A 242,511-nucleotide genomic window follows, 5' to 3' on the forward strand; every position below is an offset into this window, starting at 1 on the left:
GCACTGTACCTCCCCTGCCCCAGACGGCGCAGAAGCTGCTGTGGCTATTCTGCGCATAGCACAAGTCCCGTTTCCAGTTCCGCCCAAACCTGACTTCATTTTCAGTCCACAGGACAGACAAACGTCACTAGAGACGGTGTTTGGCTCCCAGGTGCGTTTTCCAGTCAGCGCTCAGCCCGGAATTGCAGGCGGGGTTTGAAACGCAGAGGGGCTGACAGAAAGCACAAAAAAGCTTCAGAGGGCCCACTGTTCCTCTGCTCCAGTATCTAGTGCCGAGAACTTGCCAGAGTTACCGTCTTTTCCCACCTCCATGCAAGATTCACTCTTGTTCCTAACACAATCTGTTATTCAGTACAAATGGAGTGAGTAGGTCTTCCTGTTTCCCAAGTACTCCTGTGCACTTTCCTTAGCACTCTTATTTCCAGCATAACTGCCCTTCCCAAGATTTTCAAGGATAATGCCTTATTGATTGTATGTCATATAAAAAACGCAGCAGACAGTTGTTTAAACTCAGCCTCTACTTCAAGCTCTTTCTGAAAAAAAAAAAAAAAAATGCACATTATGCACTTACTGTACATTGCAACCTTGGCACTTTTGCTTTATCCTGGCTTCCCTCATGCTCTTCAATAGTACTTCACTACCAAAAATGCTGTTGCTAGCACTGGTCTATTTGTGAGCACAGGCATAGTGTGTTTTTGCCAAGCAGTCACAGAAATTATTTGGCAATACCCATCCACTTCCAGTTGCATAAGCAACCACCTACCCAAAGGACCTGTGTGAAAGCAGACCCAAGTGTGCAACCACACTTAACTCACAGGAAGCTTCAAACCTGGGTGAATTGCATTGGCATAGCTTTCTTTTCTTTCAATCACCCATTGCACCACAGCAATAGAAACTGTAGAATTGAAGAGCTGTACTGTGGGGACTGAATATAGATCTAACTAATACAATTCTTTTGTTTGTTTTTGTAAAAGAAGAGGAAGCGACAGTTTTCTGGTGGTGTAGTTTTACTAGAAAGTAAAAATAAAAGCCATTAGCCAGCACATGGTAACTAACACAGATCAAACATTAATGAGAGCCCCTGATATCCTGGCACTCAGCTCATCATGAGGTGGAGTCTTCAATCTCCCATCTGAAGCCAGGCACAACAGACATTGCTGGGGATTTACCAGCTGAACTGATTGAGTGGTTGCTTCACAGATCCTGGTCCTCTAAGAGCATTCTCAGAGTGTTTACCATTTAATGATCCTCAATTAGACAAGCCCCTGGATACAGGAAACTAAGGACCTAACATACATCTTCTAATTCTGATGCTAATTTTAAGGAGAGATGCCCTTGGCATTTCCTACCCAGAATTTTTTGGTCACACACACGCACTGGACATGTGTTACTTGCTCATGTAAAATTCAAACTTTGTTTACTGGATAAATATTTTAACAGTAAAATGCTACTGATTGGAAAATGTCTGTTTTGTATTTCTTTCCATGTTTCATGGTCTTGAATGTCTTTCTCTTTTCCAGTTCCCTAAAGCACTGGATTCTTATTCAAATACTGTTCAGCTGCAAAGAGTGCTTCTCTATGGGCATGGAGGAATTTATTTATAGCCACTTGAAAACCTTAACTGATGCACAATCATGCTACAGTCCAATCAATGCATTCTACAGCAACACAGATCCATTTAGTGCTGCAGAATTTTTCTTTCACTTATTCAAGACTTAGCATAGAAATGATAAATTACTTCCCTCAACCATGTCAAGACTACATAAATAAATAGCTATAAAAAGAAATGTTGGCTTCACTCTGTATAACCAACAGTTGAACAAGTGCAGAGTTACTCTAAGACTATTACATAATTTTTAGTTCACACAGCACAAATGCTGCAATTGGATTTCAATTTTCTCTTGAAACCAAAATTAATTGCTGAAGCCAGTAGATTTTCTTTCATTTCTTCCAAACTGCAGACATTACACCCCTGCAAGAGAGGAGCCCCATTCACATCTACACAGGAAAGGTACCAGTCTTTTCACTTGAGTGAAAAGGCAGGGCTACCTTCGGTGCTGGTGTGTTAAACATGGAAAGAAATTACAATAAATCACACACAGGCAAGGTAAATGTCTTTATTTATTATATCCAACTGTTAGGTCACTTGAGAAATGCAGAATTTTCCCTCTGAAGACTGAGATGGACTGTACCTCTCCATTTTATGGCAACAATCCAATGGCCCTTATGACTCAAACTGCTTTTATATGTTTGCAGCCCTCTCACAAGTCCTGCTTTTCCCTTAAAACAAAATTCTCATCTGAAACTGTATTTCTATTGGGACACCTGAACTTTCCTCAAGATGAGAAAATGGTATTATTTTGATTTGAAATGTAAAAAATTAAGCCCTGCTGTTGTAAAGCCTAATTCACAAGAGAGCACAGTAATCTAGCACCAGGAAACAAGCCTTTCTCTCCTGCAGGGATAAAAAAGCTTTCCCAGACCCCCTTTGAGAGCACACAAGTGTTTGACTGAAGTCTCAGATCAGAGCTCCCTCCCTTTTCCCTGAGGGAGTAAACACTGGGACATGATGCCAGAGCCTGTTCAGTTTGCTCTTTGGGGACAGAAGAATTGGCATGTCTTTGTGACTTAGTGGGAGAGTCACAGTGGGAATATTAATACAGTCAACAGACAGATAAACAGACAAACTGTACCATTTGTGAGCTCATTATTTCCATTATCTTACACATGAGCATTAGCGTATCTATAGAAAACCCCAAAACTATTGCACAATAACAGCAGGTTTTTATTGCTTTTCAGGAACAACCCTAGCCCCAGGCACATTTCTGCTGGCTTCTTGCTTAGAGGAAAGTCTACCATGCCACAGTGTGCACACACACACACAAACATATAAAGACATAACCCAGAGACATTCTAGCCCGTGGCATCACCAAAAATAAGTGAACATTTCACTGCACAGTCCCCTAAGCAGGGTTGACAAAGGACAGCTGCTACCCGTGGAAACTTGGAAATACAAAAAAGTGAGAGTGGATCATTGAAATTTCTTTAAGACAGTCTGACAGGAACAGACCCAAGTTTAGTATCAAGATGGTGTTGACGAAATTTACACTTTCATTTTTAAACCAAATCCCTTGCATAACTACTAGTTACAAACAAACCTGCACAGATAAGAACACGGTAGACTTGCAAGATAAGCTGCAAAACTGGAAAACCCATTAAGTTCTGCCTAGCAGTAGCTCAAATACTGCTCAGGTACTTACCTTGCATGTGTTCCTTTAGCAGTGGGTCACATTTGATATAAGAATCCCTCTGAAATAACTCTCTGAAAATTAGCTTAAGTGCCTTGAGCAAGCAAGACCCTTCTTCAAGAGATGATACCATTTAATCCTACAGCAGTACAGGTTCATCAATGCGAGCTTCTGCACCACCCCCCCTCCCCGGTTCTCCACTAGTGCATTCCTTGAGAAAGGGCTGTACATTCACATTAGAATTAAAATTACAATTAGAAATATAAGTGGCAGTGCTTGGCACACTGGATTGTGGATGCAAACTGACTAGCACTGTCAGTTAATTATCCTACATTATTCTACAGTAAAACCTTCATACCTTCTCTCTGTGAGTTCCCACAGGCAGCTCCTCACAACACTGACTTCTCTCTTCCTTCTGCAGGACCACCTAACCCCTCCTCCTCATAGCATGGCCAGCAAATTCCAATTAACTCTAGACCAGCTAACCCACTCTTTTATAACACCCATCCTTATTGGACATAGCTGTGATCTATTAAGGGCAAGGCTGATTCCACTCTTTGGTCATTAATACAGCTGCGAGATTGCTTGTAGTACTATCTGTTCTCTTACAATCCATTCTCCCACATACAAGTACTGGGGAAAAGGCAGATTTATCGTTCTTAAAAGGCAGTAAATGTAAAGCTTGAATTCTACAAACACAGCAGCCCAAAAAGTGCCTTTCAATGTATTGAATTGATCTGAATCCCTGCCCTTTTTAAAAAAAAACATCAAATTTTGTTCCTATTTAACACGAAACTGGCAAATGGTTTCATGAGGCTATATCTTCATAAGACTCTACTATATTGCAGCTTACACACCACAAAAAAATTATACCAGCTTTGTGAAATGGAAATGGAATGAAGTGATCAGGGGCTGCATATTTACTGCTTGGCTGTTCCTTTCACTGCTTTGCACTTCAGAGGTAGAATAAAAAGGCAATCACAGCAAATGATAGCTTCAGAGTGGAGTCTGATTATAATCAGCTTTACAACTGGAGATCAGAACCAACTGGTATTTTCTAGACTAGACTTGGAACTGAACTAAAAAGAAATACAAGACTTAACTGCTTCCAAACCAGCCAGGGAAGCTGCAAGCTTTTACTGTATTTCATAGTAGAGTACAGAACAAAGGACAAGTAATAATTTTTAAAATGCTTTTTCCTCAAAGCAAACAAACTTTGGAGTAAGAAAGGGATGCTGAGCAACCTGACAAAGGAAAAGTGAGATGCAGCCAGTCTGATCTGAAGTGCACATAGCAGATTGCCTTGTGCTGAACCTGCCTACAAGTACAATTCAGCAGCTCGCTGAACACATCCTAAGGTGCTTGGATTTTCTTTAACATTGAGTACAGCTACTAGGTTTCAGCATCTCAACACAATTTTAATCCATGTAAAAGTAGCACCCTGCACATAACTAGCACTCCTTATTCCAATTACTTTGAGCAAACACTGCTTCTTTTTGGCCTCCTAAAAGGATGTGTTTCAAGGCTGTTGGACAGGGCAAATTCAGCATCTGCTTCCATGAGAGCTGGTAATATTTTATGATAGTCAGGATAATCAAAAATAGTTTTATTTACATTTCCATATTAAAATTCAATACAAATTATGAAATATGAGCAAACATTTAATTTGTACTATAGCTAAGATAATGCATTGCTTTTCCCCCCAGATTCTTAAGTTATTTATTGGAAGCTCTAAGACAAAATCCTACTAAACAATAGAAACTAGTCAAAGGTGCAGAGGTAAAAAAATAAAGTGCATTTATAAGATGTCCTTAGTTACCTTCACTGGACAAGGCCAAATCACTGTTGAGGCACCCAGTGTTCCTACTTGACCCCATCTCAACTCCACACAGAGGACAGATTCTCCAGTCCTCTGTTACACTCACAGGACATCGGCTCTCCCTGCAGCTTGTGCATTTGAGCAAGGCAATGAACAGCAGCAGTCCAGCATTTTTCAGAGGATCATTTCTGAACAAAACACAACAGATCCTTTCTGTAAAAGAAGAGGAAGCAATCTATCTTTTCATCTTCGGCTGAGTCTTTCCTGAAGCCATCCCAGACTCCCACATAGCCAGGACTCTGGCATATTGCTGGTGCTAGAGATGGTTATAGCTCCTCAGATCACTTGAGGATTTTTCAGACTAACAGATTAATGTTAACAAGGCTTGAAAAATTCCTGCAGTTGTTCCCTTTACAGTAAGTCAGATTTGGCCTGTAAGTTTTCAGCTCTCTTTTCTTCCCCTTTAGGAATGTGTGGTTGGCAGGTTGGAGTTGAGAGGTAGAGAATCAGTCAGTTACTAGACAGCCAAAGACTTCGTGGACAAAATCCAGTTTGACAAGCATTAGTTTGCACTTTCTCCTATCAAATTAGTGCACTGAAACACTAACTACCATGTTTCTTTAAACAAAACTGTCTTATAAGCAAGTATTAGAACAGATCAAAATTAATTTCTTTACAATGAAAATCCACTTGAATGAAAATAATAAACAACAAAAATATCCAACTCAAAATGATTCCCAGTGGAGAAACTATGACATAAAAAATCTTCTCACTTAAACAACTCAAACATGGTAGAGAAGCTTTGCTAAAGATGAAATTTTTGTTTTAGTTAAAATCTGCTGGTTTTCTATATATTCAACACAGCTTTATCTGGAGAGTGTTAAGACTCCCGTGGAAAATAAAGTTTTAAGAAAGGCAAACCATACAGTTATGATTGGGACAAGTCTATTTATCTAAACATTGCCAGTGCAGTATTTTCTGCAACAGTCTTGCAACTTTTGGTTCATATGGAATGGCAGTAGGCAGCTCCTTGCAGAAGATTTGCACCATGTGGCTGGGCCTGTTCTTAGAACGTGACTTCACAAACAATCCTGCCTTCACAAACTTGTGTATCATCTCCTTCAAAACTTGGGTTGTCACCGTGTGAAAGAACAGTCACAGTGGAGAGCTGGGATTCATCACTTGTAGGATGCATGTTGTGATCTGTCCAGAAGAAAAGCAAGTCAAGTTAAAAAGTGCCACAGCCAAGCGTTACCACCTTAAAGCAAGCGACACAAACTTGATTTGCACAAGCTCAGCAGCTCAACTGCACTTTTCCTACAGAGATGGAAATACAAGGCCATGCTCCAACTACGTCTCTCCTGATACCCCTTGTTAGTTTGGGATGCCATTCTTGTCACTGCCTGTCCTTTCCAGAGATGGCCTGCTCAGCTCAGTAGCACTAAGAAGGATGAAGTTGTGTGCTTAAGCCACAAAAGGCTACAAAATCCAACTAGGAGGATATTAGCAGGTCTTGTATCTCTAGGCTGCTGAAGGCAGGCATCAAGAGCAATTCCTAGAGACCAGGCTCAGGATAAACTGGAGGGGGGGGGGGGGGGCAGGGGGGCATGCTGATTTGGAGAAGAAGGCTTTCTTCCTACAGACTAACATTGTTTGGCTGACGTCCCTTCCCACTCCGAGTGAGAATACATGAGAATGACCCATGTAACTAACCCAGCATGCCTTGAGTTGCTTAGAGGGATGCAATTTCAAATTCTGATGTTTAACTAATAGGAAGTGTCCTCTTCTCTACTGGGGTGCTTCAACAGGGCACTCCCAAACAGACACCACTTGCTGTAGCAACACGTCCTGCAGGAGACAGGCAGCAAATCCCAACTTTCCCCATCAGCTAGGGAAATAAAGTATCCCCTTTCTAAGGTCATACCACAATTCAGGGGATAGTTACTTTCATTTTTTTTACCTGCAACATTTTCATTTTTAACAGCAACATTGAGAGTGTTGGTTAAGCTGAGCGCTAAAAAGACATTTTCAATTTGTTTGGTCTTTTTCAAAAAGATAAAGTATTTGGGAAATCAGATATTCTTTCCAAATTAACATACTCTAAAAGTGTTCAAGGATGGCTCAGCCTTGGCAAATCTGAAATTCAACTGAAGTACATGTCTTCTCTATCTTGAATCTAAGAGCAAGACTGACTCCCCAAAAGTTTTCAGAAAGTAACTACTTAAAGCAGATAGATCTAGTAGCAAAGCAACACTCACTCATCCAAATGAAATCTCCAAAGAGACAAAGGGATAAGGGACATCTCTGGAAAAATCTCTCTGCTCTTGAAGTAGTAAGCCTCTGACTTTGAACAATTCTTTCATAGACTTTGGCTTTTAATTCATGTTAAGGATGTGTTTAATTTGAAAACAAAGACCAAGTGTCAGAGCTAAGGGCTAAAACAAAAGATAACCCTGAAAAACAAAGTATTCAAGCCCTGTGAAATGCTATGAAGGCAACTCACTCTAATTCACAGCCTAAACAGCCAAACACAAATGATCTAGGCAAGGCAGATTAAACAGTAGACATACTTTCTAATGGTGTGTGTGCCTCCTGAGCAGATTCATCTGGTCCCTGCACAGAATCATATCCAGATGATGCTGTTTCACTAAGATTGTCCTCTTCATTAACTATAGTGACAGTGGATAGAGGTCTTTGACCACTGGATCCTGGGGCTTGCACAGGCTCAGACCGTGGTTCTACATCCATCTTTGTGAAAAAAAAAAAAAAAAAAAAAAAGAGAGAAAATTATTAAATTACAGCTTGGCAGAAGGGTGCATCTTTCTTGGAGAACAATGCCTGCAAGGACTGAGTCTGGAGCACTTTTACACAGAGGGAAAAACATAAAATGGAATAAAAGCTCTGCTGTTAACCTCCAGCATCAGAGGTGAAAAACAGTTACTGCCTAATTGAGTGGGAAGTTCTGACACAGGTTCTGAAAAGACTCTTCCTTCCATTCAGTGTAGATCTGCCTCCCACAGGCAAACTCCAGCTTACGTTTTAACTGGTCCAGGCAGCTTCAGGGACTGGCAACATCATCTTCTTCTGGCACTTGCAACTATGAGCAATTACAGAACACACCAGAAACTCCTGATGTGTCCTAGGAAATCATGCAGTTCCAGAAGTCTTGTACATGCTAAAACATTCACTTTTCAAGGGCTTCAGGTACTGAGCAACTGAAGAGAAGCTGGTTTCAGGGACATTATGAGTTGTCCTAGCCTGCCTGAAGATTTGAGAAACACCCTTAGCTCTAAGCACAAGAGTTAAGAGAGATTCTTCCATCCATGGGTCAGCTTTGGCTGACATTCTGCCCAAGCCTTTAGGTAATACCAACTCACATCAGGTCAGCTGCAGGCTTCCCTAAAGGGACACTGCAATTATTCCTACAGCATCTGGCCACAGACATGGCAACCTGTGCTTATCATCTGCACTCTAGAGGCAGCATGAAAAAGCTCAAGATGTGGTCACAACACCAGTGTAACAGTGTAACTGTCAGGCTGCTGGCTTACCTCAACACCCAGCACTTTGAGGATGTCACATTTGCACAGAGGACACGTCCCATGTTCCAGAAGCCAGGGGTCAATACAAGTCTTGTGGAAAACATGGCTGGTGGAATAAGGCAGCCAACAGGTTAGGTTTCATATCAGGAAGATTGCTCATGTGCCAGCTTATGAAGGACCCTTTTGTAACACCAAGAATTTTTTCCTTCTAGATTGGATGACCTTATTTTGCCACAAGTTTCAGCTGAAAGTTACAGATGGTTAATCTTTCAACCTGTAGCTGGTTTTTGCTTATTAGTATCCCAATACAACTTGCTAGAATTCAGCATTATCATTTTTGCTACACCTAAACAGTCTAAAGCTGTTTTTCCAAAACGGTGTACAATACATTCCCAGCTGATAATTTAAATGATATTGACAACTCAGCCTTCACTTTAAGGTTAACTTCTGTCATGTAGATGCAGGTGACTAAATGGCATTTGTTTCTGTTGTAATTACATAGGCAAATCATCTGACATAGTTATGTCCTCAAGATAAACTGTACTCCCACCCATTTATTGTGTCTGTGCAATCACTGTGTATCCCAAGTGGATACTGGGCAGGCTGTACACTCAAGAAAGTAAATATAGCTCAGCCATCATAGATGCAAATGTGTGCTTCTATTAAGACACTCAATTCCACAATGGGTTTAAATTAGGCCACAGATTTAGGAGGATGACTTGAAATCCTGTAATCTGCCTGTTCCCTCAGCCTGAATAGGCAAACAAGCACTGTTCAGTATCAATCAACCCTATTATGAGGTAAGTGCAGAGATTGCCACATCCAGTGCTAAGCAGCCCACACTCCAGTAGGATCCAAGGATTCTCCAATTCATCTCCAATTCAGCTCACTGAATCAGCACTTCCTTCCAGCTGCACCAATGTCATGTTTAGAATAAAACCTGAAACTTTCTTGATGCCTGACTATTTTAAGTCCTTGAACTTAATACTGGACTTGTGAACCTCTGCAACTAAAAATGCCTTTAGTGTGACTCTCTGAACAAGAATGCCCTCGGCAAATACACCCCAGGGACTCAGATACCACCAATGTGATTCATGGGAGTATTCCTTTGATTTGGTCTTTCATAGATACAGTTCAATGCTTTCAACAAGTAGGGTCTTAGTGTTGAGGTCAACCACCAAAAGCAAGCATGTTCATCAGTTTATAACTCACAAGAGGGAGAATTTAGTATGGTTGATACTAGCAGATATCACCACTCATGAAGATTAACAAGTCCATGTAGTCATTTCAAGCTAGCTTGCCTCTGAGAGCTACAGAGCCATAGAGGAAGGAAACATCACAAATGTACATAAAAGCAGTCTCAGAGCAAGAGCAGCAAATTTGTATTTAAAGAACACAATCAAAAGATGTTACTCCACTCTTACCCAAATAAGTCATGCTTTGTTTGCAGGTTCATACCAAGATTAGTAGGGTTTATAGGGAAATAGTAAGAAGTCAGGTCTGCTATCATGCAAAGTATCTGGAGCCTGTCTACAAGTTTCTCTACTCATAGCACTTAGTCCATTAATAAACAAAACTACCCACAAGCATAAACATGACATATAATGGATAAAAAATGGATAATGGATAATCATTAACATACATGCCTGAAAGGTTATTAATTTTTGGGGTTCTTTAAACAACTATTAAGCATTAGATCAAAGGAGTTGGTTGATAACACCTTAGCAGACCAACTTTGTATTACCAAAACAGCTTAGAGGTCCTACTGCTTGGGAGCAGAGAAAGCCTTTGCAAAACTGTAATCTGGTGCCCAGGTAACTCCAGCTGAGATTTGCCAGTGTTAGACAGCACTGCTCAGCACACAACAGCAGCTACCCATTTTTCTATTCTTCAGAACTTCATTTTCCTACATCAAAATGTTTTCAAGTGCTTTCTGTAATCCTCCCTAAGTAGGTTATGACACCTCTTCCTTTGCACAATTTGGGCAGTTCATGTGACAGCCCTCTGATTTAGAAGCTTGGCCAGAGCAGTCCCAGACAGCAGGCACAGGGGGAAACCCCACAAAAGTTTCCTTAAGCCCTGAGGCAGCTTCATTGTTCACCTTAGGAGCAATCACGTTAATGCCTTAGTGTTTCACTACTGGGCTTCCACAGCAGCACAGCAGTGAGATACAACAGGAGAGAATTCTAGAAAAATAAACTCTTTTTTTGGTGTCTGTTTCAGAGGATGCATACAAGAATAGAAATGCTTTCTTCTAAACTACAGAAGTCAGCATCGTTTAACAAATTTAGCAGAAACACAACCCTCTTAGTAAATATTAATTTAAAGGACAAGAAATGGGCAACGTTTTGCCAATTCCCTGCAAGTTAGTGATAACATTGTTATACAGCAGCAAAGGAAAAAATCTAGAAAGTCCTAGTATCTCACTGAGGGACACTGTGGTCTGCCAAGTTATGTGTGTGGATCCACATAGAGGGAAAGTGATGAACACAGGCCACTGGGGCACACTACAAATGTGTAATCACACTTTCTGGTGTTCAAAATACTGCTTTGATAGGATTCTCACTGTACAACAACTTGATGGAAGTTTGTTAACAAACATGGCAGAATTTTGGATAAAGGAGGAGTCTGGAAGACAACTTACTTGCAAGTCAGAACACGCATGACATCATTTGGCTTGTACTGCTCAAAGCACACAACACAGGAATCTCCATCTGGACCAGTTTCCTGAAACAGTGAAATGAATTTACAGCTTTAACAGACTTTGAAAGCTTCCTCTGAACTCCAGTCAGATTTACTGCAAATAAAGGGGCCTAGCTAGAGTGATTCATGATGCTCCCAAATATAATCTTATATAAACACACTTCAAGGATTAGGCACAGTCAAGCTGACACCTCAAAAGAAGCATTGAAAGTTTAAACCCGTGGTTCAAAATTCCAGTTGAAACTGTTATTGGACTACTGGAGGCACTAGTGTAGAGGTTTAAAAACCTCCAGTTTTAGTTACAAGAAGAGCCAGGGAAGCTGATTAGAACTAGTTTATGTTTAAGCATCCATGCCAGCAAATTAGGTCCTTTCATATCAGCAAGACTACGAGCAAGCAGCTAACAAAATAAACTGATTTATATGAATAAAAAGTCTTGAGGCCTGGAAGAGGACCTGGTCTGAAAGAGGAACTGTCTCTGCTACCAAGAGTTACAGGCTCAGAGAGACTTCTGCATCCTGCTCCATTATTAGGGAACTCCCTGGGTTACATGCAAAGGCTGTGCTGTAATGCAGGGGAGATCACAGGGTCAGTCCTACCTTGTCCCCTTCCTTCAGGGTGCGCAATTTCATCTGTTCAATGGCCTTCTTAGCCTTGGCCCTCAGCTGCCGCTGTGACACAAAGCAGCCCTGGTCAGACACAGCCATTTTTCTATTCACTTAATAATACTTACCCAGGTGCCTACTTGTAGCACACTACAAGCAGACAACAGTTTTAAAACCCAGATGCTATCAAAACAAGCCAAGTAAGCCCACTTAGCACCAATACACCCTGAACTACTCCTCTGCTTCCACTGCTTTACAGCTTGCCTGGCAACTGTTGCTGTCCAGCTGTTACTGCAGTACCTGGAATTAGCCCAGGAGCCAACCTGTGTTTAAAGGTCACAGGTTGGTGCTGTTCCACTGACTCAAAGAATAGGACTGTCCTCTCCCTACCCCGTGCACTTCAGGCAGCTCTGGCAATGCCATCCCCAATAGAACACTTACCTCAGGGACAGACTAGACTCAAGTTTTGCAGCTAACCAAAACTCTTTCCAATTCTACTGCTCTGTGCAGGAGTCCCGCACTGCTGGCTTTCCAGCATTCCATCTCCTTAGCCATTTTAGCTCAGTTACATGAAACTTTTCCAAGTGCAGTACTGATGGCACAAGTACAGAAGGACAAGTGGGAGGAGGGTTATTGCTGACACCTAACAATCTTGTAAGGACTGGCCATTCAAGTCTGTGTAAGATCTCTTGTGCTGAAGCAGTTAATAGCAAACAAGTTGATTTATACGTCTCACTGGGACCCTGTCAAATAGTCCTGGCACAAACTGAGCTATTTTTGTATTAGCATTGTTTTTGTGCCTTAAGATAAGAGTATCCACGTCCATGCTTTAAGAGTAAGAAGAAAGAGACAGGTACAATCCAAAGGTGAGGGATGCAGACATGAAGATTTGTTTAGAAACAAGAGCTACTGAAGTTTTCTTGGAAGTTTGTGAGGTTCTGCTAAGACATCTGTGGACATGATTTTCTGAACTTGAGAGAATTTTCAGACTCTCAGATGCTGACTGTTCCAAAGGGAAAGACTTAGGAACCTTTTCTTGCTCAAGGATTTTTTGTGTAAATAAGGAATTACTTTCCCAAAACAAGACACAGATGTTCTGAGCGTATTGTCTCTCTTATCCCACCAATGGGATGACAGAGGTGTTGTTCCTTCTATTAGTCAGGGTGACCTGATCAGAGAAGATTATAAAAGTGTTGAAAAGACCCTAAATTAAAGGCTTTTTGCCTCATGAAAGTGGCTGCGGTGTGGATAATTATCTGGGGAACCCTCAACACATCGTGTCCCCCAGTGGCAGACATCAATATATGTTTCTGTATGTCACTTACAGGTTAACTTTGAAATGATGTTTCCCTTTTCAAGGTTTGAGACTGAAGCCACAAAGCAGCAGCCACATACTGCTGTTTACTGAGGTCCCCAAAAGTCTGAGCAGCAAACACGGTAACATCAACAGAGCAGAAATGCCGTACTAGAATTTCTTCTCATACATGGCCAGAACTGTTACCACTACTTGTTGTTAACTGAAAACTAAACTTTCTAGGAATGTACTCCCTCATACTATATCTCATCTACACATCTAATGTCAGTCCAAGCATGTTAGACAGGACCCAACTGGCGGCACTGTTAATAATTTACTTGAAATAATATTTTAAGTTTTGCATGGGCATCAGTTTAATTGCTCCTCATTAAAAGCATCAATGGCAAAGTCACCTTTAACACTGATTTTGGCAAGTACAGCAGAACACTCCTCCAGGGGATGGAGAAAGGTTGCAGAAGTAGCTTTATGTTGAATAGTCTACCAGGATACTCAAGCTTGGAGTGTCAAAGCATTTTGTGAAGCCAAATTTTTCAAGTGAATGTGAAATGTGAATTATGTTAGAACTAAAAAAGCCCCAACACAGAAAAAGGTAGAAAAAATAGCTAAGTTGAAGAAATAGAATCAAGATATTACAAAACAGGTCAGATCCCAGCTCCTATCCAGGCTCTGGCTGAATGTTGAAGTAGTGAGGTACCTAAATGGGAAAATTAGGTTTGGAGTCACTCAGTCCTAAGTCTTCCTTGTTCAAAGCTGCCAATTTTACCTCCAGCCCTTTCTGCATAAGGGTGCCTTCCTGGCACCCTGTGAGCACAGTCACAGCAATACAGACCAGACAGCTCTGAGGAGGTTTGGAACTCCTGCTTTTCTCCTGTAAGCTAAGGAAGTTCTTCCCCACAGGTAGCTACTGCCATTGAAACAGTTTTGAACTGTTGAAAGTTGAGCAATTGTTAAATGTTGGCTCCAAAACCATTAATTTGGTCATTTCTTAGCTGCAACATCTAATCTTTATGAAATCAAAGGAAGCAAAGACTTGAGATAAAATTAGAAACCAGGTCAAAAGATAACATCATGGGTCATCTTGCTCTATTAAGAAAGGTTACTATATTGAGAATTGAATTTGTCATTACTCCACTGACTAGAAAGGCAGAAAGCCACCTACCACACTTGTCTCAATTTTCTACCTTCTTGCTCACAAACCTTCTAATGCAGGAAGAGACTGCAGAGGTGGAGACGAATTTCAAGCCCAGAAGAAAAGATGGATTAAAGAAGGAACTAGCAGGTTGCACAGTGTAGCTTCCTCATGAGGAAAGAACTACTCTGGTTTAAGTGTTAGGTAAGGACAGTTGTGCTACTAAACTTCTCTTTTCACTTGGACCAGAAGCTGACATGACTGGCTTTTCTCAATAGTCACTAAAGTCCAGGCAATTTGGGTTTTCAAATGGCTGAACGGAGACAGAAAAGCCACCAAGATGTACCATACAAGCCAAGAAGTTGTTTGACTAATATGCAGTACTTCATGGAAACAAAGTACTTAAAACTCTCAAACTTTGGATCTACACTGCAAATCCAATCAGCAGCTAAGAGGTCACATAGTAGGATCACCTTTTATTAGTTCACCTGAACTTACAAGCGTTTTCTTTGTTATTCTTTACTTACCTAATCACTGTGAGGTCAGTCTGAGATGCCAGGGTATAAAAACAATTGAAAACAATTCTGGATTGCCTTTGAGTTTCACTTTGACAGAATAGTATATTTTTTTACACCCTGGCAGCAGAAAAGCTTTCTTCTGTTCTCTACAAAGCACTTCTTGGGGCTCCTTGATTTCAGTTCTGCTGAAATCATGTGGAATTGGCATGTCATTTATCCATGTTATTTTTTCAATCTTCAGTAAGCTCCTTGTGCACATGGAACCCAAGACTGCTAGCCAGGCAAACTGGATTTTCCCAGTACCAGCTATCACTGAGGCATTAATAACAGCTGCAGTTTCTTGAAAGCCTGATAGCTTACAATTGCACTGTTAAGTACCTTCAAAGTAGGAAGCATTTCAATTTGATTTAATGAACAGAGCACAAGGCATCCAGGTTTTCCTGACCAGACTTAGTTAGCATTGTTAAACAGAGCTGTGAGACTAAGGTATATGGCAGGGTATTGAAAGAGGGAATTTATCAGCAGGAGACTGCATCGCTGCCCACAAATGTCAGCAAGAGAACAGCATCAGGTTACAGAGACAACTGCACATTTCATCCAGGAGTGCAATGCTACATCTCGCAGGCAGATGACAGCTTCCAATACTTCCAACCCTAACTGAGTCTGTCACTGTAATTCTCAGAAAGCTTTCAGTCAGAAAGCAGCTTTCAACAGGCAGCAGCCTCCCAACCTGCAACTAAAGTCATGCCTCATTCTGCAGACATGCTTCCAGCCGTGTCTCCTGTTACAGCAAGCACATAGGCAGTGTTGTGTGGGAAAGATGAGGGTCAGCTAAAAGCAGTTTAACTCTCTCACAGCCCTCACTACATCACCACTACAGCTACACTGCAGTTCAGGGAATATTTGTTGGAAACACTTTTAGCTGAGCATGATCAACTTTTCCCCACAGAGTTTATTTTTGGCTGTTCTTTAGGAAAGTTTTAAGCTGTGCAAAGATGTATCCCTTAGCGTTTTAAAGATTAAATAAACAAATACAGTAATTTTGGTACTTAACCAAAACTTACAAACATCAAAATCCACACCATGGGGGTATAAAAAACCAACAGCACAAACTCACCTGCTCCCTGGACTGGGCCCTTGCGATAATGAGTCTCCGAGCAGAATAAGAGACATAGCAACCCACAGTTGCTGCTGCCACAACAAAAAATGACACAGAGATGAAGAGGATGGTGAAGATATTCACGGAAAGACTGTGCTTTTTTCCCACTTCAATGACCATGGTGACTTTCATGCCACTCTGAATGCGGTGCAGGATTTCCATGCCTTTCAGGTTGCCAATCATAATTGCAACGATCTTTTCAGCACCTGCAAAGAAGGGGAATCCATGCTCAGTTCCCAGGTGTTGTATCAGAGGATGTCTGATACACAGTTCCCAGGTGTCTTGGATGTCCTGCTTCAAGTGTTAAAGAAATGGCTGTGGGAAGTTTCTAAATAGTATTTATAGATTCAATACGAACTGATGGAACAAGTGTCGTCACTATGTGTTTGTCCAACTGAAAGTATGTCCCATTACCTATGAGCAGCATAAGTGAACCATGTTTAGAATTCATTCATTTCCACAGCATTCCTCACTCCAATACAGGACACAGACTATCCTATTTTAGACACAACACTTTGGCAATTTATATTTTAACATGACTTTGAACTACATGAAGTTAAAAATAAATCCTCTACAGAATAAGGTCACTGGGGATTGTGATATCTGTATAGGGATTGCTTCTTGTAATCGATCCAACTCCCTCCCTGCTCCACTGCTACTTCTTAAAACCTCTTCTAAATTTGACAGTACTTTTGTGTACTTCTCCAGACACTGAGCAATCAAAGACAATCACTTCTGTATTTTCAACAGCAGCAAATGACTGAGGGAAACTGCATTGTGAATTCTAAGTGTTTTTGCGAGTTTCTACTGCAGATTCAGAGGGAAGCAAATATGAAGGAAGGTGTGCTCCACTTTTAAACAGTTAGGGGCAAGATGCCAAATGCCATCCTGATTTTAACAATGGGTTTTATTGGCTTAGTTGAACACCACACCAAGTCAAAGGAACCAAGGTGTTTATGGTAGGAAAAAATTTCAAGCAACTTCAGTCACCAAGCACAGACCGCAGCAAACTGGTTTCCCCTCAGTGACATGCAAGGGCATGAGGACACTTGATACTGTTTGTAGAAACATTAGAAAGTCCCAATATAACAGAGAGGCTCTTAAGAGGGGAAAAAAATTAAGAGAGAAAGAGTGACGAGTAAATTGTCACTGCTCTCTCTATAAATACAAGAAAAGCAGATTTGAGACCAGCTAATCAGAAGTCTCACTGCATTAAACCATCACCTGCACAACATTCATAATAGACACTGCATGGGGGAAGAATAAAGACTGTTACAAAGTGCTATTTTTAGCTAACCCCTGGCCAAACACTCTTTAATGGGAAGACCAATTGTTTTTCCCTCTGCTGAGTTACTCGAGTTATTTCCCTCTACTGAAAGTCATTCAATTTTCAGCTACCAAAAACCCTAAGAATTTGTTTTAAACCACAAAGGCTGTGTTTTTAGTTTTATTAGTTTTTCAGCTTGTTCACATAATGCCTGTTACCCAACACAGCAAGCCACTTTCCTCAGTGGGACAAAACTCATCTTTTATTCAGAAAGCTCCTTGTAAAGACAAGGACATCACAAAGAAAAGAGAAAAAAAAAAGTCTCCCAGACTGCAACTACTCTTTAGGATGAACCATGGCTTGTATATCATATACAAAATAAGCTGGAGTCAGGTGTTAGCAGCAAGCAAAGAAGTCAGAAGCTGATGCTTTCATAAGCATGGAAGAAAGTGTGGAAGAACAGGCTGCAACAATGAGAAAATAAAAAGCCTGGCAAAATAAAGAGCAAAAAAGGTTGCTCTACCCTATTCCCCTGTATTTCTGCATGTCTCACAGTAAATATAGCTTGTGCTTATGCACAAGGCACAGCATAGCAATTCCTATTAATGAAATGTCACCATCAGCCTGCAAAACCATTCCAGCTACTAAGCCATCCATTGTGAACAAGTTTTACCCTTGAACAAAAAAACGTATTCCATTTAAGTTTCAGACTGCATAGTTCACAAGGATGTCATCAGACAACAGCTTTACTCCTCACTGACACTCCTGAACCCCAGAAATTTCTGTTGCAATTTCATCTCTGCTTTAGATGAACACATGTGAGTAGCCAGTTGGTGGCTTTGACACTGGCACAAGGGCAGAAGTGAGTGGCCATTTCTATCAGCACATGTTTGCAATAACTTCCATGCTTCTATAACAAAAGCAAGAGGATCACCCCGACCCAATACTTCCTGAGCTGCTACTTGGGTACCCATTATGACAGGTACTGAAACACATTATGGTGGCCTTGGAACCACCAGCCTAAACAGAGGCTCCTAATAGGGTTTGGCCATCATGTGGGAAACAAGGGGGGACATCTGCAGAGGTATCTCAAGCACAGCAGCTGCTCTCAGCTGTCAGCTTTTTCCCCACCAAGTCTCCAGTAAAGCAGAGGGAAGTCAGTTAGTTGTGCACAGTAAAAACCTCAGGGAAACCAAAGTTCTTCGCCCAGGTGTCAGCTTTTGTGGTTCAACTAAAGCTTCTGAAACAGTTTTTCAGGGACACTTAAAGGTGAAATTAATCTGCTGCCTGTTTAGCTGATAATGGGCTCATTGCTAAACAGAGGCAAGACCTGTTCAGTTAAACATTTCCCAGCCTCTTTCCTTCCCCATCTCCTGTGAAACGGGAGAGGGAATATTATTCAACTCTTTAGGACACCACAACCTGCCTCTTTGGGCACCTCTCAAATTGTAAGGCAGCAGCTGGTCAAAATCTAAAGGAAATGGGTTGATGAAGCACACGAACCCCAGTGGTTTGTTGGAGCAGGGAAGAGCTAGGGCACAGCATATTGGTCCATGACTAGGATCAAAATTTCACCTTCCTGGATCAGTTTGACTTAGATGTAGAGTTGAGTTGCACTATTTATAGCAGCATCAATACCTATATAAAAATCTGTCCTGCAAAGACTTCACTCATTCTGCCAGTACACTTCTACTCCTAAACATAAAGTTACAGCTTTGACAATTCAGTAGAGAAATGAGATATGCAAGGGGAGCATAGAGCAGGGAGCATTAACTTTTGCCTTTTCACATTCATTTAAGGTGATTACTGTAATCCAGTGCTACATTTTTGCGTGCTACTGATAAATCTATCCTGAACCAAGCAAGCTGTAGAGCCTGGAGAACACTTGCCCCACAATATTTAGATTGCAATGGTACCTAATTTGTGCCTTAAAAAAGCTGACTTTTAGTAATAAAATCACAATCTATTAATGCATTAAAACACATCAAGGCAAGGTACAGATCTCAAAGCCAAACAAATCCACCGACCAAAGCCAACTCAAGAAGTTCAAGTCACTTCCTCTACCCTCACTCAAAACTAATTTCTCAGCTCATTCAGACATTGCAACCATTTTGCATTGTTTAAACCAAACAAATTCAGCTTCAATTAAGTCATGAAAGACCCCTTTATTTTGGTTTAAAGGCCTCAGTGTAACTTTAGCCAAATTCCATAGATCTTTCTTTTCTTAGACAGCAAGAGCCAAACCTCTCTAATGTCTCTATCACCATTTACCAAGAACAGGATATAAAACTGATGGACCCTTTTTCTCTTTGGGAACAGACTGAGCTACAACACAGTTTAGTGAAAATATGTGAGGAAGGCATAGTTTTGAGGCCATTTTTAAGAAAGAAGGTATAAAACATGCTAAGTAGGCAAGTTGTTTCAGAACAAGGAAAAAGCTAGCATGCCACACACAGCCTCCAACATTTTGGATGCCATTACATTTTTCCCCCCCAGCTTTCTCAAAGTCTGAAGTTTTGCCTCATCTTTAATAAGACTGAAATTAAGTGCCCACAGTTTTACCAGTATTCCTTCACTCTGTCCAGAGAGCACCATGTCCAACCAGTGCCTCTGCTATGGCACAGCCACACTGCTTATCCCTGGGATCAGCACAGCTCACCCCAGCATGCCCAGCACTCCACTTGGGAATACCCCCACCCCATCCTTGCTCCTGGTGGGATCACCAATCCATTTCAACAACCCCAGCTGGCCACCACATAAGCAACCAGCTCAGAAAAAGCAGAATGGAAAAACTTACTTTTGATTTTCAATGCTTCATATATTTAAAAAATAAAAAAATAAAAAAAGGAACATGCAGACTTCAGAGTTTGAATTCTCAAAGAATGGACAGGTTCTCCTTAACCACAGCAGAAATGCTATTGATAGGCTCTTTCAGGAGATGAAACACAACTCTAGTTGTATCTAGTTGTTTCTTGGTGTCTGGATCATTGTTTTTATCTGTAAGACTTGGAGCCCAGACGAGTAATAGTTGTGCCTTATACCTAGTCAAAGGACCTAGAGGTATTCCCCTGTAACCCCTCTAGCCCCACCATCAGCAAAAAAGGCATTAGGAGATCAAGCAATCTCCAGTTCTTTAACACAAAAGACACTGTCAGTTCACACTCCAACCATTTTGTATCAGTTTAGCACACATAGCTCCTCAGGCATGTAAACAGAGTATCTGATAGCCTGTCTTTCATGTTTAGAGAAAAAACTACAATGCCTTGAACATTGCTTATCTCACTGTAATTTAATAGTAAGAAATGGGATTTCTGGTGGTTATCAAACAGGCTGGTACAAGCTTACTCTCATCTGTTACTCTAGGAGGAAAAGTAAACTAACAGTGGACACAGACCAAGCTGATATTACCTACCTTACATAATTCACCTCAGATGACAGGCTAGCACTGCACATAAAAGCCATCAAGTGTCAGCAACACACCCCACTCTAGGGACACGAGGGCTCTCCCTGGTCTCAGACACTATGAAACCAGACCCTGCAGGCCAGCTCTGTTCTTATCCATGGTACAGTGTGGATAAAAAAATAAAGTACTGATTACTGTCATCCATATGCACAAGGCAAAATCTCATCAGGAATGTGCCCATCCCCACAATCATCCTCCATCCCAGACACTGTCAGAGAAAACACCTTTATTGCCCTGTGATAAGCTCTCCCAATTGCAAGAGGGAAAGGTGAGTGAGGTCATAGTTCAGGAGCAATAGAAGCCTGGGTAAATTGTAGGCTTGTTCCTTCTTCCCCTGCTTTGTATGTTCTCCACCCCAAACATTACCTGGCACCAAGATAAAGGAATAAAACACATTCAGGTTATTTTGCAGTAACTTAAAGATACAGCTCCGTATGATCTAAACTGTTTGACTGAACTGCCTTTTCCCTCACGCTATTACCTACGCTTAATTAAATCTACTTTCATCTTGTTTTACTTGACATATGGAACTATGTCTGATCTCCTCATTCTAAACACACAAGCCTTTTGGCATACAGAGGCAAGCAGTCACACAAAACCATGGAACGGCTGGGGTGGCAAAGTACTTCTAGAGATCATCTAGTTCAACCTCCCTGCTAAAGCAGGTTCACCCAGAGCAGGTTGCAGAGGATCACATCCAAACAGGTTTTGAATATCTCCAGTAAGGGAGACTCCTCAACCTCTCTGGGCAGTCTGTTCCAGTGTTCAATCACACTCACACTTAAGAAATGTGTCCTCCAGTTCCGATGGAACTTTCTCTGCTTCTGTTTGCACCCACTGTCCCTGGGCCTGCTCTGGACACCACTGAAAAGAGTCTGGCCCCATCCTCCTGACACCCACCCTTAACATATTTGCACGCCCTGATGAGGTCCCCTCTCAGTTTTCTCACCTCCAGCCTAAATAGGCCCAGCTCTTGACCTTTGGTTGTATGACAGATGCTCCAGTCCCTCATCATCTTCACAGGCTTTCTCTGGACTCACTTCAGGTGTTCCATGTCTGTCTTGAATCAAGGAGTCCAGAACTGCACAAAGGACTCCAGACGAGGCCTCACCAGGGCAAAATAAGAACGGCAGGACCACCTCCCTTACCTCTTCCTAATGCACATCAGGATCCCATTGGCCTTCTTGGCCACAAGAACACACTGCTGGTCAAGGACAGGAGTCCACCAGGATGTGTGAAGTCTTCTCCATAGAGCTACTTTTCAATAATCAGGCCCGGCCTGTATGGCTGGCCAGGGTTATTCCTCTTCAGGTGCAGACACTTGCTGAACTTCATAAGGTTCCTCTTTGCCCAGCTCTCCAGCCTGTCCCAGCGTCTCTGAATGGCACCACAGCCTTCATGTGCATCAACCACTCCTTCCCAGTCTGCATAACTGGCTCAGAACACATGCTATCCCTTCATACACACCAGGGATGGTAAGGCGAACAAGTCAGCAAGACACAAAGAAGGAAGATTTCCACACTAGGAAGTGTGGGGAAAATTTTTTACCAAGCAAGCTAGGTGTATAAAGGGGCAAATCAAGACCAAATGTAGTTTTACATTCCACAAGTTTCCATCAGTCCCCAGGGAATACTGGGGGTGGAAGCCAACCTGCACTCTATTTAGCTTAAATAGTGTTATTATTTGTCAAGTGAATCCAACAGTTACCAACCCTTTTTTCCCCCCCTCCTCCCTTCTGAGCTTTAAAGTTTTACCTAAATGCTCCTGTCCCCTAAACCTCAGAACATTTGTAACATGAAATCATCCTCTAAAACAGCCAGGATAGCAACACTTTTCAAGGGCACAGAAATGAATGAGATCTATCTTCAGCTATCTTCGCATGGTGTTTGGTCAGTGGCACCTGCAAGATTAAATTACCACCTTTCAATCTAGCAAACAACATCTAAAACCTCCTGGAGAAACAGCAAGCAAAATTCCTAATGAAAATTCTTCATTGAGTTTACTCAACAGTTTTCAGCAGTTTTGATTTAGTAATACATTGCTCACCCTCTCTGAAGGAGCTCACCACTAATATCCCTTGCTCACCACATGCTGGTAGCAGCTAAGTGTTCACTGGGAACAAGTGTGTTTGAGAAAGCTAATGGCAAAATGATATAAGTGGGGACAATCTCAACCAAAAAGCATCTGTCTGTGAAAAGATGACAGGTCACATTGGACACAGTGGAGAACTGTGCTGAGCTGACTGCTGTGTGCTCACCAGCACACTCAAGCCTGGAGGCAAACAAGCACTGTCATTGTTTTAAGTGACATGATGTCCCTCACAATGAAGCCTTTGCTACCACAGCTGTCACTTAGGATTTTAATCCATCCTTTCACATTTCAGCAGCCCAGTAAACCCAAAGTGCAAGGGCACTTCACAGACCTATACCAGGCTATCTAAGGGATGATGCCTACCCTACAGTTTTCCATGGCACAGAGATACCTAAGCTATATCATAAAGAGCAACGGCAGGGATCAGAAGCTGTCAATAGCATCAATTAGTCTCACCCAGTTCCTCAATGCCACTCCTGCTTGCTCATAGACTGTGTACTTCGGAGAGCCCCAGTTAATGTCACACCCCACCATCCCCTGAGGGTGGGAGATCAGAGTCATCAACGGGACCCACCTGCTACAGTTGCTTATCTGAATGCCACTACAGCTGTGACATTCATTTACTCCAAACCAGGGAGCCAGGAAAACCAAACTGAGTTTGAGCACATAAAGACAAAGTTGCAGCACATACACATCAAAAAAATTATTCTCAGATGCAAAGAGCTACAAACTCCAGACACTACAGACTGCAAATACCATTCAAGCACAGTGGATGCATGCAAGGTCCTTCTCAAAAAGGAACTGTAGGAAAGGCTTCATGATCTGCAGAGGCTCATCTGGCCAGGGCCAAGGAACATGAGAGAGGAAGTGTCATTAATTACATCCTCCAGCCTCATTCCTCTCCTCAGATGTCCTCAGCGCAAGTCTTCATTCACTGCAAAGAGAGGTGTACTATTAGTTTACATAAGGCTTACAAAGTCTCAGCACAGCCTGCCTTGGGATTACAATTTTGACTCAATCTTTAACGGTTTTACAGCTCACACCAGCCTTTTAATACCTTGGCAAAGTTTTAGCTTGTTTCTGAAGATCATACCTCACAAAAAGCAGTGGAGCAAATCTAGACACTCCTGCCATACACTGTTTCCTCCAAGCATATGGAGGTAAGGCTTCACCTCAGTGAAACTCCAGCAGAATAAGTAGCAGTGCTACATATTTAACCTTCCCTTCCCCTTTCACCCACTGATTCAAGTTTACAATTGAACCAGACCTTGTTAGCCTGAGACATGCTGTTAGTGCTTGAGCCAGAATCATTTAGCTGTGTTCCCCCAGAACAAGCCCTCTGCAGATCAGGTGATGTGCTTCTCAAGTCTAGAGTTAAACCACAAGAGAGAAACCAAAGAAAATTGTCACAGTTGATTTCTGATCTGCAAAGAATCTTTTTTCACCAGCTGCAAGGAAATACTGAACACCAAAGAACGCTTCCCATGGGCACCACCATGCCGTTAAACCAAAGCCACCTCATAGCCTGGTTCTACCTTAAGGCAAGGTCCACCTTTAATAGACACGAATTCTTGCCCTGTACTTTTTCCCTACATGCTGCTGGTTTTCTCCAATCAAATGTCTTTTTCAGAAGGTCAATAGAGATTACAGAGAGGTGCAATTATGAGCACACAGAACTGTACTTTGAAACCTGACACAGAGCGGTACCATCTTAAAATGTGCATAGTTAAAACTCAAGTTGGCTAATTGATATGGGTTTGTGCTTATAAACCACTAAGCAAATTTTACTTTAGACTCCATTAAATTCTTGACATTCTACATGTTAGATGATTAGGCAGAATTTGATCATATCTGATTTGGTTATTCACTGCATTTTGTTATTTTAATTGCCAAAGTGGTTTGCTTTAGTTGGGTTATTTTTGTTGTTTCATTTTTTTTTAAAGTTGGCACACCAAAAGGTTACATGGAACACTGATGCAATAAAGAATTCATTAGACTAAACCTGATGATTATGAGAAAAAGTCTCTGGAAGTAGGATGACTAGGACAAACCCCTAGAAATACAGACCCATTTAAGTTTCTAAACAAGAAAGTTGCTTAAAAAGCCAGGTTTGAACTCCCCACTAAAAGACATACTACACTTTTAGATAAGCTTCTGTTAATAACTGTGTTTTGTTGCTAACAAAGTTCTTTGAAGAAAAGTGTATTGTGCCATACACTTTATCAAAACCCACCCACAGAGATCTTCCCTCTCTGCTAGGCTCCATGCCCCACAGGTGAGAGAAGAGTATTCGGTACTACTGGCTTAATTCCCCCTCACCCCATCAAAGCCATCTCCTGCTACTTCCCACTGCCTCAGCCTGGAGGAAGTGTTTGGCCTTGTCTGGTTTCACTTGATAGCATCTGGTCCCAGTCAGAGCAGAAATAAAGCCAAATAGGAAAATCAGATTGCAATGTCACCATTATCACAGCTACAGCCATTACAGACATGGTGGGAGTTGTAGTTGCACAAAGCCCATTCTTCAATGAGCACAGCCACCTTCCCCACTGGCTCCAGGAGAGTTAGAGCACCCAGTGCCAATCAATGAGGCCAGGAGAGAGAAACCATCCCAAAGCACAGTTCAGCAAAGGGCAGTATGACCAGCTCTTACCTCCTAAGTTTAAGGGGTAGTGCTGTAGGCTGAACTTATCAGCATTACAGAGGGAATATACTGCACCTGGCAAACGGAATGAGGCTGACGACTTGTCGCTTGCTCCATCTTGGCCGTGCAATGTTCAAAGCCTGCAACGTTTGTCGAGTTTGACCAGAAAGCACTGGCCCCCAGCAGGGGCAGAAGGCAGGGTTGGCCCAAGCACAGTGTGTCACCAAAGCCCCGTAAGCAGAAGGAAGAGCATCGCCGTGGGAAGAGCCAAGAACAGGGACTTGCAGACAGACACAATGACAGAAGAACTCAAGTCCAGAGAAGAAAAAAGGGAGGGTGGAACAGGAAAGAAAGTGAGAGACTAAAGTAAGGACAAGCAATAAAAACAACAGCAACAACAAGAGTAGCCCAAGCTTAGTTTAGTAATTGTGCTATGACATGGCAAGGAGGAGTCAGGCAGATTAAATAAGTGGTTTGACAGAAGCTGTCTTCTCCAAGGAGTCCCTGTCCTATTTGTCCACAGTTCAGCTGGAAAATTTCAACATGCCCTTGAGTATCCATCCCATCATGCAGGATAATCAGGACAGCTAGAGCCATTCTGAAGTAAATGCCTCAACAGAAAGCTTAAGGACAGCATAGGAAAGCAAGGAGCTCCTCTTGGAGTAAATCCTGCCCATGGCTCATTTTGAAAGGCAGCTCCCAGCAAGGTTAAGATGCTTTAAGTCTCCCAGCAGCCAGGATGGATGAGGGGCAGGAGCATTTGGTCCTTCCCCTCAAGAAAAGGTTCAGCAGTGACTGACCCAGGCCAGCAGTACCAAGGGAGCTCCTCCAAGAGCTGCAGAATTAGGCAAACACACAGGAAACAGGGCTCAGGGCAGGGACATTCTGTCAGTTCAGCAGAAGGAACTTGTCCAGCAACAGCCAGATCTCAATAGCATTTGTCAGCTGATGATTTGATTACATAAGAAAGCCTTGCCTCAGAAAGGCCAGAGCCTATCCAGATTGTCTGTTTTGAATCCTTAAAACAGTCCTACAGCTCTTTAAGATTGCAAGCTCACTAAGATAGCAAACCTCCAGAGGCAGCTACTGTTCCCTTGTCTCACCAGAACTGCCTCCACTGCTAACAGAAATCCTCTCCACCCCTTTGAAGAGGGTTGCTGCAGGGATATAATTATTTTTCAAACCACTCAGAGCTATAAGATGCAGTATTCATTTTCATTGTTCAATTTCTCTCCAGAAGATAGGGGCTTACCAAAGCAGTGCCACTTCACAGAATTCCAACACACCCAGGAGGGTGCATGTCTGTCCAACGGCTGGAGAGAGCCATCAAAGCCACTCACCCTGTCACACACAGGGCACCTGCTTGGCACCAGAAGGCATTTACACAGCCTAGGTCTGTTTCTCAGGTAACATTAGCCTAAAACACAGCCAAATCTCATTCTTCATTTGAAAGATGGGCAGGTCAGGAAAAACCTTCCACTAAGTAGGAGACTTTCTATAGCAAGAGAAGAGGTGCTCTTCATCAGCCTGTGCAAACTGGAAAACAACCTTTAAAGACCTCCAGCTACTTGCATTAGAAGCAGCATTTTGATGCTGAAAAGTTTCCTACAGAATAGTCTCGTACCTTGCTTATGTCTGAGCTGGTTAGTGTGCAGGGCATAGAGGGAAAAACAGCGTCTGAGCATGAAAACTCAGCCTACTTTACATCCCAAATCAACTCCGCCGTTTCAATAGGCATTATAAACCGCAGCAACCAGAACCTCTGGCGACTACAGGCTCAGACAAGAAACCCAAACCAATTGGAGACCATCAGCCCCGCACACCTAACACAGCGCTCGGCAAGCGCCCACTCGTCCTCAGCGCCAGCAGCAGCCGCAGGTTTCGGACACGGTTACTTATTAATCAGAGAAAAAACATCATCAGCGCCCGAAACAGCACTGGCCAGTCCGGGCAGAAACCCCTGTGGTGCGGGAGAGGTAGTGACATTCTCGGCTGTTACCGAAAAGCCGCGCCGCAGATGTGCGGCTGGGGCTGCGGCTGGGCCGTGCCCTGTTCCCGCACTCCCGACGGAAAGGAGGGAGGGAAGGGGCCGCTCCCAGCGCGGGGACCCCTCTCTTTGGGAGCCTCGCCCCGTTCCCCGGCGCTCACCGTGGTGGGACATGGGCAGCACCTCGTTGCCGGTGCCGCGGTAGTTGTAGATGACGGCGGCGGCGGCGCCGCGCTCGGCGGCCAGGCGGATCTTGTCGGCGAAAGAGCAGCCGCCGCCGCGCTGGATGAGGGCGAGCCAGCCCGGGGAGCCGCCGGCCGGCGGGGCCCCGCTGAAGTTGGTGTGTGCGCTGCAGGCATTGAAGGTGTCGGGGCTGTCGGGCAGCACTAGAAGCCCCTCGGCCGACTGCAGGGGCGAGTCCAACCCGTACAGGCCGCTCTCCCCCGCCTCCCAGCCGCTCCGGTTACGGTTCCCGCCGTTCTCCCATGACACGTTCAGCCATGCGGTCCACGCCGCTGCTGCCGCTGCCACCGCCGCCCCGCGGAGACCTGGCGGCGGGACGGCGCAAAGTAACGCAGCCAGCGCCAGCAGCGCAGCCCCAGACAGCATCTCTACACAGCCCAGCCCAGCCGCCCCACCGCCTAATGCCGCCGCGGCTGTCGGGGGAGGAGCGGGGCCGCCTACATCGCGGCACGCCCCCAGCATCGCGCGGGACCGCGCACCGCAGCACCGCCCGCCGCCGCGGGAACCCCGCCGGGAGTGAACCCCCGCCGCTGCCCGGGGAGCGTACGCCGTGCGCTGCAGCCCGCCAGTGCTGTGGGGGGGGCGCATCCGGGCGTCCCCCTCGCTATATTCTCTCCGGGCGCAGTGCGCCCCCAAGCCACGTTTCTCCGGAGGATATGCGGAGGGCCACCCGCCCGTACCACCTGTCAAAAGCGATGACTCCTCCTGACATCACCTCTCGGGGTGATGGGTGATCCCCCGCGGGCGACCCAGGAAGGGTGGCTCACCTCCTCCATCACTCCCCCAGCCCGCCCCAGTACACACAGTGGATAGAGCACGGGACTCCTGGAAGATGCCGATCTCCCGACATTCCACAGCAGCCCAGACACATGGCGGCACCTGCACAAGGTGCTCAGGCAAGAGCCAGCCTGCTTCCAATGGCTGAATTCATGTTTGCTGCATGCAGCATTTGCAGCACGGCGTCAGTCCTGACTGAAGTTGTCTGTTGGGGGTTGGGTTTCTTTCTTTAGTACTTAAGGAATTTTTTCCCATGAGTTGCTAGGAAACTAACTATTGGGTACTTACGTAAAACAAAAGAAGTGGCCAAACTCAGGGGAGAGGGGATACCTGGAGATCTGAGAGGCAAAAGATGGGGACGGGGAGCAGCTAGGGCTCTTGCTCTCGGTTTCCGAGGAGGACGGTCAATCTGTTGCTTACTTCGAGGAGAATTCACTGTGACCGCCAGAGTCCAGTTCTGTACTCCCTCGTTCTTTCTGTGAGCCTTTGCTCGTAATACAAGCCAGTGGACTGCCTGCCACTGTCCCGCTCCCGCTGCTTCTTCAGCACTGCTCCGAGCTTTCGCTGCGCTGTAGCCCCGCACCTCCTGCCTGCCGAGACGTCCCGCGTCTGTGGTTTCAGCCACAGCCCCGGAGCTTCTGATACGTCTCATCTACCACCCCGGGATTTTTGCTCATTCCTGCTGGCCCAGCTTGTTGCTTCCGTAAGCCCTGCTAAGGCACTGGGATCGACTGCCCCAGGGGGTTGGTGAAATAAAGCCTCTCCCCCACCCCTTCCCGTCTCGGACAAAGTGGCCATTACCACATGGTACCCGAGCCCGCGACACAGCGCCCCCTGCAGCCGCGGCGGAACTACCGTCCCCGCCCCGCCCGCAGGGAGCAGCAGCGCCCCTGCCGGCCGTGCCCGGAACTGCAGCGAGGGGAGAGCGCCTGCGGCCGGAAGAGTCACTGGCTCCTGCTTCTGCTCGCTGCTTATGCCAGAGGGGTTTGTCTGCTCTATTATACATACTAGTAAAGAACTGTTATTCCTGTTCCCATATCTTTGCCTGAGAGCCCCTTAATTTCAAAATTATAATAATTCAGAGGGAGGGCACTTACATTTTCCATTCCAAGGGAGGGTCCCGCCTTCCCTAGCAGACACCTGTCTTTCAAACCAAGACATTGTCTTACAAAATACTGGGTTAGCACTGTTCCCTCACTGGACACAGGCCATTGCTGCCCTGATCATTTGACAGATGCTACAAACCTCCCATTTACCAGCAACCCCTTTTTCTATATATTAGTTGTGTTTGCATCATTAGTTATTATTTGGTATTATTGGTCTATAGATCAAAAAGTCCTGTTTCTCCAGGGCCCCTGCAGTTATTTTTTGGGGCAGTCAGTTTGTATGCACCAGCCCCTTGCTCCAGCACTTACACACTTTTGCCAAGTTGTCTTACATCAGGCAGTGCGATCAGAGTGCTGGCAGAGTCATTGCAAACACGAGTGTGACATGCTGTAGAGCCCTGCCAGGGAATTTGCAGAAACAAAGGAAAATAACATGAGAAAGAACATTTCCAGCTCCTCTTCCCCAGAGTGCCACTCTTTTGACTTTTTGATTGAGGAGAAGCTCAACCAGCCTTGCTTGGTTTGGCAGGGAAGCCAGTTGCAAGAGGCCAGCAGTCCCTGTGCATCCTGGCCTGGTCAGCGACTCTGGGCCAATGAGGAGTGGGTCAGGTGGCTGGGAATCCCCAGGAGAGCTGATAAGTTTTAAAACCCACCTGCCAGATGTACCACTATTTGAAGCCACATATCTCACCCTGAGAACTTTCTGGCTCTCAGAATAAGGAAAATTCAGGGAAAAAAAATAAATAAATCTGTCTTTCAATCTGCAAGGCACACACCTAATGCTGCAGACACCTGTAGGCTCATTTGTGTCCTCTCACCTCGAAAAATACAGATGTCTTCAAAACAAACACTAAGGGTTGCTCTGCATCACTATCTAAATTAATTTGCAACTTGTACAGCTAAAAAACAGGACTAGCTTCAGACACTCAGCCCTTTGCCTGTACTGTACCAAGTACAGAACATAATAGCAGGGTCTTGCTGACTAAGCACTGAAGTCAAGACTCAAATTGCATAACACATTATTTTTCTAATTGAATCTCATTATCAGAACAACAATCACTCACAAACACCCCTGATTCTTCAGAGCCTGGCTTTGCTGCCCCATACCAAACTTCAGAGAAAAAAATGATTGGGTGCCTGCACCCTTTCACTCATCTTGATGTGCCATCAGGAGGGTGCTGTTGTGTTGCCTTTGCCTTGTGAATTGTAGATCACGGCTGCTGTTGCACCTCTTCTGGCTGCCTCCAGAATTTTTTCAGCAAAACTGCAATTGCCTCTTTCAATCAGGGCTATCCACGGTGCTTTCATGACAGAGAAGTCAGTATTTCTGTCGCAGGCATAAAGATCAGAAGATACTGGAATGCCCACCATCCCCTGAGCACTAAGGCAAGGAGAATTAAAGGCATACAGGCTACATTCACAGCGCTCAAACACAGTCCTGTTGCTGGTGCTGTTGAAGTAGAATAAACTGACAGAGGCCTTCACAGAAATTGCCTCTGTAGTGTGGAACGAAATTAAAAAATCCATCAGGAGGAAGAGAAACCGGAACTTCTCAACTCGCTTCATTGCTCCTTTCCAGCAGCAGGAAACTGAGATTTCCATAGGTATTTTCCACTGCCTGTGACCACAGTGAGAGGACAGAATGCTGCCAAGTCCCAGTGGGAATCTGACACCAGCCAGGTGAGCTCCCGCAGTGTCGGGAGCTCAGCGGACATGGTGCCAGGTCCAGCGCCCTGGAGATGCCCACTGATTGTAGGGCAGCAATGCAGGCGGAATGTCCTGCAGTCAAAACTTCCTGCTGCTGCCACACAACACCTATCATTCTCCCCCTCCTCCCAGCACGGCACAAATTCCACCTCGCGTGATGCTTCCCCAGAGAATGCTCAGGCACCCTGCTCCTGTTTCCACCTGAGTGTAACTGCAGAGGAACAGGTCATCTTTCATGCAGTTACATAAGCCCATGGTTCTCACTTCATGATGAATCTGTGATGCAAATGGCCTTGTTAAGAAGGTCAAAAGCAAAGGGAATGTATTAGTAATTAATAGAAAAAAATACCCTTCTTCAGGCAAGTTTAACCAAGTCATTTCCTGCATTTCTCCTTTTCAAATTCTTTCAGCTGCTTACTTGGAGAAGTCCAGCTTCTTCTGGTACTTTGACTGAAGTGGTTGTACTCTTGATTGATGCACCAATGCATGAGATGTGGAGTCATCTACACTGAACTCGGAAACAAACTGCTTCTGTCAGAACATTTTCACATTCCACATTATTTGCAAGATGTCCACCAAGAGATTGGAATAATTATCACACAACTCTCCACTTCTGGCTGCAGGCACTGAAGATTGTATTCCCTAAAAATTCCTGGTTTCCCTTCATGTTTTCTTAGCATAGAACAGTAACAATTAAAACCTTATCCATGGCACAACTCTATAGCCCACCAGGAAAATAAAGAACAAGTTGTCAAATTCTCAAAACCTTTGTCCTAGTTTGCTGCAAGAGTCATGCTGCACACACAGTATGGAAAACCAAGAGAAGCTGCAGTTGGGGGCACATCTTGTGACAGGAGCTTGACCTAGTTCTCCAGGAAAGGGTCTTGAAAAAAGCAAACATCACTGTGGAAAATTTTGGAAAAGCCAAACAGTTTTCCAGACATGAAATGAAAATAGAAAGAAACAATCCAAGATGTCACATCTACTGTTAATTCCCCTCCATATATGCTCCCCTTTTTTGTGTTATGCTAGTTCTACATCACAGTAATTCCAAATTGATCTTACCTCAAAGACCTAGGACTTAGCAAGTTTTATACACTCTACAGTATCATTAGCTACATGCAGTTTACCTTCTCCCTATTTTGCTTTGAAAGCAATGCTAGAGACACCAAAAAGCTGCAAATTAAAGATTTGAGAGCACAGTGCTTTGGTCAGCTATGGGTTCTAGAGACAGGGAGTGTGCTCCCATAGTATCTCCCCCTCAGCAGTGACAATACACAGCAGCAACAAAAGGAATTCCTAGGACACTGTACAGTGGTCAAGACTCCATGTCTTGGCTTAATATGGCAAAGTTCACCTGTTTTGACAGACTCAGGATCCAAACTAGTTGGCTTTTCTACCTGTGTCAATGAACAGCAGGAGAAATAAAGCAGCTAGCAGTTTCTTTGCAGAGAGGGCCTTTGCCTGTCTGCCTTCTCCCTGCCAATCCAGCACTTTCAGCCTGGAGCAGAGCGGTGGGACCACAAACTAAATGCAGCAGTTCACAAATTGAAGCATAAATTAGGATGGTGGTGCCTCCATAGATTTATCAGAGTAGCACAATTCCAAGTTCATTACAAGCATTGGATATTGTCCACCAACACACTGTAGGAGTAATCTCTCCTTCCCAGCTTTTACCATGAATATTTCAAATAACTTTTGAGCAAAATAAAACTAAATCCTTTAATGTCTTAAGCAGATTATCTATATTCCGCACCATCCTGATATTTCTTTCAGAGTTAGGATGTCCTGAGGCGTAGGATGGATGTTCAGTGCTACACATTTTAAATTAACTAAGCAGTGCAATGTGGTAAAAGCCTTTGCTGCATTTGTGTGAGATCTGCCCAGGGAGAGGCCCACTCACAAATCAACTTATTTTCTTTAAGTACCTGCTGTCCTGCTCCTACCTGTGCACCAGTCTGGGAAGGTCCAGCACTTGGCTCTGCTTTCCTGCCATGCCACGAGCACAAAAGGCATCTTGCACACCAGCACAGACTAAAGCTTGGGCATTTTCAAAGAAGTGAAAGAAAAGTACTTTTTAATGTAATTTATTGTCTGCGCCCTCTGTTTATTTCACTGGGCACCACTGAAAGAAGTCTATTTCCATCATATTTACCCTCCCTGGCCCCCTAGGAGATTTGTATGCATGGATGAGAACCCCTCAAGCCCTCTCCAGCTGGTCCCCATCCCCCAGTCCTCCCAAGCTCTCCAGCTGGTGCTGGGCTGTGTGCTCCACCCTTCCAGACCTTGCACTCCCTGCAACCACACCTTTCACTGCATCAAAGACGTGAAGACACATGGGTGATTCTCTTGGGAAATAAATGGACGAATTTAAGTTACACTATGAGAACACTGACTTCATGGAAGCATCTGGATGACTGTTAGCCAGGCCACTGACTTCACAAGAAATAAAGAAAAAGGGAAGTACATGGCACCTGCTTTTACATGGATGTTCTTGGAAATTAATTTGTTTTCACATGCAGGTCGCACAGACTCTTCAGAGCTTGAACAAACAGTCCAGATCTTTCTATAGGAAATAGACAAGTTGATGCAAAATGTGCTCTAAAACATAAATTACTCTGAAGATCACATAAACAGTATTTTAGAGAGGTAAGATGGGGAACCTGACCAAAATTTTATATCAGCTTTCAAACCAAAAGATGAACTCAAACTCCTGCATCAGGCATTCAGCCCAAAAGTTTAAAATAAATATTACATCAAGTTAATAAGAGCCTACCTCAAAATGCTTCCGAGATAACAAAAGTTAGACTTGGAGGCTACAGAATATCCTGGAAACAAGTTGGAAGGAAAGGCAGATCCACAAACATTTCTTTCAGGTATTGTTAGGCTTGCAAATTATTCATGTTTTACAGGCAAACTGAGGTATCAGCCTGTCCCTGCTGGACGAGCCCTGCCGGAGCACTGCTCTTCCCGAGCCATGGTGGCTGTAACCAGAAGAGCGTTCCCTTCCACCGCCGCTGAGCGAATCCCGGGGAGAAAATCCTGCAGAACACATCTGGCATTTCAGCTGAGCTGCTGTGTTGGACTGGCACCCAAAGGGCAGCAAGAACAGAGGATTAATTCCATTGTTTTAATCCATTCGTAGCTTCCGATTCCCCGGTGCCGGGAGGGAGCGGCGGCGCTGCCGGGGGCACAGCGCCCCCTGGCGGGCCCGCGCGCTGCAAGGAACGCACCAACTCGGCTCTGTTCCCAAAACTGCTCCGTGCCTGCGGCTCCACCTCGGCTTTAAGGAACGGGGCTGGGAAACTGTTAGTACAGGCGCATATTCCATTTCCTCTCCAGAGAAAATCAAGTGCTGCAATTACGGAAAAGAGATGTTTTTCCCCTAGCACGAGCTCAGTCTCTGCACCATTGGATCAATCTAACTCCACACAAGCAGGACACAAAACACCTGCAGAAAAATCTTCCCGATGACAGCAGTGATAGGACAAAGCGGGTGGCTTCACACCGAGAGAGGACAGGCGTAGATTATATATTGGGAAGAAATTCCTCCCTGTAAGGGTGGTGAGCCACTGGAACAGGTAACCCCAAGAAGCTGTGTCTGCCCTATCCCTGGAAGTGTTCCAGGCCAGGTTGGATGAGGCTCTGAGTAATCTGGGGAAGTGGAAGGTGCTGCTGCCCATGGCAGGAGGGTTGGATCAAGATGATCTCTAAGATCTCTTCCAACCCAAACCATTCTATGACAATTCAATGATGACTATGATAATGGCAATGACAATGATGACAATGCTTTCCACCTGATTTGTTAATCACAAAGGAATGGGAAAGTTGTTACTAATATCTTGACCTCTAAAATTTTCCATAGTAAAAGCTATTAATAGATCATTTTTATCTTATGGGTGTGTGTGTAACAACAAAGGTAAAACTGATAGCAGGTAAAAGGACTTGTGATAGAGGACGAGGAAGGAGTCATCATTAGGGGAGTTTTTTCTCTTTATTCCCTCTCAGCAACTTTAAATTACCTGATTTCCTGCACACCTGGACATTGCCCAGAACAAATTACTTCATTGTTTTAAGGCTAAGAAGGTGTGTTATGATGTGAAAACACACATAGTATTGTCCTTTTGTATCAGAAAAATAAGGTGGGCTGGAAAGTTCTGTTGATTTTATGGTAAAGTCAGCAGGAAGGGAGGAGGATGGAGGGAAACTGTGATCAAGGCCTGAAGGCCTAACACACAGCCAAGGTGCTACAATCTCTGTAGCCCGCACAGTAACAGAGAATACAGATAATGGCCCAAGAGGCCAGGTCTGGCCCCAAACAAGAGTCATCTGATAACCCTGGAGGCTGTGGCTCCTGCTTTCATCAGGAGCCCTCGGACTGCTGTCAGCTGCAGCACAGATTTTTCTCTTACTGCTCTGCAAACAAGGCATCTTCACATGCAAAGATCTCCTACACAAATGGCAGAGAGGATTAACCACCAAGTCTCCTCAGACCTCTCTGGGAGTTGCCACCATAACAGATTCCAGCTAAACAGAAGACTTTCTTCCTCAGCCCTGTGAACAACTCTGCTGTTTCTACATTCCCAAGTACTCTTTGGCTCTTAACACTATGCTGCTGAGAGATCACCCCTCTCCCAGGTTTTCCCAGTTTTACCTAAAGGACAAAACAACTCCACACTTTGCCCTGAAGAATAGAGACAGGATGCTTCTGCTATGCTGATTTGATGAAAAACATCTCACTGAAGTATTTTGTCCTCACTGTGTATAACACAGGTGACTACTGCCCTGATTAATAAACCCTCTGCCACCAAATAAATCATACTACCCACTAAGGTCTTACAACACAACTATGGGAAACAGTTCTATAAAAATCACAATTTGTCTTTGAGAAAACTAAATTAATTAAGAAAGATGGGATTTCATATCTCACAAAATACACTCTCTCAGGCGATATATCTATTGCTTTCAAAATTTAAAATATCCTTCTATTTCTGGAAAAAAACCCAAAAGTGGAAAGTCAATGTCTGTTATCTTCTCTGTGGAGTCTAGTCTAACTGAATGTCGTGGTTTTAAAGCAGTAACTAAAAAATTACTTATTTCTTGCTGTGAGATATGGATTAGAACAAGAGCAAAACAGGCTTAAAACTTAAAAGGAAATAAAGTTTATTAACAAAACTACAAAAATAAGAACACCAATATAAACTTCTAGAAAACCCCTTTATCTCCTACTACTCATCATTCTTTTGTTTATATGACAACATACAGACAAAAAACTTTGGAACTTTGGTGTTTAAAACAGTCTCAGTTCTTGCCTTGTCTTTTCATCAGCCTTTGTAGAGAAACAGAAGTCTTCTTCTGCTAATCTATGGAGTTTCTCACGAGAAAACTATTTCTGTTAAAGCCTTCTATTTTTCTGACGCCAGCTGCCCGGAAATCCTGTCATCAGTTCACTCCTCCCATTTCACATCACTCTGAGGTGTGTATGGGCCATGAGTCTAGGGATGCCATTTTAAGGATGAGTTACTCAAAGGCAAAAGTTCTCTTCATCTGTCTCTGTGAGCTTTTCTAGAAAAACAGTTTTCTCATTGCCCTCAAGGCCTCAGATCTTCACTTCACTCTGTTCCAGCACTTCACTGTATCACAATTACTTTACTTTTTACTCAAAATCCACACCTTGAACACTCCATTCTTCCCAATATACTGTGTCATGAATTAAAGGAGTTTTTTCAGGACACTATTGTCCATCTCCATAGCTTTAACAGAAAAATATTTCAGCTTAATTAAAGCATCTCCTTATTCTCTACCCCTTCTGAAGTTTAACTCTTTTCTTTACTGTCTCTGATAGTTTATAAAGTCTCTTTACATGTTGATAACTCTCTTTTTCTTTCTCCAGAAAAAAGGATTAATCTGCAAGTCTCATCTGGGTAATGAAAAGGTTAAAATCTTGCCCAGGCTTTGTAGATGGTTCTGTGATCTCTGCTGGAGCAGCAGCTGGAGTTGTCTGTGATGGAAGATTCTTCATGGCTGCTCTGGAGAGTGTGGTCACTGTCTCAGCACGCCGCAGGTCAAGAGCTTTTTCCTTTCTTTACTCGTCAGTCTCTGGTGAATTCAGTCACAGCAAAAACTGCAGCTGAGCCAGGGACCGGCCTGGCCCGGCCAGAGCCCGGGGCAAGCCCCCACAGGCCCCATCTCCCGGCCGGGAGCCGCTGGGCCCAGCCCAGCCCCTGCCCGGGCCGCATGGGCTGGGCAGGGAACGGGAGGCCTGGAGCTCTGTTACCTTTCACAGCCAGGAAACAAAGAGAGACAAGAGTGATCTGACTTTACATCTTAAGGAGGTGTTTACAAGTTGACTTCACTTTTTAATGGTTAAACTGCTGTCAATTCTTAGAAATGACTGATAATTGGTCAGGAGAAAAGACTCCCATCAGTCACCAGCAGCTTCACTTCCTTAGCTCCCAAAGCTATCTTAAAGGTAAAGCCACCCCATGACAATTCTTTAAACAATAATTACATCTAATCACATCTAACAATTATATCATTTTTCATATACTGACTACACAGGTGTAGTTTCACATGATCTTAGGAAGCGCAAGGCCTAACATTTCCCAGGGCCTACTTTTAACACTTTTCCCAGGGCTTGCCAAGCCTAACTGTCTTTCTAACTCCCCAAATTTTCTATGATTTTAAAATCTTCTACTATCATTCCCCCCTTTGAAAGCATTTTCACTTCACTATAAGTACAAATGTTTTTACTTGATACATTCCTTTGTTTCTGAATTTATACTTGATGTTCTTTAAATCCTTGATTGATGTAAGTGTTGTCCTGGATGCTGTCACGAACTGAAGAACCAGAAGATGGTGGGTGTGGATCTCGTGTCAGTGCTTTTATTCCAGGACATTTTCCTCTGTATTTCTCCCTTTAAGATGCTGTAAATTAATCAAATTGCTAAGAATATAATTAGTAAGATTATCACACTCTCAATGATAGATTTAATCCATTGTCTTGGTTCTAGAAGACAGGTGTCTGCTAGGGAGAGCAGGAGCCTCCCTTGGGATGAAAGAATGTAGACCCCCTCCCTCCGAATTATTATAAATTTGAAATCAAGGGGCTTTCAGGCTGAGATCTGGGGATAGGAATAACAGTTCTTTACTAGTATAACCAGGTAAACAAACAAACAATAACTACAGCAATAACAAGAAAACAGAACCAGGGACCCCGGGACAGCTTTCTTGGCTGAGATGGGATGGAGGAGAGGCTTTGCTTCACAAACCCCTCGGGCTGTCAGTCCCGGTGCTCCTGCAGGGCTCTGAGGAACACTCAGCTGGAACAGCAGGGATGAGCAGAGATCCTGGGCCGGTGGCTGAGGTGGATCAGCAGCTCCATGGCAGTGCCTGGCACTGCCACACGTCCCGGCAGGACAGGGGGTGCGAGGCCACCAATGAAGAAGGAAGAAGGAGAAGCAGCAGCAGCTCCGTCTGGGTGATGGCGAGATTCCCTTCTCTCCACCACAGCAGCTCCGCGACCCAGCAAACGAATGTCTTTCCCCGAAACTGAAGAAAGCCGGCCAAAAACTGTCCCCACCCTCCTTTCCTGCCCCCTTCCCCCCCTGGGCCCGGCCACTCTTTGTCCTTTATCGAGCACCCACTAAATACCCACAGTTAGGTTGTCTCCGCAGCTAATGGGTAAAAATTCCACGGGCAGGCCAGAACAAGAAAAAACAAACAAACAAACAAAAAAAGACACGTAACCCTCAACACCATCCCATTCAGTCCTTAATACAAACACCTAACTGGCTAGTGAGCTGGGTGGTGCTGAGACCCTGACCAATCAGTTCTTCAGGTGTGGGAATTTTGTCTCTGTCCTGGGGTGACTTTAAGATACTGGTATCCCCAGTTGCCTGGTTTATGTTATATATTAAGTTTTGCACCTTTAAGACTGGCTCTGAGAGCAAAGGGGGGGGAAGAAGAAGCATGCAGTTTGTGTTGAAAGAAAACATCAGTCGCCCACATCCCGCTCCTGGACTGCGGTGTCTGCAGCATGGACAGACAGACAGCAAGACAGAGCTTCTCTCTGGCTTTTAGTTAGTTTTAGCTAGCTGAGGCAGAAGAGTTCCCTGGACTTTTTTTTTTTCCCATTTTTCTTGGATCTGTGCAAACCTGCTCTGGACTGAACACCCAGCCAAACCCCGGGAGCTCACGCCTTTGGCCCACCGGGGCCTGGGCCCCGGCACTTTCCAGCGCCGAAAGGACTGATAAGAACCTGAGCGAGCCGAGCTACACCACATGAAAAGGACTTTTTTCTTCCTGGATTTGCCATCCCATCGAACAGTGAGAGGTTTTATTGTTTAATATTATTCGATTTCTGTTAAATAAACAGTTTTTTCCACTTGTCTCCAAAGAAATCTCTTCTTTCCCGAACCAGTTGGGGGAAGGGGTTGTTTGGATTTTGCTTTCCTGGGGGACCCCCATTAGAGGTTCTCTCCCAAATTTGCCCTAAACTAGGATGGACTCTCCTTTAAAGTAGGTGTCCATAATAAATTTTGGCTGTTTGTTGCATGACCTTTGGTGAGTCCTGTCATTTGCCTGTCTCCAAACTGTGACTGTTATGCCTGTATCACTGCGGAGGAGTCACCAGATGGGAACACGCAGCTCTTGTACTGGAGCTGAGCTGGTCTGCCCAGCACTGGTGGCCATCATACAAGCTGGTTTTGCTTGTTTTGGTTCGCTGACAGCTGGGGCCCTGGGCAGAACACTAACAGCCTGGTCTCACCCTCAGGGAAGAAGGAGCCCCTGGAGAAGCTGTACCAGGTGAGCTGCTGCTGCTGGAGACAGTGATGACAACATCAAGGATGACAACTTCTTCCTTGACCTGGCCACTGGCAAGCTGAAGATGATTGACTTCGATTCTGGCAGCTTCTTCAAAGCCAGGCTCCACAGCAAATTTGCAGATGAGTCCAGAGTCACAAGGATGTTCCTAGATTTGGGCATTGCACAGCTTAGCCGGGAACCAAAGGTTCCCCGCTTTGCTGAGGCAGATGCAGATGCAACTAATTCTTCAGTTGGCTGCCAAGCTGCTTTTTCCCAGTCCTGGAGGGATAGGCTGGGGTGGTTACAAAATGGGAACAAGTTCCTGGCCCTGCCAACAGCCCCCCCCACCCACCATGCCCTGGCCTGGGGCTGGGGCAGCCAGCCCAACACAAACAAAACCCCATGGTGGGAGCCGAGGTGGGACTTCAGAACCTGTGCACAGACTGCTTTGCTTTGCAGGCAAGGAAGGGCTTAGGCTGCTCCACTCCCCTTGTTTGCTTTGGATCATCATTAGTTTAGGGAGGCAGTGCAGGGGGGAAAGGAGAAAGCATGGGTTTCCCTTACCCATGGGTGGGTTTTTCCCTAGCATGTAGGGGTTGGGGCCTTCCTCAAGCCCCTGACAGAGATTAGGTTTTTTACCTTTTTTTCTTGTTTCTCCTTTCTGTCTATAATCTATTTTCAATAATTTGTTGTTTGTTTTTCTAAAGGAAGTGTTCTTGGTGGTGTCCAGCGTGGTTCGGAAAGTGCTTGGGACCAGCTGTGGCATTGATGGGATATGCCCTTGGAGAAGGCTGAGGACATCGTTTGGGACCAGCTTTTCTTCCAGCAGTGGATGGTGTGAAGTGGGTCCCCATCTTCTTGGCATGGTGGGATAAGAGCTTTTGGGAGATGGCAGCAAGCACAGGACCATCCTGCTCTGGGCAGCTGCTGAGGAGGTGGATCTGCCATGGCAGGCTGCAGGCTGGGCACACGTCCTGCCCTCCTGCCAAAGGCAGCAATGATAGGCAGGTTTGGGCACCACTGAGCACAGCCAGCATGCTCTGGACACCATGGGTAGCTGGGACAAGGGGAAAAGGAGCCTACAACTGATGGGCACAAGACAAAGCTAAAAGCACAACTACACTGATGAAGACTTTCTGATGCTGCACATCCTACAGGAAAAGCTGCTGTCACACAATCCATTGGAATTTACAACTTTTATTTGCAATACTTTAGGTCCAAGTTTCAAACTGCAATATTTTTACACTCAAGACACAGTCATGCACAATCCATATTTCAATTTCCTATTGCTTCAACCACAATTCAAAATAACTTAATATTGGAAACAAAACCCAGATTCTTTAAAAAAAAGGATGCTGAGGTCAATAAGATGGATCCATGCCATCAGCACATTTACAAAGTAAATAACTTAGTTCTCTTTTTAAAAAGATCAGTTACCTCTTAATCCAAAGTTACAGATTTTTCACTACACATTTGTTTATTGTTTTTCTCTTTAATATTTTTTTCTGTTTTTTCCTTTATTTTCTTTTTTTTTTTAAACAGATAAACACGTCCTAAAAAAGGAATGTACAGCAAAATGAGATACATTTCTGATAAACAATGAAAATGTAGGCTCCTCCTCTGTTTACTTTTGTCTGGATACCCTGAAGGAAAAAATCTATCACACACCAGCATAGGTGTAAACTGGTTGCTTTTAACTAAACTGGAGTTTAGCACTGGTGACATCCTGATCCAGTCAAGAGTTGAAGAATTCTTTTGCAGATCTCGAATCATGTGTTTGCAGGCACAGCACCTGCAATGCTGATGCACTAGTGCATGAGAGTAACTCTGTTAACATTCCCCCACAGAATGTGGGCTCTGCCCAAGAAGGAGGTGCTATGGTCCTTTGCTCCTCATTCCCCTGTGGAGCAGCTCCCTTCCCACTGGCTGACCTGTTAAAGGCAGAACCCAGCAGCTCCTCTCACTGAAGGGCTAAGGCTTTCCCCCTTGCTGTGCTACAGATGCATTTATTAGCATTAACATAGGGATACACAGAGGGACCAAAATCAGTTGCCTTTCTACAGCTAAGCGTAAAGGTGAAAAATTTCAAGAGCCAAGGATGGAATAGACTGACAGGCTGCCTGTTTGCTGTGCTGACCCACTTGTGACCAGCACAGTTTTTTGTGAGGCAGAGTGAGAAAAAGGAGCAGCTCCCTCCCATGCAGGCAGCCAAGGGAACCATCCAGCCCTGGGACTTGGGGCACTGTCAGCACCTGCTGCTTCAGTGACCAGTTCAGCTGTCATTGAAAGCAACAACCAAATTCTCACTGACTCCAGAAGGAGCAGCAACAGTGCTTGAATTTGATCCCTAAGCCTGGGGCAGGGATGGACACACACAGTGTGACACAGCAAACAGACCTTTCAAAACAACTTCCTCCCATTATTCCCTCCCATTTGCAGTGGTGTCACACCAGTCTGAGGCATCTGGGAGCCCATAATGCATCTGACTTCAGATGGCAGGCCCTGGGCTCCTGGAGATTTTGCAAGGAATGGAGGTGGAGATTCCCTCCCCATATCGAGTTTCCAGATAAAAAGTCTGCTGTGACCAGGCAGCTCAAAGGACAGAGAAATGAGGGTCTCGACCACTTTATCTGGGCCAGTTACACAGTCTTGGGTAGGAGCCCCTGAGCACATGGGGAGCAAAGGGCACAAACAAAGAAAGATGGACAAAACTAGTCAAGTGCAGAGACTGGAAAGGGCAAGACCTGGGAGAAGTAACACATTGCTTCATTTCATTCTTTAGAAAAGCTCTTTCATGTTTCAAACACCTGAGAGACATGAAGGGCAGAAAGGAGGTTACATATAAACAATACTTGTGTTTTCACACACTCACCCTCTCAGTGTTCTAGAAGAAATAGGATGAAATATATTCTCTCTGAGTTGTATCATTTGGCATGAGCAGCTCAGCACTAGGAGCTAAAGGAGCCGAAGCCTTAGGCCACAAGAGCTGACCAAGAGAAAACTTCTGGATGAAACTAAAGTAGCTAACATGGACCTAGCTGAATCCAGCAGATAGAGTTACAGAACTGTAGAATACTTTATGTTGGAAAAGACCTCTGGATACCATGGTCAGGACCTGTTTTAGTGGCTGGCATCCATAAACATGTAACACCAAGGAGTTGTAATTCAAAGGTGTGTGCACATGTGTCTGACAGCTCTTCTGACCTGCATTCATGGCTGCCAACTCAGGCCACAGTGCCTAACCATGCTCCTTTTGGCTCCATACCTAAGTTGGGCAAGGCAAAGCATTGCTCACAAGCCTCCAGCAGCTGTGAACATTGTGCCACCCAACAGAGCAGAAGGTACCTTACACACAGGTGCTGAAGTTGATGTGTGATCTGCTTGAAAACTGTGCAGGGCAAAGCCACTGTGATCACAGGCTGTTAAATAAATTAGCAGTTTCCAATATAATCAACTTTAACTAATGATATCGCTCCCAGCTTCCTCAGTCAAGGTCAGATTCTTGCAGAACTCAAGTGCTTGCCTAATGGAATTGCTAAGCAGCAAGAACAAGTTTTTCAGGCTTGTGCCCACGTGGCAGCCCAAAGGGCACCCATATAGAGCATATGGACATCCTTCCTCTTTACTATAAGACCTTTTTTTCTTTTGAGATAACTCTTGTAACCAAAGGTACATGCAACTGTTGGTAGGCTCTAGCCAGTGATGGTTTGCAGGCACAATGCACACCTAGGATTATGTCAATCAGCTCTAAACTGCATCCAAAGAGAGATGGATGAGTGAGATTCTGCAAGTTTCAGTGAGAAAAATAAAATTACCCTGACAGTTCAAGGCCAGACGTGAGCAAAGAGAAGTTTTAAAGATCCCTGAAGTGCAAATCACACTCAAAATAAGCTTGGATGGTTTCTCTTGAAAGACAGGTTATCCTTTGTCTGCTTCCTGAAAATTTGGGACAAAATTGGAAATACTTACCTGGTATGGGGAGAGGAGAGGGGGGAAATAAAAGGAAATAAACACTTCTATTTATAGGTCTTCATCAACCCATCATTAAGTTGCTGCATATCTGGGCATGAATGAATGATCCAAGAGGAAACAAGAACACGAGGAAGGTGTATGGAGCACTGACTTGGTAGCACTTAGCAAGGCAAAGCTGGCACTAGAATGCATGTCCTGGGTGTCAAGCAAAGAAACATTGGCCTTTAATGGCAGATGTCACAGGGCTCTCTCTGGCTCTTTGCTCACTTGATTTGCTCAGGACTGGACCAAGAAATACAAATATTTACATGCTCAGTGTGAGGAATAGTCAGTAGCCACACCAAGGATTATATACTGGAAATAACTGCTGTATGGACAATAGAGTATGGTGACATTTCCTATAACTAAAGGACAGGAGACAGGTACTTCCCTTCTCATGGTGACTGGAATGTGCTTAATTTTTGGTGGCAGGACATAGGGAAGGACTGACTCAAAGTGCAGCCACCAGCCTCAAAGAAACTCAGCACAAACCCTTGAGTTCTTCTGTGTGTAGTGGAGTGGCCAAAGATGAAGAATAAATACACATACATTTACAAAAGCACAGGACACAAGAAGTGAGAATGTAACCCCAGCCCAAGTTTGGGATCCAACCCTGAGAGCACTGTAAGATCCATCCTGTGCAGGTTCCCAGGAGTGCATGCAGGAGCTGTATGGAATTTCACATAGGTATGTTTATATTTTTTTTTTCTTTTTTCTTAAATAAATAAACTTTTCTGTGCTTCTCAAACTTCCCTGACTTTACTGCTACCACGCGTCTGTCCCGAAACACATTTAAACCACAGTGAGCTACTGGCTCATTTTCACATGTCTTCATTGCAGGGATGTGAATCATAGTCAAGTTCCTAGATAGGGTATTTCACTATTTAATTTAAAAATTAAGACAATTAACCAATCCTTTAAAACCTTGGAATAAAAGTGTCTGAAATGTTTAGTTTTCATTTTGCAATAGAAACAGACTATTTCTAATACTTCAAAAATATGTATAACTAATTGCTTGATCTGACGATAGCAGTTAGAAAACTCGAGGTTGCTCCAGAGATTTTACAGTATTTGTCTCTTTCCTTTCAGCAAGGGCAATGCTAATATGCTTAATGTCAATCTTAATATACTCTGTGAGCCTGAAAATAATCTACAAGACTTGACTCCCTCAGGACTGGGTTTTTGTGGGTTTATGTTGTTGGTTTTTTCAAAAGTACCTGTGTCTTTTCTACATTTAATATACAAGCTGGGCGGATACAAACACAGCTCCCATCTTTCAGTATTAGTGAGTGTAAATCAGCACCAGAGACTGTCCCAAGCAGGGAGCCACAGGGATACTGGAGGTATGTTCCCTGCATGTCATACAGTCTCCACTGAGCAAGTCTAGTCCATGCTGAAATCAGCCACTGGCAGAGATTATGTCTACTGAATCTTGTCTGCTTCCCAGCAATTTGTTTTAAAAGAAAAATCTCAAACCCAAAGATTTGCTGATGGAAAGAAAAAGGAATATTATATTTAATAAAATAAAAAGTAAGGCCTCTTAGGATAGTGTCTGTCTTTAACAAGTCAGTGCCAACAATATTCTGTATCCTGAGGCATACGCTGATCAGAGGAAAAAGCTACCATTTGATTTCCTTATTTTTCATACCTGCTGTCTTCTGGAAAGTTGTGGTGGTGGAGGTTTTTTTTAAGTACATATGCTGAAATACTTATAGGTAAAGGAAATAATTAGGGAATTCACCCCCTTACCCAATCAAATAGACAAGTTTGTTGAAAGAAGTATTTAGACTGTATGTCCAGCAAACACCATTACAAAGTGCTTTCCTTTAAAAGGATGACTGTTCTTTTGTGGATATGAAAAAATAAAAGATATACTGGAAACAGAAACTGTCACTCACTTCTTCACTTCTTACAGGAATACAAACATGTTTCATCTTGAATGCTTTACACATTGAGGGCAGCCCAAATTACTCTTTTGCAAGGAAGCTTCTCCTACAGACACAGATCTTGAGCTGAGAGACAAAAATAGGACCTCATAAAGCCTTCTAAACAGAACAGAATTGTTCAGGTTGGAAAAAACTTCTGAGCTCCTCGAGTCCAACCATCAACCCAGCACTGCCAAATCCAGCACTGAACCCGTCCCCAACTGCCTCATCTACAAATCTTTTAAATACCTTCAGAGATGGTGACTACAGCACTGCCCTGCACAGCCTGTTCCAATGCTTGACCATCCTTCTGGTGATTCTTCCTATATCCAATCTAAACTTCCCTTGGCGCAACTTGCAGCTATTTCCTCTTGTCCCAATGCTTGTTATTTGGGAGAAGAGACTGATTCCTCCATTGCTCTAATCTCTTTCAGGCAGTTGTATACTGCTGGCTCATGTTCAGCTGCTCTCAAACAACACTCCCAGGTCTTTTCCCACCAGGCATTTTCCAGCCACTCTTTTCCAAGCCTGGAGCTACAGGGGGTTGTGACCCAAGTGCAGGACCTGACACTTTACCTTGTTGAACCTCATCCAACTGGCCTTGGAGCAGCAATCCAGCCTGTCCAGATCCCTCTGCAGAGCCTTCCTGTCCTCCAGCAGATCAACACTCCCACCTAGCCTGGTGTTACCTAAGAATGCCCTTGATCCCCTCGTCTAGATCACTGATACAGATATTGAACACAACTGGCTCCAGTACCCAGCCCTGGTGCACCACAACTGACAGCCCCAGCTGGATGTGACTCCATTCCCCATGACTCTCTGGGCCCAGTCATCCATCCAGTTTTTTTACCCAGAGAACAGTGTACCCATCCAAGCCATGAGCAGCCAATTTCTCCAGGAGAAAGCTGTGGGAAACACTGACACAGGCTTTACTAAGTTCCAAGTAGACACATCCATAGCCTTTCCCACCATGCCCTAGGCAGGTTATGCTGTTTTAAAAGGAGATCAGGCTGGTCAGGCAGCACCTGCCTATCACAAACCCACACTAGCTGGGCCTGATCCGGTGGTTGCTCTGTATGTGCCATGTGATGGCACTCCAGATGATCTGCTTCATGACTTTTCCCATCACTGAGGTCAGGGTGACAGACCTGTAGTTCCCAAGATCATCCTTCCAGGTCTTTGTGTAGATCAGTCATATTTGCTGCAGTCCAATAACCTGGGATCTCCCCCTTAGCTAGGACCGCTGATAAATGATGGAAAGGGGCTCAGTGAGTTTAGACACTCCTGCCCCTATTCACCTCCTGCTGCAGCTCAGGCCCAAAGCAGAGGAGCTCCTCTCCCTGGGCACATGTCCCACAGCTGTACTCACGCTGCTGCCACCAGGACTGGCCTAAGAGCAGGGCACAGCCTGCAGCTGCACGAACTGCCTGGCTAGCAGCACGATCCCACCAGAGCTCTACCTGGGCCGCTGCATGGGTTGTGGTGGGTGCAGAGCTTAGAGAAGCCATGGCTTTCTGTTGGGTGGACACCATTGCTCTCTGGTCAAGCTGGCACCTTCCTGCACACCCTTCTGCACCATCTGCTGTGCTATGGCCTATTTGCCTGTTCTGGCCGCTTCCACTCCCCAGGGGCTTCTTTTATAGGGGCAAAGCTTGGGAGCCATTGGTGCAGGACCTGTCAACCACTGTCACTCCAGCTGTGGGCTCCTGGCAGCTCCCTCAGCTCCTCCTGATGTTCCCCCAGTTCAGGAAACCGGAGCTGCTCGCCTTGACGTATTATTTGGCCATCTGAAAAATCAGACCTGTTGTGCTCCCCAGGAAATGAAGAGAAGTTAATTTCTACTTAGCTGTGGTAACTCAAGGAGGGTTGCCTCTCCCTGTTGCCTCTGCCAAGGACACTGTGATGGCCAGTGTGAGCGAAGGTAGAAGTAAGGACACTAGCCACACAAAGACTGCAACTAAACAGGATGCAAAAATCAGACATGCTCCTGGCCTGATTCAAGAACAGCCCCAAGCATCCTTCATTACTGCTGGCCAGACATGAAGGCAGTGAGTGGCTTAAAGGCTATTTAACCCTTTGCAGGACCAGGCCAACATGAAGATCTATAGCAGAAAGCTGTTTTACTTGTGGGGATCTTTTGCTTAGTGGGTGCATGTTGCTTCAGCTGCTGTTTTGAAGGTCTTGCATTAGTTGTACTCTAAAATACAGCAACAAGTATGCCAATAAAATGCTTTTGCTGAGTGAAGCCACACTGTCTTTCAGAAATGAATAAATAAAACACAAATTGCATACTGAAAGTATTCTGCTCCATTCCAAATCTGCTGACTTGTCAAGCACAATCCTCAGGAACATCCCCAACATCAGGCAAATCTTTTGCAGCAACTCAAGAGCTTCATTGCGCAGTGCTTGCCATATGTAAGACAGCAGAAAGCAGGCTGGCCTGGTGCCTCCAACTAATTCTGCAATCCACCTGCATTTCACACTTTTGTTCTTGCTCAGTGCACAACTCCAGGTTTTAAGGCGCTTTCTTCCAGAGCTGGCTGCTGCATTGGCTTCTGCAGATCTGAACTGCAGGTTGTTCCTCACATCAGCTTTGGTTCCCAGGGCAGAACTCCTGTGCCTAAAGGATGCTCACCTGTGCAGGAGCCTGCAGAGCAGCCTGGTCCCCTCCCCCTCTGCCAAGAAGTCCACAGACACTATGAACTTTTCCCAGGAGCTACAAGACAGATGGGAGAAGAACAGGCACTCAGAAGTGACACCACCGCTCTGCTCTGTTTGCCTTTCTCTACTCCTGCAGAGACTCAGGATGGCAAATCCCACCAGGCTGTGCATTTCTCAGCTTGGACACAATTTCCCTGGAGAACAGTCCCCACCCAGTTTGGCTCAGAGATGGGAGGATTAGTCCTGTCCCAGGAAGAGGTACCCACAGCCAGGCTGCTGCCACTTGTCGCTACCAGTGCCTCCTTCCAGTCTGGCTCTGCCAATGCTCAGGCTGCCTTGGGCTCTGCCAGGGCTCTGCTGGGGCTCAAGCCTGGGCACAGGTGGGCCCACTCTCCCCTCAAATTGCTCTGACAGCTTTGCATCAGACAAACCTTTTCCGAGCACACTGACTGATTTTTCTGCTGTTTCAGCTGAATAAGACTCTCACCTGGGCAAAGAGATTGCAGTTAGGGGTACAAATCCAATTGGCAAGGACCGAATCATTACACAGTCCCAGCTGAACACCTGTATCTCCATGGGATGTTTTGTCTGTCCCACTCTTCATTCCTTTTTGGTTGGAAATGCAATTGCACTTTCTTCCTCATGTAGAAGTACCACAGCCGGGCAAAAACTGGCAAATGGGCCATATTCAAAAGGCAGTCTGGAGCTGATGAATGAAGAATTGCCCTTCTCCAATTCCCAACCATACCAGAAACCCCATAAACACAACTTTACATCTTTAAGAAAGAACTGACAATTTAAAAGTGAATGTACAGATTATTCACAGGGTGAGAAGGAAGGCAATCTTCCAGCTGAATTTGCTTTACCTTGGAAATGATTGAGGCAGCAAAGCATTTTCTGTCATTACCTCTCTGTCCTTAGCCCCAATTCATCTTAAAAATAAATTAAGGAGCTGGAAAGCAGGAAGAAGACAAATGATAATTTTTTACTCCTTGAGGAACTGGGGTGATCCTACCACCGTGACTGTGACTGTTGGTTTGTTCATCCATCCATCTGTCCTGCAGCATGAGAGTTGAGGTTTTACAGAGTTTGTGTTCTCAGTCCTGCTCCGAGATGGCAGGGCAGAAAGCCGACCTGCAGTGCTAGCGGCTGCTGTTTTTAATTGCTTCCTTCGCTGCAATGATCAGAGGAGTCAGGCTTGAGAGCGGCTTGGCTAATTTTAAAAATGGATGCTGCCCAAACAAAAAAACCAAGAAAGGTACCATTACTTTCCAAACTCAGTTCCTCACAGGCTCAACCAGGATTCCACTCTTTACCAGAAATACTCAGAAATAGGACTGAGGGGGCCATCTGCACTTCCACCAAGAAGTCCAGGACATTGCTATCACAGGCAAACATGGCCTATATGCCTATCAATCTATTTTTCCCAGTGTCTTCACCTTGCTGGGATTTTTGCCCTGCCAGTGCTCTGAAAATGCTGCTTGCTGCCCCAGAGCTTTGTTCCTTTCAGGAAACTCAAAAGACTCACTTAGGTTCCTCCTTTCTAAAGACACAAACCGTGTTAATTGTCAAAAAATATGCATGTAAGTAATTTCTTAGGAAATTCAAATACCTCTAAGAAATGTTCAACCCAGTAGGATTTAGGTTTCTGTATTTTCTCAAGATCTGTACTGAGGTACAGGTTTTCAGCAGCAAGTCAAGAGCAAGGAGACAAGTGGCAGAGTGCTGATGGACTCAGCTCTGGCTTGCAGGGAGAGCAGTGTCTACCTTTCTATCCCCTGGCCCTCCTGTGCTGGCTGGTACCTTCCTTCCCAGCAGGGACAGTCAAGTGGCATGTTCTGCAGCTCCCTCTCCCATAACACCTGGCAGCAAACCTCAAGCAGCTTGACTGTGCCAGGAAGCAAACAGGGTTGGGACAAGTCCTGTTCAACTGTCCCTGTTTGGGTGGCAGAAACCTCTAAAAATGGGGCTTAGTAGCAGAAACCTCTAAGAGAGGAGCAGAGCAGGAAGGACAAGCTGGGGCCCCTCTGGGGCCCACAGCGTCCTCCTTCCCACAGCCAAATCTCTGACATCTTGGCCGGAACTGCTTTTACTGGGTTCCTCCCCCATCAACACCATTTCAGGCCTCTATACCTGGTATCATTCTACTTCAGTTCTTTTGTCAAGAGTTAAAACTGAATTTACTCTCAAAAGTACAAAACAGGGCCACAGAAATGACCAGGAGATGGAGCATCTCTCCTCTCAGGAAAGGCTGAGAAAGCTGGGCTTGTTCAGCCTGGAGAAGGGCAGGCCCTGAGGAGACCTCACCTTGCAACTCTTCAATATTTCAAGGAGAGTTGTAAGAAAGTTGGAGACACATTTTTTAGCAGGGCCTTTTCCAATAGATCAAGAGGGACTGGTTTTAAACCCAAAGATGATCAATTTAGATCTGATCTAATTAAGAAATTGTTTACGAGGAGAGTGGTGAAACACTGGTACAGATTGCTCAGGGATGATGTAGGTGGAAATCCATCCCTGGAAATATTCAAGGTCAGATGGAGCTCTGAGTGACATGACCCAGTTTAAGAGATCCCAGCTCAGTCAGACTAGATGACCTTTAAAGGTCTCTTCCAACCCAAACCATTATAGGATTTTACTTAGTTTTTGTTTAAAAGCACCAAGACTGGAGATTAATATGTGGGGAGGCCACCTGATGTCTTTATCTGACAAGAGGATTGATCCCTTGCATATCTATTTCACCTGAAGTTTCTTGATATCTTACCTGCAGAAGTTCCTTGGCAGATCCTCGCCTGTCCACATCCATCTCCAGGCAGCAGTTAAGAAAGTCTCGGAACACAGCTGAGAGTCGCTCTGGGTTCTGCAGCTCTGGTGTCCCGTTTGTAGCTATCAGATACAATGCCTGGAGACAAAGAAAAAAGAAGACAGTTTCATTCATACCCAGAAATACTCACAGAGACCCAATTTTTAAGCTCCAATCTCCACTGGCAGTTTCTTCCCTGGCAGAGGGTTGGATATAACAACAACAACAACACCACAAAAAAATCCACAAACCCAAAAATCACAGCTATTCCAATATCAAAATGATCTTGCTTTGACAGCTGATTTCATTGGCTGACTTAGTCAGAACTACATCAGCACATTTTACTTCTCCAAGTACTGACACATTTTAAAGAGTCAGTGTGGTCTAAATATATTATTTCAAAGGATTATTACATCAAATGCATCTCTGCAGTGCTCACTGGTCCTTAAAATATGTCTTCCATAAAACAAAATTCATCAATTTTTTTTCTCTATTCTTGATAAAAATGGTTACTGGATTAAAAAAAAAAAAATCCATCAGCTTATTCCATGGATAAAAAAACAAGAAACATTTGGAGTCTCAAGTTCAACAGACATGTCAAGTTGCATGCACAAATATATTATGATGAAAAGACATAATTGGGCAGACAGGACTCACCTTCAACTATCTTTCAGCAGTCTATAAATTCCAAATCAGCTTCACTTATATGGTAAAACTTTTAATCGTCTCATCAGAAAAAGGAGTAATTCCATCCCTATGGTAACCCTCCACTAATTTTAATACTTAAATAAATGCATTAATGATATCCCCCTCCCAGAAACTGCAAGTCAGGAAAGGTTTTGGCAGCTGGAATGCTGAAGGCTTGGTGACATGGAGAAAGTGGCTTGGGCTATGAAAGAAATATATTCAGTATATATTACAAGAAGTCCAACAACTAGTGTGCAGTATCAGCTCAAATTTTTTTGCTGTAAAAAACAGTCTTGCTTTATAAGCTTTTCTGTTTAAAGGCAGCTGAGACCTCTTACACAAATCTCAAGAATATCTGACTGTGAATTTGGTCAGAAACAGGAAATCCAGTTATCTTTCTAACAGCTGACATAAGGCTTCTTGAGGAGCTCTAATAAACATTAGACTAAGGAAGCAAATTTTCAGCATCCAGATCAATAATGCTAATTATTATCACCTGCTTTTGCTGCCTCATACAAGGCAACTGCATTTTTTGCAAGTGAAATATGGTTTCACAGGAATCAGAAACAAAACTGTGATCTGTAAAGGTTGCTGCTGATACAACACAGTTGTAGTGACAGAGGCTTAATGCCACCCTGCCAGCTACAGTGCACTCTGCTTATTCAGCACCACTGTGAATTGAAACCTGTTTCTTTCTTATCCACCCTCACAAGGTGACACAGTACGCAACACTCCACATGTGTGCCATGGAACCAAAAACCCCAGGGAACCTATCAAACCAAAGGAAGTCTTCCAAGAAAACTCAGGAACCTATTTCAAGAAGAGTGAAAGACTTATATAATTGAAAGAGTGAAATTTGTATAATTGATGTATCCTTTTCTCAAGCAGCTGGCAGGTACGTCCTGACCCTTCTGTAATTTCTTCTGTCAGTCTGCAATACATAGTCTGGGTGCCACAAACCAGAGAAAGCACAACCTTACAGCATGGACAAAGCTAAAGATCATGTTCTATTTTAATTCTAGACTTAACAAAAAATATGCATGTATACGTATAGGTAAAAATTAATTATCTTATAAACTTCTGCAGGAATTAAATGTGCAGCATATTGTTTTAGTTGTCCGTCATGAGGTTTTATCCTGGTATACATTCCTCCACTACTACACACTCATTTGGTGTAAGAACTGGCCATTTCATTTTAAGACATTAGGATAAAACTGAAAACTTCAAAGTACACTAGTTTACTAAGATTATCTGTGCTAAAAGATACTTTTAGAAATGTGTTTGCTAATAAATAATTATGGCATTACTAGAAGCAGTGATCCTTCCTGGAAGGTTCAGGTAATCAATCAGCACTGGCCTGAGACTGAAGAGAGTTTTGTGCCTGCAGGTATAGCAGCTCCAATGCTTATCATAAAAATTCCCCAGCTGGAGAAGCGTAGCACTTGAAAGTTTTGTCATTCAGAGATACAGCTCAAAGAGAGTTCAAAAATGGCATGAGAAATTTCAAGCACTGCTGAAGGCCAAAGTGGAAAGTTTCTGCACAGGTACATGCCACCGCCTCTGAGGTTTTCACAGTGATGCAATCAAAGCTACAGCAGATGCTGATGTGCTGTAGGAACAGTTTTAGAAGTGGGCCTTTGTAGAACTAGTTAGAGCTGATGTGAATGGGATTTTATCTCATGGAGGACTAAATATGGCACAGATTAGAAAGACAGCAGTATCTGATATTTCACCCTACCCTGAGAGGATTTTCATTAAGGTAAGGAGGCTCTCCTTCCACCATTTCTATTGCCATGATCCCAAGTGACCAGATGTCCACTTTGGGGCCATATGCTTTTCTTGTTACAACTTCTGGTGCCATCCAGTAAGGAGTCCCCACCATTGTGCTCCGTTTACTCTGCTCAGGGGTGATCTGAGCACAGAAGCCAAAATCAGCTGAGGAGAAAAACAAATACTGTTAAAGCCAGCTTGAATAACAAAATCAAGCAAAAGAACCCCCATTTTAAGCCTGAGAATTCACTGTGGAATCTAGCAGGAAAAGCAGCCATCCTGTGTTTCCTCAGGGCTGTAGCCAAGGTAATATGGAATTGGCCACTTAAAGAAACCCTCAAGTTTCATCCACTCGCTTTTACTTAATCACTTGAAACTTTAGACTGTAACTCCCTCCACTCTGGAAGGGTCATACACAAAGCAAAGCTATTCTTGACACCCTGTTTCTCTCTAGACCTCTCTGCACACAGCTGTGCCCTCACAGCAGGGGTCCAGGCACTCCCACCAGCACCGCTTTTGGAGAACTGACCATCACTCAAAAGCAATCCCACACCCCACCATCCAGGAATGCTGCACTTGACTAAGAATACGTACTCAATTTAACAGATCCATCCATCCCAAGAAGAATATTGTCACTTTTGATGTCTCTGTGGATCACTTGGTTGGAATGAAGGAAATCCAGGGCTTGTAGGCACTGATAAGAGAAAAAAGAAATGTAAGGGTAAAAATTCATGACATGATTTTATGACACAAGAAAGGAATGGCTCTACGAGGTTTCCCTTCTAGGGGCATGGTGAGGAATGGCAGAACACGTTGCAGACGAGAAGAGCTTGGCGCTCCAACACTGTTAAAGTCATGTCTTTCTAGGGGAAGGCACATACCAACTTTTGAAAGGTAAACATCAATTATTGCTACAGACTGTACCCTGCAAATGCAGACAGAATGACTGCTGCTGCAGTGGATCTGCTCTTTCTTTTCCATATAATAACAACACCACAGAAACAGAAACATCACCTTGTCTGTGCAAACAGAAGCACAAGTGGGATCCCTCACCTCCCGACAGACAGCAGCTATCTGTCCTTCATCCATACATGTCTCGGTGACAACATCGGTTAAAGAGCCTCCAGCCAAGTATTCCATCACCACCCACAGTTCATCACCAACAAGGTAGCTGAAAGGAGAAAACAATGCTGTGGAGATGAATGTGCATACCTAAACTAATGAATAACTATAACATAAAACTGATTCTTGTATCCAGGTCATTTTAAATGAAGACAGAATAAAATGAAAAGGACATTCCTTCTAGGCTATATAGTTCTCGGAATCTGCACAGTATACATGAGAAAGACATATCCATGAAAAAGGACTTAGGTGACAAGCAAGTGAAGAATGCACTTTAGTAAGATAACCAAGCAAAGGTAAATCTGGAGCCAGGACACATTCCACCAGCTGGTTCATCATCTTAACTCATGAATTCCACCATTAACACCAGGAACGAGGCAACATAACTTCCAAAGTTATCCATGGGAGGAGGGTATGCACCACTGAGGACAGAAGTTGGTCAAATGTTTGGAAAATCTTGCAGAATATACATTCAGAAACAGGAAAGACCATTAAAAAACTGTCAAATTAGCTGTTTCTGGGAACAAGAACTTACTCTTCCTGGCATCCTCAGCAATGGAAAATAGTGGAAACAGGCCAAAGGAAAGAATTTCTAGGACGGTTTGTCAGCACTTTGCATAAGACACAGAAAATCTAATCAACTTTAAAAAAAACAAACCTCCAAAACAACAACACAGCTTGGAACATGGAGCTGACAGACTTATTTTAGGAAGATACGGCTGATCCTGGTTTTTGAAAACAGACTTCAAACTATGTATGCCAGAAAAGACTAATGCAGAGCCAATGCAATCTCTTCCCATCCACTGGAGAAGAGTAGAGAAACAACAAAGAGCTCCATGTTCTGCAGTGATCAAAGGGTTTTTTTAGCCTTTGGCCTGCAGTGTGTAAACAAACATTCACATGATAATACCAGAACAACTCACCTGTCTAAATAGTTAACAATATTAGGATTCTTATTTTCCCTCATGACCAGGATTTCATTGATAATTAGTTCCTTTTTGGGCTGCTGCTGGAGATTCATTTGCTTTATGGCCACCTAAAATGACATTAAAAGCCATTAACCTGAGTAGTCTGTTGCACAAGATCAGAATGAACATGTAGTGGACAACTACATGATTTTTGATTGTATCACCTGCTATTGCTTGCATAACAAAGCAAACACAGACATACGTTACAGACGTTGCTCCATGACAAAAATAACAATCCTAGCACTTCCCAAATTCTGAAATTTTGATTTGCTCATCTAAAGAACACTCTTTAACACGGTTCACATTTCCAGTTGTCAGGGTCTAAAAAGAAATAATCCATGTGCTGGTATTTTATGGATATGCCCAGGGTTTTAAGGAAGGCTTACAGGGCTTTTAGACCCCTTGGAGACCCCAATTTAAATGTGGTTACCAAATGCAGCATGGCAGGTGTATAAGGAACTACCAGTAAGGTTCAGATCCAAATATCTGCTGAGATCCAGAAATGAGAATTAAGGAATCTGAAGCTGGAGCCCCAAAGAGAGCAGGATTCTCTGACACATGACCTTGTCTGTTTTTTACTAATATGATCACTGTAATAGCCTGTCACTGAGACCAGACCAAAACACAACTTCTTACCAGCTGCAGTAGGACTGAAACACAAAACTGAGTCCAATACATAATTTCTCATTAATTATGTTCTGCATTATACTTTAAGATAAAACACATGATGGAACAAATGGCAAATAGTGTAACTGTTCAAACTTGGGATTATGATAAATTGGGCCTGAATGATGACAGCTGACTTCAGCTCATGGATGCCTTAACAGATTTAGTAATTAAGACTGAGACCATGTCTTTCTCTTGACAGATACGACTGCCCTCCTTTTTTCTGGCAGTTCTATGGACAAAGTCTTTCTGAAATCAAGCAATGTAACAAAGCTATTTATTCCTCACAGCAACAGGAGAATCTGTGACCACCTCTAGTGTTTTCCCACAGCTTCTAGTTACAATAGATGTTTTGATTTTACAAGTTGCATTGCTAACCAGTCTGTGGCCACATGCACAGGCAGATTTAGTGGTATAAATATACAGAGTTAAACTGTGTATCTAGACCAACATTCTCTGAAGGGCACAACTTGATGCACAATGGGGAACAGAGACAGAACAATTTCTAAACCAGTACATTTATGCTGGCAATAAAAATTATCTACTTTTTATCAGCACAAAAGCTTGTTGGGATTTCTTGGCAGATTACTTTCCATCAAAAAAAAACATTCAGGAATAATGTAACATGGTACCAGGGTGGGATCAACAATACTGTGGAGAGCACCAACTTGTTCTGAAGACAGAGTAAGTAAAAAAATTAATCTCTTAAAATTTGCTATGGGTGAAGCATCCAGCCAAGCACAGAGACCACCAAGGCTCTTATTGATTCTAGGAATTCACACCTTTTCAGGCATTTATGAAAACCTCAGATCCAGTGTTGCTGGAAAGCATATGGCCACAGTAACTATTCAGTTACCGAGGCACAGAACCACACTGCCCTTAAAGACCTTTCACTTAAAAGCTGAAGACAGCAGATGATGGATTTTGCCAGCTGACATTGGCCCAGGCTTCAGAGAAACAGCCTTTGCAGGAAAGCTCTACTGGCCACCCAAAGCTCCAGCCACAGCCCACACCAGAGGTGTAAGCTACTGGTACAGCTACAGTTTTGGTGGTACGCAGTGTACTCTAATGCAGAATCTGCTGGGATTCTTGACACTTACCTCTTGTCCTGTGGCAATGTCAATTGCTGTATAAACAGTTCCTGAAGCCCTAGAAACAAGACAGCAGGAGAAACTGAGAAACACTTTAGTCCCTGGAAGTGAAAGCCAGCCCAGGCAAGAGAGCTCTGCTGCCTGGAGTGTTTATATGGGTTTACCCACTCCTCAGCCAACAGCATGGCACACCACCAGTCCTCTGACATGCAGGGTGTCCAAGAGAAAATAGTATGTTTAATTATTTTCCATTTTGCTGTGTTGAATTTAGTTTCTTCCCCCCTTTTTCTCTGTGTCTCTATGAATGTGTTTTTTTCCATGAAATGTAACACACTATCCAGTTGGGCCTTCTCACACCTTTAAATTGAATTCATCTGCCAATCTCAGGCAATGTCACGCAGTCACTCTGAGAATCTTGAACATATGACAACCATTTGAGGAAAAGATCTAAATACAACTTTCTCCAGCATGCAAGTAAACAATTTTCCAGCCATCCTGCAAGGTCACAGCTACAGCAGGTTAAGGCATCTATTATTTCACACACAAACTGGGAAGGACTCAGAACAGAGGATACTTAGAGAGCTTCTCTGTGTGTCAAGAACCATAGGCAGCTGCTTCTGTTGAGTGCACCTAACACATGAAGGACTCTTCATGGTATCCATGTGTTGCTTTTGTGGCAAACATAGGTAGTGTTGTAGAGCCACCAGAAATAAATGCTGTACCCATTTGCAGACTAGACAGGGTGGTGTTTGGTTTGCCATCTGCCTTTCCTTCAAAGATGTTCTTCCCCACAATGATGTGAAGGGCTGAAAAGGCCCCAGGCAGAGGCAATTCCTTTGGGTTTCAAAGCAACTAGGGGCTTGAAAACTCTTCCTTCTGAGCTTAACCACAGCTTTACACTGCCATCATTTAAGAAGCCCATGTCAGCAGGGGCAGTGAGGCATTTGAGGGTCAGGGAGGGAATTCTCACAAGCAGGAATGTGCATCCAGCAAGTCTATCAGCGACTTGAAGTGCCAAAATCGGTTGTCTCCTTTTCACATGATCCCCTGGTTTGTTTGTTTACCTGCAGGCTGAAATATTTCAGAAGCAGTTTAATTCAACAGAGCCCTTATGTCTGCATTGAGAGCAATATTCTCATTGGGCATGCTATGCATTCTTCTAATATAAAGGCAAATACATTTTCCTATGACTAACTGACAAGATTAATCCAATTTGTTTTCATAAGAAATCAACAACATTTATTCAGAATTGCTAACACTGTGACGATTCTCCTGAGCAAACTCATATCAGGCTTTATTTCAAAACAGCTGCTGAAACTAAAATGCTTTTGGAATGCTCCAGGCCACCTGTAAAGAGTTTAGATGAAGGTAATTTAAGTAAAGCTGTGAATTAATTGCAGAGGCTTTGTGATTTTGCATTACAAACTTTTACTTCTAAGTAACTAATTTCTGATCAGTAACTTTTAATCAGTTCTGCAGCACCTTGCCTTTACTGCAGTTAGTCAAGTGCGAGGACTCACCATTAAATCTGCATCACCGTGATGCAGTGTGTACTAACCTCATGGCTCCGTACTAATTTGTCTTGCTAAAAGAGCTAACACTGCTTGAGTGAACACAAGGTCTTTATCAAGTGCTAGTTAGAACTAAGTTTCCTCTGGTGTCATCTACATTTTCAGTCCCCAGCTGGAGACAGGTGGCAAAACAGGGACTCACCACTGGCCTGTTCTGCAGCACAGGCCTGCTGACTACTCTTCACTGCAAAGTGGCAGTAAAACCATCACAGTATTTATTAACTTCCCAGCTGTATGAAGCCATGAAGTGCAATGTGCTGTACAAATTGCTTTTCCTTACATAAGCAGCTGCACCGTGTCTGCAGTTCTCTGAGCAGCCATACCTCTCCCTGCCTTGCAGTGCTCTCATTAGCAGCTACTGAAAACCTGATCATTTCCAACACTACAACACTTGCCTTTGGCATAGCTGTACCAACTCATTGCAGAGATGGCAGCTCAGGAACTGGCACCTGCATTAACTGAGCACATCAGCACCTGCCAAGGCAGTGCCACAGCCCAGCATTGCTGCAGACACCCAAACCCCTGTCATGCAGCACTTTGGGTGCTCCTGATCCTCCTGTTTGATTACCTTTCTGATGATCTTTCTCTTTAGGATCTTTTCCTATCACAGTAAATTTGCCTGCAGTATTAGAGGCACGAGTTAGTTATAGCACCACACTCACTCCTCTTCAAGGAGGCTATGCAATCTTCAGGCTGTACTATAAGCTGGAGGAAATCCATTTAGATACCCTTTTAGGCCACATACCAGCTACTTGTTTTTGCACCAGATGTCAAGGCACCATTGTATAAGCTCACTCCTAGAACTATCAAAATAAAATACTGTGAGGGTGATGGTCACATTCTCACAGTGACAGCAATAATCTGCTTCACACACGTTTATTCGGCTCTCACTTGTTCATCTGACACTTCTCTTCTAAGAGACAGGCACAGCTTGAAGTATCCACTGACATTTTACAAATCACAGTAAGAACAAAACCTTCAGATAGAAAGCAAGTTGGAATTTGAGAAAAAAGGGTTTTTATACAATGAATGGAGCATAAACATCTTCCCACAAGGGCCCTACCTACCAAACCAGAGAGATCTAAGATAAAACCTGCCAGAGAAAGAGCATGAGTGTTTCAGCCTTTCTGCAGGACATTAACTAGTCTAGGTTAGCAACAAGCTACGCTGAGCTCAGACCTCACAGTTAAGGCAGAAAAGTATCTCCTGATGCCAGTGAACAGCTTCTGTCCTACATTGATAGCAGTGTCCTGGTGCTACACAGATGGTGCCAGTCCTCCTGGAACAACAACACTGCCAAGGAAACACTAATGTTGCAGGCGGTACATACTTAAAATGTGAGTCAGATACCTAATTTTGAGGTAAGTTCTTTTGTTCTTGCCTCCTCACATAGGAAATATTACAAATTGATCCAATTTACATTAAACAAAGCTGAGTTTCAAAAGGGAATGGCTTGGGTGATTATTTTCAATAAATGCCTAGAACCTGCAGCCATGAGGTAGATGATGTATTTTCCTCTGAAGTGCACTAGCACTGTCTATTACTGAATTTTTGGGTTTTACAACCCCTGCTAGAAAAAAGAGCTTGTTATTTAATCTCTGGCTTCAGTTTCTAAACTATGTGGTTATAAGCCTGACCACTGAATATTGTTTAAAGCAAATATTTGAACTAAATGTTATTGATAGCTGTCAGCTATCAGGTGGTTAGTTACTCTTTAAGGTAATATTTTTTCTCCTTTCTTGAGATGGTCATATTATTTTCAGACATACAAAAATGATTTCTTCTAAGAAAATAAGCAAACAAGAGCCACACACCTGAGGGACAGGAGATCTTTCAGGCCCTGCTCCTTGCTGCAGATAAGATACTGTCAGCATCAAGTTGTCTTTGATGATTACTTTTGACCACTATTATAAATTCTGACCAGTACTGAGAGACAGGAGGATCGAAACCTGATAATATCTGAATACGTTTGGAGCTTGCCTATCTTCATGCTTGATATTACACCAGCAAAATACCTGGCCCATGGTTTTGCACAAGTAACTGGGATATGACTTACCCTTGGCCAATTTTTTCAAATCGAGTGTATTTCTTCTTAGGATCTCCCACACTCACAATGCTCCCTGAAAGAAACAAAATGCAAGATTCTCACTTCAAAATAAAGATTCCACCTTCCAGCAGATCTGAAATGCAGCCCTGCTGTCTGGGGCTTTGAGCCATTTGTGGTCAGTTGCGTAACAACAACAGAGGCATCACAGATGGCCTCCACAAACTGATTTTCTACAGTCCTTTAGGGTTACCTAGACAGGAAACTAAACACAAGGATAAACATTCAGAACAGAGATGAGAAAATAAGAGGCGCCAATGCAAGTGTTTCCCTACAAACATTACGAAGAGCTGGAACAACAGTGTATTTTCTTGGAAGTAAACACTCTGTGATTCAACAAAGTTGAAATACATAATACGTATGAAAATAAATAATATGTATGAAGATTAAATGTACCTTGTTTTCACTTTTTTACGAACAGGTGCCATTTTTGGAAGAGTATCGCAACTGTTTCCAGGAGAGGAGGAGATCATCTCAACCTTTCAGCAGTTTGCCAAAAGAACGCCTTTATGTTTGCATTGAACAACATCTCATGTTACAATCAAGAATGATGAGATTTCAGAACCAGGGCCCCCATCACTGGTTTCTAGGCTAAGTTCTGAAGACACCCCTGCCCTGAACCATTTCAAGAACCACACTACTGTTTTTCAATGTGACATGGACCCGTCACTCACACTGGACTTGCCCTCTCATGACCACACATGCTGTTTTCCTCAAACCAGCAGGATGGGTAACAAGGACAGCAATGCTCCTGGGGTGCTGGTGTGACACAGACAGCTGCCCAAAGGGATGCTGGTCCTGAGCACAGCTGATACGATGCCGAAGTCAGACTAAACAAGAAGCTGCTGCCTCCTGGAAACTCCATGCTACAGCAGTGGGATGGTCAAGCTCCACAGTGTGAGCAGGAGGTTTAAACCTTCTCATCTCCTATCCCTCCTTCTAGTCAGTTATAAGGGAGCCCCAGAGTCCTCTAGTCATGCTCTTCTCTACTGAAGAGTTATTTTGTAGTGAAGACCTGCTCTAGAGAAGCAGAATGAGCTTTGTTTTATGCCATGCGTTTCAGTGAGATGAAACTATGAAAAGTTAACCAGGTTCTGAAGGTGTTACATCCTGAGTTTGGGTTCCTGACACTCCAGTCCATCTGACTCTTGCAGGTTGGAACAGCAGGGCAGGACCACTTCAGGCCACTTGAGACTGTTGTGAGCATCCCAGGCTCACCCTGTCATCAGCCCTGGCTGGTGTTCCTGGAGCAGTGGGTGAGGGGAGGGAGCATGCAGGGAAAAGAAGACCTCTTCTACTGCAGCTCCCATTAACACTCTTGCCAAGGACTGCAAAATTGCTTTAGCAGGGAGTGTACCAGACGGTGCTGACACCCTGTCTTCTTGCTGTGCTAGCAGGCACAGGATTCCTGGATAGGCATCCAGTCAAATGGTCATCTGGATGCTAAAGACCTCTCTGCTCCATAAAAATGGCCTGGACAGGGCAAAAAGGTGTTTGTGACTACTAAGAGGGAATGGTGCATCATCTAGTTTTATTTTGGATGCACAGGTAAATAAATATGTGTTTGTATTTGTAATACAGGGATACAGCCAGATCAGTCAAAGAAAATATGCTGCAGATCACTGAAGTCTTTCCTTCTGAACTCGTCTTCTTAAACTATTTCTGTGATGTATGTTCCAACGTAAGTCCTTAGAAAACATTTGCATTGAGCCACCATCTTAGGCTTCATTGTCTGCATTCTATCAAGGAAACTACCAGACCAGAAAAAACAGTACTGTTTCTTTAATTAAGCCTTTGGCTTTGAGTCGATCGGATTTTGGCTCTTTCATTAGACACAAACAAAATATCCTAATTACTGCTTTCTTTCCTTCCCATCAGATTCCTGGCATCTCCAAATGGGCAAGAAGGTGTCAAGCAGGGCAAGGTTTAACTTTAGCTTTCAGTGGCATGAACTCCACAATGGGTGACAGGGCCAGACTGTCCCATATGGGACTGTCTCACACCCTGTGGCTCAAAGCCCCATGAGCTCTGCAGCAGTAAATCAATCACTGCTCTAATTCTGCGCTGGGCTGGACAACAGGAACACTGTGCTGCCAGTGCCTGGCTAGGTGCTATTTTCAGCAAGTTAATGGAACCGCGTATCTATTAGAACACACACTAGAAGTTCATTCACTTCAGAAAAGAATACAGAGAAGGAGAAAGATTTTTTAAAATTATTTTCCTAATTTGCCACTAATTTTGAAGTTCAGATTTCCAGAGTTTTTCCTCAAGACTTGATAAGCTGCTTTCCCAAGGCAGTTGCTTATGGCTGGTTCCCTGTGCTTAAGCCAATGGACATCAAACATTACAGCATTAAAATCAACAAAGTGACAGGTACACAGCTCCCACTCAGAAAAGCACTGCCTGCTCTGGACAAAAGATAAACCTATCAGCTATTCTGATGTCTTTAAGCAGTTTATTTAATCAAGTCCTAAATTAAGTGCATAAGAAAGGTGAATTGGGCCAGCTCTGTTTTACAGTTATCAGTGGAACATAGTCATGATTTAATTACAGACAGAATTTTATCTGATCTTATCTCAATATTACAGGCTTTACTCACTAATAAAACTCTAAAGCTCTAAAAGAAGTCAAGTTATTTCAAGCAAAAAAAAATTATGAAGGCAATTTTGGATAAAAGAGGTCAAGGAACATCTTCTAAAAAGTAGCATAGAAACAGTTGTGGGGGAAGTAAGCAAGGTGGAGCAGTCATGAGAGTTAAAATAGAACAAGCACCACACTGCTTAAATATAATTAGTTTAAGATTCTAATAAAAAAGCATCATGCCTGTTTTCAGATAGCTTTATGAAAGCACAAAAGTTTTTTCATTGCCCACATCACAGTTTGCCCAAGGCAGACATTCAGACCTTGCTCACTTGGTAGCAAATTGTTAAGAAAGAAAAAGCAGGAAAGCATGTAACATTTCGAAGCTATAATCCCCAAAAACTCCAGGGCTCAGTCCCAACTTGGCATATACAGCAGCTTGAATAAATGATAGACATACTTGAGCTCATGGATGCAGGATACCTGTAGATCTCATGGGAGAAGCCTGCCTCAAACATTTAGCATCAGTTGAAGAAGCAGAATTTCTCTCTATATAAGCTGACATGTCTGCAGGTAACCACCTGCTCTGGAATTTATTTCATTGTGCCCTCAGTTAAAGCTGTTGAATTTATCTCTTGGATACTCCCTAATGTCAATGAGGTTCATGTCAACCTGGTAAGGATGCAGAAAACTCTAGGCAAGCAGCTGAAATCTCACAGCTAAGGAAGGCTGTGCAGTCACAGCAGCCATCAGTGCCACGGCAGGTATGACAAGAATGTTGAGCAATGGCAACCACTGAGAGAAAGCCACAGCCAAACAGCACCCTATTACAAGCACTTGCCAGTGATAGTAAAAGGTTCTAAAATCTTAGAAAATTCGGAGACTTAGAAAGAAAGTTAGGTTTGGAAAGCCCTGGGAAAAGTAGGCCCTGGGAAATGTTAGGCCTTGTGCTTGCTAAAGATCAGGTCAAACTGCACCTGTGTAGTCAGTATATGATAAATGATACAACTGTTAGATGTGATTAGATATAATTATAGTTTAAAGAACATGAGGAACAATGTTAGGGGGCTAGGGGGGATCACGAGAAATCCATGCTTGGGTAAAAACAATGCTTACAATAGAACAATGTAAGTTTAATAATGAATATGTAAGTTGTATAATGATAGAGTATAAAACATGTTCAACTCAAAACCAAATCGGGTCAGATTTGGGTATGTGTACCCCTGACATCCAGAGCTCTTCAATAAAGCACCTTCATATAATCATTCGTGATTATGTGTGTTCCTCAACACTAACACCACCATTAAGGACATTACTGGCTTTGTGATCTGACAGAAGGAGGTGTAGATCAATCTGGTTTTTTTACTAACAGTTAATGGTAGACACAGAGTATCCTGGGCTTTGTTCTGAATGAAACCATTTAATCTGAGAACACTGCACTGGCGGCTGTCACATGCAAGAAGCAAATTAAATTTGTTGCACTGCAGAATCATGAAGGGCTTGAGGTGCTTCAATAGAGTATGATCTGCACAGCGGCTGAGCCAGTGGTTGGAGTTCTAATTATATTAACTGGCTGAGAATTAGCCATGAAAAAGTGCCATGTCATCTGATACAGCAGATGTTCCTTTCAAAGGAGAAGTCACCAACAAAATTGTACAATTATTACAAAACAAACTGTAGAAGTAGGAGGAGCAATAACAGTTATGAAAAGGACAGAAGAATACCTGGAAGATATGTAACTGTCTCAAGGAGAGTTCATTGAGGCTGAAGAAACCAGCTTCGTGCTGCAGATGTTGACTGGTAAAAAACCCCACACCAATAAAAAACCTCCCACAAACAAAAACCCAAAAACCCAACAGATTTTTGCAAAGTATTTTGACTCCAACGACTCGTGAGAAGTTAGGAGTCTGAAGAGAATTTAGGAACCCAAACATTTTGTTCCATTTGGCCATTAGTACACAGGAGTTCCCTATGTCATTCACTAGGTCACAGCCTTTTCCTCAACAAGAAACAATCTCTGCTTTTGCCTTTAGCACAGAAGGAAGCTCAGGCAAATCCAACCCAGTCCCAGCTGCCCTCAGAGGCAGCAGGAACACCCCAAGTGTTCTCTTGCTGCCTCAAAGCACAACAGTTTCTGCCAGGAGCTGTAAATGACTCTGTGACAGTAAACTGAGAGAAACATTTGGTACAGCTAATGCTGATGCATGCAGGAAATACACTGCTCTAGCAAACTTGAAATACTCAATACATACTCAGTTTCTCTAGGATCTCCTCATCTGTCATCTTGGATTTTTTTCGCTGCCGGTCTGTGTTTCTGTACAGAGTGTTTGTGTTTGAGTTTTCAGGCTGGGGAGTGGTGGCTTCTTTAGCTGGTGCTGGTGCAGCGGCAGGTTCAATAACAGAGCGTGTGTAGATCTGTGACAAGAAATTTTTTTGTGTCAGAAAGGTGGCTGGCAGAGATGCCTCTGAGATCATATTTCAAGTACAAACCCTTACGAAGATCGTGTCAGCCACATCCAGGACTTTAAAACTGATTTTGCTGTCCACTTCTCAAACTGAACAAGCAAAAATGAAAGGTTACAAGTTCATGGCCAGTTTCGTGCTCAATTTTAATGGATTTTCTGATACAGTTCATGGAGAGGGGCAGGTATCTCCAGAAGACAGTGTGTCCTATGCATCTTGCTAGGATACAAACAGCATTTTTAGACTGCTATCCCTGCTGACAGGGAGCCTGTACAGCTGGAAAAAGTGTCTCATTTTCACACTACTAACATTAAAGGACATGCCCTTCCCTGATACAAGAAGAAAGCCATGACCGCCACCAAAATCCCAGGATACTGACGATGAAAGTGAAAGTTCAAACCCGATTTTCCCAGTGTCAGTGGCTGAAGTGAAGCTCTTTGTCATGACAGGACTTCCTGCCAAGCACCTTCAGCCCCAACCAGCAAGTGCTGTCTGATCAGAAACCTGCAGCTCTGCACTGCACCAAACACAGACCTAATCAAATCTGGCACTTACTGATTTTGTGTGTTCAGGCCGTGGGGCGATAACAGGTGGAGGTTCATTGTCATCTTCCTCCTCTTCATCATCTTCATCCTCTTCTTCAGACACAGAGGGAGCCAGAGGAGGTTCTGATGCTGTTTTTGTGCTCTGTGGACAGACAGTACTGTGAGTGACAGTCTCCATCCTGCAACTTTGAAGCTTTGATAGCTACCTACAGCCTTAGTCTTCCTAGATGTTAGAGACCAATGTAGACATGCACATGCTCCTATGGGCCTAAGTTCTAAGTTAAACTCAGCACAACACTTAAAGGTTTAGGTGCATTGAACTCCACTAGTCTCAGCTGCTGCTTGGAGGCAGGGGGTTATATCATGTCATCCCAAAAGTGCTGGTGAAACACACACAAAAAAAAAAGCCTCGTGAAGTGTTTACCAGCTTCAAAGCTGGCTACAACAGGCCACTTAGAGAACTGAAGCAAATCAAAGGCACCATTCAACATACTCACACGACTGTCACTCTCTTTAAAATGCCACCCCTTTGGTCCAGTAGAAATACCAGTAAGTGAAGTCCACAGCAAACAGGGAGACCTGAGCCAGTAATTTTGGAAAGCTGTCATGCTGACTGTCTCACTACTGCCCCTGTCTGCTAGACAAAAATACTACAGCATATGCCAAGGTGTCCATACCCACTGGAAGAGCTACTGGAAAGGCTTACTCTGCTCTGGTGAGCACCACACCTCCTCTGAGAAGTGTGTTTTATTAAAGATAAAGGAAGTGGCACTGATTGAAAATCTACAGTGTGAATATTCAAAGATGATTTTCATTTTATTATACACAGTTGGCTGTGTAATCACAAACCTCACATGAAGCTGCTTAAGAGTTTAAAAGAAAAGCCAAATCCCCATTCAGTAACTTGCTATTTAATTCACTAACAATAATTCTAATAGATTTGGTCAGTATTAATGTGTATTTCACTCCTATATCTCTGGGATTGCTGTTGCAATCCAGCATTAATTAGAGTGGATGGTTATTTAAAACTTTACTTCAATGGTTCCAGCAAATTAAATATCAATTATAACCTTATTTATATTCAATTATATATCCAGCTGTACTAAGGAGAAATCATGAAACTTGATAGAAATGGGACTCTAAATTTTTAAAACTACATTAAAATGGGCTTATTAGGCAGTGCTGTATATTGTTGTGAATGATATACACCATGGTTAAAACCAGCCAGCAATCTTCTGTCTGCTAAACCAGACTTTCATGTTTTAACAAAGATCTCAAATGGAAAATCATAAATCAGCCAGGGAAAGCTCATGGCTTGCTCCACAATTCTTAAACACTAGGAACATCAAAGGTTACTTTACCACTCACCGATGGATGGGCTTCTATGTATCCATGGGCACTTTTATCTGCAATGAGCAAAGGAGAATGAACCAGATGCCATTAGAAAGAAATCCGGCCTGTTTTGGAAAAGCCCATAGAACAAGTCAAACCAAATAGAGAATGTTTTTCTTTCACACCATCCCTTCAGGAGCAACAGCAAGGAAGAGAACAGGACAAAATTCCAGACTGTGTCTATTTTTTGTCCTGTTTGCCAGTAAACAGAGTAAGTAGATAAAGTAAATAGAAATTTGACCAAGAAAATGCAAATTGTTCTTAAACTGTCAATGCTTCTGTTCCACCCAAGAGCTAAAGCAGCTTTTTCTCCTTTTCTTCCTGTGTTTTATTTTTCTTTTCAATAAATTGCATGCATTCATTCTCATTAGCTTGATGACAACATTTCCACAGAAAAGCTTCCTCGAAACCCCCCTTTAGCCATGCAACTCTATTCTGACAAAGCATAAGAACAGCTCCTGGGCTCAGGAGCACACATGAACTGTTTTGAAGTTTACATTTCATCATAAAGGGAACTGCTATTTTAGCACACAGTAAGCATCAAATTAGTCAAATCCTTTAATTATGGAATTTGGGGAAAAAAATGCTTTCTCTCAATCCTGGAGGTAAGTGCACAGTCTTTAGAAAGACTGAGAAACTTCTGCATTTTGGAAGTTGTCTTGGTTGAACCTTCAAACTCCTGGAAATGACAAACTCTACTGCCACAGACGATCCTGTGGAGGAAATAGAACCCCAGCAGGTAAATTCCAAATGCTGTCCACACCCTGCTGGCTACAGACATCCCCTTTTTTAGCTGAAGCTGTCGACAGGCACTCTACCAAACTAATGGTATCTTAATGGCATTTTGGTTTCAAAATCTTGGTTAGTTCTAAAAACCTGCAATGAAGCTAGGTCACCATTTTAATGATATTTGGGGGGGAAAAAAGAGAAATGGAATTAATTTCAGGAGTATTCCACAATGTGGAATTGGTTAAGGTTGCTTCCTGACTACTTGAATATTGAACTTTGCTCTGACTCATTTTGGAGCCTGACCACCTCTGTTGGGAGACGTCAACTTACCTCCTGATGTAAAGCTCATGTATTTTTGGTTGTTAACTGTTTCTTTTGAATCATAAAATTTGAGAACATCTAGAACAGCCTGTGGGTTCTTCTTCTGCTCCAGTTTTGTTATGTTGGAGGTCTGTAGTAGCCTGGCCCACTGCTCTGGAATGCCCTGTAGATGTTGAGTGGAAACAAAGTGGGTTTAGAGTATTTAAAATATGTAGCCTCACAGATCTTTACCATGATTCCATGTTTGCTGTAAGATTACTTGCAGAAATTTTGATTGACACCTTAGAATTAAAATCAGATGCAATCATTTCTTCTCTATCAAAAATCTAGCTAAAATCAGGACCCAACTTTAGAAAGAAAATAAAGTAATGACTATGAGAAGAAAAAAAGGACATGAAACTTCTCTAGAAATCAACTCTGCTCTTCCATGGAATAATGATTTAATGCTTAAGCTTGTTTGCCTGGTGATTCAGGGCAGACATAACAAGACCATTCTCTATTGGTGGACAACACAGTGTTTTTTAGGAGCTTTACAGTGGACTTTTCATGCTTAGGAATCCAAACACATTTTGCTGAAATGATCACTGCTGTCTGATTCAAAGGTAAACCCCACTCCGATACAATTAATTTTCAGCACACCAGGAAACACTGCAGGGTAAAGAATCTGTCTTTCAGCTCTCAAAATCATGATACTGAGCTATACCACAGCTGCAAAGGATGTCTCTAGATTCCTTACTGCAAACATACAGAAACTGGGAACTCAGAAAACAGGCTGAGAGTGCCAAAGCCTTGGATGAATGCTTGGACATGTTATGGGTGAAGTAGAATTTGAAAATCGATCTAATAACTAAAAGCCCCAGCTCCACAATGAAATTCTATTGACAAGAACTTGCTTCAGTTATCCAGGATAATTCCCTAGATTTAACAGCCTGTCATTTCCCCCCTCTTACTGCACAGCTGATATTGCCCAGCAAATTGTAGGGCTCACTGAAGAAAAAATGTGCTAATCTACATTCATATAGCTTCTTCTCAGAAATTGTCCACAAAACAATGTGTGACATGAGCCTCCAAAGTTTAGGATTGATGAAAAAAAGTGGGAAAAGCCAAGCAACAAATCTACTGCACAGATATCAACCTGCTGCTGCAGTGCTATGACATCTCAAAGAAGCCTTTGGGGCCTGTGACGCACCTCTGGGAGCTTCCCTGGGCACATCTGTGAGCCATAGAGATCTGGCTGTAATGGATGTAAATAAAGAAAGAAAAGAAAGTTAAAACAGAATGTGGGAAAACTTAGAAGGTGGTAGAAGGAAACCAACGGGACAGAATGGGCAAGACCCATCTAAAATGAGAGTTATGAGGTGGATACCAAATAGATCAGGTGGTAGACAGGCTACAGGAAGGCAGGTTTAGGAAAACAGGAAAATCACAACTGTTCCAAAGTTTGGAAGCATCATTCCCCCTTCTCTCGCTTTTAAACAGTTTTTCTCTCCTCATAAATATACATTCCTGAGAATTAATGCCAATTGACTAGAAAAATTACATGTGTTTTTCCTTGTCAATTTAAAATTAAAAAGAAAAAAAAAGAAAAAAGAAAAAAAAAAGAGAAATATCTGGGCTTTTGCTGTTTGACTAGTTTTGAAGCCAGATTACCATTTTTGAATGGCTCTATTAAAGTTTTTTCCAGGCTTGGGTGTTCTCCAGCCCTGAGATCACCATTTGACCAGTGGATAAAGAAGATGATCAAAGTCAGATTGTGAAATCTGGGACGCTGTACATTGCCACAACACAAATAATCTGTGTGTGTCAGACTAAAAATGAGGACAATTGTAAAGAAATGCTTGATTATATTAGGAATGTGCAACTTCTTTGGATCTACAGCCACAACTTTTCCCACTTACTAATGGCCTAATTTAGAAGCTTTAAAAGTTTGGCAGGTAACCACATTTTCTTCTAGGTTGGGGATGAGGAAATGGTTTCAAACATGCATGCCTTACAAAAAACACCTCCCAAAGGCCTGCTAACCATGCTGTCCTTCATTCAGAAAATGCAACTCATTTTTCAAATAAAGGATCATAAAGCTCTAGCAAGATGCTCCATCCAACAGTTTCAAACCAATTTTATTCTCTGCTTTAGAAGCCCTGTTTCTTAGCAAATGTGGTTGCTCCAAGCACAGTGAAATGGAGATGTAATATTTCTTCATGATGGACAACACAAGTTGGTGCTCAAGCCTGAAAGCCAGAACTCGGGAGCCCATGCAATCGTGCATTAGGATGCATCTAACAGCAATCAGGGGATGCAGCTGGGGGCAATGGTTTGATGTCAGAAAATGACCCAATGCATTGCATATAATCAGGAGAGCGGGCACTAATGGCATGACAGCTGCAATAATAAATAAATAAATAAATAAATAAATAATAAAAAAAGCCCTGTGTGTTTGCACATTGATTAGACACTCCCATGGCACTTCCAAACTTTTGAAAGAGGCAGACAGCATGATCACTAGACAGTGGGAATACCAGAACATGGTACGGGCTAGTGGCAGTTCCTTTGCAGGAGGTACTTACCACATGACTACCCAGCTGATACACAGGTTCTATCCAGGTTGGGACAAACCAAACTTGCCTAATGTAATGTGTACTGTAATGCCTATATCTGGGATTAGTTGGGACCAATATCTAGTTCTTAGTGGTGCAAAAATTCCCTTCCTTTGATTGATGATGGACTCCACTGAAGACTACACCATTAAGTCCTGTGCTGGCAAGCTGTGCATGGGAAGTCACCTGACCCTTTGGTTAGTTTTGAATTGTTTACAGCCTTCTCAGACTGCAGCATTGCACTTCCACATTTCAAAAACAAGAGTAATTGGAAAACAGACATCTCACATCCACTGTTTGGAAAAGGAGAAAGATATTTAAAAAGAAACTACACTACTGCAATAAAGCTGGACCTATTTAGCCATGGAGAATTGATTTACTCTGTGCTGGCAGTATCTGACAGCAAAAAAACCACCAAAGATGTTAGAGACTGTTTTGAAACACTGGTAGATAATAACAACAGTCAAAATGTTCCAAGCCTTGATCCCTGAAATACAGGTAGTGAGTGCCTGTGCTGAAGTGTCTTAAATCTGACATCCCTCCTTTCTGTTCCAGCTCACAGGAACATGAACTAACCAGGACCCTGACCACCAGTCAGGTTATGAGAGAACACGTATGTGACCCATTGTGTTTGCTTGGAATCAGAAGGAAAAAGTCTCAAACACACAGAAATAAAGGTAGAAGACAAAGAAGAAAGAACAGATATAGAATAAGAACAGCTGAACATCCAATGGGAAGAGAACAGAAAGTGGGAAGGTGAAGACAGACAAGAAGAAGTGACGTAAACACAAAAAAGAGAGAAACAAAAGCAGAAAGAAATGTAATATGATATGAAGATAAGGAAAATGGCACTGAAGATTAACCTGAACAATAAAGTGGCTACAGGGAAAGAAAGAGAGGGAAAAAAAAGAAAAATCAAGATAGACAGCAGGGAAAATGCAAGTTTAAAAGCTTTATGCAAAGTTTCTGATCAAAAATGATGACATCTGGGCTTTTTAAATATGCATTTAGTCAAGCCCTAGGGTTTGGCACAGAATAAATTTTGAAGTAAGATTTTATGACATCTAATTTTAAAAATCCTAATTAACTAGTCCATTTATTTTAAATGTATCTGTATTTCCTAATTACAAAGCATAATTCCATTTCACTACTCCTTTGAAGACATGCTGTAATTAAATGTGTCTTTTTTTCTTCTACTGTTATTCCTACTGTTCCGACTCTAGTGTAGGACACAGAAAGTTTCCTGCTTTCTGAAACCTCTTTGTGAAACAAAAGTAGCAAAGTACAAAATTATGAAGAAATCCCATTTTAGGGCTCAAATTCTGAAAATTAGCCATCCTTTGTCCACGCAAATGATTTGTCCCATCGTGTTTGGTGTATGCAGTCAGTCAGCACTAGCACAGTCCACAATGTTGATTACACAGTCTGACCACTCAGCTCATGGGGCACTACTGGTTGCAGCAGAGTTGCTAATGCTCCTTCTCACCTCCACAGTTTAACAAAACGTAAGCTCACTGCCATCTCAGCTTTAAAGAACAATGGTTTCAGCACCCTACTAGTAATCGGAGAAGAAATGCTCTGAAATCCCTGCACACTTCAGAGATTCCATCAGATTCATTTTTCCCAACACTTTGTTGAGATTCGAGATGCAAAAGCTGACAGCTATTTTATTAGTACATAAAGGCTAGAAACACTGATCACCTAGAGTATAAACATATTTTGAAGGATACTAAATTAAAATTAATGGACTTCCACAGTGCTGCAGCTTTCTGAGTGTCTCCAAGGGCTACCTGCAGAGCAGCTGGACTTTGCACTAAGGCTGGTTGTCTACTATGCATGGGGGGGAGGAATTTTTATGCTTTCCCAAAGACACTGAATAACCAACCCTTGTAGCAGCTTGAGAGACTGAGAAAAGCATACATCTACATTCTTCCTAGTTTTCATTTCCTGCAGACACTCTGCTGACAATCCTTGGAGAGGAAAAAAAAAAAAGAAGCAGCCTGAATCACAAGTTAAGTACTCTAAATCCTAAGCCAAACAAATAAAAGTCTCTTTCTTCACAGCCTGGCTGCTGTGATCTGATGTTTCTGGCAAAAAGAGGTTATTTTACCATCAAGAATCTAGAAGTTCTGGTAAACATGAAATACAGAAGTTACTTACTGTGAATTCTCCAGTGACGGCATCAAATCCCACATGAATGGTGTGTTCAAAGTCTGAAGGAAGAGAGATCTCAGGACGTTCCTTCTCTTTCTTCTTGTTGGCTAGAGGCAAAATGTTAACAAGCACTTATTTTCAGAACAGTTTTTCATTTAAAACTTTTAACAATCAGGTGTGCTCAAAATAGTGCTTTAAAAAAGTGGAAAACAAATCAATTAACATCCATCCCACTTAAGAAACAGACCCAGGTTGACACAATGCCAGCCTGTCAACCCCTGCTAGGGAAGGCCTACCAGGTGTTATTTTATTTTGTTTTTCTTTGAGCCAGTGTGACTGCTGCCAAAGCAAGCTGTTCATGAAATAGCCTTCTTAGGCTATCTATAACCAGTATGATTTATATTTTCAGTTATTTTTTTCATTGAGTTTTCATATCTAGAAACTAACTTCTATGTGACTTTGTGGGTTCCTGCAGAAATAAATCACACAGGACACACCATGTTTATGGGTGTCTGTTCTCCAGTATGGTTTGAATCCATTTCAAAGTCAGCCAAATCAGAGGAAAGGCTTTTTTTCCTACAGGTTCTGTGAAAATCAGCAACTTATGCAATGACTCCTCTTCCAACTAAAAGGCTGAAACAGCAGCTCTGTTTCAGAAAAGACAGAATCTGCCCAGCAACAGAATCCCAGAAATGCCTTTGGAAAAGACATTTTGAGCTCTCAGTTAACTAAGACATATGATCATAAAATGCAGGCTTTATTAGTGTCCAGAATTTTTTTCTTCTTAAATCACTTCGCCAGTATTCCCAGTATGTGGGGTATCTTACTTAAGCAGGCAGTCTTGGAAGAATCTGCATTTGCTTCTCATTTCCATCCCTCTTTACAACCTTTTGAAAATAACATCCCCTGTGGTCATCCATCTCCTGCACTTCTGACTACTGACAAATGTCACTTCAGCCCTGTTTTACTGACCCTGATTAAGAATGAGTGAAATAAAGGCTGAGGGAAGCTGCCTTCGCTTTCCTGCGGTGTTTAAATATTATGTTTGCCAGCGCCATAGGTTCATGTAGGGTTTCATCCAAGGCTGGACTGACCAGTCCATGTTTGTCTTTGCTCAGGTAATAGCTCCACAAGGCCTCTATTTGCATATTTCTTATTATACCTTACAGCCTCCTTTAAGAGGAAGATGCTCTGCTCTTTGTACTTACAGTCTATTTTGAATGCCTCTAATCCTTTCTCTGCATTGCTGCAGATATCCTCATTAAATAATTGTCATATTTTGTCTGTGCTGCATACCACACACATTGTCCACTGATGAAATATATTCATTTAGCATTCAGTAAAGATGGCAGTAATAAATCAAATAGAAATGCAAAGGCTTTCCCCTTCTTTTATCATTAAGATGATGTTGTTTAATTTTCAGGACAGATGTTGCCAGTTAGAAGATGTCATCTGTGTGTGGATAGCAAAACTGGCTTCTTCTACCTCATCATTTGCAAGCTAATGCAGTGAAAATTAGATTTAAGGACTGTCAAATTCAGTTCAAAGCAGCAGTCAAATCTAGAAGTAAAGTAAGGGATTACATAAAAACATTCAATGAAAAGCAGCACTTGTCCATTGTAGGATTCTCCTGCTGGAGGACAGGTGTTCCAGCTCATTCCCCAAGATCTGTCTCATTTGTTTAATGGACTTGAGATATAACACCTATGGTCCAAATGCTGATACCTACACTACAAATGAAATACAGAATCTCTTTACTACACCTTCACCTCTCCCCAGTGTAAAAAGTTCAATGTTTCTGTGTGGGCTCTGCAAATCAAGTCATATCTATTTCATGCAAGCTGGCAAGATGATATGAAAAGCCATGACTTCTTTGAAGCACCTGACTGACTGGATGCAAACGGTTTGTATTGAACATTCCTATTTGATTTTCTTGTAAATGCCTCTCACAGTACACTCCTGCTGCACAGAGTTAGCTATGAGGGCCTCCACATCATCCATCCTTACATCCCTCCTCTCTGGTGAGCAAATGAAAGACAACAAAGTTCCTGCAGGTTCAGGCAGAAATACCCTGCCATGGTTTTTCTTCACATTCTATTGACTCGCACCAGTGATGAACCACGGACTTAACATTGTGATGCTGCAAAGCACTGTACTATATGAGAGCAGACATATCAGTCACCTTTTGTTCTGTTCTCAGAAATGTGTCACAGAGTCTATGAAGTACACAGGCCTGCTGATACCGTGACCCAAACTACCTCAAGGGACTTGGCCATTCAAGCTAAACTTCCTCTGTTTATTAATTCACCCAACAAAATTAAGCTATAAATCTTACCTGACTTTTCCTCATGGTCACATTTAAAATCATGACACTTGTATGTTCCCTAAGATTGCTCTGACTGGTAGTTAATCACATTTTTAATGTCACTGATCATTTCCAGAAGGGGTTGTTTCTGGGTCTCCCCTTTTCTGCATGCACTTTAGACAGCATCTCCTACTTAAGAAATGCTTCCTCAGGAAAGGAGTATTACCATCCTGCTAGCACTTAAGGGAAGAAGTGATCCAAGCCTTTCCGGGAATTAAGCAAGCTGGGAAAAACTTTCATTTTGGCCTTTAAAAAGAATCAACTGAAAATTAATTTTGTTCCCAGAAGGGGGTGTTTGGGGGAAAAATCTGCAAAGTGAGCTAGCCAGGTCTGCCTAAGAAATGGGCCCATCCCGTTATAGTTTTCACATCAGAGAAGTCTTCAGAATTGCCCGTGGCTGAGGGGAGGAATGGGACTGCCACTGTGCCTTCTACTGCCAGATTACCTCCAGCTGCTCCACACAATCTCATGAAGCCTCATGAATGGGGCAGCCAAGCAGCACAGATAAGCTGGAGCTCCAAGGGAATGACCACAGTTCCGTAGTTCTGACCTCTCCTTGGAGGGACACTGATGGACATTGAAGACAGAATCACTCTTGAAATCCAGCTGGATTTAATGCTACTGACCACAATCTGAGTCCAGCCTTTCAGTCTTCCTCACTGTACACTTATCAACACTGTACTTCACCAGTCTGTCTGTGAGGATACTGTGGGAAGCTCTGCTGAACACCTTACTAAAGCAGAAGCAGAACAACCATTGCTGTCCCTGCATGACCAAGCCTGTTGCTTTAAGGTAAAAGGCTGTCAGTAGCCTTTTACAGCATAAATTCCCCTCCACAAATCCATGCTGACTATTCCTGACCACATTTTCATCCTTCATTTGCATGGAAATGGTTTCCAGGAGGATTGTCTCTACCGCCTTCCCAAGAACCAAGGTGAGACTAGTTGGCCTACACTTCCCCAGATCCTCCTTCTTAAAGACAGATTGACATTTGCTTTGTTTCCATCATCAGGAACATCCGCCAGTGACCCCAACCTTTCAAAGACAATCAAGAGTGGCCTTGCAGTGACATCAGCCTTGTAGGTGCAGCCCATCAATTCCCATGGCACTAGAAATAAAGAAAACCCCTTTCCTTAAACCTGTAAATATGCTAACTCAAAACACACTCCTTTCCACCATAAATGCATTTCAAAGAATGCAACTGTAATGCAACTGAAACGCTGTTTGCTGCATGTTTAAAATACTCTCTTGGTGCATCCACACCTAGCAGGTTATAAACCAAGCCATTCTGCATCCACTTTCACTGCAAAAGGAACAAGCAAGAAGAGCTTTGTTCCTGTTCTTGGAATTTAAGTGCATAAAAAAACCCCTGAAGTGTCAGGCATATTGCCCTCTCACTTCTGCGAATGTATTTTCACAAGGACACATCATCATCTCTGTATTGACTGCTAATGCAAAGCAAAATCCAAGAGAAAGGATTCCCCAGCTTAACTATAAAGTTATTTTTAGAAGGCAAGTTGTACAATGTATGCATATTTTAGTATCTTTTCACAGACAAGAAAGTAACTGACTCCTCTTCTGAGATGTGTTTCTAGAGTAATTGGAATAGAAGGCTATTGATACCATGGAACTGAAACAGAAAGAAAACAGTGGCAGAAAGCAAATATGAAAAACAATGACCACCAGAATTTCCAGAGAAGCAGCTATGCATCTGCATTGCTGATACTTTACTTTTATCCCCTCCTCCTGGAAAGATGGAGCGAAGCCTGGCTTTCTTGTTCTTCTCCTCAGGGGCCATAGGAAGTGGTTTTGAGCTGTGGTTTAGTGCTGAAGAATCACGATTGTTGCTGTTCATTCTCAATGGTGGAGCTGGAGGTTTCTCTTCAATATCTAGACTATCAGACATCTTCAGCAGCCCTCACAGCCTCCTGCAAATCACAAAACAAAACATGCCTGTCAAGGGAGGATGCCAAGGCTGGTGACCTGGGCAGTAAAGAGGGCAGGAAAAGCTTTCTAGTGGCATAAGAAAAACTCTCTGTTAGAAGTTTGCTCTGAATAAGGTTGCTGCTGGTTGCTGTAAATAAATTCAGTGGCTAATTCCTAAAAAGTAAGGTATTAACATTAAAATCAAGCTTTTTTGTTATCCCTGTACAGGTTTTAACTATTTCCCCTGCAGTTGTTTACAATCCAAACTTTCCTCTAAAACAGACTTCCAAAGTAAAAGTTGACTTACTCAAACTACCTGGCATTGTAGTCAATCATTTTTCTATGATGTAAGAAACAAGGCCCTCATTGAGGGGATATGGGTAGCATGCAACACTTCGTAAAATTAACTGGTTTAAGACCCAAAAATAGAGTATAATTTCAGACAGATCGGAAGTGATGTAGGCATCTTTTTAAAGGTTATGTTTCTACAGGCACTTGTCTTCCATCCCTAAAATCAATGTGGCTCCTTTTACAGAAGCACGTGCACATCACTGTGAATGTGTTCTGGATCCCTCTCCTCATTCTGATTCACAGAGCTAATGCCCTCATCAGCTACTCTCTTAAATTTAAAGGGGAGCAACTTTTTTTTCAGCTATGGAAGCTGTAGGGTTTTTTCCAGAAGTATCAACCAAAAATGTTGACTGTCACGCAGAGAGAGGTCCTGAAGCTCCAGTGGTAACAGCAGCACTGCCCTTCTTCATTCAGATAAAGTTGCCATGGTAGCGAGTTTTTGGGGTTGCATGGTTGGTCATGGGTTGCTTTGTTTTTTTATTAGAACAGAGATTACCATTTTCAACAACCACATTTATTTTGATATAACTGTAATTTTGCCAGATTTTTGGCTGGTATGTTAATAGGAAATAATGAAATCCACATTGCCTTAACTAACATTACCTTACAAGTAAAAGCTAAATGACCAACTGAAACATTTAGAGATGTTCACTTTAGACTGTTTTTCATGACCTGGACATTTTGGCCTTTGTTACCATTCTAAATTACCACACATAAAATGATCACTTTTTAAAATTACTTTACTTAAATTTTTAATTTAATCTAAATTAAATCCCAAAACACCAGTTTTGAGACTCAAAGCACCAGTCCAATGAAAAGAACAACAAATTAAATATTCCATCACACCTCTAGTTTTTATCCGTCCCCGAAAAGCTGGATCTCCATGGGATCCCACAGACTCATCCCAAGGTCACACAGCTGAAAACTCTAGCAACAGCTGGGTTGTTGTCTAGTACAGACAGAATGGAGCAGCGATCCTGGAGATCCTGATTCACAAATACACACTCAAAGTTGCTAGTGACCCCAGTTGCTCACATCCACCAGGGGAGCAGTTTGAATGAACACCTTCCCAGCTGCCTTCAACTGGTTCAATTAGCGACCTGACCTTTTCCGGCATCTTTTCCCTGAAGCATATTAGGGAGACTTCAAACAATTGCTCTGCTGGTAGATCAATGTGGTGTTCACCATCCAAAGAGGATGTCTACTGATAGGCTCACTCTGTGTCAACTGCCAGACTTACCCTACACCATAGGGTTGCTCACCTCCACCTGTAACTGCAGATAACACTGAACCACAGGCAGCCATTGACCAGGTGTTGTTCTCTAGAGCTTTGCCTTCAGGCCTAAAAGCATGGAAAAGATCACACACTTGTCAATAATGGAGCAATGTTTTGGAGGCAGCTGTCAGAGAGAAAGATGTGTTCATCATTTGGACCACAATATCTGTGAAAGCACAAGTGATTCTTCAGAAAAACAATGGTCCCCAGCATGTGTCTGGTTCCCAAGAGAAGGCTCTGCTTACACAGCCCCACTGTCCAGGTAAAGATGTGCTCTGGTGATGGAGGAACACAACTCATCCTCCTGTAGAAGCACGTACAGAGGCAGTAACGTGCTTTGTATCACACAGGAACAGCTGTAATTGTGCCCAGATCAGAGCTTGTGCCAGTCTAGTTTTCAAGTACAGACTAGCCTACCTACCTAGAAAACGAACTGCTTTTGTAGATTGAGGTCAGTTAATATAAGTAATCTTTGTGATTTCCATCCTGAAATGCAGAAGGTTTTCTAGTAGAGAAGGTGCGGGGGGGAGGGGGGTGGGTGGGGGGAAGCCAGTAATGAAAACTACTGTAAGGTAACAGGGCGATATGTGTTTGTTATCCTGGTGAAGGGAAAGCCCGTGATGCCCAGGTTTTAGTCCAGACCTCCTAGCTTATGAAGCCCAGCAGAGACATCTGGATCCAGCTCCCTGTTCCTCCAGCAATTCTCCAAGAGCAGGAGCTTATGCAAGTGAAGCTTTTATTTTTTCTTTAAGCCACCTACAAATAGTTTTCCAGTGCCAAATACAGCCTTCACTCCCAGGATGATCAGTATGAAGATGACCACAGGAGCACCAAGGCACATTTTCAGCCTGTTATCAGAAGCAAGGCAGTTATTCTTATAGGCCACAGTTTCAGTTGTTCCTCAGAATGGGACAACTGTACCTGTCACTGCATCTATTTGTAAACAATGCCAGTCTGCTGAAATAGGTCCTCCCATGGGATTTCATCCCACAAAGAATACTATTAATGGCTTCTGTCCCAATTTGCTGATGATGTAATTATTTCCAAGATTTTAAAGGAACACTATATTTTGTTCAGAGCTGTTTCAGGCTGAGTTTCAAGAAGTATACAAAGCTCATTTACTCACTCTAAACCGGGGGGGGGGAAAAAAAAAAAAAGGGGAGAAGATAGCCTAGAAGGTTTCACAGTTGATATTAATTTTCTAAAGTTGGTCTAAATCAAGACTAAAGCAAACCAAAAAGCAATACATACCAAGAGATTTAAAACTTATGGTTTTCCTGATCAGAAGAATCTATTTGTTCTTCCATTCACTGTAATTTAGAGATTTTTCATATACCACTGCATCATGACAAAAGAACATTGGCTATCACATAAGACTTCATAATTTAAGTGTTTTGTATTAATTTACTCTAACACAAACGTAGAGAAAAGCTGTAATGAATGGAGAGGCAATAAGATGTATTCAGCTGGGAAAACTCTCAGATTTATATTGCAGAGAAATGTCAACAGCAGATAGCTCAAGTTATAGTCTATTCTGGGAACAGGTTCTCCTGTCATAACAAGTCCCTGGTCCTGATAGCCTGACTAACTCCATCAAAACCCACTTTCTGTCTATTGGAAATTATTATGGCATATCCATATATCCAGACCACCAAATTCTGGTGTTATTTCTCTTTTTTTCTTTATTTTTTCTTTTATTGCTTAGGAGTTTGGGGGTGGGGGGATTTTTGGTAGGATTGTGCTGGTTTGTTTTGGTTGGTTAGTAGGCCAAAACAACACAGCTACCAGAGCACTTGACCATATCCCACCAGGGCCATGAAAGCCACACAGGCTGTCAGCAGGGACAGCTTCTGCAGAAGCCAGCTGGTGCTCACCAAGAGAATGGAGTGCACAATCAACAGGATTTTCCTCATCTCAGTCCTCAAGGACCCCTTTAGTGAAATCAAGGCAGTGCTGGTAACCCTTTTTAGAAGAAATCTGCAAGATAATCACACTTGTACAACAAAGAGGACAGCTGACCAACAACTACCTACTTCCAGAGAACAATCTTGTCACTGGCCATCAGCTTTAAGGAAGCATTTAAAGAGACAGACTGTTGTACCAAAATACAACAGTGTATTTTACTGTGTGTTAGCTAGAGTTTCCCAGCCAAATGGCAAAAGCTAAAATTAAATTCTCAGCCAGGTCAGTTGCTTCTATGCAACTATTACAGGGTTACAGAAGATGATCCAACATCTATTTACTTCTTCCTTACCTCTTCCAATCACCAGTTCTGTTAAGTGAGAAGACAAACATTGACTTTATATGGCATTCAGCTTCTCTGTGACTTAATTCCCCCTTTGTAAAAGCCTGTCTTGTAATATTTCTGCATCTAGTCCTTGAAAGACTAGGGAGGAGAGGAAGATATTTGAAGCACTCAAATGTCTTCATAATATACACACAAAAGATTTGTTCAATTAAGTTCAAGTTCAGAGCACAATCTCATGCTGGGCCTTGATCTCAGTCAGCTCTTCACCCCTGTGTGTCTGGGGAACACTGTGGATAGATCTTCTTGGGTTACCCCTGCTATTTCAAAGCTGCACCATTCCAACATGACTGGTTCAAATTAAAACTCACAAATAGTATCCTGTTTGCAGAGACACTGGTGCTCATTTTCAAAGCCTCAGAGATACTACTGCACCTTGTGATGCAGCAACACTGTCTCCAAGATCACTTGACTGGAAGAGATCAATTATGCCAATTTGCAGGCAGTAGCTTTGCAAATGTAACTTGAAGGTCCAAGACTCATTCTTTGTTTATAAATATACTTCCTGCAAAAGGATATTTATTATATAGTTGTATCGGCCAAATTTCACTCCCAGTGAAATGTTATCCATTTCCAAAAATCAATGGTGATGTAACTGAGAAGGATTCTCTCTAGATATTGAGTACTGAGAGACTCTGTTCAGGTATTTACAAGTACTTCCCAGCCCAGTTCAGACCTGTATCTGCTCTTCTACATCTGCATGTTTACCTGCAGTTTTTTACAGCTCCTTTAAAGAGCAGACAGTGACTTGGACAGAACAGATACACTCACAATTCCATCACTTTTGTGGAAGATGCAGTCTTCTCTGTAAAACTCGGTTAAGTTAAAATACAATACTGAGGCCTTTTTGATAAAAAATGGTCATATTCAGCATCAGCTGAAGCAGAGACAACTCTGAGTACTCAGGGTCCATAACACCCCCAGGGCAGTCTGTGCTCAGCTGCTTCCACCCTTGAGTGCCTGCAGAATATGGGCAGGTGTGTGGGGCTGACTCTGCAGGCAGGGCAGACACAGCCAGGGTGCCATTCCAAGTAAAGACATCTTTTTTAGGACCTCCCCCACATACACATCGCAAAACAACCAGTGCATCCCTTCTCTATACAACCCTGAAGAAAAGGCTGTACTCACACAAACTACAGAAAGAATTATAACCCTAGAAACAACAAGAACTCTTCCCTTTCACGCAACTGTCTCAAAGCACAATACAAACATTTGCCAAATAAATTCCCCATTCCCCCCACAGACAGGTAAGCATGCTCTGAGACGAACAAATTATTCAAAGTGAGTAATTTCTTTGATGAATGTACTCTCTGTTCCTCTTTGCAAACACACTGTAAGCAGCTTATGATTTCCTCCAATATATTCATTTATTCAGAAGTTATCCTCTGTACTTGCTACGAGCAACTTTTGGCCTCTGAACTAGCTCTTCATAAGAAGCTCTCTGTGTGGAGAGGTTATTTTGAATTCAGGTTGTATCCCAGTAAAACTACCTTGGACCCAAGTACTTGAAATGGAAACATCCATTTTGAGATGGGATAAACAAACTTCTGTTAGGAACGGCAGCATTGAGAATTTTACATAGTGACTTACTAATATTGGTTTAAAATTCCCTCTTGACAGTGCACTTGCAGCAATAATGAATACAGAATGACAATGAATACAGAAGGTATATTCATGCAGTAGCTGTGAATTTAATGGTTTTGACTAAACATTTCTTCAAATTTAAATTGTTATGTCCTTTGTCTGGACCTTGAATCACCCAGTTTAATTGCTAAGAGATGGGAACGCAACAGTGGAGCTTGTCACAACTGATGAAAATAACCTGAAAATATACTTTCCCCCTTGCTTAATTAGGATTCAACAGCATTTCTCAGTTCATGGTCTTCAAGGATCCATCACCCTTCTTCAAACACATAACCTACCTAACTACATTTCTTTCCACAACTCTTCAACTCTTTCTCTGCACACTGCCAATACAACCACAGGAAACACTTTGCAAAATACATCTGGCTTTTACCTCTGAACACCCCCCAGCACACCCACTTTACATGCCTCTTCCCACATGGTGAAACTGCTGCTCTGCAGACTCCAGCACCCCATACCTGCTCCCACCACAAAGGCTTCATTACCCCTCACATAGGTTCACTTTTCCAAGTGCAACTAGTATTGGGACTTGCCCAGCTTTTCTCACTTTCCCCTTCTGTACAAAGCTGTGGCTGTTCAGCTGTAGCCTCCAAAAACCAAAACAGAATTACTTTTGCATAGTAAAGCCAGCAATGATTAAAGTTAGGTATGTATTTAAGGGGCTGTGCTTAACCAGTGCCTAATGTAAGATAACATGAACAAGGGTGCTGAGGCTTCAGCATAGCTACAGGACACTGTGAAAGAAAAACCAGAGACAGTTCCTCCCCACCCCGCTGGAGAACACCCCTAGCCCAATGTATTTTCTTTGCGGGTATTTTTGACCACATCAAAACAAAAACAATCCATTCAAATTGTGCTCCCACTGGAGACACTTACTAAAACCACTTGAGCTTTGGGATGGTTATGTGAACTGGGAGGGAAAGAAGTGTGTGTACAGAGGGTGAACATCAGGGAAACAGTTTTCCCCTTTAAAGCTTGTCCAGGCATTCAGTAATTACACATTATCACAGCACAGCAAGGAAAGGAAGTACATTCCTGCAGGTTACATGAAGCAAGCACCTCAAAGCATTGTAAAGCGGTGACTATTTTGATAGAAAAAGTGACTTTACTTCATATGACAAAGGTTATGGACATACCCTGATGATGCAGAAAAGCCAGCTGGATCACAAGGATGCTTCTGCCACTCAGAAAGCAAGTGGAGAGCTTCCACTTTCCTGACTGCCTTGGAAAGAGCCACCAGTACCTCCACCCACTCATACACAAACCCAGACAGTTACATGGGTATTTTTGTCATATGTTTGCAAATCATGGTTTGAAATAAAAAGGTTGTGCTCTAAGCTACTGAATCTGGAGTCACGCCAAGACTGACAGAGCAATGGGCACCCCAGAAGCAGCTGAAGGAGAAAAAAGTGAACGGTACCACAGACCATGTTTGGTTTGTTTTTTTTTAATGTAGTGAGAAACACTTCTCTGGGATAGACAAGAAACTATGAAAAAGTACCTAGAAAAGGAATTTATATGCAAGAGGAAAACAAAAAAAAACCCCAACCCACTCCCTGTTTCGCTTTTTATTTACACAGCTGAAGGGCTCCTCAAAGCTGGAAAAGGTGTCTCAAAATCAACTGTGCCTCTCAAATATCCCACATTCCACAGGATTTCATCCTTTGCCCTTGTTTAAATGTGAAAGAGACTGTGTAAACACTGCAGACAGATTGAAATAATTCTCCATATGGACCTTATTATTCATAGTTCAGAGCTTAGGCCTCAGGCTCACTTTTGTTCTCTAGGAGGACTCAAATGTAAACAAAGAAAAGCTACATAATGGAGACACCAACCATTGCAAGTGCCTCAATAAAAATTTCATTGCCTTAATTCAGATTAAAAACAACCAAGGCAAATGGTCTAATTTGAATCAGCAACTTGGAGCTAATCTTGAAGCACTGTCCAAGATCAGGTATGAGATGCCAGCCCTTACTGCAAGCTACAGACAATTAAAATGGACCAGTCTGATTCCTACCCACCTGATGGGCTGCAATCCCTTGCCACAGGAAGGCTCTGTAACAGGTTGCTGGATCTTTGGCAGGTTGAAACTGAACACTTGTGGCTCACTTAGCTGATCAGTCAAAGCCCCAAAGTGGTCATGAAAATCCAGATTTGGGCCTGCTCCTGGAAACAGTTAAGAGTGCAATAGCACCTTGAATTACTGATGTGCCAAGGTTAGAACAATACTCATATTAATAAAGTGGGAAGCAGACTTTCATTGCATTCAAAGATGCCAACTGTTGCAACGCAGCACAAAAATTTCACCCCTTCTCTCATCTTCCCTGATGAAGGTATGTTGAAGGTGAATCTACATTAGCCTAGTAAGGTAGCAGGCTACCCCACATGTTCCTATATGTGAGAAATGCCCAGGAAAAATCATGCTGTGGTATTGCATCAATGCAAACATTTTCCTTTTCGCATCCTGTGTGTCCCTTTCTGCAGAAGATGCAAAGCTCTGTTACAGTGATGCATCTGGAACCACATAAGGGCCATGTCATCACTTCATGCTGTCAGGCATACTCTGCTTTCTCCTATCAACACAGCTTCAGGATGTGCATGTTAAACTGCTAGTTCTTCTGCTGGCCTTTGACAGCTTGTGAGTCTCTCTACCATGTTCTCCTACCTCCTATCTGCTCTTCCCCACTTCTTGTGCCTCTCTGGTGTGTTTCCATTTGGGTGTGGGGCATGTCTCCAAGTTACATGCACAGGACCACACAGTGGGCTCTGTCTGTACTCTCAGCAGAGTGACATTCACCTACCAACCTCACAGAATCACCTTAAAATGGACCCAGACCATCCCAAGACAGACACCTCACATTTTATTCACATAGCCTGTCCTGTTGCAGCACAGGAAAGGCTGACAGCACTACAAACCACCAGCCCTAGGAGCTTGAATTTAGCCACTCGCAAGCAGTTTTAATCCACAGCTACACTCAGGCTAAAAATCAGCAATCAGGGTAAAGTCGTCAGAGGGCTTGGCAGATGTAAGCTTGCTCCCATCCCTGGCAGAAAATGATGAGGAATGAGCAAGATGCTGTTGCCAGCGTCAGTATCTAAAAAAAATCCCAACCCAGAACAGCTGATATATTGTCTGACTTCAGACAAAATGAACTTGTCTAAAGGCACTATTGTTTAGGCAAAATCATGAAGCAAAGATTAAATGTTCTGGTTACAAAGCTCTGTGTCACCATGTCTGTGTGTGACTGAAGGAATACCAGAGGCCCCCCAGTGAAATGGGTGACAGCCCCAGACATGCACTGCTCCAGGTGAGATGGGAGCCTGATCTGGCTCTAGGGAAATGCCTCCAGATAGCACAACCACCTGGACCATCCAGCCAGTGTGGCAGTGACAAACCCTGAGAGCAAGAGCATTTGCACTGGGTAAGAATGTGATTAAAGGAACCCAGGGCATATGGAGAGTCTGACTGAAAATCCAGGCTCTGTGGTCCAGAGCACAGTACAGAGAGATATGCAAAAATTGCAAGGTTCAGCTCAGAGCAGTGGGGTAAACACACACAGGAAACAGAATGCCTTCACAATGCAGTTTCTCCAGAACATGAATAACAAGAGTGAATGCAGCGCCTGAGGATGATCCTGTACAAAGAAGGATCTCCACAATAAAAGCTCAGCAGACTCTCAAATAGTCAGGCTGTGCACAAGAAGCTGCCCTGCCAGCCATTCCACAGCTATGTTTGCTGCTCTGACATTAAATCAGAGAAGAATCTGATTCCAGCTGGATTGTAGAGACAGCTACAGTGTTAAGAGACAATCTTACATGGGAGAAATGCCACTGAATGCTGAAGATGTAGAATAAAAAAAAGGTTTTGAGATCAGTGGGAAAACACAAGCTGCTGATAAAAAAACCCTCACAAAATCAGAGGTATTATCACTTTAGCTTGACAGAAGCTGAGACAGAACCATCCACTGCTTGGCAGCAGGACTGTGCAAACATGAAATCATAAACACATTTGATAAAGAAATATTGTCATTTTTGGAGAAACTTATGTTCCTGCAAAGCCTTAAAAAAGACATTTTGATTAAAAAAATTATAACAGAAACAGAAGACCACAGAATACACTAAACCATTAAAAGCGACACTAAATTACAGGCCACAAAGATTAACTATGATCTAAGAATCATCACTGAGTGAACTTATTCTCAGTGAGGTTAATTCCTGGCCCTGCATTTACCTCTGAGTCCTTTAAAAAAGCTCTTAGAACCGAAGATGTGATGAGTATCTTAAGCTATAGCAGCTCTGCAGAATCTGAAGTCTGGGAACATCTGAGGCCTTCAGCACACACTGCAGTGCTCAGGGCCAAGCACTTTCATCCTGGGGGGTTTCTCTGCAGCAGCGGGTGGGGTCAGGTTCACTGCAGGGACCCAGCCAGACATGGGTCCCATCCTATACGAAGGGCTGCTTATCATCCTTATGTCTCTCCTAAGCAGGGCAAGGCTGGAGGCAACCACAGCCACGAGCTGGCAACACAGGACAGCCACACAGCCTCTTCCTGAGCTGGAGACTTGCATCAGCCCTTGTCCCTTCAGCCACTCAAAGAGGCTGGTATACAAGAAGTTGCTCTGCTACTGGCTTGATTTTGTCAGCTCTTTCCTAAATTACAGCCCTAGGCAGATGCCTGCTTTTCCCTGCCCAGCCTTGTGATACCAAAGTCACAGCAACACTAAGATGCCTCAGCAGCAAACCTAAGAAGATCAAGTATGGAAAGACAGTGTCCCATTCCATTTACCAGCTGATGCCTTACAGCTCACAAAGTGCATTTGCTCAGACAGAAAGGGAGCCATGAGCTACATTCCCTGGAATGTGACATGTCCATGCACACCTTACTAGTCACCAGCACTGTTTGGGTCACAGACCAGGAGAAAGTACCATGCAAACAACCCCATGAAGTACTTCCAAGGGATAACTGCCCCTGTTCTTCAGAGAGCATCAACCTTTAGCACTTCCTGGTGGTCACTAATGGCAACAAAAACAGGCAGAAAGGGCAACTTTACAGAATACATGCATGTCCCAGTGGAAGATAGTGGATTAACACACCAAATTATCACCTAATTAAAATGGGAAACTCCAAGTGATTTCAGAGTGTCACAGACAGTAATGCAATACCTTCTCTTTGATGGGCCAGATGGGCCTTCTCTTTGCATGTCATGATACACCAGCCAGCACCCTCCTCAGAACTCTTGTCAACAACATGCACCACTAGAGTGCCCCTGTCCCCAGTGAAGCAAGTTACAGCAAGAAAAGGTTCCTCTTATTCCCCAGTCTTTGCTAGGACTGCTCAGCAGATTAGAAATCCACCTCATCACTGAGATACACACATTTAGGATAGGAGAAAGCTACAGTGGAAAACCAGTCAAGTATCTACTACTGCAAACATTCAGACTTTTGTTTCCCGCTTGTGATAAATTTCAGAGGGAAACTTAAAAGCAGACTCTAAGAAAAAGGCAGTGACCACCCATCCTGTTTGTTTAGTCTTTATACCTGAATGAAAATATCTACTCAATTTTAAGAGATTAATTCTTTTTGCAAAATTAGTAATATCTTGCACCTCAAACAGCTTTTATTTGTCATCAGAAGCAAAATAAAACAATAAAACCTTAATGTACCTGAAGAGAGAAAATATTTACCTTGCACTGCATACACTTTTCCCAGGGTGCAGACACAACTGTAAACAGGAAGAAATGTTAAGAGACATGGTAGAAGCTGTTTGCAACTACAGACCTCAAAGCCAAAATGGATACAAAACTGGATCTCCTCCCTTAAGGAGTAAAGAAAAATTGTCACAAAGAGCCACAAATTATTTATTAAAGAGAGTATGATACCACAGGGAAACAAAACAAAACCTGAAATAATGTAGATGCAGACATTTCTAAGAGATTCAAGAGAAACCAGGTAACAGTACAGGGAAGACAGCTCTCTCCTTTATTATCTTTAATTCAACTCTGCTTCTCAGCATCATCATTACAGCTAAAAGTGCAAAGACTTTAGCACATTTCAAGTCTTGTTCAATTTTCACCAAAGTTTCTGAATAGGCTCCAGTAATGTTGTATCAGATTACTATAGGCCCTTCCAATCAGTGATCTAAACACTCCTTTAAGAACTAAATTAGTTCAGCTTCCTTGCCTTTGTGAGGAAAAGCCCTGGCTGCTTGCCCTGTGACTCAGACACACTTGGCCCAGGCATGAGAATGGCTGTGTTCCCTCTGCGCCCACCAAAGTCAAGGGCATCTCTCAGGCTTCTGTATGCCAAAAACCAGGCTGCCACAGGGGCAAAACCCAAGCTGCCAGCTAATAAACTCACAATCTTCTGGGAGAACACAGAGTGTGAAGACAAAGCCTGTAGCTCAGAATGGGCAGCCCTGTATCATTTTCTGGGCATGCCAGGCACATGGAAGTCCTGCTGTATGAGTGGGCACACTTCTCCATTTCATCCTGGGACCTGAGAGTCTAATTTGGGCTAAGGCAGGATGGTACACATGGAACGAGCCTCTGCTGGAAAATGTGGACCATCACATCAAGGTTTACTACTATTTCACTATCTTCAGATTCTGTTCAGCCTGCAACAGCTCCTAAATAAATTCAACATTTTACAAATCTTGTTCCTGTATTACTTCCCGTGTTTTAAAATATTTTTCTTCCATTGCCTAGAAAATATTTTTACAGAATGCTAACATTTTGGGCATCTGAAGAGTGATTTATTTCAGGTTCATGAAGCCCTTCACCAGCTACAATTAAGTAAATCCTTGAACACCAGACAGGTAAATGCGAGTAACAGCCATCCCTAATTCAAATAATCTCGAAGGACTTCTGGAGTAATCAGTGAATTCTTATTAGACAAATCACACACTCGTCTGTAGAACAAGGGCCAGAATACTGGGCTTTCCACTGCTGAAAGTCTCAGCCTTTTAGCCTAAAGAAGTAAAGGTACTAAGGGCAGACCCTGCAGACTCTACCCACAGCCTGTGCCACACAGAGCTCACCTCAGCATCAGAAACAGCTGACCTGAGCCAGCCAGAGCACAGGCACTGGTCTGTAAAGAGGTTACAAATTAGGAAATCAATGCACAGAGATCAAATTACCATTCCAAATTGCTCTAAGAAATCTATGGATGCAAAGATGATCTAAATTAACAAACAAGCCACCACCTGTCCCTGATACACACCTCAAGAGCCCAAACTCTTACTCTTGCAGCAGGCCAGCATTTACCACCAGCAGTTGTAAGGTCCCCAGCTAAGAAATGCAACTGGAGTGCCCTGGTTCTGCCCTTGTGCACACAGCACCTAAGACATCAAATCTATATGCTGAATTAAATTGTACAAAGCATCTCCTGTACTCCAGAGAACAGCAATCACTGTCAATTGAAAACAATGACAGAAAAATCATCTTTTGCCCTAGAGTACTGCTGCACATGTTCATTTTCATATTCTGATATTTAAATACTTGCCGACAGGTCTAGGAGCAAGTGCACCTGGTCACATTCCTTACTGAATACTCTCCTGCTATGTACATTGATCACATCCCCTCTGCATGTCTGCAGCCCCTGACCCCCAGTCTCCCAGTCTCCCACTACATCTCTTAGTAGCTGATTTCTTTCAAAAAATTAACTCTACTATTGTCATCCTCCTAATTTCTTAATGGGAGCTAAGGCATTTCAAACAGCCTTCAGTATCCAAATCAAATCCAAAAATCAAAAGGACATTTCCCATCCTGCCTCTCTGTGTAGGAGCACAGGAGGAAATGCCAAAAATCAGATGTTCTCTTTTGCTCTGTAACTGACTTATCATGGTGACTCTCACCAATTGCAGAATTACAATGTGCCTCCATTCCTTCATTTCTCAGTGGCTACAGTTATGCTGCAACAAATCTCTGGTCACCTGGGACCGATTCCGTGCTTCAGATTCTGCCTCCCTGAAGTCATCTGACAGGCATAGGCCATCCTCATGGGAAAGGCAAGGTCTCTGACAGAAACTGGTCATTAGTTTTTCAGCAAGTTACATGTCAGTGGCTTGAAAAAGAATCTCTTCATGGGAATATGCCACTGTTTGGGAAGGCTTAATCAAAAGGATGTGTCACTGGAGAAAACAGAGAATGAAGATAATTTCTGTTTTCTTAGAAAAAGCAGATGAAGAAAACACAGAATTGGGGCTGGGAAACTGTCGCACTATATTAGGAATGGCAAAGTACGACACAGACTCTCTTAGCTGGGTTGCCCAAGAGAGCAAGTTTTATTATTCCTGATCTTCATTTATAGACAGGTCCGAAAAGGTCCAAGAGGTAAAACTCACTGGTCACTAAACCGACACATCACCATCATTGGTCAATTGAGTATTACACCCCTTGACTGTTTCTTGCAAATAGACAACACCTGCAAAGACTGCTGTCTTTCTCCAAGGACTGTTTGGATTCCTCCTTATGATTTCTCAGGCCAGAGTGAGAATCTTGTGTGACTTAGTTTCACATAGGCTCTGTGCTTCCTGCCTGCTTTCAGCATCCATAATTCCCCTTTTTTGGTTTTACGGCAGAAAGGCAGCATTTGTAATCTCCTGCTGGGCCCTTGCAGGAAGGAGAAGAAACACAGCATCAGAGGTCCCTTTAGTAACTTGTCAACTACCAGACAAGACCTCACTTGGACACTGACTTAGAATGATCAGGGAGGTTGTAAGGCACATGCTATCGAATCTTTTATGCATTACCATCAAGCCTTGCTGTTCATTCTTGCAAGGAGTCAGTTAAACCTGGTAAACTGGAGTGACTCTGAATGTGCAGGGAAAATTTTCAATAATGAAACAAGGTTGCACCACTAAACTCTTTCAAAAGTGAATAATCCAAACATTTGGTTATGTCTGCTATATAAGCAGATTCGATGACCAAATTCAGGGGTACCTAACTGGGCCAAGCTTGGTTCGTGACCTTCTAGCACTTGCCAGTCAGATTCATCTTTCCAGGTATCAATATCTTTTCCTGTTTTTCACAATTTTCAAATTGTTTCAAATGAGCAATTCAGATGGCATGGGTGCTGCTTTTTTTGTTTGTTTGTTTGAATGCAGAGGCATGTTTATATTTATTTAAACTTAAATATTTGAACTTGAATCTCCAAAGCCCATTCAGAGCTTTTGGAAATCTGTGTATTTGCACTTACACTTTTTCCCTTTGCAGAGAGTGTGGTAAAAATACCAGAGTGAGCTGTATGGGCTTTGCAGCTTGTATGTTTTAGAAAGACCCATTGCAAGATTGGACCACTGCTCATTCAATTGCCAGTGATACCTGTAGGATGATAATTTCAATTGAAAACAGTAATATCGATGGAGGAATTTGCTTGATGAGCCTGATTCCCAAAGATCTACATGATCCAAATTACCACAAAGCAGAACCACAGCCCTTGGTAACCACAAATAAACCAAAGGCAGGTGAGATATTACATGAGGTACAATTACATCTTTTTGGAAAATTAATAATTTTTGGCTTAGAGTCCAAATGAATGAAACTCAGGGAAAAGTCCATCAGCTGAACATTGATCTTTAGCATCACTACATGTCTTTGATGTGTCCCTTTTCACTCCTCGAAGGTGATGGGTGTCTGATGTGACTGCTTGAACCTGCTGATAATGAAAACATAGGCATATCTTCTCCCAAGTTAATAAATTAATTAGGCTTTACTGTTGTTAGACAATCAAATTTAAGATTTGGTAATTAATTTTTCAAATTTCTAATATAAATAGACCTTGTTCAAATTATTTTTTTTTTCATTTATTTTTTAAATTTTGATCAGCCCAGAAACTGCAAACAGCTGAAGTGCTTCTTTCCAGTGAAGACCTGAACACCTCTCCATGGCAAGGGTTTCAGGTTCACTCCAAAGATCAATTCAGCTGTTATATTTACAAGTCAAATTGTTGAGTCAAAGAACCCATATGTAATTTTTGCTGCAGAAATATCTGGGTCTGTTGGTAATTCTTGTTCAGAAAGAGCTAAGGTGTGGCCCGTGCCAACCCTAACTGGAAAAGAATGTCCTACATGATATTATTTTAAAACAAAATTCCCAAAAATCCTGGTGTAAAAACCAAATGAACCGCTAAAGCTGCAACTTATCAACAATATAATATCGTATCAGTAGATTCACATTCTGTAATCAAAGTACCAGTACTCTTTCGTTGCCCCCAGGGGAAGGGGGAGTGAAGACAAACGGCTGTTCCCCTTGGCAGAGCTGCTCCTCGGGAGCGGGGGAGCTGCGCGCAGGCTCCGCCACGCTGTGTGCTGACGTCACAGCAGTGCCTGCCGCGCCGTATGGCGGGAGGCGGGGAGCCTGCACCGAGAAACCCGAGCCGCTGTCTGCCAACTCCCCCCCGGCCGCTGCCCCGGCCCCCTCCGACACTGCAGCGGGGGAGGGGAACGGGGAGGAAAGGGGGAAGGGGGGAGGCGAAGGGGGAAGTGGGGAGAGGCTCCACCCGCAGCGCTGCGGGGAGAGCACACGGGGAATCCTTAAAACAAACATAGGAAAAGTTAAAGGCATAAAACACTCAGAAGGCGAACTTTTCACCCCGAAACCCATGGGGAGGGACCCTGGGGAAAACCCTCTGTTACAGCGTCTTTTGCCTGACTTTCTTTCAGCTTCGGGACCACGGTGTTCTGTTCAAAGCTTTATCAGCGGAGGTAGTCCGTGTTTTCAGAAGTCCGGACAGGCTGGCACGGGGGGCGCGGTAGATGCCAGGCGGGGAGGTCGGGCTGGCCGCGGCAGAGGCGTGCTGCCGCTGCTCCTCTCACTGGAAGTAGAGGTTGAGGAACCCCTGCATGGTCTCCCAGATCTACATCCACAGGCGTTTCCAGGAGCTGAGCTGCTCTGGCTGGAACCAGGCTATCTGGGGATCCATCAAACGGGGACCCGCCCCGGCTGATCCGCTCTCGCGTTACCATACCCAGATGGCCACAGCTGTAACGCTTTAAAGCCTTCTGATACAGCGAGTCCTAAGTGCTGCTTACATCCAGTTCAGAGAGAGGATGAGTTGTTCCTCTGCAGAATTTCGGCTTCCCTTTGTGGAAAATCTTTATCTCAACGGCCCGTGAGTGCAATATGCAAATGCAGTGGCTTATCCCGGGAATGTAAACTCTAGCTTCGTTGAGAATTGCCGTTCCAGGCCCGCTCACCCGCTGGGCCCTCTGCCCGGGGTCATTCAGACCTGTAGCTCTCCAGGAGCACATGGGAGAAAACTCCTTACCTCTTAAAGGAGGAGGAGGAGGAGGGAGACTCCAATGTCCTTTAGCTCGTGGCTGCAACGCACATCAGGAGGCCACCAGACGTCGCACTATATTTGGAATGGCGAAGTGTTGGGGAAGGTGAAAGTACGACACAGACTCTCTTAGCTGGGTTGCCCAAGAGAGCAAGTTTTATTATTCCTGATCTTCATTTATAGACAGGTCCGAAAAGGTCCAAGAGGTAAAACTCATTGGTCACTAAACCGACACATCACCATCATTGGTCAATTGAGTATTACACCCCTTGATTGTTTCTTGCAAATAGACAACACCTGCAAAGACTGCTGTCTTTCTCCAAGGACTGTTTGGATTCCTCCTTATGATTTCTCAGGTCAGAGTGAGAACTGTGTGATTTAGTTTCACATAGGCTCTATGCTCCCTGCCTGCTTTCAGTATCCATAAGAAACCTGGGCTCAGTGCAAGCATCAGCACTGTAGGTGCAAGGCAGGAGATCCAGACTCCCCAGAACAATTTTTCCACTCCTCTGTGAAATCTTAATACCATTTCTTCTTTTCTCAAAAGCTTTAAAAGATCCTGATTCCAGGGAGATATCAAAGACAGAACCATTTCCTACCTGGCCACACAACAGGGAGAGCTCAGGTTCCACTTACCTGTGAATGGTGCTGTATATACACAGATAGGTATGACAAGATGAACTGTCAAGAGTCCAAGGATGTCAGATCTCCATTCAACCTCTCTCCAACAAAAAAACAACGTGCTGGCTACCTCCCAAGGATTCTGTGCAGATTATTAATTAATTAATGATTGGTGAGTGCTTAGAAAAGGTAGAAGGTGAGGGACTGCTATTATTTCCCATTATTATCATGGTTATCTGACATACATGCCACAGGCAACTTGGATCTATCCTTTATAGGAACCTGTGATGCTGGAATCAACACAAAGCAAGCACAACATATCAATTATAACAAGTGAATGATGAAAAGGTTCTCGGCCTAGAACCTTTTAAAAGAGCTCTGGAGATGGGCACAGGGCCATACCCTCTTAACATGCAAAGGCAGCCATGTGACATCGCTGTGTCCCGTGAGATTCTTTTGACGCAGCCCTTCTGCCAAAAGCTCCTGTTCACCCAGAAATGCTGGCAGATAAGAAGATGTGTCTGTGCTCAACCACTTCTGTGTAGCATCTGCTGACTTAAAGTGCCACCGAAGGGATTTGAGATAACTTTCCTACTCCACAGCAACAAATACTGAGGCAGACACTCTTGCAACTTGGCTCTAAGGATGGTAACTCCTACCAGAGGGGAGGAGAGGACTGCCAGGACTTTGATCTACTGGAAATCATCAGCCTTTCCTTCAGCTCTTTCACCCAGCTGACAACAAGGAACACACTGGCCGGACTCTCCCTAGAAAATTACTTATAATCTAAACTGCAATGCCAACACATCTAAAACTCTATCCTAACTCTTTCAGCAGCCAGTACTACTTAGTCTGACAATCCAATTGCACAAAACAGATCAAGGCAAAGGCTGGAATTTGCACAAGCATGTTTACACTGGCTGTCTACACCAATCAAAGCAGGAGAATTTATAAGTGAAACAGTTAGGCTGCTCCCATTTTTCTGAAGAGCCCAGAACTTCCTTCCAGTACCTAAAGGGGCTACAAGAGAGCTGGAGAGAGATGTTTTACAAGTATATGTAGTCACAGGAAGAGAAAGAACGGCTTCAAACTGATAGAAAGCAAGTTTAAATTATATGTTAGGAAGACATTTTTTACTGTGAGGGCAACAAGGCCCTGGCACAGGCTGCCCAGAGAAGCTCTGGCTACCTCATCCCTGGGACTATTCAAGGTCAGGCTGGATGGAGCCCTGAGCAACCTAGTCTAGTGGAAGGTGTCCCATAGCAGAGGGACTGGATGGTCTTTAAGGTCGCCTCCAACCCAAACCATTCTATGATTATACAATGATTCCTCCTCCCACACTGACAGCATGGATCACCTTCATTATTTTGTAAGACAAAAGACCAAAGACATCGCTGATGATGGAGACAGGAATGTGACATAAAGATGCCAAGATCATGCAGCAACAGCCAGATTTTATTCTCAGGCACCCCCTTTTATTAGGGCTTTCAAATTTCCTGCTCTTACACTCGTGATTGGTTAAAGATCTACACTCCACCTACCTCAATGGCCAATGATATCGGTGCACCTAAGCTTCAAAGGGATTGGCTGGGGTCTCCTGTTTGAACTTGAAATCAGTTTATCAAAAACATGCTTGGGGACTTGTTTACTTCTAACGAGCTACCAAGCTAGCTGGTTGAGTGTCTGTCAAAGCCAAATTATCTGTGCAGCCATAGATCAGCTATGGCTGTCACAGTTCCCCCTTTTTGTTTTATTAAAAATGCAAGGTGTTCTCTGTCATCCTTCAGCAAGGGCCCTGTCCTGGGGTCACTTTATGATGCTTGTATCCCAAATCATCTGGTTTATGTTACGTATTAAGTTCTGCACCTTTAAAACTGGCTCTAAGAGTAAAGGGGGGGAAGAAGAAGCACTCAGTTGGTGTTGAAGAAAAATACTCACTCCCCTGCATCCTGCTCCTGGACTGCAGTATCTGCAGCATGGACAGACAGACAGCAAGACAGAGCTTCTCTTTGGCTTTTAGTTAGTTTTTGCTAGCTGAGGCAGAAGAGTTCCCTGGACTTTTTTTCCTTTTTTCTTGGATCTGTTCAAACCTGCTCTGGACTGAAAAAAACCCAGACAAACCCCAGGTGCTCACATCTGGGGCCCATTGGGGCCTGGGCCTCAGCACTTTCTGGCATCGGAGGGACTGATAAGAACCTGAGTGAGCCGAGCTACACCACATGAAAATTACTTTTTTTCTGGATTTGCCATTTCATCAAACAGCAAGAGGTTTTATTGTTTAATATTATTCAATTTCTGTCAAATAAAGTTTTTTTCCACTTCATTCCAAAGAAATCTCTTTTCCTGAACTAGTTGGGGGGAAGGGCTGCTTGAATTTGCTTTTCTGGGGGGACTCCATATGGAAGTTCTCTCCCAAATTTGTCTTAAACCAGGACAGGTCCTTTACAGATAGAATGACAGGATAGCAAGGTGACACGTATGATTCTACCAAACTCGACCAGCCTAGCCTCTCTCTCAGCCAGTGAAGCATTCCACGTATCAATCCACATATCATTGAAGATGTTACATTCAATTCCAGGAGCTGTCAGGCGGGATCATCAACCACACAAACTTTCAAATTGGCGCACCACTGGCTCATTACTTGAATGTTACAATCTTACAACTTAACCCTATGCACAAGAAACGTTTCAACTTTTAAAACCCTAGGAAACAACTAACCAATAGGGAAAAACAATCTGTTTTTAGGTTTGTAGCTCATATTTTTCAGTAGATCATCTTTATATATACAAAATTTGTGTGTCCTTAAATAGATAAAATCCTTAAATAAACTTCTCACCTTGAAAGTCCTGAATCAATTGCACAAGTTGGTTAGCTCATTGCTTCATGATGTCTGCTGGAGCTTCATCAGGGAGATGTCTCTGGTCCAGAGCTGGACATTGGGCAGGGCGGACACACCTGGCTGGTAATCACCATGTTCCAGTGTCCATTGAAACACATGCATACCCACGTCCCCATGTAATGAGGTCCCATGGACCTTCCCACTTGTTTGTAATAATGTCTTTTATCATTACTTTAGGTTTGGGTGATTTGGCATCACCAGATGACTGCAGCAACAGGAAATGATTCAAGATTACTTGGTTTTGGGATTGTTCCAGTACTGTTAAGTGATTCAATGTGTAAACACCCTTTGCCAGTCTGATCTGTGGGGTTTCTCCACACATCCCCCTTTTTGTTTATCTAAAATGAGTTTTAAAGTGCTATGTCCTCTTTGTATGATGGTCTGTCCAGTTGCTAGCCAGGGAAAACCAGTTTGGTGGGGATATACCCCAGAGCTGTAAAAAACGTCTAGTTTTTTGTGATGTATAATGCATGTCAATTATCTGTTTTGATATTAAGAGGGATACCGAAGCAGCAAAGGCTAATAGCCAATGTGCAGTGGCATTCTGACCTTTCTCCCCTCAATGTACTGATGCCCATGTGGCAGAAGAAAATGTATCCAATTGACACATGCACATATTTTAATTTTCCAAATTCTGGAATATGAGTGGTCACTCTGCCAAATTTATAAAACACTTAAACCACAGGGATTAACTCCCATTCGTAATGGAGCAGTGCGGCCCTAAAAATCAGCACAGGTATTAACTATGTTATGAGCCTCTGTGTTCAACAGCAGAAATTGCCTCTGCAGAGCTGGAACACCTTGATGGAAGATGGTGTGTGAGGCTTTTGCTTGTTCAAGTGTGTCTGGTTGTGGTGCTGTCCAGGCAGGGCTAGCTAGGTGATCTGCTCATGCACTGCCCTCTGTAATGAAACGTGGAAGATAAATGTGGCTTCTAATGCAAAGAATGGAGTAAGGATGATTTCTTGCTTGAATGGTATCCCACAAGGTTTTGAGCAGGCCAAATAATTGTGCATTGTCATCTTCCCTTAAGAGAGGTCTAATCTCCATGTGACATTGGCAACATAGGCAGAATCAGTGAGAATGTTTAAGGAATCATTAGGAAAATGCTGAAAAGCCATAGCTACACCATGTAGCTCCACTAGCTGAGCCGACCCACTCTCATGACCTTCTAAAGTTTGCCGTATTTTCTTCCTTCCATGTCACAATTGCTTTTCCTGACAGTAATACCTTTTAAGGGTGTACAACTGCTGAGAGGTTTTAGGGATAGTGCAGTGGTTTTACTCATTTGCAGCAATGTATGACTTGGAATGTGATAACTAATTTGCCCTGAGAAATTTCACAAAGCACTCTGTAAAGCTGTGCTTAGCACAGCACCATTGGCATAGCACTATTTGAATTCCTTTGGCGTCAACAGGTATGATAAATTTGGAAGGATCTTTTGCAGTCAATTGTAAACACCTATGATGCCACTTCATGATTAACTGGGCTATTAACTCAAAGATGGTAGGGTCTGTCTTTTTAAGCTGGTGAGGTAGAAACATCCATTCTAAAACATGCAAAGGGTCATACCACTGAGTATCCCATTGTCCACTACATGCAGAAGGATGGAAATCAACAAGGAAAATAAACACAGTAATACACACTTCTGGGTATACTTGCTGGACTTGTCTGTTTGTGAGAGCCTGCTCTACTATATTTCAAGAGCAGTTTTTGCATCTGGTATCAAATTTCCTGTGAAATGTCCAATCAGGATCGCCCTTTAGGAGGTGAAATAAAGGTGCTAATTGTGGGGTGGTCTGCCCTAGATAGGGTCTGAACAAGTTGATGGTACCCGGAAGTTTCTGAGCATCATTTAAATTCTGAATTTTTGCTGAAAATTGAATTGTCTGGGGCTGTATAATCTGATCAATAATTTTGAGTCCAAGGTACTTCCAAGGTGATTGCTGCTGTACTTTTTCTCGTGCCACTTGCAGCGCAAATATTTTTAATGTTTCCATCAGCCTTGGCTAAATTAGTCAAAGATCTCTTTCAGTTGGTGTTGCTATTAAAATATCATCCATATAATGATAACAGTACGACCCTGGGAATTGTTCCCTTATTGATAATAATGCCTGAGCAACATACCATTGGCAAATTGAGGAAGATACCTTGAGGAAGAACTTTCCATTGATAATGCTCCACTGGTGCAACATTATTAATAGAAGGCACTGTAAAGGCAAACTTTGGGGTATGATTTGGATGGAGAGGAATAGTAAAGAAGCAATCTTTTAGGTCCACAATTAGAATATCCCAGTTAGCAGGAATCATCGCAGGAGATGGCATGCCTGGTTGTAAGGCACCCATGCTCTCCATGGCTGAATTGATTTTTCCTAAGTCATGGAGCAACCTCCATTTCTCAGACTTCTTTTTGATGACAACCACCAGGGTATTAACAAGGGCTTGTGGATGGCTCTATGTGCCCTTGAGCCAGCTGTCCCTGAACCAAAGACTTAAGGGTGTACAACTTCTCCTTTTCTAGGGGCCACTGTGGTACCCACACAGGCTGAGTGGAAAGCCATTTTGAGGCTAGCATGGGGTGTTTCATGGCCTTTAAAACAGTGGCCCCCATCAAAAATCCATTCCCACTCTGTTGGGGAAGATGAAACAGGGAAATCTTATGAATATGATTGTTTAGCAAAAGATTCTGAAAATATGAAACCTAGAATCAAAATAGAAATGAAAGCTAGCTTTGAGCTATAAGACATTGTTAGTTACAACATAACCAATGAACAATAACCTAGCCAGCTGAAGGAGAATCACTGTTGATTAAACAATACCCTTCTGCTGATAATGAATCCAAAGGTCAAAGCAGCAAGAGAAGAATTTGAAAAGTAGCTTTTACAGTTTAAAATGTAACACTGTATGGTAATGTAGTAGCTGTTGTAGGCTATATGTAAATTCTATAGAATGCGTGCCATATACTGGTTGGTCACTGGGAATTAGAATATTCACTATAGAAAAAGTTATAATGTATTGTAACAAGAACTTCGCTCTCTTAAACTCTCTTCTCTTACGTAGTCGCTCTCTTAACTTGCTCTCTTCTCCTAACTTACTCTCTCTTACCCTTGTACTTAGCCTCTCTTACTCCCCACTCTCACTCTCTTACCCTCTCTTGCCCCTCTCTCTCTCTACCCCCTTAGTTACGTTTCACCCTCATGCTCTCCTACCCATCTCTCCACTCTCTCTCTCCCTCTCTGAGCACATTTACGCCGTGGCTGGCAGCTCTTCCAGCGTCTACCTAAATAATAAACTGCTTATACCAAGAACAGCCTGACCCTGGAGAAGTCTCTCACCGCAAGCCTGTTATTACACCTGTACCACCTGGACTCCCCAAGCAGATAAAACATCCCTCCCCCACAGACTGAGTGGTGCTGCAATGATGTAAGGCTGGATAGTAGCTGTTTGACCCTCAGGATATTTTACCAAAACAGGTTTGCTGCTGCTCGAACAGCTCTGTGTGGTCCCAGCAATAATGGATCCCACAGGCTCGGTGGGCCATGATGGAGGCCAAGTGAGGGCAGAGATGATGGTGACATTGGCGCCTGTGTCAGTCATGCCACTGACCTTTATTTGGGAGGGCCTTACCCAAGGCATCATGATGGTACACACCATGTTGGGCCTCTGATCACCAACAACCTGGGTCCAAAATACCTGGGGTTCTCCAGTCGACCCAAAGCCTTGGTCTCCTTGTACCCTGGTGTCTGCTTTAGGGACACAAGACTTAAAATGGGTAAGCTGGGAAATTCTGTTTTTTGTGACACTAGATCTTCCAATTAACAGCGCACTCAATCCTCTCCCAGTAGGTCCCTGGGCCTCAAGGGACTTTATGTACCTTTGAGTTGCTTATGGCTACTGCAATGGAGGTGGACACATCCATTCCAGCTGCTCCTCAAGTCCTTCCCATGAGCTGGTCACATAAACTTGCACAGGAAGGTGAGGAGATGCTTGTGTTTCCTCCTTGCACTGGGTTGTCCATTTCCCTGGTTCTTAAAAGATTCTTTAAAAGATTGTTTATTATTATAGACTTTATATTTGCACTGTTTGGCCATATGACCAGGTTTCCCACATCGATTGCAATTAATGACTATATTCCTTTGTCCTTCATATGTCCCCATTGGAGTGTACTTGGGACAGTTTGCTCTCAGCCTTGCTGTCCACACCTGTAGCATTGAGGCGTTACCTTTACAGCAACTGCTATGGTTTTTGTTAGCATGGTCATGTTACAAGAACTACAACCAACCTTAGCACAGGCATTTATTAACTCATTTAGGGATGGGTTTTCATTTGGTAGCAGTTCTGTGACCTTTCAGCAGTCATCACTGGCATTATCCCTTGCCAATTGTAAACTTAGTTGATTTCTGACCTCAATGTTAACAATTTGTTTTTCCATAGTGTCTTGTAATCTTTCTATAAATTGTAAATACAGTTCATTGAATCCTTGTCAGATTTTGGAATATGTTTGGGTTGGATGTGCCATATTTGCTATCTTCAATAAAGCCTGCATTCCCAATTCCCTTACCTGTGTCAATATTAATGGTTGCAGCCTGGCTTGGAGTTGTGGATGCCCCACTGGTGGGAGTCCTAAGAGCACAGAGACCCCTGCCTCATAACATGGGTCTTCTCTTGGAACTTTTAGATTGTTTTAATTTCTGTTCTTCAGTGCTGCTTCTCCATGTCAATTTGCACTCCATATATTGCACTGTTGTAAACACAAATTTGGAAAACTGCTTTATATCAAAAGGAATTACGTTCTCTGTTGTTAAGAAACTCAGCATGTTAGTAATGAATATTTAGAACCTAAACCACATTTGACAATTAGCTGACGCAGTTTAGAAAGAAGTGGCCACTGGAAAGGAGTGTATTTGTCTGGAGTAGTTTCATTGCCTCTTATTATGGGATAAACTGCCAGTGAACTGTCTTCTGGCTCCCAGCCCTGAAACATGGGTACGTCAATGAGTTCTGCCCCTTCATAGTCCCTATCCGCAATAGTGGCTTGCTTTACCTTTTGCCATATGGTCACAGGATCAGGCAGGGCAGTTAGCAACACAGCAATGGTGACACTATCTCAGGGCTCCACGGAGGGATGGTGGCCCTGGTTCTCTCTCGTGTCCCTTGCCAGTAAACAATCCAGGGAAAATTCCAATTCTGACAGTGGAGGAGTGCTCGGGACTGCGGCACCACTTCCGACTACAATACTCACTTGGGTCTCCAAAACTTTTGATGACAGTTCTCCTGCCTGCCCACAAGTTACCCTGACAGTCGGACACTCCCCACAGAGGCTGGGCAGAGGGTGCAGTCTCGGGGATGGGGCAGACAGCTCTAGGAGGTGGTCCTGGCATGCTCATGGTCTAGGCAGGCACAGTTGGAACTGTAGGGAGCTCTGCTCCTGCAAGAGTCAAGCACCTCTGCGGTGCAGTGACAAAGCTACAGTCAGGAGAGGTCACAGAGCACTGCTCAGCGGCAGATGCTGCTTGGCAACAGCAGCGATCAGTGACAGGTGCTTCTTCACAGCGGCAGCCAGGCATTCCACAGCAGCTAGCTATCTCATGATGGCCAGGCATCTCACAGCAGCTGGGTGCCACTTGGCAACAGCCAGGGGCAATTCCATATTGGCCAGGTGTAGCTCTGCAGAAGCTAGCCATCTTGCAGGCAGGCAGTCAAGCTTTCAGTAGTCTCAACTGAAGTGGCAGGGCATGGAATGGCAAAGCACCCAGTTGCAGTCTCCAGGGTCTTGGCAGGCAGGACAAAATGGAGAAGGGGTAGAGCACTCATTTAAAATAGCGTAGCTGCTGCTGGCATCCCCACTGCCCAGCTCAATGGCAGTGTGCCCTGTCAGCAGAGTGTCCCCACCCAGATTGGTGGCAGGGTCCTGAGTGACTGGAGATATCCCCACAGGGAGCGGTACTGCAGTTTCCAGAGGTCACAGGGTGCTCCACTGACAGGTTGTCCCCGCCCAGGGAGACTTCATGATTTCGCGTGGTGGTTTCACAACTCGCCATAGCGGCTCCGCCTGGCTTGGTGTCTGTGCTTCCTGCTATCTCTACCGTAGCCCTGCTTTTACCACTCACCCCAGGGGGTGGTGCCTGCTGCATCCCCTCTGCTGTTCTCATGCCCTGTTCATCTTTTAACTGTTTTAATAAGTCCAGCACAAGCCTCCATGCCTTTATAACACTGATGGCTGTGTCGTCACCAATGAAGGCTACAGCAAGTATATGTCGCCCAGCCCACTCACAAGTTTTTAAGTCTGAGGTAGATCCTTCAGAAACATCCAGTTCGTGGCTCTCACACCACGCCAGCAGGGCTAGCAAAGCCTACTTGTTGAATTTTATCCCTCTCTCTTTAAATTGTAAGTCCATACCTGGAGTATAGAGTCTTCTGGCACAGAAGCCCATGCTCCCATGTTCCTGGCAGCGTCTCCAGTCTACAAAAGGGGGGTCCATACCCACACAGCACACTCTGCCACCTACTGCAGCACTTTACACTGCCCACAGCAATATTGCGCTGCTCCACCAGGACTCAGCAGCAATTCTGCTGCCCACTGCAATATTCCTCCACCTTCTGCAGCCTTACCGGCCACCCACAGCAAATCCCACTGCCTGCAGCAATATTCCACTGCTCCCTGTCTCCTCGCAGTACTGCAGCGGCTTGTTCTATCATATCGGGGTCACCAATTGTCACTGATGACAGAGACAGGAATGCAACATAAACATGCCAAGGTAATGCAGCAATAGCCAGATTTTATTCTCAGGCACCCCCTTTTATTAGGGCTTTCAAATTTCCCACTCTTATATTTGTGATTGGTTAAAGATCTAAACTCCACCTACCTCAATGGCCAATGATATCGGTGCACCTAAGCTTCAAAGGGATTGGCTGGGGTCTCCTGTTTGAACTTGAAATCAGTTTATCAATAACATGCTTGGGGACTTGTTCACTTCTAAGGAGCTAGCTGGTTGAGTGTCTGTCAAAGCCAAATTATCTGTGCAGCCATAGACCAGCTATGGCTGTAAAACAAAGAAACATCTACTCTGCTGCCAAGGCTGTGCTTGCAGTTCTGAAAGGTGCTTCCAAGTTTGCTTTTCCAACCAGCACGTCAGCACAAGACACAGGTACCTCCAGCAACAAGTGCCCTGTTGAGCAGCTGGCCCACACTGACTCCCATGGAGAAGCTGGAAGATGCACTCCCATCTAACTGCAGCATCACCATTTGCCCCAGCAGAGAACACTGCAGCTGTTCTGGTACCTCAGCAATTACACACCTCTACCTGCCAATCCTCACAAAAAAAATTTGCTTTGATGGCTTGCTGGCAACAGCTGTCAAAAATTCAATTTATGTGTATGTATGTGCACACATCAAAAATCAGTATTTATCATTCAGCTTTCTCACTAATCTCCTTTTTACCAACTCTGCGGATGTAGGGTAATGTGACATTAAAAGGACTCAACAAGATGATCAGTACAGGCAGTATGCAAAGCCTTTACTTCTAGATGTGTAGTTGCCTACAATTTCTTATAATTCACCTTCCCAAAGGCTTTGGCAAATTATGTATTTGCATTGCAGAACATCAATAGACAGTGAGGCAATAAATTCTCCTCTCCGTCCTGCATTCCAAGACATAAACAACTTGGCAAGTTGAGTGATAAAGAACCAATACAATTACATATCATTAAGCTGCAGCTAATAGTGGTAGAGAATGGATAAGTGCCTGCTGATTAGAAATGCTATCAAGGAAACTCTAAGATGTGGCATTAAGGCACACATTGAAAATAGAACACATTTCATGCTTCTCCTAGAAAACCTTAATTCTATTTCAAGCCACCACCTCTTGTTGTTTTACTTGGCAGGAGCACTTTCCACCATAAAAAGTTCTTTCTTTCATCAAGGATTTTATGAAGGAGTCAATAGCATCTACCAACAAAACAGAGAGCCTCCATGTCCTCTTTGCCAAAACAAAGCTCTTCTCATTCTTCCTTCAGAAAGACATACCATCCTGATCAGAAACACTTCCAGACCTCACTGCACAGCTCATTTGCTCCTCTTTCAAGGCCTCCACCTAAATTCATACCTCAACCTCCCTGGGACAAAATTCCTGTGCTAAACTTTTTATCCATCAATTTCTAAGGAATATGATGGGATTCACAGTAATGCAGCAGAGAAATTACTGGCCATTTCGGGTGCACATGGAAGGCAGTGATCAGCTCCTATGGACATCCACCTCCAGTTGCATGTACTTTATCATCCATATGGGAAGCAAATACTTCTACTCATCTTCCAAGAAGAAGTTACTTCAACTTACTGAGGACATATACCTGGCACATTACCTTCAGGGCCTGGCCAAGATTAACATCTTTACTACCAAGAACCCACCTAAATTCATGAAGCATTCCATTATTTTTAACAGGTTGCCCAGAAAAGTGGAAATCCTGGAAAGCGTACAAGGCCGAGGTAGTTTGGACTCTGAGCAAGCTGCTCTCCTGAAAGGCATCCTTGCCCATAGCAAGGGGTTGGAACCAGATGATCTTTAAGGTTTGTTCCAACCCAAACCAAACCAAACCAAACCATTCTGATTCTGTGACCCTACATGACTGAGACAGCTCCTGGTGCTTCCACAGACCATTCAGGTCCTGGCCTCCAAGATCACCACAGCAGTGGTTAAACAGTGGTTCTGGTATCTGCAATGAAAAAACTGGGAACCACTGAAGGATTTGGGGCTGTATTCCTTTAAGTCTGAAAAAGGATTCACATCAGATAATACAAATCTCTGATGCCTTGTGAGCTGAAGAGGAAAGCTGCTCTGCCCCTTTGGCTCTGACTAGTTCCACTGACTTCTATGGCATAAAAGTCTGAGGGGAAAAAACACATAAATCCTGTTCTAATCTTTCTCATCCCACAAAACATTTCCATGTGGCCAGTATCTGACAAGCCACCAAGATAGAATCTGTACCAGTTTTCTGGGCTTTCACCATTACCAGCTCAGCAAAGTCTCACGGCAGTTGAAAGCTGGGCCTATTATCAGAAGTTGAGTGCTCAGATGGAAGTCAGTATTTCTGTTGGAACTCAGCCACGATTATCTCAGTAATCATTATATTCTTTCAGCCATTATCATCAGCACTAATATAACTTTGGCTGCTGCAAACTGTAAGAGTGTCTTGATCTAATTTACATTCAGGGGCATTATACCTTTATAAAGTACAACATATAATCCCAATCTGACATGCTGATACTGAAGACAGTGTAAATGGAGATGAATCATTTCCCAAGACTTTGCAGAAGGTTCGTTTGCCCTCAAAAATAACTAAGTTTTCTTTCTTCCAAAGGCTGCATAGAGAACAGAACCATGTATTTATTCTTTCCTTGCCTATATGGAAGCACCTCCAGGGTTGAAGCCTTTTTCTGAGTAACTGGCCTGTGCCTGTGGTGATCTGAAAAATGCCTGTCCCAAGAACTCTTGAAAAAGGAAATCTTGTGAGAGGGAAAGGAGTTTGAAGGTAGCTACAGAAAGAAAGAATGTGTGCTGGAAATCAGCAGAAATCCTGAGACCACAGTCTGACTGCAAGTGTCATCTAGGATGTCACATCAAGATAAGAATTGATGCATTAGTAAACACAGCTATTTTATAAACCTCAATTCTGTAAATTAAATGAAAAGTTGAGGACAGAACACATAATTGCAGGCAGAATTTGGCCAATGATTGTTATTTTTCATAAGGACTGTCCTCTAAACTAGAAGGTGTGTCATGATGCCCCAAAGTAGTCAATTCAGACTAAGAAAATGGTACTGACAGACTATGCTTTTGCTAAAGTAATTTCTGTCAGGTCCTCCCTGAGAGCTCTGACACAGGCTGGGAAATCCATTCAGATCCCAGAAGTTTAACTGGAAAACAATTCAATATAGGGAAAGACACACATCCTCTATATCTAAGACTTAGCTGGGATGCTGCTTAGAGTTTATTTTCCCCTGCTCTCTCAATTCTAACCTGCTTATATGCCTAGAAATTAAAGCTTAAGGGCAGAGAGACAATGTGTTCCCCAACATGACAGAAAAAAAACACAGAAAAACTGGCTTTCTCTAAAGTATCAGGCCAGAGTTGCAATTGCATAAAACATCACTTGTGCTGAATGGGGGCAGGGGGAGACATCTCAAGTACTGCTCAAATTGAACAAGAGCATGGGTGAGCCCTTGAGTTGAGGGGAACCAACCTTCTGGAATGCCACCAGCACAAGCATAGTGCAGCAGTAATTCAGGCCCTACCTTCTCTCTTCAGAGTGTGAGGCTCACACATTAACACAGAAGTACAGCTCCACAGGCTGTGGGATTCTGAGTACCAGAAATTCTGCTCAGGCAAAGCACAGGGGAGGAAGAGTCCAGAGGAAGAGCCTCTAAGATGTGGTTCCAGCATTCACAGCTGGCCTAAATTTTACTCTATACCAGGAAGCAGCTCCTTTCTCATAGACAGTTGCTGTTAGACAGCACTGACACCCACCATGGAGTAACTGGGCATGCAATATTAATAGCATCAATGAGAAAATTAGGAACCCATATCAAAGCACTGACAGTTGTTTTCGTAATATTTGGCTTAAAACTAAGTGCAAAAGGAAAGGTATTACACTCAGCTAAGCATGTTTAGAGGACTTTCCTTTTAAGATGTGATTCTGCAGCTTTTAAACACACACTCATAGGCAGAATGACCCCTTTAGGACAGGTGAAAGCTGCTGTCACCTGTAACTCAGCAAATCACAAGTTATATGAAGAAACAAAAATCAATGCTGCTCTGAAATTCATCCTGGCAGGGGAAAAAAGTCAAAACTACCATAACAAATGGCTGCTGAAAAACAAAGAAATGGGAAGTACTGCTTTGGCCATGGTTTTTCTCAAACATGGGTCATTCCCCTGGAATTTGAGTCAAAACATTCTCATCTGCACTACACTGAGACCCTGCACTGAATACAATAGACCCAAACCAATATAATGCAAATAAATTAGTACACGCTTTTTTTTTTGCTAGAATTTTTCTAGTAACAGAAAATTATAAAAGAGCACAATCAATTAATCTAATTTAGAAATCTCCCCTTCTCCATTAAAACACTGACATTGGACCAAACTACACAGAGCCTACCTGCATCAACAGCCAGTACAGATGAAACATGGATGAAAATACTGTTGGCCATGTAATCTCCATATGAAGACTCTTGGATTTGGGGATTTAATAAATTAAGGACAAGTACAAAGCATAGAAATATCGTCTTAAGGATACTGCGGTTATTACTGGTGTCCCTTTTGACTGGAGCAGGGACTGCTCAGCCATAGCTAAGTCTCTACAGATGGGCACAGCCTGATCTGAGCTCTCTGCCTGCACTCCAAGCAAGTTGATGCACATGTCTGCTCTAAGAGCTGCAAAAGCATGTGAGTGCAGCACTGTGCCCACCCCAGCATTGTGGCGACATGCCTCGGGGGAGACAAAGAGTTACATTGTCCCACCCCAAACCCCTGTGATGGGTGGCCCAGGAGTTCTGATTGGGTTTGAGTCCCTGGGGGGTTTCTCCCGTGCTGTGTTTCTAGTGGTCCCTGACCCTGAACTCCACCCTCAAGGGTGGAGACCCTCGGGAGTTCTGTCCCTCAAAAACCCGGGCTCTGCCTTTGTTCGGGGCTCTCTGTTTTGGATCTGAGTTTGTTCCCATGCTGAATAAATGGTTTCATGAACCGGGAGCCCGTCTCGTTCGTGTTCCATCCTGATCCCCAGAACCCTGCAGATTCCCTGGACGAGATCCTGAGGTTGCGGACTGCAACACAGCATGACCTGCAAGGGGTCCATCATAGCCCTGTCTTGCTGACAGCTATGGGTGTCTATCATTTCCAGCCTGGAAGACTCTATCACTGCCATAAACCTGGTATGATGCTAACAGAGAAGTCTTCATGTGATTTTAGGTATGTTTCTCTGATAGTTCTGCCACTTTAGCATCCACACACAAAGAGGACCTGACATATTTTTAAATAGTTTGTTGAGACACTACAACCTGGTGACTCAACTTAGTTGTCTTAACCTGCAACAGACTCAGAGCTGTTCAGGAAAATAAGTATGGGCTATTTCCCCTCAGAGCAAGTGAAAGATGGAGTCAACAACTAATATTCCTGCTCTGTTTTGCTCAGTTACCTGGTTTCATTTTGAATCAAACCTTGTCTATCTTCTGCTTCAGCCTGTCTTACACATGCACAGCCTCCCTGCCTTCACTGGTGCTCAGGCCAGACAGTCTGAAATTACATCACCGGCATCTTGCTGCAGGTTAGATGGCATCACTTTAGGTTACACAGGACTGGGAGAGACCCACTGAGTCATCAAGTACAGCCCCTGCTGTCCAGGCAACCATGTCACCTAATCCCTTTATAAGTGAATCAAAAATAGTTATGAACCATACCTCACTGGGCACATCCCAGGCTAGCCATGGCTTATTGTAGTATAAACTGACTTGAGAGAAAGTACACAGACAAATTAGAAACTGCAACAAGCAGGGAGGCAGCTTAGTCTAATGGCCAGGGAATGAGACAGGCAGCAAGATGCCTGGGTCCTGCTGCTGGCTCCTGTTCTTTCCAGTTCTACCCATAGTGCCACTCCTCCATCCCTCAGGTTCCTCTGGGCTGAGACCAAGATAACAATGATGTCCCTCCTTCCTTCACAGATTGCTCTACTATGACAAAAAGAGGGACACAATAACTAAATATTTTTATCCACTTAATCTCCCCAGCAGATTTTTAAAGCCCATTTTAAAGCTCTCCTTTGCAATTCAGTCTGTGGATAATTTCCTACCTTCATCTCCATAAAGTTTAACCTGTCATAGCCTGGCAAAGGTGTAATTTCATCCCCAGGCTCTTCTGACTTGAGACTATGGAGCTTCTCTTTGTGGATAAAGTATCAAAGCAATAGCTTTGAGACAAAAGCCCTTTGCATCTCACAACCTATGTATTATTCTCTCTAAACATAGTTTAACTGTTCAGAATCAAAACTTTTTCTCTTCACTCATGTCTCCTCCCCACCATGCATACAAACACAGATAAAAGCAACAGACAGAGACAGAGAGAGAGAATGCTTTATCCCACAAACAGGATTACTGCATCATGATGTAATGACCTTGTTGAGGAAAGAAAAAGGTTAGTTATATATCAGCCTGAGTTGTAAAACTACCAGTTCCTTTTCAAAATAGGGTAAAATAATGTCTATTTAAAGTTATGCTGACAAAAACATAAAACACTTGTCCAGTGAACTGGAGAGAGAAAACACACAGCCCAGCTGGTTTTGATACAACCCATCTGCAGACAAATGAACACACTGAATCAAACAAGTAGGAGTGCTCCTCTGCTAAGTATGCATGGAAAGGAGTGTGCTGCTTTCTATGTGTTTGTATCTTCAAACATTCAAGAGTCCTTTCTGTACCCTACAAAGGTATGTGGCAAAAGAGCCATTTCTGTGTTTTACTTCAGGTGCAAAATGCTACAGAGCCAACTATTTCAGTTGTGAAGCTTTCCCTTGTGAAGACTACATTTGTACCTGTTTTCTTCCACTTCACAATAACTGGAGGAAGGCCACATGCTGCCTGCAATGAAGCAATCCCATAAAAGAATAATTCAAGTCCAGGCTTATTCTCTCTTTTTAGACAACATTTAGTGAAGCTTGGGCCATGACTAAAACTCCAAGGCTGAAATAATCACATTTGTGACTATGGGTTCCACAAGGGTACTTGTTTCTAATGAATTTTCAAATGCTATGAAAATAATAGGTACAGTATTTACCACTAAAACCAGTAAAAGAATACTGATACTACTGCTCCAGTACAGCACACCCATTTCACTACACTGTTGATATTCTGATAAAGTGAAGTGCATGTTATTAAAGCTAATATTTACCAATAGATGATACTACAGTTGTGAAAGTAATATAGTCCTTCCATGTAAAAGCAGGCTTCCAACAGGAAATACAAGACATTTGGCAAGTCTTAGCCTGCCAAGGGCAACTGCTCCATGTCCTGTTTCCAGGAGAAGAAAGCCCTCCAGTTACTCCATATTCTTCCAGTGGTGAATGCTGAGCTTGTCTGGTGAGTTTTCTGAGCCCAGTGGAAATCCTAGAGCAGACACAGAAAGCTCTGAGTCTGAATTGGCACCAGATGCTTTAGAAAACAAGTGATTTTCATTTTGTTACAGGAATATGAGATGGCCAAAATGCTTTATTTGTCAGCACAGGCACAGCCATTCATCTAAGAGCATGAAAATTCTGTTGAAGTTGTTATAAAATCAGACTGTTCCAAGGAAACCCTGTTACTCAGTCCAGTGCCATGTGCCAACTTACAGTGCTCTCTACATGTGTATGAGACAGGAAATTTATTTTCTATAGCAGATGAACAGCAATGACAACCTTCAGACTTGAGTATGGAATATTATTTGCAGCAAATTCCAGCCTCTCAAGAAGCAGCCTACAGTATCTCCCTAGCAGCTCAAAGACTCCATACACAAGCCAAGTCAACATCATACATCTACTGCAGTGTTTCTTCTCAATTAACTAAGGAAAAGTGTATTAGGCATACATCAAAACTGCATTGCAGCTAGAGCTGCCAATTACTTATGGCAAAAGGGAGGCTGATTCATCCAAGTGTATGTGGGCCTTGGAGTTTTCCCAAAAAGCAACAAGAAAAAACCTCAGTGAACCTCCCCCTCATTCCCACTCCTTCCTCCCCCAAAAATCGCAGTTGAGGCCTATGCTTGCAAAAGCAGCATTTCCTGGAGGATTCTTTCTTCAAATCACTCCTTTTTCTAAATTCAGACAAAACACACAACTCAAAATCTATTTGCATATGATATATACACATACAAGGACACCCCTCCCAAACATTTAAAAGCAAAAAGCAATGCAAGGGGTCTAAAGCACCTTTAAACCCCCAGAAGCCAGGGATTCCTACATCTTCCACTCAAAATCTCACAGCATTCCATGGCCACCTGTGTAGAGTGGAATGGCTACCTGACAACACTCAGCTTGGCACCAGCCTGCAACAGCTGAGCAGGGGCTGGGGGGCCTTGTCTTTCTGCTCACAGCAGTCACAGAACAGAACATTTCTGCTAAGCACAAGCCCATCCTGAATACAGACCTTTTCTCAAGCTCCCTGTGTCAGGTGCATTTAACACCTAACATATCACAAGTAGCAATTCTCCATCCAATATGTCCCTCCTTCACTTTGTGTTTCAAATGAGCCTTGTGGCCTCAGGGATGCCAAGGCTCTTCTCTCCCTGATACTGCCGGATGGAAATTTTTCTTACTATTTGCCATGGACCCATTTAGGCATCTACGAGCCTAGGTTTTCAAGGTTCCCAGCCACACCAACACCACTATTCCCCACAGTGAGTTCAGGACACAAAACTTCAATCATGTTTACTTCTAACTGCTATCTTTCATTGCTCTGACAGCACCCTACTGATGACTTTGGGCATCTGACTTCATCCTTTTGTTTCCAGTGTGTTTGACATGAGTCAAGCTGGCACCCAGCCCCCCTGGGGCAGTCAGACCCTGCCTTAACACCTCTGCTTTTTTTTCCAGGACTGACTTTTAGCATTTATTGTAAATCTTTAAAACAGTTTTCACAGAAAATATGCTTTGAGATCCTCAGAGTGCAGAAAATGCTAGACGCATGCACCTACTGCTCACTGCCTTCTGACACCAACACTTAACATTCCAGTGAGCATATAAGGAAGCCTGAGCTTTCCTTTCCACAGCAAGGGGAATCAGGAGTCAGACGTGGCCGGCTCCATGGATCACAATGCAATGCCTCACCAGCACTGCAGAGCAGACCAGTGCAAGGTGTCTTCTGCCTAATGACCTCACCAACAAAAGCTACCAGACTGATGAGAACTTGCGCTTTTAGAGGCTGTTGGATTATGCAGAAGCACAACTTTTTCCTCTCTTTGCCCAAAAGCCAGTCCTATCATGGGCTGATTTGGGGACTATATTTACCAGACTTCTTGTGGATACATACACAGATATGTATAATTCCTGTTCCAGTACACAAGCAAGAACACTCAGGATAGATGCAATCCTCAGAGAGTCACATGTGTTCAGGTGTACCCATAAGGGCAGGCTCTGCCATTCTGCTGAGATAAGCAATGCAAACAACACAAAATGCAGCTCAAAAAGTACTCAAGAATCAGGTAACGAACCTCTTGTCTCATGTGGGCCTGGGAACTTCATCCACGTGCTGCTGTTTTCACTAAGTGACAGGAAAGAGAGCTTATCAAACCAAGGACTTAGAACTGGAAAACTACCTTGTAACCAGATTCTTATTTCTTCTCCTTACTACATGAAGAAGACTGGAATTCACCTTGAGTGTCCAGAGTGGTCCACAGACCATGGCAGAAGACAGGGCATGCCCTGAAGAGAAGGTTGCTCAAAAGCTCTATTTGCATTATAAGTTATGGCATAGAAGTGCCCCCTAATTAGAGATGCTTTGTGGACAATTTACTCCAGAAACACATAAAGGTAGCAGAAATTCCAGCATTTCAGTATCACAATAGATTTCAAGAATGGTCCAGGACACAGCCTATGTGTATGAACTGTAAATATATTGCAGAAAAGAATGACTCCACTCTCAGCTTATTCCTTCTGAAACACTAAACATTATTCATTAGTGCCCATGAAGAGGAGTATTCTGCATTTCCCTACTGCAAGAAGTGGAGAGAGAACAACAGCATGGAAAGAAGGTGTAGTACAGGATGTGGGGCAGAAATGAAAGGAGAAGACTGTCCCCACAGACTGCCACTCTAGATACTTCCAAATATTACCCCACCTCTTTCTGGTGCATGCATCCTACAAAGTGCAAGGTACCTTCCTCAAAAATAAACAAATCAGGGAACAAATTCTGTCTGGTTTAGTCCTTTTTTTTGCTAGAAATCTTACTTCTTCCCAGCCTGAATTCTCTGGAATGAAGAGAGAAGAGTCATAGCACAGCATAGCTGACACAGACTACATCTGTAGGAAATGCCAACCTGAGCTGGCTAGGCTTGCTAAAGAGATCAAACATGGATGTAAGCAGCTCTTTTCTGGAGCAGGCATCGTTTCAGTTGTTGAAATATTCATGCACCAATAGGAGCTATGGTATCAGTGTTTGACCCTGATACAAACAAACCTGAGCTCAAAGCATGACAATCTGTGTTGTGCAGACTGGAATCACAATTAAAAGCATTTCCCAAGCCTCCATTTCTGCAAGCACACATATGACAGCTTTTCTGGTGACACATCAAGAGCATCTCAAATCCAAGTCCACAATCTTCTGCCTATGAGGGCAGGAGACATTAAAAAGAGCTTTAGCAAATGCCTAGGATTTTAATTGTGTGCCTTCAGTTTTTGCCTCTCAGGTTTACCATGCACCAGTAGCTCTATGGTTCATCTCGGGGAGTGGCTGGATGCACCTGATAAATATGAGCTGGCATCTGGGCACTGCAGGTTGAATCAAGACTCTCTGCAGGGAAGCGCCTAGAAGATTTCCGATCTGGAGGATTTTCTCCTTCACAACAGGGAATAAAGAAGTAGCAGACAGAAAATGGAAAACATTAGTCCTTTCACTCCCCTCAAGAGACACAGAGAAATGCTTTCCTTTCTAAATAAAGGAAACTGATTTTTATATGCCATCAAATGGACAGAGATGGGGACAGGGGGGAAGATGGGCACACAGCTGCTGCCCCTTCAACAGCATCGTCTAGAGAAATGAGTCCACTCAGGTGACATGACAAAAACATGTTATAGTACTGCCCTCATCACATACATCCAACTGTGCATACATCCTGAAGAGCAACATTGAGTCTGCTAAGGTGCCAGAGCATTTTCAACACCTGAGGATTAGAAAGGAAATGAGAATGATTTGGCTCTGCAGTGTCAAAATAGCAGCTTGTTTCAGGCTTATGGAGATCTACGGCTAGAAAAAAATGACATTGCAGTACCTTGAGTTGTGGCAAAGTGAAGTACATGCATGAGCAGCAAGCTGGACCACAGCACAAAGCCCATTGGTCCACATGCCAGGTGTCACTGTCAGAAGCCAAAGGATCACATCCAAATCTTTGTTTCCATTCCCTGAGAAAGCACACTTTTGCCACCAGGACAATAAAGAAACATTAAATTACCCAACGATTCCTTGAGCATGTTTTGGATCCGAAATGGATGCCTTAATTTGCGTCTGATGGCAGTAAGACAGTATACATGACCAGAGCAGAGCAAAATATGTATATCCAACCTGAACTTTGCCATTCCCCTACTTTGTAAGCCTTACAGTGCTGTATCAGAGCACCACACTGAGCCCCAAATCCAGTATGTGGAGGCACTGAATACTATTCCAACTGTGGAACTGGCAGCAAAGACTCCAGGGCAGAGACATGCTTTGTTCTGCATCACTCAAGACTCAGTCACATCTGTCGGTACACTACTAGATAAGCAACTGACAATCAAACTAATGTTGGGAAATGAGCACACTGAATATATAACAACATTATTTTATCCCTGAATACTTAATGCACACAGCCATAACGATAAGTCTTTAGAGCAAAACAAAGCAACATTCCTAGAAGAGGTTTCCTAACTGAATGGGACATGCCCCATTCTGATGATTTCCAAGTCTGCCTCTGGAAGGAACAATACAAGACAGGACATCAGAGTACCTAGAAGTGCACCTAGCCCAGTGCTCCAAGAGCTAGACTTGCAGGTAGGGCTGGTGCCATATGCTGACACAAAGATCCTCCCAACCCAGAAGCCAATGACCTGGAGCACTTGTAGGCCTATCTGTTCCCTGCCCAGGGCTTCCTGGGATCAAGAGCTCCAGAAAAGGGGAACAAGAGACTGCATCAACATCACAGGCTTCCTGGATGACTATCAGCAGGACGCCATGGTGCTTGCCCAGAGCAAGGTGCACCCAACCTGCCACATCCCACACCACCTGAGGCAGTGAGTGCCACCTTTCAGCCCAATTCCCTGTCTCAGAAAACCTAGGAAGCCAACTCATAAACAGTGCACCGTCAGAGCTAAACTGGAGCAGTGCAACTGAACATGCAAAATGAGAAGTCCTTTGGCTACCTCAAACAAAGCACAGTGACACTCTTGCTGTTCACTGCATACAAGCTACAGCTGCTGATGTTTACCTGAAAACAATCTCCAGAACTCCAAGCACTGAGACTATCCGCTAGTAAACCACAGACACTTTTGTCATATTTTTCCAATATAAAATTACTGCCAGGATCAAAAGACAACTAGCGGCAGCAGGTCTGAGATAAGACATTTACATCAGTGTCTCCACCTGTGCTGACCCCAGCCCAGTGAAACCTACTAACTACCACTCAACCTAATGCCATTCTTCAAGTAACAGGAAAATCAAAGCAAACATAAAGGCAGATACACAAGCTCAACTATTTGTGTCTGAAAGGTAAAAGGCAAAATAGAGCTACAGGGAGAAAATCCTAGCCAAACACAAAACAGCACTGGTGAATGAAAAAGTTCATTTCTGCAGGTGAAATTTAATTCATGCTCTTCTCTCCCCTTTCTACCACTGGCCTCCCCATTAAGTTCCTGAAAAAAGGCTTCAAGCACCTTCGGCATGAGCTAAAGATGGTAATGAAAGAGGAAGATCACAGTGGACTCCTGCCTGCCCAACTGTGTAGCACAGCAAAACCAGAAATCAGTACTCAGACCAGAGAGGGACAAAGTGACAGCACTGTTAATGTCCCAAAAACACAGGGAATCCAACCAGAGCAGCAGAGGAAGCCAAATCTGGCAAAATCCCCCCTGTGACCAGTTCCGTGCAGACATGGCTAAAATAAGGGAGTTGTAGGCAGATCTGAAAGACCTTCAGATTCCCAGTTGGTTTTGATCCCAGAACACTGTCAGCTCCAGGGATGTTTGGATCCAAAGTCACAATTAAAGTATTAAAAGAAAAAGAGAAGAAAGCTACAAGCAAAGGGAACAGGAACTGAAAATGGGACTATCGCCACAAACCAGCTCTCCTCTAGGAGCAAATGCTGCCAGGCCAGGAGATGGCTAACACAAGAGCTGGGTTGTTATGGCCAAAAATATGTTGCAGAGCTGAATGTGTCCCACCTATCCCTGTAACTACACATAGAAAACCTGCAAAGAAATGCAGGGGGTTGAAGGAAAACAACCTCTTGTGTCCAGCTTTGTTTTTCCAGACTTTGTGAGTCAGCTCAAGACACACAGGACAATCTGGATTCCAACTTCCACACACTTTCTGAGTGTTGGTCAGATGCTTACTGTCAACAGTCTACCTGGAAAGGTAAAGTTCTCTTCCCTGCTGTCAGCAGTAAAATGCTCATCAGCTTCTGGGAAACCCTCCTCGCAGGGCCTGTTAGTTTAGAGGGCACAAAGCCCCCATCCGTCCCTACAAAAAGCCAGCACACTTGTGTCAGAGCCCTGAGGTGAATGAGGCCCAAGCCCAGGGCCTGTGACAACCAAAGCAGCTCACCCTGGGTACTGCCTCCTGCAGCACTGCTGCCACAGCTTCCTCCCAAACTGCCGCTGCTGCAAGTGGTGGCCCATGAGGCCTGAAACTTAATCCTGTAACAGGAGCTCAGGGCCTACAGGAGCTACTTACTTTTAGTTATCCAGAGTCACTCAGTGAAGAAATGCCATCCATGTACATCTTGGTTCAGAATACAACCTCCTCTGCAGCCCCCTGCCTATGAAGCCAGCAAGCCCCCAGCCCCAGCCTCCTGCACAGTGCCTGCCACCAGCTCCTAAACCCAGTTCCACACTCAAGGAATGCAGCTCCAACCCATGCACCTCCATACAGCCATCATACAAGCATCACCCTCCCTCACCAGCCTATGCTCACTGCAGAAAACCCTGCTCACGGCAATCCTTCCCCCCCGTGCACATAATCTGCTACAGCAACCTTCATTCCCTGGCCTCGGACAACCCACCAGTCCATGTCCCTACAGACCTACAACCCATTACCCCGACCCCTAATTTACTCCACATTCTGCCCACATCGCTGGGTAACCTGTGACTAGAAGCCCGAAGCTCTTCGGTGCCCCACTTCCTCCGGCACAGTGTCCTCCTCCCGGGTGGCTCCGGAGCTGTGCCCGGGCCCCCTCTGCCCTGCCTGACAGCCACAGGCAAAGTGGATTCACACGAGAGGAGCCAGGAAAGCCAGTCTCATCACCCATCCAGCCGCAGTGTCCTCTTCCCTCCACCTCGGGCAGCCAGGCAGCAGCCTGGCTCCGGCGCTCCGGAGGGCCCGTTCTCCTTCCCCTCCTCCTCGCTCTGAGGCGGTACATATCAGCCCTAAAGTCGCGCAGCAAAGCCCATGTTGATCTCCGGCCTCCAGATTCCCTGTGTAGGCATCCCCGACGGTGCCCAGAAAACCGAGAAAAAGGCAGCTTCGGCGCCGGGTCGAAGGCATCAGGGGCACGGAGCCTTTAAGGAGGTTTGCCAAACTCTCCAGACAGATACCCAGGCTGTTCATCCTGGCACACGCCGTGCCCACCCCGCAAACAGAAGGGCGCGGGGAGAGGCAAAATCCAGCCCCTCAACACCCCCCAGGGCTGCAGGGCCCCAAACAACCCCCTCTTCCCAGCCCGGGCCCACCATCTGTCAGATGTTGCTCGCTTTGAAGCCATGGCTTCTCCTGCCTGAATTCCCTCAGTCTTCCACTGAGGAGTTAAATACCTCGCTGCATAAAGAACAAGGCTCGTTTTCTGGCATCGGTGAAAACTGGATCTGAAAACTGCCTCAGTGACCAGCAAAAGGGACCACTCGTGCCGAGTGCATCCCCCCGCAAGGAGGAGGGAAGCCTAGAGCGGCCAGACATCACGCTGGAGCATTTCCTTAGCTGGCTGATGTACAAGTCTGGGACAAAGGGACAAACCAGCACAGAGACCAGCTCCAATGTGGCATCAGGCATCACCATGCACGCACATGGAAAGACCACCCTTCCCTGAATGGATTTCGGAAAAAAAACTTGGCAGGTGCTAAGGTCAATCGGATGCGCGTATGCGCCTTGCCAATAACGAGCATTAAAAAAAAAAAAAAAAAAAAAAAAAAAAAAAAAAAAAAAAAAAAAAAAGGCGGGGTTATTTATAGCCCAGAATTTCTCACTCCTCTGCAGAAGCGCAGCCCAGAGGCGGCATTGTTGGGAGATGGGGAACACACGCACCGCGACCGCCTTCATGGCCGGTGCCGGGGCGCTGACACAACTTCAGCTGCGGCTCTGCGAATCCTTCCTGCAGGACACTGGGCTCCGGTCACCGCCGACTGCCCGGCAACACAGGTGTCACTGACCGCAGCGGCACTCCGGAGACACAGAGCCAACCCCAGCACCGGCGCACCCCGGCCCTGCCCGCGGCGTCATCTTCCCATCGTCAGGAGGAGACGGGGAGCCGCAGACGCGGCCACAGGCACCGTATTTCGCCGGCGGCCGCAGGGCCCGGCCGGGGTTACCTGGAACTCAGGTCGGTCATTGCTGCGCGGCCGGGGTTACCTGGAGCCGCGGTCGCTCACTGCCGCCCGGCCGGGGTTACCTGGAGCCGCCGCCGCTCATCGCCGCCCCGCCCGTCCCCCGCCGCCGCCGAGCGCCCCCCGGGCGCGGTCCGTCCCCCCGCGCCACCAATCGCCGCGCGCGCGCCCGCCCGCCCCGCGCGTCGCGGGGCCGCCGCAGCGGCGCTGGCGCAGCCAATGGACGCGGCGGGCGGCCGGTGACGACACACGTGCCGGGGCTGGGGCTGGGGGCAAATCTCGTGTTTCAAGGCAGCGCGCAGGGAAAGTGCGGCGCGGGGGGGTGCTCGCCCTCCAAGCCCCTTCCGAGGTGCCCCCTCGGAGGTGTGCGGGTATCTGGGAGGCGGGACCGGCACTAGCCGGTGGTGAAAGGGGTCCTAAAAGGCATCATCACGCTCCCTGGTCTTCGTCTGTTGGAAATAGGAAATGTACCGTGAAATTCGGGGCTCCCCCGGATGACACCTGCGCGTGGCAGCCTGTGGGCGTCTGTCCGCATCCAAACGTGGGAGAAGCCCAGCAGGTGTGAGGCTGGAGCAACCACCTCCAGCCACTCCTGCAACAAAGAGAGCACTTCCTTACAAACACCCCCCGACGCACCAGAAGAAAAATCACGGTCTGTGTTTTCCCCTTGTCTTTCATTCTTTTAGAATTATGCTTCCCTAGGTAAAGTGTGGTTGTTCTGCTCCTTCTGAATCCACGAGTTCAGCTACTCCATGAAAGGTATCAAAAGTAGAAACAGACCCAGCTTTGATGAGTATGATCTCACATTTACAATATTTCCAGGGGAAAAAAACCAAAAAACCCAAAAGTGCAGATAAACTTGACAAATTTTACAATATCTGTGGCAGAGCCCACAGGGATATGGGCGTGGAGCTGGGAGCATCATCCATGCTCTGCACTTGGGTCCCAGGGCTGGCAGGAAGCTTCACCAGCTCCAAGTGCCACCAAGGGAAAGGGTTTTGCTGTTACATACCAAAGTGAGCATACCTTTGACCATTTTTTTTGTTTGATTTGTTGGGAATTTTTTTCCTGATGGAGATGCACAGAGTATGTGTAATACCACATTATGTAGAAGCTAAGGACAAGCAATGAAGACTTACCTTTGGCAGTTGCAGCCAGCAGAGGGTAAGGCAGGCAACATGTATTCAAGAGGAGATAACAAACTATGTGAGCCCCACCAGATGGCATGTGATTTTCTCTGACCATGATCAGGCTGCTGCTTTACAGCTTGTTCAAAGGAGAGGTTCTCAAGAAGCAAGAACTCACTGAGTTACCCAGTCCATGCTGATGTGACAAGCAGCCCTGACTGAATCACTACCATCCCCTCCTGCTGTAAGCCAAAGTCTCACCAAGGTTTTCTTCCCCAGTATGAGTCAAATCTGTCACTTAGCTGGCTGGTTCTGCAATGATTACAGTCGAACCCTTTAGCAAATTGTCAGTGTTCTTTCTACTCCCTCAGAGAATTATGCCTGTGGCTAGATCAGGATCCTGTAAGGTCAGCGAGAATTGTGCAAATCTGCTGTCCCTCAACAATGGAAGAGGAGGGCTTCCATTTTCTGCTGCATGTAGTGTCCACCCTGGTGACAGCACTGTGTGCATCCAAGAGGGTTGGGACAAGCAATGGGATAACTCCTGCAGAGGACACACTCTTTCTTGTTGAGCCAAAGCGGGTTAGTTAGTAGAGAGTGCAGGTTTTGGCCTTCGGTTCCTCTCCTGTCAAAGTCCATGCAAAGCTTTTGGAGAAATGTCTCTTGACTGCAGCATGGAACGGAATGCAGCTGAAGGAGCTGTCAGGGTCCCTGCAGGCTCACAGCCCTGAAAACCACACTGGCTGCTGCAAACTGCTGTTTCAAACAGCCCAGAGCTAGAAAGGACTGAGCAGATGGGGGACCAGTAGTACCCAGCTACCTTCAGGGTAAAAATCATTCCTGATGGCTTTGGAAAGACTGTGGGTCATTTACTAGCCCCACACCCTGAAGCACCACAAGCCATGGGAAGTGTGAGTCCCACTTACAGGCTTCCAAACAAGGGAGGCAACTTAAGGAATAGCTGCAGATAGAGCATGAAATCAGGCAATTACAGATGTTAGGACTGAATCTGTGAGTTAATCACTTCCATTCCTTTTAAAAAGAAGTCCAACTAAAATCTAGTTTTAGCATAAACTTTTAGCAGAACTGCTCTTATTAGCACCATAAGAAAACTGCAGGCTCTCTGAAACACCAAGCCCAGTTCAGCTTCCATCTGACTTTGCCAAAGGCTGGGCAACAACAGATGAAGGAAGAGTTTCAGTTTCCTTTCCCCTGACCAGGAACAGAAACTTGACTCTGTGACTGCATGCAGTGAAAAAGCAGATCAGATCCCTTATGCTCAGCCCTGTCCAAAGCTACAGCTCTCCTGGGAGACAAAGAAACTTTGCAAGCATTGACTGTGCACAGTGGAATTCTGCCTGAAAATTATAGAGATTTTTAAATGTCTGTGCCTTTCAGGTTGGCCTTTGGAGACCACAAAGCCCTTGAACCTGTGCATTTCAGCCTTCCAGGACTCTCCAGCTATCTTGAAGCTGCTAAAGGGAAGCAAACTGTCCTATACTTGATAAAAAGTTGATTTTGCATTCCTGTCCTATGCCTTCCTGGTAAAGGAGACAAAGAGAAGAAGCAAAAACAAAGGTCACAAAGAGGAAATTACCCAAACTACAGAGCTCCCTTGCTCCTCATCCCAGCTGTAATGAGGCTGACCCTGTTGGAGCTGGAGGGCTCTGCTGCATACTATGAGCAGTTGCATGTGCTGACAATGGGCACATTGCTCAAGCACATTGCTGGGAGAGGGAAAAAAGAAAAAATGAGTGACTGCATGGTGAAGGCACCTACACAGTCCCGGCATGCCAGGCTCGGCAGTGCAAGCTGAACTTGCTCCACAGGCCCACCTGGGACCAGCTGGCCTGGGCCAGACACGGACATGGTGATGGCTTTGTCTTCACAGGGCATAGGAAAGCAGGCCAGTCCCTTCTAGATGTCAATTCCGTGTAACTGTCACACACATGACACAGCAAGATGGAAATGCTTTGAGAGTCTGCACACCCAACCACAAGGTCCAGCCTCCAAGACCCACAGGGTCTGCCCAAACCCTGTTTTTTTCAGGAGCCATCTGGTCTCTGAGCAAGAATCTTATCCTGCAAAAATAACTTCAGAAGCTACCCTAATTTGAGCTCCAATGCTTTAGGTATCTGAGAAGCAGGAGGAAGGACCTGGCTGGGCCACGTGCATCACCAACCCCAACAGCTCCTTTCTTGTGTACTAAAATAGGCAGGACTGGCTGTATCACAACCATCTGTGCTGTGATGGGCTGCGCACAAGCTTCCCAGCCCCTCCTTGGGGTGTTCCCAGCCAGGAGTGGCCCAGGGGAAATTCCTTCCTGAAGATGCACCCCCAGAGAAATTCAGGGCCTGGTAGCCAACACCTAGCAAAGCAAGAGGAAGAAATTTTAGCTCTGAGCAACAACTAGTCTTCTTGTAGCCTCCAAAACATGCCTGAGGACTTCAAAAGCCCAGTGCCAGGTAACCTCACCTCTTAAATTTAATCAGATAGAACCACCCAAACTGACTGCAGAACTGCAAACTTGCACTGCCTAACCAGCAGCCTTCCCTGTGCCAGAGGGGTGTTCAAGGCTGAGTGTCTCAGCAAAGGACACCAAGCACCAGATTTTCAGAAATCAAAGGTACACTTAGCTGGGATGGTCAGTGAGTTAGAAGAAGTCTTCCTTGAACAAAAAGAGAAATTCTTTCAACAAACTGCCTGGTCTTGCTTTTACAGGGAATGTGCTCAAGCAGGGCAGGAATTCAGGAAAGCTCTGCAGATACACATCTGTAGGAAGCCTTAGCTCCAGTGCATGTGGGATGTAACCTTAATTTGATACATGATTCCAGAGGTGGCTCAGGCATGCTCTAGTAAAGGCACAAGGGCACAGAGTAAAACCCCTCTGCTTCAGCAGGGCAGGAAGGTAGACACAGCCTTCATCTACACCAGAATTGGTTCTGCCATATTTATCACACCTTGCTGGCAAACACAACACAATCTGAGTAATACAGTATGACTGCTGATGGGGTGTTAGGTTTTCATGGGAAGAGGATCCTGTTACGAATCCCAATAATCTCCCACACTCAGAGGTAGCTGCCAGAGAGCTCATCTTACAGATAAAATTAACTCTGACCATAAATCCATCCCCCTGAACAAAACCCCAATAAGAAGCAGCTTATTCTGTTGCCTAAGAGCTGTGGGTATTACAGTCCCTTGCAGTTTTCCCCTATGCCAGGCTGATGAGGCACCAGTACTTGGCCCCATGGTCCCACTCCTCCCCAAGGCTGCATTACATGGGGTACTGTGGGAGCCCCTCTGCCAGCCCTGCTGAGACCAGGCAGCTCCAGGGAGGTCTGAAATGGCACAACAGCAGCACTTGATTAACTGTGCAGGGGCCGATGTGAAGAGCACTGGGGGGAGGCAATACGGCGGGATGCTGAAAGCTAACAATTAAATTTGGAGGCCTGCTTGGCCTATGATGTCATGGCTTTCCAGCACCCTGGTGATTGGCTGTGGGTGAGCATCTGCTGTGAGCTGGGGATGGTTATTTGCCTGAGGTTCAGACCTTTCCCACTGACTCTGAATCAAGCTGGTTGTCCTGACAACATGGATAGTGGTAGCTTCTGATAATCATGTAATGAGGTTGTCACAAAAAGGAGCTCCTCCATCAGAGAGGTTTAGGGATCATTAATGTTTCCAAGGGAGTGTGAAAGAAGAAGAGGTAAGGGGACCATCTGGCTGTGCTGGAGCATGTCAACAGCCTCACTTGGAAAGGAGCTTCATTAGACAGGAACCACCTACCAACATGTAGTGATGGGAACAAGAAGGCAGCCTGCCAGCAGCGAAGGGTCCCAACTGCTCAGCTATGGAACACTGAGAACCAGGCAGAGACGGAGCAAGGAGGACACATAAGTAACTACCTGGGAATGATTCAAGTTGCTGAGCAGTGAAAGTGCCCAGGGCTTGCATGGGAACAGCCTGGGACAAGTGATACAGTGAGACTGGCACATGGAGGCTTTTTCCCACAGTGCTGCATCTGTCACGTGCTGCCTCTTGGAGGGTAAGGCACTGAAAGACTCTGTGCTTTAGTTTACCCCATTTGCAGGTAGCTTCTGTGAATGGTTAGAATACTTCACATTCCTGTCCTGCAAATCTTGTTCAGGGCAGGGCACGGACTTACAGCAATGCAGCTCATTCAAAGAAATTCATACATGACTCTGCTGTCCTGAGGATCCCTCTTAGCTCAGGTGCAAGATGTCCCCTGAAAACTGAACCTGTGGAATCACGCAAGGTACCAAACACTCTGTCTTTGCCTGGGATCTTCTCAACCCAGGAAACTCTTTGTCCTTCACCTTGTCTTTGTGAAACATGGGTTTCATTCACCCTGTATTCAGGAGACCTGTGAGGTACTTCCTGTGGCTGCAGTAACAGTGGATTGAGATGCTGCAGTCTGAAACCTTTGTGGATGGCAATAACACTGCAGCTTAGAGAAGCTCAGTTGCCAAACTACTGATCCCCAGGACCAAGCTCCTGGAGAAGAATGCCCACCTTCATGTTAAATAACACACTTTTTAAAAAACTTTCCTGTAAAATGATGAAGTCTGAATCTTTCCTAAGAGGAGACAGAAATTACCTCCATAGATAAGTCCTTATGAATCTTCCAGCAGTAATTGACAGAATGTGTCTTTTATGTAATTTTAATCTGTTTTAAAAATATCTACTAAGTGTAAACACTTGCTAGAGTGTAAGACTTTATTAATACACTTAACACTTTATTTAGTAATAAAGATTTTATATTAAAAGCTGCTGTACTTTTAGTACATATTTTTACCTGAAACCATGATTTCCCTATTCAAAATTACTGCTTCAACTGTGCATTTTATTGAGATCTAATAGGACTATTAACACATGTCCGTTAAATACCCATCAACTACTAAAGACTGCATTTAATATATACACTTCTTAATGTACTACTGCTATACCTCATTAAAATGGTGTTGAATCTTCACAAATGTTGTAAACAATCAAGTGGGGTATAATCCACCTCCAGGAGCTAGTAAAACTAAATGTAGTGCTCTCCTACTCTGGGGAGGTGTGTGATATAAAATTCAAAGTTAAGACAAAGATACAATTGATTACACATAACAAATACTCTTAGATTAATAGTAGGCATCAGATTCACAAATCTTGCCTGTCTCAGAAAGGACAGGAATGTCTGCATGGAGATCCCCAACCTGGATGAGGGTTTTGCAAGAGGGAAACAATATGACCTGATACTGCTCATACCTGTGCTCTGCAATTCTACGTGAGCTGTCTTTAGTGATTTTCCCCACAGCATTCCTCCTCCAGTTTTGGCAGAGCAGAATCTGAGGCAAAGAGCAGCTCAGGCTGGGCAGCACCTCAGTGGCAGCTGTACAGTAGATCTGTCTCCCATGGATCCCCAGTGTCACTCCCAGCCCCCTTTTTGTTTTGTGATTGCAATTTGTATCACCTTCCAACAGCAGTAGCAGGACTAACAGCTTGAAGCTGTACTTTAACACAGCTTGTAAACAGAACACATCACAGCTTCCTGCAGAAACACCAGAGGGATACAGAATTTTTCTGGAGAATCCCTGTTAAGTCCAATCCTGTCTGGTTTGCACCTTCTGCATCAACCATGCTCCTTCATGGGGAACATCCCATTTGACTGAACACAAGCATGACCCACCTGCCTGCTGAGTTTTATCTGCTCAAGATGTTGAATTCAGTCTGCTCTCAGGATTGAGAAAGCTACGGTCTACCCTATCCACCCAAGCAGAACAGAATGGTTTCCAGTCCTTCCTGGCACCAGAGAATAAGATTCTTCATTCAGAGGAGTGTGGGCAAGCAGTCAAAGCCCAGCACAAACACCAGATTCACTGATACATGACCATGCCCAATTCCCTGCCAATATGGATCAAAACCAAACACAGTAAGAAAAAATACTTCCAAGAATTTTAAGTATGACCTTTTGGCCAGCTTGAGTCAAATGTATAAAACATGATAGTACATTTCAGCCCTCACCTCTGACTGTGAAAGTCAGGTTTTCAGAGAATACAGTCAGTCTTGTTAATCTGGTGCTCGAAGATGTTATCTAATCAAAAGCTGGGATCAGGAAGAAATCCTCAGCTGACATTAAAATGTTAATGCAATGGACTGAATCCAATTATTATTGCTATTGCAATTGCTAATATATGAGATGGGGCTGGAGGGTCTGATTACCAAGATAAACATGTGCCATCAATGCCACTGGAGACAGAGACTGATTGAAGCTTTGGACTTGTTCTGCTCTGCAGTGCCAGGTCAGATTCCCCTTCCACCTCAGACCTGCTGATATCTGGGAATCCAGTAAGCTCCCACAGGGTCAGAGAGTCCCTGTCCCAGTGATAGTGTCTGGGTGCTCTCACACATCACAAAGGCTACAAACCTGCATGGTTGCCTGACTATTTTCCTAACCTCCACGTTCCATGAGATACTTCCTTCTTTTGGTACCCATAAAATTGAAAGCTCAGAGATTTATGATCCCAGGTAAAGCCAGCATATAAACAGAGAAACCATTTCCTTCCACGAGCAAGTTAATTTCTCTTGTAAGAGATCTCACATCAGGCTGTCTTCTCTTCAGTCAAGGTATCAAGACAGCCTTCCTTGTCATGGAAGTGCCTTTGCAGTCAGCTGGTAAGTCTCCCTGCCAGTCCAAGCTCTTCAGTGCAAAAATATGTCATAAACCTTCCTCCCAAAAAGTCCTTCACTGAATGAGAGGAAAATGGGGTGCATTGACAGCTTCCAACTATTTGAAATGACTTTGTGAAGTTTTATAGGGATCCAACCCAGCCAAGAACAATCACCCTTAAAACAGAAATTAAAATTAAATATTTTTATTTCTTTATGAATGAAAAACCAGCATGTTCCACTGGAGCACCCATTCCACGTCTGTGCCACTGTGACACCTCCACTTACAGTCACACTTAGCTTCTGCCAGGGCACCATGGCGCCCACCAGGATCAGGCATCACACTCGGTACTCACCTCCCAATATTGTCTGGAGCAGGTAATGATTCCATACAATCTTTTCAATGACAGGTCCCATCCCACATGGAGGCTGCTGTCATGGAGGAAGAGAGCCAGAGGCCAATACTGGATTTGGTGGTAACCCACCTGCTCTCCTGATCCCACGTATCCACACTGGACTCCAGCCAACAGGATGCTGCCAAATGTAATAGGTGATTCCATGACATTACTCCAGCTTACACCAGTGTAAATAACACTGGGCTCCTGCCCTTCTTTTCCCATGCTACAAGTGTGGCTTTATTGTGCAGCTGCCAGTCCGAATGCCAATCCACTCTTCCTCTGGCTTTCTGCAGGACCCAGACTCTCATGCTTCAGTGCATCCTTGCAGTTGAAACAAGATGTCTACTCATACATACTTTTAATCCTGTTGCTACCCTAGCTGCTTCTTGTTAGTGGCTTGGCACAGCCATTGGTTCCACACCAGGGGAATAGCCCAATTATCTTGTACAACTCAGGGGAGAGCCACTGCTGCAGGAGGAGAGGAGTGCTTGCCGCAGTGAGAACAGCTACTGTCCCATGGTGAGGGGAAGAAATCCCAGAGGCAAGGGAGGAAACGCCAGATAAATTCCTTACCACCAAAGGAAGAGAAACACCATCCTTCTAGCACATGCTGTCTTTGTTACATCTCAGAGGGCTGTGCACAACCCTGCAGATGCGGGTAAGGAGTGTTTTCTGAACAGAGCACCTCTCTGGGGCAGAGCTCCAGGAGTAATGCAGGGCTGGACAACTCCAGGGCACACTCACTCTTTACAGAACAAAATGACATATGGTCACAGACTCAAAGCTGGCCAGTAGAGACATATATTGCTGAACAGGATGGGCTTACCCATCACCAGTATTTCAGCTTCTGTTGACTTGGACTGAAGCTCCCAAGGGACCACTTTAGCCAAGCCCAGTCACACTGGAGTCGCACTGACCACAGTGTTTCCTTGGAGCTGACAACTACAGGTCAAGTTATAGTTGAGGCTACCAGCACATAGCCTCACACCACTCTCCCTGTGCTACTGGCTTGCAGTATAAAGCACAGATGAAGGTGAGACAAGCCTTATGCATTTAGGTTAAGCCAAAATCTCTCTGTTCACTTCTCCACACAGACCCACTCCTGCTCCTTCAAGCTTGTCATCACATGAGACATGGGCTCTACCTCCCATAAGAGATCTGATCTGTCAGCTCAGGCTGAGGGATATGAAACCCAACTCCTTCTCCTCCAAGGAGATAAGTGACTGTACACCCTTAGCTACACTTACTGGTGTCTGTAGTTAGGGAAGAGGAGACTGACTCATCCTTTGGAGGTCCAGTCCCTTCACCACCTGCCTTCCCCAAGCTCTGCAGCAGTGAAATGGATTTTCACATTCAGTCCTGCACACAGTCTTGAGCAATCCCATGTGATTTTGTGTGGCAGCTGTGCTCTTTTTGAAACACTGCATGGTCCGGAACAGATTGACTGCACAGCAAGGTGAACCACAGCTGTGAACAAAATGTCTGGACAACTGCTATGGCAAAAAACTGGCATTGCTTCATACTACTGCTGCCAATTATGTCCTTGCAGTACAATGAATCCCTTACCACCTTCGCTCACAAATGCTGGGCAGGAGGAGCTTTATAGCCTTTGCTTTTGCCTCACTAATCTTTGGTGGACTGACAAGTCCCATGGACCAGGAACAGACTACTCTTCTGGCTCAGAAACAGAGCTCATACTTTGCCTTTACTGACTGTTCAAAATGTGCCCTCAGATGTCCTGGTGTGCCATTTTTCTAATGAAAGCTGAATGTCACTGCCTGTCCCACCAGGAACAAATGTCAGCAGCATGAAGACCCAATTTTGGCCACTTCTTGAACCAGACAGCAGTTGGACTGTTTGTCACACGAGAGGGCCAATGGGCAGGAATGTGCCACCCCATCTGATGCCAGCATGCCTGGTGTCATGTAGGCCATCCTGTTGTCAAAAAATCCCAAATTTTGGTGGTGACATCAGCCATCACTGAATTAGCAGGTCTGCATCACTACCTCCTTTCAGTGCCCTTGTACTCACCAGGCCTAGAAAGATTAGCTGATCTGAATGGAAACAGGGTCTTACCAACACAAGACTCTCTGCTTACTGCAGCACTGGCCACCTGCCCTACAGTGTCTGACTTCAGCAGGTGAATGCTGCCCTATTCTGCACTTGTGCTGGTTTTGCATTAATTGAAATTCGTTGAGGAGGAAAGAAGCCGCCCACAAAGATGATTTTTCTGGGCTGCTAAGAGCTTCCTCCGTGCCTTGCAAAAATGGCTACCTCTGAGAATTGACAACCTATTGAACCATTTAGAAGCTGGGTCTGCCTCTGTGAGATTCATATTTTGAAGACAGGCAAGGCCAGGACGTCTCCCTTGCTTTGGCTTTGAAAGAGGTAACTGGCAGACCCAGCCCTGCGTGGCCTGCATGGCTGGGCCGAGCTGGTCCCATGCAGCCTGGCCAAGGTTTTTCTGGGTGGTGAGTGGGCTGCCGAGCTCTTCACTAGGGAGTTTCCTGAGCCTCGTCCCAGTGGGCGGCTGAGGCCCCTTCCCAGCAGGGCCGGGCCCATTCCTGGCAGAGCTTGCCAGTCCATTTCCAGTGGTGCCACCAGGCTATGCCATATCGGCACCAAGAACAGCCATGCGGTGGGGACCAACGCTGGGAGTGGTCCTGTGGTCAGTGCTGGGGATGGGCCACAGGCCAGGGGTGGCCGAAGGCTGGAAGTGGCCACCGTTATTTCGTACCGGGAGCAGCCACATGGCCAGGACTGCACAGCTGAAAGCAGTGAGACTGGGACTGCAGCATGCGGCCGTGGCTGCTTCAGCATGCCTCACAATGAACTCTGTTTGTTTGGCCGCTTTTAGCCAGCCATGCTGCGCACAGAAGGACAAAAATGGCAGCAGCAGCTTTTCTTGTTTCCAGTGCTCCGCATGAAGAAAAGCGCTGAGTGAGCTGGCACGACTCGCACGGTGTCGGCAGAGACCCCGTGAGCAGCAGTGAGGCATGGAGAGCGATCTCCCCAATGCACAGCCTGGGTGAGATCAACTTTTCAGTGCTGCAAAACTCTATAAAAACTGTTCCAGTTGATAAAACTTGAGAACAAATGAACCTACGATTCCTCTCCCAAGTCAGGGAAAGGAAGGGGTGAAGACATGTAAGGAAAACAATATGGGATGCTTGAGGTCGGTAAAGAAGGAGTCAAATTCTGGTTAGGAGGGAATTGAGGAGATATCTTGGGCTGAAATTCTCTTTGTAAAGCTATAGTGAAGATATATGTTTGATATACCAGACTTTGTTTTCTCCCTGTAAGTCATGAAGTGCATGATGTAGCATTCACCTGTAGCCCATGAGAAAAGGCCACTCATTCGCTGGAGCGTGCGGATTCTGAAAAGCTGTAATCTAATGAGGAGCTTGAACAGAGAGAGAGAGAGAGAGAGATGAGAAACTTTGCCCCAAGGATAGAAGAAGAGAAGCCTCTGTTCCCAGAGATAAAAGAAGAGAACTTTGGGGGCTTTTTATGCCAGAGCAGCTCATCCTTAAAATAGCTCCCCATAAGTTGACATGGCCCATGAAAGCAGCTTTAAGAAAGCTGCAAGGCATGGGAGGGACTTTCACACTGCAAACAGATTTTCCTTTCCCTGGTGGCTGATTCACTGTGACATTAAGCCACAGGAGAACTGTTTCTTATGGAGAAGTCTCCATGGCATGGCGAGAGAAACTCCTCTCCCTACAAGAACTGATGAAAGACTATTGTAGAGGTGACAGGTGATTGAAAATCCCAGGTTTTGTCTCTACACTGTCAGTTGGGAAAGAAAAGAAGTTGTGGAGAGGGAGGAGAAGTGTTCTGAAGGTCTTATTCTGATTCTTATTCTTTTAGTTCTGTTAATAAAGTTTTCTTTATACCTTTTAAGTTTTGAACCTGCTTTGCATTCCTTCTCATATCTCTTCATATCTCACAGCAGGAAATGAGTTAATAATTCTAGTAGGTGCACTGACAATTTTAGCCAGCGCTAAACCCACTACAGCACTTTTGTTACACATGCCAGAAGTGATTTGGGCCCTTCAAAACCCTGAGACAATGTTGTGTATTCATGAGTGCCCTCTGCTGGCACCTTCTCCATTAACCTTTCCAAAGCCACTTGGTGGAGCGTGGAGCTCTCCAAATCCGGAGCACACAGGTACCATTGACTCCTGTCCCCTTCCTAGCAGGTGAAAAATTCTGTGCCTTCTCCAATATCCCAAAGTTTCTGGTCTCATCAGCTGCTGAAAATAAAGCAGGTAGATCCATTCTATAATCTGCTACACTTAAGTGTTTAAGCAAAACAAACATGTTTCCCTGGTAGGATTAAGCATAAGAGTTAAGGAAATACTTGAGACCTCAGGAGATTCTTAGTGATGCTTCCACTATCTGGATAACAAGACATCAACACAAAAAATGTCCACCTAACATAAACGTGTACTGGCTTCTTCCTCAAAAGACTGCCTGGCCCTCTGGAACTTCGGTGTTTAAGTACTGCAGCTGCAAAGACAACCCCGAGACTCAGAAAGCCAGGTATCTTGCAGAGTGTGCTGAGGGCCAGAAAGAATGGCTCTGCCATGAGTGACTAACAGTTTCTGTATCCCCACTGGATGTCTGTCTAAATTACCTGTTCTAACCTAAGTAGAAATTATTAAGCTTGAAGTAGAAATCTTTGCATAAAAGTTTGTGATCCATTTTGCATGGCAGGTCAGACTATCTGGTCAGAACTGTCCCATTCTCTTGTGATGAGGGCCATGATGGGAGAGCTGGAATCTGAGAACTGGCAGCCAAAGAACAGCAGGACACTCTAAGAGTTTACCTGGGATCACAGTACCATAAAATCAGTACTTTAGGAGGGAAAATACTAGTATTTCCTACTCAGGTTTTTCTCAAGCAGTAATGAAACATTAAGGAGATATCTATTATGACTGACATGGACTATATGCAGTAAACAAATAATGAAAATAAACCATTAGAATATGCAGTGTGGGAACTCCTGTACCATATGTGCTATTATTTATTAATTATATTCCCACAGCAATATATGTCTGCAGCACCCTGTAGTCTAAAGCCCCTTCCTTTCTAAGTGTTAATTAGGGCTCACAATCAATGCTGAGAAGTGAAGGAAGTGTGTTAGTCTCTCTCGTATGTTTGTAAAGCCCCAAAAGCAAAATCCAAACAGACTTGCACAAAGTCACAAGTGAAGCAATAGTACTGACAGAAGCAGAGATCAAAACTCCCAGCTCCCAGGTTCTTCCCACAGAGAAAGACTAGTAACAAATCCGCAAAGAGGTGGGAATGAGCAAGAAAATGACAGTGTGCAATCTCCCTGTTTTCACACGTGAGTTAATTAAATTGTAGCCTAGTTAAAATGCAGCCTTTGCATCTTGCCTTTCATCCTTGGTGATGTTGGCAGCAGGTAGAGGTTGTCCGTATGTTTACGATGAAAGCTAGGAAACACCCTCTAACCATGGAGAGAGTGGAACAGCCCTATGATGGGGCTGGAAACCCAGTGATTGCAGTGTGGCACCAACTGTGCTCACGGAAAGCACCACTGGATATAGATGCCTGCAAAGCAGAGAGAGAGAAATGAAAATACAAATCGCTCCTCCTCCTAGTGCTTCTTTCCACAGGAAACTTGGTTTTAGAAGCACCAAACACATGCCATTTCAAATGAAGTTCCCAAGTGGTTTTGGCACCTCTAGAAAGCAGCTCCTGCACCTTAGCAATTAAAACCAACAGAAGTCCAATATTCTTTTAGTGGCTGGAGTTAAAGACTATTTCTGCCAAAAACTGCAGAAACAAGTGGTAATCGTGTATCTCTGTATCACAGGGGAGCTGGAAAAATGAGGGCATTACTTGTGATATGGTATCTCTCCTCCCTTTCTGCCAGGAACACGGTAGGCATGGAATGGTCACAATTTACAAAAGGCCACGGAAACAAAACATGAACCAAAGATTTGACCTCCACACACAACACCTCACAAATGGGACAATTCTACCACAATTAAAAAAAGGAGTTTTGTCTAAAGATCATTTATAGAGGGCAATGGCCTGGTCAATGAAAAAGCTGGATTTAACTTGCTTAATCTCCAGTGAGGTATGATTAGGAACTCACTGGAAAAGCCCAACTGTTGCTACCATTATGCAAAGGCAGATGTGTCACAACCACAGACTGTCACTGCTGGAGGAAGAAGGTGTTCAGGTACCAAGGGAGCAGGACAGCCCATGTTCTTATGGAAACCTGCATGTCAGGATGAACAGTTACAAAATAAAATCTAATATCTCCCACTACAGAATCAGTTCATGAGTGGCTGGAGGTGAAATCCTAAAACCAATACAAGTGCATGGAAGGGCTGAGCCACAGAGCCAGAGTGTCCAGGAGATGCCCAAGGCAGCTTCACCCAGACTGCATGCCCAACATAATCCCCTGCCAAGACACAACCTCCAGATGCAGACAGTGCTGGAAAGAGTAAGTATTTGGCAGATGAAAAGGCAAAAAACATCTGTAAGCTCCAAAGGTAAAAGACATTATTCTTGCCCCTAATAACTCACAGATGTATTTTTCCCTGTCTTCTCTGCAAACATTTCAAACTAGCATCGCATTTCCTACTGAACTATGATGCCCACAGAAAGTAACTCTTGTAAGATGATACAGTGCATTGAAAATGAAGTTTCCAAAAGCATCTGAGATAATGGAGAAAACAAGGCATCAGAAGCAGTAATGAATGAATACAGAGACAGGATTTCACTGTACTTCAGAATTCTGAACTTCAAAATCACATGGAAATCCCAGCTTTCCTAGTTGTAATAGCTCAGGAGATAGACTGAAGGCTCTGAGGCAATTCATTTTTCAACAAGTCAATGCAGTCTGCAGCCAGAGCATCACATTGCAGTCATGCTACCTGTTAGTGTGAAAAAAGATCAATGAGCAAACAGGAACCAATCCAGCAAAGCACAGTGAGAAGGTGCAGCCACATCACTGTTCTCTCACAGCTCACCTCCCTGAACGCAGGGAGTGTCTGCACTTACACAGAGAAGAAGCTGGTAATGCCAAGCAGCCCCTTTCCCTGCTTGCTGCAGTGCTCTGCACACACTTGCTCAGGGCCCCCCACAACCCAGACCAACAGTGCTGCTGGGCAACTCCAGCACAGCAGGGTCAAAAGAGCCAGAAATACAGAAAGGTCTGGCTGAAAAATAAAAAAAAAAAGAAAAAAAAAAGAGCCAAGGAAGTACATGTCTTTATGAACTTTGATCAGCCCTTTTCTCTTCTGTTTTTCTGTCACCTATCATTAAAATTAAATAATATTTGGTCTTGTTGCCTTGTTAACCAAGAGACACTGCAGACTCAGAAAGTCAAACTCAGTCCACCCCGCTGGATACTTGCTCCTGGTATACTTGATGGAAAAGCACAGTATAAGAGGAAGAGAACAGGGGACTCATTCCTGGAAATGTAAATGCCTACCCATCTCATAAAAGAAATATTGCAGAGGGGTTAGAGACACATGAGATTTATAATTAGGATGACTCTATGCAGATGTATCAGTAGCTACTGTTAAACAGTGTGAAAAAACCTGATTCACAGATCCACAAAGGATGTGGGACAGAGAACAGCAGCAGCACAATATAATTCCCAGCCCTCACCCACTGTCTTCACAACAAGCAGTCAATATTCCTGCAAAGGTACCTGTTTATGTTTCACATCTGTGTTATCTTCCATGCCCATTTTAGTCCTGATCTCAAAAAAGTGCTGTTCATCTCCCCAGACATCACCTACTCAGTTCTGCACAGCCATGAGTTCATCATATATTTCCTTGCCTTGAGAAGTCTGAATAAGGACACTCCAAAACCCAAAGGAAAAATAAAACAGTGCTGGATGCTCCTCAGATCATCAAAAACACAGGGCAGCACTGTAGCATGGACACAAAGCTTTCTGCTAGCGGGACAGCATTTTATGAGGATTTCTGTTTTTCTTCTGTTCCTGATGCTTCCTTACAAATCAGGGTCTCTCCTTCCCTAGTTCTTCTGTGCTAGAAGTCTCATTGCAGCTGCAGGGAAAGACAAGCCACTTTGCTTGCATGGCTGCCTCTGCCTTTCAAGCTGATTTGTATTAGACATTGCCACCCAGCACAACTTGCATACATACCAAAGGGTGAGACCTGCACAAAATTAAGCAGGGAAACCATTTGTCTCTCATCTTGGAAAAGGTTAACGGCATAGATTCTTTGCAAATGTTTACAATTAAGTGTTTCCTAAGCCTCTGAGCTATAGAATTTAATTATTGATTATTTATATTTATATTTATATTTATATTTATATTTATATTTATATTTATATTTATATTGTTTAATTATTTTAAAATTATTTAATTTATAATAATTTATAGAACATAAAAAGGGGTTCACCCTCTTCCCCCAGTCCAACAATCTTATTTACTTCAGATTAACATGAATGACCTCTGCTTCACTTGAGCTTATTCACTGCCCACAGAGCAGGGCCTGGTTGTACTGAATTATTTCCCTTCCATCATGAAATGCTACTCAGCTGCATCAGAGGGGACAAGGGTGCTTAGCTTTCTAGAACATTAACTGTTCAACACCCAGACAAGGCTCCTATTTAAACCTTACTCAGATCAGAAGGGCTGCAGAAAACCATGACCTAAGTATGAGATACCTGGACTTAACACACAAAACACTAGGTCCAAACATGTGGTAAAGAAAACAGGGGTGAACTACAGCCTGGTAATTACATGTGATCATAACATGGCAGGGGACAAAGCAGCCCTGACATGAAATGCTTCATCTCATTTCCTCCTGCTGCTCCCTCCCTCTCTGTCCTCAACTGTGTCAGTCACCACATGTGCCCCACACTTGCTGTCTTAAGAGTGCATCAGAGGATTTGGGGTAGGTGATCTTTGAAATGGGTTAATTTTAATTGACATATGAAGTGTCACCTCCAAATTAAACCAGGTTGAAGAAAGCTCTTCAGGACCTTTGTGTCCCTTCTTTCTCTCTTCCTTCCTCTCTCATATTACTTTAAAGAGATGAACATCACTCACCATTCTGGCCACCAACAGAAAACAACTCCTACATGAAAGGCGTCTTCAGGTGAATACTCTAAGGTCAAGGGAGATATGCCCTCATTTCCCCAGTCCTCCAAGAATAACAGCCCAGACTGAAGGCCTTCCACAAATCAAATCTCCTGTGTCAGACACAAACCCAAATTATTCTGGCATATAAGCACAGATCAGTGCTGAAAGAATGGCCCATTAGGCAATTAATCTGTTTTGCTCCTTTGTTATCCAGGCAGGCTGCCTGATTGACTGGACCCTTTTCCTCAGGAAAACAAATATTAGACCCAGTCTTCATCTGGCAGAAAGCCACACAGTGCTATCAATTCCTCTGTTACCCTAATTTTGACCTGTGGCTTACAACTACATTGAAGCTCTTAGTTCCTACCTGCACCTCCCATACTTTCAAATGGCACAACTCCAATCACTAGTTTTTGCAGACCAGGGACTGATTTTCTCAGACCTCACTGCATCAGGCTCACAGTGGTCACTCTGTGTAGCACCTGGGAACTTACTCTGGTATGCACTTTATTGCATGGGTTTGTGAGCTTTTGCAGTGATTTGCAAATAATAAGAGAGTTCAGACATAACCTATATCTACTGTATTTAAATGTTTCATTCGTTAATACAAAACAGGATCCTGCCTAGAGAAGCAGAAACTGAAACCTAAAGTAGAGCAGATGAGTGTAAAGTACAGATAGATGGCAATAACTGTCTGTGGAGGCTCCGGAGACAAAGGCAATTACGGTGTGGAAGGAGGCCTCCAAGGTGTAAGGTTGTTGGGGGTTAGATGTCGCCCTGAAAACTCAGCTTCTGAGCTTGCTGACATAGTTTTCTAAAAACTTTCCCAGGACAGTAGATATGTGTACATTCTTTCTGTTACACGTCCTGTGATGGGCATCTCTCATGGCCAGTGCAGTGAGAAAGTGTTATCCTGACCATCCAATCCCTGGCCGTCGTCAGAAACCTGTAAGTCCTGGGAGGAAAAATAAACTTCGCTCTTTCTCTCACCACACCTCGACCTGTGTCCGTGTGATCTATTCATCTTCAGCGGCAACAGTTAGGTGTCTTTTTTTTTTTAGTTCTGGCTTGCCTGTGGAATTTTCACCCATCAGTTGCGGGGACAACCTAACTGTGGGTACTTGGTGGGTGCTTGACAAAAGACAAAGAGGGGGCAGGAAAAGGGGAGGGTGAGGACAGTTTGGCAGACTTTCTTCAGCTTCGAAGAAAACCACTTTGCGTGCAGAGCTGTTGCAGTGGGGAGAAGGGAATTTCACCATCACCCAGACGGAGCTGCTGCTTCTTCTCCTTCTTGTCTCTTCATTGGTGGCCTCGCACCCCCTGTCCTGCCGGGACGTGTGGCAGTGCCAGGCACCGCCATGGAGCTGCTGATCCACCTCAGCCACCGGCCCAGGATCTCTGCTCATCCCTGCTGTTCCAGCTGAGTGTTCCTCAGAGCCCTGCAGGAGCACCGGGACTGACAGCCCGAGGGGTTTGTGAAGCAAAGCCTCTCCTCCATCCCTTCCCATCTCAGCCAGGCTGTCATGCAGTCCCTGGTTCTGTTTTCTTGCAAATGCTGTAGTTATTCTTGTTTGTTTGCCTTGCTATAAATACTAGTAAAGAACTGTTATTCCTATCCCCAGATCTCTGCCTGAGAGGCCCTTGATATCAGAATTATAATAATTCGGAGGGAGGGGGTCTACATTTTTTAATTCCAAGAGAGGCTCCTGCCCTCCCTAGCAGACACCTGTCTTCTAAAACCAAGACAAAGGTTTTCCCCCATTTCAACTTGATAAGAAAAGGCTTTTCCCATAGTCCATTGCACCTCCATATTGTTGTACACCAGTTTAAGTACCTAGTTAGCCTGTTGGCTGTCCCTCCTCTTCTTTACCTTGTGTGTCCTTTCCCTAGAAAGTTCTCCTCTCCCTGTTTCCCCATTGGCTCCAGTTTGGTGCAATCCTCCGCCCCTGTGATCCCATTGGCTCTCCTTCTCCCTGACCCTGCCTATGCACCACTTTACCCTGTTCCTATTGGACCCTGACCCTTGGATCCTCCCCCTTCAGCCCATATATATCCCTGGACTCTCCATTGCTCCCTCTCCTTGTTCCAGGACCCCTTTGGTGTGTGGTTGAAATAAACCCCACTGGAACACCACACAAAGACCCTCCCTGCCTGTGTCGAACTGCAGCTGTCTGTGGCGTGTCTGTGAGTGGGCGTGATTGTGGCCTGCCCAGACACTGTCCTCTCTGGAGGCACTTTTGGGAAGGTAGCGTCACCTTACCATCTGCACCTGACACTACAACTGTCCTGCTTCTCACACAGCAAGGCACTCAAACTATTTACTTTCACCACCTGGACTGTCCCAGCAAAAATTTCGTCCTCAAACTCACCAAAGAATTACACACCATTCCTTAGTCTGCACAAGCAAGAATTTCCTTTTGCATTCAGTGAATGGTGTTTGGGATTTTGGTTTAAAAAACGTATTTACTGAAAATCGCATGTGACTTTTATGATGAGCAAAACCATTTAAAATAGTCAGAAACTGGGGGAACCAGCCAGGACACAGAGGGTGTTGTGGGGGCCCCTCTTCAGCATACACATACCAATCTTCAGTACGCGTTCGTTGTAAAAAAAAGCCAGAGTCTGACAAAGATTGGTAGGATAATCAGAATAAGGCACATTCCTCTCAGAGAGACCAGAGTAGTCAACTTTTTTTTAGCTTAACCAAACAGAGGCTAAGAAGGGTCATCAATGCAATCCACAAATAACTAAAAAGCAAACACCAAGAAAAAAAAAAAAGCTAGTCAAGATCAATGTCTAGAAATTACCAAAGAAGAATAAAAAGGCCATGAGCAAATTTGAACTGGAAATGACAATGTTTCTATGACCAGAAGGATGAGGCAGAAGCTACTTTTCAATAGAAATAATGGCAGAAATAAGCATTTAACCATCTTTGGGCATTTATAAATCAGACTCTAGGACATGATATCTGCTGTCAGTAGAACTGAATCTGACACCCTTGAGCTTCCTCACTCCAGTATGTGCTCAGCTCAAACCCAAAGAAAAAAAAAAAACCAGAGGAAAATGTCAACGTTCACAACTATTGTCAAAAATCTCTCATTAAAACTAGGCCACAAAAACAGCAAGCTGTGCAAGGAGAAATGCCCAGAGGAGAAAAATGGAATCTTGCTGAATTCAGGCTCTCTGATAATTTGTGCCTCTCCATCACAGACACTTGCCCCATGCTTGCTCTCCAGCATGATTTGCCAATTGGAATTTTCCTGTTGCATACCTACAGGGAGGCATCAGGAAACTGTAAATGCTGAGAACAACTACCCAAAAGCACTCTTCTGCAGTGAAATAAACTGTTAGAGAGGAAAAAAATGAAGGATTATATACTGGATTGTATGATGGTTTACACAGACATTTTTATTATAGAAATGGTAATCTCTGCCTGTAGATCTCTCCCCTTCTGAAAGCCTGGCAGTGCCACTGAATGACTATTTATCATGATCATAACAGTACTAAACTCATCCTTGTCTCCTTGCAGGCATGGAGCTTGTGATGATCTCCTTACTTGCCTCATAAGGTAGAAATAGAAAAATGAAAGGAGAGAAGGATATCAAGAAAATAGATAAAAACATACGTGGGGAGAGACACAGCTGAAAAGAACCTACTGTTCAAAGCACACTGGTCAGCAATGGAACAGATCCCCTAAAGGCAACTGTAGCTCATTCCTACTGCTATCACCCCAAGAAGGAATTAATCAATATATTAGTTTCCAGGTACTTGCTGAGGGATCATAGCACCATTCTGCATAGACAAGCAGGAAGGATACCTGCCCCTGTCCTTCACCACTTGCAACCCCTGTTACTAGCAGCATACCCATAAAGGAGATGAAAGGACAGAGAGCTGAAGCAATGGAGAGCACAGAAACTAAGCCTCAGTTCCTGTCTGCCCAATGCCAGGTAAGTGCAATGCATCTGCTTCCCAGCTGAGAGAGGTTTCAAGGAAGTATCAAAGGAAAACAAGTATGGTGGTTACCTCCATATTTGGTTTTTCAGAGGCACAATGACGTGATCAGAGAATTAGCAAGTAAGTCTTTTGGGACTGACATAGCAAAAATAATGGTAAACAGCTTGACTGCTTAGAAGATGCTGCTTGGTGAAGAGTTCTAAAGACTGAACTCTCACTTGAAGGAGGCAGTTTTCACAGGGCAGAAGCCAAAAGCCTGTCAAAAAATAAGATCAACATCCATTTTAGTTTAATCACAGGGGGAAACTCAATTAACATGGCTAGTATAGTAGAAAGTCATGCAAAATAACTTACTGTATTTCTCTTTCTTCTTTCCCACAGAAAAAAATGTTGTTTGGCAGTCCCATTGGAATGCCTTTGATCTCAATGCTGATCTAAGTAAATAAAACAAAAACCAAGAAGAAATCAAAGAAAAAAAATTTAGAAAGCTCTCTGTAAGAGAGCATCCATCTTCTCTCCACACACTGCTTTGCCTCTGCCTCCCCAGATATGAGCAAGTGACTCCTGAGAGCTGTCAAGGTACAATGCAGCCTCACACACCCCAATGTGCCCCAGGCACTTTTGGAAGGCTCTACCAGATCCTCCATTCTGCTCTGGTTTTGCTAGATATGTTAATAAGTGATAAAGGTTTATTATGCTGCAGTTACATTTTACAGTCTCCTGTAAAATATAGTGTGTGTATATATATATATATATATATATATATATAGTATATAATATATACAGTATACTGTATAGTGCTCCTTTTAACAGCATTCTCCCTCTTTAAATTCACAGAAGTAGGGAAGCACAGTCCATGCAGTTTAAGGGTCTTCTGTATTTTGAATTTTGAAGCCGTCATCATTGCTGGATTAACTGAACTGGCTGGGACTATCTACAGAAGCAATTTATCAACCCTTCTCAGGCTTGCAGAAGGTCAGGGCTTCCAGGCAGAGAACCCTAAAATTCAAGAAAGGTTGTCTGTATATTAGATCTTAATTTAGTCATGGTTTGGGAATTTCAGCACTTTCTGAAGGTTAGGCATGTAAATCCTCTCCCTAAGTCACAGGAGCTATTAGTGAGCTCAGAAGTTAAACACACATTAAGCATCTCCTGACTTGTGACCAGGATCATAACTGATAACTGAGCAGTCTGATACTGCCTTATATAGCCCTTTCTTTACAAGATGATCTTATCTGCTCGGGGATCTCAGAACCACTGCATAATAATTATTCAGTTCAAATTAAATCAGTTGAGATCAGATTAGCCTTATTTTGGCTTTTCCAGGAAAAACCTGAAAGCATGCACAGATGCACATTGACTCTTCTGATGTCGGCAAAAATGTTGCTATTGATTTCAGGAGAGCTGGGATTTCATTGCAACATTTAGTGCTTTGAGTGTCACTAAGCAGAAATGGGACTGTCCCAGATTTCCCTACTGTTGTTAAGCAAGAGAGCTATTAGTTCTAAAGACAAAAGCAGAACTGTAAACAGTGCTACTTGCAACGATGATGATAACCGGAGGGGAAAAAAAGGAGAATTAATATTTCTCTGCAGCATTGGATGTTCCTAGTAAATGCTAGAAATTGCATTGACAGACACAGTTTATTGTTCACAGAAGTCTTACAATCACAATTTTTTACCTCTACAGCTTTTAATCACCAAAATTTCTGTCTGGGTTTGTATTGGCCCTCTGCAATTTGGAAGCTGTTCAGGTGGTCACACTGCAGCAGAGAGCCTGACCATTAACCCTGAGACCTGGGAAAGGTCCTCAGTCTGTCAAAACCGGCTGCTTCAGAGAGCCTAGCAAACCTCTTCCATGGCAGGGCTGCCATGCCTGGCTGGTGCAGGAGCAAGCACCAAGTCCAAGAAACAGGCAGATAGTTCATGATACTTTTGGGAAGAATACTCCTATTGGGGTAATGGAAAGTTCATCTATGTTCACTCCTAGTGAGGGGCTGTACAGCCACCCCTCCTGCTGAGAATCACACACCCAGGATCAAACTACAGGCAAGGGAGAAACGATTGGTAAGTCACAGAAACTCAGTCAACCTGTCCAGTGTTGCGTCTCAGGGGAACTTTCAATTCAGAGAGTTTCTCAGTCCCCCTGAAGCTCTGTTTATGATTGATGAATCTAGACATATGGCAATGATAATAACTTGCTAAATCTCCATGTGCAAGAGGTAATTTTAAAAGCATCATTATGTGCATTAGAGGGCTTTAACACTCATGACACTATAATTATAATCAAACCTCATCTGGCATTACCTAGCATTGGGGAAGAGTGTGGTAGGGTATAGATATTTTGCTTTAATTCCTAATCTAATTAAAATTCTCTTTTGTTCCAGCAGCCAAAGCCATCTTCCATTTTAAAAGCATAGCAATGCCTACCTGCAATTATGAAATAACTAATTTCATTTAAAAGCAACTGCTACATACAAGAGACTCCTGCACCTTGGGTGTCCTGGTGAAAAAACATGAATTACACTTCTTTATCACAGAGCTGGGCCAGTTAGGGCTCCCTAATAGCCCAGTACTACCGTAAAATTAAAATTTATAAAGATGGAAAGCTCACAGCTTTGTAGGGAAATACAGCTGTATTTCATACCTCACAAAATCCACTCTTTGCAGCACAGACCTGAAAGTTAATTTTTGGCATGAGACTAGGGGAGGATGCTTGGTTCTCTGCACAGTTGCCAGGTTCAATTACAAACCTATTACTGTCAGTGTGAGAATTACAAGGCAAAACACCACATCTTGAATAATTCAGGAAGTCAGGTTGAAGGACGGTAGCAATTCCTTCTCACTTTAAATCCTGTCCCACTCTGCCCCACACTGATCTCCTGGGACTCCACTAAACATAAAGCAGCAGGCAACAAATGAGCCAGCAGTTACCACAGACAGATGCATAAAGCCCCACCCTCCCTTCTCCCCCATGTGCTCATCAGAAAGGACTCTCCCATGTCTCTTCTTTCTGCTGACTTGGGAGTGAGAAAGGGAAAGCAAAAGGTTATTGATCTGATCTCCAAACTCAAAAGTGCAGAGCATCCCCAGGCTCCAAGAGAGAAAATCCCTGGTAAGGTCATGTCAATAGTGTCCTCTGCTTGGCAGTACTTCTCACAGCTGAGAGAACTTTCAAGGTGCCCAACATCAAAGCTACAGGGTGAAGTCAGAAACTCTACTGGGTTTATAAATCCCAGTTTAACATGCCCACTGTGATTAAAGAACATGTTACATTAATGGCTGGGCTCAGCATCACTAAATCAGTCCCTCCTGCTACAAGTAAGCTGGATGAATCAGACCATTTAATTTAGGGTGATTTCTATTGCAGATAAATCAACATTCATCTGTGAGTGATTTGTTAACACTTTGCAAGATCTTCTAATCACTTTCTGGCTTTCTATCAATCAAAACTTTGGGGAATTACATCACTAAATCCCATCAGACTAGAGGGGCCAAGGCCATGAATCAAGTCTTGGAGGCAGAACCAAGCAGGCTTGGTTGTGGAGTGGTGGTTTGGTTAGGACTCCCTGCACAAACTACAACATAAACTTCGCATGAGATCCGTTTTCCTGTCTTGTTTCACAACTCCTCAGTCCCATGCTTCCATGTACAAAAATGAGATGAAAGCATGTCCCCTGTGGGTTGGATCATGAGGAAAAATACCTACAGAAGAGCACAGGTGTTAAACACTACTCATGCCTACACTGCAAGGCAGTCAGGGATCCTGGCCACCACAGAGAGCCACAAGAAGAAGCTGAGGTCTCCTTCAAGGTGACATTTGATTCAATTGTATTCTAATCTGTTCTAAAGCACTCCTAGAAAAAGAATTAGAAAACCATTCAGGCTTTGATGTATTGGTATAATTTTGGAGAACTGTGCAGCAAAGGGCCTGAAGAGAGCCAGCACACAGGTACACACGACAACTACTCCAGCATATTTACTGGACCATTTCCATAGCTCCAGAATGGGGAGGGCAGGACAATTTTCCTCCTGCATCTCAGGATGAATGACTTCAGGTCCTGGCTCCACCCTGGTCAGCCTGTTCCCCATGTCTCCATGAGTGCGTGCTCAACTGTTGAATGGGAAATTAGGAAATCGGCCTCATTTAAGAAGTACTTTGAGATAAGCTGATGACAAATGCTCTAGAGAAGTGATTTGCTCTTCAGGCATGACTTCAGATCTCAGTGGTTGTTCAGTCTTCCAGCATCTATAGATAGCTTAAGACTCAGATCTAAAGCACTTCAGCTGTGTCTGTATTACATCTCACAGACTTGATAAATTCTCTATTTTCTCCTCCCATAAACCAAGAAGTTTCATTTCTTGTGCAAAGCTAGTAACTTTTCCATCACAAAAGCAGTCAAAGTTAGTTAGAATCCAAAATATGACAGCTAGGTGTGCCTCACTAGGTTTCCAAAAAAAAACCAAAAAAAATCCTTTCTCAATGGTTAGGCCTTGGCAGCTACTGCTTTTCACATGAAAAACTCCTGCCTGTCGTGTTTGACCAAAATTCTGTTTCAGCTTTCCTGTGTGAGTGTGGCACTGAGAAAGCAATACTGGAGTGATCTGCAATTCAGCAGAAATGGAGTTGATAAGCATTGTCTGTGAATCACTGTCTGACCTGCGCATCCATTTATTTCAGCAGCATTTGAATGGATCAAAAGGAGAGACTTTCTGAAATGCTGTTACACTGATGCAAATAGTTCTTATAAAATTCCTAAACACAGCAACACAGCTGGTTCTGTGCAGGAAGCCACTTGCAAAGTCCTGTCTATACTAGATGGACAAGCAGCACCAGAAAATTAGGACTGACTCTGAAAGGCATTTGGTTGGGTTTGTTTTCTCTCTAGCTTAAGCACATACAAGAGAGGTTTGTGCTAACAAGAGATGTCAGAGGGAATGCTCCAGAGAGGGGAACACTCCAGCCAGCACAGAACACGCAACAACAGCCCTATTCCCAGGGCTGGACACAGCTGCCTCCTGCAGCCAAGTGGGATGCATCCCTCTGTGCCCTATAGACTCAGTGCTCATGGCACACCCTGGGCAGTGACAAGGGCACAACCACCCCCTCTGCTGCCCTCACAAAAGCATCCCTATTCCCTCCCTCACCCTGCCCAGACTGGGACAAATACAACTGACACTCAACAGTGCTCTCACTGTTGTACAATTTATATAAACACACACATAAATACACATTTATATATACATACATGTTTACACTGTGTTCATATGTCTGTGTATATATACATATACACACATAGAGAAATTCTGGACATAATAGTAGGAACTGAAAGAGCTCATGGCCAAGTGCTTTAGTCAGAGACTTTCCTAAACCCAGAGTGTCTGGTTGTTCCTTTCCTTACTCCCAAAGCCTCAGCATCTGTAGTCTGGAACAACCCCCTTCAACTCCATAATTAATTTAACAGTTTGGCAATCTGGCTGGATTTTGCCACTTTCAGAATGATTTTATGATCCAGAGATGAATGCTGAGGACAAAGTAGAACTAGAGTGCCATTTTAAATACAGTTGATTAGGTAACTTGTGCCTTTTAAATGGACTGCATGACTATCCACACATGAAACACCTCAATATTGATAAACTCTGGTGAGACTTAACACCTTTCATTAACTGCACGAGCTGCAATCCCAGAACCAGTGTGCTTTGGCTCCTGGCTACAGGGCAGATACAAGACCTTAGCAAGTGCTAGCACAAAGTTATAGCGCCTTATTTGTGTAGTCTCACTCCCACACTGGGAGCTTGATATCTACACTTCAAATATTTACACACACACTTCACACACCAGACTAGACACTGTTCTAGACACTGCAGCAGAGCTGCAGATATGCATAGTACACCTTTTTTTTCCCCTATGATATTGTTATGAAGTAAGAGGTGGGATTATTCACATATTAGTCCTTTAGTCTCCAGGGAATCATCTATTTCTGATTTCTATGTTTATACTTTCAATGTTTGTTGGGGAAGATGAAACAGGGAAACCTTGTGAAAATGATTGTTTAACAAAAGATTCTGAAGGTATTAAGCCTAGAATCAAAATAGAAATGAAAGCCTGCTTTGAGTCATAAGATACTGAGTACTAGTTACTATATGACCAAAGAACAATAGCCTAGCCAGCTAAAGGAGAACCCCTGGTTGATAAAACAATGTCCTTCTTCTGATAGAAAGTCCAAAGGTCAAGAAGCAAGGAAAGAACTTGTAAAGCTTTTTAGAGTTTAAAATGCAACACTGTATGTTAATATGGGGATGCTCATAGGCTGTATGTAAATTCTTTAGTGGGTGTATCTCATAGTGATTGGTTACTAAGAATTAGACTATTCACTATAGGAAAGCATATAATGGATTGTAACAAGAACCTCGCTCTCTTGGTCCCTCCCTCCCCATTACCAACCTCTCCTCCCCTGCTCTCCCTGTTCTCTCTCCCCTCCCCCGGACCACGTGTTCGCCGAGGCTGGTGGCGGACACGGGTCTCTCCCTCTCTTTACCCTTATAATAAATTGCTTATACCTGAACAGCTTGATCCTGGAGAAGTCTCTGACCGCGAGTGAGCATTTTAGACTCCAATAAGTGTTGTCACAGAAAATATTGCAAGAGATTTTAGTCTTGAATACTGATGCAAATTATAAAAAAAAAATCCAGTATTTAAACCTTATCCCCAAAGTTCAGGAAAACACAGGCTCTCATATTTTTGCTCTCTGCATTCTTAAAACAAAAAGAGAGTAAAGCAGCAGGAGGTCACCACACAAATGGTAGTCATAAATTGATCATGCTATCAAACAATTGTCATCAAGAAGCAGAAAACAGATTAATGAGCATTCTTTATTGACTGGTCAAGTAACCTGGTGTCGTGGTTTTAAAGTAGTAACTAAAAAAATTATTTATTTTTGTTGTGAGATATGGATTAGAACAAGAGCAAAACAGGCTTAAAACTTAAAAGGAAATAAAGTTTATTAACAAAACTACAAGAATAAGAACACAAGAATAAACTTCCAGAAAACTTTTTTATCCCTCACTACCCACCATTCTTTTGTTCACATGACAACATAGAGACAAAAAAACTTTGGAACTTCGGTGTTTAAAACAGTCCTAATTCTTGCTAGAGTCTTTTCATCAGCTTTTGTAGAGAAACAGAAGTCTTCTTCTGCTAATTTATGGAGTTTCTCACGAGAAAACTATTTCTGTTATAGTTTTCTATTTCTCCAATGCCAGCTGCCCGGAAATCTGTCATCAGATTTTCTCTTCTCATTTCACATCACTCTGAGGTGTGTATGGGTCAATGAGTCTAGGGATGTCATTTTAAGGATGAGTTATTCAAAGGCAAAAGTCCTCTTCATCTGTCTCTGTGAGCTTTGCTGGAAAACAGTTTTCTCTTTGCTCTCAAGGCTTCAAATCTTCACTTCACTCTGTTCCAACACTTCACTGTATCACAATTACTCTACTTTTTGCTCAAAATCCACACTTTGAATACTCTATTCTTCTTAATATACTTTGTCATGAATTAAAGGAGTCTTTTCAAAACACCATCTTCATAGCTTTAACAGAAAAAGATTTCAGCTTATAAAGCATCTCCTTATTCTCTCTTCCCTATTTAAAACTTAACTCTTCTCTTCACTGTCTTCTTCATGTTGATTGTCTCTCTCTCCCTCTGTCTCTCTGAGAAAAAAGAGTAATCTGTACGTTTTATCCAGGCAGTAAAAGAATTAAAATCTTGGAAAAGCTACAAGGGTTCATGGTGTCAGGTTTCAGTCCAGCAGCAGAAACTGAAATGTAAGCTAGGCTGGCCAGCTCCGTTTCTCTCCCCACCCACCCCCCGCTGCAGCCTTGTCCAGCCTGGAGAGGTGGGGGAGGAGGCCAAGACAGAGCCTTGTTACCTTGTCAGAAGCCAGAAACACAAAGAGAACAAGAGAGCTTTGGTTTTACATCTTAAGGGGGTGTTCACAAGTTTGATCTCACTTTTCAATGGTCAAAACTGCTGTCAATTCTTAGAAATGACCGATAATTGGTCAGGAGGAAAGACTCCCATCAGCCACCAGCAGCTTCAACTTCCTTAGCTCCCAAAGCTATCTTAAAGGTAAAGTCACCCCATGACACCTGGCAACACTTCACTTCAAAAGCTGAAACCAGCAGGACTCTAATCACTTCCAGGCAGGACAGGATCTTTCCTATGTCACTGGGCAGCACAGCTCTGGCCTTTTGCTCTTCAGCATGTGGGGGAGATTAAACAGGACTTAGATACAATACTGGCTGCTAAGAAGAAATATCCCAAAATTTGAATTCCCAATCACGTAAGCATGAAGACAAATGTGCAAATCTAGATTAAGAGAGGTATAAGTAAATATTTTCAACAACCTATCATAAGTTGCTGCCTAATACTAATAATAAAGTTTTGAAGATGAGCAACAAAGAAGTGGTAAGAAAATGTAAGGGTTCACACGGTGGACAATTATGTCCCCGCATTGTCAGCTTTTTTCATAGTGGTCTATGGCCAATGTAACTGTTCACATTGTCTTGATCTTATTATAAGGAAAAGGTCTGTAGGCTGGGCAGACTCTGAAAATATTCCTCCTTTCCAGTGCATTGCCCAGGTCCCTTGTATGCATATGGGCTCTAAACTACCCTAATTTTACATATAGCCCAGTGTCTGTAGCATACATGCAGATTTACCCTTTCTGTATCTGTCCAGTTCAGATAGGATGCAAACACATTCCAGGTTATCAACCCACATGCTCATGGCTCACTCCTGGTCAAAACAGCCCAGCTCCAAGGACTTTCCAGCCACAGAGCATAGGATATTTATTTTATCAAGTTTCTGAACAAGTTCAAAAACATTTTATAAAGGGCAATGAAAGAGGTGGAAAGCACCTTATGTCAGCAGTTGTCTTAGACGCTTGGAGTTGATGGATTGAATGCTGCCGACACTGGGATTGGGTTGCTCTTATGCAGCAGGTGAACTGCAGCCTTGTATACAATGGGTACTGGTGGCTGTGTTAAGAATATTCTACAGCAACAAATGAAGTGTGTGGCTTTTTTATTTGCATGAGGAACTGCCTTCAATCAGGTAAAAACAAAGACTCCTCTTCTATGCACAGTAACACCACAGACTCACCTGACTCTAGCGCATGTGTTATGTATCCAACTCCTTATGGACAAAATAGGGGGGAAAATGAGTGTCAAAAGGTTAGTATAGTCCTCCAAAAGCCTCTCTGCCCTCTCCCCAGTGCTGCTGCCCCTCTGCTGGAGGAACTGAAATACACAGCAGAAGCAGCTTTGCCTTCATAGGGATCTATCCCATGCCCCACATTTCCTTGTTTCATGATTCAGCAAGACTTGTGATGGACAACAGCACTAGTGGTGCATGTTCCACACAGTAAGAAGTTCCCTCTGCTACCATTTCTCAGGTCACTTTTGCCTCTCACATCAGTGAGATGTCCCCCATGAGCTACCCTCCAGTGCCAATGTCAAAGAATTATAAAGGGATGCAGGCCACTTCTGCCCGTTTGTACCATTTAAAGATCTACCTTGTGGGTCACATTTACTCAGTAATTTTACAGAGGTGATCTGAAATATGGGTCGATATTTAATGTCTCTTAATATTAAAGAGATGGATTGTAGCAGGGTAAAATTAACAGTGCAGAACATTCAAGTGTGATCCAACAGCAGCTTCCAAAAGAAGCTGAGATGCTGCTGCAGAGAAGAAACCAGCATTTAGCCCAGTGTTAATAACTGAAGAATTGTCTGCCTTTTTCAGCCAACTCTAAAATAAACCTTATCATCAGTATTGTAGTGGGGCCTGCAAGACCCACCTTCCAAGGCCAGGACTGAGGACCAAATGAGAGCATGAAGGAACATGTGGGTACAGCTAAGGATGCATAAGAAATAACAGGAGGATTTGGGTCAAATATGGGAACAGTGCTGCCCATTGTCAAAAGAAGCTAAAGAATACTCTTTAATAAATGCTGCCCTGGAAGACAGAGTTTTGAGGAAGGATAAGAAGGAAGAAAATGAAGTTCTGCTGGGGATCTTGGAAGAACAGCTTCCCCCATAAGAGTCAAAGTCCAATAGTCAGTGGTCAAAGACCCCCCAACAGGCTAAACAGCCTTTATGGTTAGTTCAAGTGAGATAATGGGAGTTAAGTGGCTTCTCATGCCTTCCCAGCTGCCACTGCCTTCCAGAGTGGATGAGCTACTGCCTAGTTTTGGGCAGGGTGGCTGGAAGCAGCTTCAGGACAGTGCACAGATAGGGATCAGAGAAAGGAAGATGAGCAGTTGGTGTCTGACAGGAAGGGGAAGGTGGAGAGATCTTCAGAGAGGAGCGAATGCAGCCCATCAGTCTGGAGAGGTGACATCTGCACTACCAAGGGAAGTGAGGTAAAATGAGATTTGACAACTTTCATTGCTCTCTGGGAAGGATGATACAGGGAGCTGAGAGAGAAGATAGAGGGGACCTGGATGGGAGAACTTCACTTGCACCTCACCTTAAAAAAAACATCCCGCCAAGCCAAGCCGAGCCGAGCTGAGCCAAGCCAAGCCAAGCCAGCAGCAGCCTCTCCATATCCTCTAAATGCATTTGTGACAAACAAAAATCTAAAAAAAAAATCTGAAGATAATTCAAACACAGATCATAATTTAGTCTAGCCAATATCAATGATTCAGATAACTCCAAAGCTCTATCTTCACTGAGATAAAACACCATTAATTAGCAGAGAAAATTAAAGCCATTTACTTTGAGATCAGTGGAATCAGAGCTTGTGAGGAAATTGAGCTCTGCTATCTCCTTTTAATACCACATATTTTTCTAAACTAATAAATCTTAATGCCACAAACCACTGTATTTTGCAATGGGGTCAAACACCCTCTCTTCATCAGTTTCAGTACTTCCTTCCTGCATCTTTCTTACCAGCAGCACATTTTTTCCTAAACTTTTAAAAGTAGAGGTAAAAATACCACTACTGAAAAGAAAAAACAACCAACGAAACTTAAACAGAAAATCCCAGCTGCCACAATGAATCACTCCTAAAGGGAAGATGTTCTGCAACGCTGTCATTTCACAGTATTACAAAGTTCTGTCTGGGACCGATTTGAAAATAACTTTTTCACCAAAGATCCAAAAAATGCCCCAGAATAACCTTTAACCCAAATTATCATTTGAGGTCCCAATGTCTTTCACACACACTGTAACCTTTTTTCCTGCCAACACCTTTCTGCTTCTAGCTTCAGATTTCCACAGAGCAGAAATTAAAAAACCCAATCCCCACAAGCCATTTTATTTATTAATGGGCAAAATTCTCTCAGTTCCTTCACTTCTTTCCCAATAGCTACTAGACAATGTTCAGACACCCTTCTGCTTGTGTTATCTATGTACAGCTAAATTACATTTAATTGAATTATAAGTGAAAGCCACAGGAAGCGAATATGAAACTCCACTAGATAAATTTCTACTTCTCTGCCACAATTTCATCTATAAGGTCCTTTCCTCATTTTATTTCAGGATTCCTGGCTGCCTCAAAGCCTGATTTGTTTATTTTAAGACAAAAGCAATAATGTGTCTTTTTAGTCATGTCAGAGATTTCTAATGTAAGTAGAGATAAATGAAGTCTTGAGATGCTACCTTTCTTAAATAGTCAAAAAATTCCTTTTTATACTGTGAAATTAGAAAAAGTAAATGGTTGAGTTTCAGCAGCAGGAGGGATATTCATCTTGCTGAGTGCTTCTAACACAAATGCATGCATAAAAATCACTGTGTATTGCACAAAATATAAATAACTAAAATAAAATAAAGCTATTCAATTATATGGCATTTTAATGAGATTTTATAATTATATTGCATTTTAATGGGACCTGGACTTAACTCTCTTCAGCTCTTTGCAAATCTCTGCCTTAGGCAATGACCTTGTGTCTATGTCCACCCAAAATCAATGTGTAAAACAAAGTACAGGGTAACTTATGTTTCTGCTGAGGTACAGTCACCTCCAGAATGAAAGCAGCCATTGTGGCCAGAACACACAGGAGTGCTCCTTTTAGCCATGAGCTAATGTGGGATTTCACCACGCAAGATGTAACACAGAGAGCCTGGGACAAGTAGTTGCACCCCATCTGTTTTTCTCTGCTCTACAGGACAGCAAGGCTGACTGACAGGGAGGAGCATCATTTCATCAGACATTAATACCACAACTTCAATGAATAAGGAGTGGGATGTTGTTTCTGGAATCTCCCTGATGAATATTAACCTGTGCCACCCTGTCTCTCTTTTAACAGCTGGGAAGGAAGGACAAGTTCACAGATGCAAACTTATGAATTTATGGGTCAAGAAATCTAAGTTCTCCCTGGGAACTACATTTCTAAATAAAACCCATCCTTTCAGTGCAGTGCTATTTATAAGAGCTGCAAGTTTATACTGCTCATTCCCCATTTAGTTTAGCCTTTCTCTAATATTCATTATTTCACTCTCAACTTCTCCCTGTCTGCATATCCATTGTCACCTCTCATTTGGGAGTGACTCATTCTCAAAAGGATTTAGTCAGCTGTGAACAGCCAGGCTGAGCACCGTGCATGGCATATCCAGGGAAAGAGAAACTCTAGAAATGTCTGGACAGATTTATTCACATAACCTCCTCTGCAGACAAGAGCAAGTAGGCAGCCCAAAATAACACATCCTGAGTCTTTTGGAATTTTACTCCAGAACTTTAGGTCTGCAAATTATTGCTGCTCTCTGCAGACTTTAGATAGGTAAAGGAGCCTTTTCCTCCACTTCATCACTGTCCGTCACACCCTTCCTAATTTATCTCACTGTCCCCTACATGCAAGAAGCAAACCAGAATATTTCACCGTCTGTCCAGCAGCAGTGTTGAAGAGCACAGATCTGACCCGCTATCCTGTTCTTCTACGTGCCATAAAAACTCTTCCCTGAGGAGGTGACCACTTCTACTCCTTGCTGGGAGCTGCTGAGACAGGGCTGCCTTCTAGTGGGACTCATCTGAACACATGGCTCTCTTAGATCTCACCCCCAGTTTACAGCACCTTCCCTCTTGATGAACTGGCTGGGTTGATGGCTCACAGGTCTGCAGGGGAGCTGGGTGGGCGGCTTCTAGGTCCACTCAAGAAGCTGCTTATGGCACAGAAGATCAAGAGAAGTGAGCAGCTACTGTTGGGGCTTGAGGGAAGGGCAACCTGTGCAACCCTTACATCTGTGGGAAATGACAAGGCAGCTTGGGCTGAGACAATCAGCTCTGGGCAGGGGCTCTGTTTGGTGTTGCCATTCCCCCCATGGGCTTGGAAAGGTGTCCCAAGCTCCCTCTGTCCCCTCCGGAGCTCTGTTCTCACTCGCCAGTCCAGCATTTATCTGTCTCATTAAGTCAAAAATAAATCTCCAAGGCTTTAAAACTTTTATAGATTTTTTGTCTCCCCTTGAGGCTGCCTTAAGTATAAAATGTCCAGTTTGTTCCCATGTATGGCTTTCCAGGGCAGCCTCTTTGGTTGTGTCCAATCTGTGGTTCTTTGCCCATATTATTAAAGCTAATAATACATTTTTATCATATTCTAAGTTCTATTCTTGTAAAAAACATGACCATACCTTCAAAACTGGAGGTAGTTGGGTAGATATCCTGGCTCCATCGCTCTGATGAGTATTTTCTTCTATTTTTAAGTCCAAAAAATATTCTGGAATTTTAGTGATTTTTCACCGCAAACAGCTCTCCTTGCTGTATTTTTTAGACGACTTTTTCCGCAGGCCTCTTACTTCAGCTTTTTGCTGTAAATCAGACTCTCCACACCTGTTTTTTCCAGCTTTTTGCTGTTTTGGACAGGGTCTCCATGCTGTGTCCCTGTCTTCCCCCTGGCTCTGCTTGCGGGAAAGGCTGCCCCTTTGCACGCGGAGTCACCACTTGTAACATGCCAGTTGTCGGTGGGGAGACAAAAACTCCACAACTCGTGCTCCAGGTGCTCATGAGACAAACAGCCTTGTTTATTATTCAGAACTCACTTAAATACCCAATTCAAATCTCCCAGGCTATACAGCCATTGGCTGAGATCTCTCTCCCTGCCCAGATTCCTGGCCAGTGGTGTGCTTTCTTCTCAGCTTGGATGGGGCTGGCTGAGGGTCCCCTATAACTTATCCAGGGACATGTTCAGGCATGAACCAGGCCAGTTGAATTGGATTTGTGTTATGGTCAGATTTACATTGTCCGGTCAAGGCCAACTGTACTGTGACAATACTGTGACACCACAACTGTCATCACAGTAGTTGTTATCTTCTGCAGTAGGGCCAGGTAAACTTGTGTGGGAGAGAATATGCAACATAAAAATCATGCTGACAGCTGTTAATAAACAAAAGATGGTTATTTAAATAATTCTAAATTAATTAATATTAAATAAATTAATTAATATTAAATAATTCTAAATGGAATACAACATTGGCAGCATATGAGGAATTAAACAGATGGTTAAAAACCCAATTATAGCATTTCTAGTCATAAACCAAAATACCACTAAAGCTTTGAGAGAAAATAAAACTCTACTGATCATTAACAAACTACTGAAACAGCACAGCAAAAGGTTGAAACTTGCTAGTTAGAATCCCACCTGCAATTTTGGCCCTGGAGTCGAGATCCAGCCTTGTAGCAATGTCTTGAATACAACGGGAGTTTACCCCACCCCTCTCTGTCTCCCTTTGTCGAGAGCATCCCCTTAAAAATGATTGACAGAACAGTAGTTAAAACACCTCCCGCCCGTGTGTCCGAAACTCGGAAGGAAGCAGCAGGAGATGAAGGTATAATCTGTTGCTGGTCCCAAATCCAAGCTGGAGTCATTGAGTTCTCCCCTACATTCCCAGAAGTACTGTGGGGGCTGCAAGATCTTAGACTCCTCATTGTCCTCGCTAGCAAAGCCTGACCCTCAAGCAGCATGCAGAAAGCCAGGGGCAAGATCCGGCTCTGCAGCCTCTAGGCTGGTTTGCTTGTGGGAATTTATGAGCTCTCCGAGGGACATCATAGCAAATTCCAGCCAAGAAGCTGATGCGAGGCCATTGGCAGTTGGGTCCTCTGAGAAGGCAAGGGAGAGGCACAAGGTCCTGGTGGCCAGAAGCAGCAGCAATGCTGGGGCCAGGTGCAAGAGCTGCATGGCGACACTGCAGCACAGCCAAGCAAACAGCAGCAGTGACACAGAAGGCCTGCTCAATCGGCTTCTTCTGGTACCAGCTGTGGGCAGCCAGGATCTTGCCCTAGTGGTTGCAAGCGGCTGCTTGCTTCAAGGCATTCCCAAGGCGCCGGGATTTTTCCTTGGATTTTTAGAGTTGGCAGAATTCCGCACCTCCTCAGGGCTCACCTCACCCACCTTTCCTTTCCGCTCCACCCGGGCTGCCCAAAGACAGCCACGGCATAACCACTCACGCGCTGGGGAGCCACCTGCCATTCCTGCCACTCTGCCCATCTGCCATCCTCGCGGCAGAGAGCCCACAGGGGCTGTGGCAGGACCCGCATCCAGAGCTGCAGTGGGACCAGCATTGGGAGCCACAAGCTCTTTGCTGTTGGCCTGTGGCTGCTGCCGTCCCTTCCTCACCACCTGCTACCCTGCACTGCCATCTTCAGCCATGGTGGGCATGGGTGTGGCCATTGCTGGTGGGCGCAGAGCGAGGTTGGGGCTGCCGCACCTGAGGGCGTGTAGGGGCCCTGGGTTGCAACCATAGTCCAGTTCTCTGCATGCCAGGCGCTGTCTTGGCACACATACAACCGGGCAGGCAGCAGTGCCCGCCAAGTCGCCCTCTTTCATCGCAGTTTCTCTGCATTCTTGCCAACACTGGATTACAACGTCTCTCTTTTAAGCAAAAAAGCGAGTCCGCCGCCCGCTTGCAGCGTGGGAACTCCACACTGAGAGGACCAACTGAGTAGGGATTTCCATTGGGGTAAGGCAATTCTGCTGGGTATGGGTTAATCTTGGGGTAGCCTGATGCATCCGGTGGTGCTGAGGGCTCAGGGGAATTAGCTTCTGAAGGTGCATAATGGCCAACATCTGTATGGGTTTCTTTAATGGCTGCCATGATTGTCCCCCACGTGGTGAGATGTCCACAGGCTTCAGCATCGCCGCCCTGGGCAATATCAAAATGTCTCTCCCCTATGGTTTACCACACTTCTAACCAAAAAGGCCCATTAAAGGGAAGAATCTTTAACGTGATTAGACATCCGGTCCAGCAGGGTGCTTAATTTTGCATGAGCCATATTAATAGATTGCTGATGCAGGAGCTGCTGTATCTGGTCCAAGCTCCTCCTTTGTTCCAGGGATATCCCACCTCCCATATTGCTCCCACTGGTCTACTCACTTGATACATGAGGTGCCTGCACTTTTGGATTCCTGAGTTCCTTCACGAACTCTAACCGGATCCTTCCCTGGATCATTTTCCCAGACTCTTCCTGGCCAGCCAATTCCTTGACACAGTGGGAGTTGCTACCGGAGTGGTGCATCACCATCACCACCTTATAAGTCTCAATTTGGACAAGCCATTTGTAGCATTGGGGAACAAAGAGATATGGACCCCCTTATGCATCCGAAGGAGATTGTTTTATTGTAGAAATCACCCCTCTTTTATACCTTTAATCTCAACTAGACAGAACCAAAATTTAACCTTGGAAGAAGGTAACCCTTCTTAAGAGGAAGGGCACTCATTGGCTGGTTCAACTGCAGTCTGCTGTCTATGAGTCATTAACTATCTCTCATCCCCCGATCAGCTTCCAACCATCCAGCCTGCAGCTATGCCTTCCCACAGGGCCTTCTGGTGAACATAAGCCTTAACAACTTTAACAATTATAACCCCATATCCCACAGAGAACTCATTTCTTAAATAATAAGAGTTCCCCAAGACATGTTCAGCTTGCTCACCTGCTCCAGTCACAGTCACAGTATGTGACAGGCAAATCCTGTTGACAAGCAATGGACAGAACCTAGATCAACCATTCTGTTTCTCCCTATTTAAAGTAAATGTACTTTACACATCATAATTATACTACATTTACTGGCCAGGAGGCTCAGCAGGGAGTCCGCATTTCTGTTAGTGCTTTTCCTGCTACAATTTGTAAAGGCCTAAGAGAGTCCCAAAAGAGATGACAAATCTCACTAACCTATGCACTATAAGGAAATGCTTAACAGTCTGGGGTATATGTGGTATAGATTATATCACAAAATAAAGCAAGAGCTTGCAAGATGAGTGTTGTGACTCCCCATGGTGGTTGCCTCAGCCCAGCATTAAGAAACAAAGACATTTGCACTGATCTCTTACAAAGTTTGAACATTTAGTTGAGTATCTCTTTAGCAGCAACAATCCAGTTGCATCTTGAACCCTTCCTGCATCTTGCAACAGTGAACAAAGAGCCCTAAGCAGCAGGGACTTTTGTTCCTAGAGAAACTCTTCACCCAACTTTTACACCCCTCCACTCTGTAAGGATACAGTGAGTCTGAAAAACAAGCCTTGTAATTAGTAGTCCAGTCAAATTAGATTCACATTGTTTGTCCTTCAGCTCAACTGTGCCCACAATGCTGTCTTTAGCTCTGGTTAACCACTGTGTGTTAATTTGGTCCAGCACTCAGATGAAATCCCAGCAGCCTCTTCCCTGGTGGCATTATCAGCCTGGATGCTCTGCTTCCCCTTGGTGCTCATGGAGAAGCCAAGGCAGGAGCACACAGCAAACTTCTTTCCCAGGAGACAGAAGAACCCAAGGTGCTTCTCATTAGAGCTTTTTGAAACCCACACCCTTTTCTTGCCTTCTAGCCTTCCTCCCTGAAAGCGTCCAAAATACAAAACATATGAAAAGCACATGGGGAGACAGGAGGAGGGAGGGGAGTGGAAGTTAACATCGTTACAGTGAAAATTTTTCAAAGTTCCTTCTCTTTTCTGTTCCTAAATACAAAAAAAATAGGAGTAAGGAGATTGATTCTCTTGCTTTTTATTGTTGTTCCCCCTCCACCCCCCTGCCTTTTAATTTTCTACCTTTCCAAGCTTCTCCTTTGCTGTTACTGTTTTATTCGGCTTTCTTCCTTGACTGTATTCTGGTATGATCTTTTCTGCTTAGAAAGGAACTGTGACTGTGTGCAAATGCAAGAATATAAATCATATTAGAAGATGTTTCTTAAGGTTTAAATATGCTTTAATCTGCAGGTATAAGGTGAGTATTCACAAGAATTCTGGGAAAAGATAAGCTGTTGATTTGGGATCACATAGTGTAGCTCTCATTTTCCAGCCAACTCATCCAACATGACCAGGTACACTCAGCTCAGGTGCTCTACTGGAGCACTGGTTTTGCCATGTAGGAGGAAGGCACTGCCACTGCTGTTATAATTAGTAGCTTCCAAAGCTCACCCACTGTATCTAGCTCTATGTGATGTCTGAAATAGGGTGCAAGAACACGATCCAACTTCCTAGTGCCAGTTCCTGGTTAACCATGAGGCTTTGAGTCCCAGCTAGGACACTGAACTAGGCAGTGTGTCACTGTGATTAGAGAGAAGGAGAGAAGGACCATTTTTCAAAATATTTGTGTAACACTGATATCTCAGCATACCAAAATACCTACCTAGGAATCAAGTATCTAGCTTGGTTCAGCTCAGATTGAGTCAGAGATACAAAAACAATTGTAAGCAAAACTAAGCCACTGTCAGCATTCAGTGTCTCTGAGAGCCATCCCTGTCCTCTGGCATCCCCAACTGTCCTTCCCATTACAAGGAGAACAGAAGACAGCCTATATCTGCTGACAAGGGAACAAATGGAATATACTGTGGCAGTAAGTTAACTCAGCTAGAAAGAAACTATGTCAAGCATTCCAAACGCAAATAATTACACTCTCCCTAACTAAAGTTGTCACTTTAGAGAGTCTTGCATAGAAGAATGAAGACTTGCTCATTGCAGTTCTATCATCTCTCAATATATCTCTCTTTGCAATTTATTTTTAATTTCTTTGGACACAAACTTTCCCTTGCTGTTGTTTGTGTCCAAGTATAAATAGGGCCTTTTTGAAGATGGAGACTTTCAGGCTGTGGTAAAGGCTTGGAAGGTTGTCTCACACTGTTGCAGTCTCTCCAAGAGCTTATGCGTCCTTTGCAGAGATGTTAATTCACAACTTTTCAAAGCACCTCAATAGATTTTGACAGATATCCCTACACCATATGTAAGCACCAGAGTGCTAACAGGACTGTTTTTCCTACCCAGTCAACAATGAACTGACATGTGCAGACACCAATTCTTAATTTCTAACAATAGTTGCTTCTGGTCATTTCTGATTTCCCTCACTCATCAGAAACCAGCTGTTGTTGTCACTTATCTTCCAATGGAGAGGCACATGTTACTTCTAGAGAAGAAACTAAAAACGTATTTCGAAACTGTTCAATCAAGCCTGTCCGTATCATAACTATCAAGAGAAGAACCAAGTAAGAACACCAGAACTTAACTTGAAAGGTTTACTATTTCACACCATATACTGTTGTAATTATCAGAGTGTATAGGCAAGGTACAAGCAGAGTAGAATTTTTTTGCCAACCACTAAAAGATTGGCATCCCAGATGATAAGCATTTAAGTCCTCTCTGCTGTGCATTTACACACTCCCTGCAGATACTCTTCAGTCCCAGCCTGTGTGACCTGAAGGTATTATGTACAAGATAAGAAGATAACTATTTTGCTTCATGGCACTTTCTGAAGCTTCAGTAATTCAGTGCCTTTTACAATGAGTTGAAAACAAACCTATTCTGGAATTTTAATGCAGAAAAATCATTCTGAAGCATCACCCACATTTAAATGGGGATCTTTGCAAGCAGGACATGCAAACCCAGTGATTATTTTACTAAGCTGAGATCTGACAGATTCAGTCACTAGTACCTGATGTGAGATGAAATTGTCCTGACAGATGAGGGACTTTGAACCTCTTATACCTGGTTCAGTGCTTGCACTGGCTCTGCATGACTCTAAAGGACCGCATTCATAAGCAGATGCACCTATTTGCTGAACAACTTTCATATGTGCAGCTGCCAGAGCAGCAGCCCCTGTAACAGCCTTGGAACACTGCTCTGGTCAGTAAGGGCTCTACTTCACAAGGATTTGATCATCCTCAATCACTGAGAAACTGAAGAGTAGCGAGCTATCTCTAAGCATGTCTTATGCACTCAGATCTCTGCCCAAGTTCAGCACTTCAGCTGAGAAGAGCCAAAGGGCTCGTTGTCAGCTTTACCCTCATTATTCTGAAGAATGCCCTTTCTTCACCTCTGTTTTACACCTGCATTCCACTAAGACAGTGTCCTAAACAAGAACTCAAAAAGTAAGGAAGATAGATTCTGTGATTCTATTACCCAGAGTGATTTCTAGGACAACCTTCCATATTCCAATGTTCAACTTAGATACTCGAGATACAAATATTTTTTCCTCTATGCATGTCTCAGGGATTTCCTCCTAGATTTTACAGCAAAAACTACTGAAATACAGATTCATCCAGAAATTTAATGGAGTGCAAACACACACTGTTACTCTCCTGTCTAAAATATACACATAATATGAGATCATCTCTGCTGACTTTCACTTTTGGCACAATTTACACAAATGCTGACACCAAAAAGAAGCCTGCTCCTTGTCTTCATTTAAGGGAAAGAGGTCCAGCTTTGTATTTCCAGTGCTCCCAAAATAAGCAAAGAATAGTACTGAAGAACTCTGCTGCCTCTGCTGTACTCTCAAGCACCTGAGACAGGGATTGAAAAGATCCAGCACTGTGCAACAATCCTGTTCCACTGTGTAATTAACTCTCATTTTCCCTGGCCCTGGAGTGCTTGTCTCCTTCAGCCATAACTGAAAGAAACAACAGAAAGCTCTGGAGGCAAGGGAGAGGACAAAAGTACCTGTTGAAAGTTGTTCTCCCTGTTGGCTGCATAGCTTATTTGGTAACTGGTTAATTTTTTCAGCACAGACGGCATCATAAATAAATTCTGCATACAGATCAAGTCGAAATGGAGCAATCAGGAGAGTTAGAAGAGTCAGCCCCCAAAATTACTCTCACTGGATCACCCAACAGCCTTGGGGGACTTGTTCCATGCCCAGTCTTCCATAAAACACTCTTTCACTGGGATGCCTGTCATATTGTTCACCATGGCCTCCCTGCCTCCCCACACTCCCCCTACATTCCCCCTGCACCCCCACTGTGGGCAGTCTTAGGCTGAATCTGGCAGAGCCCAAATGCTCCCAGTGCAGGTGCAGGCTTGGGGACACAGGGCACAACATTACCCATGCCCCACTTTCCTCACCTGGCAAATGGAAGGAAGCCATGATTCTATTTCCTAGAGAAGGCTGTGGACTGGGTGTCAGCTCAGGAACTGCTCTCCACCCTGACAAGGATGAAGCAAGAGATGTGCATGTTCTGAGCTTTGTGTGCTCTGCCTCTTTTGAGACTATGGGCCCAAGTGGCAAGGCAGAAGCGTATGGCTTGCTGGCTACAAGATGAACTATCTTGACTTGGTTCCTGACCTGGGGAACTTGACAATGAGCCACATTAAGTACTCAAAAGAATTGTTTTCTAATGAGCCATGCACACCAAAGGAAGAACCATATAGCTAATAAGCACAAACAGAATCATTATTTGATGAGACTTTATTAGGTACCTACAACTAAGATTGTAGTCATTTGTCCTGACAATAAGCTTAGGCAAGACTGATTCATGGTGTCCTTTAAATCTCAACTGGTTTAATTAGACTAGTTGAGGATATTTGATAACCCATCCCTTTAGCCCCTCTAAAAAATATTCACACTGTATGTCCTATTTATTAATTTTGATTTATATCAAGATACTCTTCTGTTACTCTATGAAGCATTTACAAAAGTTAAAATGCAGAGCCACACAATAAATCCATCCAGTACCTAATGAAATTACCTTCCAAGGAAGTAAAATCCCATCACCCAGAAAAGCCAGAGAGGCCTTTGTTGGATTTGCTGAAGGTAACTCCAGCTTGAAAGATGGCATCCCTGCCTGAGAGGCTGGAAAAAGTGGTGGCTACCATGTTTGAGCGAATTATTAAATGTGACAGTTAACTCCGTATGCTTACAATTGGAACTTCTGATTTCATAGACTATTACAAATACACTGCTGCTATTCTGAATGGCCTAGCATTAATAAAGCAAGCCAATTTTGAGTGCCCAAGGCTGGAACCTCAGGGACAGCAGATGGTATCCAGGATACCCATTCTCACATTAACATAGGAGCAGTATGGAGTGGGTCACACATAGATTGCCTTTAAGCAAGCTTGCAGTTGTCCACACAGTCTTTGTATCCTACTAAATGAGACAACACCATTGTTTGGGATTTTTAATTTAGGTAATCAGTGCTTCATAATATAAAATGTATTTCACAAACAAAGCAAGCCATAAAGAAATCTATCTCCTTTGTAACTACTTGCACTCCATAAGCACCTTATGCAAACTTTGCACATGCAGCAAAAGGAAATGAACAGTCCTTGTTCACATGTGTTAAAACACTTTGGACAAATTACTTAAGAGTTTCTAAAATTAGACCCTAAAATTGCTTCTAATTTTGTGTGCAATTACAGATGTAATTTCTTGTAAGCACAAATGGCATATACATATACATTGATTTCCAACTTGATGCTCTCATTGAGAATGAAAGCAAATCCCAAATAGAAAAATGGAAACTGTGCCTCAAATTCCTTAAAAAGGGTATGAAGCCCATATGTTTACCTGGATTAAAAATTAAGACTGCCCTGATTTCAGAAGAGGTAAAACTTCACCCTATTCCTAATTTTTAAGCCTCAGAGTTAAGTGAAAAGAAGCTGAGGACTGGACTCTCCAAAGAGAAGTTCAGAGTGAGACTCAGGATATCATATGCAAATTTTCATAAGATATTTTGTCCATTCTAGACAACACAGGTAAGCTTCACTTTATTTAAAGTCTCACAGAATGCGTGTTTGATATCTTAACATCAATAATGAACAAAGCCTTTGTGTTTACATGTCTGTCTTCTTGGCTGAGTTAACTCAGATTTCTGAAATAATAAATTAATAATTAACTTTTGGTTTCTGAAAATATGACTCTGTAGTCCTCATATTTTGTGTTACTTGGACAGGAATTCTCAGCTGAGCTTGTTTCCTGGCTGTTTATTAACCATCAAGCGAATGCTTCAAGTCCACTCATCATATGCCTCAGTCAAATCAAATCTAGAAAACCTTGTGGAAGAACCCCATTTTCAAAAACCAGGAAGCACATTAATTGAGAGACTCCTTACTACCTCACAAGCTCTCTGAAAGAAAGATACAGAAGGGCAACGATAATTTTTTTTTTTTCTCCATCCAAGAAACAGGAAATAAAAAAAAAAAGAAAAAAAAAAGAGAGGATGTTGTTTCTACTCCCAAACTAAAGGATTAAGGATGAGTTAAAACAATCCACACACATATTGTGTGCCCACATACCTCTTCCTTAGCACTGCACTTACTCTAGATTGCAATCATTGCTTCACCTGCTTGCATCCCCCTTGAAATCCCCATGATGGGAACTTTTAAAGCAAAGACTGGTATTAAAAATCTGCAGGGTGTCCAATTCCAAGTGAAAAGTGCAAAGCTGCAGTGGTGACAATGCCATGGATTCCCTAAAAGGGATCTAGGCAGGCTCAGCAAGCCTTCAGTGTGGAGGCCCTGGAACCTGTCAGGGAGATACTTAAACAGTTAGCCTGGAAATCAGCACCTTAGGCTCTTGGGTTACCTCTCTGCTTGGTGATGTGAAAGACTCAGAAGGCTTGTCCCTCAAAGTTCCTTGTTTGTTATGTAAATCACACAAGTTATGTCACCCTTTAGATCCTTCCACAGTTCCAGAATGTTCTTGGTTCCCCATTGGCTTCCCATTCCCACTTCTCTACCTCACATCCCTGTCTCTCCACCCCCACATCCCCTTTGGCTGTTGCTGCTTTCCCCTTTGTAACCACTCCCTAAGCCCTTACACCATTGGCCCTCCATCCCATGCTCTGCCCCCTGTACCCCCTATTTAAACCTGTTCCTGCTGTTATTCTGGGTCTTTGTCCCTAGACCCACCCACAATAAAAACCTTTGCTGGAACACTGCACGAAGACCCTTCCTGCTCTTTCCCTGATGGTCTGTTATTCCTATCTGGAGTGCATGTGAGTGTCCATCTGCTGTCTGCATGTTCACCGTGGAATCCTTGGAAGTTGGAGACAGCTTTTGGGGCAGTGATGGCTGTGGTTTGCCCGGGCCCGTACCACTGCACTTCAGCTTCCCAAGCTGTTCTCTGAAGTGAGCCCAACGAGGAGCTAGCAAAGGCAAGTCACTCCACACCACAGGCACATCCCAGATTCCAGGCATGGTTGATGGTAAGGCAGCTGAGAATTACAGATTTACACACAACACAGACTGGCACAAGGAAAAGACAAAAGCCTTTTGTAGATGTTGCTGTTCTTGTTTCTCATGTATCACAGTTTTTATTCCCTAAAGTAAATGTACTAATTGCCAACTGAAAATAAGTCATCATCTTACTTGAATAAATACCAGTAATTCTTGAGCTTGACTGGAAAATTCAAGAAGCCATATCTGAACAGGTAAAACAAATAATTATTTCTGTGTCTCGATCAACACATTTCCTTCTCTATGAACTACTTGAAAATGATGAATTCTCTAGAAATTTCATGGAATTAAGGAAATCTTTTGAATAAACTGGGGGATATTTTGGGTCACAAGATCACTGGACTCCACTGAATTATGAGGGTCCCTGCCTGGATGCGGTGTTCAGAAGGTGTCTGAGGATTTTGTAGTTGATAGATGAACCATGAAAAAACACCGAGGAACTAAAACCTGGTTCCTTATGTAATCTTGAGCAGAGATGCTTAGGGCTTAATTTTCTCAACTGTTTGGCTTCAAGAATTTCAATTTTCATTTAACATTTCTTCCAATCAGATACTTCTGAGGATGAAATTTCTAAAGCTTATTCCAAATAAGAATTTACAATCTTGCCACTGGAATGTGGCCCACTGAAAAGACCCTCTGCTTAATACTCAATGTTATTTAACAGAGAAAAAATGTAAATCTAGCAGCATTTTTTGAATCTGCCTTTGGGGGGAGAACTTTCCACTGCTGTTGGTGTCTCGTGGTTCCAGAAGGAGGGAGGTAGAAGAAGAGTGGTAGTAACTTGTGCTGGAGGGAAAATGTCATCTTGTCCTGTCAGTGCTAAGACTTCTTACATTTGTCACAGAGTGAGAATGAGTGAAAGAAGGAAGACAAACACAAACATTACAGTAAAACACTACATGGCTTTCATGATGGATATTTATAGACAGAGTAGGGATGCGACTGTAAAAGTATTATTTTAAAATGTTCTCTAATATATAATTTATTATTCTCAAATTCTGTTGGGGTGGTCTACAGAAAAAACACACACTGCAGCCAAAGCACTGCAAGCAAGTGCTGGATGTTCTGTAAAAACATTAGCAGTTTTTTTTGCCCGCAAATCTTCTCTCCATCATATTTCTCATCTTTCACTCCTCAGTTCCCAAGATACTAGAATTTTCTCAGTTCTGTGGTTACCTAGAGTTTTCTCATGGACACAAGCCTGAAACAGATAATAAAGGAAAAAAACAACTATTAAAAATCCCCTAAAAACAATCCTTCCACTTATTATTCCCTTATTCTTCCTGTCCAGGTTCAGAGCCAAAGACACTCCAGCCACTGCTGGGGACATCAGTGGTAAACATCATTAGCTGTTAGCAGAGGAAAAATCTTAAAATAAACAGGTCTTCAATGTTACGTGCGGGTCGTGGGTTGGAGACAGAAACCGTGACTCAAGTCCTCTTGATCATCAGAATAAACAGGCCTTATTATTGTTTGGAACTTACTTATTTAGTCAATTCAAAACACCCAGGCTTAGACAGGTCATTGTCTGGGATCGATCTCCACCCAGATCTCTGGCCAGTGGTGTGCTTGCAACTAAGCTTGAACGGGGTTGGCTGAGGGTCCCGTGTAACTTATCCAGGGACTTGTTCTGGCATGAACTAGGCCAGCCGAATTGGATTTGTGTTATGGCCAGATTTACCTTGTCCAGTACAGATCAGCTGTACAATACTGTGACAATTCTTCTTTTCCTTTTTATCAAAAAATGCAAAGTGTTCTCTGTTATCCTACCTGCAAGGGTCCTTTGCAGACAGGGTGACAGAAGACATGGGTATGGGTCTAATTTGAATGAAGTTTCCCACTCAGTTTGACAAACCTAGCTCCCCTCAGCCAGCAATGTGTCTCATGTACCAAAGGAGTTTGTAGCACTCGCTTCCAGGAGCTGCCAGGCGAGATCACAATCCTTCAGGCTAACATGCCACAGGTTAACTACTTACAGTTACAAGTTACAACTTAACACTAAAAACCAGAAACTATTTAGAACAGAAATTATTACTTCACTCAATAAACAAACAACGTTCAACCTTTAGAACTATGAGAAAAACCAATTTAACAGAAAAAACAATTTGTAAACAAATAGAATGTTTAAATGAACTGTAATTTCAAGAGTCCACGAGGTAGGTGTATAAGTTGTTCTGGTCACTCTTCTTCACACTGCCCCTACTACATATGTTGAGGGGTCATCAGGAGGATGCTGGTTGTGGTCCTGGGCAGGATGTAAGGTAGGATGGACACATCTAGCAGGTACCCAATGTGTTCCAATGTCTGTGGAAGCACAGGCATATCCCTGTCCCCAGGTAATGAGGTTCCACAGGCCTCCCCACCTATTGGTGAGAAGGGCTTTTACCATTACCTTGGGCTTGGGTGACTGATCATCACCGGATGACTGTAGTGATAGAAAGTGATTTTAAATGACTGGGTTCTGGGACTTTTCTGATATTGTTAGATGATTTAGTGTATAAATAGCTTTAGCTACTCTGCTCTGTGGGGTCTCACCAGACATTCCTCCCTTTTGTTTTTCAATAGTATGTTTCGAAGTACCATGTGCTCTTTCCACGATGGCTTGTTCTGTTGCTATTTTGGGAATACCAGTGTGGTGTGCTACACCCCAGAGCTGCAGGAAATGTCTTGCTTTCTGTTAAATGTATGCAGGGCCATTGTCTGTTTTAATGGTGTGAGGGATGCTCAAAACCACAAAAGCTGATCGCCAATGTGTGATGGCTTCCTGACCCTTTTCTCCTGTGCACACTGTAGCCCATATTGCTGATGAAAATGTATCAATGGATAAAAGCACACAATTTAGACATCCAAATTCAGGGATGTGTGTGACATCGGTTTGCCAGATTTGTAAACAACGCAGTCCATGGCGGTTTACTCTCATCTGTAGTGGTGCAGCGTGGCCTTGGCAGTCAGCACAGGTGCTAACAATATTACGAGCCTCTGTGTTTGTCAGCTGGAATTGCCATTGTAAGGCTCAAACACCTTGTTAGAAGAAATTATGTGATGCCTTTGCTTGTGACACCATTTCTGGCTGTGGTCCAGGCAGGGCTCGCTAGCATGTGTTCTCTAGCATTGCCCTCTGTGATGAAACCTGGTAGATTTGTGTGACTCCTGATGTGTAAGATATAATAAGGGTAGGTTCTGGCTTGGATGCTATGGCATAATTCAGCAAATTAAATAATTGTGCATTGTCAATTTCCTTTAACAGTATTTGGTCTGGTCTCTGTGATGTCAGCTATGTATGCAGAATCAGTTACTATATTTAGAGGAATGTGGGGAAAATGTTGGAAAGCCATAGCCATAGCATGCAGCTGCATTTACTGGGTGATCCATTGTAATAACTTTCCAATGTTTGCCATTCACCTTCTTCTTTTCATGTTACAATGGTTTTTCTTGTTTTCCCAGAACCATCAGTAAACACTGTAAGACCCTTTAAAGGTGTTTGGTTATTCAGAGGTTTAAGAGACAATGCAATTTCCCCACTTCAGCAATCTATGGCTTGGTAAATTATAAGTGATTTGTGCTGTGAAGTTTTGCAGGGCACTTTGCAAAGATGTGCAGTTAGCAAAACACCATTTGAAGTGTTCTTGTGTCACAGGTATAATAATTTTTGAAGGATCCCTAGCATTCAATTGTAAACACCTATGACAATGCTTGATAATTAATTGTGCAATTAGCTCACATACTGTGGGTGCTGTCTTTTTTGGTTATGAGGTAAAAACATCCACTCGAGAATGTGCAAAGGATTGGGCCACTGAGTATCCCACTGCCCAGTAGTACCAGTAGGGTGAAGATTTATAATGAGAACAAATACAGTGATACACACCTCTGGGAATATCTGGTGGACTTGTCTGTTTATGATAGCTTGCTCTACTGTTTTGAGAGCAGCTTTTGCCTCAGGGGTTAAATTTCTGGGGGAATTTAACTCTGGATCACCTTTAAGGATCAATTCTGAGTTGGTCAATCCTAAATAAGGTCTGACCCAGTTGATGGTACCAAATTTCTCCTTTTTGAGAGACCGCTGTGGTACTCTCTGACTAATAATTCTTGTAGAAATTAACAATGATAATAAACACTGTAACACAGTTTAGAAGCTCTTGAGCATATATATAAAAGTTTTTGTTTCAAGCTTGAGTATCTGTGGACTGGAGTACACCTTTGCAGCTTTCATTAGGGCTCGTAATCTGAAGTCAACATGTGCTCGGTTAGTGTTCAATAGGAGTGGTGATGGAGCTGGAGCTGGTTTCAGCTGGGTTGCAGGGACTTGTTCTCCGGGGCTGGTGGTAGGGTGAAGACTTTGGTTCCCTCCATGGGGATCTCGTGTTTCCATCAGCGATATGGTTCCTTGGGGCTGCTGGAGCCTTGGCTGCAGCAGCGGTGGGTGCGAGGCTGGGACTGGGGTCCAGCACCAGGATGTTGTTTCTTCCTGCTTCTGGTGTACTTCTGGGTATGACCTAGGGACAACACCCAGGCGCTTGCAGTGATGTCGTCTGGGGCCCCACCCCGCTCTGCAGCAGCCTGCAAGCATGGCCAGCAGAGGTGGGGCTGTGGGTGTGGTTTCTAGGCTGAGCCAGTCAGCTCTGGGCAGGGGCGGTCTGCTTGTTTCCAGGGTGATGAGGGTTGTGGGCAGCTCTGCTGGTAGGGGGGATGTTTCAGGGGACGCGTGGAGCTGCGTCATGGTCACGGGCTGACCCGCCACAATGGCAGTGTTCTCTGACCCGGGACGGCAGCTCTGCGCAGCACAGCAGGTCGGGGCAGCTGCTGGATGTTCTGGCACTGCACTGCATCTCCTCGGTGAGGCCGTGCCTTCGCCGCTTGTCGTGGTTCCCATGGCTGTGGCAGTGTCATCGCAGCTCGAGGCTCGGCGACTCCCCCTGCTCTGCCGCTTGGCAGATTGTGTGGCAGGATTGTGCAGTGTGGCTCGTTACCACCTGCCGCGGTTTGACTGCCTGCTGGGACACCGCCAGCTGCCTGTGCACCGTGACATGGTGAGGTTGCAGGAAACGTCTTGCTAAGAAGCAGTCCCAGGGTGAGAGACGTATTCAGGGTGGCACAGCTGCGCGCGGCAGCCATTTCATCCCGCCACCTCCTCCACAGGCTTGGAAGGGCGCCCAGTCCTCTCTCTATTGCCTCCGGTGCCCAGTCCTCGCCCTGTATCCCAGTATTTGACAGTCTCATTGAGTCCAAAATAAGTTTCCAGGGTTTTATAACTTTTATCGCGCTTTCATCGCCTCTGGAAGCTGCTCGAATTATATAAATCGAGCGGTTCGTCCCCATATATTTATATCAAGGGCAGACTTCAGCTGTGTCCGATCCATGGTTCTAAGCCCACGTTATTAAAGCAAACAATGCCTCTTTATCATTTTCTACCTCCCTTTCTTGTAAAAGAAGTGACCACACCTTCAAAACTGGATGATGCAGTACAGACATCCATCCCCCCATGGCTCTAGTGATTGTTTTCTTCTATTTTTAAGGGTAAATAAATAAAAAAAATACATATTTGAGCGGTTTTTTACCACAAACAGCTCTCCTCGCTGTAAATTTTAGATGGCTTTTTCTGCACGCCTTTTGAACTATTTCCAGCTTTTCGCTATAGGTCAGGCTCTCCTCAGCTATTTTTTCCACCTTTTTGCTGTTTGGACAGGCTCTGCACGCTCTGTCCTCTGTCTCCCCTCCGCTCTGCTTAAGGGAATGGCAGTGTTCTCACACGGGGTCACCACATATTATGTGCGGGTCGTGGGTTGGAGACAGAAACCGTGACTCAAGTCCTCTTGATCATCAGAATAAACAGGCCTTATTATTGTTTGGAACTTACTTATTTAGTCAATTCAAAATACCCAGGCTTAGACAGGTCATTGTCTGGGATCGATCTCCACCCAGATCTCTGGCCAGTGGTGTGCTTGCAACTAAGCTTGAACGGGTTTGGCTGAGGGTCCCGTGTAACTTATCCAGGGACTTGTTCTGGCATGAACTAGGCTAGCCGAATTGGATTTGTGTTATGGCCAGATTTACCTTGTCCAGTGCAGATCAGCTGTACTGTGACAATACTGTGACATTCAAGGTACATTTTTTCCTCTGATAAACATTAAAGAGGGGCAAAACCAACAGACCTCTTTGTTTCCCCTCTTCATTAATTAATAATATAAGCATTAATCTGAAAATTAAAATGGACAGTTTCTTTGATCCTGTGAGAAAGCCCCACAAAACAAGTAAAAGGATCCTGCCCCATTTGTCAGGTGGCAGCCATGATTTGCAGGTGGTATGGTAGAAATGAAGTCCCACACTCTGATGAAACCTCATGTGGGTATGTGCTCTCCCAGTGCACTCTGTGCTGGACAATGGCCTAGGCAGACACCTGTCTGAGTGCCTTTCTGAATATGAAAGAGGAGGATATTCTATTTCAGTTCTTGCAGCTATTAAGAAGTCCCAGTGAAATGGTCATTAAAGACCTGTCAGGCCAAAATGTGCTGCACTTATGGAGCTTTTATACGATTTGCCTTTAGCTGACTGTAAAGACTGGGGATGATACATAGCATCCATTTTATAGAGATCTCAAAGAGAGAAATAAAAATAGGTTTCTATCTGGAAGATGCAAAGTGCAGGTAGGTTAAGTGAAAAATCCAGTCTCTCACAGCAGGGCAAGAGGAGAATTTGGAACAGAATCCAAAGCACCTGATAATAGTCCTGTGACCTCAGCACTAAATGAGGATCTTCCTGTACTTACAGCCTCTTTCTCAAAAAAGTTTGTCCTGCCATGGTGTACTCCAAAGAGTACTACTGATCTGTGGGAGCTTATATGGATAAGTAGAGAAGGCTCCTTCAGTAAGCAAAGCAGCCTTTCCAGGGCCTCTTCCAGAGGTAAGCAATCTTACTGCCTTGTTTGGTTTTGGGCTCTTCCTGATTTTTAATTTAATCTGAAGGCTGTGATTCATTGTTACTCAGCAATAAAGTGTTTTCTGTAAAATGGCTTATCAAACTTTGATGAGGCCTTCCCATTAAGCAATGGCAAGACTGATTAGATATATTAAAGGTTAGGTGTAGAGCAAAACTGAAGATCAGGGCATAAACTCTTACTGAGTTCAATAGAATTATGAAGAGTGGTATTTCTACACATATCTTTTCCCACTGCTCTACCCCGTATTTTTATGTATTTGTGTAATTATCCCAGCTTCCTGAAAGGGGGAAATGGTAATGTCTCCCATGCTTTGCTTAGCTCCACACCCTACAAATTGTGAATTAGTTAATGTGGCAGAAAAGCTGCAGTGTCGCAGGCTCTGCCCTGATCATCTGCCCTGTGCTGTATGTTTACCCATAGATGGGATGAAAGGGATGTTTTTGATGGCAAGGGTTGGGAGGTGGGCAGGGAAGAGAGCTTGTCCAGCAGACATTGAGGTGTAACCACCTGTGTGTGAAATAGAGGCTCTCAGCAATGTTTAACTGATGGTGCAGACCTGAATCCCCCATTTCAATACTTTTGTCCTTAGCAATGCTTGCTTTCCTACTCCCCAAGATCTTCAGCAGTGAAGATGCTCCATCCTCCCTAGGTAGCCTATTGTAGAATTTACTATCCCTGCTGGTGGAAAGCATCCTTAAATTGATATGGATAAACTTCTGAAAAACATACTAATCTGTGTGCTGATCTATGAAGGCAAGAAAATGAGATACAATGTACGGAAAGTAACTGACCAGAAAGTTCCTATTGTGTGGTCTTTATACTGTCACCTGAGCAACACAGGACATGTCATATCAGGCTAGAACAGCAGAGAGGTGGCCTTCAGAACTACTCTAATATTGCCATCCTTATGCTATCACAAAAACAAAACATTCACACCAACCACCAGACAGCAAGTCAGTTTTTCCAGCCAATCCTCTCTCTTATTATGTAAGAGACATTGTTTGATTATTGCTCTCTGCTAACCTCTGCATAAATCAGCCATTAAGGACTAGAACAGAAATTGTTACTGAAAATTCTATCAAGTGTTTCACTGACTTTTTAATATACCATCATGTATATCATGTACATTGAAGTGCCTTAACCTGCTTGAGCCTATTGGAAAAGATTTTATTAACAAACTCTATACTACCTAACAACAACATAAGAGAAAGGAACAGTGGTCAGGACTTGGGAGGGATGGAAAAAGTTAAATACAAATTTCTCAACTTCAAAACTCATAAATGGTATTTAGGAAAGGGCATTATCCATTATTTCTCCTACAAAGGTGTTTTTATCTCCTACACAGTTTTATTTCCATTTTGCTTTGGCTGACACATGTTCATAGAATCACAGAATCTCAGAATATCCTGAGTTGAAAGGAACCCTCAATCATCATCAAGCCCAACTGGCTCAGCCCAGGACAACCCCAGTAATCCCATTAGGTGTCTGAGAACATTGTCCCAATGCTTCTTGAGCTCTGTCAGGCTGGTGCTGTGACCAGTTCCCTGAGAAGCCTGTTCCAGTGCACAAACCCCCAGTGAAGAACCTCTTCCTAATATCCAGCCTAAACCTCTCCCGACAGAGTTTCATGCTGTTTCAAAGCCCTTGTTAATGAGGCCTAATGACATTTAAGGCCAGCGCAGATGATCCATACTTTCCCTTTCCCTTTCCCTTTCCCTTTCCCTTTCCCTTTCCCTTTCCCTTTCCCTTTCCCTTTCCCACAGAAATGTGTAACTTCCACACTGTTTGATGTTCATGGTCACAAGCTGCCTTGCAGAAAATGCTGCCACTTGATGGTACCCAGGGTTTAAAATTTGGGAAACTGCTGACACTGGTCAGTGACTTTGCTTGGGGCACACTTGGTGTCAGGGAAGGAAATGTCTTGCACCATACAAATATGACAGAATGGATCCACCCCAAAATCAAATTAATCCCTTAGGGGGAAAACATGCCAACAAATGGGTTTTATTACTGAAACTGCAAGAAGCTCCTGAAAAACCCCACAGGTAGAAAAGCGGACACATTAATTCAGCACTTCATCCAGTCCAGTAATATGGTCTGCAGTCTGTTACATAATGCCGCATTCAAAGGCAGGATTTAGGAGACAGGTTCATTGCAAGGCTACAGCTGTGACAACCTGAATTTCACATCAGAATAAACCACATGGTAGATTTTAGCCTTAGGAAAGCTGCCAGTAATGAAAAGCAGTTATGAAAAGGCCCTTTTCAACATTTCTTCTATCCTCACTCTCTCTATATATCAACCTATTTATGTATATACTTTTACCTACCAAGAAGGTATAGAAGATGAAACCAGACTCTTCCAAGAGGTGTGCAGTGAAAGGTAACAGACACAAAGTGAAACATAGGGAATTCTGATTAGTTTTTGGGTTTTTTTATGAGGATGGTTGAACACTGAAATTACATCAGAGAGGTTGTATGATCTCTGTGTATAGAGATATTGCTAATTTAACCTGAACCAAGCCCTGAGGAACCTGCTGAAAACTGGTCCTGCTTTCAGCAGCAGGCTGGACGATATCAACCCCACAAGTCACATCCATCCTAAATTATTCTGTGATTTTTCTTGGATAAATTTGGAACCAGACTATAGGCCCTTAGTAAATATTAATATAGTTCTATAATACTTAAACTGACCCTCTGCACCGATCAAGAATGGAGACAGGCTGTCCATACTCAGGTAAAAGGAATAATAGCACTACCCACAAAATACCCACAAGGGCCAGCACCCATACTGGAGAACTCTATATTCAGAAATCTCCAGTGCACTCAATGAACATTTCATCCACCATGGACTCAGTGTGTCCTGGGAGATTCTATACATACCCTGCTGCGCTCAACGGACCTGTGAGTACAGACCCCTGGTTCCATAGTTAAATCTTCTAGAATATGATGCAATGAAAGAAAGATTACTGGGCAGTTTAAAAAAAAAATCCTACAGGATCTCAAAATGTATCTTATTCTATCTGAAGTGTTAAGGCTTCAACTAGGAGGATCATTTCAAGGCACTCAAGAGAGCACTGTGAGAGACTGAGAGTATTTAGATATACTGAAATAGTTACAATCTGATGATTTAAAGTGATATCTATTGATGCCCAAAGGTATTTTTGGGCCCATACTTTCTTCATTGACTGTTTTTATGTAGTTATTTGTCAGCTAGTGACAATCTATTTAGAAATATCAAGGAACATGAAATCTGGAAGTGTATCAGTGTGTGAGCGTCCACTACAAAATCTCTGTGAAAATAACCTTCAGGGATAGCAATCAGACAGAGAAGCAGTTTGAAGCCAGCTAAGACAAGAATAAATATTTATGGCAGCTAGGGATTTTGCATTTAATACCATTCTGCTAATGCAGATAAATATCCAGATTTCCCTGGCTTCTGTAGAGTAAACCTGGTTTTAAAGAGAAACCCACACAACAGCATTCAAATAACATTACAAGTACTGGTAAGGGTTTTGGAGAACGTGTTACTCTAGTTTTTAAGATCAAGATGAAATCTCAGCAATTTAAACACCTATATCAGGCAACAGATGCAGAAAGATTCATGCTCTGTATCACTGCTGACTGTGGCAGAGGGATGCCTCTACCTGTACCATACTGTTCACCACTACACCATACTTCTACCTTTCAGACTGTACTTCATTCACAGATAAAGCACCTCTCACTTATTTTGACATCTTTGCATTGAACAGTATAATCCAAAGCTACTATTTTACTACTTCTACCCATTTGTGTCTGTGCTAAGGAAAATGTTTCTGTGGTATAAATCCCAAGCTCACAGTAAGTGTAACTGACTTTGAAGTGATAACTACCTTTACAAGACTCAGTTTTCAGGGAAGATACACAGCTGAATTAGAGTTAACCATGCTATTGCAGTCAACCATGTTACAGCAGCAGATCTACATAACTGCCTAATCAGGTAGTGCTTTCCTCTCCAGCTGACCAAGAAGCCAGAGTTGCATACTGTCCCCACCACAAATTCAAGTCACATCAAAAGCGAAAGAGAATTCAGAACAAATTATTCAAAGGGAAGCAGAATCAAAGAAAATTATTTCCCTTCCTCTGCCTATTCACAAGCAGAATAACTGTGTTCTGCAGACTGTTATTAACAGTCTTCACAGCTAACCACACGACGAGACACTTGTATCCCAGCTGGATGCTACTTGAGGCTGTGACTGCAGGACCACTGAGAAGTCACTCCACTTTCTCATGTAAGTTAGGAGCTTAATTCAAATGCTTTACAACATGAACTTTAAACTGTTTTCAATGCACCTTCAGATTTCATGAAAGGAAATGAGCAAAATTACAGATGGACCAGTTGTTTTTTATTTTTTTTTCATACAACAGCTCTCAGACTAGCTTTAGCTCACTCATTCCTTCAGTGCAATACCTTCATTTCTGGATGTCTCTTTAGACTGAATACTCACATTCTATCTTCCCTCTTCCCTCTTGTGACCGTAGTTCCTGTAAGCTTCAGAAAGGAGGGCAACTAGCTCCTAAACAATTCTAGCTGTCACACTTCTGGCTGAACAAAAAGGGGCGAGAGGAACGGAGTTGGAAGTTGCAGGCACAGAGCAATGAGAGGGCAGGGTTTTTCTTCCCCAGTCTTTCACTAGTCTTAAACAAACCACTTCCCTTATACATTGCTATACATTAAAGTAATATTAAATTTTGCAGGCTTCTGGCAGGATTTCCAAAGTACAATGCTCAGCTACCAGTGTACAGGTTTGAAGCATCAAAGCACTCTGGAATTCAAAGTGTTCAGCTCTCTTAGACATCAAACACAAATTTAAAAAGAATGAACATAAATATAAACAGAATCAACATACTTATGATCCCTAGTTAAGAAGTCACCTTCAACATCAGAGCTATTGGAATAGCCCTATCTATTCAGCTTGTCAGCCTCTCTATCTTTTAAAAGAATACTAGAGATCACAGCAGTCAATACATTTATTCTCTCATTTAACATATACTTATCCTAACCTAAATCTTTGCATGATCCTGAGAATTCTCACTCCAGTGAGAATGACTTGAAGACCTACAGACCACAGGTTTGACCTTTGTGAAGAAAACTATTTACATAGAGGGGTGCAATAGTTTACTAGAGCAGTTACTTTTTAAAAAAATAATGCAGAAAGAGTGTTCCAGTGGCCAGTAAGTCATACCTGCTGGGACTTCTGTCAGCGTTAGAGACTTTGCTGCAGCAAAGTTTTTACAGGATCTCAGAGCTCACTATCTCTGCTGGACAGTATGCCCAGACTCTGCCAAGAAAGAAAACCTGAATGCTTCACCGAAGTGACAGTAACAGGACAGAGGGGAGTTCTGTACCCAGCCCAAGCGGAGGATGGCTAATTTAACCCTGTCTTGTTTCAGTAGAAGTCCACAGTGCTCATCTCCACTTCTAATATTGTATTGACCATTACCAATTTCTTAAACTGCTCAGCCAGTTGATGGTGATCCCTTAAACTAGGCCATCAGATCCAAACCGGGAATGGCTAGACAGGCAGATGGATTATGTCACTGGCAAAATGAGGTGTTTTAGGCTGACTGACTTCAAAGACGGCCCATTCCAGTTACTGTCTTCCTGTGAGTCTGGAAGTGACTCGTGTAAAGACACTTATCCCGCTAAGCCTCGAGATTAAAAATAGCACGTTAAAAGTAGAGAATGGTTTAATATGTGAAAAGCAACCATCTTAAGATAATTGAATGGCAAGTTACTGAATGTGCATTTGGCATGGGAAGGTACATCAATAGCACTCAACTTGGTCCAGCAGGCAAGCAACTTGGCTCGCTTGTGGCTCACACGAGGAGCCCGCAGAGCCTTGGCCTCCCCTCCCTTCCTGCCCCCCGGGAGGCTTCTTGTCTTGCAGGCAGCCGGCAGCGCGGCATCCAGGGCCAACCGGCGCCGCCAAGCACATGCCAGAGTCTTTTCCATAGAGCCATTTCTCCCTGAAGCCTCTAATAACCAGACCCCCAGCCCGAGGACAGGGGACGGGGTGGTTAAAAGGTACAGGTTTGGGAATTATCAGAGAGAGCCGGGTGCTGACAAAGTGCTCGCGGCTCTCCGCAGCCCTCAGCAAGCTGCAGCCCCGCACGAATTCCTGGCTGGGCTTTGACGCCCGGCTAGCTGCAGGAGGGCCGCGGGCTGCCAGGAGCCCGCCCAGGGTACAGCCTGTTGCCGGGCGCGCTAGGTACAAAGGCAAAGCACAGACCTTCTCCCTGGCCTCTCCGTGGGGAGGCTACGCTTGTCGTGCCGACCGCGGCCGCGGTGCCGGCGGGGAGCTGGGGCCTCCCGCGGTGCCTCACCGGCTCCACATCGATCCGCCCGCCGGCAGCCTCGCTTCTCTGCTCTCTGCCCCCTCCTTCCAGGGGGACAAAATCGGGGCTGAGGGGGGGACCTTTCTATTATTATTATTCTAATATATTGTGAGGGCTTGTGGTTCCTGCAGCCAGGCGGAAGTGAACAGCTTTTGACCCTCTTCCTTCCGCCATCCTTCGGGGCTGGATGCGGGCGGCCCCAACAGCCCGGGGCCCGGGCGCGGGGTCCTGCTGCCCGCAGCTCCCGGGCGGTAGCGGTGTCCTGGTCCCTTGCTCCCCGGGCGGGTTGGGGAGCGGTGCCATCCCCGAGAGGGGGGAGGCAAAAAGGAGCGAATAATTTCTTCCACCCCTATGATGGGCGGGCTGCCCGGTGACCGCCGGGGTGCGCTCGGCGGCCCTAGAGCCTGCTGAAGGCAGCAGTGCCCTCAGTGACGCGCGGTCACAGCATCAGAGGAAAGGCTATAAAATGCAACGAATATATAAAGGTGTCCGCTGGCTCCCTAGTGACATCCTGTGGTGTGGGGACACTACTGCCGATGGCCGGCTGAGCCTAGGGCTTACCCACGTCCCTGGAGCTTTCGGGGTTACACGCTGCTCGCGGGCTCTGTCCGGAGCAGCCGCGCACCCGAGCCGAAGCAGAGTCGGGGGGTTCCAGCAAGACCCAAATCACCAGTAATTTGCTTATAAACTAGCCTTCTGCCGTGTGCTGCCAGAGCTGCGCTGCTCTCGGGCTCTGTGGGGATTTGTGCCTTAAGGACATGTTGCAGTTTCCACAGAACTCCAGAGAGCAACGAGGGTTACGAGCTGAACTGTGCCGCTAGCTTCATGCCTAGGCTGAGGGGCAGAGTGAGAGACACCAAATGAATATCCACCTAACTAAGGCAAATGTTAATTCAGCATGTTCCATCATGCTGAATCATACTTGCAGAACATCTCCCCTAACCAAGAGGCACAATAGAGATGAGGTGGTGAAACTGTCCCTCCCTAAGCCTTAGCTACTCTAGAGAACTCTCCTATCCTCCTTCCCTGTCACACAGCACAATGGGATGCTCTGATGGCCTGTGGCAAAGACAAGAAGAGAAAAGACGGTGAAAAAGACCTGAACTCAGGGACCAAAACACCACAACCTGTGTCCATAGACAGGAGGAAAGCTGGAAGTCGGCACTTAGGCACAGCTGAATGGATTCCAGCTTACAGAATGTTACTAGTAATGAGGACGTGGTGGCATCAACCTACAAATGTCTCCATAGCCCCTGGTAAGCTTGGTAAGATCAATGTTTACAAATAAACAATGTAAACAATGTTTACAAAACTCAGATTGCTTGGACCAGAAAGATTTAAGACTAGCCTGGGCAGGCCTGAACACATAGCAACTGAAACTCCTGATAACTGTTCTATGGCATATGGGTGCAGAGGGGTTGTAAAAGGCTCTTCTAAATTCTTCTACAGGAGTAACTCACATGAGATCATGCACATGCTCACAAGAAATGACTGGGACACTTCACTCAGATCTTTGTTGTCCCCAGAAGCCAACTACTCTCAACATTATGGTGGAACTTAAACCCTGTAAAATTCTGTCTTGTGGGAATGGTCAATGAAGCTGATATCTCTTCGGTCTGGTGTCTTGTTTAGGATCTTCTATTCTGGACTATGCAATTCAACTCTATGCTCAATTTTGTGTTAAACATTTCCTTCACATCCCAACAGCAGCAGTGTTTCTTAGTCAGCTGCTGCATCTGTCTCACAGCCTGTCTCACAGGTGTCTGTGTCCTTCACATTGCCAGTGGATGGCTGAACAGCGTCAGCAGAAATGCCCTCTTCCAGGTGGGACTGGCCAGAAGATTGCACCTCATCCTAAGAAGTGCAGTCCTGGACACACTGGTGCATAAATTGTGTCTTGCAGCTTAATTACTTCAATTCTCTGTGCTTTGAAATAAACCACAGCAGGTAAAAAGTACAGCAGACGTCTGCACAGCAAAGAAGAGGAGGGTGGTGCTTTGCTCACCCTAGATACTTACTAAGTGCAGACTTTGGTCTTCTTTTCTGATATTCAAAGCCTTTCATAGTCCTCCATAGCCAGCTCCTGCTGGAGCAGTGCCACCATTGACCAAGGGGTGAGAAGACTGTGGGAATTTCACATTTCCCAGGCAGTATTTATGTACTGTGGAACTTAGTTTTCCTCACAGAGATAGAAATAACCTAGATCTGAATGCAGTCAGAGGCAAATGCAGAACTTCTCTCCTGAGCTTCATTTCTTCACACACAATCATGCAAAGGAGGCTAAGTAGCCAGCCCAACAAATGTAATCCCTATAGTCTAATCAAGCTATTCCACTTAGTGGCTAGATAGAAAAGTGAAGGGAAAGGCTTTTTTCTGATTTAAAATACTTTGGATGCTCACAAGTCCTACAGAGAATGGGAACCATCTAAATATATATAAAGACATGGTGAGATAAATTAACCCATCTGTTGTAATCTAGCAGTTAAATAAAACCAATTAAAAAAAAAATCAACAGTTTTATGAAGCTAAAGCACTATTTATGTTTTCAAGTTTTTAAAATTCTTCTCCAAAGTATATGAATGTAGGAAATCAACCATCTCCTGTCACATTTCTCAACTATATGAAAAAGAGCAAGGCTGTGCATGAAGCTGATGCAAACAAATCCGTGGTGTTATTAAAGCAAATTGCCGCTAACAATCTAACACAGATGATTATGAATTGCTTCTCACACCCCAAAATACATTGCTAATTTTCATAATATGTCAGCATACACATCCATCACTATCCTTCCATTCCTAGGGATCTTAAAGCACTTCACAGATGGTGCTTAAATGAAGGCCTAAAAAACCTTTCATTCTTTTTCTACTGTGAGCACAGAGATGTGCTCATCTTCCAACAGGAAATATTAAAATTACTAGAAAGATGAAAGTATCCTATCTGCACATATGCCTTGCTCTTCCAACTAGATAGCACTTCCAGCATATCTGCTTAGAGAAAGTTGTTCCCCTGAAGACTGCCCTGAGCCATTCACTTTACAGGCAAATCAGGGCAGTGTTTTGCTACATCCCAATGGATGATGCCATTCAGTTTTGTGTCTGAAGAGCCACACGGCAGCTATAGAGCAGCATTCAATATACTGTGAATTCACACAAGCTTTTGTTGGTTTCAAATGCTCATCTTTTGGTACAACCAGGTGACAGATATGGGGTACAGTCAAAGGTTTTCATACATCAGGGAATCCTACAAAACATAAAGGAAGAGAACATAAGCACACAGTGTATCAGCCACCATCTCACAGGCATGTTGTCTGTGCTCTGAGACCTTCCAACAAAGAAGGCTCATCTGGGAAGTGGGAAAACAAATGTGCACTGGACAGAGAGCTGTAGAAGGCCAGTGAAGTACCCTTAGAAGTGTTTTCCAATAAATCTGCAGGCAGATTGAGCTTCCACTCTTCCCTTTCTTCTTTAGTACAGGCACACACCCCATTTCAGTGTGATTTATGCTGTCATCTTTTTCTGAGTAAACCTCCATGCCCAGAGTACAAGCTGAGAGCAGGAGTCTGAGGAATAGGCAGCACTGGAGATTGGACAGTTCAGCCCTGAAAAATGTCACTGGTTAAATTACAGACATACCCACAGGCCTCAAGAGGGTACCAAAACACACATCTAACAATACTGTCCATTAAAAAGGCACCAGCTGTGTTACTGTGTTCAGTTACTCTTCCTGGGAGAGAAGTGAAACTACCCAACAATCAGTCTCACAGCCCATAAGCCAGCCCTGCCTTGGTGTGAGGGTATGTGTAGAGCATTACATATGGAATACAAGGCTACCTATGGCTATGGGCATCATGAATGTTAGAACAAAAGAGAGAGTTGACCATATCTGGTCACTTCTTGAGATCATGTCTGGGTTACCTCTGTAACATCCTCTTCAATGTTCCTGATTTTATTTGAGTTTTTCTTCTAGAACCTGGTAACTGATGTCTCACTGTTATTATCAGTAATACTGTCAGTGTCTATAAAAAGTACATATTTCAACTGATAAATGCTACAGTAAGAAGAAACAATGTGCTGTTAATAAAATGCAGATGAATTCCCAAAGGAAGTGAATGGTCTTAAAACCCACAAATTTGAGATAAAAATCCATTCTGCTGCATTTCAAGTAATTAAGGAGAAAAATTATGAAAACTGTTTCTTCTCAAAACCTGGGAATTTTTATATCATTCTACTATATTCTTATTGAAAAATGGTACTTTTATTCACTACCACTTTTTTTACTTTGGCCAGTGCTGCAGCCAAACATCTGCTTGTTAATTTAGCAGAGTAAGTTAATGGTTAGTAATCCAGTAGTTTCCAGGAAAAATCTCCACAGATATTTCCTAAGGAAAATTCTCCCTGAAGCTTTGTAAGGATGCACTTAGGAGGGGAGAAGACTGAAGAAACAGAAAGATCCAGACAAAGCATGCTTTTGATTGTTTGAATAAGCTGGGCTCTTCTCCTAAAAACCTCAGTGGAGGATTTGGGACAAGTTTTCAGCTGAAGGCAATCAGAAGCTCAGTGTTCAAGTTTCACTCTGAATATGCCACTGTGAAGAAAGCTGAGAGTGTAGGAAATGAGGCTAAAAGCAGTAGTGAGGTAGCAGATAGTTCACTGCTCACAGGATTAATTTCTTTCTATCTTTAGAGAGCCACAGAGAAAAATTAGTCATGATTATTACAGTTACACATTCTGAGCCTCATCCTGTTCTCATGTTGAACTATCTCTGTACCACAAGAATTCTTAGGAGCCAGCCCAGCTTCACCTAATATATCCCAACAGACGGAATCCTGTATATCCAGGATTTAAGAGACAAATCCCCACAAAGCCCACTGTCTAAGCAGATACAGCCTAGAAAAGCATCAGCAAGCCTCCCAGGTCCCTGGCTTACACTGTCTCTGCATACTGTGCTGGAGTAATGGAGCAGTTCCAGGCCTTGGGACTCTCCAGGAGCAGTTACAAAAAAGGCACATTACATTGCTGGACTTTAACAGCAGCACTCCCACCAAATGGCCTTTCCTTCATATTGTTGACAATCAGTTATCATGTACCAGGGTTGAGACAAAAAAATACTGCTGACAAAAATAGTGTATTGACAGAATTATTTTTAAAATATCTGAAAGAAGCCAGGCAAATAAGTGTGTAAATAGTCTTACTATCCTTACAAGGGAATTACATCTTTTAAGTTGAGCAGTTAAATGTAGAAAATTATAAGTCCTCATTTTTAAGTGATGACGAGTTTCTTGCAGGCAAACTACACAGCTCTGGAGACTAAATACTCAAACTATCCATAGACCATGGCTACACAGAGAAAAAGGAGCAAGATTCTCCAGAGCAGTGCCTGAAGCCAAGGAATGCCTTCTCCCAAAGGCAGTGAGGAAGCCTAGGTGCCAAGAAGAAAAATTACATGTTTTTTTCTACCTGTGACATATCTGCCCAAATGCACACCAGCTTTTTTTCATCTGCACTAGGAAGTGAAGTTTTCTTACAGCATAAGGGTGCCACACAGTGAGTTCAGGACCACTGGTGTAAAAGTGAGGCACTCACTGGGGTACAAATTATGTTGGGATCAAGTTCTGTACTTTTCATCCTGTTCTGGAAATAAACAACCGCTGAGTAGTGCTGGCCTTCTTTCTCCAGACTCTATTAGTAAATGTACAATCTCAGGAGATAACCCAAAGCTTTGTATACCCTGTGCTGCTATTAATTGCCAGCAACAGACATTCACTACAATGTACACAGTAAGATGAACAAGAGTTGTGCAGCAATTTCCTAAGCAGTACTTCCTACCACCACTAAGGGACAGTGTTCTCTACATTTGTACAAAAAAGAGTGCTGTATCTGCAAGTTCAATTTTAATTAGCAATGGTTAATGCCTCCATTTAGTGCTTGAAGTGCTTTACATTCTCTATTAGGTTTGTTTACTAAGTTAGTTCTTCACAATGCAGTGAATTACAGGCCCATTTAATGTACTTTCACAACCACTGATACACTGAAAAATAAAACAAAATGTATTTAGTGAAGGTAATTCCTCCTATGAGCTCCTAAGCCTAAAAAGACAGCTAGTCTAAAATAAATGCTTAACAGTAAGGTGTTCCAAAAAAGGCATAGACAGCTTTGCAAAACACATCCACTTTTTCACATTATTTTTTTGCAAATACATAATTTGTGTCTGTGAAAATCCCCTAAACTGTCCTCATCTGTGTTGGCAATGCAAATATTGGAAGATCTGCAACATTGTTCTCTTTGATAGGTACTGCTTCCTATTCATTTTATACCAGAGACACTTCTGCCACTGACTTCATTCAGAGTGAAGATAATGTCTACTATATCCAGAGGCAAAACATCACTAGCAGTCTCATTTCTCCAGGCATATTTTGTGTTCTGGAAAACAGTTTAATCAGCTTGAAAGACTTGAAGAAATAAACTTCCCTCAATTTGTGTTCCTGAAAAATACTCTGAGAGTCCCACTCTCACCAGAATTTCACCAGAAATTTAAAGCAATTTAAATAGAGTAAGGCTGTTGTTTATTTACGAAAGGCCACGTTTTTACAAGACAATATAGCAGAGGTACCTGATTACCCTTATTTTCACACTTACACAAAAAAGTGCCCATGAAATAGTTGTTACAGTGATAACAAATGACTGTACCAAGCACAGTGCTGTATTTCAAGACCACATTCCAGTATCTTTTTGGTGTCTCAAGCATTTGAAGACATTCACATTTGTTGGCTACAAGATCAAAAGCTGTACACTCAAGCTGATAGTGTAGCTGCATAACCAAACTTCAATCTTCATTTTATCTTTAGTAAGAGAAAGCACAAGGCACATTATATCCAATTAATAAAAAACAATAAAAAAAAAAAATCATGAGTTCCGTAAGCAGAAGGCTTCCCAGATTATGTACTCTTCTGAACAGTACATCTAACTTTATCTGCAGATAATCCAGTGCAATTAGCCTCCATTGGTTCTAGCAGGTGACAGTGGCATATCCAAGAAATAGATATTTTTAGTACTCACCCTCTAACCCTCCCTGTAATTAACTGCAGAGCCTCAGATATTTCTGCCTGATTAGCTGTTCAACTAATGAGAGGGTCCAGACTCAGCTACCATGAACCCTGAATTACCTGCCATTTACTGACCACTCTTTGTGACCCCCCCAGAGCAAAGCACAGGTGCAGAGCTGTGCTGCAAAAGGGACACAAAGAGGAACAGGGGCCCCCATGCAAAGTGTGCAGAGCTCTTCCAACTCCAGTCACACATACTGAATGTTCTGGATGGTTTCACACATGGAACAAAACCTGGCAGTTCCTGTATGGTAATTACCCATATACATATGGTATTACCCATATAAAATGTTTGGCTTTTAGTTAAGATCTACAATATCACTATCACAAAATGAGTCTGAAATTACAAGAGCAGAAGCTGATCTGATCATAAAAAAAGCTCAGCTATTTAATTGAAGGCCAGTGCTTGGTCATAACCAGAGAAAAGTTGAGGTCAGGAGTCCAAGTTCAGGAGTGGAGAAAACAAGAAGCTGAAGGAAACATTATATCCTCTAATAATCCTTGTAGGAGATATGATTTCAGCATGAAAGGATGCAGTCCAGCTTTCAAGTATCCAAGCAAAAATCATTCTACTATAACTCTACTGTAAGATAAAAGCAGACATGTGATCTAGTAATACTGGCCTTTCCCTGGTGTTTTTATTGGTGCTGCCCTCCATATTAAAGAAAACAAACACTCTGCTTTTAATTTTAAAGACAACTCCAACAGGTCTGCTTTAGAGAACTCTTCTGTTTTAATCCATGCCTTTTAATATAGTTAGCCATGTGTAAGTTTGGAAGATGGCTTGTTAAAATAAAAGTAAGCAGATGATTTGCTTTAAAAAAACTTTTACCCAGCTTTTGGGGGCTTTGGTATGAGTCATTTTTTTTTCAGTATCAGTTGTTTCTCCTTTCTCTTTTAAATGGTCATGGTAGAAGAATAAATAAGGTTGTCACCTCGTATGTGATTCTCCCATTTCTTAACTGAGGAAGAGAGAGATTTGAGTCTTTCTGAGATCTGAAATACCCAAAGCAATGCATAAATACATGAAAGAGCATGCTTTTTAATAGAAATATCACTCAGTAGCACACTAAGCCAAAACTTGAGACAAAGTCTGTTGTAGTTCTGCTCAGAGCTGATAAGTACCTCCATACAAAGCATATCCTCACACTGTGTCTCAGTTTCTCTGTTTCTAAAAAGGATAACCTGAAAAGTCCACAACTTTTAAAGTTTCTACAGATAAGACAGTGCAGTATAAGAGCAGTGCCAGCCACAAAATCACTGGATGAGCTAAGGTCTGGTACCCCTCTTGTCAGCAGAGCCTCCAATGAAGGACCTACGTTTGGGCAGAGCAATATAGACCTAAGAGCTGCTGGAAGTCCTTCTCCGTTCTCCTTCTTCATGCCTCTGGATTTAGGTGTAAGGATTGTTAAGGATGCTACAATAATAACAATTCTGATCTGTACTGCATGAGTGTACTGTCAGGTGGTAATTTTTGTAGAATCATAGAATAGTTTGGATTGGAAAGGACCCTAAAGATCATCTTGTTCCACCCCTCTGCCATGAGCTGGGATACCTTTTAGTAAACTAGATTGCTCAGAGCTTCATCCAACCTGGTGTTGAACACTTCCAGGGGTGGGGCATCCATAGCTGCTCTGGGAAAACTGTGCCAGGGCCTCATCCTCCTTACAAGGAAGAATTTCTTCCTAAGATCTAATTTTAACTTGTTCTGTGTCAGTGTTAAAACATTTCCTTGTACTTAAATCAGATATTGTCATACATTCCTTAAACCAGTTCTGTCAGGTAGTCAAAAACTGTGGCACAGAAGAACCCAAAAGTGAGTAATTACTGATGTTAATGAGTTCAAGTAAATTGAACTGATGCTTTCCTGCCTGCTTCCTCTAGCCATCAGTTTGGCCTGCAAAATGTCTTATGACCAATCAGTGGTATAATGTGTCGCTCTATTGGGAACGGCGAGAAGCGCTACACAGACTGTCTTGTGCGTTGAACAGAAGAGCAAAGTTTATTACCTCAGATCTTCTTTTATAGATCAAAAGTACAGAAAGGTAAAACTCTTATTGGTTAGTGAACTAACACATCACCATCATTGGTCAGTGGGGTACACCACCCCTCGACCTTCTCTTGCAAGAAAACAAGAAACTGACAAACAGCACCTGCAAGACTGTCTTCTGTCTCTGAGGATTGTTTTAATTCTTCCTTATGATTTCCCAGGCCATTTTCTCAGGCGAGACTGAGAAAGTTATGCGGCCTGCTTTTCCACAGGCACTGTGCTCCCTGCTTTTGCTCATAGTTAGCATCCATAATAATGTATCTCTGAATGCACAGAATAGGGTGGGACTCTTTGAGGATAGTATCAGGACAGAGTTTTCCCCTGAAAAAGTCTGAACCACTGATATGTCACTTTCGTTATTGATAAAATTTTGCCAAGAGTTTAAGTTATTGAATGTTATTGAACAGAAAACCAGGAAGTCTTGTTAACAATTTTGCATAACAGTGTCAATAGAAGAAAAGGTGTATTTGCTGAAATAGAAGTTTCAGCATATCTTTATTTCTCTTTTTGATGCATGCTTGTCAGCAGCTTGTAACAATGGACAATCACAATTTACATCACCGATGAATACTTGTGTTGTGAAAACTTGAATACTTGTGCTGGAGCACAAGACAGGATGCTGTTGTCCTGATCATTTCTGTTACCAAAGTAGGTCACACATAACTTTGCAACATTTAGGACACCCAGAGTCCAGTTTTCCACAATGGAGTCCTCATTACTGCCTGAAGACAGAATGTAGCACTATGTATTTGCCATTATGACAGCAATCTGGGGAGAAGGCAATGAATTAAAAGTGAAAATATTGAGGAAACCATCTCTTGTTCAGTTAAAGTGCCACAGCTGCTGCCCAAACCATATTCTTCTACAGGAGAGACGCAGTGGCCTTGGTAGTTTGCCAGACATCAAAACCTTCCTAGGGCACTCCTCCTCCTGCGGGGCACATGCAGACCAGGAGAGGGTGTTTAAACACAGAGAGCCTCCTCTCCCTTGCTGGGTTATTTTCCTTCTCCCTAGGGAAGTTCTGTCCAGGGGAAACTCTGTAACAGAGGTGGCTTGGATTTCTCCATTTTTATAGCAAGAACAAGCTACAAAGGCACCCTTTTGATAATGTCCAATTCTTCAGTGTCAAGCTCCGTGCAGTATTGAAACATATGAAACTTCATTTCTGCTTTCACTGCAGTTTTATCTAGCTATTGTATTTCTAACACAGCTGGAACACCAGTACCCCAGTTTGAAGTGCACAGGTGTAAAACAGTGAAAGACATATTATGACTGCAGGCTGTCTGCTCATTCCAAGGAAATGCCTAGATCCTTACTCTCACATCAAATAACGTATGTTCAGCAATGGCAGTGGTGATTAGAGATCCAGTCTGGTCTTTCCACCTTTAGGATAGACAGGGACCCAAAGGAATAAAGGTATCACCTCCTGGGGCTTGGGCTCCAAGCAGCTGAACCCCTGCTCACTGCAGTTCAGATGCCAGGCATGAAGGTACTTACAAGAAAATTGTATTGGCATTAAAACTATCAAAATTGGATTATACTTGGACACATGCTGGCAAAGTATTTGCCAGGGACTCAGAATAGCTGTAAATTGGCCACATCCACGTAATATTCCTAAAGTTGGATAAAATTTAACAGCAGCGAATTAGGAAACTTTGCCAACTCCAAAGCACTACCTCAAACTTGGACCAAAACAATGCACAGGCACCAAAATGCTCAAGAGGGATTTTCCCCTTCTGCCAAAAACTGTTGATCAGATAAGAGTTGGCTACAGACCACAGGGATAGGGATGCTGTTTCTGAAGAAAACTGGGCTTTGGAAAACAGCCTTTTTGGCAAAAACTAAGGAAGTTACAATCAAAAACTTAAAATATTTGCAGAGCTTTGTATAGAGGACAAAGGACTGTGACTGCTGAGGCATCTGTAAGTGTCAAGGAAGACGCCTCCAGACCATGAATGAACTCCTTAGCCACCGGTCTTGTCTCTCTCCCTGATGAGTTTACAAAGGAAAAGGGAAAACTGAATTGTTACAGTACATAGAAACATTCTTTTCATAGAGATATTTGGAGCACAAGGAGAGGTGGGACGAAGAGGAGAAGACAGAAAGAACAAAAAAGTGTTAAAGGGGTGAGACAAGCTGTTACTACCTCTGTCTTTGGTAACATCTCAGCCCTAGTGCCTGTTGAGCTAAACTGTGAAATCTGTAATTACATCACAGATCTGGGAGGCTGCTTACATACAGCAGTACTCCCCCCAGGCCCTGCCTGGCCCCTGGCACCCCTCAAACCAGGGAGACCTTATGTACCCACCCTGGAGAAGCAGCACAGCCTGTGAGAACCCTTCACTTCAGGATTATTCAGTGCAATATTTAAAAGATTCTCCCCATCTCTTAGAAAGGGGGGGGGGGGGGGGGGGGGGGGAGGGAGGATCTGTCTGATTGTATCTGTGACCCTGGCAACTCTGCACAAGCAGAGACAGCTGAGTCACTAATATTTAGAAAAATAACATAATTGACTGTATTCAGGCCTGTGGAGGACCCCTGCTGGGTATCACAGTTAAGCGTTAGCAACTCAGTCATTCCTGGCAGCCTTTGTGAAGGGTTGCCAGGGCTGTAGATTCAATTAGATGACCTCCAACAAACTGATTTCCACCGCAAATATCTTTTAAAAAATGCATTAAATCCCCAGTAAATACAGTGAAATTAGAGGAGACAGCCCTTCTTACCTCATTGAATGTCCCAAATCACCCCACAGCCCCAGCTAGAAGCTTGCTGGGATGTTCTGCATGCCCAGACTCTGTTAATACTGCTGCCTAATGTGATTTAGCCCTGTCTGTGGATTGCACTCTTTAAATCCACAGACAGTGGATTTATCACAGACAAGAATGTGACAGTGTCATGGTTGGATGCAGATTAGAATACAAAATATTGTTGAAAAGGTAAAAATATTTTCATGTATCTTTCTTTTCCTTGTCACTGGGCAGGGATGACAATTCTTTTACCACAGTTCCTTATCTTTAAACAGCTTTTTCCCCAGTTCAAACCACTGAGTAAGGAGAACTAAGATGAATCAGATCCAGTGTTTTGTACTACCCATTACAATATCCTGCAGTGGTACATTACACTGAGCTAGAATATTTATTTTCTTCTCAGTTATCTATACTAAAGGTGAATCATGCGCCACTAAGACATCTGGGAATGAGATTTTTTAAATTCTGCCTTATGCATAGACTTTTATGATAAGCCTTACAATAAAACAATGTGGGCACTATTTGTTAATACTATCATAACAAAATCAGCTAATACCTAAATTACACTTTGTAGTTGCTTCTCATAATATCTGCCTCCTCAGACTCCAGGATCTCATTTCAGTCAACATACTCTGCCTTGCTAATTGCTTCTCAGCCCAACTATTTGTATGCTGCTTTTCTATCTTAAATAATTCAGAACCAAACACTCATCTTTCTTGCACCCATCCATATTTGAAGAAATAGAAGGAAAAAGATTCCCAGTATCTCTCTCCAGAGAGAAGCTTAATGAAACAATGTTTTAAAATAATATATCCTGTTGGGGTTACAATGAGATATTAATTCAGTAGCAAAAAATATGTAACAGGATAACAGCTACTATGAAATTATTATCCAGAGAGCCATCTTCATAGCCAACAAGCATTTTCTCACATGGCATTGTAATTATTCTTTCTACATGATGCAAAAGAATAAAGTAAGGGTATTTACAAAGAAGAAACTTTTCTTTACATATAATGTAAATTGATATATGGAACAGACAGTCATGGAGTGTCATGATTTTTTTTCTCAATGTTCCCTGCTGAGCAGTGCCACAATTAATCAAGCTTTCTAGGCTTTAGTTAATTGCTGGACTCCAATAAATTGGTTTGTACTGGCACTGGTCCAGGTCTGACAATTTCACAGCCTTGCAAACTGCTTCATGTTCACACAAGAACCTTGAAAGCAGGGAGCTGGGATTAAAAAAAAAAAAAAAAAGAATAAAAGAAACTCTTTTTCTGTGATGTTCCATTAATACTTTAAAAGCCAGCCCACTAGCAACAGTGTCTTCACTGTTTGTTTTTCTCCATGTATTTTATACTGAGGTTTTTAATGATGAAGTGAAGTCCCCCCTTTCCTCACTTTAAACTTTATTCTGTAGCTGGTTATTCTCAAAGAGCCATTTCTAATTTCACCATTATCCTCTTGGACATTTCCACTGTTCCCATCCTCTGTTGAAAATGCCTTGTTTTTTGACACAGCTCAGCTATTTTTTCTGTCTCTCTACAATTTTTTTCATATGAAAGGATCACCATCTTCTGGTGAAGGAACGTTCAAGACTGGGTTTATGAATTAGACAAGAGAAATGAGTGGCGTCCCCCTCTGGCCTAACTCAGTGCTGGTGAGTGCCCTCACAGACAGTCAGACACTGAGGCAGAGGCCAGCTTGGATTTTCCTAATTCTGCAGTCAGAATCAAGCAGGCGTCACAATTTAGTGCAGGTCAACATGTTAGGGTTTGTTATGAGTAAGTACACACCATTGTTTTCAGATGGGAAAGACAGCTCCAGAGCTGTTAGTTCTTTTTACAAATGACCTCAGTTACACGATCGACTTTGTGTCCTCAGCTCTCACTGGTCGCAATGGGATTTGCAAGTCCTCAACCCCTGGCAGGCTCTGGCACCATGTTGGCACATATTTGACTTTGTTCTACCTAGAGAAGAGACCAATCATTTGGCAAGTTCTGTTTTACTAATGGGTTTCAAAAGCACTCTCACACCAGCAAATTTCTAAGCAAAAGAATTACATAAGACCTGAGGTGTTCAGTAATGTAGTTACTGTCTTTTGCTTACCAAGGTGAGATTAGCAGCACTAATCACACTTTATAAAAGTATTTTTGAATTGCAATTGGAGCCTCATTCAGCCTGCCTTGACTCCTTCTGTTATGCATTGGGAGAGAGGACTTACTGGGTTTATCTGGTGGATGCCAGCTGCAAAGAAATGCCTCAGCAAGTGGATCTTTATCATGGTGTCATGGTTTTAAAGCATTTGCTAAAAAATCACTAGAAAAACTTACTCATTTCTTGTTGTGAGATATGGATTAGAAGAAGAGCAAAACAGGTTTAAAACTTAAAAGGAATAAAGAAAGTTTTTTAACAAAACTACAAGAATAAGAGACCAGAATGAAACCTCCAGAAACTCTTTTTCCCCACTACCCAACCATTCTCTTGTTCACATGACAACATAGAGACAAAAAAAAACCAAAAACTGGTGGTTAAAACAGTCTGAATTTTGCTATAGTCTTTTCATCAGTCTTTGTAGAGAAAAAGAAGTTCTCTTCTGCCAATTTATGGAGTTTTTCACAAGAAAACCATTTTTTTCATGGTTTTTATTCTCTGATGGCAGCTGCCTGGAAAACTCTGTCATCAGTCCTTTCCTCCCATATCACACCACTCTGAGGTGTGTTATGGGTCATAAGTCCAGGGGTGTCATTTTAAGGATGAGTCATTCAAAGGCAAAAGTTCTCTTCATCTGTCTCTGTGAGCCTCTCTGGAAACAGAAATTTTCTCTTTGCCTCTTAAGGGCCACAAATTTTCAACAACTATTACTTCTCTTTTTTCTGTTCCATCATCTCATAGGATCACAACTACTTCACCATTTGCTTAGATCCACACTTTGAAATACTCCATTCCCCCCAAAATACTCTTTCATGAATTAAAGGAGTTTTTTCAGAACACTATTGTCTATCTCCATAGTTTTAGCAAAAGAATATTGCAGCTTATTAAAGCATCTCCTTATTTCTCTCCCCCATCTGAAGCTTAATTTCTTTCTTTACTGTCTTAGATAGTTTATGTTGTTTCTTTACCTGTTGTTCATTCTTTCTTGCCTTCTTCCTGGAAAAATGATTAAATCTGCAAGTCTCATCTGGGTGGTAAAAGGGTTAAAATCTTTCTCAAGCCACAGGTGTTCATGCTGCCAGGTTTCAGCTCAGCGGCTCTGAGGCCCTAGGAAAAGCTTCAACCACCCCGGAAGCCTCCCGGGAAGCTGCAGCAGAGCCCGGCCCAGCCTGGGCCCGGGGGAAACCCTGCAGGACACATCTCCTGCCCAGGGACCGCAGCAGGCCCAGCACAGCCCCCGCCTGGGCCGCATGGCCTGGGCGACAGGAGCCAGCTGGAGTTCTGCTACATTTCAAAGCCGGAAACCAAAGAGACAAAGAAATTCCCGGGCTTAGGTCTTACGGTGGTGTTCACAGGTTGATGTCACTTTTCAATGGTCAGAACTACTGTCAATTCTCAGAAATGGCCAGTTATTGGCCAGGAGAAAAACTCCTGTCAGCCTCCAGCAGTTTTAACTTCCTTAGGTGTTTCTCTTTGTTTCTTAAATGCCAATCTATCACACATGGTATGATTAATCTGTAAGATTTGTTCCACCAGCATTTCTTGTGCATAGCAGGACTAAGAGCAAATCATTGGGAGTCTTTTAAACTCCTGAAATTTTTTACCAAGTGTGATTCTGAGAGTCAACAATTGCAATGGCAAGAATGAACATATGTTGTTTTCATGTGAACTATGCCACCTTCTGCTGTTTTCAAGAATATGTGGTAGTGAAAAAACAATAAAGGTAAAGCTGATCCCAAAACTCAGAAATAATCACTTATACAGATTCTTTGATGCTGCTTTTCAATTGCTGAAAATAGTCACTGAGACACTGTTGCATATTGTAAATATTTACACTTTGATGGAAACACTAATTATGCTTCCTGCCCACAAAACACTCTCCATACAGGAATTACAGATGAAAGTCTGGACTGAAGAATTAAACTTACTATTCATGCATCTCATGAATATACCAAAGAAATCCATATTCCTATAAATTGTCTTGAAGTTTCTGACATGACAGATATGAAAAAGAATTATAGGATCATAATTACAGCTGCACACATACTGTGGTGGTAATAGGTATCTTATAAATACCTGGGATAGATTGGATTAGAGTAGTAGATTAGATTAGATTAGATTAGATTAGATTAGATTAGATTAGATTAGATTAGATTAGATTAGATTAGAAATGTCTGCAGATGAACACTTTTGAGGAAATGAGGAACACATGCAAAATTCAGGGGGGCCTCACCTCTGACTGCATATATTTATTCTACACCTACACATTGGGATTCTCAACACCCCACCTAGCAAAGTGTCATTTACTCTAGAATGGAATTAAACATTGTGTGGTTCCCTTCTCCTGCATTTTCATTGCTGCTGACAGGTTTTGTGAGTCTCTTTCACTTGTGTATTTGGAAGTAAAATTTAAAGAGATATATTTGCATTTTTTGACAGAGCAATGAAAGACTTTCAGCTACTCTTTAGTCCCATCTGAATACATCCACAACAAAGTAATGAGGTATTGGGCTGCAGTTTGACATTTTACGTAATGCTGTTGTTGTTTAGCAAAATGAATTGAAATCTCAGGCTCACTACATCCATCTGTCTCACTGGGAAATAAATTAATTTCTAGTGCTAGAGGAGTGACAACACACTGTAAATGAAGCCCATGCTACAGAAAAAATAGGAGGGTGGAGAATGCTCATGACCATCATATGCCATAATCACAAAATCATGCACGCCTGAAGCCCTTTTTGTTCAACAGTATATGTGAAGCCTGCTGGGTGAACATCCAGCTTGTATTCCCAGTATGATAACTGGGGGTCTGGTCCAAACCACAAAAAGTAAAATCCTGGGAATAATTTTTAGCATCTTAAGATACATTTTCCAAAGGGCTTCACTGAATTTATGGGAATGCAAAAGCCAAAAGAATTCATTACGCTAAGAATTTGCTTTCGTACATTTTTAGAGTTAAAATTTGACCACAGATAAACAGAAGGAAAAAAAATAGGGGTGTTGTGTCGTGTGCCTAATATCTCTCAGAGCTCAATGTCTGTTCCAAGTAAGAAAAGTCCACATGATGTGTAAACAAGCTAGCATTGGCTAAAAAAACTAGCTTTTAGCCTGTTTTATTTTTTCCCCCTCGTAAGAACTGAAAAATAATAGCAGGATATGTACATGCTGCTCAGTCACTGTGAGGCACAGCACAAGGACATGTACTTCTACTGGCAGTGTCACATTATTTATCTGCTTAATTTCCATTATGTTTAATGAGAATTGCATAGATAAATCTTGGTGCTTCTAAAAACTTGGGGCATCCTTCAGTCTTTAATGCTCACTATTGGGAGCATTTCTTTTGCAATTCTTTTGCAGAGCATATTGAAGCAGTGAGTTCTGCTTGGCAGCATGAAGGGAAACAACTGTGGACCTGATGTTTCTCAAGGGCTCTCTGTGTCACACATATGCTGCAGCCCTCAGCTTCACAAGCTGCAGTAACAGCCCACTGCTGAGCAAGAGCACAGAGCAAGGGGTTTGCTAAGTCGTCAGTGCCGTGGTCTAAGGGGGTAAAACAAGCCCCTACAGTGGGGATGGGTTAGATGTGAGATAACACAAAGCATAACAGGCTGTGGCAACACATAGAGTAATGGCTTGGCCTTATACTTCTTGGTAAGACTTGGCCAGAGCTGGGAGAACAGTTTGAGCATAGGTGTAGCACTACCAGGATCCAGGGACAATGGCAAACCTTGCCAGCTCAGAAGGATCACTCACGAAGAGGCCACCTGTGAGCATTCCATTCATGCACATTGTTCAGCGTGTGCCACATTATCCTTTGGCCTAACAAGTGCAACCCCTGCTGCAGTACTTTGCCATGGGAAGATAAGGACAAGAAACAGACACAGCCATTGTATGTGACCAAAAGAGATGCCAGACTGCATCTTCAGTCAGAAGCCTACAGGGATGTCCCAGCAACTGATGAACAGCTTGAGCAGCAGGACGAGGACTGGGAGTCAGACTAGAGTAGCCTGTCCTTGGAAGTCTGGATTTCCACCAAGTTGCCAGTTCATTGAGTCCCAAAACCTCACTTGAGACAAAGGCTCTTTCAGCCAATTCTCTACAACCTAAATCTGCCAGAGTGGGAAAATAACTACAGTTCAAATATCTCTATATTCAACAAAGGTCTTGTACCTGAATTAGTATCTCCAGAGACCATCAGACAGCAGCATCTTCTGCACCAGTCTTATAGAATGTAGTATATGGCATCTATAGTAACTTTCCCAAAGCACTCGTTAGGGCAAATAAGAAATTTATTTTCAAATAATCCCTCTGCTAAAGAATTCAGGTCACACAGCCTATAGAAAATATTTCACTTCTCATTGCTACTACACTGAGTAGACATAAAGAGTACTGCAACAATTACTGTTGTCTTTACACACACTGGACTTTGTATCAGCACAGAGAAGACAATACATGGAATAAATGCTGTCTAGAGAACACTGACACAGTTGGGTAGCTGTGTTGGGTGGATTGATCTGGACGATGTAGTAAATCTGCAGTAAAACAGCTCTGCCCAGGCCCAAAAGTGCATTTACTAAAGTCACATAGCTGCTATCAACCCAAACTATTAAGCCTGTCTACAAAGACCTGTGGATTCCTACTCACAAAGTTTTGCAATAGGGTCAGTTCAGTCACATGTGTCTATGTTATTCATATGCAATTTATCTCACAGGCTGAGCCTGCACGGTCTAACCCAGCACAACACTTAAAGGAACAACATTACCACAGCCCCACAATTTAGAAGCACATGCATATGCTTAACTCTGCATGAGCATGGATATCCCTCTGTGGGACTGGAACTTGCACAGTGCAAGTTCTCTGCTCTCCTGTGCAAGTTACATCATACTTCTGATGCAGAATTACCATTTTTTTCTCCATTTTCCCATCCCTGTTTCATTCAGTGGCTCTTCCAATACTATCAGCATGCAGCTGTAGGCATTTCAGTGGGGACGAAGAGCTTTAAGCAACGGTTTTTCCTTATGAACATGGATTACTGCCTGTGCACAGCAAGACAGAGTGGCAAAGTGACACAGAAGAAGGCATGGAGCAGTGTTTTCAAAATGCTTAGCTCCAGAACTTTCTCTTTTCATTATTTAATATTAAAAGTTATATAGTTGCATTTGACTAACACACAGCCTTGGTTACTCATAAAGTCAGACTACAAAAAGCCTTAGTAACTCATCTATCCTTTCCTCATGCTAGTATAACATTTCACCATACATTGTACCTTCAGTGTTTTGTCCAGCTAAGGTACAATAGAAGAAATTAAAGTTATGCTCGATTTTCATCCTTCTGAAAATATCTACTAAACCTGAGAGATGTATGAAATCCCAGCAGCTCTTCCCAAACACCCTGGTCCCAAACTAGGGGGAATAGCTTGTAATTTGTTTCTCCACATGATGTCTTTTCATATCTCACCCTTTTTCTCAGATCATTTGTCAAGAGTTCACTGATCTCTTCTTATTAGTTACAGGGTCTACAAGGAGACAGAAAAAGAATGTTTGACCAAGTATATAATGAGTCATGGGTTTAATTTAGTTACACCAGAATCTCAATGCGAACATTCTAACACAGTAAGTCAGACCAGAAGATATCAGCAGAAGGTGTCTGCCAGATCCCAGTGGATGCTAACTCCGTCGGGTCTGCTTCGGGGGGCACCCCGCCTAGGAGAAGCCCATTAAAGAGCCATTTCAGTGTGGGATCCGCTCTCCAAGAAAGCTACCCCTGGGGCTCTGTTCCCGCGGAGGAAAAGTGGAGACGGTCACCAAACCCGCGGCGCGTTTGAAGGCACCGGAGCACGGCCCCACCGCCCGGGTGCAGGTTCCGCGTTCTGAAGCTGGCTCTGCGGGCGGGAAGGCAGCCCGAAGGGCGGGCGGTGTCTGAGCCCCGTGTCCGGTGCCGCCCCGCTCCGCGGCACCCCATGGCGGAGCGGCTCCACCCCGGTCATGTCAGTCACGCCGCTGTGCCCGGCGACGGGCGCGGGGCGCGGGCGAGGAGGGGTCCGGGGCGGAGGCGGACCTGCTCACCCCGCCTCCCGCTGCCGCTCGCTGCCGGCGGGGCTGCGGGTCAGGACCCGCCGCCGAGCATCCTCCGGCCGCGGGGCCTCGCTGCGCTCTCCACCGGGGCAGGAAGCGGTGGCAGGTGCCCCAGCTCGGGACCTTCCGGAGCGCCCACCCCCCAGCGGCCCGCAGCTCGGGCGTAGCGGATCCCTCCCTCTCCGCTCCCCTCAATCAGTCGGGGGTCGAGGGCTGGCGGCGGCAGGACCCCGTCCGTCCCCTGCTTGTCCTCCCCCTCCCCCCACCGAATCGAAGGCGACACCTAGAAGCCGCAGGAGAAGATTATGGCAACGTGAGTGAGCAGCGGAACCGCCTGGCCGGACCCTCCCGTACCCCGGCGGAGCGGAGCAGTTAGCCGCGCGGTTGCCCCAGTTCGAGCGCTGTTCGTGGAGCGGAGCCTCCAGCCCTGCCCCAGGTTTGTGAGCTTTGCTGTCCGAGACGACGCCTCGGAAAGGCGCTGTCCCGCTGCCGGAGCTACGACCGAGGCCGCAGCACAGACAGCCCAGCGCAGGGACTTGACGCCTCCCGGGCGTTTCGTCTGTCTCGTTTCGCCGGTCGATGTCCCGCCGCATCCTCGGGGGCAGCGCCGGCACCTGGCTCGGCCCCGGGCAGGGGGCAGCCCCGAACCGAGCTCCCCTCCCGGCCCCGGGCTGCGCTGCGGGCGCTCCCCGGGCCGGAGACCAAGAGGCAGCTGTTCAATCAGAGCACCGAGAGCCGGGAGCCTGCGGCCGCGGCGCAGCGGGAGACCCTCCCTCCTACAGCCGCCTCCCGACGGCAGCGGGCGGACGTGCCGCAGGGATAAAGTCTCGGGAAGAGTGGAGGGAGAGGGTTCGCGCAGCGGGTGATGGAGGGGAGCGCGGCCGTCGGGGATGAGCTGTCCCCGCCGCTGCATCACCGCAGCCCCGCGCCTCGCAGCCTCTGCCAGCAGCCCTCGGCACTGCCATTTTTGGATTTTGCAGGGTTTTTTTCACTAATCGTAAAACGTGGCGAGGCCGGACACTGCCTCTTGTAGTTACCAAACCGGGCTCTTTGGAGGGGGGGGGGGCGTTAAGCAGAGCCCCATCTGCTTTATTTCACAAAGTAATTCATGTAAGATGTGGATCACTTAAATTGTTTCTACAACAGAGAAAATACTCTAATAATTAACAGGTTAATACTAACTGAGATTATTTAAATCCAGGAATATTTTTAGGACATTGCCCTTTGGGGAAATAAAGGGAGTGTGCTAATAGTGCAAAGAGTGTGTTTATATTTGGAGTAACAACAATACAGAAATTAAAGAGAATTAGGAAAGACATCAAAAGTCTCCATCCCATTTCTGTTATTAATTCCTCCATCTCACATTACTGTGCAGCATTTCTGAGAACAAGCAGTCCATGTTTTATAATGTTCTTCCTTTTGAAGACCTGACGTTTAAAATGAGTGGATTTCCGAGCCTTTCTATTCCAACTAACCTAGCTAACAGATAAGGTGCTGCACAAAGGATAATTGTGCACCATTTATAATTATTGTTTGCTTAAGCAATCCCTACAAAGGCTGAAATAATTAAACATTTGCATTTCTGCTAAACCCAGTTATGTGCTACTGTTGTTCTCAATGCATGCATGATGTCCTGGCACTAAATCATTAAGTTTTAATGTTAAACAGGTTTTTAAAAGGATGTCTGGCTTAAAAAAATGTCCTATGTGATTTGGATATGTTGAAAAGCAAAAATTACTTAAACTCTTCTTCTGAAATTGAAGCATTATTCTAAACTTGCAAAATAAGTGGAAAGTTATGTTTTGTTACTGATTAGGGAGTGTGCTTTAAAGAATGTCCTTTTTTTAACATTTTCAGAGGCAATTTGTATTGTTTTGAATGAGCTTACTGTGTACAAAGTAGTGGCACATGTTTAGTTAGTTAAGGAAGATGTCCATTGTGGTTGTGGTTTGGGAACGTAGAGAATTCTTGAACAGTGAAGGCAATGAAGCCACTGATAAAATCAGATCACACACCCTTTGTTATAGTATCCTAGGTCTCAACAATCTTAATAGGAAGATGTTAATTTTAAGGGCTTCTTAACTTACTGTTTAGTTTAAGTTATTCACTGCTTTACTTATGCATATATAAATTATTATTTTTGCCTTGATTATCTGTGAATTTGAACATATTCACATACAGTTCTGTTATTTACATGAAATCTGAAGAGGCCAAATTAGTTTACAAAACAGACTGTTCATTTTTCCAATAGTGACTCTTTTTTTTTTTTTAAACTTCTGTTAAGCTAATAGTGAATCTATATCAAGGCTTTTAAAATCACACCCAAATCTTTCCAACATTGGAAGTTATGGACAAGTGCACTCTTGGAAGATAACACTTTTGTAATGAATGCTCATAAACATTGGAGCATCAAAATAGTAGAATCTTAAGTTGTCCGTATTAAAAAACCTACTTTAGTTAATTAGTTAATTATTTCCATAAAATAAGTCACATGTTAAAACCCAGAAAAAGAAAAACAGAATGGCACATGCAGCAAGTAAAATACCAGCTCTGTACCACACAGAGAAGAATACATTAAGCTTTGCCCCACATGTAGGATTTTGACATTAAAGATCTACAGGAATGAAGAAGACAAGTCATTCCCCCATTCTGCTCTCAGCTATCAAGGCAGCAAAAGGGTTAACTGTAGAAAAATTAATTATACACAATACCAGAACAATAGTGGTTGAAAGAGGGGCGAAGGGGCGAGCTGAGTAGTGGTGGAAGCCTATTAGATGTAGTGAGGAAAACTCCCACTGGCTGCAGCAGGGCCAGTGGCTCACCCTGAACAGGGATTTCCACACTGCAGGGACACCCAAGGTTAACTTTAGGATGAAGCAAACGTGTTCCAACTGACACCAAAGATACATCTAAAAGTGATGCCCTACAAGAACATATCCCAAACTAGTATCTTGGGAAAGAGAACTTTTCGGAATTTAGATTGCTTAGAATCTTGCCAGGTTGCTTTGAAATAAAAGAAGGACATTTTTAGAAGGAATATCCAGTTTTCAGCTTTCATGAATAGGAATGTGGCCCCTTTTCCAAAAATTAAATTATCTGAAGGCAAAGCTGTTTCCATGAAAGGAAGATGCATGATACAGACTTTTTTTTTTTTTTTTTTTTTTTGTTCTGGCAGTTTAAGATTTCTGTGTGCTGGATAAAATAGAGTATTTTACAAGATTTTACTTTAATTAATTTAATTTTTTTTTCCCCAACAGCTCAATATTCTCTCCTTGGAGGCTCATTTTTTTCTTTTTGACAATAAAGATGAAAAGAAAGTGGATATTGGAGGATTTTAATTTTATCTTTTTTGGTGTGGTCTGTCTCCTTTTCATAGATGGAGGTAAACTAGAACAAGTAAAAGGTAAGTAGACTTCAAACAAAGTTGTCACATTCACCTAAATTGGACATTTTCCTTCTATTTTCAGATGTGGTTCAGAAAATAATGTCCTAAACCTTCATACATTTTTCCTCCTTCTAATCCTGTATTTAGTAGAATCAGGTCACACCCACATTTAGGGTACATTTTCCTCAAGCTTTACAGGTTATAGTGCATCATAAAGAACATAACACATCAGTTGGAGAATCTGTTTTATTTCGAATATCCTAAGTCAAGAATGTGCTTAATTCTATTTAGTAACCTCCATAAACATCTGACAGATTATCTGGATCTGTCCCATGTGAAAGACTATTGTGCTGATGTTTTTAGCTAGTGTAAAACTTGTCCAAGACTGTTCTGTTGTGTTGTAAAAACAACCTCATATGAACTGGATTAGGTACATCCTTTGAGAAAATTGAGTCTTTCTCTTAAAAAAAACTGTCAAAAACTTGATGAGAAGAATTGGAAAGAATACAAACAAAAGAAAGGGAGCATTTCTGCAAAGCCTATCATCCATGGGAGATGTTAACACATTTCAGAAATCATGGTAAGGAGGAATAGCTACCCAAATAAGTCTAGGCATTATTGACTGCTTCAGCCTTGTTACTAGGTCTCTGGAATGCTCTCCCTACCTGCATACGTTGGGTTTTGGCCTCCTTCTTGCAAAAGACATTATTTGGCCTTGAGAAGTCATTAAAATTTTTAGCCTCAGTTTCAGCAGCTTCTGCTTCCAAGGAAGTAGATGGGGGGAAAACAAAAGAGAGTGAGTTCCAGAAAGGCCCTCGGCCCCATTGAACTCACTCACAGGAAAACCACGTTCAAAGAAAGAACAGTGTGAGAAATTACCACACTACAGTTGTCTTCTTTTTCGTATCCTGTGTTTCGTTTGTCATGCTTCTGTGTAAAGGGAAAACTGATCACAGTTTCTACTAACACTCCCGAACTCCAGCTATTTTCTTCTAGCCCTGTAAATGTGAAGAGTGTCCCTGGCTTGGATTATCACAAAGAAGATGGGTATTTTGTTAAGATATCCTGGAGTATCCCCTATACTGTGGTATTGTAAAGATTTAAGGTTTCAATATGAAACCATAATGTGATAGGAAGGGACAGGACAATAATATCTGGCAGGCATATGCATATCTGTCAATCTGCAACTGCAGGATCGGAAGTGCTTAGTGAACAAAAGATCTTAAAATATTTTGAAAGCTGATGCATAAATTATTTCAACATCTCTCTGCAGCACAACCTGGGATTTTCCTGAGTTGGACCAATTGCTTTGGTTTTGCAGAGAAGAGGTTTTGTTTTCCATAAGCCTTTCTGAGTGATCAGGCACTTAGATTTTCTTACCTAAACAGGTGAAAGGATAAATTAAAAAAAAAAAACCAACCCTTAAACTTAAATGAAAGCCATTCTATCATCATTTCAGGAGTTGCAATTTTGGAAAAATGGGAGGCCATGTAATTTATTTTGGTTTGGGTGGTTAGAAAAAACAGCATGTGGAATTTAGTGTCCTTCTGTTATGTAATTCTTCAGGAAAAGAAAAAGTAGTTTACAGAAAACTCTGCACATCTAAATATACTTCGGAAACATGGAATGGAATTTTTCATTCATAGTTCTTTCAATTCTTTACTGTTTTACAGATTCAGACACATACTGTGTGTTTCAAGATAAGAAGTACCGTGTAGGAGAAAGATGGCATCCTTATCTAGAACCCTATGGCCTTGTTTACTGCATTAATTGTCTTTGCTCAGAGGTAGGACTGATGAGTTATTGATTCTACAACTCCTGCTTGCTTCATTGACTAGAATCCTTTCTGATGTAGCTACAATTTGAAAAAGCCCAAACCTATTTTCATGAGTCGGCCCTGGTCATGCTGCAGGAAATAGAGGCAGGTGATCCTAGTGAAAGGAAAATATTAGCAGAGAAGGCCAGTACTGGCAAAAAATACTTGCATAGCATAGACAGAACAACTCCTTAATTATCCAGAAGCTTCGTGATGCTGGGTATTACATCTTGACTGATCAAGCCCCACTATACTTATACCTAAGTATAATCCTTGCATTTCCACAAATATGGATGATTATGCTGAACCTGAGTTTGGTACTTTGATCTATGTACAGTGCCAACATCTTCCAGTCAAAGCATCTTCTGCCCTAAAGTGCTGAAAGGAGCAGGCATAGATATCACTGTTAGTAAAAGTCAGTCAAAGAAGAATGAGATGATGAAAGATGAGAAAATGTTATGGTGATTAGAGAGAGTTAGATAGAACATGAAAGGGCTCCCATCAGTTGATGGCTGATGCAAAAACACAGCAGTCAGAGATTCCCATAGTATGTCATATACAGCTGAGAGGAGGCACAAAAATGAGGGTAGTGGACCTTAATCACTAACGCGAGACACTCCAGATGCTGAGTTCTGTCTGCTATATTTAATGCAAAAAAAAGTATTCCTTGCTATTTTCCCTCCCTGCAAGTGTAAAATATTGGGTCTCTGTGCAGCATTTGCTCTGAGGGAATTTGCTACTACAATTCAGTGCAGAGCTGCACGAACAGTAGTCCCACAAGTTTAGCTGCAGAATGCAGCTATGAGAGAAAAAACAATGTAGTAGGAAGGAAAGAAAAAGTCTTTGTTTAGAGCAAAAAGGAGTTTCCACTCAACTTTTGTGGATGTATATCCAAAGTTGAAAACTCCCTCAGAGTTTGTGTGGAGTAAAACACTCAGTAAGTCACTGAAAAAATGTGTCTTGGGTGGGGGAAAAATTAACTGGAAATCCTAGAGATCTGGATACATATAAATGCTTGATGATTTTTAGAGATGTTAGACAGTTTGGAGGGATGGGAAAGTGCTTGCTCAGCTCCTGTAAACAAAAGCATTGCTGGAACCCAGGCACACCCACACACTATGAGCCTCCAAAGAACAGAGTCTGTTTCATTTTTTAACTTTGGTGTGGAAGACAAAGTGATAGTTTATGCCAGCAGGTTTAGTAAAGAAGGAAACTGCTTATGGTAGTTCCCAATACATGCAGCTCCGAAGTGGATTGCACTCCCTTGTTTGCTATGTTTTACCTTTGATGTACCATGAGGGTGCAAAATGTAACCAGGATAATTTCAGCAGTGAGGATGCTGAGGGATCTCTTGGATGTGACTCTTGTTGTCTAGAAGGAAGATTCCAAATTACAACTGCAGCATCCAAACACTCATTTGAACTTTGTCCTGGCCAAAATCATGCCACTGACTTACCATAAAAACTACTGAAGCTTCATCAGTTTCATGAAGTTTCCTTCAGGAAACCCTCAACAATTTATAATTTTAACAAAATAAAGGCATTAGAATATATTTCATGATATAGCACAACCACAGACCATAAGCCAAATATAACAGCATAAAAGATGAAAGTAAAGTGTGTCACAGATAGCAAGTAAGAGAGATCTAAGCGTAAACCATGTATGATTCCCTGGCAGGTAGGCAAATTATCTGTAGAGAGTCTGATGCAGCAACTGATTCCCTCACTGCAGAGAAAGGCAAAAAAATCCACAGGGGTCTTTGTGTCCAGTGTATCAAAATGTCTTTTCTGGCCACAGACATTGTGATCCACATGATGTCTGCACAAAACAAGTCACATTGGTCAGGCAGAAGTCAGAGATCTATGCTCCACAGTCTGTCTGTCTGTCTGTTCATCCCCTGAGCACACACACGTCTGATGTTTAAGAAAAAGTCGAGGCAAATTAACTAAACAGAGGCCAAATAATTCAGCCTGGGATTTAAAAAAAATAAAAATAAAGCTTTCCTTTTTTTCTGTGTGTATATAATGTGGTATTTTTATAAGCTATAATTTACATACTTAAACAGAATAAAACTAAACATAATTCAGTGTTCTCATCCTGTTCCCCCTTCCTTTTACAACCCCTCCTTCCACCTAGTTCATAGTGGAGCCTGTCGACTCCTAAAATTTTACTGCCTAAAATTGAGCACTCACAATTTGTCAGATCATTATTTTCCTCTCTAAAATACAGCATTTTTTTTGCTTTTGCTTGTGTTTGTAATCATATCTTCAGACCTCAGGCTAAATGACTTCTCTCCACAATTAGCACTGATAGCCCAGCTCGGGGAGAGACATGCATCAACACTCTGGCACCTGATGCAGAAATGTGACCTTGGCCTTGGCTTAGAGAGACTGACCAGGGCTTGAGCCCTGCTCTGGTTAGTGGGGCTGTTCTCTCAAATATCACTGTGAATGTAGGCATAAGATCAGTAAACACAAGATCATTTAAAACAGCTCTGTTGTGTGCCAGACAGTAGAGTCTGGCTGGCAGTGTGGAGCAGCAAAGTTGGCCTGCAGAATTTTATCACAGCTGACCATGCACAGAAGTAAACATTCACTTCAGGAGATTCTGCAGGACTTGAAAAAGAGTGAGGTCATACAACAGGTCAAATCAGCAACATGGAGCCAGGTCAGCAGGCAGTGCCAGCCTTTCTTCTACAGAAGTACTTCACAGGCTCCCACATCTGCTGGGCAAGCAGCTGTGCAGACCAGGGATAGTCACTATTCTGTGAAGATCCTAGAGTTTAAAATTTGCTCCTCTTCTACAAAATCAGTATATTTAATTTCAGTTCTTATTGCAAACAAATGGTGATAATCATTTTTAGTGTCTCTTTCCAAAGCAGATGCACAACTGTAGTTTGTGGCTAACAATGATCAAACATTGGATTCCAGCCTGTGGTCTGCAGATATTTGTCAATGATTTATTTTGAAAGAGATGACTAGAAAGGCCTGTACATCTGCCCTCTAGGGAAGTCTGCACATTCACTTAAAACATTTCAGTGCTCCAGAAGGCATATGAAAATAAAGTGCCTTTAGTCCTGACATCACCTAAAATTACAGTCATAACTTAATATCAGAGTTCATGATGAAAGATCTTTCTTGTTATAAACATGAGCAACTCAGAGGTAAATTAAGAGGATGAATTATGGATGGGAAATGGGAATTTAAAATGGATAGTCTTTTCTGGTTGCAGACAATGGAGAATGAAAATTCCCTGTGTTTTAATTATAAATCAAACTTAGATGTGGTCAAATAGAATATTATGTTAATGACATGAATAATGAACCCTATTCCCAAGACTTAACTCATATTTCTTAGAAAAATGGCTACTTAAAATCTGTGGGGTTTTGTCTACTAGGAAAGCAAAAAAATGGAAACAAAAGACTCCACAGTTTTCAGGAACAGTTACAGATGCTATTATCTCTTGTGGTCTTGAACTAACCCTCAGTAGGGGATATCCCAGAGACCATATTTATCCATATCTTAGATTTATCATAGATTTATCCATATCTTAGTTTTGGAAATGCAATTCCTAAGCACAATCTGCTCAAAAGAAAAAGACAAAATGGAAAGAAAAAGAGAGATGGAGATTGTTGCTATCCATTTGTAGACACTTCCTCTGATTTTAAGATTTCCAAATATTTCTGACCTTCAGCATAAATTCAAAGGCAGTGGAAGTATCTGGGCATATCTCGGTATGAGTGAAACCAGAATGTTGTAAAAAGGCATTTAAAAAAAATGTTTGTATGTAGAATAGAAAACACAGAAAATTGTGAGACAGTGCATTTCATTAAAATGGTATGTACTATGTTCCATTTGCAGAATGGAAATGTTTTGTGCAGCAGAATAAGATGCCCAAGTCTACACTGTGTTTCCCCTGTGCATGTACCACAGCTGTGCTGCCCACGATGCCCAGGTAATTCCTATTAGTGACAAATAGCCCTTTCTGAAATAGTTATTTAATATGCTGAGTAATAACAAAACTAAATATCTGTGCTGGAAAACTTCTGTGAAGTAAACATCCTCCTGTATCCATTTCATGAGAGGCTTGTCCTACAGTAAGTTACAGTATTTCCCGTGGTGTTTTCTGTTTAGGAAATCAGAAGTATAGATTTTTTGGGATCAGGTAAGCTACCAAGTCCAATCCCCTACAATCCAGGCAGAAAGCAGCAGTTGTTTCATCAACTGTCCATTCCAGACTCCTTATCTCTAAATTCTTATCACAATAAAATAACATTCCACAAACTTCCTCGGTTTCTGGTTTTGGTGCTTTTCATAAATGCAGACCAAAATATATAGTTATTTTCAATGGCTGTATATTAACAAGCAATTAAAAATTGCTTTGGCAAATGTGCATTTGTATGGTGTCACTGTACAACTAGTCTGTTAATGTTCACCTTTTACATCTGAGGTCCAGGCATAGCTTCATAATTAGTAGAGACTGTTGCAAATCATAGAAGAAGTGCTGTAGAAGTTTATGACTACATAAATCCAATTGGATACTGTATAGTAAATTCTCCAGACTGGACATTTATTATGTGCTCATTATTAAGAGCCACTGTATGAAAAAGACTAAGCAGGATCTTTCATGAGCCTATTCCAGCATTCCCAACATGGCCTAATGGCTGGTAGATTTGACTGGAGCTTTTCCCTTAATGTCTGTCTTAGTGGCACCCCACATTTCCATTTATAAAAGAGTATTCATGCAGCATCATAAAAAGGGGTTTTGTTTGACTTTCTCCAGAGAGTTTGTCTGAGGAAAGCAGCTGTTCCCTGAGCAAAACCTGTCAGCAGGAGGCAGTAAGTGCACAATGGCAGAGGGACAAGAGTGAACAAGAAGGTTGCTGTTCAGGTGGGATGGATGTGTTCACTGCACTTACTGGATAAGAAATGGCATCCACACATCAATTTTGGGTTGGATTCATCTGCCCTGACAATTATATACACTATCAGATATGTATATCAGTATCTGATCTAGGTATCTAGAATCCTTTTTTAACCAGTGACAAGGAACAAACATTTCAAGCTTATAACCTATCTGATGCTGTGATGCTGTTTTTGTGTCTTAGGATGAGATTACGCTCATTCAATTTTAAATCCAACTCTTTGGAGTTGGAACATTCAGCTGATGATTGGAATTTTCTCTATAATGGTGTACTATGTAAGAAAGAAAATTTCTAAGGCAAAATGCTTTCTTTAGCCAACAAGAACTTTGTAAAATAGTAAGGTGCTGGGAACACAAACCCCTCCTTTGTTGCCAGATCAAAAGAAGGACTAGTGTCCTGGTGTGCCCAAAATGTTGTCTGTTTTTCCAGCTAATCTAAGCTTCAGTTGGGAAGACAATCATCTAGATACCCTTTACAGCTGTTGGAAACATGAAAGTGATTCATCCTGTCACCTAGAATGAGAAGACTTTTTTTTCTCTGGAGATGCCTGTCACTCTCCACAGATTATTGAGGAAACATTATCCAGGAAAACTGGACACTTACTTTTTGATAGTTTAAGTTAAATCACAGAAGTCCTACTCAATAATTGGCATTTGCAGTCAGGAACTTTTTCTATTATTTTTTAGTATCTCTGTATCTTATTTACTATAGAAACATAAATGCTTTTAGATTGATTGGTTTTGTTTCAAGTGCTCCTTGGCAATGAGCTGATTTGGCTTTTTTCTGTTCATGAGCTTGTAAATGTCATGATATCTATGAAGATTTTAAAACATTCTACAATTATCTAGTAAGGAAGAATAAGGCTCCATGTAAACTCTCATATCCATTTTATCAAATTAAGTTCTTCCTATTCATAGTCTTCAGCTGGAATTTTGTACTCCATGTTTAAACTGATAAATGTGGAAAATTATCAGAATGAGCCTTTCCTGAATTGTGATTTATTGTCTTCTTTTAGCTGCTCCTAAAGTCTATTTGTAATCAATCTGCTACAAATGATGGGCCATTACATTGCTAGCTGTGCACTATCTCATTAAAAATGTGAGTCCCACTAAGATCTGTTTTTCCCCTAATTGAATCTGTAACAATGTTAAGCAAAAGAGAACCAGGAGTCTCCTGTGATTTCAGGGGTTATTTGCATTCTGCTTTCTGCAGTGATGATGTATGAATCAGCCCATCTGGCTCCAGTGTTTTTTTAAGCTTGCTAAACACATGACTAAACACACTGCCTTCCAAGAACATTCATTATTAGTAGCATGTTTAAGTTCAAAATCCTTTGGTACTATGGTTTTTCTTTCTCAAATTCAAACAACTTTTCTCTTTAAATACAGAAATGCCAGGTGGCACCTATATACATAGCTGGTCTAAAGATATAACAGATGAGATATCTCACAACAGTGGACTGTAAACATCACCTAAAAATAAGTGAGCCTCTGTCTGCATGGTAGACTGTATCATGACCCAGTAATACCTGAACCTTTGAACTAGCTATTTTAGGTCCTGGAACAGTGCAGAACTCACTGCACTGCAAAACTCGCTGAAGAAGCAGGAAAAATGTGCTTGGCATGAGCTCAATGCTACCTTCATTCAGTAACTGAGCTAGTCAAGGTGACACTCTTCACTATGCAGTGTAGATTAAGACTCAGCATTGCAAGATGCAGGGCATGTACAGCACCTGTTGACCTGACAGACATTTTATAAGTAAATATAGAATATGTGTGTAGCACATCTTGCACTGAATTACAACCAAAATTTTCAACCCTGTTGGCTCTTGGAATGCTCTAATGGAGTGATTTTTCCATTACAGAATGCACATACATTAAACCATTTAGTGAAGAGGCTTTGGGTTCTATCCAACTCAAACACCAGAGCTCCCAGGTTCTCAGTTCTAGTCTTCTTACCCTTCCATTCATGAGTATTTTTGGGATGGAGGAAGGGATACTGCCCAGCTCTTCCATTCTCCATACAAATCTTCTTGCTACCATCTACCCTTCTCATATCAGCAAGTGAGAGTTCCAACAATGGCTAGTTGTCAGATATTTAAAAATAATTATTTATTTGGAAGTAAATTTGGTTTAGAAAATATAATGGTATGGGCATTACAGGGAGATGTCTAATTTTTTCCTATTGATGTGTGCTTAGATAATTTGATTTGGTTTGTGATTTGCCTTTGTCACTATCTTAACAAGGAATGTTTGCTATCACAGCCAGATTGAGGTTATTGCTTATTTCCATTCTGCTTTTTTTGCCATAAAAAAAATTAAAAACATCTATCTGTATATCAGCATCCAAAATGCATTGAAAAAATACATATCTTCCCACATGGATGACAGAACTTCAATTTTTGGACTGACATAATAGGACAGGATAAGCTGCTCAGAATTTTTCTAAGATAATTTCCAAGACCTTCAAAGAGATTTCAGAGAGGATTCAGAATGCACCAAAGCTTCATTTAATTTATTTCCTTGGTGGGAGTGTGATTGGTGGATTCATATAGTATTTTAACTTGAGAGCAGGAATTAAACTAGAGCAACCTAGAAAGTATTTCATGAGCCCTTCAGAGTTTCTGGACAATTGATAGGCAATTTTTTATGCAACTATAAAAGAAAACACAGGAAATTAAGCTGAAGAAAATATATTAAAATAATGTGAAGAGCTTGACTTTAGCCCTAGAAAGCTAAAACACAGCCAACAGCCTTTTGAATGTTTAAACTGAAACGACATCTTGAATCTGGATGGAATTCATAGTCTAGATAAGGTGCTACTAGTTCCTTCAAGCAATGAATTTCATACACTTTCTACCATCTGACCATATTAAAGACTAGCTGTGGTGATTAACTCTGAATTACCCTGGAGTTGTTAGAGCTTAACCTGGTCCTTAAAGTTATTTTAATGTAAAGCATTTTGTGGCTTAATGTCATTGACACATGCACCTCCAAGAGGCACATATGGATTTTGTTTAGAGCTTGTGTTTGCAGTTTTTGGATAGTGTACAACTTTTCCATCCACATTTATTGTCAGCCTCCACCACTACTTTAAAGACAACATCATTGCACAGCTTTGATTGTTCTTTAAAGGAACCTTCACACATCATTTCAATATGTAGTATTACAAATTTACAAATGAGATTTGTAATAATTTGGATTGTGATGCATGACTGAGGGAAAAGGCTAAATGCACTTGGACTAAGGCTTGATCCACTTTCTACTGTAGTCAATCAACAGGTTTCTATTAACTTTGATAGTTTTTGTACTCAGTCTTCTATGAGAACAGATGCAATTACTGACTATCATATAGTCCTTTCTAGAAATACTAAGGAATATGGTAGAAATATGAGACAGAAGATGAAACGGGGAACTGCCTTTTTGCTGTGCCACACAGAGTAGGTGTTGGGGCTAGGTTCCAGATCTGTTTAGTTCAATGGATCAGACCTTGAGGTGACGTTTAGAGTGGAAACTAAAGTAGAGAGAAGAAATTAAGCAAAATAACTTTTAGTAGGAAAGAAATCCATTTGGTCTCGTATGCTGTGCTACAATTCCACAAGGACCGCCAGCCACAAAGATTGTTTAAAATAATCCTGGCTGACCCCTAGAAGCTAATTCTGAATTGAAACAGTGTAACAGGTTTTCTTTGTCTGAGGTTCCTGTACTTTCATAAGATGATCAATCAGGACTTAGTTCTGGTGACGAAGTAGCTCTAGAATATTTGTATTTTACTCTATTTGATGTGACAGTGGTAAAAACTTTTTTACCACTGTAAATAAAAGTCTCCTTTCAGTTGTTAGTTTTGATCTTGAAACAGTCAATTTATAATAGCAGTTTATTCCCCCATGTGCTGCTGAGCTCAGTTTAGATATCAAACCCTGAAGCTGCACTGGGAGCAAGCCTGGAATACGTATGTGTTTTCATCTTGTACATCAGGGTGGCAGAGGATCCAAACATGTTTCAACTGTCTGTGCAATCAAAAGTAACTAGAAAAGTAAATTCATAGAATCGTAGAATGGTTTGAGTTAGAAGGAACCTTAAAGATCTTCCAGACCCCTGCCATGGACAGGGACACCTTCCACTAGACCAGGTCGCACAAAGATCTGTCCAGCCTGGCCTTGAACAGTCCCAGGGATGAGGAAGCCACAGCTTCTCTGGTCAGCCTGTGCCAGGGCTTTATCACCCCCAGAGTAATTGATTTCTTCCTAATATCTAATCTAAACCAACTCTCAGTTTGAATCCATTTGCCATTCAGATTCTGCACCTAAGTTATGTCATTATTGTTATTCCAGACTACTTCAGGTAGTAGTATTTTGGGGCCTCCTAGAATTAATCTTTTGCAGTGCTGCATGAAGACTGTTTTGTGAGCCTTTAACACTGCTGTGAAAACCACTAAGAGACTTAGTACACAAAAATCATCCCTATCATCTTTCTATGTGTACATTACAGAATAGTTTGTTTATAGGGAAAAGACTTGGACTCCCTGAAAGAGGAGAATTAGCTATGTTTTATTAACAAAGAGACCTAGGGGTATGTGCAGCTCCTGTCTGAGCAAAGAGTTTTCCAAAAGCAGATGTCATGTAATGAAAGTACTGCCCACTTCTGTTGGGCAGAGTGTGTGCCTGAGCTGATTCAGATTTTACAGAATTTTCAATAAGGAAAATAGGAAGAAGTACTTTGATACTGGAGTCCCATTCCTCTCTGGCATTAGAAATGCTTTTGGTCTGCACATTTCCAAGAATTGTGTTTTATTTCATAATTGCTCTTTATGTGTGGCTGCTGAATGGCTAACCTATAATTCTTAGGCAAATTTTAAGTTACAAGGAAAGTAATGCAGCTTTGCATGATACTGTTACAACTTGAGGTGTACAGAAAGCAGCATGTGAGATCACTGGTCAGCTGGTGTCCAAACGACAGTATCCTGCACCAGAATAAAGCCCAGAGAGCTCTAGAGTCCCTATTGCCACTTAATTGATACTTCCAATTATGTACATTGAGTAGCAAAACTCCCTGGGAATACTAGGAAATGTGCAGAAGAGGTGTCAGTGCAAACAGTTGTCCCAGAGTTACAGCAGAATCCAATTGCTTCTCTAGTGAATATGGTAGCAAAACAATCCTCAGTCTCTTAGTCTGTACATGCTTATGCTCTTTGTTGATTCAGAAAATCATGTTTCATAAAATCCTCTCTGGATTCAGATTCATAATCTATCATCTGTCTGCTTTAAGAAAAACAGACTACCTGCAAAACAGTTCCCAGTATGGTGAGTTTCTTAATGCATTAGACCTTGTGATTAATTTCATATTGTTTAGCATTTGATTGTTTTTATTAGGGTGGTTAATGAAATAGGAAAACTGTAAAATCCAAGCCAGGCTGGAAACCCAGCCTTTCTGCTGGACATTAAAAGCATATCTTTTTCATTAAATGACACTAGGAGATTCTGAATGTTGCAGGTTAAAAATTGTTTCTAAGTCAGCAAGCCAAGGATTTTTTTTAAATGTTCTTTGCCAGATGTTCTGATACTAAAACAATAGTGAGAGTGTTAAGTACTAACACAAATGGACAGAATATTGTACAAGAAAGTTCCTCATAGAGAAGCAGCAAAACCCTACAGACCACTCCTGCACTGCTGTGCAGCATCCCAGCAGACCCTGCTGAGGGTTATGAGTACCATGAGCTTTGCTTGTGCCTTCATTGGCCAATGTGTGCAGTCTCCATTTCAGGAGGACACTCACTTCAACCTGCCACTGACCACAGGTTAGTACAACTCAGCACAATGACTAAGAGAAAGCCAAGATGTCTTATTGTCCCCAATGGCAAGGACTACCCAAAAGTAGATTTTTTTTTTTTTTTGTCTTTCAGATGTCACTTCATAAACACTTTACTGATTATCATGCCATGACTGTACTGATTCTGAGGTGGTTTTCCCAATTTGTTAGGTAGGTCCTAAATTGTTCATTAGTAATTATACCTGTACCTCTTGTCTTTATCCAGAAGGATCCAAGTTCAGCACTTGATTGTAGTAAGGCCTGGATCCTAAAACCATTCCTCAAATAAGTCATTCCCCATTTCCCAAAAGGTTAGATTGCTCATAGCTGGCTACTGCTTTTCATTCTCTGCATATAAATACTTTTGCACAAGTTACTAGTGTTTCAAATGTCAGGAACTGCCCATAGAATTCATCTAAGTTAGTTAAGGGACTAGGAGCAAATAACTGATGCTCTTCTGTTTCATAGCCAAGTAAGGGTAAAGCATCTCAGGACTGAGTTTTTATAAAAATCTATGAAGGAACAGAATTGTAAACATAAAAAGCTGAAACATGGTGTTTCCAAAACTGACTGTGGTCCATGTGATACAGAATCTGTTTCTCCCAGAAGACTAGAAAGTCTGGTATGTGTACATTTTTGACTCTTCCCTCAAACTTTGTCCCTTAAGACACTTCAAGTCATGGGCAGACCATCAGATACCCAGATAGGCTTCCATGAAAAGATATATGATTGGAGCAGATTCCACTGCTCCAATTTCCACCAGAAAATTTCCATAAAATTTCTGTGGTTTATGAAATTCATAACTAACACTGTTTTGTCAGACTATCAGGAAAGCATTGCTGCTGCAGTTCACACTGAGGTAGCATCTCTTCATGGCAAACTTTTTGCCATACTGTTTCTTCGCATGCTCTGTCAAATGAACCACAGTTCATGAAACATGTTAACTATACTGTACTTCTAGTTCATAGTTGACTTTCACATCAAGTTGTACAGGTCTTGTATCAACAGGTCTTAGTTGATACAAATCCTGCTTGTATAGATCAACAGTTCCTCACAGTACAAGCAGCAATCTCAAAAAAGCAGCATTCAAGCACTTACGTTGGCTGAGTCCTGAAGGAAAACTTTCTATTGGCTTCACTGAGCCTGGAATTTATCTTGTGTGTGTGGGACATCAGTGAAAAACAGCTCAGGTAGACAAAAGAAGCTGGACAAAATCCCATGTTTGGAAGAGAGGAATGTTTGGATATAAGGATTCAGTCATAGCCACCGTAGTCTCCAGTTGCTTTTTAAAAAATAATTGTTTTGAAGCTAATCCATTTTTGATACAGTTGTATTCTGTTGCCTGTTTGTAAAATCTGAAGGATATCTTCAGCCAGGTTTAATCTCTAAAGTTACTTTCAGGATAAATTGAAATCCATATCAGGTCATGTGAAGCCCAGGTTGTACATCTTGGCTCCTGCCATTACCTCATGCTAATGTTGGTGATAAATCATTGCTATCCATATTGCAGACTCATGGTCATATCTTGATCATGCTTTAATTGTAGGCAAATATAAGCATGGCATCTCAACTTCTATACAGAAGTTTGAGCACTTACAGAATAAATGCCAACCACAGAAATGGAGATATTTCCTTTTCAATTGATGCTATAACATCTTTACCCTATACATTGTACGTTGCTTCCACTGACATGCTAAGAATGCCAGGGAAAAAAACTCAGATTGAACCCAGTTAATTAAAAGGATTCACACAGATGGTTTGGCTGGTACTTTACAGAGGCAGCTAATTAAAGCAAAGTTAGTGAGCACCATTAAATTTCCAGATAAAGCTTTGGGAACAGTCATGATTAGGAAGCAAGGTTTACAAATAGAGCTTTGAGCAATGCAGTATATTCGCAGTTAATTAATCTGATTCTAACCTGTCTTTTCTAAGGCACAGAATAATGTATGCTGATAGCATTAATAACAAAATTTTTCGAAGCTCAAATGTGGCACTTATTAAAACAATCCACAATGACTCTAATTTCATATTCTGCAGGAGAATATGAGATCATGGGGGAGTCTGAACTCCTCTAATCAGCCATTATTTAAAAAGTATTAGAAAAGGAGCAAAGTCCAAGTTGAAGAAAGTCAGTCATACACCTGCAAAGTTAGACAGAGAAAATGCACCAGACAGAAATTGTATTTCAACACAGAAAATAAACAAATCTTCCTTGCAGCTCCAGGGAAATGCCGTATTTGGAGAGGGTCAGTTGTGCTCTCCAATATACCATCTCAAATATATGACTGTATATATTCTTTTTCAATAACAAGTAATGTGGTCTTGATCTGAAAACTTCTTTAAGACCTGACTCTGTGCAATAATGAAATATGTCTAGTCACTTAATGTACTAAAAGATGACCATATGGACAGGTTGGTTCAGCATAGGACTGAAATCATGGTCTTATGTTCTGTAATTGAAACTGACTTTTCTTACAATTATTTCATAAGACTTCAACTCCCTGAAAAGAGGTTATAGTGAGGTGGGTGTCTGTCACTGTCGGACACAAAACAAGTCACACGGATGCAGCTCGAGGTGTGGTGAAAAGGAAGAGAAAGTTTATTTCTTCTCCCAGGATTTATAGGTTTCTGACCACAGCCAGGGATTGGATGGTCAGGATAACACTTTCCCAACTGCACTGGCCATGAGAGATGTCCATCACAAGACATGTAACAGAAGGAATGCATACATATCTCTATGTTTACAGTTACTGTCCTGGGAAAGTCTTAGAAAACTATGTCAGCAAGCTCAGAAGTTGAGTTTTCAGGGTGACAGGTGTCAGTCTCATCTCCCAGGTAACGAGTGACAGGATGAGAGGAAATGGCCTCAAGTTGCACCAGGGTAGGTTTACATTAGGTATGTTTAGAATGTTTTGACAGACAGGGTTGTGAAACATTAGAACAGACTGCCCAGGGAAGTGGTGGCATCCTCATTCCTAGAAGTGTTCAAAAAACATGTGGATATGGCACTAGAGGACATGGTTTAGTGGTGAACATGGTGGTGGTACTAAGTTGACAGTTGGACTGGATGATCTTAATGGTCCTTTCCAACCTTAATGATCCTGTGATTCTCTAGCTGTAGAATTTCCTCCCAAATTCCAGACACGCAGATGTACGCGTGTTTTGGGCTGCATGTAATTATTTAGCTGTCAAAGGCCCAACTCTGATCAATTAAAAGAAACATAGATGAAAGCAACTACCTAGTGCAACTCTCTACCATCATCTTCCAAGCAATAAAATTTTCACCGTCCTCCTTTCTTATTTAGAAGCCACAGTTTTAAGTGCATTTGGTGATTTCCTACAGAACTGAGTGATGTGGCATATACCAAGGTAAATTGGCAATAAAATTTACTCTCTTCATCCAACACTCTGAAGAGTCATGGTGAGTCATTCAGGTATTGGTCTTTGCAAGTGTCAGATCACAAGCCACACACTGCTTTTGGACAGGCATTCCACATGGTAACAGCAATGTTCTACAGAGGCTGTGTGAACAGGGCCTTGTCGCCAGTCAAGGACCATCTGTGTTATCATTTAATTTCTCCTTTCATTTTACTATCTTTCCAGTCTTCTCTTCCAGTTGCCTAACGGGCAAGGAGATACCTAAAGGTTTGTCAGTCTTTCCTCTTGCTTTCTGTAAGAAGACTCTCAGAAAACCCAAGTAAAAAGATTTAAGTTTTTGGAGGCATCACAGTCCTGAAAAGTGCCTTTTTAGCCATGTTTTCCAATATTTGTGCCTTAATAGCAGCTGAATTTGTTAGTTGAATCTTTTGCTGAGGACTTTCAAAGGATGTCTTAATTAGAGCAAAAATCTTGCCATTCCAGACTGTGCATTACTAGCAAAACCATACAGCAAGTGCTGAAAGCAATGCATTTCTGTGCCAAACACAGGTGTTGTCAGGGCTCTGTAGTCTTTATAAGATTCTGGAAAGGTGTCATTCAACACTGTTGGTTGCATTGAAATAATGATGTATCCAGTGCTTCAATTGTGGAAGTGCAAATACCAAGGGTGTCAGTCAAGGACAAATATCAGGCAAGGAAACCTAACTACCTGACTTCTTCCAGTCTCCTACAGAATGGACATTGCTGATCCCATACACTCTCAAATACTGTAGTACATGTATGTTCCACAGACAGATTTGACATTTAGCACTTAAAGTATTAATATTTGATGGACCAATGTAATTAATATATGCTTTTATGGAAAACTAAATTACAGTGTTTAGTGCCAGTGCATACCAGCAGAAAACTGCTTTTTCACTTGAGCTCACAGCTGAAAAATGTACATTCTCTGGTGTCATGGTTTAAAAAAAAAATATCTCCAGGTTTATCTGATAGGGATAAATGAAAGGGGCTATAGCAAAATCTGAATTTTCAGGTCAGGTTTCTTTTACATGAAAGCCCAAAGCCACTGATTGAAATTTCAGCTGCATCCCTAGAAATTTGCTGTGATTTGGTCTCTGGAGAACAAACACTCCACTGTTACCTCCACAGAGCCCTTATTTGAAATATCTTTTCCCTTTCATGTGAAAATAAATATGTAGTTCCAGGTTCACTGCCCAAGTAGTATCAAGTAACTTACATTTCATGGGTTAAGTGTAATCCATTTGCAGTTTATCAACTGCTAATAGCTAAACAATCTAGGGGATGTTTTAGCAAAAGGTATGGATAGCTTTATCTCTTAGAAAGACATTTAACCCATGTGGAGCAGAACTATGATACTGAGTTGAATCAGGAGGTTTCAGAGCTGAATTGACACTGCCATATTGTGCACTTTGTCATTTGCATTGAATTCTGCAAAGTTTCCTCATTTGCATATCTGACATTAAAATGCATGTCAGAGAAAAATTAACTTTTAGTTAGCTTTTGGCATCTGCCTTTTACAAGTTTTGCCCATTTTGAAGACAACAGCAGGAATGAATTGCAAAGGCCACTAGGAACAAACACTTAGTACATAGCTCTCTCTTGGCAGTCTCATCATCATTGTTACTACTCCTCTACCAAAAGGTTTGTGCCTGTGGATGGCAGGGAATCATTCATGCCCTGTGGCACAACTTGCTAATCTGCAATTAAGTTCCCTCTGGGCTATAATATAAGAAATAATTTTAAAAAAACCAACTATATCAGTACCCAGTACTAAGAAGGGGGAAACCCTGCTAGAACAGTGCTATTGATAGTGGGATTCTGTGTGTATGTAGCACCTAATGCCTTTTACATTAAAGCATGAAAGAACCACACACATGTAACAAGTATCACATAATCACACCCCGTCTGTCCTAATATCAAATGCTACAGAAAAAGGGAAAACACTGCAGCCTGAGACAGGGCCATTAGTGCTTGTATTGCAGTTGGTCATCAACATTTTAGGATTAACGGGGACAGTCAACTCAAAGTGTGATTTACCAAAGTTCAGCAAGATAGTAGCGTATCACTTTTACCTTGCAGCATGACAAAGCTTGTCCTTCCATAATAAAGAGAAATTAGGGAGAAAGGAAGTTTTTCCTCCCCTGTATTTATGGCACTGTGGACTATCAAGAATATTTGCATGAAATGTTCCTTTCCCCTTGCTTCCAGGAGACTCCCTTTTCTCATTAAGCAGCAAAATCACCGGGAAATCCTGTGAATACAATGGCACCACCTACCACCATGGTGAAATGTTTGTGGCTGAGGGGCTTTTCCAAAACAGGCAAGCAAACCAGTGTGCCCAGTGTAGCTGCTCAGTAAGTAACATGATTTGACAGATCCCTTCTCTGTCTATGCTCCAGTTCTCCTTTCTAGAAGGTGTGACACTGAAATGTAAGCAATGCATAGCAAAGGCTGGGAATTGAGAATTAATGGAGAAACTTATGAGAGTGCTCAGAGCTAATGTGCAGTACCTAGTAAATAAATGCCAGATGACCTCTTAAACACAGTGCACAATGCATACCCTGCATCTGCTGTAACTGAGTTTACAGTGCAGAGGCAGTAGGTAAAATATTGCTGCTTGGCGTATATAGAATAGTGCCCTTCAACCTAACTGGAAAATATAGCACTAAACAAAGGACTGATTTCATTTAGACTGAACTGATAAGTAAAGAGCCCCAAGACTGGGAGGCAGCAGCTCTGAACTGACACTGGGCACCACAGAGCCATTCCTGAGATGTCACAATTCAAATCCAGTCTATTTGAGCAGTCACCCAGTGACTCTTCAGGGCCAGTGTCTGAGCCAAAATGTCCCTCTCAATTCAGCCAGCTCTTCAGTATCAGCTATTAGTAGCCTTCTACTTCCTCTCCTAAAATCATCATCATATTCTTCATGAACTAAGAATTTCATAGGCCAAGTACTGAACAGACTGTTCTAATGTAATATTATGCTTTTTCATAGAGTGGCATTTATGTAAACACAGATTTAAGCATGTCCATAAAAGAGTTACTATACAATACCAGACAATCAATGACTCCTTCTAAATTCCATTTTGTGTTTTACTGGCAGGAAGGAAATGTGTACTGTGGATTGAAGACTTGTCCCAAATTACCTTGCTCTTTCCCAGTTTCTGTTCCAGAGTCCTGCTGTCCAGTTTGCAGAGGTATGTTCAAGCACAGTCACAGAAGGAGGGGCTCTGAATTTACTCCTTCCCCTTTCAGAGCCTTGTCTGTGTACCAACACTGTCACTCAGGACACTGTCTGCAAATTTGCCATGCAATTACAATCCAATGCTTGTTAGGAAATTACCCTGCAAGTGCCAGCAAGGTAAAATTGCTGCCTTTGTTTTCTGTCGCTGTGGGATACAGAATGATTCACACGGACATGGTTCAACGTATGATACGGAAAAAGAATGCTTTTATTTTTGTGACTCTAGTATTTATAGATTCTCTACAATGACCAGGGATTGGATAGTTAGGTTACTACCTTCCTAATCACAGTGGTCTTGAGAAATGTCAGTCAAAAGATGTTTCTTTGAAAGAATGTATAAACATCTATGTTTATAGTTACTTTCCTAGGAAAGTAGTTAAAACTATGAAAACAAGATTAGAAGGCTTAATTTTCAGGGCAACAGTTTTCCTAAATTGAAACAAAGTGAGAATGCTCTGATGATAAAGTTGCATCCCCCTAATGAGTTAAATCAAAGCTTCAAATTATGTATTGAAGTAGCTGCCATTATTCTGGGTAGAGAAGCTTTGTAATAAAAGATGAGCTGCTATCTGACAAGTTACCAGACTCACTCAAGTTGTGCAAGACACAAGAATTTCAATTCAAAGACAAGGACAATTATTCAAATTTAAATTAGGTGTCAGTACTCAGGTAACTTCAGTATTTTACTAGCAATTGCATTTTCGATCTTGTACACACAGGACACTTGATTCTAGGGGCCTTCTCAACTGCTCTGAATGTCTAAACCTAACTGTCTCTTAAAGCCAAAAATGTCTGAGAATTTCTAAATGTATTTTATTTCAGTATTAGTATTATGGCACTTGAATCACCACTTCCAGGGTATCTAAGCATCTATAGCCTCCTTCTCAAAGATGCAGATAAGCACCTAAAGGTATCTGCTTTTCAGAAGTGCCACTCATAATATCAGTGTTGCCAGGATGCTTTGAAAATCTCTCCTGCTTGCACCTTTGTGCTGCTGTATTCTTTTGATGCTCTGCTTGTTTGAACTCAGTACTATTGCATAGTGAAAATAAGGAGTATTGTCAAGTTGGTTGTATAATTTTCCCTATGGTTGTGAGAGTTGCAAAACACAAACCAGCATAGTCCCACAGCCCCTGACCTGAGGAGCTGACTGAGTGCACAAACTAGACCAAAAGCTCTGAGCAGTGGAGGGCTGAGCCAGCAAGAAGGTACTTGAGAGTGCATCATTGCTAATAAAGCAGCAGGATGTGTCACTGATGTTGGAGACAGGAATGCAACAAGAACACACAGTTCACACAGCAACAGCCAAAGTTTATTTTTGGACACCCCCTTATATAGGGGCTTCAAATTTCCTGCTCTTACAAACGTGATTGGTTAAGGGTATTAACTCTGTCCAGATCGCTGGCCAGTGATATGGGTGCATTCGTGGTTCAAAGGAATTGGCCAGGGTCCCCTGTTTTGAGTTTGCATCTGACCTATCATTAACATGCTTGGGGACTTGTTTACTTCTGTTCCCTAATGAACTAGGCTGTTTGATGCCTATTATGACTAATTTTATCTGTGCAGCTATAGACCAACTATAGCTGTCAAAAGGATGCAGAGAGAGCCCTGCAAAATTTGAAGGAATAAGGTCCTGCACAGAAGCTATATAGTATAGACAAACTGCTTACTCTGGGGACCATGCAGTGGTAATTAACTTATGTGTGGCACTATGGAGGACCTAAACTGATCTCTCAGGAGGGCAGTGCTCTATGCTGCATGAACACGTCACCTCAGACAGAACAAGGATGAGGATCTCTCAGCTCCATTGCATCATGATTGTTCCTTATTCTTTGCTGTTTTGCCATGCTACTCCACAGTATCTTGACAAATATTGAAACTGTTTAAGAAGCCACCTGATCTTAAACAAGCAAAGTGATAGTTCTGTTTCCAGGAACAAATACAGTAATATACTCTTTTAAATGTAATACATTGACAGTTAATTAACATAAATCCTTGTTAATTGTCTGATGTCACTTACCAGGTAGTCATTTGAGCTGTGTCTGAAACCAGCCACTTCCAGTTACAAAAATCAATTATTTTCAAAGTCCAAAGTATCAAAAATAACTATGCAGTAAACCAACCTTACATTGGAGAATTAAGTCACTTCAGACACAGTCACTAATGAGAAACCAGTTCATTAGCATTTCCATATGAGAGGTGAGATTGCATCAGATTATGCACTACAGGCAACCCACTGTCTGCAGTGATCCAGGGCTTTTTTTAATGTGTTCTCCTGTCTTCTGCTCTTATTTAAAAATGTGAAAAATAATCATTTATCTCATAATCTACCTTGTCCTTTCCAATATGGCAGAAGCTCTTTTATCTCTCCTCTATGTTTTGTATGAAATGCAAACCTAAACAAAATATTTGCCAAGATCTAGCACAGCTCATGGGGAGGAAACTGTGAGTCAGTTTCTGCTCCCTGCATGGTCAAGCATATTACTATCATAATTTGCTGATTTTCATATTCATTCATCTGCTGCTGACTAGACCCTAATACAGCTGTAAAGCCAGGTGAGACTTTTCCCCTCTGTATCTCCCAAGGTGTTGCACAGTTACTCCTCTAATGGATACTGTTCTGCTTCATGTACAGGAGATGGGGAATTATCATGGGAACATTCTGATGGAGACATCTTCCGGCAGCCAGCCAACAGGGAAGCTGTAAGTGGGACCTATGGTTTAAAGATATACTTTCTGCTGGGCTGTGCATGGCAGTACATTGGGGAAAAAAGAGACAAGGATGATAATGGGTCTGAATACGTACTGCCTTTTTTTGGGTTCTGTGAATCTAGCCCAAAATAGGTTTCTTTCACTCCACCTGAATTCATGAATAATGCCGAATTAGAGCAGCTGAAGTCTCTGAATTTTTTTTTCTGTAGATGGTCCATAAGAATAAAATTTGACAGTATTTGTTTGCTACGCAAGAATTGCTTTTAAATAATAATTGCAATACTTGCTCCCCAGTTCACATACACATGTTTATATTTACTATAGGGCTTCACTGTCTTTGGTGGTAAAAGTGTCCATTAACAACTTACTGCTCGAGATGATTTTTGTAACAGCATTTGGAGAGAATCTGAAGGGCTTTTAAACATTAGATGTACTACCTTAATACATGAACCAGCAGATCTTTGGATGAGTGGGAAGAATCATGTCTATAAAATAAGGGCTGTAATATGAAACCTTCAGGTTCATGGGCACTTTGGAAAATGAATCTCTGAAAAAAGAGGCAGTATTTTTGCTCTAGAAGACCTGCTATGCACTACTACAACTACTTTGAGCAGTACTTGTTCCCTACTCATATTTCTTGTTCATTGGAATGAGACATTTACTCTCCTGCTTTCTTTCTATTGCCAGAGACATTCATATCATCGCTTCCATTATGACCTGCCACCCAGCTCTGCCAGGCAGGTTGGCAACATTCCACGATTTCCCAATGCCAGGAGTAACCGTGGAGTCCTACCAGATCCCCAGCAGGCCTCAGGAACAATAGTACAAATCGTCATCAACAACAAGCATAAGCACGGACGAGGTAAAGACAAGTATTTTTTACAGTATTGCTCTGGGTCAGGAATCAGCCACCTAGAGCTCAAAAAGACCTTTCAAAATACACAGCAGAATTTTGAAAATTTGCACTGGTATTCAGAAATCCAATGCAAATCAGGGAGGCAAAAGCAATAAGCTCTTGAGGATATGAAATTCCTTCTTGTCTGAGATCAATTCTGCCTACATGTACAGCAATGCAATTTCACTCTGCAAAAGCAGTGTTGCTCTCTGAGCTACTTTGTGGGATTGTGCCCCATAATTTTGAGAGCTCATGTGATGGTTGCCAAGGAAGTGAGTACTTTGTGCCACAAAGGACACCACAATACCTTTAGATTCACTAACTTTTTCACAGTGGCTTGTCCTGGATTTTTTTGTGGTTATTTTATTTACACTGTCTCCTATTTTGTAACTTTTATAGCTGTAAAACAGCTTATATTTCAACTGCCCTGCAAATCTCAGACCATAAAGCTTTGCCACATGATCAGGAGGTTTTCTGCCTCCAAGATTTAGCAAATTATTCTCATGAAAGACGGTCTCATGTCTTCCCCCACCTTAAGCAAGTTTCCTGAGACAGTGGGATACAAGAGATGATCTTCCTCCCCTGTGACTAATACAAGAGGCAGAGTAGGCAATTAGCCTGTACTGGATGCCTAAGCTGTAGAAATTCAACCAATGTAATGAATCTCACTCTAAGAACCCTTTAGTGCCTTCTGCTAATAGAATATAGGACATGCTACATTTGGGGACAGCAGAATTTTAAGTTCATGTGGCAAACCATATTCAAGTTATATTCCTCATGCACTACAGGAAGGACAAAAATAAAGGGAAAATACCAGCTCACCAGTTAGTGGGACAGCAGGTTTTGTTCAATAAAAAGGGTGGGATGTTCAGTTCCCACAGGGGGTGTAGCTCAGTGAACAGAGGTCTGCAGGAACAGGCCTAGGAAGCTATAAAAGAAATAGCTGTAAAAACACATGCTCAGAACATCATCTATCCACAAAAAACAGTCAGCATACACTTAGAGTGTATGAGTTAAAGAGTTAAAATCCCTTGTATCAGGGCCAACTAATCTTTTAAAGTATTAACTAACAGAAGGAATGCTTGCTATAGGATCTTTATTATCCACCTGAACAAGCATGAAAAAGCATTCAGATCATGCCAGTGTTTTGTGGTGAATCTAGGAGAAGGAATCTCCATGCAGTGCAATGTCTTTGACATGTAATTTGCACATGAAGACACCATCAAAGCAGTTTCTAACTGACTTGTTTCAGCAGATAAATGACATACAGATGAGCAGCATATTTCTGGATGCAGCATAACTTCAGACACTCACTGCCTGGGGAGTATCTGAGATATCCCCATGATGGAAACAGGAATGCTGACCATGTGTTTTCTTTTGTTCCTGTGCAATTAACAAGTGTTTTATTAATTAATGAACATGTCCCTTGAGACACATTTCAACAAGTTAAAAAATAAACACACAACTCTCCTGACATGCAAATACTATGTGGTTTGTAGATACAGATTTATCACTCTGAGAATGAAGAGCACTAAAAACAGGGTAACTTGAAGTTATTTGCTAGTATTTGGCTTCTACTAGAAGTAGAAGCTACCTCAGAGTATTTATTTAATTTTTCTGTGTCAAACAACCCTTAAAAGACAGAGAGTATGTATACATACAATGTCACATACTATCCCTTCCCCTGTCAGGGAGAACTCAGGAAGTATTTATGTCCATAAAGGATCTGGGGAACTCTGGCTGGGGGAAAAGAAGTCCATGTAAGCATACAAATTAGCAATAATATGCTATGTAAGCATGTAAGAAGCCTGCTGAGCATCTCAGTACTTACCAGTTTTTTCATTTCTAGTTTTTTTCTCCCATGTTCTTAGTATACAGATAAAACTTTCCTTTAATTTGAGAAAAAAAAAACTGTTTTCTACCACTAAAAAAACCCCCATATCTTAAGAAAGAATTTTAAAATAGCAAATTATAAACCAAATGATAGCATAAGCTCAAAAAAACATTGCAAAAAACACTCCCCATAAATCTCAGTAACTCACTAAAGTATAACCCAGTTGGTTACATCTGTTACCAGTTAGATATAAATTTCAGATTACAGATAAAAATTAAATTGCTTCTGAAAGTTACAGACAAAATAGGAACATATTTTACAAATAAAAACATTAATAAAAATGATGGCGTATTAGAAGAACTGGAAATATTTACAATATATCTCAGCTTCACTTTTGTTGCTTTTAGAAATCAGGCAGTGCCCTTTCTTTCACCTTGTTAGGATTAGTTTGCATTTTTCTTTGTGTTTATAAAACATTTAAAAAAAAGAAGTAGGATTTATAGGACAAATGGAAACATGGTGTAAAGTGATTTAATTCCCATCAACTGCTGGGTGACCCAAAGTGGCTTCTACCAGGCAGGGTTTTTTCCACTCTCTTTGTGTCAGCTGTATTTCTCTGACTCCCAGGGGCTGTGATGAATAAATATTCTGAAGTTCTTAGAAGCTTTTGGAATGAATTTTCAGTCCCGTATGCATATTTTCATGCTTTCTTGTGATTCCAAAAGCCAAATGAATTTATATACCTATTGACATATCTATTTCCACAAAGGAATTAAACTTCATTTTGCATGTAATCTGTGGTTTGTTCTGTGTGCTACATAGCAGAACTCTCATGTGCAAGCAATAAAAGTCCCAGGTATCAGTAATCCATCCAGCTGATAGCATTGCTCTCGCTGCGAGGGCTGTGTTCAGCAAATGTCTGGAGCTGTGCAGATGACTCAGTAGCAAATGACATGAACCTCTCATCTGCAAATTTGATTCAAATGCAGCCGATGCCACTGTAGCAGGCTGTGTCCTGTGTGTGGACTGAGAATAAGAGGGGAAGAAGTGAGTTTTCTAAGCTGGTTAATGCATAACTGAAATGCATGAACTGGTGGGATGCTAGTCCAACAATTGACTCAGAGACCTTTACCGTTTTCCTCAAAACATAATGGACATCAGCATCAGCAGAGTTGACATCAAGTTGACTCATTTTAAGTAAAGGAACTACAAGTTAAAATTAACAAGCAGAAAAATAGGCCTGAGATTCTAACAGATGATGTATGGAGACACTACTTTAAAAAAATGTGCATGAATCAAATGAATATTTATATATAGGGAACCAGTGAACATACCTTTTCCAGTTGTACTTTTTTTTCTTCTTCTTTTCTTCTGTAGTTTGTGTTTCAAATGGCAAAACATACTCACATGGTGAATCTTGGCATCCCAATCTCCGGGCCTTTGGAATCGTAGAGTGCGTGTTGTGCACCTGCAACATCACCAAACAAGAATGTAAGAAAATTCACTGTCCAGAACAATATCCCTGCAAATACCCTCAGAAGTTAGAAGGAAAATGCTGTAAAGTCTGTCCAGGTAAAACAAAGTTGATCACAGATCACCTTTTTGTTGTGCATGTTAAAGGGCTTGGCTCAAGCCTCCTGATCACAATCTCTGATGTGTACAGCAGCAGCTGTGCCATGTTCCAGTGTGTGTGTGTGTGTGTAGAGGTCTCAGTGTGAGACAGGCAGAACTGCCTGCCCACCTCTCTTTTTGCTGCTTATCCTCACACGGGGGACATGCTGCTGGCAGATGTTCTGAGCAGTCACTGCCTTTCTCTCTGCTGTTAAATGACTTCCTGATGCTCATTTCCAAAGACAGTATTACAGAAATGTATACAGAAAGTTCATAACTGCCAAAAGTAATTCCTCCACCACAGTGCCCACAGAACCTTCAAATAATTTTCTAGCTTGTAAAATCCACATGGAGATAACATCATTTCTGCCTTTTAAAATGTACCAGAAGGATTCAAAACTCTGATTGGTGTCAGTTACATAACTTAATCCTTAAAATAAATACTAATTTATCACAGATTTAGCATGGTATCTATGCTGTGCTAATGATAAAGCTTACATAGACATTACTAAAGTAAATGCTTACAGCTAGTGAAAAATCTCCTAAAAGGATTCTGCTGATGGTTTGCCAAATGAAAAGCCATGTTTCATGTAATATGAAAGGTAAAGGACTGTCCAGTTCCCTTATGTGCCTTTAAACAGTTCACTTATGTATCCATTTGTGTGTTTGTTTGGTGATGCATTGGGAAAGAATGCTCTGAGGAAATGAGTTGCTCAGCCATATGTAGAGACATTTGTAGAATGCATACTTTCCATCTTCTCCTGCTTATCTTGCTTAATTGGAAAAAAACATGATGCAGCAACAGTAGGCAGGCAGGAGGTGTGTATCTAGGTCTTTTGGATACTTGTGAAGCAGAGATCCACAGCTTTCATTGGAAGAACAGCCAACAAAGCCTGGCTAACAGGCTTCAATAGAAAAATTAATGGCAAAAAGGAGGTTACTGCCCTGTTTTTTGAGATCCTACGTGACCATTTTTAAGAAAGCTGAACCTTTTCCTGCAGTCTGTCTTGTATATGTGGAGATGTATTAATTATTAGGTGTTTCCACAAACAGTGGTCTGAGCCTCTAAGTTGCATAATCTCTCTTATATTCTTGTCCAACTTCCAATTGCAAACAGAATAATTACAATTTCTACTTACGCTCTACAACTTTACCAGGTGGACAAGTGTTGTAATGCAGTTAGGAAAAATGGTATGACCCAAAAAATGTACCCCCGAAAATGTAGAATTGTAAGTTTCTTTCCCTTATCTTTTTCTCCCCAGTTCCCCTTATTGGTTGTGTGAATTCCCTCCACCCCTTTCCCCCTGTCTTCAAAAAGGAGTGCTTATCGATACCTCTTCCTCTTTTTCCCTCCTGCTACCTCACTCCATAGGATCCCAAGAAATAAAGCTATAACTGCCATCTCAGCAAGGGAAGGAGCCTCGTTTTTAGGTTCTTCTTTGGTAAGCTAAACTATCTCCCCTGTCTCCCTGGCTGCTGCTGGGTGGACAGTGGTAACAGAGAGACAGGGGACATTAGAAATAATAGCAGGCAAGAGATAATGTGTGTTGTGGCTGGATCATGTGGCCAGCTGGCTACATGGCTGCTGCCAAGCAAAATGCAAACCTCAGAGATTCTTTTCCTCAGCAAAACTTTAATTCAGGTCTCTTCACTCTAACCAACCACCATTTTTCATTTACTTCTTTTATTACCCCGGGATTTCTAACATCATTTCAAATATGCTTGAAATGTAGACAACAGGTTCAAAACTTGTGAGGGATCTCCCAGACCACATTGTTGTACACACCTTATTTCCTTAGGAAACTGGATTACAAGTGTAAATACTCTTGCCACCATGGTCAGGCTACCAGAACCTGGCAGAACAGAACACTGTTAAGTGTCTGTGTTAAGAGCTGGAGATGGATTTGTGTGGCCATACAAATGAACATTCTACTTTCAAACAAACCATTCTTGACTATTGATGCCAAGTAAATCCTGGAGGACTTGATTATAGCTGTAGTTTGTGTTCTGTCCTTTTTGGTTTTTAAACAGAAGGTGTGCCGAGTCAAACCTTTGACAATAAAGATTACTTCTGTGGGAAAGAGACATTTCCTATCTATGAATCCATTTTCACAGAGGAAGGAGAAACCATCAGGAAAATTGCAATAGAGATTGAAAAGCCACCTCAAATAGAAATACATGTATGGACAATTAGAAAAGGTGAGTTGAGCAAGTTCTTTCTTTAAACAGTGTATTATCTTCCATTAAAATCCTAGGACAATTTATAGATCCAAGCATTCTGAGACTGCTGTTCTTTTGGCTCTTTAGGATAACACTATTATAGCCACCTCCAACATACTTGAATTTTTCTTTACAAAACTCATTAAAAACACACAAAGCTGTAGTTCTGCTAACTCCTACCCTTCATTGGGAGCAAAAGCACGATGACAAACAGGTTTTCAATATTACTGTGTAATTTATTGCAGATAAATGGGTAGTGGGGTTTGAACCAAGTGCCTGGAGGCTCTTACTTAGGATGGACCAAAAAAAGCTTTCCATACAAACTGGTCTGCCCTTTCTGCTGTAGTGATGATATACCCATGATGATACAGATAGAATATGGGAAAAAAATGTATTAAGGATGGAAACAATATCTTTTACTAGACTAGCTGGTAAAATTAGAACAAAATAGAGAAGCATTCAGAAGCCCAAGCACTACTGCAGATCGTGAACTTTCAGTGTAACAAAAATTATGTCCAGCCTCAAAAAAATAGTTTCTAGCTACATTAAGCAAAAAGCATATGATCCCCATAGGAAACCCTCACATAGTGTACCCTTTTGCATGAAAATTATGTATCTCTAGATGTTTTAAATGAGAAAGCCAAGGCCAAAGTGGGAGCGGAAAACAAATCACAGAGCATTGGATGGTTCACAACTACCCTGTGTGTTAAAAAGCCGTGAAGCCTAATAATGAGTTGACAGTCATGTTGCCTGCTGGCTCAAAATGGTATCTGACTGCAAAATTATGCTGTTTTTCTCCAAGACACCAGTACTTTTGGCTTCTGTTGTAATCTTACATTTACTTATAACAAGGAAGGATTCAGCTATTTTGGAAAAAAATTCTCATACCCCTCACAAACTCACTGCAAACCCAGTTTCACAGGAGGATTTACAGGGGAATAGCAAAAATATATGGGGATGGAGAAACAGAATTTAAAAAATAATAGACTGAAAATTTTACAAAAAGGCAGGACAGCACTCCAGTTTTAGAAGAGTGGGCACACTTCCAGTAACATGCACTTCTCATTTCATTGCTGAAGGGATTCTGCGTCACCTCTACGTTGAAAAATTGCCCAAGAGAGAATTTGAAGGACTTCCTTACTTCAAGCTGATAACAAGGACAACCCTTAGTAAGTAAAATTCTGACTTTTTGAGGTTTCTACTCTCCATATAATCATAGCCATGAAAAACATTCTCTGTTAGTCAGCCCAGTCAAATGGATGTACTGTATTTTCCCTCTAGTATATAATCACAATATTTGATAAGTTTAGATTTAATTAATCAAAATACAGCAACTTAAAATATAGATACATATAACAGTAGTTCATGTACATGCTGTCTTAGTCTCTTGTGTTTTGATAAAGTACAATATGGGATCTTTTCTGCCCATGCTAGCATAAGTGTGAAATATGACTAATGTCAGCACAGCTGCAGAATTTGGATTTATTTATGTAACACATCAAGTTACCCCAGTGTTTTAGAAAGTAATCTAGAAGGGAGAAAATTCAGATATTTTTAAAGGGGTTCTACATACACTTATGTCGTATTTGAAAGATTACTTTTCCATATTCTTAACAATATCTTCATTATTAAAATGTGTTCTATGAAAGAACATGGACTTTTTTTATCACTCTTGATTCAATTTGTTTTTTGTATTTCATCCAGTTTGGGACTGTGACAGTAGTTAACAATTACTAATTCAGTCAATTTGCTAACTGAATTAAAATACAGATATTTTTAATTCCTAGTTCTTTTGCATTACAATTATAAATTGTAATATTTTTCTCTAATTTTTTCCTAGTTAAAAAGTCTTTTTTTCCCATAAATATTGTATTCTTAATTGTTACAGACCTATTGAGATACAGATATGTTTTCATATAAAAAATTCTCTAATTTTTTGTCGGCAGCCTTCCGTAAATCTTGTCACTGTTATCTGTAATGTGGTATTCTAGTTATGAGGACAGCATGCATTTCTATTAACACTGTCATAAATGTGTAGAAATATTAATTTCCATCACACTTTGTATTACACACAGGTAAGAGGAGTTCACAGCACATTAAAGATTTAGCTGTGTTGCTTCCTGCCTTTTAAGTACTTTGGTTTACCAGGGTATCTAATGTCATAAAATGGTTGAATAAATAGAGCCAACTTACAGGACTACTTAATTAAAGAAAATAGTGATATTCTGAACCTCATTTATTTTTTTAACAAAGTTATTTTGCATGGAATATGTTACATAGTTGTAAGATGCTTTAAATATTTTCCGTGGGAGGATTGGACATTCCCTCTTTGACCACTGTGAATCAGTTGGTTTGCAGAGTGCTTGTAGATGTCTTCAAAGTCCCTGTGCCCTTTTCTAAGTCAATATCTGTCTCCTTTGTGTTTTTGTTTTCAGGCCAGTGGAAAATATTTAGCGAGGGAGAAGCTCAGATCAGCCAAATGTGTGAAAGCAGAGTGTGCAGGACTGAGCTGGAGAATTTGATAAAGGTTTTGTACCTTGAAAAGTCTGAAAAGGGTCACTGCTAAGGAAGACAGTAATGGAAGGAAAAATGCAAGAAAACTTGTATCTGCAGCTGGACTGCAGGCTTATTTTACTTAAGTCAACAGTTGCCCTAAACCCCAAAACTATAATGCAGTAATTATTCACATCACACACAGCAAATTTGCTGTTTTATGTGTAGTGGTCTGTGTCAATCATTCAAATATCTCCTCCAAAAGACTAGAAGGCTCTGTATTACTGGTGGGGGAAGGAGAAAGAAAGACTGTGCTTTTCTAGAGTTGCATTTCTTTACAAGTTAAGAAGAGAAAACAGAGCATTTTTACTATTAGTATTTGGCAAGTTTTCAAACTAACGAAAAATAAGGATACCTAATAAATGTGCAGGAGCTATGGAGAGCATTATATCCTGTCCTGAATTGATACAATTTCTGGTTTTGAAATGACTCATGGATTTCTTGTAGTAGTGGAGGAAAAATACAAGTGATACAATACTGATGTTGGAGACATAAAAATCAGATTTAAACTAACGGACTCCTTAGCAGCCTGCCTTTGGGATGATGTCTTGTTGTTGAGCAAACTAAGTCCATAAACTGAACAGCAGGTGTTAGTGGCAATCACTATATTTTTGTAGCAATTGGAGCAAATGTTTGCTTTTAAGTGGTTTTCACTGTTTCCTCCACCCATTTCTCTAAAAGTGTTAGCTCCCTATCATAACCCTAATCATTTCATTCTTCTAGGCCCTATTTACACAGGCTCTTGGCTGGTAAACCACCTTCTAAAGTGACATAGAAGAAGATGGTGAAGTACTTGCAGTAGTCTCAAAATACCTAAAGCATTAAAACTCATGATTAATAACGCCTTAAAAGTTGTGACAGAACTTAATTTATTTGTTCTGATTTGTTACAAACATAATCTACATTTTTCTGAGAGTGACCTCTCAATTCTCATGTTTCAAGGTCAGCTCTATCCCACGACAATCACCAAACATCTATAGGCTTTTAGAGCACAACAAGCAACTTTTGTGACAACTGTTATCTTTGGGAAAAACCTCAAATCTGAGAGATTCTGTTAAATTTAGTACAGCATGTCTACAGTGTGTTTAAGAGAGGTGACTTTAATCGGCAGAGTAATTTTAACAATCTGTAAACTATTTTCCCTAAAATCCTGCACTGCTCCATGGCTTCAGTGTTTGATTAAATCCCAAGATGCAAGTGACTCTGCTTGCTTTTGCTTCCATTTTCTACTCCACAAGCAGACAGGAATAGTGCTATTTAAGCACATGCTAAGAAACAAAGCTTTATGGAAATGGCCTGAGCCAGGGGCTGGAGCTTCACAGTGAGTGAAATCAACAGTGACAGCAAGGATTTTGAGGTTTGTCATTCTGCCAGTGACAACACTCAAGGGTGTCCACATTCCTAAAGGGATGAAGTTGTGGGAGAGGTTGGTATTGAATGCCAAAAGTCTGTCCAGGCAAGCTTCACCACTGTAAGGGGATCCTTGGCTTGGGCAGCAGAGCCTGGCAGTCTCCAAGACCAATGCAGGCCTCAGGACCAGGCTTCTCCATGACACCCAGGGCCTGACTGTGCTTCCTGAGCCTCAGAAGGAGTGGGATGCACAAAGAGGAGCAAGTGAGGAGAACAGACATGAAGGTGAAGAAAGGTCTGAAGGGAATTAGGACAAAAAATACAGGGTGATCTCAGGACCATCCTTCTGTCCCTAGGCCTGGACAGAGAACAGATAAGGTTTGGGCATACAGGCATTTGAAAGTGCAGCAAGTTGAAATGCAGGAACACCTGGCTAAGAGAAATCCTCTATCACTGTTCATTAAAAGGAGAACTAAGTGAACTGTCCTGCCACATTTCCAGGGGACTGTAGCTTCCAAAAGTCCTGTTCTGGTGTTGGAAAGGGGTATAGCATATCTAAACAAAGGCCCTAAGACCTCACTGCACCAGAACTGCAATGTAACTGTAGAAGAAGCAGTTTGGCATGAGAAGCACTGATTGCACATGTCATCTACTGGGTTGAAATATGCTGCAAGACTGTTAAATTTTATTATAAATCTTTAGGAAGAGGTTCTGAGGAACTGTAGTGTTCTGGTGAGAAGACCAGCAGTTGGTTTTTCACTTAAGAGGCATCGTCTGTTTGTAGCAGTAGCTGGTGAAAAAAGACTAAGTGGAAAGTGTACAGTGTTTGTAATTTTTTTTTTTACAAGGAAGGCAATCTGCTTTTTATATTTGTGACAGGACTGGTGGAATCCAGATTGTGTATTTATTTTATAATACACGCTTCTTAAGAAAGCAAAAAACAATCATAATCATCATTTAGTAAAATGCAGTGCTGCATTTTTCCAGTTCCTGGTCGCTAAAGACAACAAAATACAGTGTCATGTTTTTCATTCTGTTCGTGATATGTATGTCTGTTACGGTACTTATTTATGTACTTGTTGTATCACTTTGACCTGGTTTGATAAATTAATAAACTCTGACGTTGATAATAAAATAAGATGGTTTGCATAGGGTGCTGTTTGGTCAAGATGTTTGGTTTCAGCTCCCTGTTTGCGGTCCTGCTGCTGCCACCTCAGAGAAAGACTGAAGCCATTTGCCCAGTTGGGTGCAGTGCATGACTGTGTGCTGTGAAATTGATACTGAGATATGTAAGAGTCAGACTGGAAAATACCCAAATTAATTCAGCTTTCACCTGCCCAGCAAGATTAATTTTGAAAATCAAAGCATTGACATCCATATATGGAAATCAGGTTAAGAAAAAATCAAGCATTGCCAACTGAGAGAACAGTAAAGGACTTACTACTTTCTGGGCAATACATATTCTGAAGCGCAAAATATTTGGGGAAATATTGATGGAATCAATCTGTATTAATGCCTAAAATGAGATGGCTTTCAGAAACATGAGGAAAAAAAAATGTAACTCACATATGGATAGCATAACTAAAACGGAGAATATCAGCCTTGGCAAAGATGAGTGTTCAGAGTAAATCACTTTAAATCAGTAAGTACATCAAAGCTGAAATCCAGAATATCTCAAGAAATTTCTAATGAAATTGGTTTCTGTTATTTCATCGCACCCTGTATATTCACTTTGGCCAACTTTTCATTTTAGCAAGAAATCTGTTAGGAGAATCCTTTCCATGAGAACACACTCTAAGCACATGGGCCTGCTCTGCTCTCCTAACTCCATTGGGGCATTCACCTTCCTACTAGCTAAAGACTGAAAGTCATTAACAGTCAGGATTGCACAGCTGCATCCCCACTGAATGTAATATCTTGATTTCATAACATCCAAATGCTTTTTAGCAGCACATTAAATTTTTTTTCTCACTTCACTTTTATCCCCTTGTCACAGCAGTAACAGGAATAATTTCTGGCTCCACGAGTCCACAGGTCAGGAGAGGCTGGGTATGGAGGCAATAGTCCTGTTCACTGCTATGTTCTTCTGAATAATTTGAAATATACCCACACAAGTACAAGAGAAACAATGTGTCAGCCTAACTCTCTCCTCTTCCTACACTCTTTATTTTAAAAAGGTCGAAGCATTTCACAATTCAGATGATGACTCCTTCCAAAATAATTGATAGCACGTGAGGTATTTGCGTAATGTTGGTGTGTTCTAGTGCCTATTGTTTTATCCATCTAAGATAAAAGCCAAGATTTTGATGATTTATTGTGGGACGGGTGAAAATTGACAGTTAATCCTTATTTCCAATTATTGCTTTTGTTTGAGGTTTAAAAAAATGTCTTCATCTTTTGATCTGAGTTTTTGGACTGTTTTACTTTTTGGGTAAAGTATGTCTGCAGCTACATGAGTATATGAGTATAAACCCACAACTCTCCCTTCTCACATAACACCAACCCAACTGTGAGCAAGAATGCAAAGCATCCAAAGCAAAAACAAATAATTGATCTTAACCCTGCAAAACAGTTTTTAATGTAGACACACTGGATGATAGCTCATTCAGTAAATGTAGTGAGTCTGATTGCACTGCCCCTTAAAGCAAAACTCCCAGTCTGTCCTGAAGTGACCTCAGCTCGAGAGACAGAGACAGTACATCACACTAAGTGTAACATGTAGCTAACTACTACAAACAGACTAACGTAGTAAGTTATCTATCCACCAAGATCAAATCTATCTCCTATAGGTTTAAATTCCTCTTTCTCTAAACTTTGCTCCAGGATCACACCACCACAAAATCAAAATGTGTGTTATGGCCACAATAAATTAAAACTGTACTCTATTCCCACTGATGGAAACAGCACAAATCCCAATCTCTTTAAAAAGGTGTTGTTCTGATACATACTGTACTTGCATTAAACCCACTGTAGTATGCTCTAGAAATTTATGTGTACCAAAGGTACATTTTATACTTTTCACAGATTCCCAGTCACTTCATGTTCCCTAGACAGAGCTGGTGCTCTAGCCTGGTTCTCCCCAGATCAGTCCTCTCCTCTGCCAACAGCTAGGATGGAACAATGAATTTGAGTTTTAATTACAGAGGTATAAATAGAAGTCTAGTGAGGCTTAAGGTTTTTGTACTGGGGTATTTCTATTCTGCATCTCTAAAAGGAAAGAGGCTTCCCAGTAACACATCAAGCTTGACACTAACATGGCATCTACTTTCATTTCCTGTACTAAAGGGTTGGCCAGCATGGCCAGCTTTTATGCTGCTAAATACAGAGCTTGTGGTAGCTGCAGTTCAATAGAGACTGAAATAATTTCTACACAAACTTTTTTTAGTGTATTTAGGGTGGAATGGGAAGTGTTATAGAAGCATCAAACAAGAAAAGTGCTCTTGGGCCAGTTTTTTTGTTAGTGAAATAAAAAGATATTATGTAGAGTATTCTATATTTATGGCTGCATAGCTATCCATAACCTAATAGACAACAGTTACCAAGTAATCAATCTCCACAAAGATCTTCCTAGAAAAAAGATTAGATTCTAAATGTGGTTATTCAGTTAACCAAAAAATTTTCTTACATACTCATATACTACTCCAAGTGATGATATGTTCCAGAAAGCTGAATTTTCATATCAAGATCATGTTTCCAATTCTGTGCTATTAGAAAATACTTCCTTGCTTTGAGTGCCATATTATAAATCCACATAAGCTACGTCTCACAAAAATCTTTGGGTTTAGATCTAGCCAGGTAATGGTGTCCTTTCAAAAATGGCCCAATGACAACATTAAAAACTATTAGAGGACATTTACAATCAGAACTGATTATCCACTAAGTTTAAGTTTATCATTTATATTAATGCAAACCAGGTGTAAAATTATGCAACTAGATCCTACCAGTAGCCCTTCTCACTCACTTCACGCTATGTAAATTATGATAACAAAGGCAAAAAAAAAAAAAAAAAGGAAAAAAAAAAAGAAAAAAAAGGAAAAAAAAGACTGACTTTGAGCTTCAGCAAATGTGTCAGAATTCTGGAAACAAAACTCCTGCTGCTGGTTTGTTTGAAAGACATTGTTTATAAATTACGAATTGTTTTTACAAACAAAACTTTAAAAAACCAGGGTTTTTTATTAATTTGGCCTACATTCTCTTTTATTTTGCAATTGTTAGCAACTGAAAGATTCTATTGATAATAATGGTCAAAGCCCACGAAGACTTAAGAACTTACACCAGCTTTTCCCACCCTGATTTTTCTTCTTACTACGAAGTCAGACATCCTTTAGAGACCTTTGCACTGATAAATCCTTGGTGAGGAGACTAAGCTCCTCCTATGACATCAGTGTATAACAAACTCCCAATGTCTTTACAGTCTGCATGTGCTGGGAATTATTTAACCCATCTAAATGATGGCTATGATGAGATCACTCTTATTAAAATGAAACTATCATAACCACTGTGCTCACGATGATTGCAGCTCACATTAATGCATTGAGTGTCTAGGAAAATATACTTTTCAATCAAGAAGTTAAGCAAACCCTAGAGAAACTGAAAAGGAGAGAAGCTCTTGACAGCTGTAAAACTGCTTTTGAATACTGAACACTGAAAACTGCAGTCTTTTTCCCGGCCTCTCCACCAAGCAGTGCCTTTTTTAAGGGTCTTTTTTTTTTTTTTGCTATGATTAAAATATTGAAAGGAGCTTCTGATAGAACAAAATCCTAGCAGAAGCAAAATCTCTCTAGAATAAAGCTCCAGCAAAATCTATCTTCTGAAAAATTTTTGAAGCCAAGAATTCATTAACAGGCAAATGGGTTTTCCAATTTTTAGATTACACAGCTCAAATATATACACTGGCTGCCACTGTTCCCTTAAAATACATTTCTCCATAAATCTACATAATAGTCTCTGAAGGATTTTGTGAAATTCAGTAGGAAAAGATACATCAAGTAGGATTTCAAAGGAAATTATTAGATCAAATTCTGTGCGAATCAGTCTATTTGCATATTAGAGGGACATCTGACCTAACAGAGGAAGGAGCACCTCAATCTGGACAGAAGGCACAAAAAATCAGGGAAAATATGACATTATCTATTATAAGTGTAAGGAGAAAGACTTTTATCATCTTTTTGTTCTCATTTTAAATTGTTTTCAGAAACACTGCAAATCATTAATTGCTACTCCTGCTGAACAACTTGTGAAATCCTAATATGTTTCCAAACGGAGTTTCCCAGGGTACTGCTTAGCCCTGAGGATTAGTAAAGAGAGTAGAGCAGTTGTCACTTTGAATTATACTTCAGGGCAGTGGGCTGAACCCAGCAGACTAACTTCTTTTCCATCTCAGAAATCACTTCCAAAAACCTTGCTTGTAAAAAAAGATTGCTCTGGTCTAGTACCTGAAAGGTAGTCAAGATGAACCCCAGGATCTCTTCTGGGGCTGCCTCCACCAGCCTTAAAGCCACGGCTACTCTTCAATAATATGTTGCCTAATACATATTAACAAAAAAAAAAAAAAAAAAAAACAAAAAAAAAAAAACAAAAAAACAAAAAAACAAAAAAAAATAGTCAAAACTATAGACTTCTCCCTGGCATCAAAATAACATGATTTCTATCAGGTATCACCTCTGTATCAGCTTCCCTTCAGTCCCAGAGCTAGGGACACCTATTCCACTGTGAAAAAATTCTGGCAAAACAAGATTTTATGTCCCAAAAAAGCAGAAGAGCCAAAATCTGCTTCCTAAGAACTTTTGATGACCTTGCTTGGAGAAACTCTATCTCTGCTGCCCAGGAAATCACAAAGGATCCTGGCCCATTTTTAAAAAAGCTTGTGAAAAGTCAGTCTGCCTCTGCCAACAGCATAACTGTAATTGTCAGTAATTGCCATCTAAGAGAGGATCTCAAAAGAAAGTTGGCAATTAGGCTTAGGAGAGCTCAGAATGATGTAATGTTTGGCAATAAGCTTTTGACTTAAAACAGGTAGTCCAATTAATTGAAAGTGCATTCAAATAAAGTATTTTATAGATCAAAGGGTTTTTCTGTCTGACAAACTTTCAGGTTTCTCATAAACTCTTCAATTTGAAGATTTGACTGCTGCATAAGAGATGCCAAACTTGGGAAATAAATGAGAAAATTTAACTTAACC

General features: G+C 42.7%; 3 protein-coding genes across 10 annotated transcripts; 1 reads left to right on the plus strand and 2 right to left on the minus strand.

Annotated features, from left to right (window-relative positions):
* Positions 1-4,833: 4,833 nt before the first annotated feature.
* RNF128 (ring finger protein 128) lies at positions 4,834-28,432 on the minus strand. Of its 2 annotated transcripts, XM_058847992.1 has the most exons (7): positions 27,646-28,429; positions 15,994-16,241; positions 11,909-11,980; positions 11,251-11,333; positions 8,616-8,712; positions 7,638-7,815; positions 4,834-6,270 (listed from the first exon to the last, which is right to left on the minus strand). In XM_058847992.1, exons 1-7 carry the CDS (start codon positions 28,313-28,315, stop codon positions 6,134-6,136), a joined length of 1,485 nt encoding a protein of 494 aa, XP_058703975.1. In that variant the 5' UTR covers positions 28,316-28,429; the 3' UTR covers positions 4,834-6,133. The 2 variants fall into 2 exon arrangements, with proteins under 2 accessions (XP_058703975.1, XP_058703976.1); XM_058847993.1 differs by lacking the exon at positions 11,909-11,980 and having other exon boundaries at positions 27,646-28,432.
* A 12,874-nt stretch (positions 28,433-41,306) lies between these two features.
* Positions 41,307-180,724, minus strand: PAK3 (p21 (RAC1) activated kinase 3). 7 transcript variants are annotated; one of them, XR_009278522.1, is made up of 17 exons: positions 121,489-121,574; positions 80,184-80,263; positions 78,376-78,572; positions 74,286-74,386; positions 69,541-69,694; positions 68,458-68,495; positions 67,100-67,231; positions 66,334-66,496; positions 61,454-61,517; positions 57,836-57,884; positions 56,025-56,137; positions 55,033-55,150; positions 54,574-54,673; positions 53,948-54,144; positions 51,484-51,621; positions 49,210-49,954; positions 41,307-48,777 (listed from the first exon to the last, which is right to left on the minus strand). XR_009278522.1 is itself a non-coding variant. In XM_058847650.1 (16 exons), exons 3-16 carry the CDS (start codon positions 78,548-78,550, stop codon positions 49,865-49,867), a joined length of 1,632 nt encoding a protein of 543 aa, XP_058703633.1. In that variant the 5' UTR covers positions 78,551-78,572; positions 80,184-80,263; positions 180,345-180,724; the 3' UTR covers positions 41,307-49,864. The 7 variants fall into 7 exon arrangements, 6 of the variants coding, with proteins under 6 accessions (XP_058703633.1, XP_058703631.1, XP_058703629.1 ...); XM_058847650.1 differs by lacking the exon at positions 121,489-121,574 and adding an exon at positions 180,345-180,724 and having other exon boundaries at positions 41,307-49,954; XM_058847648.1 differs by having other exon boundaries at positions 41,307-49,954; positions 121,529-121,600.
* A 20,148-nt stretch (positions 180,725-200,872) lies between these two features.
* On the plus strand, positions 200,873-235,719 carry CHRDL1 (chordin like 1). The gene is made up of 12 exons (XM_058847905.1): positions 200,873-201,010; positions 203,832-203,977; positions 205,633-205,745; positions 209,636-209,729; positions 222,117-222,262; positions 223,015-223,108; positions 225,791-225,858; positions 226,555-226,729; positions 229,974-230,168; positions 232,239-232,406; positions 233,507-233,596; positions 234,863-235,719. The coding sequence occupies exons 2-12, from the start codon at positions 203,881-203,883 to the stop codon at positions 234,991-234,993; spliced, it is 1,371 nt and encodes a 456-aa protein (XP_058703888.1). The 5' UTR covers positions 200,873-201,010; positions 203,832-203,880; the 3' UTR covers positions 234,994-235,719.
* The last annotated feature ends 6,792 nt before the right edge of the window (positions 235,720-242,511 follow it).

This window comes from Poecile atricapillus, chromosome 12 (assembly GCF_030490865.1).
Source record: "Poecile atricapillus isolate bPoeAtr1 chromosome 12, bPoeAtr1.hap1, whole genome shotgun sequence".
NCBI lineage: Eukaryota > Metazoa > Chordata > Aves > Passeriformes > Paridae > Poecile > Poecile atricapillus.

Bases quoted from the DNA above. Each gene is read 5' to 3' on its own strand.
- RNF128 (XM_058847992.1), bottom strand. From the start codon at position 28,315: ATGCGCCCCCCCCACAGCACTGGCGGGCTGCAGCGCACGGCGTACGCT. The intron at 11,981-15,993 runs GTGAGTTTGTGC...TTTGTGTCACAG, and splicing joins GGGCCCAGTCCAGGGAGCAG to CGGCAGCTGAGGGCCAAGGC. The intron at 8,713-11,250 runs GTAAGTTGTCTT...TTATTCCACCAG, and splicing joins ATGCGTGTTCTGACTTGCAA to CCATGTTTTCCACAAGACTT.
- PAK3 (XM_058847650.1), bottom strand. From the start codon at position 78,550: ATGTCTGATAGTCTAGATATTGAAGAGAAACCTCCAGCTCCACCATTG. The intron at 67,232-68,457 runs GTGAGTGGTAAA...GTCTGTCCACAG, and splicing joins ACATAGAAGCCCATCCATCG to AGCACAAAAACAGCATCAGA. The intron at 66,497-67,099 runs GTAAGTGCCAGA...TTCTTGTCACAG, and splicing joins GGCCTGAACACACAAAATCA to ATCTACACACGCTCTGTTAT.
- CHRDL1 (XM_058847905.1), top strand. From the start codon at position 203,881: ATGAAAAGAAAGTGGATATTGGAGGATTTTAATTTTATCTTTTTTGGT. The intron at 203,978-205,632 runs GTAAGTAGACTT...ACTGTTTTACAG, and splicing joins TAAACTAGAACAAGTAAAAG to ATTCAGACACATACTGTGTG. The intron at 209,730-222,116 runs GTAATTCCTATT...CCTTGCTTCCAG, and splicing joins GTGCTGCCCACGATGCCCAG to GAGACTCCCTTTTCTCATTA.